This window comes from Mesoplodon bidens, assembly GCF_964165515.1.
Source record: "Mesoplodon bidens genome assembly, chromosome: 7".
NCBI classification, from domain to species: Eukaryota; Metazoa; Chordata; class Mammalia; order Artiodactyla; family Ziphiidae; genus Mesoplodon; species Mesoplodon bidens.
Genome location: NC_138164.1, coordinates 13,339,817 through 13,588,571, shown reverse-complemented (window position 1 = coordinate 13,588,571; position 248,755 = coordinate 13,339,817). Strand labels below are relative to the sequence as shown.

General features: G+C 48.4%; 13 protein-coding genes and 1 long non-coding RNA gene across 26 annotated transcripts; 8 read left to right on the top strand and 6 right to left on the bottom strand.

Annotated features, from left to right (window-relative positions):
• Positions 1–3,585: 3,585 nt before the first annotated feature.
• Positions 3,586–12,608, top strand: C2CD2L (C2CD2 like). 3 transcript variants are annotated; one of them, XM_081239039.1, is made up of 14 exons: positions 3,586–4,309; positions 6,302–6,397; positions 6,777–6,896; positions 7,076–7,186; positions 7,275–7,391; positions 7,486–7,597; positions 7,740–7,848; positions 8,535–8,599; positions 8,690–8,817; positions 8,909–9,083; positions 9,811–9,912; positions 10,060–10,193; positions 10,281–10,566; positions 11,516–12,608. In XM_081239039.1, exons 1-14 carry the CDS (start codon positions 3,956–3,958, stop codon positions 11,725–11,727), a joined length of 2,121 nt encoding a protein of 706 aa, XP_081095165.1. In that variant the 5' UTR covers positions 3,586–3,955; the 3' UTR covers positions 11,728–12,608. The 3 variants fall into 3 exon arrangements, with proteins under 3 accessions (XP_081095165.1, XP_081095164.1, XP_081095166.1); XM_081239038.1 differs by having other exon boundaries at positions 10,057–10,193; XM_081239040.1 differs by lacking the exon at positions 6,777–6,896 and having other exon boundaries at positions 10,057–10,193.
• Positions 12,609–15,988: 3,380 nt separating this feature from the next.
• On the top strand, positions 15,989–26,258 carry HINFP (histone H4 transcription factor). Of its 2 annotated transcripts, XM_081239041.1 has the most exons (10): positions 15,989–16,045; positions 20,838–21,022; positions 22,569–22,798; positions 23,058–23,169; positions 23,349–23,501; positions 24,028–24,105; positions 24,190–24,310; positions 24,397–24,535; positions 24,634–24,758; positions 25,283–26,258. In XM_081239041.1, exons 2-10 carry the CDS (start codon positions 20,848–20,850, stop codon positions 25,704–25,706), a joined length of 1,557 nt encoding a protein of 518 aa, XP_081095167.1. In that variant the 5' UTR covers positions 15,989–16,045; positions 20,838–20,847; the 3' UTR covers positions 25,707–26,258. The 2 variants fall into 2 exon arrangements, with proteins under 2 accessions (XP_081095167.1, XP_081095168.1); XM_081239042.1 differs by lacking the exons at positions 15,989–16,045; positions 20,838–21,022; positions 22,569–22,798; positions 23,058–23,169; positions 23,349–23,501 and adding an exon at positions 23,502–23,582.
• A 12,091-nt stretch (positions 26,259–38,349) lies between these two features.
• Positions 38,350–49,563, top strand: ABCG4 (ATP binding cassette subfamily G member 4; the record flags this gene model as incomplete). The annotated part of the gene is made up of 14 exons (XM_081240215.1): positions 38,350–38,587; positions 42,864–42,981; positions 43,096–43,228; positions 43,361–43,411; positions 43,617–43,762; positions 44,921–45,044; positions 45,171–45,285; positions 45,480–45,622; positions 47,022–47,120; positions 47,346–47,514; positions 47,610–47,710; positions 48,739–48,897; positions 49,069–49,187; positions 49,338–49,563. The coding sequence occupies 14 exons, from the start codon at positions 38,350–38,352 to the stop codon at positions 49,561–49,563; spliced, it is 1,941 nt and encodes a 646-aa protein (XP_081096341.1).
• A 5,471-nt stretch (positions 49,564–55,034) lies between these two features.
• NLRX1 (NLR family member X1) lies at positions 55,035–69,616 on the top strand. Of its 3 annotated transcripts, none has more exons than XM_081240841.1 (10): positions 55,035–55,125; positions 56,796–56,923; positions 57,489–57,558; positions 58,028–58,116; positions 58,664–59,283; positions 60,045–60,860; positions 66,478–67,073; positions 67,316–67,402; positions 68,193–68,444; positions 68,757–69,616. In XM_081240841.1, the coding sequence occupies exons 2-10, from the start codon at positions 56,854–56,856 to the stop codon at positions 69,076–69,078; spliced, it is 2,922 nt and encodes a 973-aa protein (XP_081096967.1). In that variant the 5' UTR covers positions 55,035–55,125; positions 56,796–56,853; the 3' UTR covers positions 69,079–69,616. The 3 variants fall into 3 exon arrangements, with proteins under 3 accessions (XP_081096967.1, XP_081096968.1, XP_081096969.1); XM_081240842.1 differs by lacking the exon at positions 55,035–55,125 and adding an exon at positions 55,129–55,221; XM_081240843.1 differs by lacking the exon at positions 55,035–55,125 and adding an exon at positions 55,228–56,574.
• A 638-nt stretch (positions 69,617–70,254) lies between these two features.
• On the top strand, positions 70,255–73,814 carry NHERF4 (NHERF family PDZ scaffold protein 4; the record flags this gene model as incomplete). Its single annotated transcript, XM_081238859.1, is given in 10 exon segments — positions 70,255–70,438; positions 70,441–70,518; positions 71,082–71,293; positions 71,563–71,752; positions 71,843–71,979; positions 72,244–72,448; positions 72,673–72,869; positions 72,970–73,188; positions 73,332–73,532; positions 73,785–73,814. Coding segments are annotated over 10 exon segments (1,641 nt in total). The 5' UTR covers positions 70,255–70,266.
• Positions 73,815–75,469: 1,655 nt separating this feature from the next.
• Positions 75,470–79,718, bottom strand: DRC12 (dynein regulatory complex subunit 12 homolog; the record flags this gene model as incomplete). The annotated part of the gene is made up of 7 exons (XM_081240649.1): positions 75,470–75,619; positions 75,865–75,995; positions 77,376–77,468; positions 77,968–78,087; positions 78,621–78,686; positions 79,105–79,186; positions 79,491–79,718. 7 exons carry the CDS (start codon positions 79,716–79,718, stop codon positions 75,470–75,472), a joined length of 870 nt encoding a protein of 289 aa, XP_081096775.1.
• Positions 79,719–84,314: 4,596 nt separating this feature from the next.
• CBL (Cbl proto-oncogene) lies at positions 84,315–175,328 on the top strand. Of its 3 annotated transcripts, XM_081240177.1 has the most exons (16): positions 84,315–84,591; positions 105,161–105,408; positions 141,059–141,205; positions 143,030–143,186; positions 144,007–144,128; positions 144,466–144,603; positions 146,171–146,258; positions 147,074–147,205; positions 147,418–147,621; positions 153,710–153,841; positions 153,928–154,308; positions 156,066–156,160; positions 164,352–164,492; positions 164,871–164,971; positions 165,690–165,872; positions 166,852–175,328. In XM_081240177.1, the coding sequence occupies exons 1-16, from the start codon at positions 84,397–84,399 to the stop codon at positions 167,118–167,120; spliced, it is 2,733 nt and encodes a 910-aa protein (XP_081096303.1). In that variant the 5' UTR covers positions 84,315–84,396; the 3' UTR covers positions 167,121–175,328. The 3 variants fall into 3 exon arrangements, with proteins under 3 accessions (XP_081096303.1, XP_081096304.1, XP_081096305.1); XM_081240178.1 differs by lacking the exon at positions 141,059–141,205; XM_081240179.1 differs by lacking the exon at positions 84,315–84,591 and having other exon boundaries at positions 105,393–105,441.
• Positions 119,274–120,720, bottom strand: LOC308619923 (transforming protein RhoA-like). Its single transcript, XM_081239210.1, has one exon. The coding sequence runs from the start codon at positions 120,455–120,457 to the stop codon at positions 119,876–119,878; it is 582 nt and encodes a 193-aa protein (XP_081095336.1). The 5' UTR covers positions 120,458–120,720; the 3' UTR covers positions 119,274–119,875.
• A 378-nt stretch (positions 175,329–175,706) lies between the features above and the next one.
• MCAM (melanoma cell adhesion molecule) lies at positions 175,707–183,626 on the bottom strand. Of its 4 annotated transcripts, none has more exons than XM_081238718.1 (16): positions 183,521–183,626; positions 181,575–181,699; positions 181,270–181,477; positions 181,114–181,184; positions 180,931–181,018; positions 179,685–179,864; positions 179,487–179,608; positions 179,240–179,402; positions 179,026–179,144; positions 178,798–178,939; positions 178,509–178,630; positions 178,259–178,400; positions 178,092–178,163; positions 177,753–177,900; positions 177,313–177,430; positions 175,707–176,832 (listed from the first exon to the last, which is right to left on the bottom strand). In XM_081238718.1, the coding sequence occupies exons 1-16, from the start codon at positions 183,582–183,584 to the stop codon at positions 176,803–176,805; spliced, it is 1,914 nt and encodes a 637-aa protein (XP_081094844.1). In that variant the 5' UTR covers positions 183,585–183,626; the 3' UTR covers positions 175,707–176,802. The 4 variants fall into 4 exon arrangements, with proteins under 4 accessions (XP_081094844.1, XP_081094845.1, XP_081094846.1 ...); XM_081238719.1 differs by lacking the exon at positions 183,521–183,626 and adding an exon at positions 182,843–183,265; XM_081238720.1 differs by lacking the exon at positions 177,313–177,430.
• Positions 183,627–203,172: 19,546 nt separating this feature from the next.
• RNF26 (ring finger protein 26) lies at positions 203,173–205,977 on the top strand. Its single transcript, XM_081239208.1, has one exon. It carries the CDS (start codon positions 203,757–203,759, stop codon positions 205,065–205,067), a length of 1,311 nt encoding a protein of 436 aa, XP_081095334.1. The 5' UTR covers positions 203,173–203,756; the 3' UTR covers positions 205,068–205,977.
• Positions 205,978–206,071: 94 nt separating this feature from the next.
• On the bottom strand, positions 206,072–209,511 carry C1QTNF5 (C1q and TNF related 5). The gene is made up of 3 exons (XM_081239209.1): positions 209,379–209,511; positions 208,849–209,112; positions 206,072–208,516 (listed from the first exon to the last, which is right to left on the bottom strand). The coding sequence occupies exons 2-3, from the start codon at positions 209,060–209,062 to the stop codon at positions 207,999–208,001; spliced, it is 732 nt and encodes a 243-aa protein (XP_081095335.1). The 5' UTR covers positions 209,063–209,112; positions 209,379–209,511; the 3' UTR covers positions 206,072–207,998.
• Positions 209,512–210,284: 773 nt separating this feature from the next.
• On the bottom strand, positions 210,285–214,949 carry MFRP (membrane frizzled-related protein; the record flags this gene model as incomplete). The annotated part of the gene is made up of 13 exons (XM_081240618.1): positions 210,285–210,509; positions 210,600–210,727; positions 211,292–211,423; positions 211,569–211,699; positions 212,217–212,365; positions 212,736–212,812; positions 213,041–213,166; positions 213,295–213,425; positions 213,844–214,057; positions 214,191–214,352; positions 214,441–214,554; positions 214,669–214,771; positions 214,896–214,949. 13 exons carry the CDS (start codon positions 214,947–214,949, stop codon positions 210,285–210,287), a joined length of 1,746 nt encoding a protein of 581 aa, XP_081096744.1.
• Positions 214,950–222,160: 7,211 nt separating this feature from the next.
• On the bottom strand, positions 222,161–239,601 carry USP2 (ubiquitin specific peptidase 2). 2 transcript variants are annotated; one of them, XM_081241053.1, is made up of 12 exons: positions 238,822–239,601; positions 226,809–226,859; positions 226,158–226,281; positions 225,850–225,961; positions 225,641–225,751; positions 225,420–225,484; positions 225,131–225,234; positions 224,962–225,042; positions 224,749–224,827; positions 224,416–224,523; positions 224,107–224,227; positions 222,161–223,883 (listed from the first exon to the last, which is right to left on the bottom strand). In XM_081241053.1, the coding sequence occupies exons 1-12, from the start codon at positions 239,587–239,589 to the stop codon at positions 223,796–223,798; spliced, it is 1,812 nt and encodes a 603-aa protein (XP_081097179.1). In that variant the 5' UTR covers positions 239,590–239,601; the 3' UTR covers positions 222,161–223,795. The 2 variants fall into 2 exon arrangements, with proteins under 2 accessions (XP_081097179.1, XP_081097180.1); XM_081241054.1 differs by lacking the exon at positions 238,822–239,601 and adding an exon at positions 230,188–230,496.
• LOC308621015 lies at positions 230,691–243,718 on the top strand. Of its 2 annotated transcripts, none has more exons than XR_014016370.1 (3): positions 230,691–230,905; positions 233,078–233,180; positions 240,025–243,718. It is a non-coding gene; the product is annotated as an uncharacterized lncRNA (long non-coding RNA). The 2 variants fall into 2 exon arrangements; XR_014016371.1 differs by having other exon boundaries at positions 233,074–233,180.
• The last annotated feature ends 5,037 nt before the right edge of the window (positions 243,719–248,755 follow it).

Sequence of the window (248,755 nt, the reverse complement as noted above, 5' to 3'; positions counted from 1 at the left end):
GTAAGTGTGAGGAATTCCCAGGCAGGTTCTTCTCCAGGCTAGGTGCCTTTTGCTTGGCATCTGTTTCCTTGCAAATAACAGTTCACCAGCATCTCATTCTCTTTCACAGACACACAAGCTCTTAGGTGGCAAATGATTTCTAGTCCTCAGAGAAGAATTCATCACCAGGAAGTGCGGGAGACGACTGAAGTATGCTGACATTTTGTTCACTCTTGAATAAGGAGTCAGGGTCAGGTTGACTCCTTTTAGGCCAAAGATAGGCCCTCCTGTCTCTCAAAACCAGATGTGAAATGTCCTTTCTACTCGAAGGTGGCTCTAATTCACAACTCAAACCATGTATATAAAGTAATCCCAGTAATTACTTGATAGTAGTATTCCTCCAAAGTTTCAGTACTTATTATCCCACTGGTATTGTTTTTCTGTGTGTGTGTGTGTGTGTGTGTGTACCTGCACACGGGTGCATGAGTGTGCATCTGTGCCTCTTAGACTGGAAATTCCCTAGAGGCAAAGTGTTTTCTGTTCCACAGTGTGTTCCTATGGGGCTAAGGACACACAGATATCTGTATACAAGGCATCATCACACATAATGAGTCTGGATCTGAAAGAGGTACAGAGGGCAATAGAAGCACATGGAGAGAGCAATTAGTTGTGACCAGGGGAAGTGAGAGGACCTTGAGGAAGAGTAGTGTCTCTAAGGATTTCAGTAGGTGGCAAGAGTGGAAGGGCCTTCCAAACAGGGAAAGTGAGACACCAGGAGCAGGTGGAAAGGAGGAGCTTGTCGGAGCCCCAGAGGAGGCAGCATTCAGTTATCTTGTTGCTCAGGAGCAGGCTGAGACTCCCTGGAGATCTGAGGGACAGTCTGTAACTACTTCCTGTTTTATTAGGAGGCCAATCCTAATAACTCTTCCTTCCCAGCTTGGCATTGGGCACCTTTGTCTCTTTCTTCTCCAGAGATTTTTAGCCCTCCCCCCCACACACCCCTGGAAGAGAGTAGGGGATACTTGTTCAAAAACAAGACACTGGGGCTTCATCATCCATGCATACATGTTACCATCAGAACATGGTTACTTGGATACTTGTCATATAATTTGAATATTTTTGTTCCCATGATGGTAAATGCCCAGTTGATTATCAGACTCACCAGGAGAAACAAACACACACATGACTTGGCCACACTTGAAATTTTGTGCCTGTCCTGGTACAAGTTGAAAGCATTTGCCTAAATGCTGAAGCTGGTCCTAGGACCCATGGATCAGGTGAGTTTCAGCTGGTTTCTTGGGCTGAGTAGACAAGGTCTGAGATGCACATCTCCTACTGGGGAGCTCTGAGTGCCTCCCAGTAAGCAAAGCTAATGCACTATTAAGGCTGATTGCCTGACAAAGACTGTCCCAGAAATGTTTCACAGTGCTGGAAAAGTCCATATGAGACAGCTTTGGAGAGTCTGGATCTATGACACTTGCAGGACCATATCTGTGGCTCTTTACAAGCAGCTGAGTTACTCTTTTACCATTTCTTCCCACCTCTCTCCTGTCAGTTTATCGAAAGTTGTTAGCTGATAGCAAGCCCCAAGATCTCCCATTCCACTTGGATGACATGAATGGGTTTTCAAAAGATGGAAACAATATAGAAATTCTCCGTGTTTACATGTATATTGGAATATTTTCTGTTAGACTTCTTAAAATTACAAAGAATTTGCTAACCCCTAGTATGTGCATGGGAAACTTTTAAGTACTGTGGGGACACAAAGTGATATAAATGCAATTGTTTTCCCCAAGGAGTCTACTTCATCATATTAAAGCACCTTGAGTCAATATGAGGGAAGAGAGATGAGTAAGACAGGGTCTCCACTCTTAAGCAGCTTTCTGGTGAGTGGGAAAAACAGACATATAAATAACCAGCTAGGCTATAAGGCAGAATGAAATAAGTACAAGAGGTCTAGTAATAAGTGGATGGAAGATTGGGAGGACTAAGTAGAGAGACTAATATAAGACTGAATTGTGAAGCAGTATCTGGCAGCACAGGACCAAGTGCTCAGTGGAGGAGTTGAAGTAAACCCAACAACTCAGAGACCTGAGATGAACTCTGAAGAACCCTGAAAAGGGTTCTTGGGGGAAGAGGGTCTTCATAGTGAAACTGTACCTGGACAACTTTCCACATAACCTGCTCCCCTAGCCCTAGCTGCTCTGCCCACTGACAGCTTCCTTCTTTGTCCCTGAGTTCTCTCCTCCCTTCATTTCTTCTCCCCCCCAAGATTAAAAATCCACACTCTAGGAATCTTCTATGGTTTTGGAGGTCCAGTGATAATGCATGGGCAGGGTCACAGCAAGGTTACCCCATCACCCTACCCCATTCCTTAGAGTGAAATCTGGGGATGCCCCAGGCTTTCCTACCACCTCCTGTGGCTCAGGCACCCTGTCGCTGACCTGCCAGGCTCTGCTTAGCTCTGCAACCCCGCACTTTAGAAGACATTGTTTACTCCTATCTGTTCACTGCTCAGACTAACGACTGGATTTGGGAGAGAGATACTTAACGCCTCTCTGTTCACCTCTCTAAGGAAGGCCTGCCATATGTATGTGGAGAAAAAGGGCCTCTTGGGGAATGGGGATTCCTTTGAATCCTTTTGTAGGATTTTCCTTCCCCTGCCTCCAGAAAGCAGTGACAAGCCTCTGTCCTACAGGGATGGAATTCATTCCCTTAAATCTAGGAAAAGGGATGGATCCTGAGGCCAGAGTGTACCTATAACATAATTTTTGGGGTTCTTGCTGGGATGTCACATATTTGGATGGCAGGGTCTTCTGGCTGAATCTACTGACAGTCCAGTGCTGCGTTGCCAGCTCCCTCCTCGTTGCCACCCCCCCTACACGTGCTCCATAGGCAGGAGCTGTTACTATGGAAATAAATTATTTTTAAAAACAGAAGCAGCCCCAGGCTTTGGAAATATCTCCAGAATAAACCCACACGAGCAAGGAGGTTAATAGGGTGTCCCTTGGTCCTGGCTCCAGAGGGAAGAGGATGGGGGTGGAGGAGGGGGTTCAGTGTTCCATGTTCTACTCTCAGCCTCTACCAGGTTCAGGTTCTGGTTCCTCTCGGGTCGGTATCAGCTGGACCTCTGCCAGTCACTTCTATCTAGGAGGGATGCTCTGCAGCTACATACCCAGGGCCTAGCTTCCGCCAGGACATAGGAACCAAGAAGCTGCTGAGCCTGGGAGTGTTGGGATAAGGGGTTGATGCTATCCACAGGGGTCACCTCCTTTTTAACCCCACAGGCGTCCAAACTATGGAAAGCTAAGGAACTTAGGGGAAAGCAGAGGCGTCATCTCAGGTGAGTGAAATTACTCTTGCTTACTGTCGCCTTGAGCTCGGGGGAGCAGGAGTACCCCCGATTCCAGGATGGGGCGGGGTAGTTAAAGATCCCGCCTATTTCCAACCCTAGAACCTCCTCCGCTCTCCGCTCCTCCTCCCACCCTCTTCTAGCGCTGGAACGCCGGGCTCTCTAAGCCCCGCCCACCTCGGGTGCGGCTCCTTTAAGGCCGGATGGGGGCGGGGGGGCCGGCCGTGTTGTCAGTGTCAGCTCTGCGCACGCAGCCCTCCTGGAGCCGGTGCCGGCCTGCGAGCCCCAGCGTCCCCACAGACGAGTCCCCGCCCGGGTCCGGCGGGGCCCCCGCCGTGGGAGGAGTCGGGCGCTGGCCGGCGACTAACCCGGGTTGGACTGCCGGACCAACCGAGGAGGGCCCCGGACTCCGGAGAGAGGGATCCCGGCGTTGCGACCCCCCAGGAACCTCCTCTCCTCGATCTGTGGCACCCACTAGTCCCGGGCACCCAGCCCCGGAGAGCCCCGATCCCGCGCGCCCAGCCCCGGGGGAGCCCGCCCCCGCCCCGCGGCCCGCCCGGGCCATGCTCCCCCGGGGCAGCGGCTGAGCCCGAGCCGGAACCGGGACCTGAGCCCGCGCGGAGCATGGATCCAGACTGGGGGCAGCGGGACGTGGGCTGGGCGGCCCTGCTGGTCCTCTTCGCCGCCTCGCTGCTTACGGTGTTGGGCTGGCTGCTGCAGTATGCCCGGGGCTTGTGGCTGGCGCGGGCCCGCGGGGGCCGGGGCCCGGGACCCGCCTTAGCTGCCGAGCCCGCCGGCTCCCTGCGGGAGCTGGGCGCTTGGCGCTCGCTGCTGAGGCTGCGGGCGACTCGGGCCGGCGCCCCTGAGAAGCCAGGCGTCCGGGGCCTCCTGGCGTCGCTCTTCGCCTTCAAGTCTTTCCGGGAGAACTGGCAGCGGGCTTGGGTGCGAGCGTTGAACGAGCAGGCCTGCAGGGATGGGGTGAGTTGGACAGGAGGACCTAGGTGGTCCCGTCACTCAGCCTTTTCTTCTAGAGGAGGGACTGCTCAGGCCAAGAGGCACGTATGGGGGTGGGGAGCAACTGGGGAACCCTATGGCCTCTCTTTTCCTCTGGGATCAGAGAAAAGGGTGCAAGTGAGGCTGGAGGTTGTAGAAATCCGGCTGTGTCCCAAATCCTCTATTCTTGCGGTCTAGGTACTCTCTGGCTCCAGACCAGTGCACAACTTGCTGTTCTCATAGCAACGCTAATCCCTGTGCCCCAGGGCACTTCCGCCCAGCCTGGGTGCTGGTTGTGTGTGTGGCTTGGGTGGGGGGGGGCGCTGCTGGGGGTTAGAAGGGAGACATGTGCACCTGTGGAAGGAATTTGCCTGGTCCTCATGCCACCACACCCAGTCAGCACTTCATGCCCCAGATCCCTGGTGTGATCAGGCAGGTCTCCGGGGAGCCTGAATTCCCCCCCACCCCATCCCTCAGTAATTTCATTGCTGCAGTCTTAACACGTCCTTCTCCATGCTCCCTGCAGTGTCTGTGTTGAGGGAAAGGTATTCAGGTGGAAAGGAGATTGACAATCCATGCCTGCCCCGCCCAGTAGATGAGCCTAGAGCTGCCCCTTGAGGGTCAGTCACAGACTAACCCAGCCTACTTCCTCCCATTGCACCATGGGCAGCTGGCCTCCCAGGAAGTGGGGCAGGAAGCGTGGTCATAAGACTGAGGTGGGGTGGGAAGTGGAGACCTCCCTCTCTTGGGGTCCACACTCATCTTGGCCCTCGCAGTCTATTAGCCCCTGGCTCAGAGGGTTCTCCACTTCCAGCCACCACTAGTCTGAGGGTTTTACTCCACTAGCTCCCCAGATGCCTGGAAACAGAAGTGGCCACGCAAGAAATTGCTCTGCTTCCTCTGCCCAGCTGACCTGAAAGCCAGACGGCAGCTGTCAGTCTATGCCTTGAACTAAACCCTCCACCCAGCTCTCCCTGTACCTTGTCCCTGGGTCAGGACTGACTCCCCAGGACAGCTGACTCAGCTGGACATTAGCCTCCCTTGCAGGGGGTGGGGAGACTGGCGTTCCCAGCAATCATCTCCCTTGGCCTGGCTTTTGAACAAGACCGCTACAGTAGCAGAGAAGTTGGCTTTCCCTGGTTTGCCAGGCAAATGAGCCCTGTGGATTTGTTTCCTCCCATCCCAAGACCCAAGGAGGAGCTGCCAGCTCAGTCTGTGCCCCCTCCTCAGTTCTTCCCATCCTGCTCTCTGGATGGGGCTGCAGCAGTTGGTTTCCACTGCTGTGGAAGAATTAGGAAGCTCTTACAACACCTAAGCTAAGCAGCTTTCTGCTCCCTAAAGCCACCCTGCTGTCTGCCTTGAGGAATTAGCCAAGTCTCTGGCCCTTGAGCCCTCTGAGCTTGCTTTTCTTCCCAGTTCCTCTGGTAAAGTTCCCCAAGGCCATGCTGAGCTAGTCTTCATCTCCAAGAATATGGATAGAGTCATACTCTTAGGCCTCTACATCCTATTTATCTGGAGGAAGGTTTAGCTCTTGTCTTGAATAAGGGGCCCTACTGCTTTCATCCTTAGCTCAGCTGTGTCTCTCTCTGTCCAGCTACGATATGCAGGTGGCACCAACACCTTTATTATTTTTTTTCTATGCACACCTTTCTTCCAGGGTAGGGCGGGGATGAAGAGGAAGGTGGGGGAGAAGAGGGAGGCTCCTGGCATTCCAGGAGAAGTCTAGGGTCTTCAGCTCAAGGTGATGTGGTCTCTGAGGCGGTCTAGCTTCCCAGCTCTCCCTAGCAGCTGCAGGCCCCGGAGAGGCGGACTTCAGGGGGAACACTTGCTGTCCTAAAGCGCTGAGCCAAGGAGGGGCCAGAAGCCAGCCTGCAGCTGAGGCCTCCGCAGTGCCAGGGCCTAGCCAGCAACTGAGTAGGCCAGCCCTGTGGGGGGCAGCTCCAGAGACCTGATCCTATGTCCACATTACTCCCTTAGAGCTCCATCCAAATTGCCTTTGAGGAGGTGCCCCAACTCCCACCCAAAGCCAGCATCAGTCATGTGACCTGCACAGACCAATCAGAGCGCACCATGGTAAGGGTCTGATGGGGCACTGCCTTCTTTAGGGCTGGAGTGGGGGCTGATCCTGAGTTCCCTTTAGTCTGAGCGGTCTTAACCTGAAGTCTTTGAATGCCTTAGGGATCCCAGGATTGGTTTCAGGAGGTCTGAAAATCCCACTAAAGTTACATGCAAACTGTAGTACATGTGTGCATATTTGCATTTTTCTGGAGAGAGGAGTCTTTGGCTTTTATCATTCTTTTATGGGCTTATGACCCCCAAAAGGTGATTCCCAAGGAAAACCGAAGTGGAGAGGGGTCTGCGGAACCGTTGTCGGGCAGGACAGGGCAGGGCCAAGTTGAGCGCCCTTCCTCCGTGCGTGACCCTCCTTGCCTCCGTGCCTCGCCTGTCTCAGGTGCTGCATTGCCAGCTCTCTGCTGAGGAGGTGATGTTTCCAGTCTCTGTGACCCAGCAGTCCCCCGCTGCCGTCTCCATGGAGACCTACCACGTCACTCTGACACTGCCACCAACACAGGTGGAGGAGGATGTGGGAAACTTGAGTTGGGCAGGGGGCGGGCCGTTCAGTTGCCTCAGCCTTTTCAGTTCGGTTCCTCTCTAAGACAGAATTTGGGAAGGGAGGGTCCTGGGGTGGGGGTTGGGAGTAGTTGGAGGAGTGGGGCAAGTCAACCCAGTCCCTTTGTCCCTTGTCCCCAGTTGGAAGTCAACCTGGAGGAAATCCCTGGCGAGGGCCTGCTTGTATCCTGGGCCTTCACGGATCGCCCAGATCTCAGGCTGACAGTGCTTCCCAAGCTGCAGAACAGAGAGGTAAGGGGGCAGGGCTGGGAGAGAAGGGACAGAACAGGGAGGGGGAGGCGGAGCTGGGGGCCTCACCTCCTTGTTCTCCGCCCTGCAGAGAGGTGAGGAGCAAGTAGAGCTCTCCACTATCGAGGAGCTGATCGAGGATTCCATAGTCAGCACCCAGCCAGCTATGATGGTCAACCTCAGGGCTTGCTCTGCCCCTGGGGGCCTGGTGAGTAGGTGCTCAAAGCAGATAGTTTGCATGCATACTGTCCCCAGGGTACTGTGTCGGGATTCTTGCTCTTTTTACCTCCTTCTGCTCTTAGGTACCCAGTGAGAAGCCACCTATGGTGCCCCAAGCCCAGCCAGCCATCCCCAGACCTACCCGGTTATTCCTAAGGCAGCTTCGAGCATCTCACCTGGGACGTGAGCTGGAAGGTGAGAGCCAGAAGCTTCTGGGGGACTGCCGAGGCTATGGTTGCAGGTGCTCCTGGCACCCCTGCCAAGGGCATGGCCTCTCTGCTCCTCAGTGGCCTCTCAGCTTGGAACTGAGTGTTTTCAAATTTCCGGCTCCCCACAGGCACTGGGGAAGTGTGCTGTGTAGCTGAGCTCGACAACCCCATGCAACAGAAGTGGACCAAGCCCATGAGGGCTGGGCCTGAGGTGGAGTGGAGCGAGGACCTGGCACTGTAAGGAGTGACTCCCCAGCCCCCACCCTTGCTCCCATGGCTGGACTGGGGATCAGAGCCTTCCAGCAGAGCCCTGGCATGAATCAGCTCTGTTTTCAGTAAACCTTGGTGTGAGCCTCTGCTGTCTGCCAGGCCCTTGCCTAGTCCAGATATAACCAAGATACACGCCCGCCCTGAGTTGATCACAGGCTAGAAGCAGAGACAGGTGTACGTAAAGAAGATGGTATAAGTGCTCCAGTCCAGGTTTACACAAAGTGCTGTGGAAGTGCTTAGATGGGGGAGCTTAATTCCCATAGGTTAAGGATCAGAGTAGGCTTCACGGAGGAGGTGGCACTTAAATCACACCTTCGAGCAAGAGTAGGATTTTAACGGAGTGTTAGAGAAAAGCGTTCATGGCAGAGGGAACAGCTTGAGTAAAGGAAAAAGAGAGTTATTTGCCGTAGAGGGAGACTGCGAAGGCAGGATGGGGCAGGAGCATGGAGGATTTGAATGCCCAGCTGAGTAGTACAGTCCCTGCTCAGCCCCGTCCCATTCTCTTGGGAAGAGGCCATATTTGGAGGATGATTGCAGTGCCTGTTCTATTTTATTTGCCTCCATCTCTCTCTGCCTCTGGCCTGTGATCAACTCAAGGGTGGATTCAGTTTGCTAATCTTCCCCCTCCCTGCCCCACCTCTTCTTGGCCACAGGGATCTGGGGCCCCAGAGCCGGGAGCTGATCCTCAAAGTGCTGAGGAGTAGCAGCTGTGGAGACAGTGAGTATGGGGCAGGAAGGAGCACCTCTGGGTGGGTGCTGAGCAGGGCCTGGTCATGGCCCCAGCTCACAGTGCCACCCCTTTCCCCAGCTGAATTCTTGGGCCAGGCCACAGTGTCTGTGGCCTCCCCTTCCCGACCACTGTCCCGAAGACAGGTGTGCCCACTCACCCCTGGGCCAGGGAAAGCCCTGGGGCAGGCAGCCACCATGGCAGTAGAGGTGAGAAGCTGCCCCCTGGGGGGAGGGGGGAGGACACGGGGGAAGACCAGTCTCTGAGGCCCTGCCTCTTTCCGCTTCCACCCCTCGGCAGCTTCAGTATGAGGAGGGCTCCCCCCGGAACCTGGGCACTCCCACCCCCTCCACTCCACGCCCCAGCATCACACCTACCAAGAAGATTGAGCTTGACCGGACCATCATGCCCGATGGCACCATTGTCACCACAGTCACCACCGTCCAGTCCCGGCCCCGGGTAGATGGCAAATTAGGTAAAGAGGAGGAGCCTGGGAGCCCAGCTCTAGCCAGGGGCCCCAGACTGCAGATCCGTGGCTGGACAGGGAAAGGGCAAGGAAAGCCCTAGTTCCGACTCTCCCTGTTTTCCGCCCACATCTTCCTCATTGTCTTTGACTCTCTCAAACTTTCCCTTGCATCCCTCCATTTCCCTAACCAGTCCTCTCCCTCTTCAATCCTGGATCTACCAGCCCCTCCTACAGTATTCTCACACTTCCACCTTCCCAAGTTCCCCTCTGTCTTTTCACACGTCTCTCCCCTTCCCTTTTCCCAGCCCCAGCTGCCCAGTTGCCCCTCCCTCGCCCCTCAACCTCCAGCACCCTGTGGGACCCTCCAACAAACCCAGTGGGCTCCCTGGCAACTGTCCCACTCCCAGGGGCCCTCCGTGACATTTCTCCCATCCCTAGGGGTCCCATGGAATTCCCCCTACCTCCACTGGACCCCTTTGCCATCTCTGCACACTCAATATTTTCATGGCATCTCTCTGTGCCCTTGGTGGGCCCCATGGCACTTTCCCACGCTCCCATTGGTTCCTGTGGTGTCTTTTTGTCCCCATGGCATCTTCTTAGTCACCCCTGTGATTAATCATCCCTTAGTCATCCCTACCCTCTGAGTCAACCAAAGTCTGCATCTCAATAAAGACGGTAGGGGGTGGGGGCCACTCTAAAGCACCTCCCAGCTCACTGACCCTCCCCCACCCACCAGACTCCCCCTCCCGCTCCCCGTCCAAGGTGGAGGTGACCGAGAAGACAACAACTGTGCTGAGCGAGAGCGGTGGCCCCAGCAGTACCTCCCACAGCAGCAGCCGTGAGTAGGGAATCGGGAAGTGTGAGTGGTGGTTGGCACCTGGACCCCAGACTCAAAAACCATTTTGGGTGGGGCACAGGAGTTCAGGTCCAAGAAGGAGCTGGGGAGGAGTCAGGCTAGCCATCCCCTGTATCCATCATCCAGCAGGGGAGAGCCACCTTTCCAACGGCTTGGACCCTGTAGCAGAGACAGCCATTCGCCAGCTGACTGAGCCCAGTGGGCGGGCAGCCAAGAAGACACCCACCAAGCGTAGCACACTCATCATCTCCGGTGTTTCCAAGGTAACAGGGCTCTGGGGAGAGGAGCTGGGCTAGGGAAAGAGCCCTCATTGGTCACTCCTGACCATTAAAACTTGTCCCTCCTGCCAGGTGCCCATTGCTCAGGACGAGTTGGCACTATCCCTGGGCTATGCGGCATCCCTGGAAGCCTCAATGCAGGATGATGCAGGGCCCAGTGGAGGTCCCTCTTCACCTCCCTCAGACCCACCAGCCATGTCCCCGGGACCCCTAGATGCCCTCTCCAGTCCCACGAGTGTCCAGGAAGCAGATGAGACAACACGTTCGGACATTTCTGAGAGGCCCTCTGTGGATGACGTTGAGTCGGAAACAGGGTCTACTGGTGCGCTGGAAACCCGCAGCCTCAAGGATCACAAAGGTGGGGAGATATTGGCAGCCCCCCGTCTTCTTTTATACCCAGTATCATCACCTGGGTCCCACTGGACACTAAGGGACATAGGAGCCTCGGGCCAATCTCCTCCTTCCTCCCCTAAGGGATCCCAGAGTTCCCAGCCTGTTTCAGCCAAGCTTGAGTAGAGAGGGGGGACTTGATGTCTGGGGTCTTGGCTTGGATCTAACAGGCTTGGGTGATAAGAAGAGATGTAAAAATATTTCCTTTTACCTCCCTTTTTCTTTCTTCTTGGATCTAAGCGCATATCCTCCTTCCTTTATTCTCGCCCCCCACCCTTTCCTTTCATTCTTAACTCTCTCCCCTATGAGAATAAGAATTCCTACCCCAGGCAACCCTAGGAGTACCCCTCTAGCAGTGACACAATCTGTGCACAGCTGTGGTATTTCTAATTTCTCAGGTTCAAGGGCTTGCCCCAGACGTCCACATCCCTCTGCCAGTGAGTCTATCACTCACGAGTGTATATATAACTATTTATGATTTAAGCCTGCATCACTTCTTGGGATAATGAGAGTCCTAAGTCCGAAGCCTGCCGTGTAAGCACCCTTCTCATTATACTCGTCCTGAATTTACCTCTTTGAAGTTTTCCAGACACACTGCTTCCTGCTCACAGCCTGGAATTTGGTCAGCAAGTCAGCGTCAACCCGCTTTGTCCCTTCGTGGCTTTTAGGAACACCCTTTGCTCCGCCTTTGTCTTTCCATAGTAAAGAGGCCCAATCATCAATCTGTCCTCATGGAGCAGCCAGCCCCGTGACATTCCACCTCAGGGGCGGAATCCCACAAGCATCACCATGTTTTCCTCAGGAAGGATAAAGGGCATGTTTGTTCTGTTCCGCATCTTGGACCCCTTCATGCTTGTCCTTCCTCTGCTCCCCTCGGGGCCCCTCTCTCTGCCTCAGCCTCCCCTCTCCCCTCACAGTGAGCTTCCTGCGCAGTGGCACTAAGCTCATCTTCCGCCGGAGGCCTCGTCAGAAGGAAGCCGGTCTGAGCCAATCACACGATGACCTCTCCAACACGACGGCCACACCCAGCGTCCGAAAGAAGGCTGGCAGCTTTTCTCGCCGTCTTATCAAGCGCTTTTCCTTCAAATCCAAACCCAAGGCCAATGGCAACCCCAGCCCCCAGCTCTGAGGGCCCTGCTCACCTCCTGAGCTAGGAGAGGGCAGGCGTCCTCTCAGCCCCTTCCCCACATTCCCTTCCATTCCCCTTCCTGGATTCCCAGTAGCCTGGGCCAGGGAAGCCCTCTGGGTTCCAGGAAGCCCTGTCCACCCTGGGCTGTGGGGCTAGTTGGAAGGGGACTTGCAACGGGAAGCATGTGAGAGGTGGACACCCGTTGCTGAGGACATAGAGGAGGGAGCGGGAGGCCCGGAGAAAGAGGAGGCTCCGTCCTGGCGCGTGTGGGCATTCATCGGACCCGCTGGCCTGCTGTGGGCACTGGCCCCTCAGAGGAGTCCCGGGGTGCTCGGCTCCTCAGCTGATCCTTCCTCCCTTATTTATTCTCTTTTCTATTTATATGTGTGGTCCTGGACCCTCAGTGAACAGGTAATAGAGGGCATCTCTCCCAGGTGACCCTTCCTCCCTATCCCAGGAGGGTAGGCAATTCCCTTTCGGATGGGGCGCCCTCACCTCCCTCAGGTCCCCACTCCGACCAGCACCAATGTCTGCCTCTGAGGACACTGACAGCTCATAGAAAGCCCGGCCGGTGCCCGGGATGGGGGGCAGGTACTCCCCACCTCCCTGCCTCCCCTTCTGCTCCTCATGCCTCCCTCCCCCTTTGTTACCGTTTTTGTACTTGATGCCTTCTCTGTGAGCAGTGGCTCTGTTGGAAGGAGGGAGCCAGGAGCCTGATGGGAAGCCTTCCCCCGAGAGGTGGCTTTAGGGGCTTTATTTACAGAGTCTGTGATGATGGAGCAGCAGCAGAGCTGCACCTCTGTATAGTGGGAGATGATGATGTCCATTGCTGTGTGATGGCCTGGAATTTAATTTATTAAAGTCAAATTGGAGTTTATAAACTGGACAACTAACTGGTCATCCTTTGACAGGCGAATGGGCAGCGAGGCTGTGGTGTTGGAGTGGGAGGATCAGAGACAGGGCCCAGATGGTGAGATGGGGTTGGTGACACGTACATTGGGTCTACGAAGTTCCTGCAGGGAGGAAGGGACATGTAGAGAGAGGATGGGAGAACAAGCATCTTTGAAGGGTGAAGTTGTAGCAAAAATGTCAATCAGAAAAATAAGTCCATCAGCTAGTACGGGCATCTTCATTCCCCTTCCTTGAACAGGCTGCTCCTTCTAGAATATAGGAGAGTCCAGAGCACAGCCCCTGGATCCAGACTGCCTGGATTTGAGTCCCAGCTCCCCTAATTATCTTTGTGACCTTGGGCGAGATATGTAAACTTAGAGCGCCTCACTTTTCTCATCTGTAAAGTGGGGACTGTGATAAAAGTAACTATCATTTGGTTGTGGGTTAGAACTTGACTGGCATACAGTCGGTGCTGAATAAGTGTGAGCTGTTGCCTCAGAAGAGACGGATTGGGAGGGGGAAGTCTTATAAGGGTTTCGTCATAATAAAAAGTCTTTCACTCCTAAATGTGGGCAAATTTCAGGGAGTGATGGATACTAGCAAACTCTAGGACGCTGGTTCCTGTTCTCTGGGATCTTACACAGGACTTGAAACAGATAAGCTGCTGCAGGATGTCAGAGAGAGCACTCGACCAGGAACAGAAAACCTGGGTGTACCACAGACTCAGCAAGTGACCTTGAGAAGTCCGCTTCTGCTTTCTGAACCTTAACTTCCTCATCTCTAAAATGAAGGGTGGCCTAGATAATCATCCAGGTCACTCACTTCCAGCCTTGCCATTCTGACTAACCTATATCACAGGGGGCTTCAGGGCACCTGCCTTTGGCTAGGCAGCTTGGAGTTGTTCATTTTCCCCATGCTCCTGTCCGCGCTAGTCACAGAATAATGGAATATTTAGAAAGGGTGGCAGAATATGGATGTTTGGTTAATTTGCATATATTGGTATGCTAAATTCTAGGTCCTCAAAACTCAAAGATTTATCAAGCTACTTCCCCTGATCTAAGGAATACAACTCTTAATAGTTCACAGAGGAGCAGTTTGTTTACCAATATGACAAGACGGCCAAACACACTGAACTCGAAATTTCACAAGAAACTATTGTTGATGGGAGGGCAGGTATTCAGATTCCTACTAGACCCGTGGATTGAGGTGATGGTAACTGGAAGATGTACTCAGTTTCTAGGGTGACCTGCCCAGAACTCAATGCAATCACATATTTAGTAGTGACAAAGAGCCTGATCACATTTCAAAAATAGGGACTTAAAATGAACGCAAAAGAAACACAAAACATAACCTAATTCACTTTATACTTTCAGAAGAGATCCACAGTTTTTGATGAGTATGAATTATGCTTTGAGATTTTCTGGCAGCTTTTTTTTTTTTTTTGCGGTATGCGGGCCTCTCACTGTTGTGGCCTCTCCCGCGGAGCACAGGTTCCGGACGCACAGTCTCAGCGGCCGTGGCTCACGGGCCTGGCCGCTCTGAGGCATGTGGGATCTTCCCGGACCGGGGCACGAACCCGTGTCCCCTGCATCGGCAGGCGGACTCTCAACCACTGCGCCACCAGGGAAGCCCTGCTATTTTTTTTTTTTTTTTGCGGTACGCGGGCCTCTCACTGTTGTGGCCTCGCCCGTTGCAGAGCACAGGCCCCGGACACGCAGGCTCAGCAGCCATGGCTCACGGGCCCAGCCGCTTCGCGGCATGTGGGATCTTCCCGGACTGGGGCACGAACCCGTGTCCCCTGCATCGGCAGGCGGACTCCCAACCACTGCGCCACCAGGGAATCCCCAAGCCCTGCTATTTTTAATGGCATCTTTAAGTTCATTTTATTTATGTTGAACGTGTAAGGTGTTTTCTGATTATATAAATTATATAGGTTTATATTTAGGTTAGAAAATATAACACAGTAAATATCAATCCCAATGAACTTTACTAAGGTACATAATTTTTAAACAAAATGTCTTGGACCCTTACTGAGTTTCAGCCACTAGGCTAAACAATGGGGTTATAAACGTGAAAAACACACGCAATCCCTGCCCTCTCTCACTGAACTGAGTCTAGTGCAGAATGCAGACACGTAAACAGGCAAATACAATACCGCATGATAGAGCTGTAATGGGGAAATGCAGGAAAGGGATGTCCAGGAAGACTTCCAGGAAAAAGAAGCATCTTCGTTGAGACCAGAAGAATGAGTAGGAATCAAACATATGTGGGAAGGGGAGAAAGGGAAGATTATTCCAGGCAGAGGAAACAGCAGATACAAGGCAGGGGAGGAAAGGCGGCTAGGTGTGGTGGAGAAACTGAAAGAAATGTGGGGGCTGGCGAGCAGAGAGTGAGTTCGAGAAGCACTCAAGACACGGTGGAGAGAGGTATGCAGGACCCAGATGCTGAACAGTCTAGAAAGCCTCAGTATGGTTTGGGGCTTTGTCCTGAGGACAACAGAATGACTTTGAGTGTTTAAAGCAGGGTGGTGGTTTGATCAGATTTGCTCTTTGTAAGGATCACTTGAGAGCTCCGACGAGAATGGTTTGGAAGGAAGTAGGAGTGCCCGCAGTGGAACCAGTTAGGTCAGTGTACACATCCGGGATGGACGTTGTTAATGGACTAGAGAGGGGGCGGCGAACGTCAAGAACATCCAAGAACGGGGGATGAACATGAGAGATCCTGTATTTAAGGGGGTAGCATTTACAGAACTTGGCAATGGATTGGATGCGACGTGTGAGGGAGGAATCAGCCATGACCGCCAGGTTTCTGACTTGAAGGAGTTATTCACTGAGCCTGGTGACACAGGAGGTGAGGTGTAGGGGAAAGAGAAGATGGCACAAGGAATACTGATATTTAAGAAACAGGAAGATTAAGAAGGTGAAGGACCCCCAGTTTGGGCTGAGCGGGGCTTGCTGTGCTGGGCACGGAGCCTCGCGTGCCTCCTCCTCCGCCTCCTCGGCCTCCTCGGCCTCCTCCACCTGTTCCTCCGCCTCACCGCCCACGCGGCCAGCTAGCTTGATAACCAACACAAGGTCGGAGACCCCTCTCTGCGCTCAGCCCGAGCTCTGCGCATGCCCAGTTGGTGCCGTGGGCCGAGCCTGCGCAGTTGGGGGAATTCGGGCCCTAGGGATCCCCGCTTGCGCCACGCCAGGATATCGGCGGCGCCAGCAGCGGTACCTTTCCGCGCGTCCCGCCGCCTCTCACTCCCGCCCCTTCCGTGTTTTGGTCGCGCATGGGTTCCGTCAGTCGCAGGGGCGATTGGTTGTTAGAGGGATCCGAGAACGGCGATTGGCTATCGTTGGCCGTCGCTCAAGAGCCCTACCGGAGACGGTAGGAGGTGGGAGGAGAGCGGGAGAGACCCCGGAGCCGATTAGACTGATCGACGGTAAGTGCGGGTTCCGGGCTCTGCCGGGCAGCGTCGGGCTGGGCTTTGGGCTGGCAGCCGAGGCCAGGCTCTTCCCCGGTCGCTTAGGCGAGGCTCCTTCTTGCTGTTCGGCCACGCTGGTCTGCCTGGTGCCTGCAGCGCCTTGCCCCCAACATCGACTCGAACCTCCCGTCTGGGGCTTCGCTGCCGCTGAGACACGGTCGCCGCCACGCCTTGGGGGAAGCCTGCGGGGCTGAGAGGGAGAGGTTTACCCGCCGGAGCGGTCTCCTTCTTTCTCTCCGAATTCTACCTGTGCTCCGGGGGCCCGGTCCTCACCGCTTAGGGCAAGTCTTCCCTGCTTCGCCTGCCCCTGGGATTTCTCCCTGTCCAGCTTTCCCCCATCCGGCGCTTTGTTTAGGTCGTTGTCTTAACACGTCAGAGTCTTATCTCTTCGACCACATTGTGAGTCCTTAGGAGGTTCCGGATCTGGGTCCCTCCTTTCTTGAACACCATTCAGGGTTCATTCGGTGTTTTGCGTTACAATGTATACTCAGGTATTTGCTGATTGCTTCTTACTATGGCTCCCGATGAAAGGAAGGGTTAGGAATCCTTCGGGCTTTCCTTTTGTTGATCTTTTTGTAGAATTCGTGCTTAGATCATCTCATCCTTAGAAGCAAGGATACGAAGAGCCAACACTTGTTGAGTTCTGGCGGTGTGTTATGCTAGACATTTTAATATCCATTATCTGGTTTAATCCATAAATCAGTTCAATGAGACAGGCATGATTATTCCCATGCTACATGGGAAACCCGGGCTTAAGTAACTTCCCTGAGGTCACATAGCTAGTAAATGTTGGAACTTTCTAATCAGATCTGTTGAATCCATCATCCACTGCTGTGATATTAGTATCCTGTTTCACATTTAAGGAAATAGGTTCAAAGAAGCTAGGTGATTTGTCTAAAAGTAAAGTAATAAGTTAACAGATTTACTTAAACATTAAAAGAGGTTGTATTCGGTACAACCTACTGTGGTGGCCCTGCAGTTAGAACTGAACACAGCACAGACCAGGCTTTCTAGGAGCTCACAGCTTCTTGGAGGAAACTGACAAAATAGCTACTCAATAAAACATGCTTTGGGCATTGTGTATTTGGATATGATGTCTGTGGGGAGGAAGGAATCAGACATGAAGAGGTAAGACAGGCTGATGTAGGAGGAGAACGGAGCCAAGCTTCCTGGCTTTGAATTCTGTCTCCATCATTTTCTAGCTTTGATCTTGGGTAAATTACTTAACCTATCTGGGCCATTTCCTCATCTGTGAAGTGGGTAATAATGGTACCTACTTCAATAGGGTTGTTGTGTTAATGAGTTTTTATACATATAAGATACTTAAAACAGTGCTTGGCATATAGTAGATAGTTAATAGGTGTTATATTTTTCTAGGCTGAGCAAACTCATTGAGACAGGAAGCTCGAACCCAGGTCTTCTGACAGCTGGTCCAGCGCCCTTTCCTTATACAGGTTGCCTCATTTGCATCCCTTGCCTACAGAAAGAGGAGTGGTGACCAAATAGTCACTTTGTCCTACAGCTTCCCAGGGTAGAAACAAGCAGCGTACAGGGAAAGAAAGTAAAGAACGCTGGGGGATGGTGAAAGAGGGATTCAGGGAGCTTCGCCTAAATTTGGGGGATGGTGAAAGAGGGATTCAGGGAGCTTTGCCTAAATTTCAAGTCATTCTAGATATCTAGATAGCCTGCTTCCTGGGCCTTATCCACAGTCTAACAACAGATATGTGTTTAGAATATTTGTGCTCAGCATTGTGCTGGACACAGTATAGGGACACAGGCGTGATATGGTATCTGCTCAGAAGCAGCTAATATTGTCCAGTTGGGTAGATGAGAGTAGAACACAAAACAACCATGAGTGACCAAGGGCAGCAGAAAAAATAGGGTTGAGCTTTTCTGGTTTCAACTGTGCTAGCCATCAGACCGAAAGGCGAGAGTGATTTGAGGGGCGGGTTAGTTTAGGAACGCTTCCTGGGATATAATCATATCCCCACATTTATTGAGTTTCCCAAGAGTACAAAGCTCTGGCCTAATGCTGGGAATGAGAAGTGAAGAGATGGGCTCTGCCCTGAGAAGCTCCTCGTCTAGGGGACACACATTCTGTTCCATTGTAACAGGTAGTTGGATGGAGGTGTGTACCGAGTGCTGTGGAGGCAGGAGGGGGGATATGTCAGCTGTACCTGGATGAATTGGGAGAGGGGTCACCAAGCAGGGGGCATTTGGGCTTGAAGCAAATGAGTTGAGGTTTCTCAGGCAGAGCGTTTTAGGAGAATGTAGTATGTTTAGGGACAAAGATTACTGACTCAGAGAGAAAGAGGGAATAAATGGATAGGTGTGGGGGGAAGGGCATGACCTTTGGATTAGAATCAGGGCACTCTTACACCAAATGAAGTGAAGTTTGGAAGAGGACTCACCCCAGGGCTGACACATGGTAGGCCCTCATGTGTTAGTTCCCTTACCCAGCTCCTGGAGAAGTAAGTTGCGGCCAGTTGGAGAAGAGCCTTGCATGCTGTGCTAAGTGGACTTGATCCTGAAGGTAGTATAGGAGGTTTGGACTGTTATGTCTGACTTAGGAAGGCTTTCCCTACTTCTTCTACCCCCAAATTGTAAAAGTAGTCCACATTTTCTCCTAATAGGGCTTCACTATTAGTCTACCAAGAGCTCAGCAACCCCAAGTACTCACACCCCAGAGTGTCAAAGGTAGCTGGCTTCTTCTCAGAGGAGAGGCAAAGGCTGTGGATTTAAAAGGCGTTTCTGGGGCTTCCCTGGTGGTGCAGTGGTTGAGAGTCCGCCTGCCGATGCAGGGGACGCGGGTTCGTGCCCCGGTCTGGGAAGATCCCACATGCCGCGGAGCTGCTGGGCCCGTGAGCCGTGGCTGCTGGGCCTGTGCATCCGGGGCCTGTGCTCCGCAACGGGCGAGGCCACAGCAGTGAGAGGCCTGCGTACCGCAAAAAAAAGGAGGGGGTTTCTTTGGTAAGCAGTTAGATATAGTAGGTTCTTAAAATTGTAGCTATGAAAGATGTTATGCATTTTGTGTTTTCTGGGTTTTTTTCCTCAGTATGTAGTAAAGTTCTTTTTCAGAGCTCCCACCTGTTTCAGGAAGGCCAGCGAGAGCAATGCCCCCGCTCCCTCTCAGGGTACCACAGTGGGGACAGCAAGAATCAGTGAGAATCCTCAAGGAAGAGGTGACACCTAGGGGACAAAGTCAGGGCCTCTTAGTGTCTTTTCTTCCCGCAGAGATTTTGCTTGCAGTATCATCTGTCATTCTGTGGGGTTTTTTGTTTTGTTTTATTTTTTTAAATTTTTGGCTGCGTTGGGTCTTCGTTGCTGCTCACGGGCTTTCTCTAGTTGCAGCGAGCAGGGTGGGGGGGCACTCTTCTTTGTGGTGCGTGGGCTTCTCATTGCGGTGGCGTCTCTTGTTGCAGAGCACAGGCCCTAGAGTGAGCGGGCTTCAGTAGTTGCAGCGCGTGGGCTTAGTAGTTGTGGTGCAGGGGCTTAGTTGCTCTGTGGCATGTGGGATCTTCCCGGATCAGGGCTCCAACCCATGTCCTCTGCATTGGCAGGCGGATTCTTAACCACTGCGCCACCAGAGAAGTCCCTGTGTTTTGTTTTAACGAGGGAAACTGTTCTTTTATTGTTCCTCAAACTCTGTTCCTGGAAGCCCCACCAGAACTGGAGTGCTGAGTTAAGAGAGCGTATTTCTAGGCCTAACCCAGCCTTCCCGAATCCGAACCTTTAGGGGAGGGGCTGGAAACCTGTGCATTTGTGTGCGTATTAAAGGTTGAGAACCTTTAGTTTTTTTATTCAGCTTTCTTCAGCAAATATTTATTACATGCCTAAGTGTGCCTAGCACTGTGTACACCCAGTATAAACTGGACAGGTAACTGCCTCTTACGTGAAATGGAATCTTCACTGTTGTTCAGAGGATGTTAGGGCCATGGTGGAGTAAAGCACTGGACAGGTTAGGCAAAGGGAGTTGGTACGGCACTTTGTAAAAGTCTGGCGGGGACTTACGATACCGTAAGAAATAAGGAGCTTCTAGGGTCATCTGTGTGCATAGGAAAGAATGTGGACTTCGGAGTCAGCCTCACCTGACCCGACCACACTAGTGTGTGATCTTGATCAAACCAGTTAACCTCTGCAAGTCTTAGGCCCTTATCTACAAATGAAGTTAAAAATAGTGCTTACCTCATAGGGTGGTGTTGGTAATTAAATGACACAAGGCAAATAAAGTGCTTAGTAGGTGCTTGGCATATAGTAAGTGTGAGATTGAAAGCAAAAGGGCTTGTTATCGCCATTGTGAAGATGAGGATGTTCAGGAGTAGAAGGGTTACGTTACTTGGCCGGGGTCGCCCAGCTAAGTCGGTGGTGGACAGAGGCGTCTGGATTTGAACCCTGGGTCATTCCCCAAAGCCTTCTTTTTGAACCTGAGCATTGTTCTGCTTCCTGTAGGAGTAATTCCTTCTTGGCGGGTTGCTCTGAAGCTCCTTGAAAAAAGGTCTGTTGAAGTTCTTAGCTCAGAGCCTGGCACATGCTCAGTAATGTTAGTTCGTATTCTCCTTTCCCAAGAACAGCAGACAGCTTCCAGGGGCTTAAGGAATTGCTACTCTGTCCTTATTGAAAAAGCATGGCGTTTGTCACGGGCCACTGGAAAATGTCTCCTGGTTCTAGGCTGGCTGCCCGCCCAGCTGTTTACGCCCACCAACACTTGGGTGGAATCCTGGCAGCTGCTGATTTCTTCCTCCCCCTCTAGGGTGAAGGCCATGCCGCCCCCTGGGAAAGTTCCTCGAAAGGAGAACCTGGGGCTACAGTGTGAGTGGGGGTCCTGCTCCTTTGTGTGCTCAGCCATGGAGGAGTTCTGCGAGCACGTCACTCAGCACCTGCAGCATCACCTGCAGGGCTCCGGGGAGGAGGAGGAGGAGGAGGAGGACCCGCTGGGTAAGGAAGCAGGACACAGCAGGGGAGAGAGCTCGAGGGATGGTGGAAAATCGGATTTTCCTTGCCACACAGGGGGAAGGCAGCCGGCGAGAGTGGTGGTTTATTTTCCTAATTGTGCTTTTTTTTGGTTTGTTTATAAAAGCACTGTAGACTCATTATAGAAAACTCGTTCAACAAGGATATATGGAATGAACCTGCCATCCTGCCATCAAAAGTCAATTACTGGGCTTCCCTGGTGGCGCAGTGGTTGGGAGTCCGCCTGCCGATGCAGGGGACACGGGTTTGTGCCCCGGTCTGGGAAGATCCCACATGCCTCAGAGCGGCCAGGCCTGTGAGCCATGGCCACTGAGCCTGCGCGTCCGGAGCCTGTGCTCCGCAACGGGAGAGGCCACAACAGTGAGAGGCCCGCGTACCGCAAAAAAAAAAAAAAAAAAAAAAAAAGTCTATTACTGACTTTGGTGAACATTCTTTTTGACCTCTCTCTGCATGTGTGTACATAAATTAGATATGATTTTATTTTTTTTAAGAGGATCATATTGTACAAGTTGTTGGCAAGCTGCTTTTTTCACTCTCTGGTAGTGCTTTTCAATTTTTTTTTTTTTTTTTTTTTTTTCACTGTGACCACCAGTTAGGAATACATCTTATATCACAACCCTGTACACAAAAGTTAAAAAATACTAAAAACAATACTTGCCTTTATTAAATTCTCTCTGAATTGTTCTATCTTATTCTCTTTCATTAAAAAAAAGTGTGATTTGCAATCCCCTAAACTGATTTCACTACCCACTAATGGGTCACAACACAGTTTGAAAAACTCTGTTCTACAGAAGGTATAGAGACACCTCTCCTTCCCCCACCTCAAGTTCTGTTTTGAGTCTAGTGACTGCGAACTATAATTAATAGCTTCAAAAGTCAAGTAATATTTATACAGAAGAGAAATTAGGGGATTATTATATTTTTTAAAGTACCTACTTTTCAAAACAAGTAAACCCCTATAAAGCAGTGGAAATTTGGTGCTTAGACAGATGCTAGAGAGATAGGAAGTGGAATTGAATAGTCCTAGAGAATAGTCCTTCCTAGGGAAGGCCGATCTTGGGCAGCATATGGGGGAAAGAAGGACTTCCGGTTTGACAGGAAGGAGTGGGAGGTGTCTCAGGCCCCTCGGGAACAGCAGAAACTCCGAGCCACTGTAGCAAATGCCAGCCACACCTGCTGTCTCTGAGTCACTGGCACTGGGACATGCACACACTGTCCCCCTGCCTAGACCGCACTTCCCCTCCACCTGGTTGCAGTCTAATATTTATACATGTGATTATTTGATGTTTTTTTCTCCCTGACTGAAAGCTGTACGAGGACAAAGGCTGGGACTCTTTTTAACTTGTAGTTATATCCCTGGTGCCTGGCACACAGTTAGTGGTCATTAAATACTAGTATTTGCTGAAAGAATTCCTGGCATACCAGGTCAGTCCGGCATCCTCACTTGCTGCTAAGTGGACGGAGAGCTCTGGAAAGTATCAGACTCTTCCTTCTAAACCCCTTTTTGCAGAGGAAGAATTCTCCTGCTTGTGGCAGGAGTGCGGCTTTTGTTCTCTGGACAGTTCTGCTGATCTTGTGCGCCATGTCTACTTCCACTGCTACCACACCAAGCTGAAACAGTGTGGGCTGCAGGCCCTGCAGAGCCAGGCTGACCTCAGCCCCTGCGTCCTGGACTTCCAGAGCCGCAACCTCATCCCTGACATCCCTGACCACTTCCTGTGTCTGTGGGAGCACTGTGAGGTCAGCAGGCAGAGCCAGAAATAGGGGTGGGGGGAAGCTGGGGATCTCAACTCAAGGTGCCTTGACCGTTTCAGGGATGCCCTGTATTCCTGAGGTTCCCGCTAGTAGCCCTCCTACATTGCTGGGTAGCCCCCTTGCTCAAACTTTCCTATCCTACCAAGTTAATTTGGGAGAGGTCCGAGAAGCCCCCTTTGGACACCTAGGGGTAAGAGTCCCTCCACCCACCCTCAGTCCTTACCCCAAGTTGCTCCTGGCGCAGAGCTCCTTCGACAATCCCGAGTGGTTCTATCGGCATGTGGAAGCGCACAGCCTGTGCTGTGAATACCAAGCAGTCGGCAAGGACAACCACTTGGTGTTGTGTGGCTGGAAAGGTAGGGCCACTCTTTAATTTCTGACCTCTAAAGAAACCTTGGGGTTGCTAAGGCGCCAGGGCAGCTAGGGGTGGGACCAGTCCTGCAGGGCAAGGTTGGCTGCTGGCTGGAGAGACGGGGGGGTATGAGAGCCTACTCTGAGGGTCTGTAGCTGGACCTGACTGGACCTTCCTTCCCAGGCTGTACGTGCACCTTCAAGGACCGCTTTAAGCTTCGAGAGCACCTCCGTAGCCATACCCAGGAGAAGGTGGTGGCCTGCCCCACCTGCGGGGGCATGTTTGCCAACAACACCAAGTTCTTAGATCACATCCGTCGCCAGACCTCGTTGGATCGTAAGCGGTCGGAGAAGGGGCATGGCTGCAGGCTTGGAGTGGGGGTCGGGGGCACATTCCCAGGAGAGGGGACCGCTGAAGGTATCTGCAAGTTGGCTGTATCTACCTTGAGGGCTCAGTCACCTACCACAGTCTCTGCTGATAGAGACTCATTAGACGTTGTTATTCCATGCTTACTGTGTGCCGCAGCTCTTATCTCAGTGAGTCCTAGCAGCAGCCCCATGAGGTAGGCCTCTTATCCACGCTTTTGGCAGATGAGGAAACTGAGGCTCAGAGAGGTTAAATCGCTTACCTGAGATCACACAGCTAGTAAGTGGTCAAGCCGGAATTCTAATTCAGCTTCTCGACTCCAAGTCCCATGCTCTTTCTGTGATACTATGTCCGTCCATAGTTCCCTAAGCTCCCCGCTCCTCCCCTGGTGGTTTCCTTCTGCCTGGGATGGTTCTCCTCTCCCAGCTTGCTCTCCTCTCTGTGCCTCTCCACCATCCCTCACAACCCACCCTCTCTTCTGCCCACCCCACCACAGAGCAACACTTCCAGTGCTCTCACTGTTCCAAGAGATTTGCCACGGAGCGGCTGCTGCGGGACCACATGCGTAACCACGGTGAGTAGCCGGCCACCCCTCGTCCCGGCCCGCCCTCCAAGCTTCCACTAGCCCTCGGATCACAGCCTGCTCTCTGCTCCTCAGTGAACCACTACAAGTGCCCTCTGTGCGACATGACCTGCCCACTGCCATCCTCCCTCCGAAACCACATGCGCTTTCGCCACAGCGAGGACCGGCCCTTTAAATGTGACTATTGTGACTACAGGTAAAGGGAAACGGGGACTGGAAATCAGAAAACTCGTGTTCCAGGGTCCCCCATGCCCTCTGACCCCTCCTGACCTCTCTCGGCAGCTGCAAGAATCTGATCGACCTCCGGAAGCACCTGGATACCCATAGCAAGGAGCCAGCCTACAGGTGTGATTTCGAGAACTGCACCTTCAGTGCCCGGTCGCTCTGCTCTATCAAGTCCCATTACCGAAAAGTGCATGAAGTGAGTAGGGCTGACGGTGGGGAAGGACCAGCAGAAGTGTCGGGGAGCCCGGGGTCGGGGGGAAGCTAGCCTCACCCTCCCTCCCCTCCCCCCCCCAGGGAGACTCAGAGCCGAGGTACAGATGCCACGTGTGTGACAAATGCTTCACGAGGGGTAACAACCTCACCGTGCACCTTCGCAAGAAACACCAGTTCAAGTGGCCCTCAGGGCACCCCCGTTTTCGGTATGCTCCTCCCAGATTCCCACACTTTTTCTTCATACCTTTCAACAATTTAGAGACCTGGAATTTGATGGTGCTTTGATGTCCACTATCTCCATTTAGGTTCAAGGAACCTCGAGAATAGTGGTGGGGCAAAGATTATTTTCCTGATTTTTGAATCCAAGGCACGATGCCAAAAACAGTAAATGGTGCCAAAAGCCCTGTAGCCGGAACCAGAGTGTGAGCCCAAGGGTCCTAACCTGTAGCTCCACGGCCTGCTCATAAATCCTTTGACAACACTACTGTCCAGTACAGATAATTCCTCCCTCTCCCCTTCACTCCCCTCCCTTTCCTTTTTGAGTAATGATCCTTCTTGCCTTTTCTTCTAAATATTCCAATAAAGACCTTTTTTTGTCTTTAACCTCCATCACTTAGAATCCCAGAGCTGCTTCTTTCCCTTGTATTTGTCCCTTACCTCGCCAATCTCCAGGCCATTTCTGCCTCCCCCCCGCCCTTGTTTGCTGCCCTCTTTGCTCCTCCTTCACCAGGTACAAGGAGCATGAAGACGGCTACATGCGGCTGCAGCTGGTTCGCTATGAGAGTGTAGAGCTGACACAGCAACTGCTGCGGCAGCCGCCAGAGGGATCGGGCCTGGGAGCATCACTGAATGAGAGCAGCCTGCAGGGCATCATTCTAGAAACAGTGCCAGGGGAGCCAGGACCCCAGGAAGAGGCTGAAGAGGAAGAGGAAGGTGGGGGTGGTGAGGGGACAGCCCTCTCGGCCTCTCAGGACACTTCGAGCCCTGTCATCCACGTGGTGAATCAGACCAGCGCCCAAGGCCAGCGAGAGATTGTCTACTACGTGCTGTCCGAAGCCCCGGGAGAGCCACCTCCAGCCTCTGAGCCCCGCTCCGGGGGCGTCATGGAAGAGCTTCAGGGAGTAGCTGGGGGGCCAGAAGTCCAGATGGTGTGAAGGCTGCAGACCCTGACCATTGCTACCCCAGACCCCAGCTGGGGTTTGAGCCGGGCTGGTGGCAGTGCCCCTAGTGGGCAGCCCTTGCCAATGGATGCCTTTAGGAGTGGTGTTGAGAGCAGTGCGGTCCCCTCTGGACCCGGCTTGCATCATTCGGCAGACCGAGGGACTTCCCTTTTGTGCCAGACCACATTCTGTGGGGATCCTGAGGAGTTTGGATTCTTTGCGGGGGGCGGGGCACCCTGGTTGTGTGTGTTCTTGTAGAGGGGGCTAGTGTCAGGCTTAACCCTAACCCCCAGACGTGCTGGAAGAGTGATTAAAATCCATAGTCAACTCACATCCATTCCTGACTTCAGGGGTCCTTAGGCCCAGGGATGATATGTAACTGATCCCTGCAAGGGCACTTTCCTCACAACCAGCCAAGGCATTTCCCTCTAAATGGTTCCTCCTACAAACCCCAAGGACTTTCATGGTCATCCTCAGGGATGAGATTGGAGGCACTGAGTATGTGTGTAACAATTGTTTTTGGTAATAAAAGAAACGCTTGGGCCATTACTCACTACTTCTTCCTTATGTTTGGTGGTGTTAACTAAATAACGAGGAGATACAGCTGCCCAGAAGAGGAGCTGAATAATTAGGCTCGTTCCCTTTTTAGTGACTGGGGTTTGTTTTGTTTTGAACTGTCCTCTTGTTCCCTGCCCCCCTCCCCCACACCCCACATTTGGTGAAACTTCTCCATTTCTTCTTGGAACATCTACCATCTCTATAGAGGTCCCAGGCATAGGCCAGGAGTGGGCAGTAGAACACGCTAGGACGGATGAGTGGGGCTTGCCAGGAAGCCAGAGCACCCAGGCTGGCCCCACGCTCTGAGTGCTGGTTAGAAGCCAGCGCCTCTGGGTTGGGGGTTCTTTACCTGTGAAGCTGTGGGGCTAAGGAGGCTTAGGGTGGAGGGTGGATGTGGAGGCCCTAGGGAATAGCAGGTACTGGGGGTCCAGGAGCCAAGTTAGAAAGTTGTGTATCTGAATGCATTTTCCTGAGGAAAGGGGTCTTTTTTCAGTAGATTCTCAAAGGGGTTGGAACCCTCCTAAACAAGAACCATTTTTTTAGGCCTGTCCAGTCACATCTTAGTGCTCTGTGTCCATTCTTAGGGTCTCTGCCACTCTCAAGAGGTCAAGGAAATACTCTCAGGGGTCTTGGATGGGCAGGAAGCTGCCCCCAAAGTGTTGTTTTAACACTTTTTAAAAAGGACTAAATGTGTTTTAAAAGGACTAAATAATTCTTACTACAAAAACTGTGTGCCTATTGCTGAAAGAATTAGGAAGGAGAAGTCTCTTCATTAATTCCGTCAACCATTTACTGAGTTCTTCCTATAGTCCGGGTTTTGTGACAGTTGCTAAGGATACAAAGATGGATAAACCCAGGCAGGATCTGCCCCAGAGGGACTTGCAGTACAGAGGCGAGGAAAGACCTAAATGAGTGGAGTGAGAGGCCTGTCAGGGTTCATTGCGGAGGCTCAGAGCAGGGGCTGACAGTATTACTTGACCAAGGGATCAAGAAGGGCTTTGTCAAGGGAACAGCTGGAGCTATACCGTCTACAAAGGGGCGGCCGGTTTATTCCGAGCAGAGGAGACTAGGTCTGTAAACGAATCGAGAGGGGTACTTCGTGGTCTGCAGCACAGAGGGCAGTGGGTTGTGCAGAGAGACAAGACTGGGAAGGAAGGCAAAGCCGCCCAGAAGGACTGCTTCAAGGTTTAGAACGGTGATTCTGCCAGTGGTGGGGAGTGAGAGAGCAGGCAGATGCAAGTTAGGAGGCTGCTGCAGGACTTCAGGCAAGAAGTAATGAGGGCTTTAAGGTCAAGTCAATGTACATGTTCACTTCGCCTCTGCAAGAGCCCCTTCAAGAAATAGCAACATGGGGCTTCCCTGGTGGCGCAGTGGTTGAGAGTAAGCCTGCCGATGCAGGGGTCACGGGTTCGTGCCCCGGTCCGGGAAGATCCCACATGCCGCGGAGCGGCTGGGTCCGTGAGCCATGGCCGCTGAGCCTGCGCTTCCAGAGCCTGTGCTCCGCAACGGGAGAGGCCACGGCAGTGAGAGGCCCGCGTACCGCAAAAAAGAAAAAAAAAAAAAAAAAGAAATAGCAACAGAGCCCGCGCTCCGCAACAAGAGAAACCACCGCAATGAGAAGCCCACACACCGCAACGAAGAGTAGCCCCCGTTCACCGCAACTAGAGAAAACCTGTGCACAGCAATGAAGACCTAATGCAGCCAAAAATAAATAAATAAATAAATATATATATATAAAATAAAGGCATTGAGAAAGATTTCTTTTTTTTTTTTAAATGGCAACATGGAGGAGAGAGGAAACGCAAGTGAAGACTTCCATAAGCAAAGCCACTGCATCTCCAGGCTCACTCCTCTAGGATCCTGTATCAGTTTCACCACCCACAACCTGTCCTTCCACTAAACAAGTACAATTCTGCTCCCCCATCAGGCCTTCGGATAACGGAAGACAACGGAGGCTTCTTCGGGCTAAGCACCCTCAGTTTCTTCTAAGGCTCCTGTGGCGGGTAGTTTGGAGTCCCCTCTCCACCCCCGTGTCCTTGGGGCCTCTAGTTTTGGTGGTTACACCATGCTCTCAGTTTAGTATGAAGCCGCTGCCCTCTGAACCCCCTAAGCCTTTACATGTTTTGTTATTGCCCAAGCTGTGTTCCTTCACTTTAGATGTTTGCAGTGGTTATCTTGGACCCAACAGCAAGCCCTCGTGTTTATCCTCATTAAATTTTGACCTGTGAGACTCGGTGGACAACTGTCTCCAAGTGGTAGGTTAAAAGGTTGAATAGAACAGGGCCAGAGGCAGACCCCAAGGGCAAGTCGTTAGAGACCTTTCTCCCAATGAAGACGAGATGAAGCCTAAAGGCTCTGAACCCTGATAAGACCGTGGTGCCCCATTCTCCGTGTATAATTCAAAATGAAAATATTAAACCCAGAAGCAACTACAAGTAAGTACAACATGATTATACTTTCAAAAATATATATTTATAAACTATCAAATTCTGGTCTCAATTTTTTTCTTTCATTTTTTTGGTGCCCTTGGTTTGCTGGTGTTCTAAGCAGCGGCTGGGGCTGCCCCTTGAGGGATTTCTCTGGCGTTACTGATGCCATTCATTCCTCAGCTGAGCAGTGCCTTCAGGGTCAGGCCAGCACCCCGTGGAAAGGGCCTTCCCTCCCAGTCATACCAGTGACGCCCACACCCAATCCCATTGCTCGGTCTGCACCATGCGGAGTGCAGAAGACATTTTGGCCCTGCTACCATGTGATTCCAGTTCTCCAGGAGGAGGGGATCCTGGGCTCTGTGTGCGTGCGTTAGAAAGCACCGGACCGGAGAAAGGGGTTATTGAGTCTAAGCAGCCAGAGGCCTGTGGAAGAATATAGAGGCTGGGGGTGAGTGACAGAAGATCCCTGGAGCGGGGAGGGTGCCAGTATTAATTTGATTTGCCTTAAAATTTCATCTAGAGTCAGACATCATGGTGCCTGAAGATTAAGGAGATACCCTGTCTTATTCTTCTCCAAGGGATGGCGGTAGGAAGAGAGGGCAGGTGGCCCAGGAGTGTGGAAGCTGATGCTTCATTTTTCTTATTTAGGGCAAGTCCATAACCTCACACAAGAGCACAGAAGAGCTGAGTGGGTAGAAAAGAGAAATGATTCTCCAAGATGAGAAGAGGGAAGAATAGTCATGGGGAATCAAGTCATTTCTGTCAGATTGTGACCTAGTGAATATAGGTTCCCAATGAATGAATGAATTTGCTCAAGATCAGGAATCCCACGGTGCACTTAGCGAATGAGGAGCATACTCATTTCATATACAGTAGCAGAGGGGTTTGAGGCTGAGAGGGAAGGTAGGGGGAGATTGTGAAAACTTTTCATAGCATGCTAAATAGCTTGAATTTCTTGACTGAGCAAGGAATATGGAGGACAAGTAGATAGACAAAGCTTGGAAAGTAATGGAGACATCCCTTCTTTCGAGTAGAGGGAAGGCAGGATGGGAGGGGATGTGAATTTAGTTTGTAGGAGGTGTAAGGTGTGAGAGGGATTTCATGCCTGGAGGTCTCTATTTCCTTGATAGAGTAGGGATTAATGCTATTGAGGGATAATTTGTTGGATTAAGGAGATTTATGACAACTGTCAAGTTTTAGAAATGCCATTTATAGATATAGGAGTGAGATAGATCACCTAACAACTCAGCTGAGGCTGAAGACCAAGATCAGGCAGTGGCAATTTCAACACAACCAGACACTTCTATGTAGCAGATACCAGCACCCCCGGAGCAAAAGCAGAAGACAGACCACTGGGTTGATCCTCGGCCAGATCCTTGTCTGCTTGGACATGAATTGCCTAGGGTCAAGGAGCAGGGTAATTAGATCAGCCAGAGAAGGATCGTGAGGTCAAAACTGGGCAGGGAGGCCCTAGGAGACTAGTTAGAATCAAATACAGTGAGCCTCTGAAGATCAGAGAGCAGGAGGGAAAGGCGGTCAGAAAAGGGACATTTTTAAAGTATTTTTTTAATTGAAGTATAGGTTTTTAAAATTAATTAATTAATTAATTTTGGCTGCGTTGGGTCTTCATTAATGTGTGCGGGCTTTCTCTAGTTGCGGCGAGCGTGGGCTACTCTTTGTTTTGGTGCACAGGCTTCTCATTGTGGTGGCTTCTCTTGTTGCGGAGCACAGGCTCTACGTGCGTGGGCTTCAGTAGTTGTGGCATGTGGGCTTTAGTAGTTGTGGCTCGAGGGCTCTAGAGCGTAAGCTCAGTAGTTGTGGCGCACGGGCTTACTTGCTCTGCGGCATGTGGGATCTTCCTGGACCAGGGCTCGAACGCATGTCCCCTGCATTGGCAGGTGGATTCTTAACCACTGCGCCACCAGGGAAGCCCTGTTGAAGTATAGTTGACTTACAATGTAGTGTTAATTTTTGCTGTACAGCAAAGTGATTCAGTTATATATATACGTTCTTTTTAATATTCTTTTCCATATGGTTTATCACAGGATATTGAATATAGTTCCCTGTGCTATACAGTAGAACCTTGTTGTTTATCCATTCTATATATAATAGTTTGCATCTGCCAACCCCAAACTCCCAATCCATCTCTCCACCACCTTCCCTCCCCCTTGGCAACCACAGATCTGCTCTCCATGTCTGTGAGTCTGTTTCTGTTTCATAAGTAGGTTCATTTGTGTTATATTTTAGATTCTACATATAAGTGATATCATATGGAATTTGTCTTTCTCTTTTTGACTTATTTCACTTAATATGATAATCTCTAGGTCCAGCCATGTTGCTGCAAGTGGCATTATTTCGTTCTTTTTTATGGTTAAGTAGTATTCCACTGTATATATGTACCACATCTTTATCCATTCATCTGTTGATGGACATTTAGGTTGTTTCCATGTCTTGACTATTGTGAATAGTGCTGCTATGAACATAGCAGTACATGTATCTTTTCTTTTTAATTTTATTTATTTTTGGCTGCACTGGGTCTTCGTAGCTGCACGTGGGCTTTCTCTAGTTGCGGTGAGCAGGGGCTACTCTTCATTGCAGTGCGCAGGCTTCTCATTGCAGTGGCTTCTCTTGTTGCAAAGTACGGGCTCTAGGTGTGCAGGCTTCAGTAGTTGCAGCACGTGGGCTCGGTAGTTGTGGCACACGGGCTTAGTTGCTCTGAGGCATGTGGGATCTTCCCAGACCAGGGCTCGAACCTGTGTCCCCTCCATTGGCAGGCGGATTCTTAACCACTGCACCACCAGGGAAGTCCTATCTTTTTGAATTATAGTTTTGTCTGGACATAGGCCCAGGAGTGGAATTTCTGGATCATATAGCCACTCCATTTTTAGTTTTTTGAGGAACCTCCATACTGTTTTCCATAGTGACTACACTAATTCACATTCCCAGCAACCGTCTAAGAGGGATCTCTTTTCTCCACACCCTCTCCAGATAGCTTTTTTGTAGATTTTAAAAAATTTTGTTTATTTATTTATTTGGCTGTGCCGGGTCTTAGTTGTGGCATACAGGAACTTTAGTTGTGGGATCTAGTTCCCCGACCAGGGATGGAACCCAGGCCCCCTGCACTGGGAAGGCAGAGCCTTAGCAACTGGACCACCAGGGGAGTCCCGTTATTTGTAGACTTTTTAATGGTGGCCATTTTAACCAGTGTGAGGTGGTACCTCATTGTAGTTTTGACTTGCATTTCTCTAATAATTAGCAATGTTGAACATCTTTTCGTGTGCCTATTGGCCATCTGTATATCTTCTTTGGAGAAATGTCTATTTAGGTCTTCTGCCCATTTTTCGATTGGTTTGCTTACTTTTTTGTTGTGAAAAGGGACATTTAAAAATGGAGCTAGTTAGGGCTTCCCTGGTGGCATAGTGGTTAGAAATCTGCCTGCCAGTGCAGGGGACACGGGTTCGAGCCTTGGCCCGGGAAGATCCCACATGCTGCGGAGCAGCTGGGCCCGTGCGCCACAACTACTGGGCCTGAGCTCTGGAGCCCGCAGGCCACAACTACTGAGCCCACGTGCCACAACTACTGAAGCTTGCCTGCCTGGAGCCCATGCTCTGCAACAAGAGAAGCCACAACAATGAAAAGCCCGTGCACCGCAACGAAGAGTAGCCCCCGCTCGCCGCAACTAGAGAAAGCCGGTGCACAGCAACCAAGACCCAACACAGCCAGAAAGAAATAGATAAATAAATAAATAAATTTATAAATAAATAAATAAAATGGAGCTAGTTGGAGTGCCAAGTATGTCCACAGGACCTAGGCTGCTGAGTAGAGATAGGGGTCATTGGAATAGCAGAGATCAAGGGAAATAAGGCATTTTGAACACCTACAAACAGTGGCCTTTCTCCCCACCCTCCAGGGGAGTTGGCCTTGTGTTTGGAGCAGGGGAACAAGTCCCAGAGAAAAGCTGGGCAAACAGGCTGGTCTCAGGCTGGTTCCATGCAAAGGGTACAAAGGGGCGTGGTGGGAGTTCAAGTTCTAGGGGAAGGAAGACGGCAAGCTGAGACTGGGAGGCAGAAGGTGTGTGGGTTCTCAAGGAAGAAGAGACAGTGACTCGGGCAAAGAACCTTGGCAGCTTCGAAGAACCCCTCATTTTCTTCTTATCAAAAGGAAATGGCGGGCTTCCCTGGTGGCGCAGTGGTTGAGAATCTGCCTGCCAATGCAGGGAACATGGGTTCGAGCCCTGGTCCAGGAAGATCCCACTTGCCGTGGAGCAACTAAGCCCGTGTGCCACAATTACTGAGCCTGCGCTCTAGAGCCCCTGAGCCACAACTACTGAGCCCACGTGCCACAACTACTGAAGCCCGTGCACCTAGAGCCTGTGCTCCGCAACAAGAGAAGCCACCGCAGTGAGAAGACCGCACACTGCAACGAAGAATAGCCCCCGCTCGCCGCAGCTAGAGAAAGCCCGCGCGCAGCAGCGAAGACCCAATGCAGCCAAAAAAAAAAAATTATTTAGAAAAATTTAAAGGAAAGGAAATGGAACTACGTCACAGGATAGAAATGGAGAGATAAATATCACACTTTTAAAATATACTTCAGTATTGCTTGATTTTGTTATATATGTTATATTCTCATATTTTTTAACAATAAGGATTTTTTAAAAAAGGCAACAGCCGGGACTCTGCCTAGTAGGTACCCCTCCACTGCCGGGACTCAGGTGCCTATACCCCTCTTTACTGACTGTCTCCAGCAGCCTCCCTCTTTATCTACCACTCTCTCCCAGGCCTGGGCTGCACTTCCCCAAGTGGCCAGCAGAGGGTCCTTCCACTGACAAATACACTTGAAAATCATCCTATCCAAAGATGAGAGAGAGAGAGAGAGACAGAGACAGAGACAGAGACAGAGACAGACAGAGAGAGAGAGAGAGACAGAGACAGAGAGAGAGAGAGAGAGACTGTCGGGGTGGACCAGAAACCTGGGGTGGTGAAAGCAGAACTGGGTCAGTTCCAAAGTCCACAATCCAATTCCTTTCCAGCTCCCAAAGGATCTTGCTATCCCCCTTTCTCCATAAGTCCATAAAGCTCCTTACCAACTGCTTCTCCCACAAATCCCTGCCCCGAGCACCCTGTGTCTGCTAGATTAGCTCCCAGCGCTAAGCTGAGACAGGAGTTTTCTGCTTCTGCCTTGCTCCTCACAAGCCAGTTATCACCAACCCTTACCTATCTGGGTCTAGGGAACCTGTCCTGGATGGAGGCTGTCTTGATGGTGGGAGGGGAGGCTCTGGGATGGGAATTGGGGAGGATCCTAGAAATAGGAGAGGATCAATTGCAGGGAATGGAGGAGGTCTATTTGAGGAAAGGGGAGGAGGATCCATTTTGGGCGTTGAGGGAAAGACCATGGTAGGAGATTGGATATTTGTTCGGAGGATGAGAAATCAAAGCATGCCCCCAGGGCTTCCCTGGTGGCGCAGTGGTTGAGAGTCCGCCTGCCGATGCAGGGGACGCGGGTTCGTGCTCCGATCCAGGAGGATCCCACATGCCGCGGAGTGGCTGGGCCCATGAGCCATGGCCGCTGGGCCTGTGCGTCTGCAGCCTGTGCTCCGCAACCGGAGAGGCCACAGCAGTGAGAGGACCGCGTACGGCAAAAAAAAAAAAAAAGAAAGAAAAAGAAAAAAGCAACATGCCCCCAGATTAGCAACATCAGCATCACTGCGGACTTATTAGAGATGCAAATTCTCTGGCTCCATCCCAGATACTGACTCAGAAACTCTGGGAAGGGGGCCTCGTGATCTGTGTTGTAAGGAGCCCTCCAGGGGATACTCATGTGTGCTAAGCTTGAGAACTACTGCTCTCGAGTTACAAGGTCTCTTACAGGAGTTAGAGGTGTGCGTTCTACGGAATCAAAGTTCTGTCTTGGAAGGTATGTGGAAGGAGTTGGGGGTATCTCCCAGAATGGGAAGGGTCTCTCCTAGTGGACCTCTAGAAGGTTGGAAAACTTTTATATCCTAGAATGGGAAGAAGCCTGTTCAGGGGAGTGGAGATGGATCTGCTTCATAAAATGGGAAGGTGACACTATTAGGGAATGAGGAAGTTGGACGTAGTAGATCAAGTCATCGTTTAGAATGTGTAGTCTTGGTTTTGGATCCCTGGATCCACGACATGAGCTGTGTGACCTCATACTTGTACTTAACATTTCTGAGCTTCAGTTTCCTTATCTGAAACATGGGAGGATAATACTGGCCTCATAAATTTGTTGTGAGGACTGGTTAGACTGTTTAGTCAATACATGGCTATACAGTGGGTTTCCTGTGCACAAGTTCTGGGAAGTCAGGGGTGAAAGAGACAGACCTAGCTCTTTCTTCAGAGATCATATCTCTATGCTGAGAGCCTAGCATGTAGCAGGTATTCAGCAAATGTAGTTTCCCCTCTTTTGCCAAGGAAATGGGAGATTCTTCTGCGGGAAAAGAAATGACCTTGAACCATGGTAAGTCTCACCTGGAGAGTAAGGATGTATAATCTGTTCTTGAGAATTAAAAATCATCATCTATTGTTAAGCACTTGAATTTCATAAGAACATTTTCTTCTGAGAGGCAGGTATGCAGGATTTTTTATCATCCCCATGACATGGATGAGACTCAGAGAGGTGGAGAAATTTGCTTGAGTACAAAACTAGTAAAAGCAAAAAGGGTAGAATGCAAATCTTCCGACTGCAAATTCAGGACATGGAAGATGTGTTCACAAAATAGGGAGAGGGTGTCCTGTGTCCTAGAGAATGGGGAGGCCTGTTTCAGGGAAGAGAAAGGCTTTTAGTGGGTGCATGACAGGTGTTCTAACCCAGGGAATGGAAGGTTCATCAGGGCAGTGGTTCTCAACTTTGCCCACTCAGTGGGATCAGTTGGAGAGCGTTTTAAAATACTAATGCCTGGATCTTACCTTAGAGATCAGCATGAACTGCTTTGGAGTGTTATCTAAACATCTTTTTGAAAGTCCCCAAGTGATGCTAACTCTCAACCAAGGCTGAGGACTACTGCTCTGGGGCAGGGGGTGTGAACAGCACAGGGTGGAAAGCTGGCAGAAGACTTGGAAGTGTTGGTCTCTGAAGATAGGGAAGGCTGTCCCGAGGAATGGGGGCAGAGCATTCCTAAGGGAGGGGAGGAAATTTTCCTGAAAATTGGAAAGGTGTATGCCAGGGAATGGGGGGGAGTGTCATTAAGTTATGGAGGTTATCTTGAGAGAATGAAAAGCCTGTCTAGGAAGTGGAGGGAGACAGTCCGTTTGGGAATAGGGTTCCCAGAGGCTTCATAGCAGAGAGGACTTTAGGGTTTAAGCCCTGCTCTGTTACCAACTAAATGTGTCCTCCTGACACATGGCTTAACCGCACTATGCCTCAGTTCCTTTATCTGTAAAGAGAGGTTGTAACACCAGCCTCATAGGGATATTGTGAGGATTAAATGAGATAATGCAACTGTTGGGGGGGAATCTACATTAGAGCACTGGGGGCTAACTTGGAGAATGGGGGTTCCTGAGGAACAGTGATGATGTGGCGCATGGGGTCAGGGGAAGGTAGAGAGGGCTGGATCCAAAATCTGTAGGAAACTCGAAGTCACAGGGTGGGGCCTGGAGACATCCTGCAGGGGCTGCCAGCCTCCAGGCTTCAGAGAGGCTGGCAGAGGGGGGGACCAGCGGGGGAGAGGTTTGACTGCTAGTAACCTCTCATCTGCTGCAGCAAGGAGAAGCCTCAGCCACGGCAGCAGTACCAGCAGCCTCCCCTCCCATCCTTCTCTGCTGGGGGACAGGTGGGAATTTAAAAGCTCAGGTCACGTGTCTCTGCTGGTTAACCTACTTACCCCTTGAAGACTGGGGCGGGGGCAGGCAGGGGCCAAGAGGAGTTGCCTGAGGAAAGCGCGGAGCAGGGGAAAACCCCGAGAGTGCTCTGGGCACTTCCGTTTGAAGGCTTGTCGGGTGAGGGAGAGAACGCACACGTATGTGAGAAGACGCCAAAGACAGTGTTCTGTGAGCCCTGTGCACGCCCTGGCACACATGTGCCTCCAGCATCAGGCAATGCCTGTCTTAAAGGCCCGAATTTGCCTGGGAGCATAAACATTTCTACAGTTGGAGCAGGCTGAGCTCTGGGGACCAGTTTAACCTTGGAGCTGCCTGCAAGCTCTCCCAAAGCAGCCACCCTCTGTCTCTTTTTAACTAGTCTCCTCGCCCTTAGAGAGGGAAAGGGTAGGCGGGGGAGGGGGCGGGGGGGGAGGGAGGATGTCCCACGATTCTTGCTTTCAAAGCATTTTTATCTAGTTTGGGGATTCCCAGGGGATGCCTGAGCTCAAGGGCCAGAACTGAGGGAAATTAATGGGGGTGGTGGTGGTGCAGACAGGCTGACAGCTCCACAATCCCTTGAGACTGGCGGAATCTGCACCCCCAATTCCCCTCCCCCTCCGCCACCACCGTTGTATAGTCTAATCCAGGGACGTGTCCCCACTGAGTGACTTCAGCTCTCCCTTCCTCAGGGCCACCAAGTCGGCCCTTCGCCACCAATTCCCCAGTCCCGGGTCCACAACTGCACTCGCTGCGGCACCCCCACGTCGCCGACGCGTCGCTCCCCTTCGCCGTCCTCGCCCCCCGCGGGCTGCGGGGCGGCGCGGGCTCTTTAAGAACAGCGGGAAGGGCGAGCAGCAGCTTGGAGGAGAGCGCAGTCGCCCGGCGGGTTCGGGAGGACAAGGCACCGAGGATCGGGCTCAGGGAACCAGGTGTGCGCGGCCAAGCTGAGTAGGGGCGCGCCCCCGTAGCCCTTCCCCAACCCTGTCATCTCTCTTCAGACCTGAGGCCCGAGCCCTCCCCTGTCGCCCGCCCCGGCCCGGCCCCGCCCCGGCCCGGCTGCCGGGACCGGGAGCCGGGACGCCGGTGCCGCAGCCGGAGGCAGGTAAGAGGGCCTGGAGTCTCCATCCTCGGCCCGCGGCAGCGCTAAGCATCTCGGCTCCGCACCGGCCCGGGGGCGCCTCAAGGTGACCAGGCTTGCGGAAGATGGGAGGGGGATGAGCCCGCCATGGGGGGCTTAGTTGGCAGTGGGGATTTTGAGTCCGGGTGGTGCGCCCATCTCTGGGGAGAGCCCAGGGCGCGCGGACCCAGGAGCGCAGGCGGGAGGGGCTAGCCAGGGCGTCTCGCCCAGGGATGGGGAGGAGAACGCAGCGGGAGGCCCAGAGCCTCCTCTTCCTCCGCCTTCGCCTGGTCCACCCTGTGCTCACCCTGCTACCCTGACCTCCTAGCCTGCAGTCTCCGCCAGCCGCCCCTTCCCACCCACCCCCATCCAGTCCCCTGGGGTTTCTGGCCTGCAGGGTAAGGAGATTAGTGCCTCCGTGGGGAGGAGGGAGCGGGTGCGGGCTTCGAGGGGCCAAGCTGGGGCCAGGCTAGGGCTGGGGCTGCCCGGGACCGAGGAGAGGTCGGGACTGATCGTTGCTGCGCGGGGAGTGGTGGTCGGGGGAGGGCAGATGCTCTGGCGGTGGGATGTGGGCTGCTCCCAGTAGCCGGTCTACCCTGAGAAGGAGGCGGGGAGTGGGGGCGAGGGCACATTAGAAAGCAAGGGAGCTCTGAGCCAGGGATCGGGGTCTGCCCCAAACTGAGGAGGCCCTCTCCCTGCAGACCGGCGGCGGCGTGATGGCGGAGAAGGCGCTGGAGGCCGTGGGCTGTGGACTAGGACCTGGGGCTGTGGCCATGGCCGTGGCTCTGGAGGATGGGGCGGAGCCCCCTATGCTGACCACACACCTGAAGAAGGTGGAGAACCACATCACTGAAGCCCAGCGCTTCTCCCACCTACCCAAGCGCTCAGCCGTGGACATCGAGTTTGTGGAGCTGTCCTATTCCGTGAGGGAGGGACCCTGCTGGCGCAAACGGGGTAAGGGAGCAGCCTGATGGGGAGTTGTGAGCCCCCATGAGTTGCCCCTTTGGGAGCATGAGGCCTGGAGGTCCCCTCTTCTGCAAATCCGGCAGGAGCGGGTCCACTAAAATCTATGCCCCTCATTCACTGTGCACACAGCTGAGGTGCCGGGGATCTGCACTCCCCCTACACCTGTAAGCACCATGGGACACTAGATTCCATTGGTTATTTCCTCTTCCAAGTTGACACTATCACCTCTGGTCCATGAGGAGTTTTCCTTCGGTGTTTCAGGTAGAGCTCCTGCCTCTGAGGGCTGATATGAGAAAGTAGGGGCTGTGCTGCAGGGGTTGTCCTTAGTGGTTAGCAAAAATCCTTGGACCTACAGAGCTCCGCTAATTTTAAAAGATGTTCTCATTCCTGTCTTCTTACTTCATTCTTGCCAAAGTCCTCCGAGGCACGGAAGGTGAAGGCTTGACAGGATAGATGACATCTCTGTATTACTAATAAGGAAACTGAGGCCCAGAGAAGTTGAGTAACTTGACCAATGTCACACAGCTAATAAGTGGCAGACTTCGGACCAGAAGCCAAGTTTTCCAGCTCTCCATGCAGCGTTCCTTTCTCTCTCCTAACTTCCCTGTTAAGCATTCCCATCTCCTCCTTGTTTCTCCCATTAGGACAGTGGGGTAAGGTCTGGCTGGGGCTCTGAGTTCCTTTGAACCCTGACCATCTCCTGTATCCCTTGCAGCTTTTGCCCCCCACCCCACCCTCCCTGCCCTGGGCAGGTTGAGCTGGGAATAGGGAAGCTGGGTTTTTCCCCAGAGCCTGGGTGTGGATCAGGGGTGGAGCTGGGACATTGTTCTCTGAGGTTTAAGAAATGTTTGGGGTGCTTCAGAGCAGGGCTGAGCCTGAGCTCTCTCTGCACTCCCTACCCTCACTCCCATGAGGGACCAAAAGGTCACAGGGCTTGAACCACTGGAAACTGAGGTATCCGGGCTCCCTGCTCAGCACCTTAACCCTAAGCAGCCTCTTGGCCCTGAGACCAGCTCCGGGCCAAATGAGGAGGTAGTTGTTATTTTCCTAGCCCTCACAGTTTTAAGGAGAAATGAAAATGCAAAAGAGATGTGCCTAGATGGGCCAGCTCTCTGGTTGCTTCAAGCCACCAGCCACAACCAGTGGGCACCCCTGACCAGGTCCTTCCCTCCTTTGTCCTTGCCAGCCCCATTCTGCTTTACTGGCCATTTTGCCGTCTCGTCCATCCCTTGCCCCTTTCTCTGCCCTCTGTCCTCCTCTTTCTGCCTTCTCTTTTCACTTGAATCCCTGTCCCCTTCTCTGGAGGACAGAAGGCAATTAGAGGTAGGCAGAGAGGAAAAAGAGCAAGGGGCGTGGAGAGAGGGAGATTTCTGTCTTTCCCACGTAAGGATTTGTCACTCACCTCTCCTAATTACAAAGGACACTTCTTGATTTTTAAAACCCTTTTCTATTAATTATTATTAATTATCTTACTTATTATTCATAATAACCTTATTATGTCCTTGGGAGGAGATATACTATCCTTATTTTATAGATGAGGAAATGGAGGTCCTGAAGGATTAAGTGATTTCATAAAATTGTGAAGAGAGTTACTGACTGAGGCAGACCTAGAACTGTGGTGGGTCTCCATCCTGAAGGCATGGCAGGCCCCTCCCATGCTGAGCAGTTGTGGTCCAGCAGGAGTCCCAAGACATGGGTTCCTAGCCACTTGTAAGCTGTGTGACCTTGGGCAGGCTGCTTTCCCTCTCTTGGCCTTACTTTCCTCATCTGTAAACAGGGATGATAAGAATACCCACCACACAGGCTTGTTGTGCGGCTCAGCTGAGATGTTAGCTGTGAAAATGCTTTGTGAAAGGCAAGCATAGGGTGATATTTGAATTTGGCAATAGTGTTCAATCAAGTGCTTGGTGGGGATTAAATGAAGGGAGGGGTCATCATTGTCAATTTCTTCCCCTGAAAAAGAAATCGCTTCCTGTGAGTAGCTCTGAAAGGCATACACTGGCATGCACAACCACATGTCTTTCTCATTGACGGCGATGATGAATGAGGCAGAGGGTTGGAATCCATGATTTCCCCTCTCCCAGTAAAGAACTTGCTGTGTCTGTGAACTTGGGTAAGTCACTGGATGTCTCTGGGCCCCAGTTGCCTCATCCATGTTGCTACAGCAGTGACTGAGGCAATGAGCTTTGTAAACTGGAGAGCACCATACGGGGGGTTGGTGTGATCAGGATCCCGGAGTGGGCAGCAGCTGATCCCCTGACTGACCAGATATGTCCAGAGGGAGGGCTGGGTTCTGTGGAGGGAGGGTGAAAGATCACATCCCTTCACTGCCTCTGCTAAGGAGGTAGAATGGAGAGGAAATTGGGCTCCGTACGGGTGGGAGGAAGGTGGTAGTGAGCAAAGTACCTGGTAGGAGATTGGTGTTTCGGCCTCACTGAGGCAGGTCTGCAAGCACAGCAGGCAAGGCCAGCCTCCTTGGCTTCATCTTTCCTCTCCACCCACTTGTCTCACCAGTTGACTCCATGGAGTCTCTGCCCTTTGTTCCCTGGATTGTATTACATATATGCTGTTGTATAGCAGAGCTTTTCCTCCCAAAGCCTGGAGAGCCTCTGCCTTCCTTTTCCATTTTGAAATGCTGCTCATGCTTCAAGACTTAGCTCAAATGCCACCTCTTCCATGAAGCCTTTCCTGATTTTCCCCTTGGCCTTCCACCCTCATCAATTCCATTTTCTGCATTCTCATTGCACATGATTTGTACTTCTGTTATAACCCTCACTTTATCTTTCTTCAGATCCATAGGTGGTTTCTTGTCCATCTTTTTAGCCTAGACTATCACCATCTTGAGTGCAGGAACTATGTCTTCCTCATTTTTTTGGTGCACTGTCTGGTACAGAGCTTGGAATGTAGTATATATCAATAAGCGCTTGCCAAATGGGATTAATTATAAAATGTCACTTGTTTTTAATGGGCTCTGTGTGCCAAGCACTGTGTCATATACTTTACATATATGATCTCATTGAATCCTATAGCAACCCTATGAGATAGGTACTATCATCCTCATTTTACAGATGAGGGACCTGGAGCTCAGAGAGGTTAAGCAACTTGCCCAAGGTCACACAGCTGGTAAGTGTGGAGCCGGAATTTGAACGTAGATCCACCCGACTCCAAACTGGTACTCTTAATGCATATGCTGCCTCCCAGTGAGTGAATGAAAGGTGAGATTTTACTGGGCCATGTTAGGGTCTGCAGAGACAAGCCTGGTGGGCAGAGAGAGCACCCCGAAGAAGGCTTTTTAGAAGGAGGCCAAGGCTCTGAGAACACACACTCATAGAACCAACACTTATTGAGCATCTAGTATGTGCCAGCCAGTCTGCTAAGGTTACAAAGATGAGAAAGACACAAACCCTTCCCCCAAGGAGCTCACTGACTAAGAGGCTGGACGAGGGGAATGAGGGGCAGGCACATCAAGTAACAAACGTGTTGACATATGAGAAGTGCTATGGAGCGCAGAGGACAGTCAGCCAGCTCAGGCTGGATCGTTGGGAAAGCCTTCCTGGAGGGGATGAGAGAGTGGCCGCTGTGTTTGTAGAAGAGTAGAGTCTACTGTAACTTTGATCTCCTCTCCACGCCCATCCGTCAGATGTGGGGGTTTACCCACGGCCTTCAGAAGAGCACTGCCGGGCTTCCCTGGTGGCACAATGGTTAAGAATCCGCCTGCCAGTGCAGGGGACAAGGGTTCAAGCCCTGGTCCAGGAGGATCCCACATGCCGCGGAGCAACTAAGCCCGTGCGCCACAACTACTGAGCCTGCGCTCTAGAGCCTGAGAACCACAACTACTGAGCCCACATGCCACAACTACTGAAGCCCACGTACCTAGAGCCCGTGCTCCGTAGCAAGAGAAGCCACCGCAATGAGAAGCCCTCACACCGCAACGAAGAGTAACCCCCGCTCGCCACAACTACAGAAGGCCCGCGCGCAGCAATGAAGACCCAATGCAGCCAAAAATAAATTAATTAATTAAAAAAAAAAAAACAAAGAAGAACATTGTCACTTCGGGTACTTTGACATTAGTGGTGGTCGTTTCTAGGGGGATGGGATGAGAGGGTATAGGTTATTGTTGGGGCTCTGAGGGTCACTCCTCCATCCTAACCAATTCACAGTGAGTAGGGACTGCCTATTTCACTGACAGCCATGGCTCCTAAGAGTTTGGGGTGTCTCTGTTCATTGTAGCCCTGATCAAAAGTTCCTCCCTCCCTCACTGCAGGTTATAAGACTCTCCTTAAGTGCCTATCAGGTAAATTCTGCCGCCGGGAGCTGATTGGCATCATGGGCCCCTCAGGGGCTGGCAAGTCCACGTTCATGAACATCTTGGCAGGATACAGGTGAGGACAAGGCTGGGGTAGAGTGGGGGCAGGACCAGGCAGAGGGTCCCCTGGGGAGCACAGAAGTTGTTCTGAAGTGACGCTGAGCCCCATCCCCAACCAACGTTCCTTCAGGGAGTCTGGAATGAAGGGGCAGATCCTGGTCAACGGGAGGCCGAGGGAGCTGAGGACCTTCCGAAAGATGTCCTGTTACATCATGCAGGACGACATGCTGCTGCTACACCTCACGGTGCTGGAGGCCATGATGGTGAGAGCCGGGCGGCCGTCCCCTCCTCCTAGTTCTCCCTTTATCCGCTGTTCCCGTCCTTCCCATGGGCTAAGGGGTCAAGGCTGTGCCCCCTCCCACGCATATCTGATCCGCCTTCTCTCTGGGCCCCAGGTCTCTGCTAACCTGAAGCTAAGTGAGAAGCAGGAGGTGAAGAAGGAGCTGGTGAGTGGGGGAGGGTGGGGGAGGGGGACGGGACAGCTGCCCTTTTCACTGCTGCTGAGTTCTGGGGCCCCCGAGTTGGGTGGTAGGAGAGGGGCGGTCAAGGCTGGGACATCACGCTTCAGGGAGATGCTTACTTAAATTGGGGTGGTGCTGGGGGAAGCAGAGACTCTGAAGCTGACCTGGGGTGGGTGGGCGGCTGGGCCAGGTGACAGAGATCCTGACAGCACTGGGCCTGATGTCCTGCTCCCACACGAGGACAGCCCTGCTCTCCGGAGGGCAGAGGAAGCGCCTGGCCATCGCCCTGGAGCTGGTCAACAACCCACCTGTCATGTTCTTTGACGAGCCTACCAGGTATCTCTCCCCCTCCTCTCCCACCAGGATGCCTCCTCCCCTCAGCCCAGAGCCAGGGCTAGAGGCTGCATCTGCTCCACTGCTGGAGACAAGAGCATGTGTTTGCAGCCTCCTGGGGCCAGAGAAGGGCTCCACCCCTGCCAATCCTGTTGCCATAGCAGCCCCATCCTTCACCCTAGCAGAAATCCCGATGTCCTCCTTGACAGATGTCGCCTGCTCCTTCTCTCCCCCACAGCCAATCAATCGCCAAGTCCTGCTGATTCTACGTTCTTTTTCCATCTCTCAGATTCGCCCCACCCCCATTCTTAGTGCCAGTGCTTAAATCCAGGACATCATCAACCCTTGCCTGCATTTCTGCAATAGACTCCTATCTCCTCATCTCCAGTCTCTCCCAGCCCATCCTTCTTCCAAACTGCAACCAGAGTGAACTTTCTAAAAGAAAAGTCTGGCAATACTCACTCCCCTGCTTAAAAATATGCAGTGATTCCCATTTGCCCTGAGAATGAAGTCAGAGGACTTACAAGGTCCTGGTCTGAACCTGTTTCTCTGGCCTCACATCTTGCTTCACACTGTCTTATATTTCATGCTCTAATAATACTGAATCACTTATAATTCTCTTAGTCCAGCCATGTGTTTCATGCCTCTGAGCTTTGCACATGCTGTGTCTTCTGCCTGGAATGCCCTTCACCACCGCACCTGTCCTTCCTCCCTCCCTCACCTGGCTTAGCTCTTTCTTCTGCCAGACTCCCTCAGGAACCTTCTCTGACTACCCTCCAACACCTTTGTACAACAGAGCTGAATCCTCCCCCCACTTCACCCCATGATTCTACAGCATGGTGCACATTATCTCAAATGATCTGTGCATTTCTCTCTCTCTCCCTCCCAACCAGAGTCGATGTCTTATTTATTCATCTTTGTAATCCCAGTGCCTGGCATTCAACAGGTGCTTAATAATTGCTTGTTACACCTAACAGTACTCTGGGCTTCTTGGTACCTCCGAATGCCTGAATCATACAGTGTGGATGGGATAAAGCGATGGCCAGGATGACCCCCTTCCTGCCAGCTCCCTCGCCCTCATAGCAGCTGCCCCACCCAAACAGCCCCTTCCCTTGTCTCTGCCCACCTCACCCCGCCCCCTGGTGGCCTCTCTCTGGACAGTGGTCTGGACAGCGCTTCCTGTTTCCAAGTGGTGTCCCTCATGAAGTCCCTGGCCCAGGGGGGCCGTACTATCATCTGCACCATCCACCAGCCCAGTGCCAAGCTCTTTGAGATGTTTGACAAGGTGAGGGTCTCTGGGACTCAAAGGTGACCGGCCTGCGATAGGGAGAGGGAAGGGGTCAGTAGAGGTGTCATGGGACCCGCCTGACCCGCTCGTGGTGTTTTCCTCGTCCTTCTCTTTCTGCCTCAGCTCTACATCCTGAGCCAGGGTCAGTGCATCTTCAAGGGCGTGGTCACCAACCTGATCCCCTATCTGAAGGGGCTCGGCCTGCACTGCCCCACCTACCACAACCCAGCTGACTTCAGTGAGTGGGGGCCTGTTGGTAGGGGCTGGGTTATGGTGGCGGGCCAAACCTGGGGGTTCAGATCATGCATTTGGGCCTCCCAGGGGCAGAGATCTCACTGTCGCCTGCCTTCCGCGCACACCCAAGGAAGGGCTGGCTTGCCCTTGGGAAGCAAGGATAGATCTTAGCTGAGCACACCCCTCTGTGTCCCCCAGTCATCGAGGTGGCCTCTGGCGAGTACGGAGACCTGAATCCCCTGCTGTTCAGGGCTGTGCAGAATGGGCTCTGTGCCATGGCAGAGAAGAAGAGCAGCCCTGAGAAGAATGAGGTCCCTGCCCCCTGTCCCCCTTGCCCTCCGGTGAGTAGGGGTGGGGAGGGCAGAGTGCAGAGTGGGGGAGGAGAGAGAGGACCTTGGACATGGCCCTGCCAAAGAGGACATGCCCCAGAGGCATCACAACCACTGGGTACTTAGAAAGAACCCAGGACTTGGAATAGACCTGCTCTTTTTTTTTTTTTTTTTTTTTTTTTTTGCTGTACGCGGGCCTCTCACTGCTGTGGCCTCTCCCGTTGCGGAGCACAGGCTCCGGACACACAGGCTCTGCGGCCATGGCTCGCGGGCCCAGCCGCTGCGCGGCATGTGGGATCTTCCGGGATAGGGGCACGAACCCGTGTCCCCTGCATCGGCAGGCGGACTCTCAACCACTGCGCCACCAGGGAAGCCCAAGACCTGCTCTTAACTGTGTGACTTTGGGCACATTACTTAACCTCTCTGAGCTTCGACTTTCTCATTCATTTATTTGTTCAACAAATTCTTACTGAGTGTCTATAGCACATTGTCCTTAGTGCCACCTGGTAAGCAAGACTGAAGCTGTCTCTGGCTTCGTGGCCAGTGTGGTTTACTATCATCACTAACTTGGAGGTGATGATACTCATTTCACAGGGTTATTGGGAGGACTAATTAGATCATCACACAAAGTTCTTCGCACCGTAGCTGGTACAGTTGGTGTTCATTCCATGCCAGCTCTTTTCTTTATTTTTTAATTTTTATTTTATTTTTAAATTAAAACTCAATGAAAATGAGTTTTAATTTGTGTTTTTGTACCTTTCAAAATAACACTTCAGCTAGTTCAGAAAGAGACCACTTCTGTTTATAAAAGCTCTTGAGTTTTCCCTCCAGCTCTTTTCCTTAAATGAGATGCTATAACCCTGGAAGGCTGGGAGGGTTATTGTTGCTGTTGTCATCATTATTTTTTTTGGTCATCATTATTATCATTGTTAATAATATTGTGAAACTGGTGGCATAAAGGTATTATACCCTTAGGGTAAATGTTTTCAATGGATTAAAGAGTAGTGACTGGGGAATTCCCTGGTGGTTCAGTGGTTAGGACTCTGTGATTTCACTGCCGAGGGCGTGGGTTCGATCCCTGGTCGGCCAGTAAGCTGTGCAGTGTGGCCAAATAAATAAATAAATGAATAAAATAAATAAAGAGAAGTGACTGATCTATTAGTAGCCCCCATGGGTGTCCTTAACTCCTTTCTATCTCCTCCCTCCCAAGTTTTTTCTCCCTCTTTGTGTCTCTCTCTGAATCTCACTCTGATTCACACCGCTAAGGCCAGCTTCCAGGTACCCAACTCAATGGTGGAGAATTCTGGAGGACCCTTGCCCCAGGGACAGGCTCAGGGGTTTTCCCACCAGCTGAGCTGGGTGCGTGGTGGGGGCTAGGGTAGGCTCACCTGATCCAGTTTCCTCTCTCCAGGAAGTGGATCCCATTGAAAGCCACACATTTGCCACCAGCACCCTCACACAGTTCTGCATCCTCTTCAAGAGGACCTTCTTGTCCATCCTCAGGGACACGGTGAGACATCAAGTTGCGGGAGGGGAGGCTGGCATAAGCCTGGCCTTGTGGGGTGTAGGATCCCAGCAGCTGGGATGGTGATGGGGCCCCTCCCCCAACAGCTCCCCCTAAAGCCCCCGTGGGTCTCTGTGCCTGTGAGGGCACCCCCACATTCCTACCCAAGTGTGGCCTGCCCATCCCTAGCCTATGATCCATCCTCTCTCCTCATGATCACCCCTCACACAGGTCCTGACCCACCTGCGGTTTATGTCCCATGTGGTGATCGGCGTGCTCATTGGTCTCCTCTACCTGCACATCGGTGACGATGCCAGCAAGGTCTTCAACAACACGGGCTGCCTCTTCTTCTCCATGCTCTTCCTCATGTTTGCTGCCCTGATGCCAACTGTGCTCACCTGTGAGCCGAGCTGCCCTGGGCGTGGGGCGGGAGTGGGGGGCACGGGGTAAGGCCAGGGTGCTGGACAGCTGTGCCTAATCGGCCTGTGTCCTCAGTCCCCTTAGAGATGGCCGTCTTCATGCGGGAGCATCTCAACTACTGGTACAGCCTCAAAGCGTATTACCTGGCCAAGACCATGGCCGATGTGCCCTTCCAGGTGAGCCTCTTCCCACCCACCCCCCACTGCCTCCCTTCTGTCTTGCTCCTTCCATCCTTGCTTGCTTGCCTCCCTTAACCTTGTTACCTGCCATCCTTTCCTTGACTTCTTCTCACTTAGCAAGAGGTGGTGAGCACCTACCATGCACGAGGCTCCATGCCAGGCACTAGGGATACAGCAACAAACATGATGGAAGTAGTCTTGACCTTGTGGAACTTATGTTCCGGTGAGAATAAGAGAGGACAAACAGAAAATGATGAAAATAACAGCCCTACAAATGACTCTGTGAATCTTATTCGAGACAGTAGAGAATAGTGTGGGCTCTGGAGCCGTACTGCTCCTCGTTAGCTGTGAGACATTGGGCAAGTCACCTAATCACTCTTTGCTTTAGTGTCTCCATCTATAAAATGGAATGGTGATAGTATCTACCTCGGGATTGTTTATGAGAAGGAAATGAGTTAATACATGTAAACTACTTCCACTACCCTGTTCCAAGCACCAGGGCCACCAGTAATCCGTAGGCCACCTTTAAGCAAATTAGAAAACGTGTCCCTTCCTCAGGGTGGAGGCTGCACTGTGCTAGGGTGAGAAGAGCTCAGCTGGGGCTCCACCTCTGGTTGCCTCTTGGTTGGGCGCCTTGTGCAGGGAAGAACCTGCCCTCCTGTACATGGTAGGCTCGGTCCCTGTCCTCCAGGAGTTGATGGCATCCAGGGGGACAAAACGCTCTCATATATATGGTTAATTAATTAACAATATAAGGAATATGCTGGTCCAGATGGGAAGGACCTTCAGAGAAGTCACCGTGCCTGAACGGGTCCGAGTAGGCCTGATGGAAGAGGTGAGACTGGAGGATGAATGAGGTTCTTAGAGCCGGGGAGGAAGGGCATGTGTCAAGTTCATGTGACTGCATGAGCAGGAGTGCAGAGGCAGGAGCAGGCACGGATGCTCTAGCGATTGCTGTCCTAGAGGTTCTGCCTGGGTGGAGTGGAGGGTCTTGGCCTCTGCCCAGCCCTGTGCCTGCTCCCCAGGTGGTGTGCCCGGTGGTGTACTGCAGCATTGTGTACTGGATGACAGGCCAGCCAGCTGAGACCAGCCGCTTCCTGCTCTTCTCAGCCCTGGCCACTGCCACGGCCTTGGTGGCCCAGTCTTTGGGGCTGCTGATCGGCGCTGCCTCCAACTCCCTACAGGTGAGGGGCTGGTAGGTGGCGACCCCCAAGAGGGGGGACGGAGTCTGGTGGAAGGAATCAGGGGCTGGCCTAAGGAATGGGATGGATCTACAGGAAACCTGGGGGCCACCCCAGTCCTGGGTCTGTCCTGATCACCCCTGTGATGGCCCGGTCGCCTTCCCTCCCCTCCAGGTGGCCACATTTGTGGGCCCAGTTACCGCCATCCCTGTCCTCTTGTTCTCCGGTTTCTTTGTCAGCTTCAAAACCATCCCCACTTACCTGCAATGGAGCTCCTACCTCTCCTATGTCAGGTCAGTGCCCCTTCCTCACCATCTGCCCCTGCTCCTCCCTGTAGGCGGCCAAGCCCCAAGGCTGAGAGATTGCACCTGGGCTCTGGCAGTTTGCCCAGGGAGCAGGGTCCCTGTGCTCTGTGTCCCGCTCTGATGCCCTTGCTTGCCTAGGTATGGCTTTGAGGGTGTGATTCTGACCATCTATGGCATGGAGAGAGGAGACCTGACCTGCTTGGAGGAACGCTGCCCTTTCCAGGAACCACAGAGCATCCTCCGAGCGCTGGATGTGGAGGATGCCAAGCTCTACATGGACTTCCTGGTCTTGGGCATCTTCTTTCTGGCCCTGCGGCTGCTGGCATACCTTGTGCTCCGTTACCGGGTCAAGTCAGAGAGATAGAGCTTTGCTCTGGCCTGTGCCCCAGCCCCTGCAGCAGGAAGCCCCCGGCCCCGGCCCTTTGGGACTGTTTTAACCTTGTAGACTTGGGCCATGGCTGCTGGTGCAGCCGTCCTCCCCTCTCTCAGCTCCTCCACAGGCTGGCTGTTGGACTGCGCTCCCAGCCGCGGCCCTGGGGCTGGGGGTGCCAGGCCTCCCCGCCACGCCCAGGAGTCTTCCCAAGTTGATGCGGCCTGTAGGTCTGTAGCTTCCTCCCTCCTCTTTCCAACATCTGCATGCAATGACCACGGGGAGGCTGCCATCTGCCTTCTGCTCCCACAGCACCCCCTCCTCTGTTGTCTGTCTGGGAGCCCCAGGCTTTCCAGACCCCCACTGACAACTGACCAAAGTGGCCCCCCCGGGGGTCCCCACCACACAAGTGTTTGTAATCTGGGCTGTTATAAGGTTGGTGTTCCAGGGCTGGGCCCTGGTGGGGTCCCCTGGATGTCCCATTTGGACGTTGGAATGGAGTAGGGATGGACTCTGGAAGTCTCTTCCTCCTCCTCACCTCTCCCTGCCCCTAGACCCTGGCTGATTTGGACAGTCTGTTGGGACAGAAGCTGGGTTTTCTGTCTGGATCATCCCTCCCAATCCTGGGGATTGGAGAGGCCTGGCGCCATGGGCTCCTCCCCGTCACCTCTGGTGGGGGCTGGGCCTGTGGCACCTCTGCAATAATGTCTGTGTTTCTCTCCCATCTGCCACTGGAATTGGAGAATGCACTTTATTCTGGGGGGTGAATGGGAGAAGCCCCAAGCCTCCTTTCTCGCTGCTCACGTGGTCCCGCAATGCTCCCTCACCTCTCCTGAGTTACAGGCACATATATGCGAACAGGCAATCTCGGCCCTACACACACTCGCTGTCCCGCTGTGGCTCACAGGAAGAGTGATGGTGGTGGTGATGGTGGGTGCTGTGGGAAGGGCTGTGTCAACCTCCTCCCGGGGATTCCGCTTTGATTCTAAGGATGAGGCTGGTGCTGCCTGCGGCGTCTCCAGGATCCGCAGGTGTCTACCTGCCAGTCTTCCCTCCCTACTTCCGGCCCAAGCCAGGGGTGGCACAGGGCACCAGCTCCCTGGAGTTCAGGACCCCACACAAGCACAAGCATGAGCATAAGATGAACTTGGCCACTGCCACCCCATGGCTCTTCTTTTGTGTGTCAAGCTGGCAGTCTCACTCCCCCTCTCCTTCCATGGCCACTTGCTGCTCATTCAAACTCTTGTCCGCATCTCTCCACCTGCTTTCTATCAGCCAAGGTGGGCCCTGGGCGCCAGAGCAGCATGCCCATGGCACCAGAGCGACAGACACACCTAGAACATGTCTGGCTTTCCTGGGGATGCGGGTCCAGGCTCATTCTACTTCTGATTTCCCCTTCCCCTAGGGCTCTTGTCCCCCCTTCGTCCTGTACACACACCTCTCTACCTTCCTTACCCTGCCACGGATTCTCCCCATCACACAGAGATGCCAGTTGTATTTGTGGGAGTTCACCCATTATTAATAAAACCTATATTTATACAGTATGCAGTGTGTAAATGTGTGTGGGTCTGCCACCTGGTACCATGGGCTGTGAGAGCTCTTGGCAAGAAGTCTATGAGCTTCAGGGAGGCTGTGGCAGGGGATGGGAAGTCAAGCTGGTGAATGTGTATCTTAAGAGATATTTGTATCAAGCTTCACATCTTACAGATGCTTATGTTCATTATCTCAAGGGAGTGTCAGGTCAACCCTGCATTATCTCTCACGATAACCCATTTGCAGATGAGCTAACTGAGACTTGGGTTAAGTAACTTGCCCAAGGACCCTTAGCTAATGGAAGTGGGGACCAGCTCTGACAACCAGGTCTTCTGCCTCCGGACTCCTCCTCCTTGGCCTCAGCCCATGATGTTTGTCACTGGTGGATCTGCAAGCTGCGTGCAGGGGCTCTGTGTCTGTTGCATAGGTGCATTCTTGCCTGAGTGATATGTGACTCTCTTTTCAGAACTCACTGAGCCCTGGTTCCCCGGTTGTGCCGGTGGGTGAGTGGGGGAGGTTAGGGGCTGTGAAGGCAGTGAGAAGCAGAAAGCCCCAGCGACCTAAGCCCCAGGATGAAAGTGGCAGGAACCCCACAGGTCTCAGCACAACTTTCCTCATTTCTTCCTTGCTTCTTTCCTACCGAACCACACTCCCATGGCCAAGCCATCAACCACCAGGACTACAAATGGCTCTGGAAGCCTGAGATTTGGAGTAGGCAATTGTCCAGAAGGCCTTGAGGGCTGGTGGCAGGATGACCCAAGAAGCAGTACATTGTCTCTCCCCCTTCCCTCCTGATCCTGAGCTTGGGGACTGAAGGAAGGGGCTGCCGTCATTTCTGCCGGCTGCCTGGAATACCCTAGTTGTGCTGTGCCCCGGGCTAGGGTAGGGCCCAATCTATGACCGGATGGGTGCTTGCCTGGAGATGGACTAACTTTGTTTCTTATGGGGGTGGGAGTGGGGGGTGGGAAGTGGGGCATGGGAATGGGATGTGGGAAGTCTGAGTCCTAGCTCCTGGAATTCTAGCTAGCTTGAGGGGGCACTCTGGGTGCCACCTTCTCCCTGGAATGATACCAATACGTGGCTCCTAAAAGTCAGAGGGCACAAAATTCTGCCACCATATAGTCTTTCTTAAGATTCTTCATTTTTACTCTTTCTCTTTTAAGATGAAATTTAAAATACTCCCCAAAGAGTAAAATTTATAAGTTCACACATCTGTAACTTCCCCTTGGAGCTAAAGGAAATGAACAGCCATTCCAGAGCCAGCAAGGGCCATTCAGGAACCGAGAACATTCGTAGAGTGGCTCACATATTTGCGAAGAAAGCTCTTTTGATTCTTGGAGCAACCCCATGAGGCTACTAGGATGAGTATGATCATTTCCTCCTTTCACAGAGAAGGGAACCAAGGCTTCGAGAAGCGACTTGAGCAAGCTCTCAAGATGCTGTGCTCTTGCCCCTGAGAACCACCTGCGATTTCTCCCCCCAGTCTCAGTAACCTGCAGCGGGGGGGGCATCCAAGCATGTTTTGAAATGGGCCCACTCTCCCTGAATGCCGAACTTCCTGGACCCAGAGGTCATTTCCTTCAACGCAGCTGCGTTCTGTGACAGGGTCTGTGCAAGGTGCTGGAGGGCAGAGATGACCAAAGCACTTCTCTGTGCTGTGGCTCTGTAGCACCTGCTGCCCCATCCTGAGGTCCGACGACAGAGCACGTGCCCACAGTGTGACTCACAGTACTTCTGTCTGCAAGAGGCCAGTCAAATTATATGTTATTAATAAAACCTACATGGCTGTCGTGCCCGCTGAGGGGTGGGGGAGGGGAATGTCTTGCTCTGAGCTGTGTCCAGTAACGCAGCCAGGGGCCTGTCAGTCTCACGTGGCTAGGTACGTGGAGTGAAGCTAGAGGAGCCCTCCAGGCCTGAAATGTCACCCGTAAGATCACATTCACAGCAGTTACTCTACCTCCTCTCCCCTCACACCATCCTACTCCTCGTCCAGAGCTTTGTTAAAACCAAATGTGCTCTTTTCTCTGCTGCCTGGAATGCCCTTCCCTTCTCTGGCTTTTTTTATTTTTATTTTTTAATTGAAGTATAGTTGATTTATGATGTTTCAGGTGTACAGCAGAGTGATTCAGTTATACATGTATGTATATATATACACATATATATTCTTTTTCAGATTCTTTTCCATTATAGGTTATTACAAGATATTGAATATAGTTCCCTGTGCTATTTGTTGTTTATCTAATTTATATGTAGTAGTGTATATCTGTTAATGCCAAATTCCAAATATATCCTTTTTGGTAACCATAAGTTTGTTTTCTATGTCTATGATTCTATTTCTGTTTTGTAAATAAGTTCATTGGGATCATTTTTTTAGATTCCACATATAAGTGATATCATATGATATTTGTCTTTCTCTGTCTGACTTACTTCACTTAGTATGATTATCTCTAGGTCCAACCATGTTGCTGCAAATGGCATTATTTCATTCTTTTTTATGACTGAGTACCAGCTTATTATTTTTTTAATGTTCATTTATTTATTTGTTTCTGGCTACATCAGGTCTTAGTTGCTGCACGTGGGCTTCTCTCTAGTCGTGGCGCGGGGGGTCCAGAGTGCGTGGGCTCTGTAGCTGCCGCACGTGTGCTTAGTTGCCCCACGGCACGTGGGATCTTATTTCCCTGACCAGGGATCGAACCTACGTCCCCTGCATTGGAAGGCAGATTCTCAACCACTGGACCACCAGGGAAGTCCCCCAGCTTATTTTTTAAGATCTAGTTCAAATGTCACCTCCTGTGCCAGAGGCAGTTAGTAACTTCCTCTCCCAGGCTTTCCTAAAGCTTCCATCTCCCTCTGAAGTACCATCATTTGGGCCCCCTGGAGGGGAGCTGCTATGGTCTGGTCCCTGTTCACCTTGTTCTGGTTGCTCGATACTAGCCCAATACCACGTGTTCATTGAAAGAACAGATGTTTACATGTATAAGTGAAATATCCACACTGTCCTCAGTCTGGACGGAGGGTAGAGATCATAAAGCCCTCTTCTCAGCCCTGTCCAAGGCGCCTCTCTACCAGTTCCCGACTGTACACCTCCATTCAGTGCAACCTGTGTTTGCATGTGGAGGCATGCCCTGGCTGTGGGTCGTGGGAGGCTCCTCCATCGGTTACGTGGGCCCTGGGTGTGCCCGGTATGGAAGCACAGGGATGAGGCTGAGGGCTTTGAGGACCAGGAAGCCCCAGGGCCAGGCTATGGTTGGGTGCTAGACAAGAGGAGCAGGTTGAGGTGGGAGCTGTCCATCAGCCCCATTCTTCTGCCTGCCTTGACCCAAATGACCAGAAGCCATACACAGAGGTGTGGGGTCTGAAGAGAGCCGGGTACAGAGGGAGGACCCAAGAAGACCTTGACTCAGATCTCTGTAAGGAGGCAGCCTGAAGCGGTGAAGAGGCCCAGAGGGAAGAATGCCCTGGGGATGGGGGTGGGGGATGGGGGATGGGGGTCGCCTCGGGAAGGTCCGGGGGTGAGGTAGGAAGACCCAGGCCCCGGATTCTTGTTCTGGCTCTTCCCCTTCCTAGTTGGGTCAACCTGCGCAAGTCATTTCACCCTTCTGAGCTGCAGTTCCTGCATCTGTAAAATGGGCATAACAAGAAGCCCTGCCTGGGAGGTGGTGAGTAATGGGATGGAATTGGCGCTTAGTGACCTGCAGAGGGCAGTCTCCGAGGCAGGGCCCGCCTGGATGGAGGGCTGTACCACTGAGGGTGGGGGGAGGAGAGACAGATGGGGAAGAAGTCCCCGCCTCGGGCCTGCTCTCCGGGACACTAGCCCCTCTCGCCGTCTCCCTCCTCCCAGGAGCCGGCGGCCCGGAGCGCCTGGGCTCGTGCTCGCGCTTGCCCGCCGCCGGGCCGGATGCCAGGGTTGGCAGGGCTCCGCGCAGGCGGGCGGGGCGTGCAGGAAGCGCCGCGCGCGCCGGGGCCTCTGGGAGCAAGAGGGAGACTCTGGCGGCGACCGGCTCCCGGGCCTGGGCAGCGGCGGTAAAGGTCTAAGTAGCAGGGGCGGGGCGGTGCTGGGCTAGTGCCGCTAGGAGCTGGCGGCTGGGGATGCGTGGGATGCAGCCGGTGCTCTGAGAGGTGGGCATTCAGGCGGGCTTTACTCTTGGGCTCTGAAACCAACTAGAACTAGGAAAGCTGGGACCCAGTTTAAGAGGAGGAGCTCTGGACCTGTGCGAGCACAGACCCCGCCCGTACCTTTCCTGCTGTGCCCTCTCCTTTTCTCACGGCCCTGGAGACCAGCGGTGATCTTCCGACAACTGGCCTCCCTACCCCCAACCCCACCGCCAGTCCCATCTTGAGTCAGAGGCCCTGCAACTGATTTTATCCCACTGAGCTAGTTTCCCCAAGCTTTTTCGGCCTTCCAGGGCCTTCTCTTAACCCTTCTATACTCCCCCCACCCCGACCCCGACCCCGGGACTCCTGGTTTGAGCCCCAGGCTTCGCCTCCACTGGTTGGCCCTGCTGGTAATAGGGCCCAATGCACCCAATTCTCCCCAAGTGTGCTCTGCCCTTAAGGAGTCACATCTCAGTGGAGACCAGGTGCCAGATAGCTGTATGCTTCATTTAAGGGAGCTCAGAGGGATCAGGAAAGACTTCCCAGGAGAGAGGACCTTTGAGCAGGTTCTGAAAGGATTGGGTAGGACTCTGACAGGGGAGAAAGGTCATTCCAAGCTGATGAAAGAGTATGAACAAAGTTAGGAAAGTGGGAGCAAGAATTCAGTAAGCCTGGCCGGTGAGGTACGAGTCAGGGGGAAACTCAGGAAAATAGCTGGTGTGGGCCAGGTGTTTGGACGCTACATAACCTAGGATTTTAGGAAGGCGATTGGTGTCTGGGATCAGGGATGGGAATGGAATGAGGCTGAAGGCAGAGGCCAGTAAGGAGGTGGAGGGTCTAAGTTAGCACAGGGTGGTAAGGATTATGCAATAGGAACAGGCTGGCAAAGTACTGCGATGAGGAACCGGCAGGGCTGTTTCCATTGTGTGAAGGAGGGGGGAAGGATTTGAAGACAAAGAGGTCAGATTTCGAGTAGAAATCATGTGATTGGGAAGATTTGCAATAAAGTAACTGGAAGGGGAGGAGGGATGCTGAGTTCAGTCCTGCGAGGTGCGGCTTGAAGCATTGGCAGGATGTCCATATGGAGATATCAAATAGGAAGTCATTCATTCACTTATCTATAATGTATGTCAGCCTCAAAGGCAGGTTACATAAAAGTCACAGAGAAGATAAAATGATCAAACCATTAAAACTCAGCTAAAAGGACCTGATAGCTAGGGAAAAACTTCAGAGGAGAGTGGATGATTGTTACTGGAAAACGTTGGCTCAGAAAAGCCACTGAAAATGAACACAGGACTCATAGGAGCTTGCTGGCAGCCAAACAAAGAAAAGGACACCTAAATAAAACAGCTCACTAGGCTGGAATTCGGGAGAAAGGTGATCGTGAAGCCTCAGGGGAGAACCAGTGGGTGGTAGGATCACTCAGGTGGGGAATGTAGAGGAGAGAGGTCTGAAAGCCAGGCCAGGGCTTCGGCGATGCTGGCATTTAAGGAAAGGCTGATGTTCTCCTGAGGAGGAAGGGCCTCCCTTGGCCTGCATGAGAGGTGGGGTGGGAAAGTGGGGGTGTGTGGGGTCCATTCACACCATTCTTCCTGCAGCGGAACAGGATAGAAGGTGGTGTGCTCAGTCCCCCAGGCCCTGACCTTCTCTCCTGCCATGAGGTGGGGCTGCCATTTGCCTAGGGCCTCTTGGGGCCCTGGTCTGGGAAGAGTACTCCAGCCAGCAGGTGAGCAGGAAGCAGGGGTTTCTGTTGCCACTTCTCCCTTTCCAGAGTCCAGATGGCACCTCCAAGAGAGAAGGGATCCAGACACCAGGCATGCTAGTCCCAGCTCTGTGATTTACTAGCTGTTGGCCTTGGGCAAGTCACCGTACCTCCCTGAGTTTCCTTTTTCCCATCCTAAACTAAGGGAGTCAGACTAGATGATCTTTGAGAGTCCCTGTAGCTACATAAGTCCAGGAACACTTGTCTGATTTCATTTTGCCTTCAATGAATATTCATTGAGTGCCTGCTATGTGCCAGACCCCATGCTAAGTTCTAAGTAGGTACTTGTGAACCAAAACAGATGTGATCCCTGCTCTCATGGAGGAATGGGGGTGAGTGTGTGAATGAATGTTAATCAAATAATTACATAATGAAATATAAAATTTCATAATAACTGCTACAAAGGGGCAGTACATGATGCTATGAGAGCAAATGATGGGGATTTGATGTAGATGTGGGGTCTGTGTATTGTTGAGCTAATGTGGGTGAATTCTGGATGCTGTTTCTTCCTTCTGCTTTCTCTCTGTAGGTGAACATATCCCCTTCCTGATCCACTGGAGTTGGCCCCTTAAAGGGGAGCGCCCCCTTGGGCCCCCTAGGTGAGGCCTCAGTGTCATACCTTAGGACACATCTGGGCACAGCAGAGTAGCCTGGGAAGGGTCAGGACTTGGAGAGAGCTTGATCTCCTGGGGGGAGTTGGTCTTCCGGGCTGGAGAGGGTACAGACTCCGCTACCAGGCCTAAGGGGAAGTTAGCTTATATCATCCATAGTACAAGTCACAGTGGTCAACCAGAGGGAGGACCGGTGGGAAGTGGGTGGAGTCTGGTAGTGGTCAGTCTGAGTTCCAGGCAGGCAGTCAGCAGTGGGGGACTGGAGGGGTAGGGGCAAGACCTCAGGCCCTGGGAAGGGTATGAGAGTCAGATGAGGCTCTGGACTTAGCTGTCCAGAGTCAGGCCTGGATCTCAGGAAGCCAGAAGTTCATCAGTCCAGGCAGGCCTGGACTCTGAGCCTGTGCAGAGCCTGAGCCCAACAGCCAAGCCCCAGCTCATCCCTTTTCCTTGCTCACAGGGCCTTTACACGCCATCACGGAAGCTCAGCGGGCAGTGGTCCCCCATCAGGGAGGCACGGACAGTTGTTCCAGGGCATCGCTGCAGCTGGTAAAGGGACTGGCTCCTCAGTCAGCCTGAGGAGAGGGGCTGCTGGGCTCCCCGTGCGGGGGTCGGTTCAGGGAGCGTGGGGAAGAAGGGCTTGGAGAGAGAAACAAGCAGGAAGGAGGTAGAGAGGATCCATTACAATCGGCCATTAGTGGACCCACTCTCCCTGGCCCCATTATCCATCTGTCCATGTATCCCTTCCTGCAACATTCATGCAGTGCACACTTACGATGTACAAAGCACTGGAGGGAATATAACATCCCTGCCTTCAACACACTGCCTCTAGCTGTCAGGTGAAGATCACACATAGATAATCATACAGCCAGTCAGCCCAGACTCACCCTCACTCGTTCCATGGCTTCCCACTTTCTGCCACAGGGGTCCAAACTTTCTGGACAGTCTGAGGGAGTCCTGTGTGTCCAGCACCATTCTGGGTCCTGGCATCTCCTGGCGTTGTGTCTTGACTCCACAACCTGACCCTACCACCTCCTTAAGCTCCTGCATTTCTCAGCCCCTCTCCCTGACATATTCCCTTTGCCTTCCCATCCAGAAGCTATCCAGCGGCACCGCCAGAACCTGGCCGAGTGGTTCAGCCGGCTGCCCAAGGAAGAGCGCCAGTTCGGCCCAACCTTTGCACTAGACACGGTCCACGTAGACCCTGTGATCCGCGAGAGCACCCCTGATGAGCTGCTTCGCTCACTGGCTGAGCTGGCCCTGGAGCATCAGCCACCCTCTGCTGGGCTCCCCCCGCTGGCCCTGTCTCAGCTCTTTGACCCAGATGCCTGTGGGTGCCGCGTGCAGACAGTGGTGCTCTACGGGACAGTGGGCACAGGCAAGAGCACGCTGGTGCGCAAGATGGTCCTGGACTGGTGTTACGGGCGGCTGCCAACCTTCAAGCTGCTGATCCCCTTCTCCTGCGAGGACCTGTCATCCCTGGGCCCTGAGCCAGTCTCCTTGTGCCAACTTGTGGCCCAGCGCTACGCACCCCTGAAGGAGATTCTGCCTCTGATGGCCGCTGCTGGTTCCTGCCTGCTCTTTGTGCTCCACGGCTTGGAGCACCTCAACCTTGATTTCCGGTTGGCGGGCACAGGGCTTTGCAGTGACCCGGAGGAGCCAGAGGCGCCAGCTGCCATCATCGTCAACCTGCTACGCAAATACATGTTGCCCGAGGTGAGTGCACCCTGCTCTACCTCCACTGTCCCCAATTTGCCCCCTCAGGATTTTCATGTCCTGAGTCTGCATGTTTAATGGGTAGGAACGTAGGCTCTGGGTTAGTTCAAATCCTGCCCCCGCACTTCCAAGCTGTGGGACTGAGCAAGTCAGTAACTCCTCCAGGCTTCTGTTTCCTTCTCTCCTTGAGTTGTACTGAACAAATGAGATACTGCATCTGAAGTGCTTAGCACAGTGCCCTGGATCATAGTGGGTGCTCAGTAAGTGTGAGTTATAATTACCGTGGTCATCATTATCTTCATCCTTGAACACTCAGTCTTCAGGGACTCCCTGGCAAGTGAGGCAATCAGGACACGAGGGTCTTTTTTTTTTTTTTTTATAAATTTGTTTATCTTATTTATTTTTGGCTGCGTTGGGTCTTCGTTGCTGTGCACGGGTTTCTCAAGTTGCGGCGAGTGGGGGCTGCTCTTCGTTGCAGTGCGCGGGCTTCTCATTGCGGTGGCTTCTCGTTGCAGAGGACGGGCTCTAGGCACACAGGCTTCAGTAGTTGCGGCACATGGGCTTAGTAGTTGTGGATCGCGGGCTCTAGAGCACAGGCTCAGTAGTTGTGACTCACGGGCTTACTTGCTCCGCAGCATGTGGGATCTTCCCGGACCAGGGCTCGAACCGTGTCCCCTGAATTGGCAGGCGGATTCTTAACCACTGCACCACGAGGGAAGCCCACAAGGGTCTTTCTTAACTCTCAACCATGCTCTTCCCAGGCCAGCATTCTGGTGACCACCCGGCCCTCTGCCATCGGCCGCATCCCCAGCAAGTATGTGGGCCGCTATGGCGAGATCTGTGGCTTCTCCGATACCAACCTACAGAAGCTCTACTTTCAGCTCCGCTTCAACCAGCCAGACTGCGGGCACGGAGCTGGGGGGGTCTCAGTCACGCCGGCTCAGCGTGACCACCTGGTGCAGATGCTCTCTCGGAACCTGGAGGGGCACCACCAGATCGCCGCTGCCTGCTTCCTGCCCTCCTATTGCTGGCTTGTCTGTGCCACCCTGCACTTCCTGCACGCTCCCACACCAGCTGGCCAGACCCTCACGAGCATCTACACCAGCTTCCTGCATCTAAACTTCAGTGGGGAGATGCTGGACAGCACTGACCCTTCCAAGTTGTCCCTGATGGCCTATGCAGCCCGAACCATGGGCAAGTTGGCCTACGAGGGGGTGTCCTCCCGCAAGACGTACTTCTCTGAAGAGGATGTCCGTGGCTGCCTGGAAGCTGGCATCCGGACGGAAGAGGGGTTTCAGCTGCTGCATGTGTTCCGCCGGGATGCCCTGAGGTTTTTTCTGGCCCCGTGCGTTGAGCCAGGGCACCTGGGTACCTTCGTGTTCACTGTGCCCGCCATGCAGGAATACCTGGCTGCCCTCTACATTGTGCTGGGCTTGCGGAAGACGACTCTGCAGCGAGTGGGCAAGGAGGTGGCCGAGCTCATGGGCCGTGTCGGGGAGGATGTCAGCCTGGTCCTGGGCATCATGGCCAAGTTGCTGCCCCTGCGGGCCCTGCCCCTGCTCTTCAACCTGCTCAAGGTAACAGCCCTAGGATCCCAGGCTGCCGGCCCCCATCCTCCTCGTTCACCCTGGCTCCTCCCCAGAAGGAAACTGCTTCTTCCTGCATGACTGTGAATCCTCTTCTTGGCTCTGTTTCAGATTTGGGCAATGTGGCTTTTAGTGGGAATGGGGCATAAGGAAGGGGGAGAGAGAAGCCACAGGCTGGGGAAGGCTTGGAGGGGAATCTAAGGGTGCAGGGACTTTCATAACAATCCCATAACTCTAATGATAGGTTTTTGTTTGTTTGTTTGTTTTTGTTTGTTTTTGTTTTTTTGCCTCTCTCCTCCTAGTCTTTGTTGCTGGGCGGCAGGGGTCACTACTGTCCAGGGTCTGTCCTGTGCTTTGCAGGTCCAGAAACCCAATTGTATCTGTTCCTCAGAGGTGATTAGACTCTGGGAGTGATGTCTCTTCCTAACTTAATCACCAGAGACAGGTTTATAAAGCAGATACCATTTTATTCATTTATACCAGGAGGATAAATGGCATTGGTAATTGGCTTAGGACAGTCGGTCCTGGGTGCAGGTCTGCTCCAGAAACCAAATTACAGGCCTGAGGACTGTGCTGTGAGCAGGGCGGATGTACTAAGTTTTTGATGGGAAGATGTAGCCACTCTCGGCAGATGTCTGCCAGGTGCCTTGTAAATGAAATATAATTATGATCCCTTTTTTAAAAATATTTATTTATTTATTTATTTATTTATTTTTGGCTGCATTGGGTCTTTGTTGCTGTGCGTGGGCTTTTCTCTAGTTGTGGCGAGGTGGGGTTACTCTTTGTTGTGGTGCTTGGACTGCTTGTTCCGCTGGCTTCTCTTGTTGCGGAGCACGGGCTCTAGGTACACGGGCTTCAGTAGATGTGGCACGTGGGCTCAGTAGTTGTGGCTCTTGGGCTCTAGAACACAGGCTCAGTAGTTGTGGCGCACGGGCTTAGTTGCTCTGTGGCATGTGGGATCTTCCCGGACCAGGGCTCAAACCCATGTCTCCTGCGTTGGCATGGCAGGCGGGTTCTTAACCACTGCACCACCAGGGAAAGCCCTATGATCCCTTTTATAGATGAGGAAACTGGAGCTCACAGAGGCTAAGTGACTTGACCAAGGTCACTCAGATAGTAAGGAGAATAACTGGAATCTGAGTGCAGGTTTTGTGGTTCTGAATCCTGTGCTCTTTCTGCCAAGCTTAATTGATGTACTATGGATATTTCTAGGAAGCTATGGCGCCTTGCTAGGTAACCCTGGTCCGCTCTAGAAATGTTTCAGTAATCGGTCTTGGGGAAGCAGAGCCCTGGTGAGCCTGACAACATTTTAACAAGTTTTCCTTTTTATAGGCAGCAAAGCCTCAGGGTTAAAAACAGGGATTCTGTAACGCAGCTACCTGGTTCACATCCAGGCTCTTCCACTTACTAGCTGTGTGACCTTGTACAAGTTACTTAACCTCTCTGTGCCCCAAGGTCCTTATCTGTTAAATGAATAATATTAGATAATGATAGAATTTATATCATTGGCCCAATATGAGGATTAAATGTCTTCATCTGCAGGACCTGGCACATAGTAAGCGCTATTTGTTAGTTAAACAGAAAAACAGTCTCAGGCAGCCCATCCCTTCTTACACCACTGCCTCAGGCAAGGAGGTAATGGCCACTGCTGAGGCCACCCACCCCGTTGAGGATGTGCTTGCCTCATCTGGATTGCAGTGAGAGGCTGTGGTCTCCTGACAGGATTCAGAAAGCCACTCAGTTACTTAAGGGGGCACCACACCCCCAAGCCCTCTCGGAGGGAGGGTTGCCTAGCAGAGGATGGGTCCCATCTGTTTCTTCATGAGCCTATTGATTCATTTTCCCAGAGTGACAGTTTTTGTGTCTTGTCTCCAGATGCTTGTTGGGGGAGGGGCACTATAACCTCCATGGTGGGAACCTCGCCTGTAAAAAGTAAAGAAAACACATGAGAGGAGGTGCCACAAAACAACCTGGTGGCTCTTGCCAGAGGAATGGACCTCTCCTTTCCTTTCAGAACCATTGCAAGGATGGCAGCTGATGTCGCCAACCTCACAAACATTCAGTTCTTCAACAAATATTTGAGTGCCTGCTGTGTGCCAGGCAATGTGTTAGATTCGGAGGAAAAAGCAACAGAACGCCAGGTTTCTGCCTTTTCTGATCATACAGTCTCAACATAAACATGTCAACGTAACTATGTGATTAAAAATTCTGGGAAGTGCCTGGAAAGCAAAGTTCCAGGTGCTATGGAAGTATGTAAGGGGGAGGGGGGACCTGGTTTGGGGGGATAAGTAAAGCCTCTCTGCAGGAAGGGCTTTTAATCTGATCCCTGGAGGATTAGCCAGAAGAACTGGGTGTGTGGGGGGGAACACTCCAGGAAGAGGGCACAGCTTTGAAGGAGGAACTATCTTGGCACTGTCAAAAAACAAAAAACAAAAAAGAGAGAGAGAGAAGCCGAGAGGACAGGAGCAGAGTGAGTGAGGGTGAGAGGCTGTCATGAAGGCGCCATGGTTGACAGGGGCCTGTCAATGAAAAATTGATCAATAGTCCATCTGTTGCCAGAAGGGGGACCCCTTCCAGGGCCTGAGAGCGAGCTCTTTTTCTTTTTTAAAATAAATTTATTTATTTATTTATTTTGGCTGCATTGGGTCTTTGTTGCTGTGTGCGGGCTTTCTCTAGTTGCAGTGAGCGGGGGCTACTCTTCATTGCGGTGCAGTGGGCTTCTCATTGCGGTGGCTTCTCTTGTTGTGGAGCACGGGCTCTAGGCGCGCGGGCTTCAGTAGTTGTGGCTCGTGGGCTCTAGAGCGCAGGCTCAAGTAGTTGTGGTGCATGGGCTTAGTTGCCCTGTAGCATGTGGGATCTTCCCGGACCAGGGCTTGAACCCATGTCCCCTGCATTAGCAGGTGGATTCTTAACCACTGCACCACCAGAGAAGTCCCTGAGAGCGAGTGCTTGTGTAACACTTGGAAATCAATTGTCTGAGGAGACACACGTGCTGACAAATCAAAAGACTTTATTGGGAAGGGCCACCCAGACAGAGAGCAGTGGTGTAAGGGAACCCAGGAGAGCTGCTCTGCCACGTGGCTTGTAGCCTCAGGTTTTATGGTAATGGGGTTAGTTTCTGGGTTGTCTCTGGCCAGTCGTCTTGCTTGGCCCCTATTTAGTCTGACTCAAGGTCCTTCCTGGTGGCACGCGTGTCTCAGCCAAGATGGATTCCAGCACGAAGGATTCTGGGAGGTTGGTAGGACAATATTATGGGGCTGGCTCTCCTCCCTCTTTTTGGCCCCTCCTGAGTTCTCTAGTTTTTGACGGCACCACCATGTTCCTTATCGGGACCTCCTGTTATGAGACAACTCATGCAAGTGGTCATCATCGTGCCTGGCCAAGGCGGGTGGTTTTAGTCAACGGTTCCCTAACACATCTAAGAAAGAAATGGAAATTTTAATTCAAGCCAATCTGAGGATTATAACCCAGGAGACAGTCTCTCAGAGAGTTCTGAGAACTATTTCAAAGACATAAAGAGGGAGGCCAGGGCTTCCCTGGTGGCGCAGTGGTTGAGAGTCCGCCTGCCGATGCAGGGGACACGGGTTCGTGCTCTGGTCCGGGAAGATCCCACATGCGGCGGAGCGGCTGGGCCCGTGGGCCATGGCTGCTGATCCTGCCCGTCCGGAGCCTGTGCTCCGCAACGGGAGAGGCCACAACAGTGAGAGGCCCGCGTACCGCAAAAAAATAACAATAAAAATAAAAAAGAGGGAGGCCAGCGTATTCAGTATATGTGATTTTGGCAACGGAAGTATGTGTAATCAAACATACATCGCAGTAGAAGATTGCACCTAGTCACGAGGAACAGACGTCTCAGTTAATGGTTTTAGTGCTTTTCTAAGTATGGAAAGATGCAAGAATCCGGGTTCATAAAAATTTCTCCTGAAATATCTAAGGACCAGTTCTGTCAGTTTTCCCAAAGCACGAAGTGCCTTATCCTGATCTTCGCCCTGAATTCCTTTCAAGGTTATTGTAGCCAGTGACTGCAGTGGCTAATGACTTGACTTTGTAGAATTGGGTGGTGGGCAACATTCTTTATTTTACAGTCCCTTCCCTTTCAGTCTTAGTTTCAACCAAGGTTTGGGAGGCATTTCGTGACCAATTTGTTCCACAGCACTAGGAATGCTCATTCCCAGGTCAGGCAAGGATTTCATTGATAGGTCACTCAATGTGCTATTAGTGGACTAGACCCTATTAACGGTAGCCAAAATCCTCTGGACCCCCTGTCTTACTAGTCCGTTATGATCCAAGGAACGGTTCCCTCTTGTTGTTTCTTCCCTTATCTAGAGTTACACTATTACAATCATTCATCTTATAGAACTATATATTTGATCAATTGTTTCAAGCCACCTAATCATCATTAATTTTATCTGAGGCTCAGTCACACATTTGGTAATGCAAGAAACAACAATCTTATAAAATAGGCAAATACAAGTAATATAGCTAGTAGTATTAATAGGATCATAAGTAAGTATTGAAGCTAAGATCTTCCACAAGGTGAGGCCCAGTATCTCCTCAGGTCTCTGAGCAGTCTGTTTTGCACCAATCTGTATCTTTAAGGAAAATGATATATTGGCATTGTACATAAAGTTCACCAAAGATGTCTGCATATACAAGGCGAGTGGTGGGTCACTGTGACCCCTTACAGGATTGAGAAAGGAATGTTATCTTCTAAGGAGTTATATGGCTGGCGCCAGAAGGAGAAAAGTTGATCTTTATCATTGAGCGGGTATTTCAGCCATTGGGGAGGTCTAGTTAAATGCATAATGCAGATGCACAATGCACACTGGAGGGGAGGGAGGAGGCCCAAATGGGCAGAGAAAAATTTTATGTTTAAATTTTTCTCATCTTTCCTTAAAATATGAATCTTATTTCACGAGGCCAAATCGTGCAGGGTCTGAAGCAGTAGGAGCAACATCTGTCATCGCTGCTGTGATGACAATGATGATGTTAAAGATGATGATGTATTTATACCACCTAGCCCGGTACCAAGCTGAATGCATAATATATGCTAACTCCTTCCTGCCATGCTTGGGCTTGAAAATGTATGGGGTGTTTGGGAAAAAGAAAGAATTTCCCAGTGTCTGGAGTACGTGAGACGAGTGTTGAGAGGTGACTCCAGAAAGGTCAAATTGGGGCCAAATTATGCAGTTTTTTTTTTTTTTTTTTTTTGCGGTACTTGGGTCTCTCACTGTTGTGGCCTCTCCCGTTGTGGAGCACAGGCTCCGGACGCGTCGGCTCAGCGGCCATGGCTCACGGGCCCAGCCGGTCCGTGGCACATGGGATCTTCCCAGACCGGGGCACGAACCCGTGTCCCCTGCATCGGCAGGCGGACTCTCAACCACTGCGCCACCAGGGAAGCCCTATGCAAAGTTTTATATTCCACATGGGCAGTGGGGAGCCACGGAAGGTGCTGCAGCAGGGGGAGGAGTATGATCAGACAAATCGTGCTCGAGTTTAAGGGAGATCATCAGGCTGGAGCAGTCAGGAAGACTGCACCTTAAGCTTAGGCCAGAAGGCTAAGCAGCACGCAGTAGGCTGCAGCGCCCTCACCCTGCTTCCCTTCCAGGTGGTTCCACGTGTGTTCGGGCGTGTGGTAGGTAAGAGCCGCGAGGCAGTGGCCCAGGCCATGGTGCTGGAGATGTTCCGAGAGGAGGACTACTACAACGACGACGTCCTGGACCAGATGGGTGCCAGTATCCTGGGTGTGGAGGGCCCCCGGTGCCACCTGGACGAGCCCACAGAGGATGAGGTCTTTGAGCTTTTCCCCATGTTCATGGGCGGGCTTCTCTCTGCCCATAACCGGGTACTGCTGGCTCAGCTCGGCTGCCCCATCAAGACCCTGGATGCCCTGGAGAATGCCCAGGCCATCAAGAAGAAGCTGGGCAAGCTGGGCCGGCAGGTGCTGCCCCCCTCGGAGCTCCTTGACCACCTCTTCTTCCACTATGAGTTCCAGAATCAGCGCTTCTCCGCCGAGGTGCTCGGCTCCCTGCGCCAGCTCAGCCTGGCGGGCGTGCGCATGACACCCCTCAAGTGCTCGGTGGTGGCAGCTGTCCTGGGCAGTGGAAGGCATGCCCTGGATGAGGTGAACTTGGCCTCCTGCCAACTGGACCCTGCCGGGCTGCGCACACTCAGGCCTGTCTTCCTGCGTGCCCGGAGGCTGGGGTGAGGCCCTGTCCTCGTGCACGGGTGGAGGAGAAGGTGCTTGGGAAAGCAAAGGGAGTGAGGAAGGACCAGGGGGTGGGGTGAAATCTGGTGCGGGTGGAGGTGACAAGAGCTACAGAAGGGGACACAGCTGTGGACTACAAGAGGCAGGATGGCAAGGGAGGGGCCCGGTGGGTGGGCAGGCTCCATGCCGAACTCCTTCCTTGGTTTCTCACCTCCTCTCTGTCCACCTTCTGCTCCAGCTTACAACTCAACAGCCTGGGCCCCGAGGCCTGCAGGGACCTCCGAGACTTGCTGCTGCATGACCAGTGCCAAGTTATCACCCTGCGGTGAGTGCCCTGGGGTGGGGGGCTCCATCCTTCTGGCCAGCTAAGATCAAGGGTGAGCTCCCCATCTCCCAACATGCCTGGAACAGGCACACCCATGCTGTAGTAAAGAAGGCGGGAGTGTAGACCTTGACCTGCTCCCCACCCCACGACGTCTAGTACAAGCAGCCAGGCAGGGGGAAAGATGCCACCAGCAATAAATTGGTGCTAAGAAAGCCTCTTGCGTGGCTAAAATCAGCCTGGGGTGGGGGTGGAATAACACCCAGGCTGGTTACCTGGTAACAACGCCACTGATTCCCTCCCAGGATTTTCCCTGTCGCCTCACAAGGATGACCCTGACGCTGGGCACTCAATAGATGCTCCCAGTGTTGACTGATTTAGTAGCAACCCAGAAGCGGGGTTCCTGATTTTGGGTTGGGGGAAGGGGAGATGAATGACGAGGGAGGGAGCGGGGGTTGGGGAAGCAGGAAGGGAGGGTGAAGCAGGGGCTGGAAGGGGGTGAAAAAAGGAGCAAGAAGGGACATGGTGACGAGGAAGGGGAGAGGGAAGAGGGGAGTCCCAAAGGAGAATGGAAGGTGGGAGGAGGGGCGGGAGAAGCCGGCTTCCACCCCACTCTCCCTCCCCTACAGTGAGCCTCACCCCCGTTTCTGCATGCTCTTTTCCTGGGCCTGCATTTCTCTGTGTCCAGGCTGGTCTCTGCCCCAAGTGGTGCACCGTTTTGGCCCAAGTCGCAGTGCTTAGCACAGGGCATCTGCTAGGGACCCTCATAACCTTGGGGTGCTTGTGGCCCTAGGCTGTCCAACAACCCGCTGACGGCGGCGGGTGTGGCCCTGCTGTTGGAGGGGCTGGCGGGAAACACCTCGCTGAAACACCTGTCTCTGCTGCACACGGGCCTTGGGGATGAGGGCCTGGAGCTGCTGGCTGCCCAGCTAGACCGTAACCAGCAGCTACAGGAGCTGAATGTGGCCTACAACGGTGCTGGCGACACAGCGGCCCTGGCCTTAGCCAAGGCTGCCCGGGAACACCCTTCCCTGGAGCTGCTGCAGTGAGTCTTGCCCTCCACTTCCATCTCCCCAAAGACCCTTGGTGATTGGCCCTTCCCCTGCACTGATTCTCCACCACCATTTCTCCTAGGGTCCTAGTGGCCCCATTTCTATTGACCCTGGTCCCACTGAATTCTAGCGTCATCCCTGCCTCCCAGCGGCCACCACCCTCCATCTCTGGTTTATTGCAGACACTTACCCCGTTGCATTTCACAGCCAGGGGAACAGTTATGAGACCCCTTACTCTCTGTCCACCCACCCTATGCCCCTGCTTCTCAGAGCTGAACAGCATCTACTGTTCTCTCTCCTGCTAGCCTCTACTTCAACGAGCTGAGCTCAGAGTGCCGCCAGGCCCTGCGGGACTCGGGGAGCACCACTGAGGGCAGTGCCCAGGTCGTGGTGTCGCTGACAGAGGGGACAGCAGTGTCCGAGTACTGGTCAGTGATCCTGGGTGAAGTCCAGCGGAACCTCAAGAGCTGGGATCGGGGCCGGGTCCGGCGCCACCTGGAGCTTCTGCTGCGGGATCTGGAAGATAACCGAGGAGCCACCCTTAATCCTTGGCGCAAAGCCCAGCTGCTTCGAGTGGAGGGCGAGGTCAGGGCCCTCCTGGAGCAGCTGGGAGGCCCTGGAAGTTGAGACAGTGGCAGCAGTGTGTCCCCTGGCCCCAAGCCGCTTCTGTCTGTGGCCTCCTAGCTTTCACTACCGCTTCCAGAAAGATCCCTTCAGGGCTGGAGGCAAAGGAATGGGCACAGCTGTGTGAGTTGCTCTCCTGGGGCGTGTCTAACCAGTGCTTCCAGGTCTGGAGTTTTCAGGGTCATGGAGCATGCTTCCCCTCCCTTCGGATAGAAGGACTGAAAGATGTGGCGTTTTGGTGGCCACATTGTCCTGTAGCACCACCACCAATCTCCTCTTGGATTGTGCCACCAGGGGGCACACTTCTTTTGTCGGCCTTGCCAGGGGCCTTGCCATCCAGATGTGTTGGAGGGCCTCCGCGTCCTGCCTTTATGCTTTCTGGGGACACCCTGGGACACCCAGGATGCCAGCAGCCACTTTCCTCTCTCACTGGTGCTGTGTCCTCACCCTTGTTTCCCCTTCACCACAATGGTACCCAAGCTCGGTGGCCCCTAGGGGCATGGGTGCTGACTTGCTGCTATTAAAGAGCTGTGTCTCCCAACTATTGTGGAGTCTTTTTTGCCTGTTGCTTTCAAGAAAGGGTACTGTTCTTGGTCATTCTGGTTAAACCACTGACCACAATCTGTTGCAGATGTTTCTCGGGCACTAGTTTCAGAGGCCCTGAGGGTGGCTCAAGAACAAGATGTCAGCATGGGGGTAGGCCATGTTGGGCCATAGGGCTCCTGTCACCCTTCTCATACACTTATCCCAGGCTTGGAATTACAGTGCCCAGCAATTACAGTGACCTTTCTCTGCGCAGAGCGGGAACTGGGATGGCAGCAGAGTCTCCTGAGAAAGTCGGGGCTCAAGAATAGGGCAGGAGGGACATACACAGTTCCCCAGAGGACAAGACTCTCCTCCCGTTAACCATTACCGACTGCTTCTAAGGCAGCGTCTTGGAGGAGGCGGGACGTGGCGGGGTAGGTGGGAGGGTCAGCTGCTTTCGATGGACCTTGTCCCTACACTGAGCCTCGCTCGCTGATCCAACCATGGAGGCAGCTGCAGGTAAGAGGCCAGGAGAAATCCTCTGCGGGGGGACTTTAGGGCGGAGGGCAGAGTGGAAGGCTTTGGGACCAGGACACACTTGGTACTGGGGCTTGGAGCCCTGAGGCAAATAGACTGGAAGTCAGGAGGGGAGAGGTGAGTGGGTGGATGTGTCTGCCTTCCTGGTCCACGCCCTGTACTGATATGCTCAGATTTCTGTGCGTATCTGGAGGCCTTGGCCGGGGAGGGGAAGGAAGGGGAAGGGAAGACCCTTTTGCAGCGAGTCCTGAATTTGGGGGTTCCCCGAAGTCCTTTCAGTTAAGGACCATGGAAGAGGAGTCTCGGGGGGCAGAATATACCTCTCCTCCCCTCACCCCTTCTTTTCCCAGCAGATCGTCAGGACACAGCTTCCTTGGCCCCGTACGTGCCGTGCTGTGAAGGATTGGGGCAAGGGGAGGAGGGATTGAAGGTGGGGAAGCTCTTCAGCTGCCATTAGCCATTAGCACCTCAAGGTGAGCCTGGGACCCAAGTCCGGATGTCAGTTTTCTCCTACCTGCTTGACTTGCTTCCTTGCAGGAAGTTTGAGTTTAACCCCAAACTGGGCATTGATAATCCTGTGCTCTCCCTGGCTGAAGACCACGAGCCCTCTGGTAACCCCCCACCACTTGGGGCAACCGTTTCCTTTCCCCAGAGCCACCAGGGCTCCACACAGCTTCCCATCTCCTTGGTAACCACTCACTCTGTCTCCCTCTGATAACGGCCTTGGTGGGAGTACCCACGTGGAGGTGGAAGGGGGCCCGGCGTTTCCTGCTGTCCCCGCCACTCTGCCTGGGCCGTGTTCAGTCCCCCTGCCCAATACCTAACTGGGCAGAAGCCTGTCTGGTGTTCTATCACAGGGGCAGGGTCTGCCAGACACAAGGCGACTTGTACTTGGGTCATGTCCCCTCTCCTCCCCCTTTTCTGCCGCCCACCTCCCCTTCCAGATCTCTGGAGCCTGGAACGACCTCGCTTCTATCTGCTGAACAGAGAGGAGGGCAGGAGTTTTGGCTTCCACTTGCAGCAGCAGCGGGGCAGGGCTGGGCATGTGGTGTGCAGGGTGGAGCCAGGCACCTCTGCCCAGCGCCAGGGTCTTCGGGAAGGAGACTGGATCCTGGGGGTGAACAACCATGTCGTGGAACATGAAGACTATTCAGTGGTGAGGTTGGGCTGGGACCCCTGTGGTACAGGAGAACATTCTATAGCACCTCAGGGAGACAGAAGCCGGTTGGTCACCTCCCTGGGTATATGGGGGCAGGACCCAAGGCTCAACCTCCCCCATCTCCCAGAATTTAGGGATGCCCAGGTCCGAATGGTTGCGTGAAGGCCTCCAGAGAGCTGGTTCCCATGGTGAAAAGTGTAGCTTCCAGGGAGGGGAAGCTGGCAAGAGGGGCCAGCCCAAGCCCGCTCCGTGTGCCCACCGTTCAGGTGATACGCCGCATCCGGGCCAGCGGTCCTCGGGTATTGCTGACGGTTTTGGCGCAGCACGTGCATGAGGTGGCCCGAGCTCAGTGGGGGAACGATGCCCACCTCTGTCCCACTCTCGGCCGAGGGGTCCGGCCTCGGCTGTGCCGCATAGTGAAAGACGAGGGTGGCTTTGGCTTCAGTATCACCCAAGGTGAGCTTAGAGCTCGGGAGGGGTCAGGAGGGGGATCTCAGCCCTGTTCTGGGCAGGCAGCAGGCAGAAACTTGCTGTCCGGGCTTCCAGGACATCAGGGTCCTTTCTGGTTGGTGCTGAGCACTGGAGGGGCAGCTGAGCGGGCAGGAGTGCCCCCTGGGGCCCGGCTGCTGGAAGTGAATGGGGTCAGCGTGGAGAAGTTCACGCACAGCCAACTCAGCAAGAAGGTACGACCGCCTGTTTCCCATCCGTCCTCACCCCTCTGGGCCTGGTCCCAGCCTCGGGAAGCAGACTCCTCCTCCACACGCCTAATCGCCTGATCCGATCTTGTACCTCCGTCACCATCCTTCCCTTTACACTCTGTGCTAGGCCCTCCTCTCCCTTCCCTAGTGCCCCATTCCTGGGCCTGGGAAGAGGGGCTGTGAGGAGGTGCCTGCCTCTGCCCTCCCTACCCAGGTGGTTGATGCTGATGCCCTGCTGGGTCCCCACAGCTTTGGCAGAGTGGCAAGCAGGTGACCCTGCTGGTGGCAGGGCCAGAGGTGGAGGAACGGTGTCGCCAGCTGGGAATGCCCCTGGCTGCACCCCTGGCAGAGGGCTGGGCACTGCCCAGCAAGCCCCGCTGTCTGCATCTAGAGAAAGGACCCCAGGGCTTCGGGTTCATGCTCCGAGAGGGGAAGGGCCTTGACGGTCGGCCTGGTGAGTGAGAGCCCTGGGGGCGGGGAGGGAAGGGGGGCCTTGGGGTGGGCACACAAGTGTATATATACACCTCTCAGTGCACACAAGTGGTGGCCCTGGCTGAACCCCAGCCCGGGCCTCCTCCTCTTGTGTAGCCCTGGGTCAGTCCCCCGGTGTGCATACAGTGGCCTGGGCCGGCACTGGGGGTCCGTGGGGAAGGAGCAGTGAGGATGTCTGCATCCCAGGTCAGTTCCTGTGGGAGGTGGACCCAGGACTGCCAGCGGAGAAGGCCGGGATGCAGGCTGGGGACCGGCTGGTGGCTGTGGCTGGGGAGAGCGTGGAAGGGCTGGGCCATGAAGAGACAGTGTCCAAGATCCGGGCGCAGGGCTCCTGCGTCTCGCTCATTGTCGTCGACCCCGAGGCTGACCGCTTCTTCAACATGGTGCGAGCTGAGGGGCGGGGGCTAGAGAGAGGGCAGGAAGAGAGCAGGGCTCGGGTCCGGGGAGAAGCAGCAGGGTTTGTCCTATCTTCCTCTTTTCCAGGTTCGCTTGTCCCCACTTCTCTTCTTGGAGAGCACAGAGGCTCCTGACTCTCCCCAGGATACCGGCTCAGCCTCTCTGGTTGAGACCAAGGACCCACCAGTTGAAGACACAACCGTCCCACGCGGCTTCCGCCAGTGCTTCCTGTACCCTGGGCCCGGTGGTGGCTATGGCTTCCGACTCAGCTGTGTGGCCAGTGGGCCTCATCTCTTCATCTCCCAGGTGACTGATGCCCCAGGGACCTTGGATCTTTTCAATCATTTGCCTCTTGACAAGCCTTCCTCTGCTTCCCTCCCAGAGCCTCAGTACACCCAGCAAGACTTTTCCGTGGTGTTCCAAGCTCTACATCCCCCTCCTTCCACCAGGTGACCCTAGGAGGCTCAGCTGCCCAGGCAGGACTGCAAATGGGAGATGTGATTCTGGAGGTGAACGGGTATCCCATGGGCGGAGAGAATGACCTGGAAAGACTTCAGCAGCTGGCTGAGGCGGAGCCACCCCTATGCCTGAAGCTGGCGGCCAGATCTCAGCAGGGCTTGGAAGCCTGCATTCCCCCAGGGTCTGGAGAGGTGAGGAAGGAGAGACAGATGGACTGTGAGTCAGCCAGAGGAGGACAGAGGGGAGCCAGAGAAGAGGGCAGAGCGGGAGGCTGCAGGGTGGAGCAGTGTGGGGCACTCAGGTTGGGACTTCAGGCCATGGTAGGTGGGGACAGAAGGACCCAGGGAAGAAGCCCTATTCCTGGGCATACCAGTGAGGGGGGGCACAGGGAAAGGGAACGCTTCTGGTCTCGGAATGACCTCTTCCCTTCTTTCTCTGCTTAGGACTGGGCTGTAGCCTCAGATCTACTGTAGCGCCCCCTATGCCTGGCACAGATCTGCCCAAGCTTTCCTGTCTCCACTCTCCAGCCTGAGGTGGTGGGAGCTGAGATGCTCTCTTTAAACCAGAAGCTGCAGCTCTAGGACTCCGGATACCTCCAATCACAGGATAGTCCTTGGCCTCCCTCCCTTCCCATGGGCCCACCTCCTGGAAGAGGGTGTGGCCAGAGGCCTCAGGTGGGCCCATGAGGGAGCCTCCCCTTTGATTCCAAAGGAAGTCATGTGGGATCTTTGGGAGCTGTGCCCCAAGGATGAAGATCTGCGTGAGATGAGTGGTATGATTTTGTGATTTATAACAAGAAATATATGTTTGGCCTTCATACCCTTTCCTGGCACAGAGCTCCTAAAATCCTTGGAATTTCCTAAGTAGTAAGAGAGAGAAAGCTGTCTTCTGTTTTTGACAATAAGTCCCTTTCAACTACACCTAGTTTTGTTAATGAGGTGACTCTTGAAAAGCACCTGAGAATGGGGCACTGGTTTCCAGGGGAACCAGTCATGTGATTAGAGGGTTGGAACTTTCAGTGCCCCACCCCCACCCCTACCCTCAACCTCCTGGGAGGGGAGAGGGGCTGGAGGTTGAATTAATCACCAGTGTTCAATGGATTGATGGATCACGCCTACATAATGAAGCCTTCATAGAAACCCAAAAGGACAGTTTCAGAGAGCTTTCCGTGTTGCTGAACACGTGGAGGTGCTGGGAGGGTGGCGCACCTGGAGAGGGCATGCAGCTTCCATGGTCATACCTCGCCCGGTGTATCTCTTCCATCCCGCTGTTCCTGAGTTGTGTTCTTTGTAATAAACTGGTAATCTAGTAAGTAAACTGTTTCCCTGAGTTCAATCACTCTAGCCAATGATTGAACCCAAGGAGGGGGCTGTGGGAACCTCTGATTGATAGCTAGTAGGTCAGAAGCACAAGTGACAACCTGGACTGGAGATTGGTATTTGAGGTCGAGGGCAGTCTGTGGGACAGAGCCCTTAACCTGTGGGGTCTGATGATACCTCCAGGTAGATAGTGTCGGAATTGAGTTAAATTGTAACACAAAAGTTAAATTGTGTCTACGGAGAATTAGTTGGTGTGGGAAACCTCCCTCTGCCACATTTCACCAGAAATGAAGTAGAACTGAGAAAGTTGTAGTAAAATAGAGGAGAAGCAGAGTTTTCCCTTTCCTGGTGGGCTGTGGGGCCGGCTGGGATTGAAGCCACCTGGAACTCGCCCTAAGCATGACTCCAGGACTGTTGGGTATAATTGCAGGAAGTTGGAGGCCGGCTGCCCCTTCCCTCTGTGGGCACCTTAGGATTGTGGGAGCTGGTGCCTGGTCACTGTTGGTCTATTATAGAAATGGCCTTTCCCCTCAAATCTGGTTGCCTTCGTGTTGGTGGGGGTAGGGTGACCAAAAGGGCCTCAGGCTCAAGGGGTGGGACCCAGTTTCTCTAGGAGAGAAGTTGAGACCTTGTCAAATTTCTCTCTTCTTATTCAGTCTTCAGGGTAAGGGGTAAACCCAGAACTGAGATGTTCCCGTGAGGGGCACTCATCTCGGCCAAAAATCACAGCCCACAGTCCTGTTGAGTTCTACATACAGACAGCTTTATTGCTGGGACCTCAGAGGGCCCCAGAGACTAGAGGCTCACAGTCAAAGATCCAGGGGGTTGAGTCCAAACTGGCGGAGCTGCTCCTTATGCTGGGCGTGGAGTCTCAGCACAGCCCCATCCCACTGAGGCTTGACGGCTCTCAGTTTGGCCGAGAGCCAGTCCAGGCTGTCCTGCAGACACCAAGCTTCAGATCTCAGGAAGGGAGAGGGCTGGATGAGGGGTGTCCCAGGTTGGTCTGTAAGCTTTCCTAGCCAGTGTTTTCTCAAAGCTCTTAGTCTTAGTGGGTAGGCATGGTTGTGTCCCCTTAAGATAGAGCAGAGTTCCCTATGGAGATGCTTCTTTTCCTTCCCCCTGGTCTGTCATTGTCACACTAGCTGGGATTTGGGGTGGTGGTGCTGGGCACTGGGATGGCTGGCCTTCAGAGGGTAGGGCTTACCTGTAAGATTTCCTCATATTTGGCCTCCATGTCTGCCACGTGGGCCCGAAGCTGAGCCAGAGTTCGGTCCCACTCTCCAAGGGCCTGCACAGCCTCTCTCTGTGTAGCCTCAGCCTCCCTCTGGCACATCTCTGGGACGGGGGCAGAAGGATGGAAGAGGACAGGATGGTGACACTCTACCCTTGAACAGAGTCTCCAAAGGTACCCAAAGAGCAGGACTTGAGTGGGATCATTCCAGACTTCCCCAGAGCCATCAACTTTCCCATAGTTCCTATAAAGAGCTGAAATATACCATTAAGGTAGAGTAGAGAGAGTGGGCTTGGGACAAGAGATCTGGGTCCCAAATCTGGTTGTCATTTGCTACTTGTGTAATGTCTGACATATCTCTCTCTGAGACTCAGTTTCTTCATCTTTATAGAGAAAATGACCCATACTTCACAGGCTTGCTGTGAGAGTTAAATGTGATAATGTATGGGAAAGCACCTAGTATGCAGGAAGTGCTTCATAAATGCTGACTGCATTTAAATTTGAGATAAGGCAAAGATTAGGAAAGGGGCTCAGGGACTGCATGGCAGATAAGCGGCTCTTGGATATCTATAGCTAAAATAAAGCTATTTTAGGATAAGAAAATTTGAGGCCAAAATTGTGGAAAATCTGTGCGCCATGCTAAAATTTTTCAACTCTATCCTGTTACCAAGATGGAAGAGATCAAAAGCCTATATATATATATACACACACACATACACATACATGTATATGCTTATTTAGAAGCTCACTCATTTATTAGCAAATAGTTATTTAGGACCTACCATGCATTAGGCCTTGAAGATAAGGAAATAAGTAAGTTAAACAGTTTCATTTAAGCTTGGTTTCGTTATAAAAATCAGCCAAACTAAGCGGGAATATGTTTTGCTTATGGGAGACATGGCGGTGGTGGGGAGTTAGAACTGGATTTGGAGACACCACTGAGAGAGTGAGAGACTTAGGTCTTCTCCTTCTTTTTTTTTTTTTTTTAATTTATTTGTTTATTTATGGCTGTGTTGGGTCTTCATTTCTGTGCGAGGGCTTTTTCTCTAGTTGTGGCAAGCGGGGGCCACTATTCATTGCGGTGTGCAGGCCTCTCACTGTTGCGGGCTCTCTTGTTGCGGAGCACAGGCTCCAGAAGCGCAGGCTCAGTAGTTGTGGCCCACGGGCCTAGTTGCTCCGCGGCATGTGGGATCTTCCCAGACCAGGGCCCGAACCCGCGTCCCCTGTGCTAGCAGGCAGATTCTCAACCACTGTGCCACCAGGGAAGCCCCAGGTCTTCTTCTTATAACTTAAGATTTTTTTTTTTTTTTTGCCATCCTGAACCGTCTGCTGCAATTCTCAATGGTGGGAAGGTCAGTGGGGAAAGCAATATGAGAACTTAGATTGCAGTCTTCTAGAGAAGAAACATCCTAAATCCACCTCTTCAGTCTGGACAGCAGCAGTGATCCTCCGAGAGAAAGGGCTTCAAGGGTGGGGAAGCCGATCTAACTGCTCCCGAAGGCCCCTCACTTCCTCCTCCAGCTGCCTGCTGTGGGTCTCCATCGCCTGCGGCAGGGTGCAGCACTGACGACTCATCTCTGTGGTGGGGACGGTGGGTGGCCAGGGACCCAGGTGGGGACAGAGGGATGGAGAAAGGATGGGAAGTTGTGAGTGGGGAGGGCTCTGCTTGGTCCAGTGGGGCAGATGCGTAAAGGCCTTTTGGTTCTTCTTGTGGTGATTCTGAGAAGCTGGGGAAGGAGCTAGGAAACAAGGTCCCCTTCCCCCTGCCACTCAGGATGGGGGTTCAGGCCCTTCTCCCTACTCAGTCCCACGGGATGAATGAGATAAAGGCTGTGGCTGCATTTTGTAACCCACACAACATCAAGCGCGTGGCATGGGCCATCATGGAAGGTCCCTGCCCAAGATCCCAGAGGCCTTTGTTTGGTTCCTTCAGGATTCTTGTGTGTGCTGGGAAGGCTGAGACTAGGCATGGCAGATGGGAGTCCTCCTTGTCTCCCTACCCAGCATCCTCTGGCCCTCTTGGGTGCCCTCTTCCAGGCCCCTGTCTCCTGCCCACCTGCTTCATCAACTGCACACCTGCATATATGGCCTTCCCTTCACTCCAGGCCCCTTCCGGTTCAGCCTCTAGTTCTTGTATCCTCTGCTTCAGCTGGTCTTCAGAAGCCTTGGCTCGGCGGGCCTCATCCCTCCACAGAGCTGTGAACAGTCCCAGAGCAGCCCTCAGGACTGGCTGGGGACCCCACTAAATCAGCCCCGATGGCCTTGATGGACTCTGCCCACCTTTGGAAACCTGGCAGCAGGCTGCCAGCCTCTCACTGTCATTCTGGTGTTTGTTTTTTCCCCCCTAGAATCCTACAGGTTCTTCGTTACTACAAACCGCAAACTCCCTCTGTGTTCTGGCTACAAAAAACAGCTGCCTTGGGACTTCCCTGGCAGTCCAGCGATTGGGACTCCGTGCTTCTACCGCAGGGGGTGAGGGTTCGATCCCTGGTCGGGGAACCCTCATTCCGCGTGGTGTGGACAAAATTTAAGAAAAAAATAGCTGCCTTTATCAACCCTTACTGCCCACCGTTTCCTCACAACCCCAACTCTTGACAATCTTTTTCCACTAGGGGATGGTTAGAGATCAGCTCAGCCCTCTACCATAGCTCCAACCCTTCAAGCTCCCAGGGATACAGAAATGCCCATTGTCCCACCTCTATTGCCCCCAGAACTTCCACCCTTCTTACCCAAGTGGTTTTGGAGCAGCTCCTTTTCCAGCAGTGCCAGCCTGTGCATGGTTTCAGTCTCCACATCTGCCCTGGCAAGATGGCAGAGCCTCAGCTTGTCAGGATCTCAGCCTTACCTACTCCCCTCCCATCCTCATCCCACACCCTGGACTTTTTTTTTTTGTAGGAGATCTCAGGACCACTAAATGAGGGATCTCTGATGGCAAAGTCTAACAAGTTCACTGCTCAGCACATAGCAGGTGCTCAAAAGCTGTGTAATGAATACATAAGGACGGCACAGAGCCAGAGGGGGCTCAGATGGGCGTGGGTGCTGATGTCCCCACTTCCCCAGCTCCATGGAATCTGGATGCAGATATGAAGGAGGGTTAAGACAGCTCCATCTTATCAGGCAGAGGGCTGAATTCTCTCTGGAGGACCTCTGCTCGGTCTCTGAGCCAGAACATGGAGAGGCAGGGGGCACCCACCTCCACCCAGTCTGACTCACCAACAGCTGCATTCCTTTTCTTCTTCTGTGTCCCAGCTTTTGTCCCTTTTTCTTTGGTCTTAGGTCGTATTTCCTTGCTGTCCTGGGGGAGAGAGGGGACTCGTATTTAGGTCTGGACATGGAGATGCTTTCCTGACCCCTAGACTGAACCAGGAGTCCCAGGAGAATTAGTGTTCTAGTCTCCAACTCTGTCTCTTATACTTTTCAGAAGCTTCTGTTCTTGGTTTCCTTGGAAACTTAGGCAAGGCTGAGGCCACTGGGAAGGATGGAGTTGTTTCTCTCTACCGGTCAGGTTCTAGGTACAGAAATCATTCCTCGCAATCAATCCTCTTTCAGAGAAAACAAAGCTCAGTACCTGGTCCCTTCCCTCTTCCCATCATCCTTACCCTGCCTCTTCCTTCCTGCAAGACCCTCTCTTGCCTCTGTTGTGTCTCCCTGTGGTGTGATCCACTCACGAGGAGGCGCAGAGAAAAGGCCCAACGATCTAGGAGCCAGAGGAGGAGACTGGGTTCTGGGAACCAATCCAGAGTGGCAAATTTCCGTCGGGGGCGGGACTGAGAACTGGGAGGTTGGGTTTCTGGAGGCTGCATGTTGTCCGGGCAACTGGGAAACATGGCGTTCATAGGAAGGTAGAAGGGACTAAATACAAAGCTTAAAATACCAAGGTCTCAGAGGGCCAATACTCTCCTTATCCCCAAATCCTAAGTGTAGTTTGAGGAGAAAGGGCTTTGGAGCCGATCATCTATGATTCACTTCTCTGTAGCACAGCCTGCAATTTGGAGACTTACAAATTACAGATTTACACACCTGAAATAATGCTGTTGTGCTGATACAGAGGAAAAGGACTGACAGTAGCCATTTTGGGCCATTTACACATCCCAAGGTCTCATCAACAAAATGACATTATTAGGTTTAAAATTGAAACTCTCCTTCAGGAAAGCAGTCTGTGGTGTATGAAGGACAGAAGTGCAGAAGAAGGTGGTTGAGAGAGTTTCCCCTTTCAGAGAAATGAGACGCAAAGGAGAGGTAGACCCAGGACCCCAGGCTGTTGACATAGAGAGATGCAAATGGAGAAGAAAGGGCACTGGTTAGAGATAGGAGCTGTGAGTTCTTACCCGCTCCATCCGGATATGTAAACTTGAGCAAGCCATTTAAACTTGCTCAGCCTCAGCTTCCTGGTCTTTAAATCTTTGATTTTGGGGAATTCCCTGGCTGTCCAGTGGTTAGGACTCTGTGCTTCCACTGCAAGGGGCACGGGTTCGATCCCTGGTTGGGGAAATAAGATCCTGCAAGCCACAGAGTGCGGCCAAAAAGTAAAAAAGAAATCTTTGATTTTGTAAATCTTGAAAGGCCTGGATTTTCCCTGGGTATTTACAGGACTATCTTCTCTCATTGTGACTTCATGTATTGCCTCTTTCCCCGTATTCCGGTTTGTGGTTGACTTTCAGACAGGTGCTGAGAAAATACCTTGCTTGGCTCCCTGCACTACTGAGTTGGTTGGGGCTCCCTCTAGTGGACTTACTTGACCTTCTACTGAGTCTCTTGCGTTTTTCTATTTAAATTATTTACTGAGCAATGTTGGGGGGTGCCCCCCCACTTAGGGATGCTTCTTGCTGGAGTCATGAAGAGTTGGAAAAATAAATCTGGGGAAGGGACAATGACGAGTGGTTTGCCCTGGTCAACAGCCCTTGTCCCCCACCCCCTGTCTCCAGCCCTGTGCTATTGGAAGCCTTGTTGTCTGTCTGTCACTGGGATCTCTGGACACCATACTGGCTAGAATGAAAACAGCAGAAACTCCAGGGCTTTTCCCCTTGCGGATTAAGGGAACTGCAGACTCTTTATTTAGATATTCCTATCTCTGTCTTCCTCAACATTTTTTGGTCATTTTTGGTCAATTGCCTGTTGTCAGGAACAGATCTGAAGAGATAGCCATGAGATCTGGGGGGAAAAATCCTTCCTCTAGGGAGCAGGCAGATTCAGGCAGAGGCTGATGATATTTATTTGTCACCTTTGTGGCTGCAGGGTACCTCTCTGACCCCGGGGACATTTTACAGAGTAAAGAGAAGAACCGGCCTTGTCCTTCCCGTTGCTTACTGTTCCTGTACCTCAGTGTCAGATAACCTTGTGCATATCTCCCAAATCGGAGATTTTTCTTCTAATCTTGAAGCATGTTTTTCATTTATTCCCCTCCCCTCCCCCCAGAACCCTCTCTCCCTGAGTAGGAGCGCAGTAGAGGTTCCTGTCCTGATCCTTCCCTTCATCCAGAAGCCTGTTTGAGGACTTTTGAATAGAATAATTAGTGTCTCTGTTGTGCTGATGCACGGAGTCCCATATTGAGGACAGAAATTACAGAGTATAAACAACAAATCGTGTCTCAGAAGAGCATTTACTTTTCAAATATATTCAGTCAACCGACTTTCAGGTGCAGAGAGGATGTGGTTTGGGGCGAAGGTGAAATGGAATAAGAAAATTGCCACAGGTCACATGATGTGATACAAACTGAGCCAGCTCTAGAATAATCCAGGAATGAGAAAGACATTGTGATCAACAATTCAATCTCCAGCACATTTTGAAAACAAGCCAAGTGAATATTGTGAAAGAAAGGTCAATCTTTCCTTCTTTCTTCATTAACCTCAGTTTATAAGTGAAAACAGGAACGATCATTTCAGCACAACTCTGTCTTCCTTTTAATAGGATCCCTTCTGGGGGTTTTAAAAAGATACAGAGGAGAGAAGCGTCACCCTCTCTACTTCATTCAAATGCGAGACAAATATAGGTCATCATATATTAAAAGAAATATGGGGACTTCCCTGGTGGCGCAGTGGTTAAGAATCTGCCTGCCAAAGCAGGGGACACGGGTTCAAGCCCTGGTCCAGGAAGATCCCACATGCCGCGGAGCAACTAAGCCCGTGCGCCACAACTACTGAGCCCGCGCTCTAGTGCCTGTGAGTCACAACGACTGAGCCCACGTGCCTAGAGCCCGTGCTCCTCAACAAGAGAAGCCACCACAATGAGAAGCCTGCACACCACAACGAAGAGTAGCCCCTGCTCGCCCCATCTAAAGTCCGTGCACAACAACAAAGACCCAACGCCACCAAAAATAAATAAATAAATAAATAAATAAAAAGAAATATGGCTTACTGCAGCAGAAACAGAGTGCAAATTTTACAATCCCATTCTATACAGACCATATTGAACATAATGCAAATTGGAAGCCTTAAACCAAGCCAGAGATGTACAATGATGATGTACATTGTGAAGATGGCCTACAAGCTCATACACAGCTCCAAGGGTTAATTTCTTAACCTATACTCCATAAAACCTAGGATTTGACTACGAGGGGAAAAAGTACCCTTGCATGTCTATAGTGTGCTAGGTACTGTGGAAGACCAAAGTCGATAAGACAATATAGCATAAATTAATGTGTGGCAGGTGAGAAATAGATGGTTATGGAAATTTAGAGGAGGACTGTCTGGTAAGGAGGACAATATTTGAGTTGAGTATAAAAAGATGGATTGGACTTTAGTAGCACTCTTTAGGCAGAGGGAATGCTCTGAGTAATAGTGATGAAAAAAGAAAGAATTGTGGTATTTTGTGAGTTGGTGAGTCACCCAGCATAGGATATATGTACTGGAATAGTATAAAACTGCAAGGTAGTTTGGAGTTAGATCATAACTGTTAATTTCATTCAGGAGGCAATGGGGCGTGTTTAAAGGTTTTTGTTTTGTTTTGTTTTATGCTGTCAGACCTATACTTTAGGAACACTGGTCTGGTGGCAGCATGGATTGGAGGTGGCAGGGAAATCAGTGAGGAAAATGTTTCAATAGACCAAGGGAGAGGAAAGGAGAGCCTGCAACTAAGGGTGGATGCGCTAGGGATGGGAAGTTTTGACAATTATCTAAGAGCTTTGCCTATATGTTTTCTTTAGACATTTTAACTCTTTTTAGGTAGGAATTGACTAATGGAAATTCTACTGGTAGGAAATGATAATTTTGACTCCGCAATCAGTCTTAGATACAGGCCATTGAATTGCAGACAAGGATATTTTTTCCCCTCTTACAGGACTGTTTGATAAGCTTAATTCCCTAATCAGTCAAGAGCTTTGTAGAAGAGCCAGGTGGGGAATCTAAGGTGGAAGTGAGTACTTATTGAGACACCAGGGCCTGCATGCTCCCAAAGCTGAGGCTCAGAATTAGCAAATTAGGGCAGGGCACTTCCTTCTTTGGGAGAGAGGTTCTTTTTTTCAAAGTTCTTCCAGTGGAACTTTGAGACTAGAACAGTGGAAGTGACTGGGAACTGCATTGCTGTTCCCTGGGAGGAGCGAGGACTCCTCAGGCCAGGGCTTGAAGCTCAAGGTTTCTGTGGTCAGGGCTTGATGCTGGCAGTGCCCACCTGTGGTGCAGTGCGCTGAGCAGGGGAATCTTAAGTACATATTCAATTTCCAGAAAAGGAACTTGTGTTCAAAGCAAAAAAAGGGGGAAGTGTTTTGTTTTCAGAAGGGTCAAAGGGCCTGGAAGAAGAGCTCGAGGCCTAAGTGTCTCAAGCCTTTCTGGGGTCTAATCAGGATGCAACAATCTGCAGCATTCACATTCCTGTCCTTGGTCCTGACTTTAGGACTTTAAAACACTAGGGAGTGGGGGGAAAACTTCCCTTTTTCTCCCACAGTGTTAAGAAGCAAACAACTTTAAGTTCAATTTCCTCATTTGTCAGGTGTGGGGTAAAGACTTGAAGTTCAGATTCTTTCTACGGCCACCTGTCTTAATTTAAATAGCCCAATGACCGCCTCCAGGAGGATCATCCCACAACCCACAAGAACACGGAGGGCTCGGCTTCTGCCTAGTGCGCAGGCTCCATGTTAGACCCCGCCCCGCCCTTTCCCCGCTCCTCCAGCAGGGGGCGCAGCGCGAAGGTTCCGCCTGGGCAGCACCCCCACCCCGCCTCGCGGTAGGGGCGGGGGAGACGGCGCGGAAACTTGGCCGCAGCTTTCCGGGAGCTGTGGCTCGGGAGGGGGTGGCGCAGGAGGGGTCGCTCCCCAGTCCGGACGCGGCCGCCCGCTCCGCGCGCTCCTCCCGCGCCCGGGCTCGCGCTCTCTGAAGGGGCGCGCCCGCGCGGACCCACGCTCCCGGCGCCGCCCACTCCCCTCCCCGCGACCGCCCCTCCCTCCGCCCGGACGGCCGGCGGCTGTGACGGCGGCGGCCGGGAGAGGCCCCTCCTTCACGCCCTCCTTCTTTCCCTCACTCGCAGCCAAGCGGAGCCGGCGGACGCGGCTGGGCCCCTAACCCTCCCCGGGCTATGGCCGGCAATGTGAAAAAGAGCTCTGGGGCCGGGGGCGGCGGCGGCTCCGGGGGTTCGGGCTCGGGAGGCCTGATCGGGCTCATGAAGGACGCCTTCCAGCCGCACCACCACCACCACCACCACCTCAGCCCCCACCCTCCGGGGACCGTGGACAAGAAGATGGTGGAGAAGTGCTGGAAGCTCATGGACAAGGTGAAAGGCCTGCAGAGGACCCGCGGGAGCAGGGGTGGGCGTGGGCGGAGGGGCCGAGGGACGGGAAGGAAGGGACAGAGGAAGCTGGGGGAGGGGACGGGTCATGCGAGGCTGGGGAGGCGAGGAGCTGGGGTGACGGGGCGCAGGGGTGGGGAATACGGGGGTGGGGAGGAGACCGGGAGGATGGGGGTCGGCGGTGGGGGAAGGGCTGCGGTTGGGAGTGAGGGAACGTAGAGATGTGTGTTTGGGGTTGCGAGACAAAGATGGGGTGGCGGCTGGGGTGAAGGGTAACTGGGGAGCCACCAGGGAGGAAGTATAATGGGGGTGCAGAGTTTGCGGCTCTGTGCAGGGTATAGGGATGTGGGTCACGGAATTGGCCCCGGGAGATAGGAGGGAGGGGGTGAGGAAGAGCGCTTGATTTACCGGCTGGGACTGTTAACTGGATGAGCTCTGACTAGGGAATTAGGTTTACGGGCTCTGGTTGAGAGACCTGGGGTCCTGACAACTCCGCAGGCAAACTGCGCTCTAGGTGAGCGTATAGTTTTTGTTTCTGTTTTTTCTTCTCATTAAGATGCAACACCGAGAGAAAATAAATGGAGGGTGTTTAAATGAGCCAGGGAAGGAACTTTCCTCCACATCTAGCGTTGGCTCAAGTTTTTCTCCTCCAAAACATTGAATGGGATCCATTGCTGGTGCTGAGATAGATATGCACTGATTAAACCACAAGTTCTGCTCATAACCATTATTTTCGGAGAGATATCTTGACTGAGCGGGTTAGGCAGCAGATTCGGACTTCTTCCAGAACTTCCTCCTTACACACACTGCTTTTCGTTGGGTTCTACTTTTTTTGGTAACAGAACCTGACTTTAAACTTGTTAGATGAGCTGCTTTGGTTACTTTTTCTTTTCTTTCTTTTTTTTTTTTTAGCAAGTGTGAAAAATAACCCCACTTTAAGTTTGGCATTTGAGAGGATTTTACTTCCTTATAGTTGTGTCTGTATAATGAAACATAGTAGTTAGTCCCAAGTATTTAAAAGTGTTTAAACAGTCTAACGGTTTGTTCCAGAGAATTCAATATTTCCTTGCTATTTTTCACATTTATTAATAACTTATTTTTGCAAAATTCATTCTGCAGATGAAAGGTGATTAGAAGGATCAGGCATAGATTGTAAGAGAACGGTGTTATTTCCTCCAGAGTAAAATTGTTTTTCTTTGGTTCCTCTCTGGGCCTAGGTTCCTCTTCTGTAAAGTTCTTCATGGATTGTTTTGCACTAGAAACAGCTAATAAAAGTGACTGTGAAGCACTTGGCAAATATAAATGTGCTATATAAATTCTTAATAAGTCCCGTGTATGAGTTAGCACTCCTGTAGGGCATACCAGTGGTTTCAGAAGCCTCTTTTTCACTGCTGGTTTTTCTCATGTTAAGTAATAGGTATGGTAATTAATAAACAAGTATTTGTATGTTGATTATATTGGTGTTATAATGCTAATTTCTTTATTAGAAATTGTAATAAAACCATTAAAGAAAGTTAGGCATAAAGGAAATTTTAGATGCATTGACACCTTGAAAACATATATGGAATATATTCAAAATCCGAAGATTGTAGGCTTGCATTTTAGGGGTTTAGAGTTAATGACTTAAAAAGTTTCTCCTGGAATGAAAAAACATTTGCATTTCTAATTAGTTTCTCATTGTATCAACATGCGATGTATCAAAATCATATTGATTAGAGACCTCTCCTTTAAAATAATAAACTTTTGATCAAACTTTTGAGTCTATGTAACGTAGTCCTTAAAATAAGATTTCCCCTTAAGTCTTTCTCATTCATCTCTTTCAAGAGTGTGTATTGAATTATGATTTCTTCTGCAGAATGTTTAATTATTTGGGAAGTATAAAGACCTCTCAGTTTTGAGTCAATGCTTTTCAGGTTTCGGTAGTTTCAAGGAAAGTAGGCTTCTAGCTTTTCCATTCTAGCGTTGGGAAAGGACTGTTTTATTCTTGTGTTGCTTGTTTTGGAAAATGGTTTTTAGTACTTTTTGCCCCATATCACATATTACTGGTTGTGCTGAAATGAAAATAGTTCTTTCTGAGGTATTAGTCCAGTAGGTTCATACTGCTTTCCAGATTTTCTAACTATTTCTGTAGTGTTAGATTGCACCGTCTCTTTTACTCTTGCTGTTTAGAGCATAGATGTTCTCTTTTTTCACTTTATTTTTATTGTTGAAAGTCTTAAATGTATCACTAACCCTTCTTGACTTTATGCCATATGATATAAGTGGAGAAGAACTTAGTGTCAGATGTATAGATGTCCCACACATTTATTGAATTTAGCTCTAAGTCACCATCTCATATCTATTTTAACCTTGTTGAAGCTAGGTGAATATTATCCCAGCCTATTATTAATCAGTTTATTGGTTTAGCCCTGGGAACTGTCTCCTCTTCTGCAATATTGGATGTATACGGATGGAGGAGTTGGCATAAGTCATGGGTTCTGGTCAACATAGGCCCAATTTACTATTCCATTGCAGAACTTAAACTCATTCTTGGAAAAATGCTTGTGCTAGAATGCTTGTTATTAAACAGAAGACGTGGTCAGCCTCTAGGTTTTTCTTTTTGCCACCCCGGTATATTGTAATTAATATTTGTGAAGATACTTGTATGTGAAGAAAGTGGCTAGTAAGTAAAGAGACAGCAAGGCAGGGGAGTGGAGAGAGCAATCATATAAATTGCCTTGAATGTAAATATAGAAGTATCAAGGTATTTAATTTAGTGAGAAACTCAAAATTCCGTTATGAAGTAGAGTGGGAGTTGGCAAACTTTCTGTCACAGGACAGATAGTAAATACTTTAGGCATTGCTGGCCACATATGCAGTCCTATATTCTTTTTTTTTTTTTAATAAAATTATTTTATTTATTTTTGGCTGTGTTGGGTTTTCATTGCTGCACGCGGGCTTTCTCTAGTTGCGGCGAGCAGGGGCTACTCTTTGTTGCAATGCGCGGGCTTCTCATTGCGGTGGCTTCTCTCGCTGTGGAGCACAGGCTCTAGGCACGTGGGCTCAGTAGTTGTGGTGCGTGGGCTTAGTTGCTCCGCCGGCTGTGGGATCTTCCCGGACCAGGGATCGAACCCTTGTCCCCTGCATTGGCAGGCGGATTCTTAACCACTGCGCCACCAGGAAAGCCCACAATATTCTTCCTGTTGTTTTACAACTCTTTAAAAATGTAAAAGCCATTCTTATCTTGCAGGTGTTCAAAAAAGGCTGCAGGCTGTAGTTTGTTCACCTCTGAAGTAGAGCGTCATGCTGGCAGTATTTTAGGTCCATGCTATGTTTTTTTTTGGTATGCGGGCCTCTCACTGCCGTGGCCTCTCCCGTTGCGGAGCACAGGCTCCAGACGCGCAGGTTCAGCGGCCATGGCTCACGGGCCCAGCCGCCCCGCGGCATGCGGGATTCTCCCGGACCGGGGCACGAACCCGTGTCTCCTGCATTGGCAGGCGGACGCCCAACCACTGCGCCACCAGGGAAGCCCTATGTTTTTATTTTAAATTAGCTTATGTTAGTAAAACCTTAAGGTGTTCATTGTTTCTTTTTCTTTTTTTTTGCGGTACGCGGGCCTCTCACTGTTGTGGCCTCTCCCGTTGCGGAGCACAGGCTCCGGACGCGCAGGCTCAGCGGCCATGGCTCATGGGCCCAGCCGCTCCGCGGCATGTGGGATCTTCCCGGACCGGGGCACGAACCCGTGTTCCCTGCATCGGCAGGCGGACTCTCAACCACTGCGCCACCAGGGAAGCCCAGGTGTTCATTTATTTAATGGGCTATAATTTATGGGAAAAATGCTTTCCTTTAAAGCATGGGTTTAAAAAAGCATTTAAAAAAGATAATCCTTCTGCTACTTACCTTCTCCTGCTTGCCCTTAAAAAAAGCACCTTAAGTAACTTCCTGTATTTTGGAAGTAAGATGCACTTAATAGAATTTATGAATCAGTATATTTCATTGGACTTTTTTCTCATAGTAGTGCTAGGTGTAAATTCTTACATTCCAGGAGATTACATTATAGTGATAAGTGACTGTATGTTCAAAGTGATGTGGGATCTCAAGTTTAAACATCATGTACATATTTCTTCTCTATCTTAACCTCTGAAGATTGTAAACTCCACGAGGACAGCAACTATAATCTCTTTATCTCCTGCAGTGTCCAGTCACAAGGCCTGACACAATAGTAACTGCGTTGTAAATATTTGTTAAACTGCTTTGTGTGCCCCAAAGGAATTCTGAAAGGGAAAGGAATGGGGGTGGGAATCTTTTTTTTTTTTTTTTTTGCGGTACGCGGGCCTCTCACTGTTGTGGCCTCTCCCGCCACGGAGTACAGGCTCCGGACGCGCAGTCTCAGCGGCCATGGCTCACGGGCCCAGCCGCTCCGCGGCATGTGGGATCTTCCCGGACCGGGGCATGAACCTGTGTCCCCTGCATCGGCAGGCGGACTCTCAACCACTGCGCCTCCAGGGAAGCCCGGGAATCATTTTTAATTACATTAAACTTATTTATTTCTTTCAGTAGTTCTTTGGCGGTATCATCCCTATTTTATGGATACTTAGCTTCAGAGAGGTTACGTAACTTAGTTAATAGGGGAACTTGACTTGGAATCCAGGATTACCCACCTCCAAAGGCTTAGTTATTTCCTCCATACAGTAACTTCTCAGGTATACAACAAAGTCTCCATAACAAAAGTCATTTTTCAGAAAGTGACCTGTGTAGGTATACAACAGCAATTCTCACACACGCACACACACACTCTCACACCTGCCATTCACACACTCAGGCAAAGTAGATGTTCTCTTGAATGATGTTAACATGGTGTTTAACTAGTACCATTAAAAGAAATATCTTCCTTTAAATTAAGGGTTTGTGTCTCTTCAAATTATGTGGACTGGTTACTTTGCATAGTTATCATGGACGTTTGTACACGTTATTCTGCCATTGCACTTAATTCATGCCATTCAGCTCTGATGGCAGCTGTCCTTGATGAAACATCTGCAGTGCAGTGGGGGTCTCTCAAAACAATAAATGTGGGCATTTCATCTTGTCACACCCACCAGGTGGAGCTGGTTCATGTTATTTTTCTTCTAAAAATTGGAAACCCTTTCTGTTGCTGTTGTATTAATAAAGTAGGTGTTTATTTTTTGGTAGCCCCTTCCCAATTTAATTTTAACTCTAGGAATATTAGTCACCCAGGAATTTGTGATTCAAAATTTGGGATTCATTAAAAAAAAAAAAAGTGGGCTTCCCTGGTGGCGCAGTGGTTGAGAGTCCGCCTGCCGATGCAGGGGACACGGGTTCATGCCCCGGTCCGGGAAGATCCCACATGCCGCGGAGCGGCTGGGCGTGTGAGCCATGGCCGCTGAGCCTGCGCGTCCGGAGCCTGTGCTCCGCAACGGGAGAGGCCACAACAGTGAGAAGCCCGCGTACCGCAAAAAAAAAAAAAAAAAAAAAAAAAAAGTGATAGCATTTACGACTATTTCATCTGTCTCTCCCTCCACTAGAGCTCTTCAGGATCAAGGCTTTGTCTTTTTTTTAAATTTATTTTTGGCTGCACTGGTTCTTCGTTACTGTGCACTGGCTTTCTCTAGTTGTGTTCTCTAGTTGTGGCGAGCGGGGGCTACTCTTCGTTGCGGTGCGCGGGCTTCTCGTTGCGGTGGCTTCTCTTTGTTGCGGAGCATGGGCTCTAGGCGTGCGGGCTCAGCAGTTGTGGCTCATGGGCTCTAGAGCGCAGGCTCAGTAGTTGTGGCGCACGGAATTAGTTGCTCCGTGGCATGTGGGATCTTCCCGGACCAGGGCTCGAACATGTGTCCTCTGCACTGGCAGGCGGATTCTTAACCACTGCGCCACCAGGGAAGTCCCAAGGCTTTGTCTTAACATCAGTTCCTGTGCCTAACACATAGTACTTGCTGAATGAAGTGCAAACATTTTAACAAAGTAAAATGGGATCAAAACATGTTCCCACATTTTCTATGTGATCAATTAGGAGGATCAGGTAGGGAATCTTTTTTTTTTTTTTTTTTGAGTGTTGAATTAAAGTAACATTTACTAAAAGTAGTTTTACCTTATTTGGTTATAAGGGTAGTATACAGTCATTGTAAACAAAAAGGTTCTGTTGTATTCATGCCTATTAAGAATTCCCCCGGGGCTTCCCTGGTGGCGCAGTGGCTGGGAGTCCGCCTGCCGATGCAGGGGACACGGGTTCGTGCCCCGGTCTGGGAGGATCCCACATGCCGCGGAGCTGCTGGGCCCGGGAGCCATGGCCGCTGGGCCTGCGCGTCTGGAGCCTGTGCTCCGCGGCGGGACAGGCTGCGACGGTGAGAGGCCCGCATACCGCAAAAAAAAAAAAAAAAAAAAACTCCCCCAAGGGATGTAAAATTCTCCCTAGTTCCATACGAAATGTGAGCTCACTGAGCATTTCATGTGTGATTCATTATAGAAATTTTGAAGGGTATATGGAATAAAAGTAGGATTAGGCCAGGGAAGAACATGATCTGCTCTGTTCATTTCGTGGCTTTGGTTGAAGTTTTTGGTGACCTTTGCTGTAGTACAACCTGTTTTTAATATGTTGTTTGTTGGCTGTATACACATGGGCAGATTGGTCCCCAAGTCTTCACTTTTGGTGGAGTTCATGTTATCGTCAAACATACGGATAATGTTTATGCTATGAAAATCACCCACCTAATGACTAACCTAGAGCATTAAAAGAAAAATGGACTAAGCATTAGTTTGAAAACTGAGCCTAAATTTCAATCACATTTTCCAATGAAGTTGTTAATTCTGATCTTAGAATTAATTCTGATCATTAGGTTTGTTGGAAGAGGGGGATTATAACAAGCAAGTCATTGTGAAATGTTTTCATGATTAGCACATTTTGTGCTGGAAGGAAATAGGTGGGAGTAGTCAACCAGGAGCACTGGAAGCCAGCCTCTGTCCCCACAATGTTCCTTCCTGCAGCAGCTTCCAAAAGGAGGAGGGGAAAGGGGTGCAGTGATGGTATTGGTGGTACACACCCACTGGGGATTCAAGCCCTAGGAGATGGAATGTCACTGCCATAGAAACTCCTAAATCAGCAATGACCCTTGGCCTCCCCTCTGCAACTTTTGGGATGGGTGACGAGTCTTGCTTAGCAGACTCCTCTGCCTTGGGCGCCTTCTTACAGCCACCACTGACCTTCCCTTTTGCTCTGGGATCAACCACAAGAAATCTTAAAATGAGGCCAACTCACTGCCACTTCATTGAGGGGGATGGGATACTAATTCCTGCCTCCTCCTTTCTTAGAGCTACTTTGAACAGCAGTACACAGGTGTAGCACTCTTTGTGGAAAACAATTTATGAACCATAAAATATGCAGAACAAAATGTAAAGGTCTCCTTTTACTCTCATACCGCAAAATGACTACCCTCTCCAGAGGTAACCACTGTCTACTGTTTGGGGTCCATCCCTCCAGTCCCTTTTTCTAAGCAGCTCTGAGAAGCCTGGATGGATAGCATTGCCCTTGAAAGATTTATGACTTGAGCAAGTTGTTGCCTTTTTACCATTTACTCACTAAGACTGGTAACCAAGTTCTAATAATTCCTTATATTGCTGAGCAGTTTACAATTTCACATCTGCTGATACAGCAAAAATTTCAAAATAATGTGTCTTATGAGAAAGAAACAGATTCAGAGAGTTTAAGTAACATAAGCCACCCAGCTAATACTTTTGTCTTTTTATGTGGATCTTGAACTGCTGTTCAGACTCTAAGTGATTCTTTTTTCTTTTTTAAAAATATTATTTATTTATTTATTTAGGGCTGCATTGGGTCTTCATTGCTGCACACAGGCTTTCTCTAGTTGTGGCGAGGGGGCTACTCTTCTTTGCAGTGCGCGGGCTTCTCATTGTGGTGGCTTCTCTTGTTGCGGAACATGGGCTGTAGTCGCGCGGGCTTCAGTAGTTCTGGCACGCGGGCTCAGTACTTGTGGCTCGTGGGCTCTAGAGTGCAGCCTCAGTAGTTGTGGCGCACGGGCTTAGTTGCTTCGCGGCATGTGGGATCTCCCCTAACCAGGGCCCGAACCCGTGTCCCCTGTGTTGGAAGGTGGATTCTTAACCACTGTGCCACCAGGGAAGTCCCTCTAAGTAATTCTTATAAGCCAGTGCCTCTCAGACTTTAACATGAATTCAGATCATTTGGGGATCTTGTTAAAACATAGAGTCTGAGTAGATCTGATGTAGGGCCTGAGATTCTGTGTTGCTGACAGGGATCACACTTCAAGTAGCAAGGCCCCATACCACAGTTGCTTTTATTTTATAGATAAGCTTGACAGATTTTATTTAAAAAAAAGAAATGGCAGTAGAGTATCTTATTTATGTTTAAGGTATTAATTATTATGTTCTTAAATTTGGAAAGTAATACATACTTATAAAATTACACATTTTTAAGCAAAAGTGGGATTTTTAAACAAAAATGCTTCTAGAATTAAAAAATTTTTTGCTATATTATGGAGATTATCCATGTTAATACTACATGTAGGTCTCCCTGAATAATTTTTTTAATAAATTTGTTTATTTATTTATTTATGGCTGCATTGGGTCTTTGTTGCTGTGCATGGGCTTTCTGTAGTTGCAGTGAGCAGGGGCTACTCTTCGTTGTGGAGCGTGGGCTTCTCATTGCGGTGGCTTCTCTTGTTGTGGAGCATGGGCTCTAGGCAGGCGGGCTTCAGTAGTTGTGTCATGCGGGCTCAGTAGTTGTGGCTCGTGGGCTCTAGAGCGCAGGCTCAATAGTTGTGGTGCACGGGCTCAGTTGCTCTGCGGCATGTGGGATCTTCCCAGACCAGGGCTGGAACCCATGTCCCCTGCATTGGCAGGTGGATTCTTAAGCACTGCGCCACTAGGGAAGTCCTGAATTCTTTTTTTAAGGGGTGTATAAGATTTTATAATATGGATATATATGTTTATTTAACAAATTCATATTGGTAGTCTTCTAGGTTATTTCTGATTTTTAATACTAGAAACAATGCTGCAGTGATATCTATTATGCAGTTGCTAAACATTCTTTAGAATAAACTTCTAGAAATGAAGTGTCCTGGGTCAAAGGAATCATACATTAAAGTTTGAAAAGTATATATTGGCACATTGCCTTCCAAAAAGTCTGCTTTCATCCACAATCCTTGTCTAGTTTGTTGATTTAAATATGGTAACTGATTCCTAGTTACTTTAGGTGAAAATTACGTTGGCAACTTTTCTACCATCACACTTTCATTGAACATGAACTTTTTTCTGGGTGCTAGGGAGTTAAGGATGACTCAGTCCTCATACTTGCAAACTGGTGATATAACTGAAGGTGTTCAAAGGGATCAGGGAACCCCCTGTGGGAATCATTAGGCAAATCTTTACTTAATCCTTGAGACCAGAAAGAGGATTGGGACTGGAGAGGGACTAGACCAAGCAGAGAACTCCACAGTATCCTAATTCACAGTTGTGCCCTAATTAGGGTCTGACATCCAAAAATGATGCTAAAATCATTTAATCTCTAGTTCATACTAAGTATTGGTTTGAAGTTGCACTGATAAGTCTGAGAGGAGAATTATATTTTCCTTTTAAAAACAGAATCCCTGTATAAAAACTGCATGGTTAAGCTGTTAGCGCATGTCGGTTATTTAATTTCCTACATTGTACTGGCTGTATTTTTTTTTCTGCAATTAATGTGATAAATGAAAGTAATGAGATTGGTAATTAGTTGTAAGTGACATAGTGCTTTTAATAAATAGCATTGGGAGGTATTTGAGAAGTGTTGGGTAGTAATTACAGTTCAAGTCCCTGAATGGGTTTTGATAAATCAGTAATGGAGAAGAGTAATTAGAAGTAAAAGACTTTTTTTTCTTGGAGCCATTATCTAGTGATGATATGTTTCCTTTAAAAAAAGTATGGGTTTCTGATTTCTCTTTGAAAAACTGTCATAAGTTTTCATTTAAAAGCTTCACTGTGTAGTTACACTTGTAAAACTGTTAAATCTCTTCAAGTTTCTGAGTTGATTAGTTTCTAAAACTTGAAGCTTTAAGAAAAGAAATTAATTGATCTAACTCTTAATTTATAGAGGGAGAGAGACCCAGAGAGACGAGTAACTTGCCCAGGGTCACATAGCCAGTTAATGTCAGTCACCAGACTAAGACCCAGGTCTCTGGACTCCTACCCTGGTGTCCTTTCTGCTGTACCTCCTGTTCTCTTGAGCAACTGATTCTTTTAAAACTGTAATCAAATTTTATGTGTTTTATGTATAGCTCACCATACTGAATACTTGCTTTTGAAGCTTAGTGCTTATTTTAATCATGCTTTTTAACATATGAAAAAGTTTGAAATGAAAAATGCTTCCATGGATAAGTTAAGGTCTACAGAGATAAAAATACTTAGTCATTCACAGTCATATATGCTTATAGTTTTCTGCTTAGTTAGAAATACAATTCCTTAGTGTTAGAAAAGATTCTGTGTTCAGAACAGAATTAGGCATAGGCACTGTTCTCTGTAACTTTTCTGTTTTAAAAAATTTAGCAATTCCCAAACATAATTTTATTCCTCTTTATTGTAATCATAGCACTTTGCAAATTTTTTCTCTTGACCATTGAGCCCTTGGCAGAAGCAAAGGGAGGAGCTAGGCCAGTGAGGAAGCTATTATGAATGGAGTATATGGCAGCTGTGCAAGGATACTGTTGGTTTCCCAGAGCTAAGCATGTTTCTTTTTGACATTGTTCTGAGTGATGCTGTAAATGTACAGGCAGAAGTAAACAAAAGGAAGCCATTTTTGCTATTGTAAGACTTGGAAAGCAAAATAACATTGAGAACAGACTAAGCAGGAAAATGTCTTTCGGAAATTTTTTGGTGAATTTTTAAAGCTCAGAATGCACATTTGTGCTTTAGAGGTTAACTGAAACTGCCAATTTAACATTCACTAATAAAGGCAGGTTCTTTTGGCTTTTGATGTTTGTTAGCTATTGACTTGAATTATTCACAAAGCTTTTTGGAAACTTCTTCCCTAGAGGTTATAAGTATTTAGGGAATTTTTTTTTTCTTTACAGAAGATTTTAATGTCAAAAGAGTTGCTGCTCTACCTATATACTTCTGTGTTAGTGTTAAGGAGTGCTGATTTCCCTGGTCATGTGATTGATTTATCTTTGAAAGATCTTGAGAAAAGCAGATATTTAATCTACAGTTGATCTTTACAAGGTCACATTCTAAGGAGGGACTGATAGCATTTGTGGAACGTACATGATAGTAGTTTGAAAATGCGAACTAATCAAGTGTTTGGGAGACATTTAGAAACTCATGATATTTTAAATCTGTTATGAGGGGTCATGTGTTTTTTCAGGTCATTGTCATTAATCAGCGTTTATTAATTGCTTACTATAGGTTGGGCAGAGTAATTTTAGTTTAGTTTTGTTGTTGTTGAAAGGAAGTATACCTTTTTTTCCAGAGGTATTAGGCAAATAATGCATTTTAACCTGAATTCTTAATGTTAGTGCATTTGCCTTTAAATAGGGAGAATATATTATGGGTTGGCATGTGTAGCTCTGGATATAAATGTAAATAATTTGGGGGGAGCTCTGCTTGGTTTGGACCTTTGAAGGAGTGGATACTGTAGTTTTTGCAGATTGTTGGTCACCCTGTTCTTGGGTGGCCTGCTGCCTTTTCTCTATTCCTTGGTCACCAAGTAGTCAGAGACCATGCAGGTTTGGAAGGGTAGCTGTGGCATGGCCAGATGGTAGGAATAAGGGTGTCAGTTTCTGGGAGTCAACAAAGGGTGATGTGAGGTCTAACATTCTGTCTTCAATAGATAATTCCTGCCTAACCTGCAGATAAACCTGGTCGAGTTGTATGGAAATGGGGAGGGAACTAGCATTGAATGTCTACTTTATTGGAAACTGTGCAGTCCTTTCATAAACATTTATTATGAGGTGGGTATTATTGCTGTGTTACAGGTAAAAGAACTGAGGCTCAGAGGTTAAGAAATTTACTGAAGGTAAATGACTGAAACAGGACATTCTGATGTGGCTATTTGGTGTAATCTTGTCAAGATACTAAAACATTTTAATTTTAATTCAACACATAAAAGCTTATATCTTAGTCTTCATCATACTGTCTCCTTGTTAATTCCCTGATACTCCACATCTCTCCCTTAATGACCCTCTTCACCTTGCTCTCTACACTTTAGTCTCACTGACCTTTCTGTTCCTCAAATCCAAACCTATTCTCACTTTAGGGCTGTTGGATTAGTTGTTCCCTCTGTTTGGGCTACTCTTCTGCTGATTCCACATGATGGGCTCCTTCCTGTAATTTTAACTCTTAGCCTAAATTCACCTCAGAGAAGCTTTCCCTACTCACTGTGCTGAAGTAGTCATCCAGCATTTTCTTATTATTCTATTTTAATTGTCTGCATAGAACCTGATATTTTTCCTGTTGATTTCCTTTTTGTTGTTTATTGCCTGATTCCTCTCAGATTCAGGGGCATGGTATTTTTACTTCCGTGTCCCAGTGCCTGGCATATATTTGTTGAATGCATACGTTGAGAAAAATCAAAACCAAGTGCAATCTTCTTAAACGTACTGCCTTCATATCTCTGAATTTGTGTCTGTCTAAACCTGTCCTCAGTCCCTTTCTTCCTGTTTTAAAGGAAGGAGGTGTCCCTTCTTTTAATGGTATTGGGTGTTTAGTGTTCTAGCTGTGTTGTAGATCCCATTTTCCATTTTCTTTTAATTTATCTTTTTCTCTTTTGGTTCTTTCTCCATATAAAACATGCTCAGTTTTCTCTGAAGATAAAAACCTTCGATCATATACCTCTTGTAGTCTTTGCTGAATCTTGATCTCTTAGTCTCAATGTCAGTCTCCCCTAACTCCCTCCATGGACTATTTAAGAACCTACCATTTTAATATTTTTATTATAAATATATATTTTGTAAAAATATATTCTGAATCATAAATACCTGTCTTTCAAATGAGGTTTTGGAATGTAATACTTATAAATTAGGTACTATTTATTTTAATTAGTATGAGTTCTTAACTCTGTTGCATTTAGAATATAGCTGTCTTCTGAGGTAGAGTCTTTTTTTCTCGGCTATGTTGTTCCTTTTTGGCTTGAAACCCTTGATAGGATGAGCAGCTTCCTAAAACGCTGTTAAAATATTCATAAATCATATATTTTTGTTGATTCAGCTTGTCTTTATTTGCCAGGCTTATATAGGGCTCTTTTTCAAGAGTACAGGAAATGATGTACAGAGGATAAAATATTTAGTTTAGAAATTTTAATGTTGTCTTACATCATTTGAAGAGACATTAGTAATTAAATTGGAATTTTGCAATTGTTCCAGGTGGACCTAGTGATCCCACTTCTGGGGGATCTATCCTAAGGAAATAATCTGATGTTTAGAAGAATAAAATGCCCAAAGATGTTCATCACAGCGATACTTGTAATAGCAAAGACTTAAAAACAGTATAAGTGTTAAAGTGGAGGGGATGGTTTAAGATATGGTATGTCTATAGAGTGGAATCATTTAGACATCTTTAAAAAGTTTGTAATGAGCTTTTGGTGATGCAAGAAAATAGGCATTTAAAAATATTAAATAAAGAGTAAGAAGTCAGACTTCTGCTTCTACCACTGTTAGACTAGGCTGTTTCGAACCAAATAATACTGCTGGCAGCTAGAAAAGCTAGAAGATGTTGAAGAGCTATAAAGGCAGTGAGGAATTAGAGGCCAGGTTCTGGAAGATAAGGAAAGCTCTGAGAGGTAAGCCTTATTTTTGAGGCTGCCTTTTCCATGAGGTCATTGCTGATTCTGGAAGTGATAGCTGAGAGGCTGAATAGAGTTTTCAAAATGCTCATGTCAAGGAGGACAAAAAATTGGAATTAGGGTCTGACAAGGTGGAGGGCCCTGGGAAACACTCTAGGTTTTGGGTTTGGGTCCCTGAGGGCCTGAATTGTAGGAGTAAGGGTGAAACAGAAGTAAACCAGTCTTTACAGGGCACTGAAGACTGAAGCCCAGCTTTTTAATCTTCTCAATTTTGGGTTAGATTAAGATGACCTGGAATTCCTAGTGTCCCTAGCCAAATATGTCTGCTAGAAGCAAAAGTAAATACTTTCTGGGCTTCCCTGGTGGCGCAGTGGTTGAGAGTCCGCCTTCCGATGCAGGGGACACGGGTTCGTGCCCCGGTCCGGGAAGATCCCACATGCCAAGGAGCTGCTGGGCCCGTGAGCCATGGCCGCTGAGCCTGCGTGTCCGGAGCCTGTGCTCCGCAACGGGAGAGGCCACAGCAGTGAGAGGCCCGCGTACTGCAAAAAAAAAAAAAAAAAAAAGTAAATCCTTTCTGAATAATATCATCCATAGCCTCAGATTGTCTCTATAATTTTTTATACACAGTGTTCAGCACTCAATAAAAAATAATTAGGCTTATGAAAAAACAAACTACAACTAAAAACCAATAGGAAAGATTGATAAAAGATACATACTTACAGGGGATACAGATATTTGAGATACCAGTCATGGGCTTATATCTATGATTAATGTGTTAGAAGAATTAAAGATAAAATAGATAATTTTGTCAGAGATCTGAAATGGTAAATAATGAAATAGAAATTCTAGAACTGAAAAACACAAGAACTGATTGTTAACTCAGTGGGTGGGTTTAATAGCGTAAAACGGAAGGAAAAATTAGTGAGGTAGAAGGTAAGTCAGAAAAAAAAAATCCAGACTGAAGCATTGAGAGACAAAAGGATGGAGAATACAGAAAAGAATATGAGAGGCATATGGAATATTGAGTAAAGGTCTTATGTATAAGTACTTGAAGTTCAGAAGGAGAGAGGAAAGAGAATTGGGCAAAAGCAATATTTGATGAGAAATTGGCTGAGAATTTTCCAAAACTGACAGAAATTATCAAGTTCCAAATTAAAGAAGCTCTGTAAACACCAGGAAAAATCCAGAGTAAACTACACCTAGGCACATTGTAGTAAAACTGTTGAAAACCCGAGGCAAAGAGAAATCTTAAGCAACCACAGAATAAGACATTTTATCTTCAAAGGAGCAACAGTGAGACTGACAGCCTGACTTTTCAACAGTGACAGTGGCATCTAGAAGGCATTCCTCATTTTATTGCACTTCATTTTATTGCACTTAACAGATAATGCGTTTTTTTATAAATTGAAGGTTTGTGGCAACCCTGTGTTGTCAGTTGATGATTAGCATTTTTTAGTAATAAAGCATTTTAAAATTAAGGTATGTACATTGTTTTTTAATAATGCTATGTCTTGCACACTTAATAGACTATAGTATAGTGTAAACATAACTTTTATATGCACTGGGGAACCAAAAATTTTGTGTGAGTTGCTTTATTGCAATTCTTGCTTTATTGCCATACTCCCTTTATTGCAGTGGTTTGGTACCGAAACTGCTATATCTCCGAGGTATGCCTGTAGCTATAAAATGATGACAGAAAATAACTGCCAATCCTTATCCAGGGAAAATAGCCTTAAAAAGTGGTTACAAAATAAAGATATTTTCAGATAAACAAAAACTGAGGAGAATTTATAGCCAGCAGCCTATACCCTAAAGGAAATACTAAGGATGTTCTTTAGGCTGAAGGAAAATGATTTCAGATGCAGTGAAGAGCATTGTGAAGGGGGGTTGTGTGGGTAAATGTGAATGAATATTGGCCATATAAAATAATAACAGAAGTAATAGTAATAATAATGACTTGTGGACTTTATATGATATATGGAATTAAAATGTGTGATAGTAATAGCACATAACTTGAAAAGAGTAAATGGAGTTAGTGTCCCAAGTTCCTTGCGTTGTCTGGAAGTGGTAAAAGTACTACTTTATATAAGATTTAATGAGTCAGAGATGCATTTTATAGTTACTAAGGTATTCATTTAAAGAGTAGTAAAATAATATATATTTGGCAAGCTGATGGGGGAGAAAATTGGGAAAATAAAAAAATGCTTAAACCGGAAGAGGGCAAGAAAGGGGAGGTAAAGGAAGATGAAACAGGAGAGATACATAGGAAACAAATAGTAAATTATTATTTATTATAGGATCAGTACTTATTAAGTGAACCATATGAAATTGCCAGTATGTGACCTACAATAATAACAGTTTCATAGTTGAAGTGTAAACAGGTCAAATTGGTTAAAATAAAAGATTGTCAGAATTAAAAGGAAACCAGCTATATTCTGCATGACAAAGTCATGCATTAAATGTAAGAATACAGAAAGTTTGAAGATAGAAGAATGGAAAAAGATACACCATGCAAACACCAACCCAGGAAAGTTGGTTTAGCTATATTAGATACATTAAAGGGGACTTTAAGGCAAGAAGTGTTTCTAAAGAAGGATATTTCGTTGATGAAAGTGCAGTTTACCAAGAAGAAAATAAAAAGGATGTTGAAAAAAATAATACAGTATTATAATTGCATTGATTTTTTTTAAACAAAAGGAAAAAGTAGTTCAGTAGTTCTTATGATTTATCATTACTAAAATGTTAGTGTTGTCAAACTAATCAGTCTTTGCATTTATGATTAAAAAATTTTTTTTTATTGGAGTATAGTTGATTTACAGTGTTGTGTTAGTTTCAGGTGTGCAGCAAAGTGAATCAATTATACGTATACATACATCCACTCTTTTTTAGATTCTTTTTCCCATATAGGTCATTATAGAGTATTGAGTAGAGTTCCCTGTGCTATACAGTAGGTCCTTGTTAGTTATCTATTTTATATATAGTAGTGTGTATATGTCAATCCCAATCTCCCAATTTATCCCTCTCTCCCCTTTCCCCCGCTGGTAACCATAAGTTTGTTTTCTACATCTGTGACTCTATTTCTGTTTTGTAAATAAGTTCATTTGTACCATTCCTTTAGATTCCACATAAAAGTGATATCATATGATATTTGTCTTTCTCTGTCTGACTTACTTCACTCAGTATGACAATCTCTAGGTTAATCCATGTTGCTGCAAATGGCATCATTTCATTCTTTTTTTATGGCTGAGTAACATTCCATCGTATATATTGTACCACATCTTCTTTATCCACTCCTCTGTCAATGGACATTTAGGTTGCTTCCATGTCTTGGCTATTGTAAATAGTGCTGCAGTGAACATTGGGGTGCATGTATCTTTTCAAATTATGTTTTTCTCCAGATATATGCCCAGGAGTGGGATTGCTGGTAGTTCTGTGTTTAGTTTTTTAAGGAACCTCCATACCGTTCTCCATAATGGTTGTACCAATTTACATTCCCACCAACAGTGTGGAAAGATTCCTGTTTCTCCACACCCTCTCCAGCATTTATTACTTGTAGATTTTTTGATCATGGCCATTCTGACCAGTGTGAGGTGATAACCTCTTTGTAGTTTTGAGTTGCATTTCTCTAATAGTGATGTTGAGCATCTTTTCATGTGCTTTTTGGCCATTTATATGTCTTTGGAGAAATGTCTATTTAGATCTTCTGCTCATTTTTTTGATTGGGTCATTTGTTTTTTTGATATTGAGCTGTATGAGCTGTTTGTATATTTTGGAGATTAATCCCTTGTCGGTCGCTTTGTTTGCAGATATTTTCTCCTATTCTGTGGATTGTCATTTTGTTTTGTTTATGGTTATGATTTGCTTTTGTGTCTTGAGAAATACTTCCTCTCTGAGATCATAAAGTTCAACAAATATTTTCCAAATTTTTTTCTAAAAGCTTTAAAGTTTTTTCTCCACACAAGATCTTTAATTCATCTGAAATTTACTTTTCATGTAATGTGTAAGGGATGTAATTTTTTTCCCATATGGATAACCCGTTTTCCAGTAGTTTTTCTCTTGAACTGATTTGTGTGTTTTTTTCTTTTTTCTTTTTTTGGCCACACTGAACGGCATGAGGGATCTTAGTTCCTCTACCAGGGATCGAACCCGTACCCTCTGCAATGGAACCACCTAGTCCTAACCACTGGACCTCCAGGGAATTCCTCTTGAACTGATTTGTAATGCCACTTCTGATGCTGAATTTCCATACATGTGTGTCTCTGTTTGGGCTCTCTTCTTTTCCATTTGGCCATTTATCTGTCTTTGGTCAACATCACACTATTTTAATTATAAAATTTTAAAAAGTCTTGATAATCCATTGGGTAACTACCACCTACTTTGTGACTTTTCAAAATAGGCTTGGCTGGTTTTGGTCTCTTTTTCTTCCGTGTGGGTTTTGGGATCAACTTGTTAAGTTCCATGAAAAAGCTTTTTGGAATTTTGATAGGAATTGCACTGCATTTATATACTAATTTGGGGGAGAACTGACATCTCCTTAAACATGATAGGGTTCTTCATTAATTTCTATTCTTATGTTCTTCAGTGAAGTTTTGTAGTTTTCTTCATAAGAGTCTTACACATTTTTTGTTAGATATATTCCTAGGAGCCTTAAATTTTTATTTATGCCATTCAAAATGGCAACAATTGAAATTATATTTTAAAATTATTTATAAAATTTTTATGAATGCCCTTTTGATATATCAATTTTGAATCCAGCAACCTATTAAACTGTTTTGTTTCTAATGTTTTGTCAGTTCTCTTTCATTTTATTCGTGGACAGTTATATCAGCTACAAGTAAAGTAAAATTATTTTCTTTCTGTTACGTATATTTTTACCACCTATGTATGCATATTGCATCAATATAGTTTAGAGGGATATCCTTGTAATAGTAATGTAGTCATATACATGTAATTGTAATATATATATTTTGTTTCTGGTTTCTTTAGATCTACTTTGTTTGAGAGGAGCATCCATGTGGTAGTGTATTGTTGCTAATAAATATACTACAGTTTATCCACTCTACTGTTGATGGACATCTGGGTTGTTTGCAATTGTTAGTTGTTACACATTTTTGTGTGTGTATCGCAGTATACCTTTCCAGGTGGAGATCTGCAGGTTTGTAGGGCATATAAGTCTTTAGCCTGACAATACAGTGCCGAACTATCTTCCAAGGTGGTTTTATTAGTTTAGATTCCCACCAGCAGTATTTGAAGGTCCCTGCTCCTTGCCAGTGGTTGGCATTGCCAATTTGGTGTGTGTAGTGATAGTATCTAATTGAGAGCTTACAATTGTCATTTTAATGAAATTAAAATGATTAAGGAGATTAAGCACCATTTTATATGTTTATTGGTTGTTTGGATATCTTCTTTTGTCAAGTTTTTATTCAAGTCTTTTGTCCATTTTTGGGAATTCCCTGGTGGTCCAGTGGTTAGGACTCCATGCTTCCACTGCTGGGGGCACGGGTTTGATCCCTGGTTGGGGAACTAAGATCCTGTGTGCTGCGCGATGTAGCCAAAAAAAAAAAAAAAAAAAAAGATCGTCCCTATCTTACTGATCTGTAGATGTTCTTTATATATTCTGGATATGTATGTCTGGATATATACATATTGTAAATATCTTCTCTGATTTTGTACATGTGTTTTTACTCTTTTGTGGTATCTTAGAAGTTCTTTTAGAGTATAGTAGAATTTAATTAATATTTTCCTTTGTTAATGTTTTTTATGGCCCTGTTTAAGAATTTTTTCTCCATCATGAAGTAATGAAAGATAGTTTTCTTATCTTCTAAAGCTTTATTTGCCTTTCACATTTAGGTCTAGAGCCCATCTAGGTTTTTTGTTTTGTTTTGTTTTTTGCATAGTGTAAGGTAAAGGTTTAGTTTGATTTTCTTTTTTTCCTATATGGATTGTTCCACTACTGTTTTTGGGAAAGATCACTCCTTTGTGATGTCAAGCGTCTATATATGTGTGGGTCTATTTCTAGACTTTTCTGTCCCACTAATTTATATCTCTTCCAGACACACAAAAATCCACATAAATGGAAAGTACTAAATAAGATGGTAGGAATAAATACAAATTATTAGTCATTACAGCAAATAAAAACTCACCAGTTAAAAAACAAAGATTGTTACATTGGATTAAAGAAGTCTAACTATATGTTCTTTAAAAGAGACCTACTTAAAACTAAGAACTGAGAAAAGTTGAAAGTAAAAGAAGGTAAAATGAATTAACCAGGCAAATTCTGAGAGTTCTACATTTATATGGGAAGGAATGGTGTCTCAGTTCAACTCTTTGCTGGGTCCAAGGCCTCTGTGCTCCTGTCCCCTAGTGGTTGTTAAAGCTCTAGGCTCCTACGTTACCAGGTTTACCTCCCAGGGCAGCCACGTTCTTTATTTCTGCCCCTGGAAATTTTCTTTATTCTGCTGTGGTATGAGCCATGCATTTCAGAGGAATTCGCCATGCTTCATCTAGCATTTTTTTAGGCATGTATGTGGATGTCTTCCCCACCCCAATTGTTTAGTCTTCTATGTGTTGTCTGAACTGTTAGATATGGTTTTGAGAACCCACACTAAAAATGTAAAGTGATTGCCTGTGGGTGTGTGTTTGGGTTATGGATCATTTCTTATATTCTTGTGCATTTTTCATATTTCCGCAATAGAGCACATATTTTATAATTTTCTAAACTTAAAGGAAATTGCCCTTAAGATCCTCCAAGTAATAGCCCTTCTTTTCCATTTGTTGCAGGTGGTGCGGTTGTGTCAGAACCCAAAGCTGGCGCTAAAGAATAGCCCACCTTATATCTTAGACCTGCTGCCAGACACCTACCAGCATCTCCGCACTATCTTGTCAAGATATGAGGGGAAGATGGAGACCCTTGGAGAAAATGAGTATTTTAGGGTGTTCATGGAGAATTTGATGAAGAAAACTAAGCAGACCATAAGCCTCTTCAAGGAGGGGAAAGAAAGAATGTATGAGGAGAATTCTCAGCCTAGGTAATGGAGAATACTACACAAATATTTATTCAGGTCTGTGACTGCCTGAATAGGTAACACATAGAAATAGTTGAGTTGGTTTTCATTTTATGTCAACAAGAATAGAATGCAAAGTTGACGTTTGACTTAAAGCTGTGTTTTGTATAAAAGGTTACCTTGGAGAGTATTGATCCATCCCTAGCTCTGATTATTTGTTTACCTCTGAAAAGTCAGTGACTTATAGTCATGAAGATGAGTTGGAGGCATAGGTCTTTCAGAGGCCCTGAAGATCATGAAAGTTTGTGGATAGGTGAGAGTCTGAAAGAAAGAAGTTGGGGTTGGCAGTAAACAGAGGATTTTGCTCGAGCTGGTAGCATATTAGGTAGGTTATAAGTATGGGATAATAGGAAAAAAATTAGCCAGTAGTTTGGATAACTGTTTTTTTTTTTTTTTTTTTGCGGTACGCGGGCTTCTCACCGCTGTGGCCTCTCCCGTTGCGGAGCACAGGCTCCGGACGCGCAGGCTCAGCGGCCATGGCTCACGGGCCCAGCCGCTCCGCGGCATGTGGGATCCTCCCGGACTGGGTCACGAACCCGCGTCCCCTACATCGTCAGGCAGACTCTCAACCACTACGCCACCAGGGAAGCCCGGGGGACAGTAATTTCTGAGGGCATTCAGTTAGCATGCCGAGCAGTAACTTAGTAAATGGTATCCTTGTAGCGTTTGACTCTGTTGGCTTAGATTCTGGGAACCTTCAACTCTCACTTAAAATTTTACCCACATGGTTATTCATGTTACCTTTACTGTGACAGATTACTCAGGTTTGGTCCAGAGTATTAGTATCTTCTTCTTAAAAAGGTTTCTGGTAACTGAATTCAATCTGTAGGAACCTTTGTAACATCTCATTTATGTGAAAATGAACTTTGTCCATTTTAATTATTTAAATTTCTGACTTTTGTCATTTTGTATTGCTGAATTAAAAAAATGATTTTGGACTTTATTACGTACCAAAACTTAAAAATTTTATTTATTATCCACAGTGTACTAGGTTCTAATTCTAGGAGGTGAAAAGGAGAGTTAAGTATTCAATTCTGATGTCATGTGATAAATACATTAATAGAGATATGTACAAAATGCTGTATGAACACAGTTTTACCTAGTGGCATCGGGGAAGGTGACACAGAGGAAGTGTTATTTGAGCTAGATTTTGAAGGGTAAGTAGGAATTTTCTAGGCAGAGAAGTGAAGAAAAGGCCTTTAACACAGTGGCATGAAAATGCAGGCTCTGTTTGTTTAAGGAACGTGAGCGGTCTGGTTTGGCTAGAATTAGGGAAGATAGATAAGCTGGAAATATGGGTTGGAGTCAGATTATAAAGAGCTGTTTTTTGACTTCAAGACTTTCTCCTATAGATAACAGGCTGCCATAGAACAGGTTTTTTTTTTTTTTTTTAAATAGTGGAATAAAAATTGTAGATTTTTCAGTCTTCTTAGACACACTGAACATTGTTTGACTTTTTTTTTTTTTTTTTTTTTTTTTAATGACACAGTTCGTCACTAAAAGGCAGAATAGTCTACTGGTTAAGAAGAGGAGGGACTCTGAAGCCAACTGCCTTAGTATGAATCTTAACTTTTCCACTTAACTTAGCTGTGTGATTCTTCGGTTTCTCCATCTGTAAAATGAAATAATAGTATTACTTTCCGTGTAGGATTGTTGGGAGTTTAATAAGTAATTAAATGTTCGGTACTTAGAACAGTGATTGGCACATTGCAAGTGATAAGTGGGTTAGCTCTTATTATGTTCATCATCTTCATTATTTTCATTACTATAAGTATAGATTGTTGTATAAGGCTATTTATCATTGGTACTGCCAGAACCTAATGAAATGCGTAGACCAATTTGCCCTTACTAAATGGCTTCACACAATGCTTGTAAGTTCTTTTACCTGTTTAACAAAACCTTACTGTCAGTATATCTGTCCATATCAATTTCATTTCCCCTAATATGAAGCTTTTAATCCACTATAGGCTTTGACCATACAACCAGGTTTGTACAAATTATATATAAAGTGAGAATAAATAAATTTGAGGTGAGAATACATTTTTTTTTTCCAGTAAAGGAAAATATATGGCTTTACTGTACCATCTTTGCGATCTGTAGTTTAGTTGTTAGGAGGCCTTTTTTGTATTCAGTTTAAAAAATTGAGATATAATTCATATACTAAAAAATTTACCTTGTAAAGTGTATAATTTAGTGGGTTTTAGTGTGTTCACAAAGTTGTGCAACCATCACTACTATATAATTCTAGAACATTTCTGTCACCCCAAAAAGAAACCCCATGTGCATTAGCAGTCACTCCCCTTTCCCCACTTCTGCTTCCCTCCAGCCTTTGGTGATCACTAATATTTACTTTCCGTCTCTGCGGATTTGCCTGTTCTAGACATTTCATTTAAGTGGAATCATATAACATGTGGCCTTTTTTGTCTGGCTTCTTTCACTTAACATGTCTTCACGTTCATCCATGTTGTAGCATAGAATAGTACTTCTTTCTTTTTTATGGCTAAATAATATTTTATTGTATTGACATTTTGATTATGGACATTTGGGTTGTTTCCACTTTTGACTATTATTAATAATGCTGCTATGAACATTTATGTACAATTTTTTGTGAAGCTCTATGTTTTCAGTTCTATTGGGTATATACCTAGGACTGGAATTACTGAGTCATATGGTAGTTCTATGTTTAACATTTTGAGGAACCACCAAACTGTTTCCACTGCAGCTGCACCATTTTACATTCCCCGAGCAACGTATGGGGGTTCCAACTTCTCACCAATACTTATTATTATTATTATTATTTTGGTTATAGCCATCTTACTGGGTATGAAGTAGATATCTCTTTGTGGTTTTGATTTTCATTTCCCTAATGAGTAACATAATGAGCAGTCTTTTTACATGTTTATTGTCCATTTGTATATGTTCTTTGGAGAAATGTCTGTTTGAATCCTCTGCTCATTTTTTGAACTGAGTTACTTGTCTTTTTTTTTTTTTTTTTTTTTTTTGCGGTACGCGGGCCTCTCACTGTTGTGGCCTCTCCCGCTGCGGAGCACAGGCTCCGGACGCACAGGCTCAGCGGCCATGGCTCACGCGCCCAGCTGCTCCGTGGCATGTGGGATCTTCCTGGACCGGGGCACGAACCCGTGTCCCCTGCATCGGCAGGTGGACTCTCAACCACTGCGCCACCAGGGAAACCCACTTGTCTTTTTTTAAAATAAATGTATTTATTTTATTTTTGGCTGCTTTGGGTCTTTGTTGCTGTACGCGGGCTTGCTCTAGTTGTGGTGAGTGGGGGCTACTCTTCGTTGCGGTGTGCGAGCTTCTCATTGCAGTGGCTTCTCTTGCCACAGAGCACGGGCTCTAGGTGCGTGGGCTTTAGTAGTTGTGGCTCGCGGGCTCTAGAGCACAGTCTCAGTAGTTGTGGCGCACAGGCTTAGTTGCTCTGCAGCATGTAGGATCTTCTCGGACCAGGGCTCGAACCCGTGTCACCTGCATTGGCAGGAAGATTCTTAACCACTGTGCCACCAGGGGAGTCCTTACTTGTCTTTTGATTGTTGAGTTGTAAGAGTTCTTTATATATTCTGGGTACTAGATTCTTATCAGACACGATTTATAAAACTTTATTCCCATTCTGTGGGTTGTCTTTTCACTTTCCTGATAGTATCATTTGAAGCACAAAAGATTTAAATTTTGATGATGTCCAGTATTTTTTCTGTGGGTACTTGTGCTTTTGATTTCATAGGTAAGAAACCATTGCCTAATCCAAGGTCATGAAGATTACATTTCTGATCATTTTGAGTTAGTTTTTGTTTATGGTATAAGGTAGGGTCCAACTTCATTCTTTTGTTTGTGGTCATCCAGTTTTCCCAGCACCATTTGTTGAAAAGACTATCCTTTCCTTATCAAATGGATTTGGCATCCATGTTGAAAATTAATTGATCGTATGTGTAAAGGTGTATTTCTGGGCTCTCTATTTTATTCCACTGGTCTATATGTCTGTCCTTATGCCAGTACCAAACCATCTTGATTACTGTAGCTTTGTAGTAAAGCTTTGAAATCAGAAAGTGTGAGTCTTCCAACTTTGTCCTTTTTCTAAATTGTTTTGGCTTTTTGAGGTCCCTTGAGATTCTTTTTCTTTCTTTATTTATTTATTTATTTACTTACTTACTTACTTACTTACTTACTTTTGGCTGTGTTGGGTCTTCGTTTCTGTGCGAGGGCTTTCTCTAGTTGTGGCAAGCGGGGGCCGCTCTTCATCGCGGTGCGCGGGCCTCTCACTCTCGCAGCCTCTCTTGTTGTGGAGCACAGGCTCCAGACGCGCAGGCTCAGTAGTTGTGGCTCACGTGCCTAGTTGCTCCGCGGCATGTGGGATCTTCCCAGACCAAAGCTCGAACCCGTGTCCCGTGCATTTGCAGGCAGATTCTCAACCACTGCGCCACCAGGGAAGCCCCCCTTGAGATTCTTAATGAATTTTAGGATTAGCCTGAAAATTACTACCAAAAGGGCAGCTGGAATTCTAATAGGAATTGCATTGGACCTGTAGATCAATGTGGGGAGTACTGCCATCTTAACAATACTAAGTCTTCCCAATCTATGAACATGGAATGTCTTTCCATTTATTTGGGTCTTCTTTAATTTCTTTTAGCAGCATTTTATTGTTTTCAGTGTATAAGTCTTTTCCCTCTTTGGTTAACTTTATTCCTAAATATTTTATTCTTTCTGATGCTATTACAAATGGAATTGTTTTCTTAATTTCATTTTTGGATTGTTCATTGCTGGTGTGTGGGATGAATATAGTTGAATTTTGTGAAGTTTTGTATTTGACCTTGTATCCTGCAACTTTGCAGAACTCATCTATTGGTTCTAGTAGTAGTTGTTTTTTTAGTGGATTCCCTAGAATATTATGTAAATATGATCATGTTTGCATGATCTTGAATGATCTCTATATGTATGCAATTGATGATAGTTTTACTTCTTCCTTTCCTTTGTGGATGCTTTTTTTCTTGCCTAATCGCTCTGGCTAGAACCTCATATGTTGAATAGAACCTATGTTGAATAGAAGTAGTGAGAGCAGACATCCTTGTCTTGTTCCTGATGTTAGGAGGAAAGCTTTCAGTCTTTCACCATTGAGTATGATGTTAACTGTGGGATTTTCATAGATGCCCTTTATCAGGTTGAGAAAGTTTCATTTCTTTTTTGCTCAATGTTTTTTATCACAAAAGAATGTTATAGGCCTTTTATGCTTTGTTCCTGCTTTTTCTTCTTGGGAGAGGAAAATTTGTAGACTTGTAGTATTCTAGAAAAAGTGAATATCTTGAGTTGCACTAAGGGCAAGAATGCAGGCAAGCCTCAGGAATAACTGAAACCATGGTTGAAAGTGCTACCAGGACACTGCATTCTCTCAATGCAGATTAATGTCTGAATTGTGGGGAAATCTGCCCTCTGCTACACCCAAGATTTACATCTTACGGGTTTCTTACGGTAGCAGAGCATCTACCTCTTGGTTCCAGTTTTGACTTAGGCTTGGTATAGATCAATTGATTATCTCTGGACCAGTCAACTCTGGAAAGAAAAGCTAAGTGCTGTGATTAGTCCAGCGAGGGCAAGGTGTCATCTCTAAACAAACCTGCTATGGCTTGGGGAACATATCTATTCCCCCAAAGCCATGTACATGAGGGAATTTGTTGCCAGACTGGATGTTGAAGAGCTAATCCCTTAAATAGTCTCTAGAAGAGTGTACATAATTGTATCTATCAGTATATAATATAGTTGCTTCCTGTTTTTGTTTTAGAGAGGATATTAGGTAAATTAACTTCTCAAAAGATATTTGCCCTCATTCTTCTTAGACTTTATAAAAAAATTAATTCAGCAAAACCATAAGCTGCTTTCTTGCCTTTTATCTTTAACTCTTGTTTTTGTGCCTGTTTTCGTTAGAGCGCAAGATGTTATAGTAGAAGCTGAATGGGATTATACAGTGCAGTTAATTTTAAATTGTCATTGTCTTATTGTATCCATTTTGGAAGTAAGATTAAACTTTTCTGTTGTAACTATGTTGTCTCTTTAGAGGTAGTTATAAACTGAAATTGTCAAAATTTGGTTTTGTTGTATTCAGCCAGGAATAATTCAGAAATAACTAAAAGCTTATGTGCTAACCATTCATTAAAGAAAAAATAGTAGTGAGTATTTTCTCTGTGGTAGGCACTGCTCTAAGAACAGTGATAGAGCAGTAAACAGCTCTCATGATGCTTATAACCTTATGTTCTCTCGTTTTCTAGCTAGTTTCCAAGCTATAACCACTGAACTAGTATTCTTTTGGTTTCCAGATTATCCTCCAGTGGAAGAGTGGTGATTCACAAGCTAACAGCAGTATTTGTACTGCTATAGTTTTTCCCTAGCACCCTGAAAATAGGTTTCAACAAGTGTGCCAAATCCTATTGGTAGATAATGGTGGCTTAGAACTTTTTGTTGAGGAGTTTGGGCTTGGTGAGAAAAGATTCCCACTTACATTAGGAATGCCTTTCTTACAACTGGGAAAGGGGCAGCACCATGCTCCTGTATCTTTTTGGTTCAGGAGAGAGATGATGATGGCTTGAAACAAAGTGGTGGTAGTAGAGATGGAAAGAAATGGACAGAACTTGCTGTGTTTTAAAGCTAGCATAACATGATTTGCTAATGGATTGGATAGGTTTCTGGTTTGAGCCAGTGTATAGATGGTGTAATGGGAAGCCATGGAAAGGTATAAAACAGGGGAAAGTCATGATCTGATTTTTCTTCTACAGTGGCTGTTGTGTGGGAAATGGATTAGGCTTGTGGAAGTAACAATGAAGGAAGTAGAGGGATAGGTTAAAAGGTTACTGCTGTATACCAGATAAGAGATGAGATAGTGTAGACTAAGGATGAAAAAGTTGAAAGGAAGAAAAATGGACCAATAAGAGGTGGACTGGAGCTAGACTCAATAAGAATTGCTGGTGGATTGGACAAGAGAAGGGTGAGAAAAGATGACAGGGAAGAATCAAGGATGTAGGTTTGTGGTTATTAACTCTGCCCATTGGTGGCGGCAGTTACTAAAATGCAGAATTCAGAGTACAAATGTGGGGAGAAGTACATTGAGAGAGGGGAATTAAGAGTTCCATTTCGGACAGCTTTAAGTTTGAGATATTCTCATGGGCCATCTAAGGTGATATGTCAAGCAGGCAATTGGTTGGCTATATTAGAGTTTGGAGTTCAGAAGGAGAGGTCTGGAATAGAGATAGAAATTTTGTGATGTTCAAGAACAGTATTTAAAGCCATGAGAGTGGGCAAAATCATCTGGCGGGAGAGAGAAGTCAGCACAGGAGATTTAAAAGGAGGCACAACAAAGGAAGAAAGGAGAGAATAGATTAAAGTAGTAGGCAAGGAATAAAAAAACAAAAACAAAAAATTCTCTCTAAAAGGGGAACCCTCCTGTACTGTTGGTGGAAATGTAAGTTGGTGCAGCCAATATGGAAAACAGTATGGAGGTTCCTCAAAAAAGCTAAAAATAGAGTTGCCATATGATAATAGCAATCCAACTCCTGGGCATATATCTGGACAAAACTGTATTTCAAAAAGATACATGCACTCCGTTCATAGCAGCACTATTCACAAAAGCCAAGACATTGGAAGCAACCTAAATGTCCACTGACAGATGAATGGATAAAGAAGATGTGGTGTGTGTGTGTGTATGTATATACAATTGAATAGTACTCAGCCATAAAAAAAAGAATGAAATAATGCCATTTGCAGCAACATGGATGGACCTAGAGATAATCATACTAAGTGAAGTAAGTCAGACAAAGACAAATATCATATGATATCACTGATACGTGGAATCTAAAAAAATGATACAAATGAAATTATTCACAAAACAGAAACAGATTCACAGACTTAAAGAACATACCTGTGGTTGCCAAAGGGAAGGGGGGTGGAGGAGGGATGGAGTGGGAGTTTGGGATTAGCAGATGCAAACTAGTATATGTAGAATGGATAAACAACAAGGTCCTACTGTATAACACAGGGAACTATATTCAATATCCTGTGATAAACCATAATGGAAAAGAATATAAAAAAGAATGGGTCTTCCCTGGTGGTGCAGTGGTTGAGAGTCCGCCTGCCAATGCAGGGGACACGGGTTCGTGCCCCGGTCTGGGAAGATCCCACATGCCGCGGAGCGGCTGGGCCCATGAGCCATGGCCGCTGAGCCTGCGTGTCCGGAGCCTGTGCTCCGCAACGGGAGAGGCCACAACAGTGAGAGGCCCACGTACCGCAAAAAAAAAAAAAAAAAAAAAGGAATGTATGTATATGTATAACTGATCTCTTTGCTGTACAGCAGAAATTAACACAACATTGTAAATCAACTACACTTCAATTTTAAAAAAAGGAAAGAAAAATAAATAAGTATCCTCCCTTCCCCCCTCCAAATTCTGTCTAAATAGAAAATTAGCAAAGGAAATAAATAATCCATGAAATAAGAAGCATAAAAGACCAAATATGAATGTTAAAGAACAGTCCAATTTGTTAGTCATAAAGTAATTTTCTTTTGACCTGCAAAATTGGCAAAAAAAGGGAAAAATCAAACACAACAAAAGGAAAAATCTACTTATAATTAGTGTTTAAAAGGAGGGTATAGGAATGTGAGTACTCTCATACCTGGTTGTGGTAGAATGAAACTGGTTTAGCCTTTCTGTCTGGAGGGTGATTTATATAGAAAGATTTAAAATTTTGCTCAATAGTTCCACTTTTAGAAATTTATCAGAAAGAACAGAAAAGGGATTTGGGTTAAAATACAATTACAAAGCCATTCATTTAGATGCTGTATATGAAAGGCAAAACCTAGAAACAACCTAAATGTCCAACGTAAGATGAATTACATAAACAAGAGAAGATATGGTGTACAATGTAGACACTAAAAATTTTTTGTCGATAAAGATTAACAATAGGGCTTCCCTGGTGGCGCAGTGGTTGAGAGTCCTCCTGCTGATGCAGGGGACACGGGTTTGTGCCCCGGTCCGGGAGGATCCTACATGCCGCCGAGCGTCTGGGCCCGTGAGCCATGGCTGCTGAGCCTGTGTGTCTGGAGACTGTGCTCCGCAACGGGATAGGCCACAACAGTGAGAGGCCCGTGTACCGCAAAAAAAAAAAAAAAAGATTAATGATAGGCAAACAATGTATTAAAGAAATAGGTGAAGGTGTCAAAAGGTACAAATTTCTAGTTATAAGATGAATAAGTCCTGGGGATATAATGTACAGCATGATGACTATAATATTCCTATAAAGGAGAAGAGACCACAGAATTGTATGTATAACTAATAAGATCTCATTTTGTAAAAAGTAAGAAATATAATAAATATAAATATATATTTATATATAATAATATATAATAATATATTTATTATATAATAAAAACCTGGAAGGAATGATACCAAAATATCAACAGTACTTATTTCTAGTTACTGGAATTAGAGGTAATTTAAATTTTCTTTCTGTTTTTATATTTTCTAAATTTTCTATAATTAATATATAATCAACCAAATTATTTTTTAAATGAAGAAAAAGATGTGATACCTCTTAGGTGACAGCTTGGATTCACAAGGACAATCCTGGAACACTTCCCATTTCTTGTAGTAACATGATTGGTAGATTCAGTTGAGTTCAGTGAACCTAGTTGGACAAAGTTCTAAGTTCCCAGCTTAAGAGGCTAAAAAACTGGGCTAAAATGGAGAAGGTGAAGTTTCATGGTGGTGAAGAAGTCACATTTAGTTCTCAAAACCCTCCTGTACAACTCTAATATGACAGTGCTTGCAGACCAGTCAATCATAAGTTACTATGGTTTGTTAGTATGTGATAATAAGATCTTAAGAAATTCTAATGTAGGGGTTGGCTGAAATTCTAATATAGGGGTTGGCTGAATAAGTGCCTAAAGTACTGTTTGTTTGCTTTAAACCAAATATATACTTGCTGTGTAGAGCTTTTGTTAATTAATACAGTTTTTTCCTCAAGTTTTTTGGTTTCAGGACCCCTTTACACTCTGTAAATCGAGGACCTCAAAGAACTTTCATGTATGTGGGTTATATCTATCAATATTTACTATATTCAGTATTAAAACTGAGAAATTGAAAAATATTTAAATATTTAAAATAACTGTTAACATTTAATAATAACAGTAACAAGCCCATTACATGTTGACATAAAAACTTTTTCTTTTTTTTTTTTTTTTCGGTACGCGGGCCTCTCACTGTTGCGGCCTCTCCCGTTGCGGAGCACAGGCTCCGGACGCGCAGGCTCAGCGGCCATGGCTCATGGGCCCAGCCGCTCCGCGGCATGTGGGATCCTCCTGGACTGGGGCACGAGCCCACGTCCCCTGAATCGACAGGTGGACTCTTAACCACTGCACCACCAGGGAAGCCCTAAAAACATTTTTTTTAACGTGAAGACATTTTAATGGAAAAAAATTTTTTTCAATTTTTTTTTTTTTTCCTTTTGGCCATGCCCCACAGCTTGCAGGATCTTAGCTGCCCTAGGAGGGACTGAACCTGGGCCACGGCAGTGAAAGCCTGGAATCCTAACCACTAGGCTACTAGGGAACTCCCTGGAAAATATTTTTAAAAATAAGTAGTTTTACATTTTTGCAAATCTCTTAAACTGCCTCAATGAACATTTTATACCTTGTTACATTAACATTCATTGGTCTATCTTTCATTTGGAATGAATCTTTTACACATGCACGATTTTGTAGCATCATACCTTGGTCGCTTGGAAAATATTGGTTCACTAGGTTATGTAGATTTTCAAGTGTTGACACATTGTACAATCACATTCATTAATTAAATATCATTAGAAAAGTTTTATTTGGAAACTGTTAAGCTCATAGTGGAGGATAGGCTTTTTTTTAAATTCTGATTTTTGCTTAAAAGCTTGAGTTTTATCATTGACAACAAAAACTATCAGTTGTTTTCCTTGAGGTGACAGGTCACTTTGTTTATTTTGGAGAAACTGTCTGCCAAATATTGGAGTCTGAGTAACCATTCTTTGTCTATTAGTCATTCTTTTAAGTAGAAATGGTATTCCATGCCATGTATGAAAATCCCACAGCTAACATTATACTCAGTGGTGAAAGACTGAAAGCTTTCCACTTAACATCAGAAATAAGACAAGGGTGTCTGCTCTCACCACTTCTATTCAACATAGCTTCTATTCAACATATGAGGTTCTATCCAGAGCGATTAGGCAAGAAAAAGAAGTAAAAAGCACCCACAAGGAAAAGGAAGAAGTAAAACTATCTCTATTTGTACATGACATAATCTTGTTTGTAGAAAATCCTAAGGAATCCACTAAAAAAAACACTACTACTAGAACCAATAGTTGAGTTCTGTAAAGTTGCAGGATATATGATCAAATGCAAAACTTTACAAAACTCAATTGTATTCTTTCTACACACTAGCAGTGAACAATCCAAAAATGAAATTAAGAAAACAATTCCATTTATAATAGCATCAAAAAGAATAAAATATTTAGGAATAAATTTAACCAAAGAGGCAAAAGACTTGTACACTGAAAACAATAAAATGCTGCTGAAAGAAGTTAAAAAAGAACCAAATAAATGGAAAGATATTCCATGTCATAGATTGGGAAGATTGAGTATTGTTAAGATGGCAGTACTCCCCACGTTGATCTAGAGGTCCAGTGCAATTCCTGTTAGAATTCTAGCTACCCTTTTGGTAGAAATTGACAGGCTAATCTTAAAATTCATTAAGAGTCTCAGTGGGACTTCCCTGGTGGCACAGTGGTTAAGAATCTGCCTGCCAATGCAGGGGACATGGGTTCGATCCCTGGTCCAGGAAGATCCCACATGCTGCGGAGCAACTAAGCCCGCGTGCCGCAACTACTGAGCCTGCTCTCTAGAGCCCGCGAGCCACAACTACTGAGCCCATGTGCCACAACTACTGAAGCCCGCGCGCCTAGAGCCTGTGCTCCACAACAAGAGAAGCCACCGCAATGAGAAGCCCATGCGCTGCAACGAAGAGTAGCCCCCACTTGCCGCAACTAGAGAAAGGCTACACGCAGCAACAAAGACCCAATGCAGCCAAAAAAATAAAATCTCAAGGGACCTCAAAAAAAAAACAAAACAATTTAGAAAAACGACAGAATTGGAAGACTCACACTTCCTGATTTCAAAGCTTTACTACAAAGCTACGGTAATCAAGATGGTGTGGTACTGGCATTAAGGACAGACATATAGACCAATGGAATAAAATAGCCCAGAAATACACCTTCACACATATGGTCAATTAATTTTCAACAGGGATGCCAAGTCTTTTCAACAAATTGTGCTGGGAAAACTGGATAACCACAATCAAAAGGATGAAGTTGGACTTACATACAAAAATTAAGTTTAAGTGATCAAAGACCTAAATTTAAGAGCTAAATAAAAACCCTTAGAAAATCTTCATGATCTTGGATTGGGCAATGATTTCTTGAGTTATGACACCAAAAGCATAGACAATAAAAGAAAAAACTGATCAGTTGAACTTCATCAAAATTTAAAACTTTATCCATCAAAGGACACTAACAAGAGAGTGAAAAGACAACCCACAAATTGGGAGAAAATTTTTGCAAAACATATATTTGGTAAGGGATTTAAATCCAGAGTATGTAAAGAACTCTAACAACTCAACAGAAAAACACACACACAAAAAAACCCAATTCAAAAACGAGCAGAAGATTTGAATAGACACTTCTTCCAAGAAGTTATACAGTTGGCCAATAAGTGCATGAAACAAAGCTCAACGTCATCAGGGAAATGCATATCAAAACCAAGAGATACCACTTCACACCCATTAGAATGTCTATTATGAAAAAAGAGAGACTGACAAAAGTTGGCGAAGAGACATTGGAACCCTCATCCTTTGCTAGTGGAGATGTAAAATAGTGCAACCACTGTTTAAAAAGTTTAGTGGTTCCTCAAAAAGTTGAAGATGGAATTACCATATGATCCAGTGATTCTTCTAGGTATTTACCCCCAAAGAATCAAAAGTGGGGACTTGAACAGATATTTGTACACCCGTGTTCATAGCAGCATTTTATGGTAGCCAAAAGGTAGGAGCAACCCAAGTGTCCCTCAGTAGATGAATGGACAAGCAATGTGTGATGTACACATACAATGGAATATTATCCAGCTATAAAAAGAAATGAAGTTCTGATACATGCTACAACATGGCTGAACCTTAAAAACATTGTGCTAAGTGAAATAAATCAGACACAGAGACAAATATTGTATGATTACACTTATATGAGGTATCTAGGCAAATTCATAGAGACAGAAAGTTAGAAATGAGGTTACCAGGAGGCTGAGTCGAGAGAGAGTAGGTAGTTACTGCTAACATTTCTGTTTGGAATGATGAAAAATTCTGGACATGGATAGATGTGATGATTATACAACGTGTGGATGTACTTAATGCTACTGAATTGTACACTAAAATATGGTTTACAGAAAAAAGTATTCCACCAAAGAGCGACTACTTCAACTATTTAAACATTGCACATGTAAATCAACTATGCACATGTAAATCAACTATGCTCCAATAAAAAATTTTTTTAAAAACAACAACAAAAAAGACATTGTACAAATGCGTTTCCTGAGGACAACTGTTATTACAACAGGAGTGCTTTTCTTTTCTTTTTTTTTTTTTTGAATTTTCCATCTGACTTTATTTTCAAATACACTTTCTTTTTTTTTAAAAAAAAACCAATACACTTTCTGTGAGGATGACAAATATCAGTATTAGGAAATCCAATTATACAAAAAATACATCTAGTCTGGGGTAGATATATTTATTTTTGGTAACATACATTAAGCGGCACTAATTACACAGTAACTATAAGGTAACTAACATGAAACCACAGAACTGTAACTTTGCCACAGCTGCGTGGACTTGGGCCTTTCTGGCTGAGCACATTTTCAAAAAACTGGATTGCCACCCAGAGCTATGCCAATGAAATCTGTTAAAATGAGTAAAGCTCTGAAGTGGTGACTCACCAGAGTACCTTGCAGCTGAAAGAGGATAGGCAGGACATGTTAGTTATAAAGTAGTTACAGCCTAATTCACAAAAGTTACCAACTGTTTCTCTTTCTAGAAAGAAGCAAGAAGTTAGGAAATTCCTTGAATTAGCGCCTAGTGTGTCAGGTGGGAGTGCAGAGGAGGGCTGTTAGAGCAGTGTCAGAAGGACCCTGGTGGGTCAGGTGGGTTGGACATCATTAATAATCATGGTTGGCTTCTAAATACTGGTAGCAAGACGACTTCTGATTTGTAATCTTAGGTAAATTATAGATAAATGAAAAAGGCCAGTAATCATACACTAAGATTAATAAACAGCACTTCAAAATTAACTGCATGAGGGCTGTGCTTGCAGCAGGGTTTCACAAGACAAGGCACCCAGATTTTTTCGTCCCACGTCTGGCTTGCAGAGCAGCTCTCGTGGCCATTTCAAAAACCTCCCTCACTCCATCTTTGGTCTTTGCTGAACACTCCATGTACCCAAAAGCGCCAATCCTGTTTGCCATATCTCTGCCTTCTTCCGGTTTCACTGGCTCCTGCTTCATCTTGACTAGCTCCCGCCTTGTGTGCTCATCATTTCGAAGATCCTTCTTGTTCCCAACCAGGATGATGGGCACGTTGGGACAGAAATGTTTGACTTCTGGAGTCCATTTTTCTGGGACGTTTTCTAAACTATCAGGGCTGTCAATGGAGAAACACATCAGTATAACATCAGTATCCGGGTAGGAGAGAGACCTCAAGCGATCATAATCTTCCTGCCCAGCTGTGTCCCACAAAGCCAACTCTACCTGCTTTCCGTCCACTTCAATATCTGCCACATAGTTCTCAAACACCGTAGGTACATACACCTCTGGGAACTGGTCCTTGCTAAAGACAATGAGCAAGCAAGTCTTGCCACAGGCTCCATCTCCAACAATCACCAGTTTCTTCCGGATGGCAGCCATTGCTTACAAATGTGCTGCAAGACCCACAGCCTGTGTGGCAGAAGTTCTACAAAGTGCCTTGAACTTCTCAGATGAAAGGTACTCAGGCGACGACTCCGTGTCCGGCCTCTCCGCGCCGAGGACTCCTGTCCGCGAGTCGCAAGCTCAAAGACTACGGCGGGTGGCTAAGGAAGCTGCGGCGGACTAACGAGAGAACCAACGGAGAGCAACGGGCGGGGAGCGCGAGAAAGCAAGAGCGGGCAGCGACGGCGGCGGGAGGGCGGGGAGAGCAGCAGTTCTTTTCATGTACTTCTTATTTGATCACACACAATGTTTTAAAAAATGTCCTCAATATTCAAAATTTAATAAAATTAATGGTCTATCCTGCTTCATCAAGGATATTCTTAAGTGCAACTAGCATTTTGTTTTTGTTTTTACTGCAAGTCATGGTGAAGAGTACAGTGCCTACATGTACAGTTCAGTGCTCCTGCCTTGATTCAGCTAAGGCACCAGCAGACTCAACCCAACTTTGTGCCTTCAATGCAAGTATCAACACAGTGGAAAAGATGAATCATGTGGTGTCTTAATATTATTATGGAAATAATTTTAACATTGCAGACCCTCTGAAAGAGTCTCAAGGACTCCTAGGGATTGCATAACACACTTTAAGAACTGCTATATTGATGTCTACATTTCAGAAATGCTATAGCCATTTTTGAAAGTGATTAATGCTGTTGTCATTTTGGTACTGTTCCTTCTAATCTCTTAAAGAGTAGACTTGTTATACTGTTCCAATACTGCTTTATAATTCTGGCGCAAGGCAGGCTAATCTCACCCCTTTTTATGTTTGAACCATTGTACATTTCAAGGGAACAGAATATCAAGGCTGGTAAATAGATTTTAATAATTGCTGGTCCTGTGGATAGGTTGTAGCTGCTTAGATTGTTGTCTTGAGGGGTTCAGTGGATAAAGGTTCCTGGGTGGAATAGAAATGTCTTCTTTGGACTTGGGAAAGAGATATGACAATGTCATAATTTGCTCTTTGTACTATTTTAATCTAAAATTTATAGTTTTTGAAAATTTTTATCTTACAATTTCTTCAGAAAAAAATTCTTTTGTTCCCTTCCTTCTACTCTCCTTCAGGGGACTCCATTTATATATATATTTGGGCACTTGATATTGTCCCACAGGCCACTGGTGCTTTGCTCACTTTTTTTCAGTGTTTTATTTTGGGGAGTTTCTATCACTGTGTTTTTGAGTCAGTTAATCTTTTCTTTTGCAGTAGTTAATCTGCTGCGAGTCCCTTCCATTTTAGTTTTCATTTCTAGAAGTTGGATTTAGATCTTTTTTATGTTTTCCATGTCTTAACATGTACAAGAGTTTCTCTACCTTTTTGTATAAATAAAATATAGTTATAATAACTTTTGATATCCTTGTCTGTCAGTTCTGTCATCTGTGTCACTCATGGATTTAATTCTATTGATTTGTTCTTATCCTCACTAAGTCATATTTTCTTGCTTCATTGCATGTTTGCTAATTTTTGATCGGATGCTAGACATTGTTAATTTTACTGTGGTAGGTGCTGGATACTTTGTATTCTTATAAATATTCTTGAGCTGTGTTCTGGGATACAGCTGAATAGTTTGATCCTTTTAAACTTTGTTAGGCAGGGCCAGAATAGCTTTTGTTTTTTTTAATTAACCTTTTTTTAATTGAAGTATAGTTAATTTTGTAATACAATGTCATGTTATTTTCAGGTGTACAGCAGTAATTCTCTCTCTATATGTATGTGTGTATATTTATTCTTTATCAGATTCTTTTCCATTATAGATATTGAATACAGTTCCCTGTGCTATACAGCAGGTCCTTGTTGTTTATTTTATATATAACAGTGTGTATATGTTAATCCCAAACTTCTAATTTATCTCCCCCTGCCCCTTATCCCCTTTGGTAACCATGAGTTTTTTTTGTATGTCTGTGAGTCTATTTCTGTTTTGTAAATAAGTTCATTTGTATCATTTTTTTAGATTCTACATATAAGTGATATCATATGGTATTTGTCTTTCTCTGTCTTACTTCACTTAGTATGATAATCTCTAGGTCCATCATGTTGCTGCAAATGGCATTATTTCATTCTTTTTTATGGCTGGGTAATATTCCATTATGTGTGTATATGTATGTGTATACACATGCACACACATACACCCCACATCTTCTTTATCCATACATCTGTTGATGGACATTGAGGTTGCTTTCATGTCTTGGCTATTGCGAATAGTGCTGCTGTGAACATTAGGGTGCATGTATCTTTTCAGATTAGAGTTTTCTCTGGATATATGAATAGCTTTTAATCTAGCCACATGCTAGATTCTACCCGTGCTCTACCCATCTACAGATTTCCACCCCCCTCCTCCTCCTTTGTGAGAACTGGGGAGTGTTTGCTGTACTCCTTTCAGGTGGTTCTTTCCCTGTGTTCATCAGTGCTCAGCTGTAGATCTCCTAAGCTTCCTCTCTCTACGCAGCTCTCTCCTCTCTTGTATTCTGTACTGAGGACTCCAACTGCCATGGTTTCCCCAAACTCACAATTCTGTCTCCTCAACTCAAGAGACTATCAGGCTCTGCCTGAGTTCCCCCTCCCAGTGCTGAGGCCTAGAAACTCCAGGCAGTAAGTTCAGTCAGTCATGGAGTTCACTTCCGTTTGTTTCCCCTCTCTTAGGGATCACAGTCCTCTGCTGCATGATGTCTACTGTCTGGAAACCATTATTTCATATGTTTTGTCCAATTTTTCAGTTCTTTCAAGGAGGATAAATCCAGTCCCTGCAGTTCCCTCTTGGCTGAAAGCAGGAGTCTCGATCTAAAATTTAATTTGGGATTTTTGCAAATTCAGATGCCATTAATATTACGTGCTTGCTATATGCCTGAAAAGTTCAAATGTGGTCTAGTCTTTACTTGCTCCCTACCTCGCCACACATATTAATTGGGCAGTCTCTCTTTTATGTTGAACAAAATGAACATGGCCTTTGCCTTTATGTATTTTACACTTTATAAATGTGGAAATCGAGGCTTGGAAAGTTAAAATATGTTACCCAAGTGCATACAGCTAGTAAGTGCCAGGGCCTTTTTTTTTTTTTTTTTTTCAAGCTTATCTCCCACATGTTCATAACCAATTACTTTGGTTTTCTTTGTTTGAATGTAAAGGAATGATGATTGTGTATTTCATTTCACATTGCAGAAATGATCCCATGGAGGCTATATTTCAAGTAGTATATGAAATGGTAAACTACATAAACTTGGGGAAGTTAAAACATTTTAATAGGCATGTCATTTGAACACAAAAAATATCAATACTGTGATTTACTACAGCATTAGGTATTCACATAGCAAGAGAATTTCACTTATAATATTTCTAATAGAGCATAGGCTTGATTATGCAGATAAAGAGAGAGAGAATGTGAAGGTACCCTCCCTTGCCTCCCCTCAAAACATCAGTGGTGACTTTTATAAAACCAGAGCAGTATAGAGAAGTAGGCAGTGAATGTCAAGTAGAATGTGCAAAAGCCTTTTCTAATCACGTTGCTCTAATAGTGCCAACCAAGACTTGCTCTAAAACCATAATACTTGTGAAGTCTACAACTGCATTTAAATTAGAACATCTTAAAGAACAAGCTCAAAAGCTGGCTACAAGAATTTTTTTTTTTTTTTTGCCAGGCTGTAGTATACAAAGCAGCAAATGCTTGCTAGAGGTACCTAGTAGTGTGAAAATGTTAGAAGCATTATGAACTTGAATCCTGGCAATGTATTTTTTTTTTACTTTTACTTACTGTGTATTGAACCTGAAATATATATTATCTTCGGAAAGCTTAAATCCTATGTATTAAATTTGTTAAAGAAATGGAATAAAAAACGTTCGTTAGCATTTTTCTTTCCTCTTTGTTTAAACCCTCCCCCCACTCCTTTACATGCAAAACACTCATCCTGCTTAGTGTCTAATAAAATATATCTAAATGATTTAAGTATTCAGAGTTAATATTTCTTAACTTGTTTCATTCTTATTCTTACGGTATTTTTCTTATATTATTTACATTTAAAATAATTAGTTGAATGTTTTATTTTCCCTGTAACATTGAACCAGATTATAGTGATCCTTTTTCTATTCTTCTGTTCTAACTTCAAAGAGCATGATTAAAAAGCCACTTAAGGGGCTTCCCTGGTGGCGCAGTGGTTGAGGGTCCGCCTGCCGATGCAGGGGACATGGGTTCGTGCCCCAGACCGGGAAGATCCCACATGCCTCAGAGCGGCTGTGCCCGTGAGCCATGGCCGCTGAGCCTGCGTGTCTGGAGCCTGTGCTCCACTACGGGAGAGGCCACAACAGTGAGAGGCCCGCGTACCACAAAAAAAAAAAAAAAAGAAAAAGCCACTTAAGAAAGGAAATCTTTCATCATTATTGCTGTTAACAGTGAGCTTGAGCTAAGTTCTCTTGACATGAACTTTTGTGAAGGGCTCTTTAGGCCTGTATGTGACTGAATATTATCTATTTTATTTTTTATCACTGGATTAAGGTTTTATAGACTAGGTGAGTGATTAAGGTACTGCCTAATTGCACAGTTTCTCAGTGTGACTTTCACTTAGTGGCACACACACAGGTCAGTAAACATGTAGTATGGCGCAGTGAGGTTAAAGCAGTTGTTGTGTTAGATGCTAAGTGTGAGAGCTGGATCAGCCAGATGGACTCCTCTGCCATATACTATCTCAGTATATGACCTTAGACAAGTTACTTCTCTCTGCCTCAGACATCTCATTAAAAGTGCTTTCGTAGGATTGTTGTGAGTATTATAATGAATAAGTTAATGTTTAGAAAGCACCTAGAATAATGCCTGGTTCACAAAAAGCAGGACCAAAGTATTTGATTAAAAAAAAAAATTAGAGGGCTTCCCTGGTGGCGCAGTGGTTGAGAGTCCGCCTGCCGATGCAGGGGACACGGGTTCGTGCCCCAGTCTGGGAAGATCCCACATGCCTCAGAGCGGCTGTGCCCGTGAGCCATGGCCGCTGAGCCTGCGCGTCCGGAGCCTGTGCTTCGCAACGGGAGAGGCCACAACAGTGAGACGCCCGCGTACAGCACAAAAAAAAACCCCAAAAAACAAAACAAAACAAAAAATTAGAGATATACACTTATTGAAAAATTACAGGAGGGAGCAAATTGTTAAGAAAAATGTTGTATACACTTCAAAATAGTTGAAGTAATAAATTTTATGTCATGTATATTTTATCATAATTTTTAAAAAAGAAATGTCATGGTTCACAGGCTACTGAAGTTTTCTTTATGCAAGTATTCATTCAGCAAGTATTTTTGAGATCTTGCTCTCAGTACATTCCAGGTGAACATCAGGCTTGAATTCATAGGTGGAAGGATGATCCTGTATAGAGACGCCATATTCTCTTGGTGTCCTGTGGAGAGGAGTATTTGAGTTGAGCACAGTTGGCTGTATCATGAGACTGGACTCCAGGAAAGGGACTCAACCTACCCCAATACACCCCTGCACTCTCTCTTTTTATGGGGGTCAATGTGATAAGTGAGGTCAAAAGTGTGAGTCTTGGGTGCCACCTATTTACAGGAGTTGCTAAGAACCAGCTGTCTGGTAACTAGAGACTGCAGAAGTCCCTTGGGAAGATGTTAGGAGGAGCCCCTGGTCCTAGTTAGCTCGTTGCCAAGCAATCCAGAAAGAACAAGATGACTGACCAGTCTGGAGTCAAATGCAGTAATCCAGGTAGGATGATGGTGGTTTGGACTAAGGCGGTAAGTGAACTATAGTGGAAATAAAGTCATTGGCTCTATGAAATAATCATATATATATATATTGCATATGAATAGCTTATTCCTCTGTTTGCTAAGTAGTTTTATTATATGGGTGTACCACAATTTGTTTATCTGTTCACCTGTTGGATGTACATTTTAGTTGTGTCCAGTTTTTGGCTATTATAAATACAGCTAATAGGAACATTCATGTCCAAATCTTTGTGTGGGCATATATTTTAATTTCTTTGGGGCAGATATCTAGGGTGATATATAATGCTTCACTGGATTCTATTTAATAATCGTTTAGGATTTTTCCATCTATTCTGGTAAGTGAAATTAGCATATAGTTTTTTTCTCATGGTCTTTGATTATGGAAGTAATCAAAATGAATGAGTTCTCTTTCTGTATTTTTGAACAGCTTGTAGAAATAAGAGTTAGCTTTTATGGGGAACGGATAGCAAAAATTCTTCCGTAATACCATCATGGTCTAATACGCGTGCTTGTACACACATGCGTATATGACTGTGTCTATATGTGAGAGTGGGGAATGGATTTTGATACCTACTCTATTTAATGGTTTTTGGTTTACTCAGGGTTTGGGATAGTCCATTTCCCCTAAATAAGTTTAAGTATGGTGCTTGCCATATAGTAAGCATTCAATGTTTATGAAATAAATAAATTAGTGAAAATTACTGGAATAGAGTTCATTGTATTCTGTTATTAAATTACCTTTTATATTTTTAGTTATGTCTCTAAATTTGTTAGATTTAAAGTTTGTGCATTCTGAAGATTTTTACAAATTCATCATGAGAGGTTTAATTTGGAACTCTTATGAAGCTTTTAAATTTCTTGTATTCAAGTCAAGATACATTTATGATTTTTCTCCATTTTTTATGTATTCTTATGCTTTATTTTCCCCCATTCATGAATATACCTCTGCTCCTTTGACAATAATTGAAATTTTATCACGAGTTTTACTTTACTGGGTTTAGTAAATGCAGTAAATGTTGTTTACTTTTGCACAGTGCCTCTAATACTTAAGTTCCATATAAGTTTTCCTGCTGGGAAGTATGATAAATACTGCTGAATAAGTGTTAGAAGCCCTAACATTTGAGAATCTGTGAAGAAGTGTTAAGAAACTCAGTGCGTTTTCATCAACTCAGTGTGTTTCATCTGCATAGAAGATACGGAGAAACAAAGATTGGGTCTCAAAGAGTGGCATTAATTCTGCCTCATGTGAGAACAACTAAAAAAATTAGCACGATATTCTTATAAGGGTGAATATAGCACACTTAAAACATTGATTGCCCAGGGTTTCCAAACATTTTTCACATGGTTTTGTTTTTGTTTTAAATAAGAGAAACCTGCCACTCCTGTCCTTTTCTGACTCCATCATACTACCTACCCCCCTACTCCCAAAGGGAGAAATTCCAAATCTTTTCAAAACTGTACTTCAGTTTCTTTTTAATTTTCTTTTTTCTTGGCCACACAGTGTGGCATGCGGGATCTGAGTTCCCTGACCAGGGATCGAATCTGCGCCCCCTGCATTGGGAGAGTGGAATCTTAACCACTGGACCGCCAAGGAAGTCCTTCTTTTTAATTTTGAAAATTTTATTGAGATATAATTGGCTTACAGCATTATTTAAGGTTAAGGTGTGCAACATGTTGATTTGATAAATATTCTATTTCATTTTGATTATCCTGTGTGAGGGAATTAGCAGACAGACAGGTCACTCCCAACAGTGTCAACAGTCTTATACATGATTTCAAAAATCTCTTTCCCTACTTGCTCCTCTTTCCCAAGCTGCCTGCTAGACATGCCATATTAATATCTTTCAGACACCTCACACTCGCCATGTCTGAACATTGAATGTATCCTCTTCATTAGCAAACCAACTTCCTCTTCTGAGTTCCCTCAGTTAATATTATGTAGTGGTGACAGGTGTGAGTTACTGAGATTGCGTCTTGGATTAATTTCTTTCAGCTGAGGTTTGTTAATCTATAAAGTGAGGATAATCGAATCAATCTTAGAGGATTGTGAATGAAAATTAATTAAATAATAAAAAATATAAAATGCCTGACACATAGTAAGCCCTTTAAATGTATTAGCTTTATTAATATATATGTATTTTTTTAAGACCCTACTCTCAGCTGCTCAGGCTCAGTTTCAGGTTCATCATCTTCTCTCTCCTACTCAGTCATCTCATCTTCTTGGTTTTACTTCTGCAGTATCTCTCAAATCTGTCTTATTTTACTGCCCGTGTTTGGGCTCCCATTACCTTTCTACTGCAGTACCATCCTGATTGAGCTTGCTGCTTTTGTCGTTTCCTCACTGTTTCATCTTTCCTACTGCTTGCTGTCATTTATGGCCCCGAAACAGATTCGATGTCACTCCCCAGTTCCAAACCCTTAATAACTTCCTGCTGCGTTTGTAATATCTCTCACCCCGGTAGTTAAATCTCTACATTTTGAGTCCTGCCTGTGTTATTCAGTTTTATCCTATGCTGCCATGATTCTACATTCTAGCCATGTTCGTTTATTTTTGAGTCCCTGAACTTTGTTCTACTGAGCCTTTGCTTTGGTCATTCCCTTGGCTTAGAATCCCTTTCCCTTCCATATTGTCTGTTAAAATCCCACCTATTCTTTAAAATCCAAGAAGCCTCCTGAATTATACTAGTTTTAATTAGTGCTTCTCCTACTCATGCTCTTGTGACTCTTCATTTTTATTGATACTTCACTCTTGCACTCACCAAAGTCTGCCTAAATGTGAGTCTGCTTTGATAACTAGTCAGGGCCAGGAACACCTTCTTTCCTGTGTTACCTGATGTTGTCTTTATTTATAGCTTTTTAATAAAAGTATGTTGAATTTGATAAAAATACTACTAATTAAATACTAAATACTACTAACTAAATAAGTAAAATGCTAATACCAGAGTTTTACAGAGGCATAGAATCTTGAACTTGAGGAGGATTATTTTTCATGGAAAATATATTGAGGAAAATGGCAGTGATGAAGATTTTTCTGGTATTGATGACTCCAAACAGAGGAGACGCAGATAGATAAAGAAAATTTCATTATCTTTCCCAAGTTTTGAGAATAACGAAGTTTAGTAGCTACTCTGTGTTTGTTCAGAGAAACAGTATATTTAAATGGAAATGGATGTCTGATATGTCATATACTCAGGAGTTAAATAATTAATGATAATTAGATATACTTTCTATATACTTGATTAGATTGTATTAGAGCTGTCTCTTGCTCGGTATATAATTTGCTTTGTCTGTCTATGTATCTATATACTTTTAAGTTTATTTTTTAAATTCACAGGATAAAACTTCTGAAAAGTGCTTGGTGGGTTTTGTCATTTGTTGCAGGGGGAGGGTATGAGAAGTTTTGGAGGTTTCTGTATTATGTTACTGATGTGTTTGTATGTTCCTTAAGGAACTGGTATAGAGAAATAGTAATCAGTTCTCAGGGTTAATATGCTTTTAGCTGCAGACAGATGCTCCAGTGTATGTAACTTACATAGCTGTCTTTCAGAACTTGCGTTGAGTCAATTCAAAGGTTGTTTTGGAATATAGAGAAGTCTGATTATATTCTTGAACTCTTTAGGAAATAATGATGATAGTACCATAAGTTAATGTAACTTAGTGAACATTTGCTGAATGTTCACAATGAGTTTTAAGCTATTTTTGTTTTTTTCCAACCACACTAACACCATAGGTATTAACTTATAAATACTATGTCTCTATGGTGTGTGCTTTAATGAGAATGTATCACATTAATCATTTAAAAATACTGATGAGTGTAAGTGATCTGTTCTACATGAGTTAGGAAAGAAGGAATATATCTGTGAAAAAATAAATCTTTTCCAGTAGTGACTACAGTGGAGAAGCATGGCAAATACTTACTGCCTTAACCAGGTGGTCAAGGTTAACATCACCAGTGATGTCATGTGGACTTCATGTACCCTCCAGTATGATGTGTTGAGATAGGCACTTCACTTCTGTGATATTGTGTCCATAACTCGTAACCCCAGTCAGAGCATGAGAAAAACATCGGCTTTACATATTGAGACATGTTCTACAAAATACCTAACCCCAGTACTCCTCAAAACTATTAAGGTCATGAAAAACAAGGAAAGACTAAGAAGCTATTACAGACCAGGGGAGACTAAGGAGATGTGACGAATAAATATAACGTAATATCCTAGATTGGATCCCAGGATAGTTAAGGACATTAATGGAAAAAACTGGTGAAACCTGAATAAAGTCTAGGGTTTAGTTAATAGCACTGTACTGATGTTGGTTTCTTAGTTTTGGCAAATGTACAACAGTAATATATTAAGGGAAACCAGAGCTGAATGAGGGGTATATGGGAATGCTTTGTACTATCTTTGCAACTTTTCTGTAAATCTAAAATTCCAAAATAAAAAGTTTATTTAAAAAATAAGTAGTATTTTTCAAGTCTATAAATGTCTGTTAAGTGCAAGGCAGTCTGGTCACCACCGCAGGGCATAGAGTGTGTAAGGCACCTTCACTGCCCCTGCCCTTAAGGAGTTGTCATCCAGCTGGGGAATAGGACAACTGATACAAAGTAAAACATGATGAAGCCAGTACAGAGTGTGAGCAAGGTGCTGTGGGGGTGTGGGTGTGGGGTGTCTGAGTTTGAAAGTAGACATTGAATGAAGACTGGGAATCCTTCCCCGCCTGCCCCCCCTCCCCCGCCCCCAGCATCCACACCAAGAAGATAGCATTTAAAATGAATTTTGAATGGGCAGGACTTCAGTAACCATAGTCATTGGAAAGGAAATATGTATCATACCAGCAAGCCTGGGCTCTTGAATCACAGACCTGCTCTGCTACTTATTTGCTCTGTGACCTTGGGCAGGTTATTTGATGTCACTAAGTCTTTGTTTCTCCTTGTAAAATAGGATTAGTAATTTCTATTTCAAAGCATTATTATGAGAATTAAATGAGGTATACATGTAGCTTAACAAAGTATCTGATACACAGTAAGCTCTTAATGTTAACTATTAGAGAAGGAGAGGACATATATTACTGATGTAACACCATCACTGAAGGCCTGGGGCCTGGAAAGTATAGAATGTTTTGGGAAATGTTGAGTAGTATATGTCTAGAAAGGTGAATCAGGACCATATTGTGAGTGCTTTGACTTACAAGCAGAGCAACTTGAACTTTTTTGGTGGTTATTGGGAAGTCATTGAGAATTTTGGTGTAGAAGGATTAAGGAGATTGAGTCTGTGTTTTAAGATTAATCTGATAGAAGTACGAGGGGCATGTTGGAGATTCTCATGTGGGCTGCTGCCTTCCCTTTTACCTGGTGAATTAGATTAGTGTTTCTTTAGGTTTAAAATTCTATGAAACAGCTCAAAATGCTCTGAATGATAATGTTGTAATCTGTTACCATGTAACTTGGGGGTCTCAGAAGCAGGACCATTAGTATATTATCAAATAGACTTAATATGTTTAGTGAAAAAGGCCATTGATATTTTTAGATATATTGGCTTAGAATTTTTTTGAATAGGTGATGCTTTTTGCCTCGCTGTCCCCCCCCCCGCTTTTTTTAGCAGCTTAAGCAGATAAGAGTTAAACAGTACTTCATTGACTTCCTGTGAAGCTTTGTTGAAAGAAGTTCCGTTGTATCCATTTTTAAAGCTGATTACTGTGAGCAGAGGATGCTGCTATTGAGTTATAAATGTCATCTCAGTATGTTCTCACTCAGCATTCTTTGGATGACACTAGTGTTTGCATATAAGGTTTTGGAGTTTAATGAATAGAAAAAGCAGCACAGTTATCACTGAAATAGTACCAGTAAATGAAATACTTAAAAGTATTGATCACTTCACTATTGAGCAGTATAATTATTTATCATCATCTATGTAGGTTTTACAGCCCACACCATGGCTGAATGGCAAAGAGTGAGCTGTATTGTGACCTCATTTGGGAAATATTTTACAACTCCAAAATGGTATTGTATAATGTTGTGCAGTTTGTTTGTCAATCACTGTATTGTGTTAATCATTCTGAAGTTTACCTGCTGGGAAGTACAGGATCATTGGGTCTACAGATATTATTAAAATAGATTATTGGGGTTTTCCCCCAATGTTTTATTATAAAAATTTTTTTATTATAAAAGTCAAACAGAAATTGGAAGAATTTTATAATTATATACATATTAACTAAATTATTGTTTTCAAAAGGAAAGCTCCACTTCTCTTTTTTTTTTTTTTTTGCAGTATGTGGGCCTCTCACTGTTGTGGCCTCTCCCGTTGCGGAGCACAGGCTCCGGACGCGCAGGCTCAGCGGCCATGGCTCACGGGCCCAGCAGCTCCGCAGCATGTGGGATCTTCCCAGACCGGGGCACGAACCCGTGTCCCCTGCATCGGCAGGCGGACTCTCAACCACTGCGCCACCAGGGAAGCCCCACTTCTCTTTTTAAAAATCAAAAAGACTTCTGAGTCTTTGAATCATTTTCACATGTAAAAGTATTTTCATATAGCTGAGATGATTTTTGATGTTTCCATGTTATTTCTTCAGAAATGATAAAATTCTTTGAGTAAAATAATTCACTACAGATTCTGGAATTTAGCCAGATCCCTAGTGTTACGAGTAGATAACAGTATTTTAATTTATCCCCATATATGGTTCATACAATTAACTGTTCGTTTAAATTCCATAAGATATAAGTTTATTTAAATTCTTTGCAGGAAGAAATAAAATATACTTTTAAAAATTATTATTTCTTAACAATTTCTAGTCCTCTGTCACATAAGGATAAAGTGCTAGCTTTCTTTCTCTCATGTCTTCTTCAATCTTATGAAATTAAACTGCTGAAGTTAAGGTTTCTTTTCCAGTTTCAAATCAGTGATATAGCATAAATTTATACATTTTTATAAATGGAAAGATATCTTTAAGAGTAATTGGTTCCAGCTTCCTTATATTACATTGGAATCAATGGAGGCCCAGAGAGGTTAAATAACGTCACAGGACACAATAAATTAATGCGAGACCAGGAAATACATTTTAGATTTCTAGTCGTCTTGACTATTATCATATATGTTTTCAGGTACTCCTTTGTAGAAAGAATAAACAGAGCATGCTTGTCAGTTCTAGAATTTATCTCTGACTGTCAAAATGGAGTTTCAGAAAAAGTAACCTTAAGTGAGAATATCTTTATGAATACATTGGACTGATTGTTTTGTAAGTCATCATTTAGTATTTTTCTAGAAGATCTCAACCTCTCTCTCTTTTTTAAAATAAATAAATAAATATATTTATTTATTTGTGGCTGCGTTGGTCTTCATTGCTGCATGCAGACTTTCTCTGCTTGTGGCGATCAGGGGCTGCTCTTCGTGGGGTGTGCAGGCTTCTCATTGCGGTGGCTTCTCGTTGCCGAGCACAGGCTGTAAGGCGTGCAGGCTTCAGTAGTTGTGGCTTGCGGGCTCTAGAGCGCAAGCTCAGTAGTTGTGGCGCACGGGTGTAGTTGAGGCGCACAGGCTTAGTTGCTCCACTGCACGTGGGATCTTCCCGGACCAGGGCTTGAACCCATGTCCCCTGCATTGGCAGGCGGATTCTTAACCACTGTGCCACCAGGGAAGTCCAAGAAGATCTCAATCTCTTAATATTCATTTCTCAACAGTCTTTTTCTTCTTGAAACTTTTATTGTACTTCTAAGGGATGGAACATTCTCATTAAAACAAAAAATAGTGGTACTACTCTCCGTACTTGTCTTAAACATTAATAAATACATTTTAATGTAGAGGGTTAATATATCTCCCCATACTATGTTCTTTTTTCCATTTCCTCTTTCTCTGCAAGGTACTTTGTGGCCAAGAGTTACAAGGCAGCTTGTTTTTCAGTATTTTGTGTAATAGAAAATGCATTGGTTGGCATCATTTGAGGAGTTTTCTGTTTGTCTCATATTCATATAAAGGCTACTTTCCCACACTGTCTTGCTTGCTCTATAGAAATGGTGCTTGTGGTTTCTATCAGGTTGTATTTATCTTTCTACTTTCGAAGCTAAAACAGAAGCTATAATTGTGCATTTAATTTTTATATACTTAAGTATTAGTGACATATAAATCTTAGTCCCTTACTAGCTGAAATTATGCACAAGAAAATGTATACCATTACTTTAGGCCTGAGGTACAAAGGTACATTGGCTTTTAGAGTAGGACCTGAGGTAGGAGGAAAAGAACTCACACCAGTCTTGAACCTTTTTAAAAATTGACACTGCATACTGAATCAGCATTTGATTATGGGGAAGTTGTGAGAGGACAAGAGAAGGGAAAGATGGAAGCTATAGAGTAGAATTTGCAGTTACTTAGATGTAAATGGTTAGCGTGAAAGGTAGTAAAAATGACCTTCAAATACTGAGTTAAAGAAAAGCTTGTATTGATCCTACTGGCTGCTACTCAAAGAAAGAAAAGTTTTGTCTTCAGGGCATTTACAAAAAATAGAACAGTTGTGTTTCTTTGTGGATATTTGGAGAAATGTTAGAACATATTGTATGAATTGAAGTAACTGCTGACAGAATTTTGAAATGTATTGCTTACTTGTAATAAGCCCAAATATCCATCATGCCTCATTGTTCTAAGTTTACATGTTTAGACAGATTTTGCTGATTAAATTCTGCCCTATACACTGTAGACACTGAGCCATAAGCCTAAGGCCTTAAAATGTTATTGAAACAATTTAAACTCAGACCACTTACAAAATACCTTGACCCATGGGCTTTTGTAGATTCTTTTTTTTTCATTTTAAGAAGTGTGATGCTTACAGTGCACATCTCTGGTGGTTTTCAGAAATGTAAGCTGGCTTTTTGGGGGATGCATCCTTGAGTATGAAAGTGTCTTAAATTGATTTTCAGTAACTATTTCAGTCAGCACTTCAAATTGCTCTTAGGCACCTGGTGCCATTACATCTTTGTGGTCAATAGCTTTCACCTTTTTGTGGCTTACTTCACAAATTAAAAAAGCTTTTTGTTCATTATATTTTGGTATGTATATTTTATCTCTGATCTAGCATAGTACTGGATACCTGGTAGATTCTCAGTGGAAAATTATTTAAAGAGTCAAAGATGCTGACATGGCCCAGTCATCCAAAGACTCGTTTCCTGCCTTCACTTCAGAATTGGCTTAAAAATCAACAATAAGAGAGGTTCCTAAGACCACCCCCTCTAAAACAGCAATCTTAACATGCCTCTCTTCTCATACCCTCCTTTGTTTTTCTTCAAAGCCTTTTTCTTCTACTACCTGATACTCTGCCATGGGAATGTGAATGCTATAAAACCAGGAATTTTGTTTTGTTGCATTGTTGTATCCATCCCTAGTGCCTAGCACACAGTATGCAGTCAGATGTTTTCTAAAGCTATAATAAAGGTTAGAAATTATGCCAGATGCCAAAGGGATATAAATATATATCAGAAGTGAATTCAGCCCTCATGTACACAAATAACTGTAGTACAAGATGGGTTCAGATGACATAAGAGAACTTCAGTGAAAATACTGGGGGTATTTTAGAGGTTTATTACTTCTAGCTGGCTTCTTAGGAAATGGCAGTTAAGCTGGGTCTTTTGCAGACTAAGGAACAAATAAGCAGTGGTTCAGAGGTACAAAAGCGAATAACGGTAGTATGTATAAGAAGAGGTAAAATGTTCAGTTTGAGTAGAATATACTAGTGAAATTAGTTATAAAGGTAGGTTAGACCCAGGTTAGTGGAAAGTCTAAAAATCAAAGTTGAGTTTGGATTTTGTCCCACTGGTACTGTAGAAATTGTTTTTTTCCCCTCCTTGAAAGGCAGTTATATGTGGTATGATTGAACGTGCATAGGAATAGACTGAAGACGGAAGTTTGAATTATGGAGTAGGTAGGCACAGGTAGCAAGGAGTGCATATTAGAATAATAATACAAATTCAAAGATAGGATTGACAACAAATGATTAGCAAATTGACAAGTCAGATATGCAGAATGAAGAAAATGGAGGCAGCTAAGATGACTGACTCTAAGGTTCTGAACTTGTGGGAAGTAAGATGGTGTCATTAAATACAGAAAATAGAGAACATGAAGAAAGAGCAGGTTTGAGAAAGAAGGTTAGTTTATTTATTTTTTAGAGGTATAAAGATTTATTTAATTCCAAGTAACAAATTTGTTTTTCTTTTTTTTAATTGAAGTATAGTTGATTTACAGTGTTTCAGGTGTATAGCAAAATGATTCAGTTGTATATATATATATCCTTTTTTTTTTAAATTTTATTATTATTTATTTTTGTCTGTGTTGGGTCTTTGCTGCTGTGCGCAGGCTTTCTCTAATTGCAGTGAGCAGGGGCTACTCTTCGTTGCGGTGCGCGGGCTTCTCATTGTGGTGGCCTCTCTCGCTGCAGAGCACGGGCTCTAGGCGCCAGGGCTTCAGGAGTTGTGGCGCACGGGCTTAGCTGCTCCGCAGCATGTGGGATCTTCCCGGACCAGGGCTCAAACCCGTGTCCCCTGCACTGGCAGGCGGACTCCCAACCACTGCGCCACCAGGGAAGCCCTATATATATTCTTTTTCATATTCTTTTCTATTATAGGTTATTACAAGATATTGAATATAGTTCCCTATGCTCTACAGTAGGTCCTTGTTGTTTATCTATTTTGTATGTAGTAGTGTGTATCTGTTAATCCCAAATTCCCCAAATCTGTTATTACTGACCCCCCCAACCCCCAAGGAAGGTTAGTGTAATGTTGAGTGTGTTGTTTTGTGATGCTATAGCATTTGAATGGAGAAATGCAGTAGGCAGTTGGAAAGCTACGAAGGCCTAAGATTTGGGAATCTTTTGCAAAGCAGTTTTTGAAGCCTTGAGATTGCAAAGGAAGAGTCAAGAGAGTACATGGGGAAATAAAGGAAAATGATGGAGAGCACATTCTTGGGAAATAGTTATGTTAGGAGAATAGAAAGAATAGCCAAAGGAAGAACAAAAGCAAGTAGGAGAACCAAGAGAGGATGACATTGGAGAAACTAAGGAAAGACATTTTCAGGAAGAAGTAAGATTCAAACCTGTTTCTTGCAGAAAGAGTTCCGTTGTAACCTTGGGAGTATGATATATGTATTGCGTGGGCCAAAAGGTTCGTTCAGTTTTTTCTGCAAGATGGCTCTAGTAGCACTTGGTTGTCTTTAACTTCATTCAAAACAGTTTTGTTAGATTGTATGCGACAGCTGTCATATCAGCGTGCATTTAAAAAGAGACTTATCGGGGGCTTCCCTGATGGCGCAGTGGTTGAGAGTCCGCCTGCCGAGGGAGGGGACACGGGTTCGTGCCCCGGTCCGGGAAGATCCCACATGCCGCGCAGCGGCTGGGCCCGTGAGCCATGGCCGCTGAGCCTGCGCGTCCGGAGCCTGTGCTCCGCAACGGGAGAGGCCACGGCAGTGAGAGGCCCGCGTACCGCAAAAAGAAAAAAAAAAAAAAAAAAAAAAAAAACAGACATAAAAATTGGTGAATTTTTGTGTAGTCATTTTAATATTGAAGATGGAAGAAAAAAAGCAACATTTTCAGCATATTATGCTTTATTATTTCAAGAAAGGTAAAAACGCAACTGAAATGCACAAAAGATTTGTGCAGTGTGTGGAGAAGGTGCTGTGACTGATCGAACGTGTCAAAAATGGTTTTTTTTTTTTTTTTTTTTTTTTTTTTGTGGTATGCGGGCCTCTCACTGTTGTGGCCTCTCCCGTTGCGGAGCACAGGCTCCGGATGCGCAGGCCCAGCGGCCATGGCTCACGGGCCCAGCCGCTCCGCGGCATATGGGATCCTCCCAGACCGGGGCACGAACCCGTATCCCCTGCATCGGCAGGCGGACTCTCAACCACTGCGCCACCAGGGAGGCCCAAAAATGGTTTTTGAAGTTTCATGCTGGAGATTTCTCACTGGACGATGCTCTACGGTCGGGTAGACCAGTTGAAGTTGATAGCTATCAAATCGAAACAATAATTGAGAACAATCAACGTTATACCATGCTGGAGATAGCCGACATACTCAAAATATCCAAATCAAGTGTTGAAAATCATTTGCACTAGCTTGGTTATGTGAATCGCTTTGACGTTTGGGTTCCAAATAAGTTAAGCGAATAAATCCTTCTTGACCATATTTCCGCATGCGATTCTCTACTGAAACATAATGAAACATTCCATTTTTAAAACAAATTGTGACGGGCCATGAAAAGTGGATACTGTACAATAGTGTGGAACGGAAGAGATTGTGGGGCAAGCGAAATGAACCACCACCAACCACACCAAAGGCCGGTCTTCATCCAAAGAAGGTGATGTGTATATGGTGGGATTGAAAGGGAGTCCTCTATTATGAGCTCCTTCTGGAAAACCAAACGATTAATTCCAACAAGTACTGCTCCCAGTTAGACCAACTGAAAGCTGCACTCGATGAAAAGCGTCCAGAATTAGTCAACAGAAAGCACATAATCTTCCATCAGGATAACGCAAGACCGCATGTTTCTTTGATGACCAGGCAAAAACTGTTACAGCTTGGCTGGGAAGTTCTGATTCATCTGCTGTATTCACCAGACATTGCACCTTCAGATTTCCATTTATTTCGGTCTTTACAAAATTCTCTTAATGGAAAAAATTTCAATTCCCTGAAAGACTGTAAAAGTCACCTAGAACAGTTCTTTGCTCAAAAAGATAAAAAGTTTTGGGAAGATGGAATTATGAAGTTGCCTGAAAAATGGCAGAAGGTAGTGGAAAAAAAGGGTGAATACATTGTTCAATAAAGTTCTTCGTGAAAATGAAAAATGTGTCTTTTATTTTTACTTAAAAAACTGAAGGCACTTTTTGGCCCACCCAGTATTTTCTGATACACGTTTTTCTGCTATACCGTTTAGCATAGCTCTTTACACATAGTAGGTTCTCAACAGTTTAGCATATCTTAAGGGAATCATGGACTCTCTCCTGCTTATCTTTAAGGATTAACAGTTGGCAAAATGTTATATAAATATTGAGTGCAGTCTGGTGTCCTGCAGAAGTCTTTGGGAAGTCATTGGGACTAATTTGTGCTTTGCAGATTTTCTATCATGTTATCTGTGATGTATTCTCGATAGTTTCTATTTTTGTTTCCTCTTTGATAAAATAGTAAAAGTCCTAGCCAGCAATAATTGAAGGCTCTCAAAGTACCAGGAGGAAAACAGTTAATGGAGTTTAGGGATTGGATAAGTGCTTGTATTTTTTATCTTACTTGAGCTATTTAGCATATGAATTATTTTAGACTGTCTTCAAAGAATATTAATTTTATCACTTTTGTAGGTGCTTTCAGAAATAGGAAACTAGAAAGAATATCACTTGATACAAGTGCAGGAAGACAAATATCAAAAAACTGAAGCTGGGGCTTCCCTGGGGGTGCAGTGGTTGAGAGTCCGCCTGCTGATGCAGGGGACACGGGTTCGTGCCCTGGTCCGGGAAGATCCCACATGCCGTGGAGCTGCTGGGCCCGTGAGCCATGGCCGCTGAGCCTGCGCATCCGGAGCCTGTGCGCCACAACGGGAGAGGCCACAACAGTGAGAGGCCCGCGTACCGCAAAAAAAAAAAAAAAAAAAAAAAAAACACAAAAGAAACAAAAAACTGAAGCTGATATGTTGAAAAGCTGATTAGAAAGATTTCAGCAGTGTTTTGCAGAAAAGTTAGGGCTATAGAGACTTAGTGCAGCATTTTATCCAGGAAAGACAAAGATGGGGCTAGTGGTGACCCTCCAGTATAGATTAAAAGAGAAAAATCTATCTGTATTAAAGAGAATTTTTAGGCAATAAAATTGATCATGAATTGACTTGAAATTTCATAGTCCACTTGTATGACAAAAATTGACTTTTTAAAAAATTAATTAATTTTATCTTTGGCTGTGTTGGGTCTTCATTGCTGCGTGCGCGGGCTTTCTCTAGTTGGGGTGAGCGGGGGCTACTCTTCGTTGGGTGCACGGGCTTCTCATTGCGGTGGCTTCTCTTTGTTGCAGAGCACAGGCTCTAGGTGCGTGGGCTTCAGTAGTTGTGGCATGTAGGCTCAGTAGTTGTGGCACACGGGCTTAGTTGCTCCGCGGCATGTGGGATCTTCCCAGACCAGGGCTCGAACCTCTGTCCCCCTGCATTGGCAGGCGGATTCTTAACCACTGTGCCACCAGGGAAGCCTTTATTTTTTTTTATTTAAAAAAATTTTTTTTTGCGGTACGGAGGCTTCTCACTGTTGTGGCCTCTCTCGTTGCGGAGCACAGGCTCCGGACGCGCAGGCTCAGCGGCCATGGCTCACGGACCCAGCTGCTCCGCGGCATGTGGGATCTTCCCGGACCGGGGCACGAACCCGTGACCCCTGCATCGGCAGGCGGACTCTCAACCACTGCGCCACCAGGGAAGCCCCTTTTTTTAAAATTTAGATGAGTTATGGTAATTTAAACATCCAGATTAGTTCATGCAAAGCAGGAAATAATATATTTTGCTTTCCTAACATTTCTTTTGTGAGTGAATGGTTATAACAGTGTACAACTTCTTACACTTATTTGTTGAGTCCTCTTTACCTGTCATCCTAAAAAAGTAAGTTTGTTCATGTAAGTTTATGCTCAGTTATTAGATCTGATTAATTTAAAATTAAAAGTCTTAAAATAGATTACTGTTAAATTTTTCTTATTTACCATAAAACATTGAACAGAGGGAAAGGAGTAGACCTAGTGAATGCAGCAGTCTTTCTTGCGTTATAATTACACACCTGGTGTAGTGAATTCAGCACATTTAAAATAAAAATAATTTTATGTGTTCATTTAATCATTGCACTTCTGATCATTTATAGGCGAAACCTAACCAAACTGTCCCTGATCTTCAGCCACATGCTGGCAGAACTAAAAGGAATCTTTCCAAGTGGACTCTTTCAAGGAGACACATTTCGGATTACTAAAGCAGATGCTGCAGAATTTTGGAGGAAAGCTTTTGGGGAAAAGTAAGACTCAAAATAATGAATATGAACTATGAAGAACTGAAGCTTGTGTTTTGGGTTTTTGTTTAGTTTTTTATTGATGGAATATTTAAAACATGGGAAACAGAAAAGTAGTATGTGTGTACCTACTTCCCAACCTTTTTTTGCTCTGATTATTTTTTTTAAAAGAAATAAACCTTTGCAGTTCCGTTGAAACCCACGCTCTTTGACTGAATGCTCTTCTCTTTCTTTACTCATCCATTATGCTGTTAATGGACATTTACATTTCAAACTATTTGCTATTGCAAAACAGTGCTGCAGAAAGCAAAATTGTATTTGTCTTCATATGCAAGAGTTTCTCAATAGTTACATACCTAGAAGTGGAATTGCTGAGTCAGGGGGTTTCACATCTTCTGCTTTGCCAAATATTGCCTAATTGCTTTCCACAGTGGTTGTACCAGTTTATATTCCTATAAGTAGTGTACACATGTTCCAGTAGCTCTGCAATTTGACTAACACTGATGATATGAATTGGTATCATATTTTGCTTTATATTCCTAAATGACAAGGGAGATTGAGCACCTTTTCACATTTGTCACCAATCAAGATTCTTATTCTGACCTTCCTATTCCTATTCTTGACTTGTCCATTTTCCTATTGAGTTGTTTCTCTTTTTCCTATTGTAAGATACTAACTCTTTGTTAGTCACTTACATTAGAGATATTTTCTCCTAGTCTATGGCTTGTCTTTCCACTTTGTTATATTGTCTTTTTGATATTCAGGAGTCTTACATTATATAGACAGATTTATGAGACAAGTTTATGTTTCTAAGTATTAATATAAATGTTCTTGAATATCCTCTGAAATTTTGGTTCAAAGAACTGAAAAGGTAGAAAACAATAAAAATTTTCAGTTGAATATACAGATCCTAATGTAAATCTCTCTTTAAATGCTTGCTTTCTTTCTTTTTAATTGAAATATAGTTGACGCACACTATTAAGTTAGTTTCAGGTATATACTACATATTGATTTGAAGTTTGTTAAACGCTTGATTTATTTAAAAAAATCATGTTTAAACATTAAATATAGAATAATTAGTGATTTTTAAAAACTTAGTTGAAGAGAATGGGAATGAGTTTAACCTTGTTCCTTTAACTTAATAACTAGCTACATTAGAAAAGAGTTTGAAATGCCACTTGTTCTCTTACTTTCAGGCAGGTGAATACATAAACTTTTCAAAGGCGATGAGATTTTTTTTTTTTTTTAAGATCTTGAGAAATAGAAATCCCACAATATCTTTTGCTAGCCATATCTGGGGTTTAATCATTCTTATGTTAAATAATTTCTTCTTCATCTCTATCAGAACTCTGTTCTTCCTGTACCTTAAGCCTATATTCCTCTAGTGAAGTCCTTGATAGTGTGGGTTCCTCAAAAGAACACAGAGTGTTTTATGTGCTTTTAAAAAGTTAAACACAAGCTTTCAGTTAGTAAAGATCTGGACACAGGTTACATCTGTTATACAAAAAGGATAATCTTATCTCTCTTTCCAATGCTTCTCTAATAGAACAAATGTCTGAAGAAGGATGAGAAAGGGAATGAACTTGTAGCATTCTGCCGAAGAAAAGTAGAAAAAGATGTCTCCATTATTAATTTATTCATTAGAAAGTTAAGAAATGTATCATTTATGCCCTTTCTGTTCTCAATGTAAAATATAGTTCAGCTTCTTTAAGAAAATTGAAATTGATAGTGAGAGCTTAATGTGGCTCTCTTTTCCTTGAATGTAGCAATGCCTGAAATTATCTGTTATCTCACTCTGTGCCTTCTCTCCTACCCCCACTCCCATCCTAGGACAATAGTACCTTGGAAGAGCTTCAGACAGGCCCTTCATGAAGTACATCCCATCAGTTCTGGGCTGGAGGCCATGGCTCTGAAATCCACTATTGATCTGACCTGCAATGATTATATTTCAGTGTTTGAATTCGACATCTTTACACGACTCTTTCAGGTAGGATACTAAAACGTTGGCTAAACTAGTTATTGCTATTTTTCTGAAGAGAAACCTTTTTAAAAAATAACATTTGGACATTTGGGATTTTGCCTATTATGAACATATTTTTATTCATTCTAGAAACTATAGCCAAAAAAAAAGTTAAAACTACTCTATTTTATATATACATATTTTTTTGTAAAAAGAATAACTATATAATCTGCTTTATTCCCCTCACATGTGTAATCTTTCTCTATTATTAAATATTCTTCTTTGCATCATTTTAATGGTTGTAGAACATCCTAAAGATGGGTATAATATATTTAATGAGTTCTGTTATTGAACATTTATGTATGTTTCCAGCTTTTTCTCCTATGGTATTGAAATTCTTGATTAGTAATATTGAGATGTATTGATGCTTCACAAAGAACTCATTTCTTTCTTTTTCTAAAAACAATGGGTGTATATGCCACCTTGTGTAAACCTTTATTTGAAACTTCTTACTTGCACATCTAGGCCTTGCCCTGTTTCTCTGTTTTTGTTTGTTGTTTAGCCTCACTACTGTTGGTTAGAGCTGCTTGGAAATTTTCTGAATTTCATTTTGTATAGTTAAGTTTCTCCCTATAAGCATGTGTAATTTTCTTCTTAGCTTTTCAGAGTTCTTATTTCCCAAACATGTTTGTCTTCCCTTAAAGTAACAACGTGATTGAAAATATGTGACACTAAATGGAGAATTTATAATTGAGAATTCAGGTTGTTTTTCCTTTTGTTCTTCATTGTTCTGAGGCTGGTTGTATGTCTTGAGCCAAATGGTCTGATTGATCTCTTGTTTCCTTAGCCCTGGTCTTCTTTGCTCAGGAACTGGAACAGTCTTGCTGTAACTCATCCTGGTTACATGGCTTTTCTGACATATGATGAAGTGAAAGCTCGACTCCAGAAATTCATTCACAAACCTGGCAGGTCAGTGCAATGAAGCAAAGAGGTTTATTCACCTGAACTTTATTCTCCTGTGACCTTTGCTGAAATAGAGGAAACATGATCTTTTACTAGTTCCCCAGTGACCACATTTCTGCGGCAGAATTGATGTCTGTTTATCAGAGGAATTGACTTATTCAGATACTATGATTTGATAAATGCTTTCAAGCCACTTAAGAATTGAACTTATGTGTCTTTTGCTTTTGGTCTGAAGCCATTAAAGAATCTATTATTGATGGTCCTTTTGATTTTTGTCTCTGTCTTGTCTTTCCACCCTAATGCAAGTGTGTATATTAAAGATTTTGTTTCTCTCTGTTCTCAGTTACATTTTCCGGCTGAGCTGTACTCGTCTGGGTCAGTGGGCTATTGGGTATGTCACTGCTGATGGGAACATTCTCCAGACAATCCCTCACAATAAACCTCTCTTCCAAGCGCTGATTGATGGCTTCAGGGAAGGCTTGTAAGTACATACTGTTTACCATATGCTAGAGTCTAGGAACTTAGGGGCTGTAAAACTGCATCATTAATGACTTTATTCCAGGTTTCTTCTACAGATAAAGATTCAGTACACATATTGACAGGTTATATTGTTTGGATTTTCAGGTTCAGTAGGACTTTTGTTTTTATTTTGAAAGGATTCCTTGAGTGAAATTATTTTTCTTTGCTACTTCACTTGTTACCCTGAGTAGATTTTATCTTTCTTTTTTTCTAAATGTTAGTTTATTTTCCAATCTATACTAGATTTAAAAATATACCAATTAGCAGAAAACGTTACCTGTTATTTGACTAGCCAACATTAGAATGATTAGATGTTCCTGATGGCAGCATGCTCAGTGGCCTTCATCTGCCTTCATCCTAGCTTCGTTCTGATTCAGCAGCATTTCTTCAGGCTATGGGCTTTTGTAACCTCTGCTAATATTTATGACTAAGTTCTTATTTATTCCAGAATTGCTATTCCTTTTGGAATTCAAATTGATTATCAGTTGGTAAGCACTAAAAATACTAACAGTTGACCAGGTATCAGAAAACGACTCGTGTCTTAAAGTGATTAGGAAAATCCAGTTTCCATTATGCATCATCTTCTACAGTAACACTGGAGCTGAAAGGGGTACTTCCCCAAATGTCAGAGCAGTTTGATGCTAGAAGCTTCCTGGTAGTTGGTCTCAGTGGCTTAATTTGCTTCTTGTTACATTTCTTTCTTTTTTTTTTTTTTCTTTTTTTTGTGGTACGCGAGCCTCTCACTGTTGTGGCCTCTCCCGTTGTGGAGCACAGGCTCCGGACGCGCAGGCCCAGCAGCCATGGCTCACGGGCCAGCCGCTCCGCGGCATGTGGGATCTTCCCGGACCAGGGCACGAACCCGTGTCCCCTGCATCGGCAGGCAGACTCTCAACCACTGTGCCACCAGGAAAGCCCACATTTCCTTTAAATTAACAGACTTCTCTGGTGGTCCGGTCGTTAAATTAGTGTCTTTCTGTGTTAAATCTGTAAACAAAGGTATTTCAGGTCTTTGGTCAAAGCAAATGTTGTTTAAATTAAGAATTTACACTTTGTGGCCATCCACAGATTAAAATAGGAGTTGGTAAACTGCGGCCCACAGACTAGGTGTTTTGGTACAGCCTGCATCTAAGATAGTTTTTCCTTTTTAAAGTGTTGTTAAAAAAACAACCAAAAAAAAAAAAAAAAAAAAAAAAACAACCAAAGAAGAATATGTGGCACAGACTTATGCGGCTTGCTCCGCCTGAAATATTTACTCTCTGGTACTTTACAAAAAAGTTTGTCAACCCCTTGATTAAAATAGAGCCTGTGGCATTGTGCCCTGGAGAAAGAATATCAGTGTTTGGAGAGTATCTTCTTGGAAATGATCTGTGTTATTTAATTTTTTTTGAAGTACTAGTAAAATTTATCTTTGCACTTATGCAAAATTGCCCTTTTAGAATGAGCGAATTCCTAGGTAACATTTGTCTGTATTAGTAAGCAGTGATAAATTGGCTTCAGTAGAACCCCAAGATTGGTTACTCTTTTTATAGCTATTTGTTTCCTGATGGACGGAATCAGAATCCAGACCTGACAGGCTTATGTGAACCAACTCCCCAAGACCACATCAAAGTGACCCAGGTGAACTTTGTTTTAAATTATAACCATATTACTAGAGCCAAGCTTTTGTATATTACTTTACAGAACTGACAGTGGAATTATATTAAGTGATTGGAACACTTAAATTTTAAACCATTGACTAGATTAGTGAATTTAGGTGTGTGTGGCTTCTTTTCCTTTTTTTAAATATATTTATTTATTTTAATTTTTTTTGGCTGCGTTGGGACTTTGTTGCAGCGAGCAGGGGCTACTCTTCGTTGCTGCACGCGGCCTTCTCATTGCAGGGGCTTCTCTTGGTTGCAGAGCACGGGCTCTAGGCACGCGGGCTTCAGTAGTTGTGGCTTGCTGACTCTAGAGCATAGGCTCAGTAGTTGTGGCGCACGGGCTTAGTTGCTCCACGGCATGTGGGATTTTCCCGGACCACGGCTCGAACCTGTGTCCCCTGCATTGGTAGGCAGATTCTTAACCACTGCGAGACCAGGAAAGTCCTGTGTGGTTTCTTTCTAAACTGTGCTTCTTAAAATAGGACCAAAGGACTTCTCTGGTGGTCCAGTGGTTAAGACTCCGTGCTTCCATTGCAGGGGGCACAGATTTGATCCCTGGTCTGGGAACTAAGATCCCACATGCTGCAGGGTGTGGCCAAAAAAAAAAATAGGACCAAGACTAGGTGCTTTCTGTTTTAATTGAACACTGTTGTGACACTTTTATACAAGCAAAATTAGTATTAAAAGTAACAGTTTTCAATTTTCCTGTTTTTAGCATTTACAGTTGCAGTCATTCATTCAACAAATATTTGCAATAGGCTGAATAATCTCTTAATTTCTTTTTCATCAAAGGAACAATATGAATTATACTGTGAGATGGGCTCCACATTCCAACTGTGTAAAATATGTGCTGAAAATGATAAAGATGTAAAGATTGAGCCCTGTGGACACCTCATGTGCACATCCTGTCTAACATCCTGGCAGGTATGGACCCAAACCATGCTTTTTCTCAGCTAAGTAATGACAATGAAGAATTGGGGATTATATATCCTTTACGGATATAAAGAATGGCCTGGTTTGTGGGGTAGGTTCTAAACTTTTGATTCTTTTTTCGTTTCTAGGAAATGTATTTTTAGTGGACAAATATTTTAAGAACTTTCAGATGTGTCTGTTACCATCTCCTGTTTCCTTTGTAGGAATCGGAAGGCCAGGGCTGTCCCTTCTGCCGATGTGAAATTAAAGGTACTGAGCCCATTGTGGTTGATCCCTTTGATCCTAGAGGAAGTGGCAGCCTGCTGAGGCAAGGAGCAGAGGGAGCTCCCTCCCCAAATTATGATGATGATGACGATGAACGAGCTGATGATTCTCTCTTCATGATGAAGGAATTGGCTGGTGCCAAGGTAAGCTTCAGTGTAAGAGACTGTGGCAAAATCCATTATCAGTTGTGTCCTAAAGCAATAGAGCACTTAATGACATCCAAAATACAAGGAGTAACAATAGCTAATATTTATTGAACATTTACTGTGTGAGAAAAAATGATGCTAAGTACTTTACTTATTTTAACTCATAATCTTATACTGATACATATTCATGTAACCCTATGAGTAGATATTACTGTTATCCTCACTTAGCAGTGGGAGAAGCCAAGGCACAGTGAGGTTAAGGAATTTGCTGAAGGTCACCCAGCTAGTAAGTCGAACCAGAATCTGTGGCCAGACATTCCGGCTTCAAGGCCCATGCTCTTATTGTCTGTATGCTAGAACTGGGCTCTATTCAGATAGCTTGGTGGAGAAAATGAGGGGTGAGTAAAAGAATTGGACCCATTTTGCTACTGTGCATAGAATATTTTCTCCTTGTCTTTTTTTCTAACGGAGTCTTGGCATTGGCAAGTTAGGTTTGGGCGGGAGAAATGAGGCACCGTTAACAACCAAATAAATGGCAACTACGGTGATTGGAGAGTGACAGGAGGTACCATACAGAAACTAAAACTAGAAAGGTCCTAGTAAAGGTGGGAAAGATAAAGGCTAAGAAAGGATGTGACCAAGTTCTGTTACGTCAGTGGTAGGGTAAAACAGGGATTTATTCACTAATTAGAAGTAAGGCAGTCATTGAAGATTTTAATGAATACAGGGCAAACAGAGGTTCTAATATGCTGCTAGTTCTCTATAGTTTGGACTGTTATAACTTCATAGGAGGCGTTTTTTTTGTACAAAAGAAGCTTTCTTTTATACCATCACCTGACTGCCTGGCACATAGTAGGTGCTCAATAAATATTGAAAGGATGGATTCCATCTCTTAAATGATTGTATCCAGTGTATCTTTTCCTTTCTGTCCTCAATGTCACTGCCTTATTTCAGGCTCTTATAATCATCTGTTCGCCCTGCTTCCAGAGTCACTGATCTACAGCACATACCTTGACTACCTCATTCCTTTGCCTCACATTCTTTAATGACTTCTCATTACCTAATGGATTAATAAGTCCATTCTCTTTTCTAGGCACTTTGCCCTGGTAATCCTTTCCACTTTGTATTTTGTAATTCAGCGAGGCTGAACCACTAAAAATTTCTCCATGCTTTTGTCTTGATAGTTTCTATGTAATTTAGCTCAGTTTTCATTTCCTGGGAAACCTTTCCATACTCTACCCTGTTTCCCCCACCCCCAAGACCCACACATAATCTAGGTCTGGCCAAGTGTTTCTGGGATGCTATGAATATGTCTGCCATAGAACTTATCACCTTGTAATATTATACTAAAAGTATTTCCCGGGAATTCCCTGGTGGTCCAGTGGTTAGGGCTCCGGGCTTCTGCTGCAGGGGGCACCTGTTCGATCCCTTGCCGGGGAACTAAGATCCTGCATGCCACGTGGCGTGGCCAAAAAAACCCGAAAGTATCCACAGGGGATTTGGTCCTGGAGTCCCAGCAGATAAAAAAATCTGCAGATGCCCAAGTCCCTTATATAAAATGGCACAGTGCAATGAATACCATCGGCCTTCCTTACTCATTTGGGTTTGGCAGAATTCAGTTCCTTGCCAGTCGTAGAATTAAGATCCCCATTTCCTTGCTGGTTGTCAGCTGGCGGTATTTTTTAGGGGCCAGCTCCATTCTTTGGCTCCTGGACTCCTTTCCTCCTCCTTCAGTCATGAAGGTTCTCAACTTTTAAGGACTCATGTGGTTAGATTGGGCCCACTTGGATAATCCAGGATAATTCCCCTATCTCAAGATCTATACCCTTAATCACATCAGCAAAGTTCCTTCTGCCAAGTAAGAACAGATTCTAGGTTTTAGGGCATGAACATCTTCCTGTGGGAGAGGGGACCATGATCATGATTCAGTCCATATAACAGAATGCTCTGCAGAATGAATTCAGTTTACATATACCTAAGTGGAAAGCTGTCAATGTGTATTAAATTTAAAAAAACAACTGTATATTATATATAATATCACCTTATTTCTGTTAAAATTATTTAGTTGCAAAAGAATTATTTTAACATGCATGGGGGGAAAATTGGATGACTACACATCACATTACTATTATTTCTGAGGCTACAGGATCAGAGGACTTTCATTTTATGGTATGTTTGAATTTTTCACAGTTAACACATATTACTTTTACAAGCTGTTTGTTGTGCTAGTTAAGTAGCTCTGTTGAGTGCTATATGGGATAAGAAACCTAAGACAAAGGCCCAAAAGGAGATAGTAGTTTTATTTGGGAAGAGAGTATATATACAGGTGAAACACTATTTAATACAAGCCAGACAGTGCACATTATTCTAAATTGTTGGGTACACAGTCTAAGTGCTATAGGACTTTAGAGGAAAGAAGGAAATTAACAGGTTTTTCTGTAGCTAATATATATAAATGAGATTAAATTTACTCATTTAAATAAAAATAATAAATGCATACTGTAAAAATTCAGTAGAAAAAAAAACAGCTTCATATATTGTTTTGCACTTGGCTATTCTGTAATTCATTTAGTCTCTTCTTAATGGACATTCCTGTTGTTTCCAGGCTTACACATATGGACATTCTTTTGCAAGTCTGTCTGTAGGGTAAATTTCTAATAGTGGGATTGCTAGATTAGAGTATGTCCATTTAAACTCTTTGAGAGAGGAGAGGGATATAATTAGTGGTGGGACACATGGGAATTTCAGAAAGCCATGTTGTTTCATTTCTTAACTGAATGGTAGGTTCTACGTGGGTGTTTCATCTTTTATTATTCTTTGTACCTTATAGTTCATTATCTACTTTGTATGAATAAAATACTGGAATAAAAATATCTTAACTTTTTTTGGATAGACATTAAAATTTGTTCCCAATTTTTTGTCCTAAAGTCACTCCCAAAGTATATGAGACATGAGAGTGCCTGTTTCGTCACATCCTAATAGCTTGTTGTTGCTTTTTGCTGTTTGTTTCGTTTTGATTTTTTTTTTTTTAATTATTTTTGGCTGCATCGGGTCTTCCTTGCAGCGCACAGGCTTTCTCTAGTTGCGGCGAGTGGGGGCTACTCTTCGTTGCGGTGCACGGGCTTCTCATTGCGGTGGCTTCTCTTGCTGCAGAGCACGGGCTCTAGGCACACGGGCTTCAATAGTTGCAGCACGTGGGCTCAGTAGTTGTGGCTCGTGGGCTCTAGAGCACAGGCTCAGTAGTTGTGGCACATGAGCTTAGTTGCTCCGCGGCATGTGGGATCTTCCCGGACCAGGGCTCGAACCCGTGTCCCCTACATTGGCAGGCAGATTCTTAACCACTGAGCCACCAGGGAAGTCCCTGATTTGTTTTTAAAATAGTGAATCTACTTTTTAAAAATTCCATGTGATCAGTGCACTTGGATTTTTTTTTTAAGTTTAAAAGAATTGCTCAAAGGCTTCCAGAAATGTCAGTTCCCTGCTTCTACCCCGTCTAACCCCTGTGTCCCATTCAGATCTTTCGGTTCTTAAAGCCGTTCCTTAACCATATACTATACTGCTTTCTCTTGATTCTGCAATATTAGTTATCTGTTTAGAAAAGGATTTAAATGTCTTATCTCCCTCCTTCCTACTCCCTATCTTCCGACTGTAGTTAATTTGAATGTTTTTTGGTTCTGTCAGTATTCAGTGTTTAAGTGATTTTTGCTCCCTGTTGTATCAAGTAATATACTATAAAGTGTTGATAATTACTTTTGCTTTCTTTTACAACCTTCTGCTTTTCTGAAATAATTGATTTGCTTTTATTTCCTTAGTGTTCAGTTTGTACCTGTCACTATCACGTCTTACCAAACATCCTCTTGATATGATTTTCTGTGGAGTAAATTCTATTGACATGTTAATATAGTAGATATTATGTAATATAGTATACTAATATATAAGAGTCTGCCATGTTTTGACTCCAGTCTGGACTGGTTTTTCGCTGGGTGTGCTGCATTCCATGTCACCCTGAGGTGTCTCCCCTCACCATCATCGTGGGACTTCATTGCCTCTTCTTTGTGTTGGAATGCCTATTTCATAACTCCCATGTTTTTATGTTTCTTGCTTTAACTTCGTTGTTTGGGTGGAGTATGCTCTCAAAATAGCTTTCTGTGAAAAGGTGAGAGGTGAAATTTTTGAGACACTTGATATCTTAAAATGTCTCTATTCAACCCTCAAACTGACTAGGTACAGAATTCTAGGTTGAAAAAAAAATTCAGCTCTATGAATTGTTACAGCCTCAGTGACTTCTAGTTTCTAGTGTATTTTTGCTCTTTAGTACCCCCTTTCCCTCTGTCCTCAGAAGCCTTTAGGATATTTTCCTTATCCTTGATTCCCTGAAAATTTAAGTGTTTTGTTGGTTGGTTGATCGGTTATTAGTTTTCTTTTCTTTCTTTGGGCTAGCTATGCAGTGAACGCTTTCTATATGGATATTTATGTCCCTTAGGTCTTAGAAGTATTCTTGTATTATTTCTTTGATAATTTCTTCCCCATATGTGCTTTTATCCTTTTCTGGAACTTTATTGTATGTTGAGATAAAAGAACATCTCATGGGTTGGTTATGATGTTGAAACATGAATTGAAGAATATGATTAGCTCAATCCTCTGCCCTTTAGGAATGAGAAGGAGGGATGGATGGTGGGAGGGATCAAAATAGGCAGAGAGGGCCTTCCAAATTGAGAAACAACTTGAACAGAGTTAGGGAGGTAGGAATTCTAACACAGGGCATTATGGAAAATGCTGTTAGGGAGACCAAATTAGAGAGACCCGAGAAAGCGAGGCAGGAAAGTGACATTTTGTGACATGGGAAAGTGGAAGTTACTGATGGATGGTTTTTGAACTAGTGAGTATTTAAAGATAGTTAAGCTGGTAATGGTGAGCAAAATGATTTGGTGAGATAAGAAACTAGAACTTGGGAGAATCACTAGAAGGGGGTTTTAATAAATCAGGTCTGAGGTTGGTAAGTAGAATGAAAAGGAAGATATAGATATGAGATTATTTTATGGAAAAATCAACAAGATACAGTGACTAGATATTGATGATGAAGTGAGAGTTAGTTTGACTAATAACTTTTCACTTCCTTAACCCTTGAGGTGTTTAGCTGCTCATGCTGCATTGACATGGAGCCCGTTTTCTTAAGCATGAATAAAAGCAAGTAGCTGATGATGCAGCCTTTTTTTCCCTCATTCACCTCCCAGCATTAATGATAGGACTCAGTATGGGGATGGTTGTTTCTCTGTCACCTTACATAAGTGCTTGTAATACATATTTGCCTATTTTCCATCTATTTTGCTTATAGGGAATGCAAATGTGAATTAGTATTTTGTATAAATTCTTGTATATCTCTTGACAGCATACTTGGACAAGCTTATCAGCTACTCATCACCCTGCTGTAGGCAGGGAAATGGAAAAGGTTATACATTTATTTTCTTTTGATTTGGCACCTCAATTTTTAGAATACAAATTGACAAAAAAAAATTATCCCTTTTAATTACTGAATTGAAATAACATTTCTTTGGAAGAACTAAAGATGCCTTTTAGTAATACCATTGATCATTTTCTCTTATAAATCTCTTTTTTTCTTTTAATCATAACCCATGGAGAATTTATTAACTTTGATTTCTTTCCTCATTCTGCTCCTTAATCATTATTTTCCTAGGTGATTTGTTGAGAGGTTAATGTATGCCCCTTTCTTTTAATATGGTTTTCTGTTTTTAATCTTGGAGAGATTTTTTCTTTTTCTGAAGAGGAAAATATGGGAAATTGTGAAGTTTTCTAAAATTATAAGCTAGGAAACTTTTATGTAGCACAGCCTTTTCTAGATAATACATTTTGCCTGTAGCTTGCATCTGCATGGTATTTCCGTGATTGAGAGCGCCCTCTTCTGGTGACATAGAAATAATTCAGGAAGCGCTTCCTTAAGCCAAAGTCAGGCTCATTGGTATATTGTGTGTTCATGTAGTACTTGTTGTGTACATCTTTCGGAGGAGTTGAGAGATGCCACTCCTCCAGACAAGAATAACCTATTAGGAAATTTTTTCTGTGTTAGGTGGAACGACCTCCTTCTCCATTCTCCATGGCCCCACAAGCTTCCCTTCCCCCAGTGCCACCACGGCTTGACCTTCTACAACAGCGAATATCTATTCCTTCGGGTGCTTCTGGTCTTGCAACTGCTTCTAAGGTAAAGCATTATCCATTTCTACGTTTTCTGATTCTTTGTTGTGGATTAGTGGGGTTTGATTGATTGCTTCCATCGTGCTTCCACAGGCTCCTTCTGGCTCCCTTCATAAGGACAAACCATTACCAATACCTCCCACTCTTCGAGATCTTCCACCACCACCCCCTCCAGACCGGCCATATTCTGGTGGAGCAGAAACCCGGCCTCAGAGACGCCCCTTGCCTTGTACACCAGGCGACTGTCCGTCCAGAGACAAACTGCCCCCTGTCCCCTCTGGCCGCGCTGGAGAAGCATCATGGCTGCCTCGGCCAATCCCCAAAGTACCAGTAGTTGCCCCAAACCCTAGTGACCCCTGGACGGGGAGAGAATTAACCAACCGGCACTCACTTCCATTTTCCTTGCCCTCACAAATGGAACCCAGAACCGACGTGCCTAGGCTCGGAAGCACATTCAATCTGGACACCTCCATGGTGAGTCCTGATTTTGAAATTATTTATCTTAATAACAAACATTCGTGGATGACATTGAATGGGTCAGTTCTGTGGTATGTTTTGTACAGGATTCAAGGATAATATTAATCCCTACCCTCAAGAAGTGTATATGTTAATATGTTTGTTAATGCAATAAATGTGTTTCTGTGTGTGTATGCCATGAGTAGTATAAATAGAAAACACTTCAGTTTTAAAGAAAGGAGAGATTATTGCTAGATAGAGCAATCATGAGGGCTTATGGAAAGAGTGGCATCTGAATTTGAAGTATTCTTTCCAAAGTGGATACAGTTTTAAAATAGACCTACAATGACAGAAATGCTCAAGATGTATTGTGGGATAAGAAGTAGTTTAATTTGAGAAAAACAGAAATTCTGTGTACCAGAGTAGGAAAAGGGGCTAGAAAGGAGCATTGCTGCTAGATTAGAGCACTTTGTATACCCCCTCCCAAAAGAATTGGAATTTATTTGGTACAAATGAAGAGTACGTGAAGATTAAATTAGTGGAGTGACGTGACCAAAATGATGGTTTAAAGAGAGGAATCTAGGAGTAGTATGCAGGATGGATTGGAAAGAGAATAGGTTGAAAAAAGGGAGGTTAGCAGTCCATTGGATAAGCATGAGATAATGGGTCCAGAACGGGGGGTGGGAGAGGTATATTCCTTCTTTTGTTGGTTCATTTATGCACTGAGCAAAAAAAGTTTGCCCTCACAAAGTTAACATTCCACCGGAGGAAAAATGGAAAATAAACAAGATAAGTTACAAAACATGTAAGATAGTGGATGCCGACGAATGCTGTGGAGAAAAATAGGGTAAAAACAAGGTATAGGGAAAGTTGGGATGGGGCAGGTACATGGAGGGATGGGGTACAATTCTGAGCAAAGACCTGGAGTAGTGTGGGGAGTGACCTGGAGCAACGGGGGATGAGGGAAAAGCAAGTGAGTTTGGGAGAGTCTATTTGAGGAATAACCAAGGGGTCTCGTATAGCTGGTACTGGGTAAACAAGGGGAAGGATCCTGGTCTAGGAGCAGGAGGGGGAGCCGGTTTAGGTCGAGACTTTAGGGAGCATGAAACAAAGACCCAGAAAGGCTTGAAAGCAGTCAGTGGGCGGAAAAAAGGATGAAAAATCACATACACACACATAAACACATGCACACACCCCAGAGGTTTTGAACCTGGCTAACTAGCGACAGACATGTTGAATTTGAGATGAGCCATTGAAGGAAGAATTGTTCAGTAGGTAGTTAGAAATCCAAGAAAAAGATGGAATTGGAGGGTGAAGTTGAGAAATGCTGTGGTCCTTAAATGAACTATGTATTTCTTGGTTGAAAGGGAAAGGGGAGGGTAACTTGGTATTTAAGTGGCATTTATGTGATAGGCAGTCTAATTAGTGAGAGTGGATTAGGTTTGACTTTCTGGTGGCATCAGTATAGAAAGATGTATAGATTTTTTAAGCTAGAATGGTATTTGTGCAGACAGCCAGTTTCCTCAACTCTCTCTAGAATTAAAACAAACAATAAAACCCCATTTTCTTGGCTCTTTTTAGAACTGTCTCCCTAACCCTTACATTTGAACTTTCAACCATACTTTTGTCACACATAATAATCCTTAAGCATGGCATTGGGGGTGAGGTCTGTGTCTGTATGATTGTTCTTGTTATTTTGAATAGATTAAATAAGTAAGAGGAGATACTTAGCTGTATTAAGAAGGTTCTTTTTTTTTTAACACTTTTCTTTCCAGAATATGAATAGCAGCCCATTAGCAGGTCCAGAGTGTGAGCATCCCAAAATCAAACCTTCTGCATCTGCCAATGCCATTTATTCTCTGGCTGCCAGGTAAGTTTACTAAAATTATATTTCATACAGTAGAGCTGATACTTTTAAACAACTTATTTACAGAAAATTTAGAAAACCCAGAAGAGTATAAAGAAGAAAATTAAAATTGACCTGTATTTCTATTATGTAAAAATTATCATGTTTTGGACTGTTTCTTTCTATTATTTTCTCTATGTATATGTACATAGATCAGTCTTGCTGGGGCTCATCAATTTTATTAATCTTTTCAAAGAAGCAAGTTTGGTTGGGTTTTGTTTTTTGTTTTTTAAATATTTATTTATTTGGCTGCACTGGGTCTTAGTTGTGGCCCATGGGATCTAGTTCCCTGACCAGGGGTTGAATCCGGGCCCCCTGCATTGGGAGCATGGAGTCTTAACCACTGGACCACCAGGGAAGAAATTTTTTAAAAAGCCAACCGGGACACTTCCGTGGTGTGGCCAAAAACAAAAAACAACAACAACAAAAAGGTCGGCAGCAATCATTTGACCATATATGTGAGGACTTATTGATACTTCTAGGCTTTCGACTCTATTCCATCAGTCTATATGTCTGTCTTTATGCCAACACCACACTCTTTTTTTTTTTTAAATTTATTTTACTTTATTTATTTATTTTTGGCTGCATTGGGTCTTCGTTGCTGCGTGCAGGCTTTCTCTAGTTGCGACGAGTGGGGGCTATTCTTCGTTGCAGTGTGCAGGCTTCTCATTGCGGTGGCTTCTCTTGTTGCGGAGCTAGGGCTCTAGGCGCGCGGGCTTCAGTAGTTGCGGCTCACGGGCTCTAGAGCGCAGGCTCAGTAGTTGCGGCGCACAGACTTAGTTGCTCCACTGCATGTGGGATCTTCCCAGACCAGGGCTTGTACCCGTGTCCCCTGCATTGGCAGGCGGATTCTTAACCACTGCGCCACCAGGGAAGCCCAAGTCCTCTGTTTCTTTACTTATCTTCTGTCCTCTTGTTCTGTCCATTATTATGAGTGGCGTATTGAAATCTCCAGCTGTTATTGTAGATCTGTCTGTTTCTCCCTTTAATTCTGTCAGGTTTTACTTCATATATTTTACTGTTATTCGGTGTATAAATGTTTATAAGTTTTAAATCTTCTAGTGTATATAATGTTCTTTGTCTCTTGTAACCTTTTTTGATTTAAAGTCTATTGTGTCTGATATTAGTATAATATCAGAGTCTCTTATAGACAGCGTATAATTGGATTGTGTGTTTTAATCCAATCTGCCGGTCTCTGTCTTCTGATTGGAGAGTTTAACTCATTTATATTTAAAGCAATTACTGATAAGGAGAGACTTCTGTCATTGTGCTATTTGGTTTCTGTATGCCCTGTAGTTTTTCGTTGCTTATTTCCTGCATTACTGTCTTCTGTGTTTAGTTGGGTTTTTGTGGTGAAATATTTAAGTTCCTTTCTCATTTCCTTTTGTGTGTATTCTATAGATATTTTCCTTGTGGTTACCATAGGGATTACATTTAACATCCCAAAGTTTTAACACTATAATTTGAATTTATGCTGGCTTAACTTCAATAGCATACAGAAACTATTCTCCTTTACAGCTCCACCACACCCATTTCGGTTGTTGGTCACAAGATTACATCTTTATACATTGTGTGCCCCTAGTTCTTTTAAACGAGTTCATGAACTAGTTCTTTTAAATGCATTAGTTTCCTAAATTATGCAAAAAAAGAGATTTGGAGTTACAAACCAAAGTTACGGTAATAGTGGCTTTTACACTTTCCCTTTAAATGTATTGCTGTCTTAAATCATGTGGAAAAAACCAGAAGGTACAGTTACAATAGTACTAGCTTTTATAATTGTCCATGTATTTACCATTATTAAAGTCTGTATTTCTCCATACAGCTTGAAATTACTGTCTAGTGTCTTCATTTCACCCTGCAGGACTCACTTGAGCATTTCTTTCAGGGCAGGTCTAGTGGTCACGTACTCCCTCAGCTTTTGTTTATCTGGGAATGTCTTGATTTCTCCCTCACTTTTTTTTTTTTTTTTTTTTTTTTTTTTTGCGATATGTGGGCCTCTCACTGTTTTGGCCTCTCCCGTTGTGGAGCACAGGCTCGGGACGTGCAGGCTTCGCGGCCATGGCTCACGGGCACAGCCGCTCCGCGGCATGTGGGATCTTCCCGGACCGGGGCACGAACCCGTGTTCCCTGCATTGGCAGGTGGACTCTCAACCACTGCGCCACCAGGGAAGCCCCTCTCCCTCACTTTTGAAAGACAGTTTTACCAGATACAGGCATACCTCAGAGATACTGTGGTTTTAAGTGTGCAGTAGCATTATGTCTAAAAATATATATGTACATACCTTAATTTTAAAATACTTTTTTGCTAAAAAATGCTAACCGTCACCCAAGCCTTCAGCAAGTCATAATATTTTTACAATAGTAAAATCAGAGATCACTGATCACAGATCACTGTAACAAATATAATAATGAAAAACTTGAAATATTTTGAGAATTATCAAAGTGTGACACAGAGACTTGAAGTGAACAAATGCTGTTGGAAAAATGGTGCCAGCAGACTTGCTTGATACAGGGTTGCCACAGATCTTCAAGTTGTAAAAAACACCATCTGTGAAGTGTAGTAAAACAAGGTATGCCTGTGTAGGATTCTTGGTTGACAGCTTTTTTTTTTTAGCGCTTTGAATATATCGGCCCACTGTCTTCAGGCCTCTAAAACTTCTGATGAGAAGTCTGCTCATAATCTTATTGAGGATCCTTCGTACATGATGTTTTGCTTCTTTCTTTATCTTTGTCTTTTGAAAATGTGGGTCTCTTGAGTTCCTTTTCCTTGGAGTCTATTGAACTTCTTGGATGTTTATATTAATCATTTTGGGAAGTTTTTGGCCCCTATTTCTTCAGATATTCTCTGCTCCTTTCTCTCTCTCTCTCTCCTGGGACTCCCACAATGTATGTGTTGGTCCTTTGGTGGTGTTATGTCCAACAGCTCCCTTGGGCTCTGTTCAGTTTTCTTCAATACTTTTTCTTTCTGTTTGTTCCTCAGCCTTGATAATTTCCATTGCTCTGTCTTTCAAGTTCATTGATTCTTCTCGCTGCTCAAATCTGCCTTTGAATCCCTCTAGTGATTTTTTTTTCATTTCACTTGTACTTTTCAGTTCCAGAATTTCTTTTTTGTTTCTTCTTAGGTTTTCTGTCTCTGTTGATACTTCCATTTTATTCACACATTGTTTCCTTGATTTTCTCCACATCTTCCTTTAAAATCTCATGGAAGTCACTTCAGCCAGAGCAGGATGGGCTTACAACAATGCTGGGAGGTGCAACAACAGTGCTTGCTGCCCCTTTGTCAGCACCTCTGTGAACAGGAGCAGCAGTCAGAAGTCAGAACACAGATTCCCAATATTTGGAGGGCTGAGTCCTTTTTGCCACCCTGGCTCCTGCAAGCTGTGTACAGGCTGCTCCAGGAACATTTGCACAGCTGCCTGCTATGTGGCAGGGTTGAGAATGGGTAGCTGCTACTATGCTAAGAGCTGAAATTAACAACAATTTAGCCTCCCAGTCTTCACCTGTAAGTTACAAGCCTTCAACAGACTCTAGAGGTCCAAAATAGTTACATCAGACAACTTCTACCGTCTTCCCAGAATCCTCGTTGAGTATCTGCTTTTTGTTTGTTTGTTTGTTTTTGTGGTACGCGGGCCTCTCCCGTTGCGGAGCACAGGCTCCGGATGCGCAGGCTCAGCAGCCATGGCTTACGGGCCTAGCCGCTCCTTGGCATGTGGGATCCTCCCGGACCGGGGCGCGAACCCGTGTCCCCTGCATCGGCAGGCGGACTCTCAACCACTGTGCCACCAGGGAAGCCCGTATCTGCTTTTTGTTTCATTGCTTTCTCCTCTTTATTTTATTCTTCCAACTTCCTTTAGGTTTTATTTGTTATTTTTCTAGCTCCATGAGATGCGTGCTGTATTAATCTGCTCAGGCTGCCAAAACAAAATACTATCTACAGACTGGGCAGCTTAAGCAGCAGAATTTAATTTTCTCATAGTTCTGGAGGCTGGAAGTCCAAGATCAGGATGTCAGCATATTTGGTTTCTGGTGAGGAATCCTTTACTGGCTAACATGCTTGCATAACCTTCTCACTATGTCCTCACATGGCCTTTCCTTGATACATGCACTCACAGAGAGGTATAGAGAGTGACAGCAAGCTGTCTGGTATCTCTTCTTATAAGGACACCAATCCTATTGAGTCAGGGGCTCATCCTCAGGACCTCATCTAACCTTAATTACTTCCTCAGATGTGGCCCCATGTTCACAGACAGCCACACTGGGGATTAGGGCCTCAAAAGTAATTTTGGGGAGGACACAAACATTCAGTCCATAACAGATGCTGTAGCTGCATTCCACAAATTTTGATTATGTCCTGTTTTCATTATCATTCACTTCAAAATATATGGTTTTCCATCTGTGATTTCTTCTTTGACTCATCAGTTATTTATGTGTTGCCTGATTTTCAAACACTGGAAGATTTTCTGGTTACTCTTCTGTTACTGCTTCCTAGTTTCATTCCAGTGTGGTCAGAAACCATACTCTGTGATTTCAATTTGTGCTATTTGTTGAGACCTTTATTGACTAGTTAATGGTAAATTCCATACATATTACTACCTTCATTTTATAAAAATGTATATTCTGCAGTTGTTGGGCACAGCATTCTGTATGTGTCGTTTGTTAATTGTATTCAACTATACTATCTTCCTGCTGATTTTTTTTTTTTAAGTCTACATGTTCTGTCAAATACCAAGAGGAGTGTGTTAAATTCTCCCCCTATAATTGTGGGTTTCTCTTTTTTCCTTTAGGTCTATCTGTTTGTATTGTATATGTATTTAGTATATGTAATTAGGATACATAGAAATTTAGAATTATCAACTAAATGATAATTGTTTTGATTATTCCATTTACTCTCTAATTCTGCTTCTAACCAGCCTTAGTCTGTTTTTACTTATATTAAAATGGCCACATCGGCTCTGTTGTAGTGTTTGCATGATCTTTTTCCATCCTTTTACTTTCAACTTTTCTGTGTTCTCATTGAAGTTAGGTTTCTCATAAGTAGTATATACTCGTTGGCTTTTCCCCCCACTAAATCCAGTCTAGCATTTTTGTTTGTTTGTTTTGAAATAATTGGAATATTTGTTCCTACTCTTTTCTCCATTTTCCCCATCTTTTCTGTGTTCATTTTTTTCTACTTTTTTTCTTTGGGATTAAAGTATTTTTTGTTATACTGTTTCACTCCTAATACTTTTTTAACAGTTATCTTAGGGATTCCAACATATACCTTTGACTCATTAGAGTCTACTTTGAATCAGTCCCTCTTAACACTTCTTGGACATTTAAATTTCCCACATATTTATACTATAGCAGTCCTCCTTTCTTCCTGCTTTACCACACTTCCACCTGGAATCTTTTTCCTTCTGCCCAAATAACTTCCTTTAGAGAGATGGGGTGTGGGGGGGAGAGAAAGAGGAGGGGGTGTTAGTGTATCTTCTATTAATGGATTCTCTCAAATTTTGCTTGACTTAATATGTCTTTTATTTCACTTTCATTTTTTTAAAGATATTTTCACTAAGCATAGTACACTTGACCCTTGAACAACCTGGGGGTTAGGGACGCTGACCCTCCCCGCAGTGGAATATCCAGATATAACTACAGTGGGCCCTCTGTATCCACAGTTTCGCGTCTGCAGATTCAGCCAACTGTGGATTGTGTAGTACTGTAGTATGTATTTATGGGGAAACATCTGGGTAAAAGTGGACCTGTGCAGTTCAAGCACATGTTGTTCAGAGGTCAACTGTATTCTGAACTGGAGTTATTTTCTTTCAGCACTTTAAAAATATCATCCCACTGCCCTCTGACTTTCATTATTTCTGTTGGAAAATTAGCGTAATGTTGCTCCTTTAAGGGTATGATTCTTTTTCTGACTACTTATAAGACCTTTTTGTCTTTGGATCCCAGCAGTTTCACTCTAATGCGTCTGTGTAGTTTTCTTTATATTTATCCTTCTAAGGTTTGTAGAGTTTATGGATTTTGTCATTGGATGTTTTGAATCGGTTTTAGAAAATCTCAGCCACTGGGAATTCCATGGCGGTCCAGTAGCCAGGACTCTGCAGCCTCACTGCCGAGGGCCCAGGTTCAATCCCTGGTTGGGAAGTAAAATCCCATAAGCCGGGCAGCGTGGCCAAAAAAAAAGAAAAGGAAGTAAAAAGAAAGAAAAATTCAGCATTGAAAATCTCAGCCACTATTTCTTTTTTCTTTTTTTTAATTTTTATTGGAGTATAATTGATTTACAATGTTGTGTTAGTTTCAGGGGTACGCTGTTTCTTAGAATACACTGAATAGTGCAGTCTCTTTCTCCTCTCGCTCTGTGACTCCAGTTACCTGAAAGTTCTACCTTTTCACCACACCTCATATAGCCCTTATGCTCATTTCTGTGTTTTCCATTCTTTTTCCTCTCTTTACTTGTATCTGAATAGTTTCTACTCTATTTCAGTTCCCTAATCTTCTGTTTTGCAGTTTCTAATCTGCCCCAGAATCCATCCATTGTATTTACAGATTCTGTGTTTTTAGGTCCTAGAATTTCCATGTGAATTAAAAAAAAAATTATTCTGTAGTTTTCTAATAAAATTCTCCATCCTCTGTTTTAATGGAATATATACATTATAATTATTTTAAAGGCCATGTCTGTTACCTCCAACTTTGTCTCTCTAGTTTGGCAAGACAACCAAAGTACTACTACTTTTTGCCTGGTTTCTCAGAATCTAGTCCCACTCATACGTGGTTTAAGGATTCGCAGTAGCTCGGGGGACAGTTACAGACAGAATTTCAAACCTACTTCTCTACTGTTCCCTTCTCCAGGATTTTTGACCCCTCGTGCCTTGGCCCAAATTCCAATCCCTCTCTCCTCAGTCTCTTGAAACTGCCTTGAAACCCCAAGTTCAGAACCCCTAATATGGGGCTTATTGCAGTGTATTCTCCTTGCCTCTGGAATCTTGGCCTCTCAAATCTTGGCTGCCTGGTTGCTCTCCAATGCCTTCTTTCTTTTGTATATTTTCCTGCTTTTATAGCTAGCTGTTCTAGGCAGACGGTTAGACAGTGCTTGTTACTTGGCTATAGCTACAGACATGTAAAATGTATATATGTTTTAGATCAAGATGTAGTTTTATGTTTTCCCTTTTGTTAAACTTAGCATTATATCTTGGGCATTTCCTCCTATCAGTTAAAAAGTTCTTCAAAATCCGCACTTTATTTTATTTTTTTAAAATATTTATTTATTTATTTGGTTGCATGGGGTCTTAGTTGCAGCAGGCGGGCTCCTTAGTTGTGGCTCATGGACTCCTTAGTTGCAGCACGTGGGCTCCTTAGTTGTGGCGGGTGGGCTCCTTAGTTGCAGCTCCAGGGCTCCTTAGTTGCGTCTTGCAGGCTGCTTAGTGCTGGCACACGGACTCCTTAGTTGTGGCATACATGTGGGATCTAATTCTCTGACCAGGGATCGAACGTGGGCCCCCTGCGTTGGGAGTACAGAGTCTCATCCACTGTGCCACCAGGGAAGTCCCCAAAATCCTCACTTTTAATTATTGCATATTATTATGTAATGTGGCTGTAACATCATATATTTAATCATTCCCTGTTGTTGTATATTTATTTTGTTTAAAAGCTTTTACTGTCATAACTTTGCTTCAGTGAACATCTTTTTACATAGCCAGAGATGCAGCCAAGGTAGAATTACTGTGACAAAAGAATGTGAATGTTTTAAAGTATGTATTGCCAAAATGCTTAATGAGTAAGAGGTGCAATTGTATATTTTTATTAACATCATCAACAAAAAGAATTAAAATTTTTGGATTACCCTTTTAATGATCCTTTTCTCTTTATGAAAATAGTATGTGTTAATTATAATAATATTTAGAAAACACAGATAAGTGATGCTAAAGAAATAAGTTACCCATCATCTTACCACCTAGAGTCAGACAGTGATCAGCAACATGTAATATGCTCATTGCCAGTCTTGTGTGTATGGAATCATGCTGTACATGCTGTTTTTCACTAGGAGTACCTTGAACCTCGTAGGATGTTATATATTTCTTGTACAATGATTTTCAAATTATTTCAAATAATTGCAAAGCAGTTCATTCTTTTTGTTTTCTTTTTCTGTTTTTTATTCTTCATCTTCCAGACCTCTTCCTGTGCCAAAGCCACCACCTGGGGAGCAGTGTGAAAGTGAGGAGGACACAGAGTATATGACTCCTTCCTCTAGGCCTGTGGGACTTCAAAAGCCAGAAGTGAAGTGGCCTCTGGAAACAACCCAGAGTTCACGGTAGGCTCACAACAATCCTATCTGGGAATTCAGTTGACACCAACTCACCTGCTTGGCTTGGTGCCTGCACACAGCATTACCCAGCCAGAAATGAAGCAGAAAGATGTGTGTAACCGCTAATGTTTTAAGCTTCTTGCAGCTGTAAGCAATTCCACTTAATGTTTCTTCAACATCACAGTAATTTCAAAAACATACACAGCTACTACTAGGAATAAGAGTCAATCTTTTGATATTTACTAGTGATATTGGCAAGAGGAGAATGGAGATTCTTGATAGAATCAGGGTCTAGAGAAGTTGTGAATAGATATATCTTAATAAGTTTGCAGATAGCAGAGTTCTATTTCTGAAGACCATTATGCCACTTTCCTTCTGGTCCAGAGCCTGTGATTGTAACCAGCAGATCGATAGCTGTACCTACGAAGCAATGTATAATATTCAGTCCCAGGCGGCACCATCTGTCACAGAGAGCGGCACCTTTGGTGAGTAGTCGTTCTGCTACTTTAACAATCATTGATGTGCCGGAGGAATGAGCCTGTAATGTTTGGCCAATGAGAACTTGACCTAAGCGGAATATTCGTAAATACTTTTCTTTGCAAAATATCTTTGATCTGTGGCCGTAAAACCACCTCCTCTGTTTTATTTCCCATTTACACAGCTAGTTCCTTTTGTGTTTTTCATCCTTCTAGGGCCTGGAGGCCTCTGTGCTACATGGCCTGGATCGGCAGTGCTGACAGCTAGCTCCCTCTTATTCCCATTGCTTTTCAACACTGCTGAAATTCTTGTGTGTGTGGGTGGTGAATACTCAATTCCCATACTAACTAGCTTACCAAGTTGAAAGTCCAAGAAGGCAGTACACACAACAGGGCCCTTTGGCTGATCTTCCAAGGTGAAATGCAGACGAAGATGTTGAATGGATGCTATAAAGTGGTGCTGGAGTCTTGGACATCCGTGACTGTTAACCTTGGCAAGGGTAGCTTTTGACATGTTCAGAAAAGTAGAGCTGCAGGATTAGTGCAGATCTTATTTTCCCTGTTTCTTTTATCTCTACGTGCTGGGCCACACGGTGTTTGGCCCCTAGTGGTTATTCGGTAACCATTTGATTCTGTATATGTTTGAATGAACGGATGCCCCCGTACTGAAATGTTAGAAGGTGAAGTACGCTGGAAAAAGAAGATAACTGCACAAACTGTTCTCTAGGTGAAGGGAATTTGGCTGCAGCCCATGCCAACACTGGCCCTGAGGAATCAGAAAATGAAGACGACGGGTACGATGTCCCCAAGCCACCTGTGCCCGCGGTGCTGGCCCGCCGCACACTCTCTGACATCTCCAACGCCAGCTCCTCCTTCGGCTGGCTGTCTCTGGAAGGTGATCCCACAACAAGTGAGTCTCCAGGCTACCTTGGGTTTGTCCTGAAATGCTGTATGGCTTCTTATTTATACTGAAACAGAGATGACTGCCTGGTGACAGTAAGTCAGTAGCTGGAAGGAGTGGACTAAAGTGGGAGGAAAGCTGGTCCTGGGTCCCAAATTAGGAAGTTAAACTGTATTCAGGCTCTTGAGGATTTTGCCAGACTTAGAAATGAGGTTGTTCCTTAAACCCTGGCTCTTCCTGTGCTGGGGGTAAGTATTAATAGGATTTCTGGCCCTTCTGAGCGTGCATGATGATGGTAGTAATTCATTTTGATGGTTCAGACCACACTTCTGGGCCCTGTCCCTGTCCCATTGGAAAGGAGGCGTGTCAGCTCTGGAAAGCACGCTGAGTAGGCCTGGAGCCAGCCCGCATTTGAGCCTTGACTGTTAAGGACTGTTCTTCTTGCACCTGTGGCCGCCTGGGAGGGCAGCAGCCAGAGTTGCTCTCACTTTAGAAATGGAAGACAGCCTTCAGGACAGCTGGTGAAAAAGATACATGGCATCCAGTTGCCCAAACAGGCGGTGATCCCCACCCGCCCAACCTTGTTTAATGCTTCTTCGCTGCAACCTAGGCTTATTTCTGTTTCCTTATTTGCATAGGGAGAAGTTTAGTGTCTTCTCTGGCCCCTCGGAAGTGTTTTTTAACTAATTCAGGCAATGATGTGTGTGAAAACTTGGTGCTCGGTGTAAAGCGTGGTGCAGGTGCAGGTGTCCTGTGTGGAGGGCAGCGTGGTCCCTGTCGGCAGGACAGGCGCGTGGTGCCTTTAGAAGGTTGTTGTGCTGTGAGGGGAGGAGGCTGTAGACAGAAGCCCTTGAAACTGTAAAACCCCGCCTTGTGACTGCACGTGTACCTGACGGACAGTAGGTCCATAATATCTCGTATTAGCACATCGGATGAGGATTCCCGCCCCGCCCCGATTTGCAAACATTCTCTTTCCTGTTTCTTCCAGACTTCACTGAGGGTTCCCAAGTTCCTGAGAGGCCACCCAAACCGTTCCCTCGGAGAATCAACTCTGAACGAAAAGCAGGTAGCTGTCAGCAAAGCACCGCCGCCACCTCACCGCAGCTCTCCAGTGAGATTGAGAGCCTCATGAGTCAGGGATACTCCTACCAGGACATTCAGAAAGCTCTGGTCATTGCCCACAACAATATTGAAATGGCCAAAAACATCCTCCGGGAATTTGTTTCTATTTCTTCTCCTGCCCACGTAGCCACCTAGCACACCCCCTCCGTGCCGCAGCTTAGAGGACCGAGGAGCCGGGAGCTCTTGCTCGAGTAGCACCTAAAAGGGCAGAGAGGTTCCTTTGGAGACTTCACAATGAGGTCTTGCCCTGTGTGGGATATCACATCTGTGGTTCCAAGATTTCAAAGCAGTGGAATGAGAATGGAGCAGCTAGGATGTTGTCTTATTTTATTTGTTTTGAGAGTGCATTTGAAGGTGTCCTTTAGTCCCTCCCCACTTGGAGAGAGTGTGCATTTTTATTAAATGGTAGCCTACCTGGGGAATGGTCCAGAAAGCAGTAGGAGAAGCACTGTGCTATAAATCCTAATTGAGGACTTAAGACTTTCTTAGGTTAAGGATGTGGTCGTGTGCGTCTTGTCTGTCTGTCTGTCTGTCTGTGGTTGTGTGTGTCCTGTGATTATAAGATTTACCTGCTGTGTGTGTTAATCCCAGGCAGGGAATTAGCACAAGATGTTTAAGAAGGAATCTTAAAGACTGCCATCAACTGTGGTTTTATACCCAACCCCCGTGTGTATTACAACTCCAACACTCCCCTTTGGCTTGGATTATCGTGTGCGTAGCTGAAGTCTTGTATTTTTAAAACACCCTCCCTCTGTCCTTTCCTCAGTCTCCTCCTCCCTCCTCCTCCTTGGTGTCTTGTCATTGGCAGTGGGCTTGCTATGACCAGCCTTACTGAAGCCGAGCAGCTTATAGGATGTTCTTTATTGTGTGTGATGGTGTTGATTTGTTTGGTAGATAGGTGGGAAAAAAGTACTGTTGCTCTATCGTTATGGTCCTGTTTGATACTCGCAGCGAACACTGGTCACTCCAAAGCACTGTTTCTATAGGAACATTGAGTCTGTTTTGAAAAAGGTGTTTCAATTATCCTAATGACATAGTGACTGCTTTGAGATAGAGGCCTTCAGATACATTCCACGCCCTCCCCAGAAAATAGTCTGTGGGAGTCAGTTGCCTTGGTGCCAGGTGTGTGTTCTAATGTAGGTCACTAGGTTTTCTCTTTAATGGGAAGGGAAAACATTTGTTTCCAGCATGGCTTTCTGGCCCAAATACCATGAAGCTCTTAGGAAGCTCCATTCACATGCTCTTTACCTTGTTGTACATAAAATGCACAAAACAGACAATAAAGATTTATCTCTTCAGTTTTTCTTCCCAGTGAATTTCAGCTTATATGGGTGTCTCCCTTTGAATATGAGCCAGGTTGTATTTTCAGAGATGAATTTTTTCTTTGCCCTTTAAGGAATGGGGGGAATACCACCCACGGTAGCACAGCATTCTGCTGATAATTAGCACCAACCCTACCTTGGTGCCACCCTTGCTTTTCTCTTGTGCCTATGGCTTTGGGAATGTAGCGTTTCCTTCTTCCTTTCCTTCCCCTTTCTTCTTCACGTTAGGTCCTATGTACTCTTTAGTGACTGCATTCCCCACAGTAATTAGACATCACTGGGTGTAGTAAACGACTTTACTGCGGACAGACAACATGTGAAAAGCCCTGCAGCTTGTGCCGTCGCCAGTTTGTAAAGAAGACTCAGAGTCTTGTGTGGGGCACCATTGGTACGTTCCTGCAGATACTGCCAAGGCACCACTTGAGTTCAGTTAGTTCTCTGGCCAGGGCCTCTTACTGACTTCCCTAGCAGTGTGTAACCTTCCCCCTTGTCAGAAGCAAGCCTGCCCTTTGATAAATCTACCTTCCTCACAATCTAAATCATGGTTTTGTCATGAGATCCAAAGAGAAATGACTCTCCTTACACCTGTTTTCTTTCCCATCTTGTCGTCTTTGGACCTAAAACTTTATCTAGCTCTTCTCTTGGCTTTCAGCTACTCCCAGGTCTTTTGATTTTCTCCTCTTGCCTCAGAGTCACTTATGTTCCCAGAGGAGATAGTTCAGGGCTTTTTGCTGACTTGCTGTGGTTACCCGGTGTCTCCTCTACGTGGCAGAAAATAATACAGCCCCCAACAGGTGCAGGAGGGCCTGGATCGCGATGGAGAGGGCAGAGGAGAGCAGCAGAGAGGAGGAAACAGTAACTAACATCTCCTTCTCAAAGCCAGCATAGTGTTTCACTTGTGGTAGCATTCAGTTTTGCACTTTGTTTAGATGTTGAAGGCCTAGACAGAGAGCTAGAGAAAATGGCCGCAGTTTGCATACCTCTCCACACTGGAATTTTTCGGTGTCTGTAGATACTACCCATAGTCTGGAGATCTATCAAGAGAATAAAGCACTGGTTCTGTATATCTTTTGCCTTTTCAGAATGCATCCCAAATCTTCTTTGAAGATTATGTCCTTACTTACATAGGCTAAAGGCAAGTTCATCCTTTCTTTTCATAACTGAATACCCCTGAGGCTCATCAGGTCAGCCCCCAAACTAGGTGCCAGATGCCCTGTGTTGAACGTGGGGATCTAGGCTGAACTAGGTGTGCACCATTGCATGGGTTGGTTCTTAGCTTGTTGGCCACGTATCTGCAGGTGTTCAGGGTCTTAGACGGTTCTGTGAGGGGTTTTCTCTTGGGATGCTCTGAGGTCATGCCTGGGTCCATGCCTGAGATTGCCAGGTGAGGCTCAGGAAAGTTTTTGCATGGCTTTTGTTTTGAGGATATTTCTAAAACTTTAATTTCTTAAATTTTCCTTTGACTAAGGCACCAATAACCCATTCTTCGTCCTCCATTTGTATGGCAATTTTTAATTCTTTGGCTCTGCTCTGATTTTAACTAAAATTGCCCTTTCACAAATGGGCTTTGAATTTCGCCATTTTCGGCAAACACATCCCCTTTCCCGCTCTTAATTACAAACGATTCCTCCTCTGTTACCTGTCAGGTAAGTAAGGTAAAAACCACTTTGATGTTTTCCTTTTTCTCAAGTGCACTAGGCTGTTCTGTTCAACCTGGTCTCCTGCTTCCGCATGTCTCCCTGGGTTGCTTTACACAGCCTGCCTTGTTGCTGGTGCCTGCTTTGCAGTACTTAATCAGCTGCACCTGCTGTACTCCTTCCATTAAAGTCAGGAGTTATCAAAGTGGAAAAACCCTGTGGGCTCAATGATATACCTCCCTTTAGGTAAATAATCGATTAGGCAGTTTGTCGTCTCAGCATTTATGTGTTAATATTTATATACATAGTGATATATACCTGTGGATGGCCATTCTCTTCCGCTAGCTCTCTCTGTCCCCCAGTGCCACTCTTCATATTCTGCCATTCTTCTGTTCTTTTGCTTCCTATACAGACTCTCAACACCAGGACCCAGGGTGTGGGATGGTACTATTAGTATCATTTAGCTGTTTTGTGGATTTAAAAAAAAAAATTGGGGGGTTGCTATTCCTCACAATTAAAATATTTATTTCCTCTATAGATAGGTAAAATATATTTTATGGTCCAGTCAGCAATCTTACACATGAATTTTTGTATATTTGCTTGCAAAATAGGGACCAGCTATATGTTCTCTTTAACAAGATGTAGACCTTTTTGTGTGTGATCAGCCATGGTGTTAGTGCAGAATATTCTCCTACCTCACATCTTAAAAGGCGGTGGGATACAGGCCCTCTTCCCGAACTGTAAGTCCCCCTTCTTGCTGTTGGCCTTTCTGACTCTGCAGTGACCACTGCCCATGGAATACCGGTGTTCTGACTATTGGCTTGGCTCTAACATTGTATGTGTTCATTCAGCAAGTGTTTATGAGTGATTACCATGAGCCTGAAGTGTCAGCTCTGTGTTCTCCCCTGCCACCATATGGTGGTTTACTGATGTAGAGCAGTTGTACTTGGGCTGTCTAGCATGTGCATTTGGCCCTAAAATAGCCGTTCCCAATAAGATTGTGCAGGTTATATTCACAGCTCTTTTATGTAGACATTTCCTTATAGAGCTGTCCTGGTTAAAAATCAGTTCAAGACACTCCCATTAACCCCTGTTGTCTTCCTGTAGCTTTGACAAGGTCTGGGAGATTCCTCCATGTAAGTCTCATGGATACCCACCATTTTTATGTGTTTAAGTCGAATCTGTTTGGTGGTGGGTTGGTATGTTGGCTCAGAGTTGCACAATAGGGCAGTTAAATGTTTAAGTAAAGCATCTGCCTACATACCCCTTTCCACTCTAGTGCCTTCCTTGATCTTTTTACTGAGCTGCCTGTACCTCTGATCCCCTTTATAAGGAAGTTTTCTTATCACCCTTCTGGGACCTCTCACCATCTCCCATTCTATGTGGAACTTGTTTCAATCCTTCAACAACCTCTCAGCTAATCCTGTGTCTTAGAAGGGCTGAAGGTGTGCGAGAGGGATGGGCACCTGTTTCTGGGTCCTGATCTTCAACCAGTTGTTTGGTCTCCCAAGAGCCAGGCAGTAACATAGGTTGAACTCAGTCAGTTCTCAAAAACGTCAGCCTGTATCTCTAGGGGTACGGAGCTTAGAGACCGTAGAACTTAGTATGAAAGTCAACACGTTATTATCCTCCTAGACTTTCACGTTATTATCCTCCTAGACAACACGTCATTATCCTCCTAGACTTTCACGTTATTATCCTCCTAGACTTTCAGGCCCTAGAAATTCTATCTAAAGTATTCTCAGTTGGCATAAAGCATTACTATTTCTACTTTGATCTCAATCTACATTAGCAGTCTCTCTTTAGAAATGCGTGTAGCCATTTAATGCATGGAGATGGATGCATAGTGGAAGAAGGTCAGGGCTGTATCTTTGACCATCCTGTTGAGCAGTCCTTTGGATGCAAGAAACAGATGGATTCAAGCAGAAGAAAGGAAGGAATCAGAAGGATGCAGGGTATTTCCCAGAACCCAGGATAAGCGGTACAGTTGATTCTGCTTGGAGCTGAGAAACTTTGCAGCTAGTCCTTTCTCCTGCTCGTCGGTCTGTTTGTCGGTATGCATGGCCCCAACATAGGCACCCCAGTCCTCACGACCCCCAGCTCACCATTAAATGGGATCACCGTTTTAACAGATTCCCAGTGCCTCTTGGTTCATATTCTCAAGAAAGACTATGATCAGCCCAGCACATTGATCAGGTATCGACCCCCGACTTTGCCACACAGGGCAGCAGCGGCATGCTGCTTCAGATGGGAAGTAGGGGCGGGGGAGGTTCTCAGGGAGGAGGGGATAGATACCCTAAAATACTTTACTCTAGTAGTAAAACTTACCATACTGCTTTTTTGAGACTGGAAAGGCAGGCATGGGACTATGTCTGGGACTTGGAGGAAATGCTTAGGTTAAAGTTAATTTAGGTTACTGTCTTCTTTGTTGCTTTATTTCCTGTTTTTCTTCCCTTTATGAATCTTGGCATCCAAGATTTCTTACCTCCCTCTTTAGGACCAGTTTCTCCTGTTCCGGAGCTAGTCTTTTCTTAGGTGACATTTCTTAGCCTTCATTCAGTCTCAGGTTTCTAGCCTTCTTTGATTTCATTTAGAGAGCAGATCACAAATCCACTGTAGCCCCTAGCCGTGGACTTCTGGGCTCTCTTCAGGTTTTAGTGCTGAGAACATACTCATTCTATGGGCCCATGGCCTGCCTCCCTCCAAGCCCTCCTCCCCACCCTTTTATCTGGTCTTTCCTCTATGAGGGGAGCTCTGCAGTAATATTCTTAGGCAGGCCTTCCGAGGTACCTCAGAAACTACTTCGCCAGTAAGAATTTATAAAGTTGGGACAGTTGCCAGGATATAAATTAGGTATAGATTCCAATTTAGAGAGACTTTTTACTGAGAGCTGTTTAGACAGGATGCATTTGTCCTCCCTGTCCAGTTGCTTCCTTTGTCGTCCTAGAGTAAAGCCTTTATTTTTTGGTTTTTTAAAACTGTGCTTCTGCTTGCCTGAATCTTTTGATCTTATTTATCTTATCCGGGAGCCTGTCCTGTGTTACTGAGGCATTTCATAATTACTTATAACTTTTTTAAACTACTGGAGTCATTTGATGTACACAGAAGTAACCTAATAATCCAAAGATACACACTGAGGCCCGTGATGAAGGCTGGGGCCTGTGTGTTTGAAATTCCCTTCTGGGCGCCAGAATTAAGCGGCAGAGGGATAGCAGTGCCACTCGCCTTCACAGAGTTCTAGGAAACCTGGGTTGGTTTCAAAGGCGAGCACCAGTTTTTCTTGGTTCCAGAAAGTAGCCCAGGAGTAAGTGGGGGAAATCGGGGCGCGGAGAGCGAGCCCTGCCTGGAGGCTCACTCGCAGTTGGCTGCAGAGCATGGTGCCAGAGGGCCAGCTGTTGACTAACAGACTAACAACTGTTTGGAGATCTCGCGGCCCCTTCCCTTGTTCAGTGCTTGAGAAGAATGTGGCTGACCACTCCCTGTGTTCGTAGAGAGCAGAGGCTGAAGGCAAACCTCAGCTCTCCTACTGATTTGGCAGTGGAACAAAATCAGAGTTCTGATTGCCCGGCCCCATATTCTTAGTCAGTCCCCAAAATGAACGTGTGAGGCGCCCTCCCGCAGTTCTCCTCCTACCCCTGGGCCGGTTTGGGGGGCCAGAGGGGTACTGCTCCGTACATGCTCTCTGAGCCTCCTCAGGCCTTGCGCTGCCTCCATGCTGAAGCCCTGAAGCGGGGTGTGCAGTGTGCCCACGCCCGGCACTCTGACATGGGTGCTGATGTGCCCTTTGTGTCAGTTCCCTGCGCCCTGTCTACCTCTGACCCTGTCCTGGGTGAGGGTGGCCATGCTTATGGCTGTCTGGAAACTGAAGAGGCAGAGAACTGCTTGCAAGTCTGCAGACCACATGTTTTCCCTTCCTTGGCTTCTTCCTTCTGCTGCTGGGTGAGGGAGCCATGCCCATGAGGGTGGATACCTCCTCTCCTGACCTGCCCTTCTCGGCACCGTTTTAGTGTCTTGGCCTTGACCTCCTGCTGAAACGTGTGGTAGGGGTGTGGCAGCTATGAGGTACCTCCTACATCTGCTTTCTGGCTGTGGTGACTTGGGATTTTTAACCTTATGTATCTTTTTTTTTTTCCTTTATTCAAAACAAAACAATTTTTAGCACACTGAAAAAAAAATTAAAAAAGCCAAACATTTTGTGCCTTTCTAAGGCAGCACTGTATCCCAGGCTGCATTTTAGGACTTAATATGGAAATACCAGAGTCTTAGCTCCTCTACCTTGAGTGTCATTAGTCCCTCCGGTCTAGGGGAGAGGAAGTGCTCCGTGCGGCTGGGGAGGTGGCCCCCAGGTGCAGCGTGTCCGCGGTCCCTTCTCCCTGCCACGGTGCTTCGTTGGAAGAAATGAGCATTGTATCCCAGGATCATTTGGTTGGTTCCAGTCAGAATCTTAGTGATCAGGTTGAATGTTCTGTGTTCAGCAGGGAGAGACAGAACGTTCCACGATTTCCAGGCATACTCTGGACCATTTCAAGTGACCCAGCCTCCTGATCCTATTAATGACCCAACTTCATGGAACAGTGTAGGGTGGACCCTCCTGAAAAGGGGAGGCTGTTTGGTTGTTCGTTTTGTCTTGTCTTCTTGCTGGGTCCTGAACTGGCCTTAGACCTCCTGCCTCTCCCTTAGACTTGGCTTTCCTTTCATTTGAAAACTTCAGACATAGAGCATTAAGCAACTAGTGCCCTCTGCAGGGGCGGGTTTTCCCCTGGGGGGGGGCAGCAAGGACCACGAACCGGAATAGAAGCCTGTCCTCAGTATTCGCCGCTGTAGGTTTCGACCAAAAAAAAAAGTTTTCTGTATGATGACGTTTTACTTATCTCTTTTCCTTTTCTCACTTCTTCCCTGCCTTTAACTAATAAAGAATTGGGAGATAGAAACAATTCTTTTCAAAGTCCTCCTTATTCAGGATTTTGACATTCTTGGCCTGGGTGGGGCTGGAGAGAACTTGATACTTTTCTCCAGAATGAAGAGTCCCATTTGTATATCAGTGTTAAAAATAAAACAAAATGAAAACTTAGATGAGATTTTTGTGGACTATTTTAAAAATGTGTCATTAATATAAAAAAATTATATTAGCAGTATTTAATCATTCTCACCTGTAAAGAATAAAACAGAAGGTAAATATTCTTACAGAGAATAGCAGAGCTTTAAGATTCATTTTCATTTTAAGTCCGTTTTGTTTTGCCAGTGTATTAATGTTTAGAGGTTCTGTTATACTAATGTTATTTATTAATTTTTTTTCATTTCCATACACAGTTAACTAAAGAGCTTTTTCAGGCACCCATGTCTGTAAAAAAATATTTTTAAATAAAGTTTCTTTTGTTGTAGCAGACCCGAGTTCTTGGTCATTTGTGGGTTAGGGAGTGATATATCGGGGAGCTATAGGGCCAGGTGCCTGGTTGTGCCAGTTCATCAGCAGAAGTCTGTTTTGCTACCTTGAGGGCAGTCTCAGTGACAGGAGAAGGGCAATAGCTCCTTGCCAGCAGCTCACCAGGCTCTGCAAGCTGCCTAGATACGGCAGGGCAGCTTTGCTGCTGAGTAGGTTGATTCTCCCCTGTGTTAGAGCTTGAGCCCTCTGCTCAGAAGCAGAGGTAACCCCTGGTCCCTGCTCCCAACCGCAAAGGGTTTTGTGTTCCTTTTGGTGCAGTTCCAATTCTGGAGGCCCCAGGCTGCTGTGGTACCCATGATGAATAAAAAACAGTGTAAGATTTCTGGGACAATTAAGCTTTATTTTTCATATATATATACACATATATAAAAAGGAAACAATTTGCAAATTTACAACCTAACAAAACCATATATATACACACACACGTGCGCACAGACACACACAGAGACATACATACCCCAAAGCTCTAGCCAGGCCCGTTTCTCATCTCCAAGTACCATTCTCCCATTAGGGCCTTTCTCCTAAGGTCCAGGCCCATTAGCTCAGGCTGTAGAAGTCTGGTGCTAATATAACTTTATAGCCTTAACCCTCGTAAAGGACAGTCTGGACCTCATCTCCAACCCCTACCCCCAGCATTCAGTCTTACGTGATTCCTTGAAAGGGTAGGGGAGCCAAATGAATGCGGGGGCCTGGGCCCAATCGCCTTAACTCTGGAAAGCGGCACCCAGCTTCCTTACTGCAGGGACAATGAGATACACCCAGGATACCTTTTAAGGAACGACACCAGGTCCTGACTTCTGCCCAGAGAAAGAAAAGAGTGTCGCAAAGGGGACTCCAGAGGCAGGCAGGCAGGCAGGCAGGCAGGCAACTGCTTCTAGATACTGCTGGGGTCTCTCCAGAACTGGTGTGAGCAACGTACTTCACCAGCAGAGAGAGGCCTGGGCTCACTGCATCCTTACTTCAGTGATACAGCTGAATTATGAAGCCAGCCCTGGAGCAGTGGAGCAGGAAATCAGCTCAAGATAAATAGGCTACCTAATTCGGCTGCTGGTAGAAGACAGGTATTTACATCCATAATATGTGTAAAGAGAAAACAAGTTCTGCAAGAGACTCTCCTGTGTGCTTCTGGGATACCGAGGCCCCCTCCTTGGCATGAGCATCACTCAACAAATTGAGACAGTGGTGGGCAGGTCCCTGAAGAGGGGGCCTCCAGGGCCACATGAGGTCCTTCTCAGGACAGCTCTGGTCCTAGCCCATGTGCCCTCTGAAATGGGGTCTGCAGGTGAGCTGGAGGGGGGTCTTCTCCGTAGTCCACTTTAGAGGCTTTGGTGACCATCCTGAGTGCTGGGGAGGAAGGTGAGCAGGGAACAGGAAATGTTCCAGGCAGGGGAGGGAGCGCCGTGTGATTCGGTGGGCTAGTGCCTCAGATCGATGTATTTCTCTCCCTGAAGATGGGTGAAGAGCAGAAGTGAGGGGGGTGTTCGGAGACACTGACCAGGGTTTAGGGTGTGAGCGCTAAAAGAGAGGAGGGACCAAAGCCACAGCTGATGAACTAAGTGCAGCCGCCTGGAGGGAAGAAGCCGGGGAGGGGGTGGGGATGGCAAGGCGGGGAATAAGAGATGAGGCCCCCGAATCGCACTGGGCCACACTTCACACCTAGTGACGTGAGCCGCCAGTGCTGTTCAGGAAATGATGACGGGACGGGGCCTTGCTCTCAGTCCTGGCAGCTACCCTCTCTCGGGGTCCCTCAGCCACCTGCCTGGCCCTACCGTCTGTGCGTGGTGTTAGGAAGGCAAGATGGGGCCGGCTCCCCATCTCCAACAGGGAAGGATGAAGGATATAGTTAGTGTTCAGCAACCGTCAGCCCCTGCCACTCCCGGTGCCTGAAGATGTGTCAGGCTCTGGCCACAGGAACTGCCTCCTACCTGGTCTCCTGGAGCCCTCTTGTCACCGTTGCTGCCCTGAAGGAGGCCCATCTCTTCTGGGAGCTTATCTGACTTAACTTCAACTACAAATTCGCCCTTACGAGACGGGGGCAGCGTGCTGGGAGGAGGGAGGGAGGCAAGAGGTTGGCAACTCGGGGGCAAGGGAAGGGGGGCTGTTGGGAGGGACGTGGGACTGGGTACTGAAGGGCTCTTAGGTGCTCTGGGCCGGCTCAGGGAAGGGCAACAGGGGTGAGAGGGAGGAGTGTGGTGGATGAAAGCTGGGTAGTGGCGGTGAGGCGGGGAGCGCTCAGACCCAGGGTCCCCCTCCTGCTCCTAACGGCTCAGTGGGCACAGGGGCCAGCAGGGGAACATCCCTGAGGAGGCAACAGGCTGGCAGCGTGAGAGGGGGTGGGGCGCGGGGTGCCACGTGCCGTGCTCACATCTCTTGTTTGCCTGACCGTCCGCACGGCAGCTTGCCCTTCTTGTAGAAGAAATAGAGGACAGCGCCCAGCACAGCCAGGACCAGGACACACACGGTCACGGCCACGATGACCACACCCTTGCTTTCGGGCTCTGTCAGCTTTTTCTCTGTCCCAAAAAGACACCCCGAGTCACTCCCTGCCCCAGGCTGCCATGTTACCTTCGCGGCCCCGCCCAGCCCAGGGCTGATGGAAGATGGGCCGCTGATGGCTTTTCTCGACAGAGCTCCCCTGGGCTCCCGGTCAGGGCAGGGTGAGGATGCCCTGGCCCAGCCCGGCTCCCGATCCAGCCCAGCTCACCTGCAGAGGTGCTGTTGGCTCTGGCATAGGGACTGACGGTGGAGGTGCTGAGGCTAGTGGTTCTGTTGGAGTCTGGAGTGAAAGAGGTTAAACGGATGGGGGTGCGGGATGGGAACGTGCCCTGCTTGGGCTTGCCCCCGCCCCACTCTGCAGGACCAAGCCCTTACCCAGCTCCAGGATAATGACGGTGGTGTTTCTGCCCAGGGAGTTGGAGGCCACGCACTCAGCACCTGTCTCCAACAGCTCTGGGGTCACAAGGACATTCAGGACGCTCAAGACACTCTGTGGATCTTGGTCCTGTTCGCTGGCCTACAAGGAAGGAGACGCAGTTCAGGGGTGGGGAGGATGCCGGGTCGTGGCAGCAGAGCCCGCACAGGGATGGACGAGAGCCTGGGAGGCTGCCATGTGCCTGCTCACCATGCCGTTGACGCTCCAGACGATGCTGGGCCGAGGATGCCCTGATGCTTCACAGGACAGATTCAGCACTGAGTTCTCCTTCACCCACATCTTCCTCTCCCTTAGTGCCATCCATGGGGACCCTGTGGGAGGGCGGGGAAGAGTGAGACAGCAAGCTCTGCCAGCCTGCCAGCCCCCTCCCCACCAGAGCCCCCCAGGGCAGCGGGTGGCTTTCGGTCCCCAAAGAGCTTGAAACCACCCAACTCAAGGTGGCTTCAAGGGGCCGCCTGATCTCCGCCTAGGGCCTCACCAAAAATGGCCACGTTGACGAGCTGGGTGCGGTTCAGGCCGGGAACGCTGGGCACAGATGCCACGCAGCGGTAGCCTCCCCCTGCCTCCCGTTTCAGGTTGCGTAATTGGAGCACAGGCCCCTTTGCCAACACCTTGCCTGTCTGGGGTGAGAGATGGGTCAGAGGTCACTCCTAGGCCCACCCACCCCACAGCCCCTTGCCCCGGAGACCTGAGCCCACCTGGGTACCTTTTCTCTCAGCCACTGGAACTCAAGGTCCTGGTTACTCTGTGCCTCACAGGTCAGGGTGAGGCTGCTGCCCTCCTGGATCTCGGGGGCTGCGGGGCTCACCCGGACTCCAGACACATCTGGGGACGCAGCAATCGTGTCAGGCAGGACAGGGCGGGGCAGATTCCCTCTCGCCCCAGCCTGGTCCCCCTGTCCTGGGCCCCCAGCCCCTCACAGTTCACCACCAGCTCCTGCTGGTCGCTCAGCAGCGATGCCGTGGTTTCCAAGTCCAGGCCCTGACATTCGTAGAGGCCGCTATGCTCCTTCTGGGCGGGCTCCAAGACCAGGACCCCGTTGTCATCGGTCCTCTCTTCCTCCATCTCCCTGGTGCTGAGGTTCTGGGAGAGGACAAAGGCTTGATCAGAGTGCACCTCCAGCCACTCCTGCATGCCCACCTGCACCCAGAACAGAGGACCCCGCACCTGCTTGCTGATGCTGAAGTGGGGCGGGGGGTTGCCATCAGCCAAACACCTGATTTCCACGCGGTCCCCCTCCTTCAGCATCCCCTCAGGCTCCACTTCCAGCCACACTCTCTCTGCCGGGTCTGCACAGGCAAAGGGGGCAGCTCTCAGCCCAAGAGCTAGCAGGACCCAGCCCCACAGCGAGGAGTCGGTACTCACAGAAAACAGGGACAGTGACCTCCCTAGATTCCTTCATGTGGTTCCCACTGGGCAGCCGGTAGCTGAGCTCGCAGTAAAACTGGGCATCTTTGTCCTCCTTGGTCAGCTGTGCCTTCAGAACGCTCCTCAAGGTGTACAGACCACTCGACTCCACGATCTGGGACGACTGGATGTGGACCCCTGGGCAGGGAGGAAGGGGCGAAGGGCTCGGCCTCAGCTCCGCCTCCAGCCCCACCCTATGATCTCCTGGGTGGGGGAATGGCAGGGGAGCCCCTGTAGAGGGCCAGGTACCAATGCCAGCTGCGGCCCTTCAACCCAGCAGTTTCCTGCTCGAAATCTACCCTAGACAAACACACATAGGCACACATACAAGGACGTGTGCAAATACTGCTGCAGGGATTTAAAAAAAAAGGAAATGAGAAAACACTCTGGACATCCACTAACGGGAATGAATGGTTAGCTAGACTATATTATATACACCGTGTGAAATGCCGGCAGTAGGTAAACGATCAGGTAGATCTAAATAGAGTGACCTGGAGAGATTTCCAAGACTTGTTGTCAAAAGGAGAACAAGGTTGTGTAACAATGTGTAGCGCACAGTGCCATTCAGATCAGGGTTTCTCGACCTCAGCACCACTGACGTTTGGGGCTGGATATGCCCTGTGCCCTGTAGGATGTTTACAGCATCCCTGGCCTCTACCCCCTAGATGCCAGTAGCACCTATCCATTTGCGACAACCCAAAATATTTCCAGACACTGCCAAGTGTTCCGGAGGGGAGCAAAATCACCCCTAGCTGAGAACCACTGATTTAGATAATAAAAAACAAAAGCCTATATAGTCCTAGATATATTTACATGTGTGAGTAAGTACCTAGAAGTAGGCTTGACATCAAGGCTTGCATCAGTGTGAACACATACACACTGATAGCAGAGCTATTTCTGGGAGTGGGTCTGGAGCAGGAAGGAAATTTTCCTTCTAGATTTTCCATAGTTTGAATTCTTATGAGAATATTTTCAAGGATCACTTGTGTACTTACAAAAAAAGTAAAATAGGGACTTCCCTGGTGGTCCAGTGGTTAAGACTCTGTGCTCCCAACGCAGGGGGCACGGGTTCGATTCCTGGTCGGGGAACTAAGATCCTGCATGCTGTGTGGTGTGGCCAAAAAAAAAAAAGTAAAATAAAATGCAAGGTGGTCCCCATATTGTGCCACAAGCATGGCTTTTAAGGGCAGAGAGGATGACTTACGGTTCTTCTCCTCCTTCAGGGACTGGCTGTTCTTGTACCAGGTGACTTGAGGAAGGGGGTACCCATTCCTCCCCACACAGGTGGCAACCTAAGGAGGACAGGGTCTGAGTCTCCCTGCCTCTGCGACCCTGCCAAGCCCACCTTAGCTCCTGCCTACCCGCCGGCCACCCCGGCAGATCTCACCTCCCCAGGCTCCTCACTGTTCACAGAAATGCCCAAGGCGTTGACCTGGATGAGTGGCTCCTCCGGAGCTTCTACAGGGGAGAGAAATGGGGAGGGGCATGGGACCACCACTTCCGACGCCCCACCCTCTCCACAAGGCACGGACAGGGCACTCACTGTAGACACGGAGCTGGATGCGGTGCTCCTGGGACCGAGGGCGCTTGCCCTGGCACAGGAAGATGCGCTCATCGTGGGGGGTGATGCCTGTTAGGGCCAGAGTAGTCCCTCTGTCCTGGAGGCTGAGCCGATTCTGGTACTCCCCAGGTTCGCTCTGGCCCTGGCCCTGACGCACGCGGAAGATGAGTGTTGGCTTCTCCTTGTGGACCTAAGGGGAGGTGGCAGGGAGGAGGTGAGCGTCCCGGGGCTACATGAAGGGCAGAGCCTCCCGCCCCTGCTGCCCTCTCTGGGGCCCAAGCACTCACAGAAAACCAGTCCGCGTGGCTGAAGTTGCCCTGGGAGTGGGAGGGGCCACATTTCAGAAGGGCCGTGCCGCCCACTTCCACCTCCACCAGCTCCGGGTCGGGCTGCTCAGCCTCTCCAGGCACACCTGGCGGGGAGCGGGTGGGGGAGGAGCTGTGTCAGCTCCAGCTGCTCTCCGTGCCCTCCACTCGCACCGCTCGCTGCAGCTGCTCTCCATGCCCCCTCGGGGGTCTGAAGGGCACTGTCCTCTCCTACCCCTCAACCGCGCTTCACCCCCCAACCCTGGGCCAGCCCTCTCCCGGTTCAAGGGAGTTGGGGATGGACGTTTCTGGTCATTGGAGCAGAGACCCTGAGCACCAGGAACCTCCCAGATGAGGCTGGCAGAGGGGCAACCCAGGCTCTGGGCCAAGAGGAAGGCCCCTTTCCTTCCAGGCTCCCTCCTCCCCGGGTGAGCTCAGAGGGTGGGAATGCAAGGCATGTGCCAGGCCGGGGCACACAGGCCCTTTTTGTCCCCACACCCAGAGGAAGACATCTCTACCCTTTGCCCCCCCACACCCCTTCCCCAAATCCCCCATACAGCCCAAAGGGCAACCCTGGCCAGGAGGCCCTTATTTCATACTCCTTAAGCAGCACCGCCGTGAACATCCAACACTCTCAGGGGACCCCATCCTGGGAGTCTTGTGAGTATGGAGGGGTCAGAGTCATGGAGGGGGACAGAATCTCTCCCCGGGGTCAGGGCAGGGGTCAGGGCAAGGGCCAGGCAGTGGGCAGGAGTGACGTCAGTGGTGCTAGTGCGCTGCCTGCCCTGCGAGGAGGTGATGTCACTCCATACCATCTGGCTGGACTCGGGTGCCTGGGTGGTTGGCCTGGGCTTGCTCCCAGATAACAAGGGCAGATGGAGTGGTCTTCAACCCAGAGCAAAAGCTTCACACCCCTGACTCCGTTTCCCCAGAGCTAGAAGAGCGGGGCCGGGTGGGGCTGGACCTTCTGCAGCGGGTGGAGCCCGATTTAGCCCTTTCCCCAGAAGGGATTGGAAGGCAGCAGCCAAGGGTACCCCAGGGACACCGTCGGCATGGGCACGAGGCCATCGAGTTGGGTATTGCTTAGACCTCCCCTTCCCCAGCCAGGCAGCGGCTGGAGCCCGGGAAAGAGAGCCAAGAGAAACAAGCGACACCGTTGCGGGCCATACAAGGGCAGCGTGAACCCGGGAGCGCCCGGCTCCTAGGCAGTTCCAGAGAAAAACTCCGAGGTGCAGGGGCGCATTTCCCACCTGAACGTGGTCCCATTCCGGGAGGTGTAACAAGTCTGGGGCGCTTCCACTCTGGTAATCCTCGATCCCTCGTCCCTGCCACCTGTGATCCCGTCACCCGGGTAGGCGCGAAGCGACCCACACCGCCCTCCAGGCTTTGCCAACGCCCTGCCGGGGTGGGAGCCGCCGTTCCTCCCCATCTCGCTCACCTCCAGCCTGGCTCGAAGCCCAGGCGGGAGAGGGAGGGGTCGGCGCATCCCTCCAGCTAAGAAAGCTGCCTTTCCCAGCAACAGGCGGGCGCGGGATTCAGGATTTAGGGATGCGCTGTAGAGGGGCCATCCGCCAAGGCTCCAACCACGGGTCCCCCAGAGAAAGCACCTGAGGAAAAGCTCTCACCAGCGGCCCCAGGGACTTGGCTCCCCCCCTTCCCGCTCCAGGCAGCAGCCCCCTCCCCGCCTCCCCAGTTCTGCTCCCGGGATGGTCTGGAATAGAGGCTGCGAACTGGCTGCAAAGAAGAGTTGCACGCGCGCAACGCGCCGGGTGCCTGGGACCCGGAGAAGAGGAGCGCACAACGCAGCGCAAAGCCCCGGCCCCCGCCGCGATGCCAGCTCTCCTCCCGGGCACGCTCCGCCGAAGACTGCCGGGCCGCGCCGCTGGGGGCGCGGGCCCCCCCACCCCACCCCCAGCGAGCTCACTCACCCGCGGCGCGGCGACAGCAGCAGGCGGCGATAAGGAAGGCGCAGATGAGCCCGGACCATCCCATGCTTCCCGGCCGGAGGGCGAGAGCGAAGTGAGGGAGCGCAGCTGCCGGGGGCTGACGTCAGGGGGGCGGGGGAGGGGGCCAGAGCGCCGAGGCCGGCCCGCCACGCCCCGCGCAGCCCACCCCCGCCCCGCCCCCGCCCCGCGCGCCGCAGCCCTAGGGGGCGGGCCCGGCGCCGAGATGCCCGGAGCTGCGCCGCGGAGCCGCGCGGCGCGGGCGGGGGCGCGGGTAGGCCGGAGCCTTCCTCCCGGCCCCCAGCTGGGGAACGGAGAGGGGGCGGTGACAGGTGTCTCCGGGCCGGACTGCCTGGCCGAGGCGGCAGCGAGGAGAAGCTGGCCCGGATGCCCGGAGTCCCGCCGGGTCCAGACCCCCGCCGCGCTCACTCCTGCTCAGCCCCAGCCAGCCCGTGTAGCCCTGGGGGACCTCCTGGCGGGGGAGCCGCCGAGCAGGTTCTTGGTGTCCCTGATGGGGGCCTCCCTCCCATTTAGGCTCTTCTCCCCGCCTCCTCCTCCACCCCGCCGGACCCCTGCCACAGAGAAAATCAGGCTTCCCAGAACGATTGCACCACTGCAGCTGTCGCCTGCCTGGCACTGCCCCCAAGCCTGGCAGTCCTGGCAGCTTTGAGGGAAGAACACTGAGCCGGGGCCCACAGACTCAGAGGTACCCGTACTGGCGAGTGGAGATTGTGTTCTAAGGACTGACCCTTCCACCCCAGCTCCTGCAAGTCCGTCTCTGACTAGAGGAAGGAGGGAGGGGCTGAATTCATAGACCCAAGGTTGCCACGCTTGTCCAAGCCCAGATCTTGAGAATTCTGCTTCTGCCCTCTTCACTCATTGAGCCCAGCCTGGACTCACTTTCCTCTTGCCTGAATGAAGAAAAGAGGGGGAAGAAAGAGTTAACGGGTGCAAGGTCTCCAGCTTGACCCCCAGCACCTGTTGCTGTTCCTGAGGGTTGAAAGGACCCCCTGCAGCAGGGCTCCGCCCCCCTCCACCAAGCCCCCTAAGCTCACCTATGGCTTATGGCTCAGCAGCTGCGGGTAGGGGTTTGGAGGAGGGATCAGAACTGACTCCATGCTGCCCTGCCTGAGTGGGATCTGCCACACAGTGAGGTGAGGGGGACCCTGCAGTTCCTCTCATTCCCAAACCCTGGGTCTTCTGGCCTCTTGAACTAAGGCCCTGGCAAGTGAGACGGACTTGCCTCATAGAGACCCCAAGCACCCTGGCCCTGGGAAAGGGGTCCACATCAGCGGGGACTTCTTCAACAGGGAGGGTCAAAAGGGGGCCTGGATTTGGGGTAGCGTCCTGTCACCAGGCAGGCAGCCTTGCTGCTGGTTGGGGGAGGAGCAGGGTGAGGCAGCAAATGCCGGAGATGGGCAGGTGACTTGAGAGGATGCTCTGGGATGGCGTTCTGGTGACGTGGAGATGACTCTCAAACCACATCAGCCGCTTCTTTCAGAACCTTGCTGACCCCCTCCTCACCTCCATTAGTTTCCAGCCAGAGGCCATGCCAGGCCGGCCAGGCCAGAGGCCTGGAGCCTGGGGGAGGTGGGGGGGGGGGAAACAAGAGGAGAATGGTGCTTCCCCATCCCCCAGAGTGAAGGTATGGACTGGCCCAGGGCCCAGAATGGAATGGATGCGTTTGTTTGTCTGCAGGGGCAGGAGTGGGAATGGCCGAAGGATGCTGTCTGCCCTGGCAAGCTCAGAGCTGGGCATACTGCTCTGCTTCCCCGCCCCCACCCCCTTCCCTTCACTTAACACCATTAACTAATCATTCTCCTCTCTCTGGCCTGAAAACAAAGCCAGCTAACCACCAAGGACGGTCAGTTCTTAACTCTTCTTCCGTCCTGAGCCGAGTGAATCTAGGTGGGGGTGGAGGAGCTGCCTCTGCAGTGAAGGGGAAATGAGGTTAGAGCCCAGGGTGACATCCGTGCCCTGCACGTCCCCACCAAGGAAGCACAAAGACCGTCCTTTAAGTAAGCCAGTAGCTTGGGGCGATCTGGGCTGCCAGAGGTCAGGGGGCAGACAACTCCAGGACAGCTTCACCAGGGGGGCACACTAGGATTCCAAACCAGAAGGAGGTCAGGACTTTGGAGAGGACTCAGAGGGGACTGGAGAGAGAAGTAAAGGGAGTGAGGGCAGCGCAGGGTGAAGGAGCAGTAAGTAGGTGGAGGGGATCAAGCCTCCAACTCCTCCAAGATGCCAGAAGACAGAGCTTCTTCGGCAATCGCAGGGAAGAGAGAAGGCGGGAGGGGAAGAACTTCCAGTGAGAGACGATGGAGGTCCAGCAGAGGGGAGACCAAGGAGGCCGCGGCAGGCCTTTGGTCAGCAGATACTCTTGCGCCTGGACTGGGGTAGAGGCAGCCTCGCCCAGATGCAGGCCAAGATCAGAAGAGCCCCAGGCCAGAGTCCTAACGCCTTGCCTCATTTCTCTCCGGAAGGAAACGGTAGGAAGGCTGCCTTCCTCCACCCCCATGGTAGACCCAGGCTACTCAGACACGAGGGGGTTCGCGGTGCAGAATGCCCTCGGTGTGTCTCATGGGCATAGGTCTGACCACAGGGAGAGAAATTGAGGCTGGGTGGGGTGGTGGCCGCGGTCTGGGTCCCTCAGCTCCCGTCTCCAGGGTGAGCGAGGGCTTTCATTTCATTGTGCCCCCCACCCCGGTGGAGCTGGAGGTCAAAAGACAAGGCTGGGCCTGCCCCTGGGGGCTTGCTGGGGTGAGATTAAACCCAGGAGCCCTCTCTCTCTCTCTCATAGTGGGTACAGTGGTCTCCCACTCACTCCTCTGGTGGAGGGGCCTTGACCAGGAGGATATGAGGAGGGCGGGTTGGACGGAGGAAGGAAGCTTAAGAAAGACAAGCTTCCAGCTGCAGTGAGAAGGAGCTGCGGGTGGAGGGGCGGGTCAGCAATGTCGGCCATGACCAAGGCTGGGCGTCCCCCGCCCCGGCCTGGCTGGAAAGCAGGGTTCGGTCTGAGTCTTTGGAGGGGAGGAAGGAGAATTTTTCCAGAGTGGGGATCTGAGCTGAGAGAAGACTGTGCTGAGGGAGGGAAAAACTGGGTAGGAGGAGGGTTGGGGGGCAGCTGCTGCTGAGGACATCAGCGGGCCAGGAAACCGGATACTGCGGGGCTGGGTGGGAGATGCTGGGGAAGAGGTTGAATGGGGGGAAGCAGCCCCTATCCTGGCCGGACGCAGTGTCACCCATGTCCTTCGCACCTGACCCGGGGGCAGGAAGAAGGAGGTGCGGCGTGGATTGAGGTGTGCCCCAGAAACACCATGGAAGAGGGGGAGGGGACTTGGGGGGATGGGAGGGGCTATTTTTAAACTTGGAAAAGCCGTGAGTGCGTCCATCTCCACCCTGAGTGCTGGAGCAGGCAAAGGCCCCATTGTACAGGGGTGCAGAGAAGGGGAGGGGGAAGGGAGGTGGTGGCACAATGGCGGGGATTATGCTGGAGCAGGCCGGGGAGAGGAGGGCGGGGGAGGGGCGTCTCCGTCACAGCTGGCCTACTGAACTCTGGGGTCGAGCCAGGCTGGGGCTTGGACAGGGGGTTTCCCACTCTCACAAAGCCCCCCTCTTGGGGGAGGTGGGGTCTGTCTCTGGCATCCGGTGTCGCCTCCTGGGGAGGGGTCTGCGGGTGGGATTCCCACAGCCTGGCTTTCCCAGGGACTGACTGCGGGGTCTGTTCCCAGGCTCCCAGCATTCCAGCGACTCCCCTGGGAGCTGCTGGCCTCCCCTCTCAGGCCCTTCTCTGCCAGGGAGTGCGGGAGAGAAAGGGAAAGAGGATGTGGGTGCATGGGGACTCTTCCTGGGGCCTAGGGACCCATAAACCAGAGAGGGGATAGCAGTGGGTGGGGTATACTGAGGGGGATCACGTCCTTCCCATCCTAGCCCCCGCCCTGTTGAGCCATCCTTCAGCCCGGGATTGTCCCTCTAGTCCTCTCAGACCCCAGGGGCCTCTCCACGTGGGCAGCCCTCCAGCACCCAGGGCCTCAGCCCAGGGGATCCCAGGAGCCCCTGCTCCCCAGGTCTTGACCGGCGGAGGCCGCGGGGAGGCGGGGCATCCGGCCGCTCTCGCACCAATCCAAACATTACCATAAATGCTCAGGCCGTGGCGGGCCGGGGAGGGGCTCGGGCAGGGGACCCTGGGGCTCTCCGGAAGCCTCGAATCCGGTCTCCAGGCCTTTCTCAGCGCGGGCTGGTAGAGGTGATTCAGCCTCCCCTTTGGGAAGTGAGGGGGGCGGGGGCAGAGTTGCGAGCAGGAGTGGGCTGGGGTGTTGGGGAGAGAGCCAGGCTGCACGGGGAGTCCCAGCAGACGGCCTCCCGGGGGTGTAGTGACCTCTGATCGAGGAGAGAGTAGGACCGCGCAGCCAGGATTTCAGCATCAGGGCAGGGGTGCGGGCTTCTGGGTCGCCCTCTAGCCCCACTGGATCCACTCCTGTCAGCTGGAAGAATGGAGCCTCTCACTCCCAGTGCTGGTCTCTGCTCGCTGGCCTCGGAGGACCTAAACATCTTCCCACTTCCTCCTGCCATCCTAAATTTGGAGAATGGAGCAAGTTGGGGGCAGGGGGAGGGCACAGGGCAGGATGCTGGGAGCCTACACCTCTCCCCCTCAGGAAGTTCACATCCGCTCCCCAAAATACCACCACCCAGGAGGAGCGATGTCCCCAGAGAGCTGTTTAAATTTGACTTTGAGTTGTCCCTGAGGAAAGCCCAGGTAGTCTACCAGAGAGGAGCCTACAGGAAGCCTAGGGATCCCGGGTTCTGCTGTGTCTCCTCCCTGAAGGCCACTTCTGCATTGCGTTTCCCCTTCCACACAGAGCTTTGAACAAGCCAGGAGGAGCCCTGGAGGAGGGGAGCTTTGTTCCACTGCACCCCTGCAGGGGCCTGCGATCCCCTCTGTAGTTGCCACAGCTGATCTTGGAGGTGGGGAGAGAGGTGGGAGGGAAGAGGGGTGGCAAGTCAGCGGCCTGAACCCTGCCTCCCTGACCCATACCCCAGGGCCCAGGGCTTCAAGGGGACTGGAAAAGTGGAAGGATTCGGAGTCAGAGAAAAGCCCCAGGGGCTGTGCTCTCCCTGGCACCTTCCCTTTGTGTCCCAATCACACTGGAAAGGGCTGGTTCAACTTTGGTCTCCAACACCCCCGGCTGTAAACTCCATGAAGGAATTGGTGGCTCTGAGACAACCCTGACATTTAATCAGCTAATCTTGGGCAAGTGGCCAAACCAGTGACTGTTCAGAGGGGACATGGCAGTGCTCAGAACGAGAGAAGAAGCTACTCATAGCTAATATTTGCACAGTGCTTTACAACTCAGCCCATCACTTAAGGGTCATTTTCATCACTAATGTTTATCTTGATCTTGGCAACAAAAAATGACAAAACTGAAGTGAAAAGAGTTACATGGCCTAAAGTCAGGCAGCCTGTGAGTAATGGAGCTACATTTTCTTCACTGTGGTAAAATACACATAACATAAAACTTACCCTTTTAAACATTTTAAGTGTACAATTCAGTGGTGTTAAGTACACTCACAATGTTATGCAACCATCACCACCGTCTAGTTCCAGAACTTTTTTTTTTTTTTTTTTTTTTTTGCTGTACGCAGACCTCTCACTGTTGTGGCCTCTCCCGTTGCGAAGCACAGGCTCCGGATGCGCAGGCTCAGTGGCCATGGCTCACGGGCCCAGTCGCTCCGCGGCATGTGGGATCCTCCCGAACCGGGGCACGAACCCGCGTCCCCTGCATCGGCAGGCGGACTCTCAACCACTGCACCACCAGGGAAGCCCTTCCAGAACTTTTTGATCACTCCAAGGAGCTAAAATTTGAACCAAGGTTGATCTAACTCCAAAACCCGGGCCCCATACCTGTCATAATTTACAGCCGAATTAAGTAAACATATCATGGCAATGAAAGCAGCGGATTGGAATATCACTGAATTATGTGGTATAAACAGGAAATGCAACAGGGGTTCAGAAGAGGGAGCATCCATGTGGACTGTGCCTGCACCCGCCAGGAAAGCCTTTCTGGAAGTGTGGCGGCTTCAGTGAAAAGTCAGGTTTAGATAGGGGAGGAGTGAGGATAGATCAGTCCAGGCAGGGCAAGTGGCAAAAGCAATGAGAGGGGGTGGGAAAGAAAGAAAGGGACATGCCCAGTGAAAACTGTTTCTTCTGTATAAGAAGAGTTTCAGCGTAGGCCACGGGCTAGAAGATCAGGCTGATGGGGGAGGCTGGGAGCCCTTGCTTTGCTATTTGCATAGCAGGCCCACTGCTTTCACTTCCATTATATGTTTACTTGGAGTGTCTTAAGGAGAGCTTCAGCCACTGCTACCATCTGTTGGTACCACCCTTACGCAAATAGCTGGTACTCAATAAACTGTTACACGGCTAAATAGAAATTCAACAGGTTAGAGGGTGCAGCTGTGTGAGAGCTTGGGCAGATGAGGTGAAGTTAGGTCATGGGGGAGGAACTGGGATCTTGAGATAGAGTAGGCAATGGGGAGCCACTGCAGGTTCTTGAGCAATGGCAAAATGATGTGATGAAATTGAAGTTTAGATTTATAATGGTTTCTTTCTTTCTTCTCTGCCTGAGAGCGCCCCCTGGCGCCCGTAGTTTCAATTGTTCTCTCATCTTACAGAGTAGGTGGGAGGATGGGGGTACTGAAAAGCTGGATTGATGAGTGGCAGAAACCAAACTCTTAGGCCTCATGTCAATCCGTCCTGATCGAAGACAGCATTGCAGTACAAACAGAGGTGACATGTGGACAGATAGGGTTTGCTTTGAAGGAAAAGGGCGTTGTGGTGGCTCCCTTCTCTGTCTTGTAACTGAACTAGGATATCGTGTTTAGGGTACTACGTTGGGGGCGGGGGATGGGATGATAACTAAGACGAGGTCCATGTGCTTGAGACGTCTGTACTCTAGTCAGGGGGACAGACAAGTAAACGATTAGAATACAACGTGCCAAGTACTAGGGTGCAAAGATGCACATGAAACAGTTACTTAACTCAGCCTGAGGTGACCCAGGAAGGCTTCCTGGAGGAGTTGACACCTAGCTTCAAATTAAGGGATAATGGTAGGTACCTGGGTAAATGGAGTGTGACAGCATGCTCTGTGCAGGAGACGACTAGCGGTTGGTTAGCATCCTGCAAGGGAGGAATGAATTTAGTGAGGGACGAGGCCAGACTACAGAGGATTTGTAAACCCTGGTAAATGATCTAGCACAGCAGGGTGTGTATAAATGGTTTTGAGCAGGGGAACACCTGCCAGTCGGTTTAGATCCATCTGAGTTCAGCCCCAGAGGGACAGAACCAAAGGTCCCACTTTCTAAGGTCTCATTTCCCCTCCCAGCTTCATCCTCTCCCTTGGGTGACTGAGGTTGGAAACTTCCAGCCGCTTCTGGGGAGGCTGCTGCTACACCTGGGTTACGGCCTTATTTCAACAAGCCAATCCATCCCTCTGATCATAACAGCTCCACACTAGAATGAAAGATAAGCATGGGAGGGACCTTGTCCCTTATGTCACCCACCATGACTGAGGGCCTCTTGGTAGCCTTTTCTCCTTACCACATCCAACTTGAGGTGGGACACGACACTTTTGAGTCCCCTATAAACAATCTTTGCATAAACTCCACTCAGTGGAGTATATGCAGCTGTTAAAAGGATTAGCACACTCCCTATATGCTGATATGGAGTGATCGCTAGAATGTAATTTTACTTATTTATTTATTTGGGGGTCATTGACGTTGTTTATTGAGGTATAGTTGTTGAAAAATATAGTTTTAAATCAAAAAGCTTGATATAGAATGCTACATGTGGAATGCTACCTTTTGTGTAAGAATGGATGAATATTTTATATGATCTACATCTATATTTATACTTTCAAATAGAAACAATGAAAGGACCAAAACCACCAATATTTGTGTGGCCAGGTCAGATACAAATGAAGGGTGAAATATTTGAATTATTTGAAGGCTAACCAACTCTGTTAAATATGCTCTGTCCTCTTACCTCGACAAATAGCCTTTCTAATGACAAAATTAAAACATATGTGAAGCTGTAGTTTTTGTATGACAAAGTCAGCAAAATACCCAAGATAATTTAATTTAATTATCATTGCACATGCCTGGGTGTTCTCACGATGGGCCAGCAATGTTTGGATGGATAATAAAGTCATATGCAACTCAGAGTTATTATATAATATTCCATTAAATAAATTCTTCTTGCTTTCATTTTGCCAAAATCCCAAATGCATATTCTGTTGCCAGTAATGCCAAATTAACTTACTTTTCTTGAGTTGTTGTTCTTAGATGTTTAAAAAATTAATTTCAATAAAGACAAACTGTGCTCCAAACGGAAATTATTGCTAATATTTTTAAAGCAATACTTAGATCAGAATTGAATCATAAATTTTATATGTCATATCAAATATTATAAAGGAGTCAGATTATAAATATTGAAATATTTTTTCATCTTATAAAGCTTTATCATTATAATTTTCAACATATTTTAAAGCAATATCTACCTCCATTTGGTGTTTGAGTTTTACTTTTTTCAAATTATTCAGTGCTAACCTATTATTTAAAAAAAAACCAAAGAGTAGTATTTTGCTACATTTCTTCAAATCTCTCTGCAATTGAAACTGTAATTTGAACTTGACCAGAAGTTAGTCTCTCTAGAAATTAGTTTGGGGATTACTTGTATGTGATTCCTTTCCTTTATGCCCATGCAAACATTTTTTTTTCCTTGTTTTAGCTTCTGTGTATAGATATTTAACTCTATTTTGAAATAATTTCAAACATTCAGAAAAGTTGCAAACATAGTATAGAGTCTTTGTATATACCCTTTACCTAGTGTCAAAGGTGATTAACATTTTGCCACAGATTTTGCTTTTTTTGGCTGTGCCTTGCAGCTTGCGGGATCTTAGTTCCCCGACCAGGGATTGAACCCGCGCCCTTGGCAGTGAAAGCGAGGAGTCCTAACCACTGGACCGCCAGGGAATTCCCCAGATTTTGCTTTTTTATCCTCTCTAAATTAAAATTTTTAATAAAATTTTAACTAAAAATTTTAATTTGATATATGTGCACTTATGTATAATTTGTGTTTGTGAATCATGAAAGTAGGTTGCGTACGTCATGCTCCTAGGTCCCTTAATTCATCAGTATTTCCTGAGAAGAAGGATATTGTCCCATACAACCATGAAACAGTTACCAAATTTAGAAGATTTAAACTGATACAAAACCTTTCTAGTCTATAATCCATGTTCCAGTTTGACAAGAGTCCCAATAACGTCCACTGTGGCATTTGTCTTTCCCCTCTGGTACAGAATTCTATATCGCCTTTAGTCCTCAGGTCTCATTACTCTTCTTTAATCTGCAACAGTTCCTCAGACTTTGCTTCATATTTGTCAATTTGGATTTGTCTGGTGTAATCTTGTGCTTAAATTAGGGTTATGCACCCCAGGCTGGAATACTACATAAGTAATATATACGTTAGCATCACTTAATGGTTCTGGCCTGAACCAGTTTTTACTATGAAGATTTTATTTTATTTTATTTTTTAAATTTTATTTAAATTTTATCTTTATTTTTGGCTGCGTTGGGTCTTCGTTGCTGTGCGAGGGCTTTCTCTAGTTGCGGCGAGCGGAAGCTACTCTTCGTTGCGGTGCACGGGCTTCTCATTGCGGTGGTTTCTCTTGTTGCGGAGCACGGGCTCTAGGTGCATGGGCTTCAGTAGTTGTGGCTCGCGGGGTCTAGAGCTCAGGCTCAGTAGTTGTGGTGCATGGGCTTAGTTGCTCCGCGGCATGTGGGATCTTCCCGGACCAGGGCTCGAACCCTTGTCCCCTCCATTGGCAAGCGGATTCTTAACCACTGAGCACCAGGGAACCGCCTATGTTTTCTTATTTCCCCGTCTCTCTTACACAGAAGGTACCATACGATATATAATATTTTGTACTTTGCTTTTTTTCACTTAAAAGTGTAAACTGGGGCTTCCCTGGTGGCGCAGTGGTTAAGCATCTGCCTGCCAATGCAGGGGGCACAATTTCGAGCCCTGGTCTGGGAAGATCCCACATGCCGCGGAGCAACTAAGCCCATGCACCACAACTACTGAGCCTGAGCTCTAGACCCCGCGAGCCACAACTACTGAAGCCCATGCACCTAGAGCCCGTGCTCCGCAACAAGAGAAGCCACCGCAATGAGAAGCCCGTGCACCGCAACGAAGAGTAGCTTCCGCTCGCCGCAACTAGAGAAAGCCCTCGCACAGCAATAAAGACCCAACGCAGCCAAAAATAAATAAATAAAATAAATAAATTTATAACAACAACAAAAAAAGTGTAAACTGGAAATTACCCTATATTAAATAGTTCTTCCTTATTCCTTTTTTTTTAACAGCTTCATTGTACTCCACTGGATTTACCTACCAGAATTTCGTCAACCAATCTCCTGTTCAGACTTTTAGATAATTTTCAATATTTTGCAATTATAAATAATGTTACAATAAATTTTCATTTTGTTGGAAGTGTCTTAACAGGAAATTCCTAGAAGTGGATATCTGGGTCAAAAGGTAAATGCATATGTAGGTTTTTTTGTTTTGTTAATTGTGGTAAAAAACGCATAAAGTAAAATTTAACTTTTCCGCCCTTTTTAAGCATACTGTGCAGTAGTGGTAAGTATATTCACATTATTGTGAAACAGATGTCCAGAACCTTTTTGCCTCGCGATACTGAAGCTCTATGCCCATTAAATAAAAACTCCTCTTTTCCCCTTCTCCCCGACCCCCAGAAACCACCATTCTACTTTCTGTTTCTATGAATCTGGCTACTTTAGATATGTCATATAAGTGGAATTGTATAGTATTCATCTTTTTGTGACTGGCTTTTCTCACAGCATGATGTTTTCACGTTTCACCCACGTTGTGGCATGTGTTGGAATTTCAACCACTTTTACGGGTGAATGATATTCCATTGTATGAATAGACCACATTTTGTTTATTCATTTATCTGTCAGTGGACACTTGGCTTGCTTCTACCTCTTGGCTATTGTGGATAGTGCTGCTATGAACATGGGTGTGGAAATATCTTTTTAAGACCCTACTTTCAATTCTCTTGGATATATACCCAGAAGTGGGATTGCTAACTCATATGGTAGTTCTATTTTTAGTTTTTTGAGGACCCTCCATACTGTTTTATATAGCAGCTGTCCCACTCCACAATCCCACCAACAGTGCACGAGGGCTTATCCTCTCTACATCCTTGAGGACACCTGCTATTTTCTGTTTCCTTGATAGCATCCATCCCATTGGGCACAAGGTGGCATCCTTTACCAGCACCTCTATCAGAACCAGAAGTGCCCAGCATCCCCTCATATGCCTGCTGGCCAAATGCACATCGTCCTTGGAGAAATGTCCATTCAGATCTTCCACCCATCCCCAATCAAGCTATTTGATTTCCTGTTGTAGAGTGGTAGGAGCTCTTTCCACATTCCAGACACCAACCTTCATTAGATACACAATCTGCAAATGCTTTCCCCAGCTCTGTAGGTTGTCCTCCCTACTCTGTTGATTGTGTTCCTTGATGCACAAAAGCCTCCAAGTTTGGTGTCGTCCCATTTGTCTATTTTTTCTTTTGGTGCTTATCGTTTTGGTGTAATATCCAAGAAATCATTGCCAAGTCCAATGTCATGAAGCTTTCCCTCTATGTTTTCTTCTGGGAATTTTAAAGTTTGGGCGTCTTATGTTTAGGTCTTTGTTCCATTTAAAAAAATTTTTATTGGAGTATAGTTGATTTACAATGTTGTGTTAGTTTCAGGGGTACAGCAAAGTGAATCAGTTGTACATATAGATGTATCCACTCTTTTTTAGGTTCTTTTCCATATAGGCCATTACAGAGTATTGAGTAGAGTTCCCTTGTTTATATAGTGTAAGCTAAGTGTCTAAATTCATGCTTCTGCATGTAGCTATCCAGTTTTCCCAACACCGTTTGTTGAAGAGACTGTCCTTTCTCCACTGAGTGGTCTTGGCACCTCTGTTGACGATCATTTGACTATATATGTGAGAGTTTATTTCTGGCTCTCTATTCCATTCATTGGTCTATATGAATGTCTATTTTTTGTTGTTGTTTGTTGTTGTTCTTGTGCCACGAGGCCTGCAGGATCTTAGTTCCCGGGCCAGGGATTGAACCCACGCCCCCTGCAGTGGAAGCATGGAGTCTTAACCACTGGACCACCAAGGAAATCCATGAATGTCTGTCTTTATGCCAGTACCACACTGTATTGATTACCACAGGTTTGTAATAATGTTTGTGTAGATATTGCCAAACTCCTCTTCACTGGCGTGGTAACATTTTACTTTCCTACCAGCAATGTATGAGAGTGCCTCCTTCTCCAGAGCCTTGCCAACAGAGTGTACTGTCAAGCTTCACTTCCTTATAGTTTATTAGAATGCAGCCTCTTTAGCTTTAGATAGTATTTTGAAATTTAAAAGAAAGTATTTAATCCTTTTGAAAATAAAACAACTACTGGACATGCAAAAGTCACAGATCTTACATGTTTCACAAAAATTAACAGTCTCATAGACCTAAATGTTCAATGCAAGACTCTGAAACTTCTAGATAACAGGAGAAAATATAAGTGATCTTGGGTTTGGCGGTGAATTTTTTGCATACTCTGTGAAAGAAAAAATTGTTAAATTGGGCTTCATTAAAATTAAAAACTTAAGTTCTGTGAAAGACATTGTTGCGACTGAAAAGACAAGCCACAAACTGGGAGAAAATATTTGCAAAACACATATCTGATAAATAACTGGTAACCCCCAAATATATTTATAAAGGTCTCTTAAAACTCAACAATAAGAAAACAAAAAACCCAATTTAAAAAAATGGGGTAGGGCTTCCCTGGTGGCGCAGTGGTTGAGAGTCCGCCTGCCGATGCAGGGGACATGGGTTCGTGCCCCGGTCCGGGAAGATCCCACATGCCGCGGAGCGGCTGGGCCCGTGAGCCATGGCCTCTGAGCCTGCACGTCCGGAGCCTGTGCTCCGCAACGGGAGAGGCCACAACAGTGAAAGGCCCACGTACCGCAAAAAAAAAAAAAAGGGCTAAAGACCTCAACAGACACCTCACCAAAGAAGATGTAGAGATGGCAAATATCCAAAGATGTCAGCGTCATTTGTCATTGGGGAATTGCAAATTAAAACAAGGAGAGGGACTTCCCTGGTGCCACAGTGGTTAAGACTCCAGGCTCCCAATGCAGGGGGCCTGGGTTTGATCCCAAGTCAGGGAACTAGACCCCACATGCATGCCACAACTAAGAGTTTGCATGCCACAACTAAGAGTTTGCATGCCACAACTAAGGAGACCACATGCCGCAACTAAGGAGCCGGCGAGCTGCAACTAAGGAGCACGCCTGCTACAAGTAAGGAGCATGCCTGCTACAAGTAAGGAGCCTGCCTGTGCAACTAAGATCTGGCACAACCAAATAAATAAATAAATAATTTAAAAAACCCAACAACAACAAGGAGATGCTATGGCACACCTATTAGAATAGCTAAAGTCCTAAAACACTGAGAACACCAAGTGCTGGAGAGGATGTGGAGCAACAGGAACTCTCATTCATTACTGGTGGGAATGCAAAATGGTATAGCCACTTTGGAAAATAGTTTGGAAATTTCTTATAAAGTGAAACATATCCCTATCATACGATCCAGTAATCATGCTCCTTGGTATTTACCCAAATGAGTTGAAAACTTAGGTCTACATAAAAACCTGCACACAGATGTTTACAGCAGATTTATTCATAATTGTCAAAACTTGGAGGCAACTGCGTCACGTCCTTTAATAGGGGAATGGATAACTGGAAGGTAATCCATACAATGAAATATTATTCAGGGATTAGAAAAAAGTGAGCTATCTAGCCATAAAAAGAAATGAAATTGAGTTATTTGTAGTGAGGTGGATGGACCTAGAGTCTGTCATACAGAGTGAAGTAAGTCAGAAAGAGAAAAACAAATACCATATGCTAACACATATATTGGAACCTAAGAAAAAAAATGGTCATGAAGAACCTAGGGGCAAGATGGGAATAAAGACACAGACCTACTAGAGAATGGGCTTGAGGATATGGGGAGGCTGAAGGGTAAGCTGGGACGAAGTGAGAGAGTGGCATGGACATATATACACTACCAGATGTAAAATAGATAGCTAGTGGGAAGCAGCCACATAGCACAGGGAGATCAGCTCGGTGCTTTGTGACCACCTAGAGGGGTGGGATGGGGGAGGTGGGAGGGAGGGAGACGCAAGAGGGAGGAGATATGGGGATATATGTATATGTATAGCTGATTCACTTTGTTATATAGCAGAAACTAACACACCATTGTAAAGCAATTATCCTCCCATAAAGATGTTAAATGGGAAAAAAAAGAAGAGCATATGCAAAAAAAAAAAAAAAAGTGAGCTATCAAGTCAGAAAAAGACATGGAGGAACCCTAAATACATATTGCTAAGTGAAAGAAGCTAATTTGAAAAGGCTATGTACTGCATGATTCCAATGACATGACATCCTGGAAAAGGCAAAGCGATGGAGATAGTAAAAAGATCAGTGATGGTCAGGAGTTGGGGCTGGGGGTGAAGGAGAAAAGGGATGAATAGGTGGAGCACAGGGGATTTTTAGGGCAATGAAAATATTCTGTATGATATTGTAATGGTAGATATAGGGCATTATACATCTGTCAAAATCCATAGGATGTACAACACCAAAAGTGCACCCTAATGTAAACTATGGACTTCAGTTAGTAATAATAATGTATCAATATTGGCTCATCAATTGTAAAAAAACAAAGAAACTAAAATAGTCAAGCTTAGATTTAGATTTGTTAAACTTTTGCCAATATTATTAATAGTAAACAACAGTCCATCTCAAATATCTGTGGGTAGCAAGAATAATTTCATTTTCTACTTGTGACCATGATTTACTCTTTATTTGAGAATCTTCTGTTGTTTTGCTTAACTCTTCAAGTTCTCTTAGCATCATGTGTTAATTATATCTACTTGTTTTAACAGCCTGTAGCCAGAATTCTCATCATGCTTCCAAGAACGGTTGGAAGGTCAAATGTGATATGTGTCTTCCTAAGATGTTTCAACTTTGGGTAGATCCAGAAAATATTGTATATAATCTTTTTAACATTCCAAAGAAAGCCATCATGATCACAGTCAAGGTAAGGTCTAGTAACAAGTTCAACTACGTGTCATACAGGGTATATGGCGCAAAAAACGCTTCTGGCTTTTTCGTTAAAAAAATGACCTTGTTCACCTTTATTTTTACTAAACCGTGCCAGTCCCATTATCATGAACTTGCTCTCAACATCCTTTTAAATCAATGCCTAAAATTGTAAGTTGCGTTTTTCCAGTCTTTCCCTTAAGTCAGAACAGGGCTAAAACCAATTAAATACGCACACGTGTTTCATCCAGACTCACATATAGAGAAATTTTTTAAAATATGAATTAATATTACAAATGTTCCTCAGCCACTATGGCAAATACCGCATTAATTTCTGAGTACTTCTGGAACCACAAACTGGAACAGGAAGAAAAGCAAGAGGATTTGACTAGTTAATTAATGTATTTCTTTTCTTCCCTAAGTGCTTCAATGGCTCAAATCCTCCCTGGTACAAACCACAGGTCTTTGTGGCATTTTGGACAGTCACCTCATGTTTCCAGGACACAGATTATGAGACGTGAAGTGATTCTCTGGACCCGAACAGCGTTATTACCAGAGCTGATATTTAGGGTTATGGGTTCTCCTGTACCGGTGCCAAGCCTTGGATCCTGATTGAAAGAGGAAAATATTTTTTGGTATGTTTGTGATTTGTGGGGCTAGCGGGGTACTGGGAGGGAACAGGGTGGAGGGGGCAGGATAAAAGCAAACCTTTCCTTTTTTTTTTTTTTTTTTTTGGCTGAGTTGGGTCTTCGTTGCTGCGCGCGGGCTTTCTCTAGTTGCGGCGAGTGGGGGCTACTCTTCATTGCGGTGCACGGGCTTCTCATTGCGGTGGCTTCTCTTGTTGCAGAGCACGGGCTCTAGGTGCGCGGGCTTCAGTAGTTGTGGCACGCGGGCTTCAGTAATTGTGGATCGCAGGCTCCAGAGCTCAGGCTCCGTAGTTGTGGCACATGGGCTTAGTTGCTCCGCAGCATGTGGGATCTTCCTGGACCAGGGCTCGAACCCGTGTCCCCTGCATTGGCAGGCGGATTCTTAACCACTGTGCCACCAGGGAAGCCCAAAAACAAACCTTTTAGGAATGTACCTTTTTATATGGTGTTGATTTGGGGACCCTGTAAATGATTTGCATGATTAAAAAGCCAAATTAAATCAAAAAGGAAAAAAATCCAACTCTAAGACCATGGCAGTAATATGGATTTTACTGAATGCTTGATGGGGAGGTGAAGGGGAGGGTTATAGTACACACAATACCACAAAACAAAACTCCTGAATTAGACATTCTTTCTGGTTTTACCCCATCTCTTAATCCTCAAGGCTGAACAACCTCTAAAAACCCACTCTGTTGTCCCAGCTAGCATCTCTCACCTAGCAACACAAAAGCCCTGCACTTAGCACAACAGCAGAAACCAGCTGTTTTTCCAGGAGGCCCCTGGGCCAGATGCCTGAGAGTTTTAGTTCATACCACTATTATCTTCCATGACACAATTCTGCAGGGATAGCGCCTCCAGGCATTAAGTTTTCTCCAGATCTGGCTTATTTTCTTCTCAACCACTGCAACTCACAGTAGTAAGCAATTTGAACTTCCTCCCTAAAGTCAGTTGGTGTTAGTTCATTTGACCAACACTGTCCAGTCTTCCAGCCTCCAAATAGAGGATGACCCCTGCCTTGGCAACAGTCGGTTTGAACCGGCTGTTATCTGAAACACAGTCGTAGAGGAGAAAGAAACATTATCGAGTCAGTAGAGATACTGCTTGAGTCCAAACCCAACCCAACCACAATGATCACCTCAAGGAGAGTGTTAACAACCTCTCAGCACTGGGAAGCGTCTTGGCTTCTCTAAGGCGGGGGTCATCTGAGCACTTCTTTTGCCTTGTGGTAACATGGTACTTTCTTATATTTCTAGCTTAAGAATGGATAGCATTTTGCAGTAATTCATTTGTCACAAGAATTTTGGCCACAGGTCACCTCTGCCTGCCCATAACTAGAACGCCCACAGAGTCAAAGGTTGTGGCTTGTTTAAGCTAAACTAAGCTGGGTTTGGCTTAGTGTGTCTCAGATCACTCAAAGGGGAGGCTAATTAGTCCAAGACTAATGGAAATACTGTCTTAGAGCATCCTGCCAACTTCAAGGTCTTTCTTGGCCTGGAAAGCTGTCTGGTTAATTACACACAGGGCAGGCACAGCAAATTTGCTGAGTTTGATTTTGGACACATTGAGTTTGAAGCACCAGTGGGATATCCAGCAGTTGTCCAGGAAGCAGGTGGAACCTGAACTTTACAAGAGAGATTCTGGCTGAAGACACAGATTTGGGACTCATCATGTAGAGAGGAGAGGGGGCCATGATGGAGACAGAAAGAAACAGGAGAGGGTAAAAGTCCAGAGGCCAAGGGTGGAGGAAGTGGTCATTGATGTCAAGTGCTGCAGGAAGATAAATTAAGAACATAATAGTGTTCACTGGACAGGTAAAATTTCTGAAGAGGACAAGTTATGCATGGTGGGTTCAAGTATCTTGAAGAGGAGGTGGGCATTTTCTCCAAGATTTAAAATTAGGGGAAAAATGCAAAATAAAAACCCCAGCAACAATAACCACAACAGACTGTGATCTGGGCAGGAGGTTAAACAAATCTTTATATTATTCTCCTTTGTTTAGAGAAATTAGCATTTTGTGGCTAAAGCATAGATGGGGCTGGAGGTAGAAATAGACTGTTCTGTAATATAAAATAACAATGGGAAGTTGGAGTCTGATGGCTAGAGAAAGGGAGGGGAAATCTCAAAAGGAAGAGGAAGACAAAGGGAAAACATGTCTCAGAGAAAACATTAAGTTGGGGGCTGACAGATGTGAGAAAGAGGCTGGGGAAAAACCAGTGGAGTTTTACAAATTGCAGTCCTTGCCCTACACTATGGTGTAACCCCTACTGGGAGCCCCTTGTTTCAGTAAAGGTGTGCTGCATCCCTCGCCTTCGCATGCATCGGTGGTGCTTTGGGCAAGAAAGGATTCAGGCAGTATTCAGGGTGGGGTGACAGAGACAGACACTTTCAGCAGTCCAGGCCAGAGTGGAGATGAAGAATTCAATGTGCTAACTAAAAACTGTCACTTGCCACCATAGTCACTGACCTTCAACATCCCCTGAAAGGAGTTCAGGGCAGAGATCAGGAATGAGGCACTCTGTGCTCTGGGAAAAACTCGCAGAACGGGCCTTCAGATAGTTATTTTCAGGAGAAGATTCTACGAGCCCAAATTCTTGCATCTTCTCACATCTAGAAAAGCACTTAAATCATTAACGGAGACATCTGCTCCTTGTGACCAGCAGCAACCTTCTGCCAAAATGTGTGCTGAATTGCACGTATGCCCCCCTTCCCAAAATTACACATATATTCACCTCCCCCCTTACGTCTTCAGAGTAGTTCCTCAGAACTATCTCAGAGGCTGTCTCCTGGGCTATAGTCCTCATTTCACCCCAAATAAATCTTAACTCATGACTCTCATGTTTTGCTTTTTTTTTTTTTTTTAATCGACAAATGCAAGCAGGAAATTAAAGCAATGGAGGCCAGGGGAAGGATAAGACCTCCAAGTATCCTTGGCCTTAGTAGAGAACACCAGGCTTCCCAATATACTTGGGATAGGATCTTAGATATTTTGAATATTATTTGAATATTAAAGAAAAAGGTAAATTTTTGAGGAGCCTACTAAGGGTGCCCAGGCAGATATCTAAATAGAGCATTCAAGTAAACAAATTAATAGGGTCTGGGCTAGGAGGGTGAGCTATTTCCGGCATGTGACCTCCTTTTCTCACTGACAATGAGGTAATCTCCTGAGGATGCTGAGAAAACGTGATAGAGCTTGAGGAAACAGTTTGGAAATAGCACCTTGGGAATCCCCTATCACAATCTGTTTCCCCTTGAACTACTTGTGAGCAGGCACGTCTTAAACATTTTTTATGTCCTCATTTGTACAAATACAAATCCTCATTTGCATTTGTAGCAGGTTCAATAAACGATAGAATAAATGGATGAATGGAGGAGGACGAACGACCAAGTCTGAGGCTGCGGAGGCGGTGCAATCTTAGAGCCCAGCTCAGAGGCAGTGACCACCAACCCGCACCTAAAAAAATCAAGGCTGGAGGCCAAGTGAAAGAACAGCACCCACATCATCCCAGTCCAAAGTCCTGCTCCTTTAGGGGGCGGGGCTGGGGGGGCAAGTTCACCTCTGCCCTTCAACTGACCAATCCCCGCCTCAAGGGGGCGGGGATTTCAATCTGTTCCCCCCCACCCCTTAAAGTGCTAAATATGTTTGGGCGCCGTTCAAACGGACCAATGAGTGCTCGATGTTTCCTGCGGTTGGGCCTCACCGATTGGTCAGAGTTCGTCGTCCCTCCCTCCTTGTCACGCCTTTTGCCCCACCCGGTAGCACACAAGATGGCGGCGCCCAGCGGAGTAGAGGCCGCGCCTGGGGTTTGCTGAGGCTCGTTCCCTTCCCCGCTGCTCCCTTGGGCGCGAAGCGCCGCGAGCCCAGAGGACGGGGGCCGGGCGGGGACAGAGGCACCTGCGTAGCTGGACCGCGAGCCCGCGCCCAGCCTGCGCCGCCCCCACCCGGCCCCGGCCTGGCCCGATCCCTTCCGTTCCCGGTCTCCTCTCGGTCTGACCCATTGCCCGGCCGTGGTATGCCACCACCAGGCCTCCAAAGCTGAGGTTTCTCCTCCAGCCTGGGATCCCCTCCACTTTAGAGATGTTTGGGCTCTTTCCTCCCAAAGAGCCCGCCTTCAAAACCGGGACTCCTGGACCGGCATCTGGCGGCCCCCTTTCCCTCTCCTGAAACTCCACTTCCTTCTAAGCCACTTCTTCCTCAGATTCTCCCTGTATTGGAGACTGCTCACTTCCCTTCCACATTAATCCCCGACCTCCTCCTTCCCCCAAATATTGACAGCCCTGACACCCCCCCTCAACCGGGAACCAGACTTCCTTTTGGACTAACCCCCATAGCCCTATCATGGAGGCTGTGTACCTGGTAGTGAATGGGGTGGGCCTGTTGCTGGATGTGCTGACCTTGGTGTTGGACCTCAACTTCCTGCTGGTGTCCTCCCTCCTGGCTTCCCTGGCCTGGCTCCTGGCCTTCATCTACAACCTGCCACATACGGTACTGACTAGTCTTCTGCACTTGGGCCGTGGAGTCTTGCTGTCACTGCTGGCCTTCATCGAAGCCGTGGTTCCCTTCACCTTTGGGGGCTTTCAGGCCTTGTGTACCGTACTATACAGCTGCTGTTCTGGCCTGGAGAGCTTAAAGCTCCTGGGGCACCTGGCCTCCCACGGGGCGCTTAGGAGCCGGGAGATCCTGCACCGGGGTGTCCTCAATATGGTCTCCAATGGCCATGCTTTGCTGCGCCAGGTCTGTGACATCTGTGCCATCACCATGAGCCTGGTGGCCTATGTGATCAATAGCCTGGTCAACATCTGCCTCATTGGCACTCAGAATCTCTTCTCCCTGGTGCTGGCCCTGTGGGATGCAGTGATGGGACCGCTGTGGAGGATGACGGATGTAGTGGCTGCTTTCCTAGCCCACATTTCCAGCAGTGCTGTGGCCACGTCCATCCTCCTCTGGACCCCCTGCCAACTGGTACTGGAGCTCTTGGCATCCACTGCCCGCCTCCTGGCCAGCTTTGTGTTTGTCAATCTCACTGGCCTGGTGCTGCTGGCTTGCGTGCTGGCAGTGACAGTGACTCTGTTGCACCCAGACCTCACCCTGAGGCTGGCCACCCGGGCGCTCGGTCAGCTCCATGCCCGGCCATCCTACCACCGGCTCAGAGAGGACGTTGTGCGGCTCTCTCGCCTAGCACTGGGCTTGGAGGCCTGGCGCCGAGTCTGGAGCCGTAGCCTGCAGCTGGCGAGCTGGCCTAACCGGGGAGGGGCCCCTGGGGCCCCCGGGGCCCCCCAGGGTGGCCCTAGGAGGGTGCCCTCAGCCAGGACCTGGCGACAGGACGGTCTTCCTGAAGCTGGGCCCAGATCAGAGGCAGAAGAAGAGGAGGTCAGGATGGCCAGAGTGACAGCTGCCCGGGGCCGAGAGAGGCTCAATGTGGAGGAGCCTGTAGCTGGGCAAGACCCATGGAAATTGCTGAAGGAGCAAGAGGAGCGGAAGAAGTGCGTCATCTGCCAGGACCAGAGCAAGACGGTGCTGCTTCTGCCTTGTCGGCACCTGTGCCTCTGCCAGGCCTGCACTGAGATCCTGATGCGCCACCCTGTCTACCACCGCAACTGCCCACTGTGCCGCCGGGGCATCCTGCAGACCCTCAACGTCTACCTCTGAAGACTCCCTCCCCGCCTGCCCACCCCTCCACGCTCCACGCAGCCACCTGCGCTAGGACAACATTCACACCTGATCTCTGCGTCCCAGCCTGAAGCCCCTCCTGCCCCTATGGCCGTCCTGCCGAGCCTTGGAGCCATACGTCCAGGACATGGAGATGGGAAACTCTGGAAGACTGTGGCTTGGCTGGGGGCAGGGTAACAGCTTATCCTTACCCAGTGGGTCCCTGTGATGCCGAGGGTGGTGAGTGTGTCACTCTGTGAGGCCCTGAGACTGTTCTCTGTGGACTCCCCTCCAGCTTGCCAGGGCCCACCCAGATGCCCGCGCATGGGGCTCCCCCTCTCCGCTTCTGGTTGTTCTGTTGGGGATTTGCAGGTTCTCTCCCTGCTCCCTTCCCACTTCCTCCCCCGCTTCTGCAGCCTCACACATCAGTGTCATTTGGGTGTTTTGGCAACTCAGGGGCCTTGGAATGATCTTGAACATTTGCTTTCAGCTGGAGCCCCTGTGCTCTGGCAGGCTTGGGGGTAGTATCTCTCAGGTGCCCTTAAAGCTACTTCTACCAGTCATCATCTTATGAGGCTCCCTTCTACCTGACCCAACAGCTGGGATGAGAATTAACCCCCAGGTGTGTGTGTGTTTGCACCTGGCTTTGGGACCATGTGCCCTCTGACACCCCAGCACCACTGGGAACTGCAGGGGGACAGCCAGATTTCTACTCCTATCCCTTTCACTCCCCACATTGCAGAGTGAGATGGCATTCCCCTTCTGTTCGTCTCTCCCTGGCATCGGGGAGGGCAGACTGTGCACATTTCACTAGGGTCCAAATACAGAGGGGGCCAGGGCCGAGAGGCATGCAGCTCCCTGAGGCGTCTGTCTGGCACAGGATCCAATGAATGAAGTTCTGTTACAGCTCTGACGGCCTCTGTGTGCATCCTTGCAAGGGCGAGCTGTCGGTTAGGGTGACGGATGCTGCAGCAGGGTCCTTCAGTCCTGCCGGACTCACAAGTGTGGTTGGTGGGGGACCTGGCAGAGAGATAAGATAGGGTGCCTGGGGGAGAACTCCTGCCAGGTGTGGCTGGCTTTGCTTTCACCCTGATTTGTGCCCTCTCACGTGCACAGCTTTTGGAAAGCTCTCCTTATCTTTTCTATCTTTCCGGAATTAGCCCTAGGAGAGAGGAGTGTGAACTTGCTCACCCTTTGGGTCAGCCCTCCTAGCTTTTCCTCTGGTACCACTCTTCCCAGGAGGGAACTTGGGGTTCCTGCTGCCTGGAGTCCAACACCCCCTCAGACCCCTGGAGGAGTTGGTGCTTGTCGTTGTGTCTCTTGGCATAGAGTGGCGCTGTGATGGGCTGGAGTATGGCTGTGGGGCCTCCTGGTGGACAGCTGGGAGGCCTGTCTCTAGCTCACTGGGTCCAGTCGCCATTGGTCATATCCATCCTCACATGACCTGCAAGAGACGGGGGTGGGGGGGGGGACACTACCCCATAATTGTATGTTAAATCTAGGAGCATGATGCCAGGGACAGCCTTCTGGAAGGGGGTGGGGGAAGGTAAAACGGTAGATGGGAAGAAACTCCGAGGAGAGGCCCCTCCACTTTCTCTTGGGTTGAGAGCCTGAGCTGATGTGGGCAGGCCAGCCCAGGTTTGTTTGTCATCGGGTCGGGGGTGGGGCAAGGGGAGGAACCTCGGAGGGGCTTTGCGGCTAGCCTCAGACTGAGTGGTGTGGCCCGGCTCAGTGAGTGACTGTTCCCCACATTCACCTTGGAGTTGGGAGGCCTGAGGAAGGGCTCTTTTTTCCCCTTCCCCCAACCCTGGAGAGGGAGCTGAGCAAGGGGAGGCTTGGTTCCTTCCAGTCTCTGTTTAATGTGAGGATAAACATTTTATGAGAGAAGATAAACTTCCTGAGCTGGGAGCAAATGACCCCCTTTTCCTCCACCCCCATCTGGAATCCCACTGGCAGAGCTCAATACCCTTCCTCCCCCTAACCACCCTAGCAGTCAGGAGCTCAGCTACCTAGGGTCATTGCTGCATTCTGGAACTGGGGTGCCCCCTCGTGGCCATCTCCAAGATGACATCTCTAGACACCCAGGGACACTCCACTCCCCTGGCATGGGGGACAGAGAAGTAGCTTTCCAGTCATCTAGGGACCAGGCAAGTAGCCAGAGCAGCCATGAATGAAAATCCTGGCTTGCTTTCTGTTGGTCCGGGCAGGGATGTGTGTGGTGAAGTTCCACCCAGTTCATATGACATCTTTGAGTTAGAAAAAGGGCTCCTCCTTCTGGGTGGCTAAAGTCTGACACCAGGACACCCTCCTCAGCGGGGGCTCCCGTTCACAACCTCCACCGCTTACGCAGCAGGTCTGTGGAGCGGCCTCTCCTTCACCTGGGTCTGCTTCCAGCCCAAGAGCCCTCCCTTCTGCCTGAGCACCCTCCCCACCCACCATCCTCCTTCTTCTCCCCATTCTCAGAATCAGGGCATCCCCACCAGTAAAGAAGAAAGGCTGAAGCCAGTAAGAGGGTTTTTGTTGTTGTTGTTGTTTTAAGATTTATTGAATGATCTCTGAGAAAAGGGCCCAGGAGCAGGAGGGATGAGGGAGGACCCAGAGAAGCAGAGGACCAGGAAGGGAGCACCCCACCTTGGGGTCCTGGGCCAGAGCAACTGCGGGGACTCACACCCGCCAGCACACCGCCAGCACGCTGCCTGCCGGCACTCCTTTGGTCTAGGGCAGAAATCCAGCCACTGCCCTGTGCTGCCAGCCCTGATCTCAGCCTCTGTCCCCATCCCCGGCCGGCAGCAGAACAGAGAGGCCCTGACCCCACCTCCGCGGTCATTCACAACATTCCAGGGGGACCAGCCCTCCTGGATGATGTGGCTGTCAGTGTCACCCCCTCCTGCCCTTCGAGGGAGACAGCATGCGCTCACTTTCCAGTGGGCATCAAGCAAAGACAGGGGAGTTGTGCCAGTCAGAATACACTAGAAATCCAGAGAAGGTGCTGTCTGTCTTGATGCTGGCGTAGATGCCAATATAATCACCCACGCCCACCTGTACCCACACCTGGTCTTTGGGCTCCAGCCTCACCATGGCGCCCCCGGAGAGCGAGGCTGGCTTGGGCCACCCCCCGAAGAACTGGAAGAAAGAGGCGATGGACTCTCCATTCTTGACCAGATCGAACTGCAGGCTAGCCCGGTAGACGGTGGCGTGGACGGCGAAGTAGTAGACTCCGGGCACGTGGCAGGTGAACTTGCCGGTGACGGCGTCGTAATGTCCCTGCTCATTCACCAGCACGCGGTCGAAGGGTAGGGGCGCGTCCGACGGCGGGGGCACCCGGCTCTCTGAGCGCTTGGCGCTGAAGGCGGAGCGCGGAGGCACCGAGCACTCGCCTGCTGGCCCGGCCGCCCCCACGGGGCCTGCTTCTCCTCGTGGCCCGGGCTCCCCACGCGGCCCCGGGAGGCCTGCGGGGGTGGGGGTGGGGGGAAAGCGGAGCAGTTAGGGCGCGCCCGCCGCGGGCCTCCAGCATCCTCCCTCAGCCTCCCAACCTCCCCTTCCCGGCCGGGGCCGCCTTGCGCCCCAGGACCCCCTCCACCCTTCCTGCAGGGCTTGGGGCAGATCTGAGGGTCCCAGGGGTTTTAGCTCCCGCAGCTGAGTCCCTTTCTCCTTTCCCGGCTCCGGCCGGGTCGGACGGGGACGGGAGCGGCGCCCCCTAGCGACAACCCCGAGCCCCGGGCCCCCGGGAGCAGGAGCGGGGCCGCACTCTTACCCGCCTCCCAGCGGAGGCGCTTCTTACCCGGCCTCCCGCCCTCGCCTTTCTCTCCTGGAGCCCCGGGCGCGCCATCGCGGCCGTCGCGGCCGTCGCGGCCGGGCAGACCCTGGCTGCCATGGTGGCCTGGCGTGCCGGGAAGTCCGGGGTGCCCCGGGCACAGGCTGGGGATCTTGTTGTCGTCCAGCGGGGGCGAGCCGGCCGCCAAGCCCAGGAGCAGCAGAGCGAGGAGCGGCCTCATGGCGCTGGCACGCGGAGCCCGGACGCCGCGGGCCTCTGGTCGTCTGTGGGCTGGGCAGGACAGGAGTCGGGACCCAGAATCCTGGGACCTGCCTCGGTCCCCGCCCCACTGCCATGTCCCTGAGTGAGGCTGAGTGGCCTCGAGGGGACGAAGAAGGGGGCGCCCCTAGACCCAAGAACCCCGAGAGCACCAAGCAGGGGGAAGGAGAGGCCAGCCCTCCCACCACCACTACCCCCGGCCGGCGCCCAGTCTTTCCCACAGTCCCCTCCCCCATCCCCATTTCCCCGCCCCCCCCCCCCTTCGCGACCAGACTCACCCCCCTCCCGGCTCCCGGGGCTTCTCGCTCTCTCTGTGGGCTCCTTCGGGGCTCTCGCTACTCCGGACCCTCCAGTTGACCCCTCCTTGCTACCTTCCTTCCCTGCGCTTCTCTCTAGCCAGGCGCCCCCTGCCCTCGGCGTCCCCCTGGTCCCGGTTCGTTCCTTGCCGGCTCTGCTCTGCTCCTCCCAGACTCCAAGAGGAAACCAGTTGTTCGGGGGCCAAGAGCCCGGGCCGGGAAATAGCAGGGAAATAACTCGTGGTGTCGCCCGGCGGCCGGCCAAAGTTTGGTGGAGAAAGGAGGGAGAGATTTGAGGCGGGCGCAGAGAGGCAGAGCCACGAGAAACAGACGCTCAGGGCATCTACAGCTCCAAGGAGGTGGAAGGAGAGATGGTGCCACGACGGAGATCAAAGACAACACTCTAGTCCAGGAGAAATAGAAGCTGAGAACCGAGGGTGGAGGGTTCTAGAAGCAGTAGACAACTGGATCCCCAGGGCTCAGAATAGGGCCTGCCACATGACTAGGCACTGGATACATTTTTGTTTGGAATAAATGAAAAAGTCAGAAAGCGGGTGGTAGAGAGCCTGAAAAAGCAGGTGGAGATGAGGAAGGTAGAAGGTAGGAAATTGGGGTCAGAGGCTTGGGTGGGAAGCAATCTAGATTATCACTGGTACAGTGTGGAGTCAGGCCAGCTGTTTGCAGCAGCTGGGGCAAATAAAAGGATAGGGAGGGATCTGGCAGGGCGGGAGGGTCCCGTTAGCCCCGCTGAGACTCCTCTTCCCCTCCCTGGGAGGACCCAGAGGGGATAGGCAGAGTCCCGTGCTGGTCCCCTTCCTTTGCTCCCCTGCCTGCCCACCCTGATAGGAAAGGAGGATGGGCAGCAGAGGGCAGGGGCCCGCCTCAGGGTCAGGGCTGGGCACAAGCCTCCAAGCCAGCTGCCTCAGGCAGCCTGTTGCAGTTAAAGGGCCAGGGGGTGCCCAGTAGTGCCAGGCCAGACTGGCACTGGCGCTCCGCCTCCTGGCAGACAGAGCGGCAAGGGGGAAGGACACTGCCTAGCGGGGTGCAGTGGGGCACAAGTAGCCCACAAAGGAGCCTCCGGAAATGCTGGTAGCAGGGCAGGCTTGTCAGGCTCTGTGGAAGGAGGAGACCAGCCCTCAGGCACCCTGCTCCCCCAGTTCCCTCCCCTCCCTGGGGGTTCCTCCTTATCTCTCCCTGGAGCACCTTGTAACCTCTGAGGACCTCCACCACCTCCTCCTGGGTGGCCATGCCCACCCAGATGTTAGGGAAGGCCGTGGTGTTGTAGCTCAGACCGATGCACATCTCCACCTGGACAGGCTCACAGGCCAGCTCTGCAGGGGTGGGAGGGGAGGGTCACTCTGGGGAATACTCACTGGCTGTGTGAGCCGGGACAAGTCACCTAAGCGCTCCCTATGGGTCAGATGGGGAGAGTCAAAGGAGATAACACAGAGAGATGCTTTATCCATGTCGAGGATTCCTGTTTTCCTTGAGAGCCTACTCCAAGCATCATTCGCCAGCCCTGGGCATCATGCAGGCACCTCTATGATCTCAGGGAGCTAGAGGCACCAACATTGGCAGGACCAGGGCATCTGGAAGGAGCTCCCCCGCTCTCCCCCCATCTCCGAGGTGGGCCCTGGAGAGGGCCTCTCTGTGTGACAAGGCTGGACGGGCTCTTGAAGCATCAGCTCCCAGATACCCATTTCCCTTGGGGGTGACACTAAATACCCCTCCAGTATTTGGTGGAGTGGTCCAGAGTCAGGCTAGTGGGCCCCTCACCCCATCAGGGAAGATAGGGATGGCTGGTATGACGCGTGCCAGTGGGTTTCTAGGGATGGGCACCCAGCCCGCTCAGGCCTGCCAGCCCCGCTTGTGGTGCCCTGGGGCAGGCTCCTCACCTGGGGGTGGGAGCAAGGGGATGCTGCAGTTGTCATCGCTGCTCTCTGTGCAGTCTCTCCACATGCCACACAGCCACTGGAGATTCTTACACCCTCCATCCTGGCAGGAGAACTCTCCGGGCCCACAGGGGTCTGCAGGCACAGGGGGCATGGCAGTGCCCTGGGACATTCCTGTACCCCCACTGCCTTCACAGTGCCCTGACCAGGGTCCAGAGCCCTTCCCTGTTCTCCTGGAGGCGCCTCCACTGCCCACACCCACTCGCCCAGGGCCACCTACTCTCTGTGGCATTGAGGGCCCGGTAGGTGGCCGAGAAGCCCCCGATGCTGATGCCATGGCCTGTCCTAAAGAGCACAGCCAGCTGGTGGTGCGAGGAGGTGAGGCGCGGGGGCGGTTCTGCTCCACAGAACCTGCCCAAAGCAGACAGCAGTCCTGGCACGGGGTCCCCCCGGCTGATCGAGCGTGCACGGGGCCTCCCGCAGACGCAGCAGGGAGCTGGCTGCTCTGGGCGATGCCAGAGGGGATGGGAGGCATAGTCACTGACTCATGGGACTGGTGAGGAAGACACACATGTTCAGGAGACAAAGTACTAAACAAACGAAACAAACTGCTTGAGCTTGAGCCCCTTCGACCTGGGGAAAATCAGTGAGGGTTCTGGGGGAAGCTATAAATAGACCGGGCAGGTGGGAGAGCTGGGATGGGGAGAGCCTCCGGGAGGAGGTGATGTAAGGAGCAAAGGTGAGAGGGACAGGTACGAAGGTGAGGAAGGACAAGTCTTTTTCAGGGCGACAGTGCGGAGACCTCCAGCTTGGCGCAGGAGAAGACAACGAAGCTAGTGCGTGCGTGGGCCGGTTTGTAGGAAGCCTTGACCTCGGACTCTGGAGGATGGGGTTTATCCTCAGCCCCTCCCGCTGGCTCTGCCAGTACCTGCCCAGGAGGCCGAGGGCCCCTGAGTTGCGGGTCTCATACACTTCCACGTAGTCAAACTTGCACTCGTCCTGAGCTTCCAGGCTGAAGTTGTGGAACAGCAGTTCGATGCCATGTCCAGTGGGCACCGAGATGTGCCAGGTGCAAAGCTGGGGGAGGGCACAGGTGAAGTAATTTATGGATTCCTTCTTCTGTCCCAATCGGGGCCTCCAGGCTTGAGCTCCAGATGGGCTTCCCCCTGCTGCAGGCGGGGTAGGGAGCGGGTGGGCTCTGCCCACACTGCTCTCATCATCTGTGGCGGAAGGGCCTTTAACTTATCTGGTCTCAGAGATAAGCTTACCCAGCACGGGAACATGGACACCTAGTAAGCACTTAATAATGTTCCCTTCCTGCCTGCGTGGTCTCTGACCTTCCCAAGTACAAGGCAGTATCTGCCATGCTGTTTTCAATCGCAATAACCCGGATGCTCAGGTGTGCCCACGTGGGCTGCACCACCCTCCCTATGGAGTGCTGGCTTACCTGTTGGTGAGGGTACTGCTGCAGGTAGCTGGGAGCAGAGAAAGTGCCCTGGAGCCCAGTCAGATTCCCCCCACACCCTGTAGAGAGGAGGAGGGGCTCATGAGTTTGCCAGGGTCTGTGCCTTTGCCCGGTAGGGCCAGCAGGGATGGCAGAGAAGAGTTTTGGCTGGGCCCGTGGGGAGACAAGTTCTGGGCCAGAAGAATGACCAGGCAGGTTTGGAGCTGGGCCAGGCCTGGGGAGGCCAGCCTGAACCTGGATCAGATGCCAGGGGACAGTACCCGCCCTGAGGCTGGCCGGGCCCATACCCGAGAACTTGGCGCTGCAGTTGGCCTCATCACTGCCATCAGCGCAACTGGCAAAGCCGTCGCACACCGAGTCAGGTAGCAGGCAGATGAGCTGGTCGCAGGGGAACTCATCGTAGGCACAGCTCCCTGGGGGCGGGCATCTGGATTCAGAACCCCCTAGAATCTCTACCCCTTTTGCAGGGCTGGGAGTGGCTGGAGAGGGGGGAAGCGGACAGTTGACAGGTAGCTGGGGACCTGGCGGGGGAAACACTCACCATGACCGGGGGCCACGGCCTGGTACCAGGCATGGAAGCCAGATCCTTCCACGCTGTTGTCAGAGACGAAGGCCACGCGGAGGTGGCTGGCATTGGTGTTGAGTGTGGGGGGAGGCACCCTCCCACACACTCTGCAAGAAGCCAGATTGGGGGTGACGGAGGCTCAGAGCTCAGGGCCAGCCAGAGTGGAGCCTGCCTGGGCCCTGCGGTCCTCTTCCCTCAAGCCCCGTCCTGGGGACGATGTGTCCAAAAGGTTCCCTTCATTTCCAGCAGAGCTCTGACCTCCCTGGCTCCTGCACGTCCATTCTTGGGGCATTTATCCATGGGAAAGATATGTGGGAGCTCCAATTTCCAGATTTGGAAACCAAGGTCAGAGAGGGGAAGTGACCTTCCCAAGGTCATATAGCAAGATGGCGGCAGAGCTGGGCCCAGAGGCCAAGTCTCTCCGTTTCCTCCCAGTCAAGAATGTCCCCCTGCAGTTCCCTGGTTCTGCCCTCCAGACAGTGGTTCAGGAGGGGGGTGGTGTCTCCTGCGGGCAGAGGGACCCACCTGAGGAGGGGGCCTTCAGGCTCGGGGGAGATTTCCAAGCGATCAAAAAGACAGGAGGCCACACTCTCCACGCTGAGAGCTTCGATCTTGAGCTGTATTGCATGGTCTGTGGCCACTTGGATATGCCACACGCAGTGGGCGTTGGGAGGGTAAGGGTCTGGGTAGTCGGGGCTGCTGAAGAAGCCCCTTGGGCCAGGAAGGAGGCCCCCGCAGGCTGCAGGGACGGAGGTTAGAGTTCAGAGGTCAAAAGGAGAGAGACTTGTTTTTATAAGATGCCTCTTCCCGTCCTCCCCTCCCCCCTGCCGCCTTGGGCCCTTCTCCAGGAAGATCTGCCCCGTAGTACTCACTCGACTGGGGTGCGGGGCTCATGCCTGCCTCCGGTTGCCCTTTAGGGGTCCCAGTTGCCTGAGAGGTGGTGGGGATGGGAGTGGGGGTGGAGCCAAAGGTGGTGAGGCCTTGGGAAGGCAGTGGATGATGGGAGGCCCCGGACGCAGGTGTAGCCTGCAATTCTGGAGGCGGGAAGACGGGGGAGTGGGATTCAGAGGTGCTGGATCTCTTGCAGGGCATGGGAGACTCATCGAGGCCTTGGGAACTTACGGGCCAGGATGATGGCCACCAGCAGCCCGAGCAGCAGCAGCAGCAGGCTGGCCAGCAGGAGGACACACAGCCAGGAGAAGTGGCAGTCAGGCTGCAGCCCTCGGGGACGCCGACCTGCGGGCAGGCGGGGTGGAATTTTGAGAGCCCTTTCCCTTGGGCATCTCTCACACAACCCTTAGCCGCTGGGCCTTTCTGTCCTACCCCCAGCTCACCCCCTGAGATGGTTACCATGCCAGGGAGCTCGGGTGCTGCAGCTGGCGTCCTCCTGGAGGCTGGGTAGGGGGCAAGGTGGCCCTGATTCAGGCTCAAAAGCAGGATTGCAGAATTCAGTCTGAAGGGAGAGACTTGAGGGCTGAGGGCCGGTGGCAACACTGCCTGGCAGGTGTGTTCACTGGGCACTGCCAGCCCTAGGTGGGCATCTGGGTCTTGCGGGAGTGGTCCTGTATGACCCTTACCTTGCTCAGCTCTGTCGCCTCCACGCAGAGGATGATGTCTGAGCAGTCCTTCATGGCTCTAGGCTCTGCATGGCTTTCTCGAGTCCCTGCGACAGCCCAAGGCCCGAGAGGGCCCGCTCCCTTCCCCCAGGCCCCTCTCAAAGGGGCAGCCAGGCTGGACCAGCTCTCCCGCCGGCCTGGGCAGAGTGGTTCCAGGCTGGTTCTGGCTACTGGCTATTCTGTCTCTGCGTGGGGGAAGGGCCAGCAGCCAGAAGGAATTCGCAGCGGCATGAAATGGTCCCTTAATCCAACTCAGCTGAGGATGCCGAGGTCGAGACCCTGGCACAGAACAGCAGTCCTTAAAGGCGCAGGCTGAGAACACGCCGTGGAGGAAGCTCGGTGCTCTGTCGGGGGTGTGGCCAGGGAGCTGGCCACCCCCTTTCCTAACCTCACTGAGGTGCTGGGTGAGTGTCTGAGGGGTGCTGGGAAGGAAGGGAGACAGCGGGACAGTTTTGCAGGCACGAGGGAGCCTTCGAAGCCGGTGTGACGGTTTGGCAACTTCAAGGCCTGTGAGTCCTCAAGGTCCTGGACAGACCAGCAGCCCACCGCTCCTGGCCATCAGGGCGACCGAGGCATTAGCCAAGCCGGGTCTTTGGAAGTCCCCCTAAAGCACCTGGGTGCCCGGGACAAGGAGATAAGTCTTTCTGGGCTGCTTGTGTCTGTGCTGATGTGAGTCGGGGAGCTTGAGGGGTTGGCTGCCTCAGCCCATAGGGGAAAGGGCAGTGGAGGAGGTGAAGGTGCCCAAGGCCTTGGACGGGTTGGTCAGGGCTGGCCCTTCAGATGGGCTGTGGAATCCGGCAGGTGGTGCCATCTGCTGTTGCAGGATAGAAAACCTGCCCTCTGCAAACTACATCACTCCGTGACTCTTTCTCCATGAGCGAAGTTCTCTTGGAAAATCCCAGCCTGGCGCAGCTGTCCTCAGGGAGAAGGGAAAGGGCTTGTTAATCTGTTTTGCGTTAGCCATGCTCATGCTGAGTGCTGAGTCGGGCAGGGCAGGAGGTGGGGAGGCAGCGTAATATTTCTGGCTACTGTTTGTAGAATGTCTGTTACGTCTTAGGCCCTGGGCCAGAGGTCCTACGCGCAGTTTCTCTCCTTGAATCACTCTGTGAGGTAGCATGACCATTTTACAAATGATGGCCTGAGGCTCCAAGAGGTTAAGTAACTTCCCCAAGGTCACATCAGCCTCCCCAAGATACAGAGAAGAGAGTTGAACCCAGGGCCGGGTAAATGCAAAGCGCACGTTTTCTCTGACCCACGTCTTTTTTTTTTTTTTTTTTTAATTTATTTTTGGCTGCGTTGGGGCTTTGTTGCTGCGGTGGGCTTTCTCTAGTTGCAGTGAGCGGGGGCTTCTCTTCATTGTGGTGTGCGGGCTTCTTATTGCAGTGGCTTCTCTTGTTGCGGAGCACGGGCTCTAGGCGCGCAGACTTCAGTAGTTGTGGCACGTGGGCTCAGTAGTTGTGACTCACGGGCTCTAGAGCGCAGGCTCAGTAGTTGTGGTGCATGGGCTTAGTTGTTCCGCGGCATGTGGGATCTTCCCGGACCAGGGCTCAAACCCATGTCCTCTGCATTGGCAGGCGGATTCTTAACCACTGCGCCACCAGGGAAACCCCACACGTCTTTCACTCTACACCAGCCTAAGGCAGGCTGGTGACAGAGGGGAACTAAGTGAAGAACCCAGTGGGGAGAGAAGAAACAAAGGAGACAGATTCTGCGATCCCCCGAGGCAGCTCTCTTCACACTCAGGAGATCCCCCTCAACACCCAGCTCCTCTCCTTTCACCCCCTAGAGGGCCCGGGGCTGCTTTTGTCTAGGGGACAAGCCTTTCCTTGGTCCTAAGATGTGAACTGCTTTTAGAGGGTTTGAGAGGTCAAAAGTCTTTCTATAATAACACGTCGGTGTTATTTGTCCTTCTCCCTTTCTTTCCTTGCTCTTGAGTGAACAGCGTGGTTTCCAGAAGCTGCATGACGTGAAGGAGGTGAGAATCCAGCCAGGCGTTAATGAGGTTTGCAAAAATGTAAAACAAAGTTATCCTTCTTACCAAGTTCTTTCTGTTTTGGAAAATGTAGTTTAAAAAAAAATGGGACTTCCCTGGTGGTCCAGTGGTTAAGACTCCACGCTTCCACTGCAGAGAGTACTGGTTCGATCCCTGGTCGGGGAACTAAGATCTTGCAAGCCAAGCCATACGACGGCCTAAAAAAAATTTTTTTTTAAATTTTATTTATATTAGCATGTAAAAGATTTGCTGTTATTTTAAAATTTACTTAAAAATTAATAAGAAAAGGGACTTCCCTGGCGGTCCAGTGGTTAAGATTCTGTGCTCCCAATGCAGGGGTTGTGGGTTCAATCCCTGGTCGGGGAACTAAGATTCCACATGCCGCATGGTGTGGCCGAATTAAAAAAAAAAAAATTAATAAGAAAATATTTTAATTCCTTTCCATTCTGGTTTTAACACGGTAAATGTTAATAGCTATAACAGGCAGGGGGACTTCTTGGAAGAGGTGGGCATTTAGTCTAAAGTTAGAGAGTTGAAAAAGATTTTAATAGGTAGAACTTGGGGGTTGGGTAGGGATTCCAGAAAGGAGGGGGTACTTAACACTATGGGCCTAAGGAGGCTGGGTTGTAACCCATTTTAAACAGGGAGTGGCTTGGTCAGACCCGGGTCTTAGAACAGCCCCTGTTTGTGGGAAGGTGGTGGAAAGGAGGCAAGGGGGAGGCTGGGAGGGCCGGAAGCTTCTCTCTGGCTTTGCCGTTGCCCATGGCCAAACTCCACGACACCCCTGGCTCTGCCGGCATAGGCGCCCTTGCGACTGGCCGCTTCATGGATGTGTTCCTAGGGGAGAAGGTCAGCCAGGCCAGGGGCCAGGTCAGGGTGGGAGAATGGCACCAGTAAAGGGACAATGAGAGAAATAGAACAGACACCCCTCAGCTCATCAGCTCATTTGACCCTCATAACAGCCCTGGGAGCCAAGGTCAGGGAGGTGTGTTTGTTCCCATTTTCCAGATGTAACTGAGGCACCAGTTACCAGGCTGGGTTTCAGAGCTGGGTCTGTTGGATTCCTGATTCTCAGCTTTTGGTCTTTCTTTCTTTCCTTCTTTCTTTCTTTCTTTCTTTCATTTTATTTTTGGCTGTGTTGGGTCTTTGTTGTTGCATGCAGGCTTTTCTCTGGTTGTGACGAGTGGGGGCTACTCTTCATTGCGGTGCGTGGGCTTCTCATTGTGGTGGCTTCTCTTGCTGTGGAGCATGGGCTCTAGGTGTGTGGGCTTCAGTAGTTGTGGCACGCGGGCTCAGTAGTTGTGGTTCACAGGCTCTAGAGCACAGGCTGAGTAGTTGTGGTGCAGGGGCTTAGTTGATCTGCGGCATGTGGGATCTTCCCGGACCAGGGCTCGAACCCACGTCTCCTGCATTGGCAGGCGGATTCTTAACCACTGTGCCACCAGGGAAGCCCTCCCTTTTTTTTTCTTTCCTTTCTTTTACATTTTCCATGTTCTTTCTATAAACCATGTAGAATAGTGGGGGCGAGAGGTACTGTGGGCAAGGACTCCTGCAGGCTATGTGTGCAGAGGACACCTGGGCTGTGAAGCCCTGGGAGGTTTCAGGCCTGTGGCCATTGAGCTCCAGGTTGCTTGCTTCATTCTTGGCTGCCTCTTGGGCTTCCTCTTCTTCCTTTGCAGGCCCCGGGGCCTTGGCCTTCTTGCCTCTTCCTTCTTCGGGGGTCTCCCCATCTCCCCCACTGCCTGCAGGGACACTGTGTCTCCAGCCTTCCCTTTTCTTGCCGCCGTGGGGACGTTTGCATGGACTTTCCTGCTGACGGCTACGGATAAAACTAACAAGCAAAGGAAGTTACCTCTTTTCTTGCTCAAGTGATTTCTAGACCCTCGGAAGCTCCACTGGGCTTTTGCTTTTGTTCCTGCAAGCTTGGATCCCTGCAACTCAGCCTGGCTGGCTATCTGTGGCTCCGCCACCCCCCCCCCTTTTTTAAATTTATTTGTTTTATTTATTTATTTTTGGCTGCATTAGATCTTTATTGCGGTGCGCGGGCTTCTCATTGTGGTGGCTTCTCTTGTTGTAGAGCACAGACTGTAGGTGCATGGGCTTCAGTAGTTGTGGCTCCTGGGCTCTAGAGCGCAGGCTCGGTAGTTGTGGCGCACGGGCTTAGTTGCTCTGCGGCATGTGGGATCTTCCCGGACCAGGGATCGAACCTGTGTCCCCTGCATTGGCAGGCGGGTTCTTAACCATTGTGCCACCAGGGAAGCCCTTTGTGGCCCCTTTATAACCAGGAGGGACAAGGCCAGCTTGAGGTTAGCTATCACCTTCTAGACTCCGGCTCATTAGCTCTCCCTCCTGCTGGCCCTCCAGCTCCAACCCTCCACTCCAGCCAGACCAGCATCTTCCTTGTCCCTGGCACACTGTACCCACCCTACCTGTCTTTGTCCAGGCCTGTGCTCTGATCTGAACGCTTTCCTTTTGCTGGTCCCAGGGCCAGCGTTATAGATGTGCATTAGGACTTGACTCCCTGCCACCCTCCCCAGATCCGTCAAATACTTTCTCCTCTCCTTGTTCATTGCCACCCCTACCCTTGACTCTCACCCTCTGGTTCCTGGATATTTAGTTTCTAGGAGACCGGATGACTGCAGCTCCATCCCAGCCAACCCACTGCCGTCTCCAAGAGGCAGGTCACACCGAGTATCAGGAAACCAGAAAAGCTCAGCCCTTGGCTTTGGAATGCCCAACCAGTGGCTCTGCCTTACTAACTCTGTGTGGTTTGGGCGATGCTGTACTTTGCATTCCTGAAAAGTCAGAGGCACCCTGAGAGGCCAGGGGAACTCAGCATTTGCTGAGGGTCACCCAACTAAGAGAATCTTAGTGGAGCATTGATGGTGCAGTACTGGAAATAGAGGTGAGGTGGGGGAAATAGACATTCGTTGAGTACCTACTATGTGCCGAACACTCACAACTCTGAGTAGCTCTTGTTATGCTCAGATTACAGAGGCGGAAACTGAGGCTCAGAGAGATTAAATAATTTGCTTGGACTAGGAATGCTTGGACTCCGCTGTCTCCTGCCTCCTGCACAGGTGCTTGTTTGTGCCCCTAGAACAGTGAAGGACGGGACCCTCAGAGATATGTGGGCCCAGGTATGCGACAGATTGTGCTGGTTTTGCCCTTGGGTGTGTGAATGTGTAGAATCAGGGAGTTCGCTAGTTACATTGCTGTTCGGCTCAGTTGCTAATAGACACGGGGTTGGGAAATTTGCTGCAGAATGTCCTGCAAAATGCTGTCAATTATTCGACCAAAAGGAAGAGTATTCAGATGGAAAGAGATCTGCGTGGGGCGTCAAGATCCCTGGGTCCCGTCCTGCCCCTGCCACCGATGAGCTGGTGGACTCGAGGCTTCTTTAGAGCTCGTGTCCTCACTGGCGAGATAAGAACGTGGAGAAGGTGACCCCTACGGAAAGTAGTGTGCATTTTCTGAGCACTGATCACTTTAAAACCTATAAACTCTCTAAAGTGGAATCAGGGAACCAGAGGTGTGCAAGTCCTCTAACATAGGACTTGTACTTAGGGAAAAAGTGACTTGGAATAACACTTGAGCTGAGACCTTCGAGATCCTCTAGTCCAATCTCCTTAATTCATAGATGAGACGCTAAGGCCCAGAGGGAGGGAGGTTCTTGCTCAAGGTCACACAAGAACAGGTGCAGGGAGAGCTCCACCCCTAGGGAGAGGCCTGTTGGGATGCCAGCAAAGAATGGGGGAAGAAATCTCAGTTGCTAGGAGGCAAAGCTGATGGGTAAGGAAACACGGGGACAGGTTGTGTTTGGGGATCTGTGCAGCACTAGGACCTGTTGCCATGGGGATGAGAAAACACCACAAGTTAAGTACAGAAAGGAGGGCTGGGAGCAAGGGTGGAGGGGGCTGGGCCCCCGCCCTCGATGTTAGCTATAGTCTGTCTGTTCCCCAGTGGAAGACAACAAAAGCACACAGGTGGCTTCTACCTCCAGTGAAAAACTAGTCACAGGAGAGGTACAGCACCTTACATTGATTTGGGGCTCAGCCATCCATTTTGCTCTAAGCCTAATGTTTCCATCTTGAAGGTGATCCTGTTCACTTGTGGTTTGGGGGAAATTATTTTTCTTGCATTGGGCCCCTTCCAGGGCAGGCCGGGGAGAAACCTCAGGCTTGAGTCACTGTTATTTTCAATCCTTTCTGGGAAATGCCACCCCCCCTCCCAAAATTGCCGCCTCCAGTCTCAGCCCAGGAGGTGAGTATGACAGCAGGTGCTGCTGGGAGGGAGAGTGACAAGCAAGGGAAGGAGAGATAGGCCTTGACTTCTCAGTGTGTGGAACACGGATGGCAGTTAGGAAAATTCCCCATAAAACACTTTAAGCTCAACTGGTGGTGACTTACGTGTCCCAAGTTCTGGGATTGGTGGCAGAAATGGAAAATCTGAACAATTCTGAGAGAAAACCCAAGGAGCCAAGTCCCTGGGGACCCCAACGAGGCCCTCCCTTCGAGGAGTTAAATCTGGTGATGTCTTGAAAACACCATTTTAGAGAACAACACCTTTAATGTAAAGGCTGCTGTTTCCAGGTATTAGTGGGGCAAGTTGAGATCTTTCATTTGATTTACTGAGGACCAAGCCTTGATGACTCCACACCCAGGCATAGCCACTCTGCTCTAAGAGCAAACGTTGCTGTATTCAGTCTCTGCTGGAGAGACCCGTCTTAGCTCGTCACAGGTCTGTACAGGCGCCCAAGTGTGTCAACAGAGAACCACCAGAGTGCCCATACTAGCAGTTAAAAAGCAGACAGTCCATTTAAAGTGATGTCCGTCAGACATGCTGATTTCCTTAGGTGTGAAGCCAGGGTTGTGGTTACGTGGGAGACGCACACTGAGGTATTTAGAAGTGGTGACAGGACACCTTGCCCCTAAATGTTTTGTCCCAAAGAATAAAGTATACGTAAACAAATGTGGCAAAATGTTAATATATCAGTGAATCCAGATAAGGAATACAGTGTTCAAAATGTGTACTAGTCCAGTTTTTTTTTTTTTACAGAATTGAGAAGTTTAAGCTAAAAAGTGGGTAGTTAACTTTCTCCAGAACTTGGAATCTACAATCTGATTGAAGCAGTAAAATATCTCCACTGATAGGCTAGGAGCGCTTCCTGGGTTCAGAGCTGTCCCAAATCAAGATTCCATCACTTACCAACTTACTTCTCAAAGCTATTGTTTATTCTGTACAAGGTTCCACTGTACATCACACATTCTTCTACTCTTGCTTACACAGTAAACAAGTGTACACCAGCCCTTTGGCTCAGGTTCACAGGTCTTCCCTGGAGAAGGGTGTCAGGCCAGTTAGACTCAGGGTGTCTTTTTCTGATGCTTCCTGGGAACACTGGAAAGTTCTGGGCTCCGAGGGGCACAAGTGGGCCCAGCTGTGTGGGTGTGCAGAGCTCCACGCACAGACCTCCGTGCCTTGGTGCGGAACAGCTTTTTTCTAGGGGACAGCACAGAGTTTTGCCCAACTACTTAGGGCAGAATCAAGCCCATGGGAAAGAACCATACAACTGAGGCAAGATGTCCCCAAACACCCAGGCTCCAGCTCCCAGGTTGGACTGTAGACCGATGCCAAGAGGAGCTGGAGCTGGGGGCGGCATGGGCATCCCTGAGAAACTCGGTCCAGAGGGCCTATGTCAGGAGGCTCTGAGAAGGGGGGTGGGGGTGGGGCAGGAAGGCTGGAGAGGAAAAGCAAGTTAAGGAGGAATAAATTAAAGGTGAGAGAAGCTCGAGGGTAAGGGGCTCCTGCTATCCTTCCAACAGCTGGGGAGTAGCCCGGGGCTGGGTTAGAGGAAGCGGCGGGAAGGACTTGTTAACACTATCCGAAGAAATCTCCTTTTACCTGCTCTCTTCACCTCACTGCAATGCAAAACAAGCCAGGGGCTCCGGGCACGCACGACCCTGAGGCTCCCCGGCGGCTCTGAACATGGCACTGGGGAAAAGGGAAGAGGCTGAGGGTATTTCAGGGAGGGGCAGTTACCCCCTGGTCCCCAAATGCTATAAGGCACAATTCTTGGAGGCAACTAGATTCCATCCAAAACGTTAAGAAAACAAACAAAAAACCTGTCAGAGCCCAGGTCTACTGTGGCTGTGCTTGGGGCCTGGCCAACTCCCACCTAGCACCACTGGGGGCTGGCACGAGAAAAGCTGTATTTTGAAGAATTAAGGAAAAAAAAAGAAAAATGACCAGCACAACGTCCCAGCTGTGAAGAGGTGTGAAAGAGAGCATCTCCAGTCTGAAAACTTTAGTTTCGGTAAATTAAAAAAAAACAGCTGGGCTTTTAAAAACCAAAAACAGCTTTTTTCAAAGACGTCCCCTCATCTGTCCCCCTGGAGTTAGCAGCGTTACGAGGGCTCTGGGCTCATGGGTGTTTCTCTTGCTCCTGGACCGGTGAAGGCGGGCGGCGATCCTCCCCAGCAGGCTCCAGAGGGCGCTGTCTTTCCGGGAGGCCGGGGCTGGAGCCTCGGCCAGTGGGCCAGTGGATGAGGATCTTCTCCCCACAGACGGCTGTTGTTTAATCACACACAGGAAGAAACCACAAGCTTACAAATGCAAACGTGAGAAGCCGAGGGACACTGTGCTGGCTCAGTCCGTGTCCTGCCGATCTTCCCTGCCAGGCGGGGCTCGCGGGCAGCAGGCTCCCCTCTCCAGACCCCGGCCAGGCTGCAGCAACTCCTGCTCGGCAGCTTCACTTTCCTTTATTTTTCGCTTATTAGTCAGGTGGGGTTTTTTTGCCTTTTTTTGTCTTTTTAAAAAAACGTAGGGTGTAGGGCCACCACGGGGAAGGATGAGATGTAGCTCCTCGTTGCTACATGCGGGAGGGCGGACTGGCCAACTCGTAGAAGAGCAAGTAGGCGTCGCTGGTGCGCACTTGGCTGGAGGACATGGGGGAGACGCTGTGGAGAGAGGACAGGTCAGCCTGGCGGCCACGGGGCCCCATGACACGACAGAGCGGCTGGGGGAGCGTGAGGGCCCGTCTCTGATCTACTGGACACCCGAGGCCACCCTCTTCTGGAGGGTCTTCAAATGTACAGCTACACCCCTTTTGGCCCTGACCTCTTCCGGGTCAGGTACAGGTGGTGCCTGACAGCCGGGAGCCGCGCCCGAGGCCTGTCTCACCTGGAGTCATTGAACGCGTGCCATTCGCCTGTCACCGGGCTCCGGCAGTAGGCTGTGTAATGGCCGCCCATGGTGGTTCCGGAGTGATTGGACACAGCATACAGGTTGTAAACAGCGTGGTCTGAGGAGGAAGCACAAGGCGTCAAGCCCCCGAGGCATCCCTTTCCCCCCGGGCCCCCCCGCCTCCTGCCGCTACTCCCAGTTTCCACGTCTTACTCCTTAGCAGCGTCCCTCCACCTCTCGGCCTCCCCGCTGTATCTTAGACACTTGTGCCTTGGTTCTGCACCTCCAGCGCAGAAAAATACTCACTGGTGTTTTCTGAGGCAAATTCTCTCAAGTCCAGGTCTCTTAGTGGGAAATTCACAAATGTTGTGAGCTTGCTGGTTCGTATCCTGGATTCTGAGAACCGCTTCAGATCTGGTATTGGTGTGAGTCAAGGACAGACAGGGTGGCGAGAACAGAGTCAGAGAACAGGAGACAGGACCCCTGAGGGCGACTGCGCTTCTCAGGAAGCAGGAGGGCACGCGGGAGAAGAAAAGCCGCCTGACTTTCTGAGGTTCCTACTCGGTTGGCCCTCGCCTGGGCCCCTGTCATCAGTCCCTCTCTAATGTCAAGTCCCTGCCCTGACGAGCTGAAGGATACGGAGCACCAAGATCTTTGGGAACCTCTGGATGGAGAACTTCTTTATACACCGCTTTCTGGCTCGGCAGCGACAGCACGTCTGAAAGACAGGACAGACAGAGCTGGGCAGGACTCACGAGAGAGGCCAACAGGCGAATCCAGCAACTCCTAGGCTGGTCCGCCCCCGAGAGGGCTCAGGGAGATGCACTCGCGCTGGCACGGAGGGTGACTTACTGGCTTTTCATCGCCATCAAGCACATCCTCTTTGGTGAAGAGCCTCATGCAGTCCATTAATGTCACCTCAGGATAACCTCGCTGGGAGAGAGAAAAATGAAGGTCAGAGGTCGCTGACATGAAAGGGTAAGAGCGGGAGTTTCCGAAGCAGGCGGACAGGGGTGCGTACCTTAGCAATGGGCAGAGACAGGTCCCAGAAGGGATCAAAGACGGTAGAACAGTAACCACAATCAGTACACGTCAGGGAGCTCTTCAGCTGCCCGACAAAGAGATCTGGGGAGAGACGGACATGCGATGCTTAAACACTGTGTCTCCTTTCTCACCGCTCCTGCCTCAGACCTTTGGGTGCTGGGCACTGGGTAGCAGGAGGGGTCCCCGGGAGAATGGGCTTCTCATGCTCTGCTCAGGCAAAGCACTTAGCAGGGAAGGCAGGCATTTCCCCCTGGGCCCGCACTTACCCCCGATCCGACTGTCCTCCCGTTCTAGATATTTCCTCCACATCTGGCGCCCTTTCTCATCATCACTAGGACCCAGAGAGGAAGACAATTGGGTCAGAGCTCAAACCATGATAAGTTTAAAGGCCTAGGGATCTAAATCCTTAATATCCAAAATTCTCCCCAAATCATTACCCCCAAAGAAGTTTCTGTAGTTCCACCCCCAGCACTCTCCCCCTACTTACGGAAGATGGTCGAGGTTCTCAGTGTTGGACCTGGGCCTCGCTGTGACCCGGTTCACCTCATTGTGGAGCCCGTCCAGGAGGAAGCGAAGAAACTCCTGAGCGTCCTGCTGACTGAACCCGAAGAAGAGGGAGTGAGCGACACCTCTGGCCCCTAGAACCTGCTGCTGCCGCCACCCACCCCGGGGAGGTCACGTCCCCAAGGCCCTTACTTATAGCCGACGAAGCGCGGTGCGTATCTCTGGATCTGGGTCTTGAACTCAGAGGGGCTCACCACGTCATTGGGGGATGAGGTCCATATGGTCTGGATTAGTTTTGCAAACTCTATTGGAAGGAGAGGGCAGAGAGGGGCGTGGAGGACAGCTAGGCCATTTTCTCTAAGAAATTCTTAAACTAGAGTCCCAACTAAAAGAAGCCAAAGAAAGAGAAATAGGAGAGGAACACATGACACACAACTGCCAGTGCAGCGACAGCGGAGTGGGAAAGGCGTGCGGAGGGGGAGCAGGGCTGCGGCCCTCACCTTCCACGAGGGCTGTGTGTGCACGGCTGCTGTGGCCGAGGTCCCGCACGTAGAGCCTCTGGAGGCAGTAATCCCTCAGCTCCCGGGTGTTGCTCAGGCACTGCAGGATGGAGTTCATGAAGCACTGCGAGAGACCACCTGCACGTCAGCCGCGGGACACAGACCCTGGCTGGCATGTCTAGTCACTTCCCACCTAGAGCCCTCTGGTCCATCCGGCCCAGCAATGAATCCTCCCACGGCCTCAAGTGCCTCTTTTTGTCAGTATAGCGGTGAAGTGAGGCAAGGTCCCACTGCTGGCACAGGTGATGTAACTGGTTATTTACCACAGAGGAGTGGTAAATACAAAAGGGAGTGGGGGAGCCGGACAGAAGTGGGTGGGAAGTGATGGCTGTCCTCGAGGAGAAGGATCCAGGAAAGTAGCTAAGCTGCCAGTTCAAAGGGCGACTCCTCTTTAGCAGGGCTTCCTGCTGGGGGCGGGGCTGAGGAGGAGCTCGGCAACTTTGTAAAACACCAGCCAGGAAGGGCAGGTACCAGCTGGCCTAGCGGGTAGGGAGGGAGTCAGCTGGAGCCAGGAGGGGACTCTGGTTAGACGGTCCCAGTTGGGATGGTAGGGAGTGGCCTCAGGAACGAAGTGGGCTCGGAAGAACTCACCGTGTTCCCAAGGTTTCGAAGACCAGCCAGACCCTGGGTGCTCTTAGAATTCTGTAAGCAAAGAACACGCGGCATACTCAGGCTGAAGCAAGAGGCCCGGCCTATGTTAGGTTCTCTCTGCAACTTTCTGCCAGTTGTAGCCACTGGCATCAAGCCACACACATTATTCTCTCTTCAACTTCAGTCTACGTACGTTGTAGCAAAGAGGGGTGTGGAATGCCTGTCATTTTCAACACACAACAAAAATATTCTTCAAGGCTTTGCTTTCTTTTATCGACTACGTGTTTTCCCCCATCTTTATGTTACTTTTCATTCTCTGCCATATTGGAGACTGGAGATTAGAGCCAGAGACGAGGAGTTCATATACCTGGCTCCAAGAAATTTCAGGTCCCAAATCCAGGCACTCTCTCAAATGACCTACATTAGTATCCTGAGATGTCTGATATCTAAAGCAGCTGTCATAATGAGCACTTCAAGGAGGTCTTGAAGAGTTCAATGACAAAACATCTCAACTGAGTTTAGATCTTCAGCTGGGGAAAAACTCTAGTTGGCCTGCCCTTCTGAATCGCCAGAGACAGGTGGAATTCCTTCCAGCTGAGCTCAGCTCCTGAGGGCTGATTAAAGCCTGGGAGAATCCTCCTCGCCTGGTTCAGGTTTCAACACCCTGACCGGCCACTGGCTGGGAATCCTTCTGATGGCAGGTTGCGGCCAAGCAGAGGTAAGCACCTGGCTGAAGGCGCTACTCTTGCTCTGGTCCCTATTGTGGAGGCTGGTGAGGGGGTGGGAGAGAGAACAGGTGCTCCGCTGAGGACTCTGAGCATTGTTTGTCCAGGTCTCTTGGCTGATCCTGGCCCAACCTCCAAGGAGTCAGAAAACCTTCAGGCTCAAAGGATTAAAGAATCGGCCTACAGATGAACCTTCCACCCTCTCTCTCAGGGAGGGGACCTGGGAGCAGGCAACTCTGGAGCAACGCTGGCTGGGGCATGCGTGGGGCCAGCTCAAGCCTGATCAGAACAGGAGCCTGAAATAACTCAGCTAAAATTACTCATGCCGTGTGCCGTCAGCAGCTCAAAGCCCGTGAGGTTGTCAGCAGAAGGGGGTGGGCTGGGGAGAGGCAGGCTGAAGGAGGGCCTTTCTCAGGTATTGCCCCGCTGATCCCACAAGTGGGAGGATCCCTCCTTGCCGATTCTTAGGTCTAACACTAATAGGTAGGGAAGGAAATACCTAAACCAGCAGAGAGACCTGCTGTCCCCCTGCAGCTAGAAAGAAAAGCCTATTGGCAGCAGGTGGGGTATAAGCACCCGCTGAAGAACAGCAGTGTATGGCCCCAAACACAGAATTTAAATCTTACCTTCATGACAATCTCAATAAACCCTGATGCTCCAGTCAGAGGGCCACAACACAGATAATTCCCTGGACAAAGACCTCATCAGCATTTTGAAGTAGACACGGGGCCCAACAAAAACACTGACGTCTCCGTGTTGCCCACTCGGAACTAAACGTGAAAGCCTGCCCACGACCGAGTACCTGCTCTTTCTTCCCAGAACACCCACTCTTACACCTATTTCCGGCAGTGCTTTATTAGTTCTTACCCCCTGTGCCTCAGACAACGTCTGTCTAAACAGGCCACAGAAGCAAAGCATTCTACCGCTGGGGATTGTCACTGTCCACCAAAGTGGGCCCTTGGCTGCGGCAGTAATCATGCAGCACTAGTGGGGGGGGGGCAGTGCGAGACTGGAGGCATCTCTCTAAGGAAGCACTCCTGTGGTGTTGACACTTTTAACTGTGACCCAACAGAGGGAAGGTCAAGAAGAACAGGTCACGATCTACGGCTACTATGCTTGAGGACCTACCCCTGCTTACGGCCTGGCGGGTGGAGAGATGTGGGAGGCTCCTTCAAGGCATCGCTGGGACCCTCTTAGTTCTGGGTTGTGCCTTTGTCTAAAATTTCCTGAGCTCAGAACTGCTTGCCAATTTCTAAGCACTCTGTGTAGAAGGCGGCTGGGTAACAGAAGTCAGGGGGTGGGAGTGCAGGGGAGAGCAGGGCTGTTCTTTGCCCAGCCAGATAGTCTTCTGCCATGAATAGGAAATCAGGAGCTGCAGGGAAAGTCAGCAGTTTCCATTCCAGAGAGAAACAAAATGTCCCAGGAGTGACCTTTCTTACAGGAAAAACAATTCTACCTCAGGGCCGACAGGGAGAGGCCAAAACTGGAGAAGTTGGGAGAGACCCTGAACAGCCAGCCTCTCACCAGGAGACAAGGAAATGACTCCAGGTGGGATGCTGGAACTCAAGTGCAAAGAGCGGAGAACGTTCGGGTCAAGAACTTCCTTAAAATTAGCCATCAGCAAGCCTAATCTGACTCAGTAGCAACCACTGTTCTAGAAGGTAGATGCCACCTCCATCGCCAGTAAAGAGACAGCATTCACCTCCCAGGGAAGGAGCAGGGGGCTCATAAGAGCCTGTTCTATGTTAACGCGGGGGAAACATCTGGGAACACGGGCCATAGAAGAAAGGCTGATGGAGGTTTGTGTCCTCACACTCGAAACCCCAGGAAAGGGCTTTCCAGCTTACTTCACCTGTGCCATGAGGGTCAGCCATGAGTCCTGGCTGCAGCCAAGGAGCCTGGTGTGGCCCTGGCACGGGGCAGTGCACACACTGCCAACACGGGAGCTGGTGCTGTTACATAAGACCTGTCAAGCTCTAGCCCCTTCTCTCTTCCCCAAGGGGGCAGTGCCCAGCCTTTAGCCCCAGCATCACTCTGGGGCGGCTACGTCATTTGAGGGATCCAGTGCCCACTTGGCTGAACTGGGGAGGGCTGGGCAGGGAAGGGACGTTGACCTCTTTCCCAGTCTGCAACTCCCCTGCCCTTCACGGGGTCAAAGGACCCCTGTTACCGACCCTCTGGGAAAGGGCCTTTTGGGACTGAGTGTCGGGGAGGCGGGCCCCTTTCCCACCAGCCTTTCTTGCTGGGTCTGGCCTTGGAGGAGTCACGGCCACGGAGTCCAGCGAGCTGCCCGTTCCCTCACACACCGAGAACTAGTCAAGGTTACGCTTTCCTGCACCTGTCCTGATAGGTGCCAGGAATTAAGAGTCCAAGAGCCACCTGGTGCCGGGGTCGACGAGAGGGAAGGGGAAGGGGGGTTCGGGGGACTCAGGGGCTGGGACCTCAACAAGGGGAGGGGGCCGCGAGTAAGCGTGAGGTCACCCGGGGAGGGGCGTTCCTTGCCGGGAGACCCTGGGAAAGGAGGGGTGGGGGCTGAGGACACTCCGTGCCCGGGCCCGGTGCGCGGCAGCAGGGGGCGGGAGGGAGGGCATCCCGGGGAGGAGGCGGAACCCCAGCCCTCGGCGTTGGGGGTCCCGGAAAAGGGCCCCGCGTACCTTGGCTTTGTTGAGCAGGAGCCCCACGAAGGTGGAGAGCAGCAGGGAAGGGGAGAGAGGGGAGCGCGGCCGCAGCTCCTTGGCGAGGGCGGGAAAGGGGGCTGCGGGGGGTTCCTCAGGCAGGGTCACGGTGTACGAGGTGCGCATGCTGACGGGCGGGTGGCGGGCTCGACCCCTCGCCTAACGTTGGCCAAGGGGGCGCGGGGTAGTACCGAGCGATCCCACGGCCCGGACGCCCAGGCCGGCGAGGCCGCCACAGGACACCGTCCGCGGCGCCCGGCGGCAACCGCTACGGCAGGCGGACAGCGCGCTCCTCCGCCTCAACCTCCGCGGCGCACGCCGCCAACCGCCCCTGCACCGGCTCTCTCTCTCTAGCAGACTGGCGGCCCCGCCCGCGCCGCTGGCCGCGCGACGTCAGCGCTGGGGCGGGACCAGGGCTCCAGCTCCGCCCCCGCTGGGCCCCGCCCCCGGGCGCCAGCACGCGGACCCGAGCGAGGCTGAGCCCCGGCCAGACCCCGCGCTTCCCGCGGGTCCGCCCACCGCTTGGCTGCCCATAGCCCCCTGCCGCCGACCGAGCCCGCCGGCCGCAGGGACCTGGCAGCCCCCGGGGGCCGGCAGGACAGGAGCGCGGAGTCCGGCACCCACCTCGGGGTTGGGACTCGAGAAACTGTCTTTGAGGCCCGCAGAGGACACGTCTCCAAGGACGAGTGTCAGCCGGGTGAGCTTCCCCCAAGGCGGCAAACGATTCCTAACTTTTTGGGGGCTGCAGATCATTTTGAGAACCCGATGAAAGCTCTGTACTCATTTTTTTCAGGGAAAAATGCACCCACTCACAAACTTTTGCACAGCATTCAGGGGGGATTCAGCATTCAGGGCTTTCTTGGAGCCCAACATCGACGCAGACCGTGAGGGTCACAGGGCCCAGGCTAGGAAGGTAGATTTCCACGGTTTCGGCATTGAGCACCCCTCCTCCCTCCAGCCCTAGTTTGGCCCACTGTCAAGAGAGGCAATGCCCATATTTTTATATGGTACAATACGTCACCGTACCTTTTGGCCCCAGGAAGGAAGCTTTTCTGGCCTCTTCTACCCAGTTACCCAACTCCATCTCTCCTAGAATCTCAAATTTTGATTTGTTTTTGGGATATGGGGAGAAAGTACCACCACGGTGGAGAGATAGGTGCTCAGCTGGTGTGGGGTGAGTGTACTCCTCTGACCCTAAGGGCAGCAATGCTTCAAGATTTCTGCTGCTCCACCTCCCTCACCTATCAGGGACCCACACAGAATCTGCCTGGAGAAAGTATCTTGTTTGGAGCTTGATGGCTATTTTTAGCCAGTATTTTTAGCATTTAAAAATACTCTGGGAGGCAGCAATGTGTGCTGTTACTCATCTGTGGCCTCCTTCTGTTTCCCTTGGCCTGTCATCCCCACATGTACACGCACACGGCACACACGACCACAGCCACATGGGGAGTGTGTCCAGGACGCATGTATGGCTTGTACCCCAGGCCTCCCACAGAACAGCAATTTTGTGCTACTGAGGGGGGAGCACAGACGGTTGCCCCTGTGTGTTCCAGCAGCGGTGGTGGGAGGAGTGCGCAGGTGGCAGGAGCTGCAGGGCGTTCTCCTGGGTGATAAGTGAGGCTTGATGTTAGGAGGGGTGATCTCAACAGTCACTGTCCTTGCCGGGTGACCAAACCTGGACCCTGGACAAAATGCAACAGCCTTTTCCTCCATGCTTCCTTCTTCCTAACCACACCCTTTTGAGCCAGTCCCACACTGTCTGCAGCAAGGCTTGCATTTCATCACATCACTCCCGTGCCCTGGAACACCGACTCTTCTATCCATTCTGGAAACCTCAGGTAGCCCTGTCTGTGAGACTGTCATCCATAGGTCGGACGACACCACTGTCACCACCCTCACTCTTCTCTGATCCCCGCTGCCAACCAACCTGCTTTAGCACTTGCCTTCTCTCGCTTAAAAAACAAAACTGCCACCGATGAAGTACTTACTAAATGCCAGGCACTGCTAAGTGCTTTATATATATTAGCCCAGCTAACTTGCATAATAACACAGTGACGTAGCAACTATTACCTCTATTTTCTAGATGAAGGAACTTAAGCCCTGAGAGGTCAAATGACTTTCCAGGACCACATAGCTGGTAAATGGCAGTGTGGGGCTTTGAACCCAGACCCGTCCTACAGCAAAACCCATGCTAGTAACGATTACCAGGGGATTCTGGAATGCCCTTCCTGTTCTCTGCCAGTTACCAACCTGTAAATTCTGCTCAAAACTCACGTTTTCCACAAAGCCTTCTCTAATGAACTCCACCCAGCTCGAAACACCATCCCTGTATACCCTCAGTCTACTAGCATTCAGTTTCCACGGTATGAATTTGTCTTAATATGTTTATCTTTGTGTTGTAAGTGTCTCTAAGGCGTCTGTAAGTGGTCTGAGCTTGTGTGTTGATTGTACCATCACACTGATACCTACTGAAGGGCAGGGTTGTGGGTTCTCTTAGTGGCTGCTTAATAAAGGTGTTGAGCTCATCATGAAAGGGGGCCAGAGCAGGCTCTGCTGGCCATCCTGGAAGTCCCATTGAGCCTCAGAGGGTGGGGCGAGTCTGGGTTTGCATGTTGAGTAAGTGAGCTGCAGGAAGCGCTGCCTATCAGGTGCTCACCCCCTGGAGCATTTGGCCTGTCGCCCCATGATGTAGGCCAGCCACCCCGGGACATCATGACATTCTGCCAGCTCTCTCCATCTTTCCTGGGATGCGGGAGGTTAGGGGCATTGCTGGGAGAGGGGAGGCCCAGCTGGGGAAAGCTCCTGCATGGGAGCCCTTTGAGAAGCCGGGGTGGAAAGAATTCACACAGGGTCCAATCTTGTCAGGCAGGTCTGACGGCTGCAGGACACAACCGAGGAAGAACCGTGGTCCTTTCTCAACTAGCCAAGCCCCGGTGAATCCCTTTCCCCTCAGTGCCATTTCGTGAAGTGGGGTGAGTAAAGCATATAGTCTTCTGGGATCTGCATCTGGCTCTGGCTCCATGACTTTCTGCCTCAGACACACTGAGCTGATCTCTGCAGGGCTCATTCCTGGAGCCTGAGAGGGCCAATTCTCAGACCCTGTGCTTGGCCTGCCTCCCCCGTAGGTATTTTCTCACCTCAGATCCTTCCTGGCACGGATGGAGTATTTAGATAAATTAAAGTCAGGGTTAGCTCTACGAAGGCAAGACAGCCAATACCTTGTTCCCTCAGATCTTAGTGGACAGCTTGGTCCTGGATTTGGAAACACTGCTTAGGCCCTGCTCCTGGGCGCACCTGCTTTTACCACCGCAAACGGGACAGACTGGTGGCCTGATTGACTGAACTGGTAGGGGCTCAGAGTCCTTGCTAGGAGGTTTGGCTTTCAGCCCACGATTGCCCTTGGGGAGGGAGGGCCAGCCAGCGGTACCTAGGTCTGTAGGAAGCTCCGCCTCCCTGCATCACTCAGACTCCAGGAGGCCAAAATGCTCTGTACTCCTTTGAGCCCCTGGGCAGTCTGGCCTGAACCAGCTGGATTCCAGAGGCCCACACACTTCCCTCTCTCGTTTATACCTCTGTGTGGGGCACCAGTTTTTACGTACCCATTGAGGTGAGAGGGTGCAGGGGGCCACGTGTGCAGCTCTGGGCCCTGAACATGCTGTTCATTTCTGTAGCCGATGGTCAGTGGAGCGGCTCTCCCAGGGGCAGGGAACATTTTGCCAGGCGTGGATTAACTTCTGCCTTGCTGAGCCCACCCCTGTGCCACATTAACTCATGGAGACATCCCCGAGGCGGGGTGGAGGGGGAGGCAGGGAGCACAGTGCGGGGCACTGATTGAGAAAACGAGCCTGGGTAAGGCAGCACCAAGGCCACCGGCCAGGTCATAGCCCATAGCCGGTCTTCAAGGGCTGGAGACATCAGTGTCTGGCTGATTCTAACCACAGACTACAAACCGACTGCCCTTTCTTTCTCAGCAGCTAGTACTGGTCCTGGCTGTGGGACCCCTCTGGCTTAAGGGCTCCTCTGTGTGACCTTCCTATGCTGTCAGCACAGATTCAGGAAGTTCAGCCTCCTCTGGGTGGCCGAGTGGGTGAGGACAAGCCCCAGGGTCTCAGGCTGCCAAGCTGGACAAATAAGACAGCAGGGATGCAGTTCAGCGTGGCTGAGTAAACAGTGAGAAGGCAGGGGACAGAGAGGAAGGTCACACCTCTCACCCAGGAGCCCTTGGGCAGCCCCTACTGTCCTCAAGTTGTTCTCTTTGGAGTAAAACTCCTCCCTTCCCCCTACTGCTTAGCAGCAGTCAAGTCCAAAGTCCCACCCGAGAGAAAAATCACATGACCTCGGCTTATATAATCTCCCTGTCACTGAACAGCTGGAACCCGAGGCTTTGTGAGATGAGTCAGCAGCCCCAGTGGCAAATAGGACCCAGGCGCCCAGGCCGTTTGCTCCTAGCAACAGGTCCCAGAGCAGAGGGCATGGGTGTGCAAGAGGCCGGGTCTGGCCCTGCATCTGAGCAGCAGATGCCCGGCCCGTGACTTGTGCTCTGGAGGGCCCCAGGCCAACCCCGGCTCTTCTTGGGGAAAGAAGAGGGTGGCCTCCGGCAGGGCTGAGGCCAGCAGGCAGAATGCCAGGGCCCAGGGCCGGGGAGGGAGCAGCTGGAGGGTGTGGAGCGGAGGAGGATTAGGATGGATTGTAGGGGTTAAAGCGCAGCCCTGGAAGGGCTCAGTGGGAACAGCTTGTCCTTCCATAGGCCCGAGGGAACAGGAGAGGTGGGGCAGAGGGGGGACGTGACCAGGCTGGGTGCTTGGGCCCCTGGCTCTCTGCAGGGCCAACTCACCTGGCCTGGCTTCCTGGCTTGGAGTCCCCACTGAAGGTAGTGAAAGGTTTTTTTTTAAATCAGTGTTGAACCAACACACCTCCCTCCTCTCCAGTCTGTCATAAGGTGGAGCCTGGGGCAGCCCTCACTGTCCTAGGCTGAGCTGCACCCTCCGTGGAGTGGCATTTTGTTGGTACTTTGTTGGTACTTAAGCTGGGGGTGGGGTGGGGGGGTATACAGAATTCTTGTCCCCCTACACCAGTTCTTCACCTGTGCTCAGCTGAGTCTGTGACCGTCCAAGTTCATGTGGGCTGTTACTATTAACAAGGGGACTGAGTCTGGTTAGACCTGTTCTAGTCCCCGGTGGGCGGCCCTGCTTGTGACCTCCCTTTACTGTACTTCAACTGTAGCTCAGGTCAGCTACCCTGAGAGCCCTGGGGCCATGACTGCCCCAGAGGAGTCAGATCCTGCTGGCTCCGCCCCAGGAAGCACTTCCTTCTCACCTTTGTTCCTCCCAACGGTGGTCCCCTTTCCCACTCTAGTCAGCTGCCAAATGCCCCTTCTTTTCCATCATCTCCTTTCCCCCCTTAAGTTTAAACCGACTCTCCCATTGCATGTTACTGGTTTCAGATTCCTCCACATCCATTATTTGCTTTGAACCTCATGACATCCCTGGGAGGTGGGCGGGGCAGGCATGACCATTCCCTTTCATGGGTGAGGAAACAGCTCAGGTGAGAGGTGACCAAGGTTAAAGGGGCAAAATGTTCTTCCAGCGGTCAGAGCAGCCCATCCCATCCCAGCCTCGATGACCTCTCCCTTCCCCATCACCTATGACGCTGCAAAACACCTAGGGAGGCCTCCTACTGCCACTGTTTTTGGAACTTATCTCCCCAAGTTAGTTGTGCATATGCCCGAGGGCAGGGGCCATGGCTCCCACCTCTCCTGCCTCCTGGAGCACCTGGAAGGGGGCAAGGAGGACTGACGTGTATGGAGCACCTACTCCATGCCAGGCCCTTTCACACGCAACCTTTGATTCCTCACGACAATCTATGAAGTGGGAACTATGATTGCTCTCGTTTTACAGAGGAAACAGGTTCAGAAGTTCAGGAACTTCTCAGAGGTTATGCTGCTAGTAAGCCGAGCACCGTAAATGAATGAATGAGACAGTTAAGATCCCCAGATGGAGATCGGAAAAGAAACTGGACCTGGTTCTAGGCAGAAGTGGTCCAGGCCCCACGAACAGGGATGTTCTCACGCCAGCAAGATGTGGTCAACTCCAGAGGCGAGGGTGAGGGTGGTGAGGAGAGAGAGAGGTGAGGTTAGAGGGGTGAGGGTGAGGTTAAATCAAGGTCTTACACCACTGAGCCCACGAGGGGCCTTTCCCAGTTGATAGCATCTGCTGGAGTGAGAGCTCACAGTGAAACGCTAGCTCAGTTGTCGGGCTGCTGGCTACTTCCCTGTGTTGTGGGTTGCTTCTGGACGGGAGGAGGGATGTTAGGGTGGCTGAGTTTGCTCTGGGTCAATCCGCGACTCCTCTGAGGTCCTCTCTCAGAATTCCCCTCACCCTGGCCCTGGGGTGGAGGTGGGGCCGGGGTGTCCCCTGTGGAAGGGTTGGAGGGCAGCAGGCTCCAGGGAGGTTTGGAATACGCCTGAGTGGGAAGGAGGAAGCCCTGCTCTCCTGGGATTGGGCCTGAGAGTGGCTCTGCAGTTTAGTCTGTGGAGGGGAGGTTTTCGGACCTCAGTGTGCTTGAAGATTACCTGACAGTCTTGTGAAAAGGGCAGATTTCCAGGCACTGTCCCTAGAGAATTTGATTCGGGGGGGGGGGGTCTGGGTGGGGCCCAGACCCCTGAATTGTTAAGCTGTGCAGCTGATTCTGAGGTAGGCAGTCTGCAGACCCCACTATGAGGAACACTGAGCCCCGTAAAGAGCCCTTCTCGGGCTTCCCTGGTGGCGCAGTGGTTAAGAACCCGCCTGCCAATGCAAGGGACACGGGTTCGAGCCCGGGCCTGGGAAGATCCCACATGCCGCGGAGCAACTAAGCCTGTGTGCCACAACTACTGAGCCCACGCACCACAACTACTGAAGCCTGCATGCCTAGAGCCCGTGCTCCACAAGAGAAGCCACGACAATGAGAAGCCTGCGCACCGCAACGAAGAGCAGCCCCTGCTCACCGTAACTAGAGAAAGCCTGCGCGCAGCAACAAAGACCCAACGCAGCCCCCAAAAAAGAGCCTTCTCTTTTGAGCAAAGGGAGGGCGCCCCTCAGAGGCCTCTAGCACCCAAGCCCCTCCACTGAGAGCTGCTTTCTGATTGTCCCTGAGATGCGCAACACCAGACCTGTTCAAGTGAATCACGCTCCACCCCAAGCGCACGTGCCCTGAGATCATGTCTTTCTCTTCCGGGCCAGCTCTGTCGTGTGCCACTCCTCGTCCCTCCGACATAGCCAGCCCTGCCCTTTCAGGGCCTGAACGCTCTGGGAGGCACCAGCCTTTGCATCTCCCATGGCACCTCACATACGGCCCAGCAAGGCCAAGACTCTCTAAGTAATGGTATCAAAGTTGTCCTCTCAAGACCTTTAGTTATGACAAGCTTCAAGATCCGTGCCTCAAAGCTCCACCCCTATCTTGCACCCCTGCTCCATTTTTCTGGACAAGCCCCTTAAGCAGCATTTCTTGCTATGGCATAGCTATTGTTGCCAAAAGACACGTGTCCTAAGAGTAGGAGAAGGGTACATAGAGTAATGAAGGCAACATAACACCCAGTTCTCCTGCCCATATGCTTGCCTGTCCATCTACCTACCTACTCATCCACCCAACCATCCATCCATCCACCCACCCACCCGTCCATCCACCCACCCACTCACCAATCCATCCATCCATCCATCCATCCATCCATCCATCCATCCACACGATAAGCACATCAGCTGAGTTCTACACCGATCTAGGCACATGGTGAGGGATCTAGAGATCTGATTTCTTTCTCATCCTGTGAGCTCACCATCTAATGGGTAAACTAATGACTACAGAAAAGGCAGAATTGTAGTCAGTGCCCCAAGAGAGGTGTGTTCAGGGATTAGATGTGGGTGGGGCCATGCCAGCCCTTACTCTGTCTCCAGCAGAGCCTCTTCCCTTATTCGAGCCCAGGCACTATTGGAGTAGAGAGGGATTGGATCGTCTAAAGCCCTAGACAAAAAGTTCTGCATCATTTTCTCCAAAGACACATGAGAACAACTCCTGTCCAGACACCCTGTCCTGAGCCAGGCAGGGTCCATCAGAGGAGAGACCCTCTTCTCCTGATGTCTTATGTCCCAATGTTAAGCCACGTCTCTGGACTGGGAGGTAAAAGCCTGAGCAGGAGGAGAGATGCAGTCAGGGCCAGGGGGCCTCTCTTACCACGGGGCACACTGGTGGTCTGGGGGCCTCAGCAGTCAGTCCAGGATGGGGCAGGGCCTGCAGGGGGACCCTGGCATGTTGGGTGGGAAAGTAGAGGATAAGAATCCCAGTGTACATGAGGGTAGCTGAGCATTTCCAAGATGACTGCTGGGCCATCGTTGAGTACACAGGTCATGAAGTGGGTTTCCTGGGGAGAGTGGGAAAGTCCCTGGGCAAGGCATCAAACCATGAGGGCACCGGACGTGCTGAGGTTACTTCCCTGGCTCATCCCCACCTGGGCTGCAGGAGCAGCCACTGTGAGGCCTGGGAAGAAAAACCTCTGCCTTCGATCATGGGTCAAGTTGGGAGTCCTGTTCTCATCAGTGGCTGCCTCCCCAGCCCCTCACCGGGTCCCTCGGGCAAACTCACCATGGTGTTTCGCCCTGGGGAGCTGGAGCAGCTGGACACAGGGTCCTGGCCCTTGCCCTTCTCCCACAGCGTGTAACGGCCACTCGGTCGGTAGGTGGGGCTGAGGACTTCAGGGACTCGTGAGTGAGGGGCCTGGGTGGGCACCTGCGGTGCGCTGCCCTTGCGACCATAGCTTTCCAGGTAGTCGGCCAGGTACTCCGAGCGGCTGGCTGCCTGGTAGAGCCCCTGCAGGGCACACAGCTCCTTGCGCGTGCGGGCCAGCATGGGGCCGCGGCCCAGGTCTAGCCGGTAGCTATCTGAGGTCCGGAGGCTGGAGAAATCCCGGGCCAGGTCTGATTGACTGTTCGACTTCTTCTGGGTCAGGGTTACCCCCTGGTCGCGGGCATTGATGGGCAGGTAGCTGAGGGAGCTGGTGGTCACTCCATAAGGGAATCCACTGCCCCCGCTGAGTCCACTCCCTGAAGGCCGCTCGGTGCCCCGAGTCTGGCTCTCCGCACGCTTAGCACCCCCGATGACGTCGGGTCTCAGCAGGGGGCGGCCTCGGTCATAGTCCAGGATGGAGGGGGAGCCATACGTATGGGGACGGGTGAGGAAGCTGGTGGGGGGGCCGGGCTTGAAACCAAGCTTCTCCTTCTCCAGGAAGGAGGCAGCCAGGTTGGCCCCGTAAGAGGAGGGAGTGTAGGTGCCATAGCCTGATTTGGCATAAGGGGCATCTGTGTAGCGGGCCGATTCTGTGTAGCGCTTCAGGGTGGAGGAGAGCTGGGACATCCTTCAGGGCGGCACTCACTGGGAACTGGGGGCCTCATGGGCTGAAAGACAAGGAAAGCAGTTGTCAGAGGGCCCTGCCGGGGGTCAGGCTCCCACTGTACCTGCTCTCCGTCCCCAGCTGGCCAGACCTCAACCAGGGACCACACAGTCTAATTCCACGAGAGGCTGGCCCGCCGCTGAGATACACCTCTGCACTTGCGCGCACGCACACAGGCATGCAGGTCTCCACGCACCCATGCATTCACACCTCAGGGAAAGCACGAGAGCTGAGCTGGCTTTCATAAACCACACCGGGCGAGCAGTCTCAGCACGTCCTGGCCACTCCAACTGCTCCCCTCAAAGACCCCAGGGTGAGGCAGGGACTGCCCTACCTCTGCAGCCCTTCAAGCAACAAACAGTATTCCAACCCAGGTCCCATCTGCTTCCTCTCCTCAGCTTCTGCAGGTACTCCCGAGATGGGGGGATGCCACCGCCCTCACCCCCTGGATTGGAGACGCTGGACGTTCTGAGAGTTAAGACTGCTCCCCTGCTTTCTGACCTATGGGACGAGCAGGAGTCTTTTGCGAATCTTACACTGACTGAGCTGGCATGACCTGAGAGGATCACTTGGTCAGATCCTTGATGAGGAAAAGGAGGCCCATGCGGTTTGCGGGAGGTGGCGATGAGTGGCTGAGCAGGAGCCTGACCTTGGTCTCCAGACCCAATCCCAGAGTTCTTCCCTGGACACGGTCACCTGCTGCGGTGGGGGATCCTCGTGTGGTAGAGCCCACCGCCTTCACTGATCTAAGACTTCTGTTTCAAGTGGAGTCAGGGCCCTGTGGCCTCCCAGGGGTTCTCCCCTACCAGCACCCATCACAAACTGCTCTTGGTGATAATGACTTGTGCAAAGGGGGCCCCCTGGAGGCTAAAATCCTGCACTGCAGGCAGCACTCCTGTCCCTACCCCAAGTCCTTGCAGCTGGGGTGGGTCCACTGAGAGAACACAGAACCTCTGAATTGAGGAGTTTTGAGAGCCCTAAAGGGTCATCCATCTTTTTTTTTTAAGTTTCATGTCATATATATTTTACCACAAGTAAAAGAAGACATTTCCACATCCATCATCCAATTGAATCTTCCCAAGGTCCCAGGGAGTGGGCAGCCATGACCACACTTTACATAGAGGACACTGAAGCAGACAGAGGCGAAACAGCCTGAACCAAGTCTCACCGCAGAGACATCAGATTTGGGAATCCATCCCAGATTTCCCCACTGCCGAAACAAGGGTGATTATCAGTTAGATGCATTGCACCCGTTACCTACCCTCACTGTTAAGGTCGCCTTAGTTGTTGCTACAAAAGACTTGATCTTACTCTCCAGATCTTACTCAGACTAAACTGTAAGATGTTTGCCCAAGTTGTTTTTCAGGAACTTGGAGTCAGCTGTGTCCAGTGCATGCTCCAGCCAATGAAGACTGGTTAGGACCGTCAGCCCCTTCCTGGGCATCTGAGAGTGTCCACTCGATGAGGGGGTCATCCATCTTAAGTTCTCTGTTGTACAAATGGGAAAAGCACCGCTGACTTGCCCAAGGTCATGCACCAGCAGGCCCAGGGCTGGCGTCCATGTCTCTCAGACTTCCAGCCCAGTGGTCTTCCCACTTTACCTCGCCTCAGCACCCCCATCACATTTAGGCTCATGTGGAGGCCCCCAGAGTCCCTCCATCACCGTGAACATGCAGGCTTTATCTGTAATGGAGCTGGAGGGCAGAGGTGCTTGGATGGAGGAGCAGGTAGGATCGGGCCTCTTTCCTTGAGGGTCAGCAGGGGCTCTTGGGGGGCTCCTGGGGCGGTGAGGATGCAGTCGTCCAGGACTCTCAGAGGAGTGTGCGCAGGGGCCGGTTGTGACGCGTCCCGTGGCTGACTAGCGGGGTGATTTTGCCCTAGTCATTTAACCTCCCAAGCCCCAATTTCCTCACCTGCAAAATCAGTATAATCATCATCATTACGATTCCTGCCTCACGGGGTTGTTGCGAGGAATAAATGAGATAATAACATGTGAAAGCTCTCAACAATGACAGTGGTTATTATCTCCTCCCCCAGGCCCCGCCAGGCAGCCCGGCTCCTCCCTTTGTAGGCCTGTAATAATGTCAGGGCTGGCTGCCTCCTGCCCGGCGGGCCTCTGACCGCAGCCCCGGGCACCAGGCTTCTCCCAGCAGCCCCCAGGGAGATGAGCGGATGAGCAGGCAGTGGGCAGAATCTAGCTGTTCGGCAGCCAGTGGCTCGGGCAGCCCACAGCCTGCCCTAGGCCGCAGCCCCAGGCCATTAGGGCAGAGAGGAGCTGGTGCCAAGCCTCAAGTGCTGAGGGCCAGGCAGAGAGCTCTAGAAACTCAGTCCATGTAAGGCGTGAGATAGGTGCAGGGGTGGGAGGTGAGCAGGTGGCACCTGCCATATAGGCCCCAGAACAGAACTTCTAGGCCCTGCCAGAGACCTCCAGCCATTTTCAGTCTAGGCCGGCCTCAGAAAGGCCTGGCTTATAAGTTATCGTCCACCCTTTTCCCGCCTGGCCCGGAGGCCCCCTACCCTTCATGTACACTCCCTCCCCACTGTGTTCCCACCTCCAGCACGACTTTCACCCCTTTCTAGGAAAAGAGAACTGGAGGAGGGCTAGGGGAAACCACAAGCTTCCCTCCCATCTGCTTAGCTTTCTGGGGTCCAGAGAAGGAAGAGAAGGAAGGCCGAGAGAGGCCAGGGGGAGAGACAGAAAGAGGCACAGGGGGCGGGGGCGTGGGACCAGTCCTGCTCGATTTCACTTTGGAGAGCGCCATCAATAATTCAAAGTCAAAGAGACTCCAGGTCTCAGGAGCTGGGCTCTGGGACACCTGGCAGCCAATCAGATATGACCCCACCCCACCCCACCCCCACCAGGGCAGGGGCTCGTACCTCCTCCCCTCGGGCCTCTCTACGCCTCCCCACACTGAGGTTCCCAGGCAATTGGTATTCTGCAGGCAGTGCCCCAAGCTTGTGACCTCTCCTGGCCCTGCTGACGCAGAAGTGCTGGGGCCAAACAAGGTGCAGCAGACAGGGACAGACGGCCCTGGGATGGCCCACAAGTAACACTGGGAAGGGTTGGGGTCTGGGGGTGGAGCCACACCTGCCAGTCCCCAGAATCGCAGGAGGGCTCCTAAGTCCCTCTCTCCTGTCTACTTCAATCTGGCAGGCAACTGACAGACCTCTCCCTCCCTGCAGTCTCGGGTGGTCATGCCATCACTAACAGCCCCCTGGAAGCTGCCTCTCGGCGCTGGCAGCTGGTTTACAGTTCCCCTGTCTGGGGAGAGGGTCCCTATTGGGGCTGAGGCCTTGAGCACGCCTATCCCCTCCCCCAACCCCCAGTTTCACTCTTGAGGACAGTGCCAGCATCTTTCAGGTGAGCAGACAGCTTGGGTTGGCGCCCCTTGCATTACCTGGCACGGCTGTCCCTGGAGGCTGCAGAACGCACCCCGGGCGGGAGAGTGGGCCGGGGCCCTGGCTATAGCCTTGCTGCGCAAGACAGGGACAGGACAGGCACTCACATGGCCACGAGTCTCCTTGTTGCCAAAGGAACGGCCTGAACTGAATGGCCCTTTCATGGGGCAGTGGGAGGCCAGCCGATTGGCTGTGATGCCCCGTCCCGTCCCCCTCCCTGCCCAGCATGGGGCCCCTGCTGCCCGACTCCTTTCACTGTTTACCCAGAGCTGGCAAGTACAGGCATGTGGTTCCAGGCAGTGCCTCCCCAGGTGCCCGCCGCCTCAGACAGCAGGGGCAGCCTCCCTGCCAGCCTCCTCCTCCGTGCCATCTCACCGGGGCCCTCAGCTTTTCCCTGCTCTGCCAGGCTTCCCTCTCGCTTTGCTCAGATTCCCTCTCTTGGGAGGTGTGGTGGCATCCCTCTTCCTGAAAGGATGAGTGAGCCAGCTGGCCACTGCCCCGCCAGCAGGTACTGAGCACCCCTGGACCAGGCATCACCCTGAGTGCTTCTCAGGCAGCCTCTCATTTCTCAGCAGCGCGAAGTCCAACACTCATACAGCCTTCCCTGTGCCCCTGGCTTACAAATATCATTTGAAGGTTTAATTTTTTTACGTTAAATTGAAATTCAAAATATTTTCATTCAAAATTTTTAAAAAATAGACAAGATATTTAAATAATGAAACGTTCAAATGAAGCATTTAGCATTCATATTTCTGACGTTATTAAAGCTTAAAACTGCACTAAGACTTCTGCGTATTAACTCAATCCTCACGACTGCCCTAAGCAACAGGTGCTATTATTATGCCCATTTGCAGATGAGAAAACTAGGGTTCGGGGAAGTGATGTGGATTTCCCCAAGGTCACACTGGGAGCAGTGGCGGAGCTGGACTGGGACCTACCTGGGTTCTGTCTGTTGACAGCTGCCCTGAAGCCAACCCCCCACGTCCCTTCTCACTTCCCTGGCCTCTCCCTGAGCTGGCACAGGGTGGGGGGCCTGCAGCACGGGGTTGAGGGGGATCCAGGCATCCACTGTCTAGGCAACAGCACGGCAGGTTCAGACTCCCGCAGGAGCTGCCCTTCGAGTTTCCACTGCAGGCAAATGAAAGTGAAGCCAGGTGCAACCTGAGCCCCAGTACGATGCTGATCGGCCGAGACATGGTCCAGGAGGCCTCCATTTCACCCATGATGCCAAGCTCCTTCATGTCCCCTGGCACCAGCATCTGGCCCCAGCCAGGGCCCTTGGCCCAAGGCCTGGTTATGGACATGCCCCCCGGCCTCCTACCCTTGCTGCAGCTCAGCCCACCCCCCGAGGTACCCAGACTAGGTGAGTCAGGGGTTAAAATGAACCCTATCTTCCTGGGGCCACCAGCCCTTTACGTCAGCCACTGTCATTTCCTGTTGCTCACGTGAAGGGCTCCGTAACCTGCCCAGCCAGGGGAGGGACTTGCTCCCCAGGAATCCCAGGCACTCCTGGCCCCCACGGTAGGGGATGGGTGATGCCCAACATCCCAGCAGCCTTCACGGCCCCTCTCTGCCCAGATCTGCTCTCCTTTCTGGGGTGAAGGCGTGCCAGCTTCTGTGGCCTTGCCACTGCCTGGATAGAGAGCCCCTAGCTGGGCTTCAGAGGTGCGCCTCAGCCGGATTTAGTCCCTTGCCTCCTACTCAGGTGTCCGGGACAGGTGAGTGGGGAATCCCAGCCAGTTCCACTAGGTGCTTGGGAACCTCCACAGTGGTGACCTCAGAGCTTCCCAAAGCCGCTTGCTAACAACATCGGAATGAGGCAGTGAGACAGCTGACCTTGAAGGGTAAAGTGGGCTGAGAGAGGGGCCCTGTCATCTACACTTTCCAAGCCGCACGCCCAGCTGCTGGGGCACTGCCTACACACAAGTGTCAATTCCTAGGTCGAGGAATGTCCCGGCCAAAGTAGAGGATACAGGTGGAGTGGAAGGTCAGGGTGAGGGATATCTGTGCACTCATAGTCCAGGAGTTGTTTACTCCTCTCAGGCCCACTCCCTTCCAGCCTGCCACTAGCGCCTCTGCCTCTCAGGGGCTGGCACCCACCCCACTGACCCACCACTTTAGTGCCTAATATGCCTTGGCAGGGGGTCATCCAAGGGGCAGTGGGTCCCTCTCAGTCTCTCTAGGTCCCAGTAGTTACCCAAGGGCTGGGAGGCGGTGAAGAGGTAAGATAAAGACACTGGGGATTAGAGCCAGAATCCTGCCTGGAGGAGAAGACGTGGGTGGGCTTAGGGCAGTGTCTCTATAGGGCGCTCCTTAATTTGGGGTTGGGAGGGGGTGGGCATCTCTACACTTCCAAGAAAAGGCAAAGATATGGGCCCCTGGGCAGTATTGGAACCCTTAAATTCTCTTTTCCAACCACCTCCCTTCCAGGCACTCTCCTGGTACCCACCCCAGGGGAGAGCCCCAGGCTCCCTCCCTCTCCTCTAGGGCTTCGTTGTTCCTCCTCCTGGCCTCTGAGCCCTTGGTCTTGTCCATAGCACCTACCAGGCCCGGTGGGGTGGCCTCTCACATGCTCCCCCAGACAGACAGGGCTCCTTCAAACAGTCCAGGGCCCTCTGGACAACGGCCCTGTGAAGTTCGGACATCAAAGGGGCAGTTACTGACCTGTGTCTGGGGACACTGGACAGGATCTGGGGGCTTCTCCTTCCCCAGCAGGGCAGGGAGTGCAGTGGCCAGCCCAGAGGCAGGGCTCCGACTCGGGCCGGGTAATCCGGAGCTCAGGTTACCGACTCCGATATATATAGTATCTTATCTGACCTCACGGAGATGGCTAGCTCCACTCGCTGGCATTCCAAGCCCCGGGGAGAATTAAAGGGGCAGTGGCAGGCCCTCCCCTTGAGGTGGGCCAGTGCCAGGCAAGGAGATCCTACGAGACTGTTTGAAAGGAGGCGTTTTGAAATGGAACAGAAGGAGGATTCAAGAGGAAACAATTGGAAAGAGGGTAGAGGGAGGCAGGTGGGATTAGGCAAAAATATGGAGAAAGAGGTGTCCGTCCCTGAACTGGAGAAGAGCAGGAAGCCTCAGTCCACCTCCTTTAGTTTTGAAATGGAGGAGACCTAGAGGCAGACAGCAGCTCGCTCAAGGGCACACAGGTAGGCAGAGGCAGGAGGGACCCCTCTCAGGTTCCCAGTCCAAACTCTTTTATAATGGACTTCCAGGCCTGGGCTTGTATTCCGGGGCTTTCCCTTTTATTGGCTCTGAGACAGTGGGCAAGTCACTTAAGCTGTCTGGACCTTATTTAGTCTGTAAAGCAAGAGCAATAATAATGCTATACCTCACAGGTGTGAGGGTTAAATAATATTTGTAAATTTCCTGGCACATAGTAAGAGTTCAATAAATGATCATTATTACTATATTGAATACTTCCACTCATTATTATAATTAGTGGTAGTATCTGTAGTAGTACCTCCCAGGTGAAGCTTGCTAGGGAGAAAAGGGCCTCCAGGCCCCCCTGCGGGAGTGCTCTGTTCTAATGCCAGAGAACAGCGCCATGGTTTTCTGAGCTGGTCCATGTCCCATAACTGGTAAGGCAAACGAGGCTTGCCCTATTCCCAGATGTCCAGTCCACCCATCAGAGAAGGGCCAGGCCCACTTGGGCTCCTTCCTCCTCCACCGAGAAAAATACAGCAAGTGCAGATTCCCCCAGGCTACCAGGAGCAAGGCTGGCTGCTCTGGTGTGTCCACTCTACCTGTAGGAGTGCTCAGGATCCCGAGCCTACGGAGCGGGGCTGACTGGGCAGGGCACAGAAGGAAGCTGCTGGATTCTTAACCTCTTGGGCCTTGGTGCTCTTGTCTGCTCCCAGTCTGTTTCTCCTGTTTCTCGATGGCTCTCCCTGAGGACTGGGAGTACCCGGGATGGTGCCTCCACCCTGTCTCAGCAGAGGCTACTGACTCAGCTCAGGTCACGATGATGCACTTCAGAGGACGCCCTCGTACCCGGCCCTCATTCTAGTCCTCGTTCCGACTCCAGTTTGGCATCATTTACAGCATCACAGGAGTGGTGGCTGCTCCAACCCCAGCCCAACCAGCTCTCCTTTCCTCCACTTTATGCGTCCCCGACTTGGGGACCTTCTCATGCCTGTGCCTGAGGAGGTGAGCATCAGCAGGATCCAGCTCAGGCCCATTCTAAGAGCAGCCAGATGAGCAGGTAGATGCTCACACCTTAGCTAGAATGGGTTGGCCGGAGCTTCCTTAGACTGTTAAGTATAAGTTACTTGCCTTGGAGCACCGCGTGCCTGCTGCTGGTTTGGGATTGGTGAGAATTTCAAAGATGCCTCTTTCTGGTTTGGGATTGGTGGAAAATCTCCTCTTCCACTTGACTGCTACCCTCCCCCCACCCCACCCTCTTTGGCAAACCGACCAGAGACAGCCCCCAGGAGCTTTGAGAGGAGGGAGTAAATGAGCTGCCACGCACACGTGGGGAGGGCGTTGTCAGGGTCCAGGCGTCACTCTCAGCCACATCCCACACAGGCCTCAGAGACCTGGTCCTGCCCAAGCACCGTTTCCTTAGAAGACACTGATCAGTACACAGATGGCTCTTCCCGGCACCCTAGGCTGTCAGCTGGCAGGCCCCCGCCCCCCCCATACAACTGGTACCCACAGCTGGAGATCCTCAGCGCAGCTGGCGCTCGCCCTACATTTCTAGTGCCCATTCTGCCCAGGCTGTCGTTGACACCTCACTTTCTGAGCCTCAAAAGGCACTGCCCTCTGCATCCCCCCTTCTCAGTCTCAGACAGGTGGCACGTACCTGCCTCTTCTCCGAAGACGGACGAGTCGAGCCGGGCACAAGCATGGAGCTGCGGGCGAGTCCCGGCTGGTACTGGAGCAGCGCAATGAGCAGCAGCTGACGCAGAGGGCTCCCTGGCCTCGGCTCCTGCCCGCCTCTCCCGCACCTCCGCAGGGGGCCCAGAGAGGACCTCCCTGGGAAATTGGCGCCACCCAGCGGGCAGCTGCCTCATTGCGCCGGGGCAGGCAAAGCGACAGCCCGCGTCTCGCGTCACCGAGACGCGTCACTGCTATTGGCCTGTTCCTATTGTGGCGTCATTAGAGCCCCGCCCGGCCAGGATCTCTCAGGCGCCCGATGTATGCAGAGAACCACGTGGAGGAAAGGCACGCGAGTTTGGAGGGGGTGGAGCACCTGAATATGACACGACGGGACAGCTGGAAGGTATTGGGAAAGAGGAAGGGTCATGCGGAGAAGGCTCAGGAGTTGAACCCCAGGGCGTATGGATCAGCTTTCAGTTTTTAGGGAAGGCTAAATGTTCCCGCTCCTTCCCACCGGGCTGGGAGAGGGCCAGTTCTTCCGCCTCTTCTCTTTTTCGCTGCTCTTTCTCTACTCTCTGCTCATTTTACTCGCACGAGACCAGTGACTGATGGTGCCTCCCTGAGTGGGTAAACGGTGGCACTGAGTCAGTGGAAGAGATTCTCTTTTGTCTTTCAAGAAAAAGCTGAAAGGAAACTTGAATTTTTGCGGTTCCCATTCTTCGTGTATAACCTTTCCCCCATCCTCCACGGTGGTGAAGAAAACCACACAGCCAGGTAGACTGGTGCCAAGGCAAGTCCAGGTTTTCAATTTCACCTGGACCATCAGTCCTTCCAGGTGTCCTTAGCTCCTTCTCTTCTCTTTGGCTGGTATTTCTGTCCATCACCACCCTCCTCAAGTCCCTCAAG

Coding starts and splice junctions, on each gene's coding strand:
- LOC308619923 (XM_081239210.1), bottom strand. CDS start 120,457: ATGGCTGCCATCCGGAAGAAACTGGTGATTGTTGGAGATGGAGCCTGT.
- C2CD2L (XM_081239038.1), top strand. CDS start 3,956: ATGGATCCAGACTGGGGGCAGCGGGACGTGGGCTGGGCGGCCCTGCTG. Junction 7,598..7,739: donor CCTGGGACGTGAGCTGGAAG/GTGAGAGCCAGA, acceptor GGCTCCCCACAG/GCACTGGGGAAGTGTGCTGT. Junction 7,849..8,534: donor TGGAGCGAGGACCTGGCACT/GTAAGGAGTGAC, acceptor TCTTGGCCACAG/GGATCTGGGGCCCCAGAGCC.
- CBL (XM_081240177.1), top strand. CDS start 84,397: ATGGCCGGCAATGTGAAAAAGAGCTCTGGGGCCGGGGGCGGCGGCGGC. Junction 144,604..146,170: donor GATGGCTTCAGGGAAGGCTT/GTAAGTACATAC, acceptor CTCTTTTTATAG/CTATTTGTTTCCTGATGGAC. Junction 165,873..166,851: donor GGAAGGTGATCCCACAACAA/GTGAGTCTCCAG, acceptor TGTTTCTTCCAG/ACTTCACTGAGGGTTCCCAA.
- C1QTNF5 (XM_081239209.1), bottom strand. CDS start 209,062: ATGAGGCCGCTCCTCGCTCTGCTGCTCCTGGGCTTGGCGGCCGGCTCG. Junction 208,517..208,848: donor AGGCGAGGGCGGGAGGCCGG/GTAAGAAGCGCC, acceptor CCACCCCCGCAG/GCCTCCCGGGGCCGCGTGGG.
- NLRX1 (XM_081240841.1), top strand. CDS start 56,854: ATGAGGTGGGGCTGCCATTTGCCTAGGGCCTCTTGGGGCCCTGGTCTG. Junction 57,559..58,027: donor CGCCCCCTTGGGCCCCCTAG/GTGAGGCCTCAG, acceptor CCTTGCTCACAG/GGCCTTTACACGCCATCACG. Junction 67,074..67,315: donor CTGCGTGCCCGGAGGCTGGG/GTGAGGCCCTGT, acceptor CTTCTGCTCCAG/CTTACAACTCAACAGCCTGG.
- HINFP (XM_081239041.1), top strand. CDS start 20,848: ATGCCGCCCCCTGGGAAAGTTCCTCGAAAGGAGAACCTGGGGCTACAG. Junction 23,502..24,027: donor TCGCCAGACCTCGTTGGATC/GTAAGCGGTCGG, acceptor ACCCCACCACAG/AGCAACACTTCCAGTGCTCT. Junction 24,311..24,396: donor TGTGACTATTGTGACTACAG/GTAAAGGGAAAC, acceptor CTCTCTCGGCAG/CTGCAAGAATCTGATCGACC.
- USP2 (XM_081241053.1), bottom strand. CDS start 239,589: ATGTCCCAGCTCTCCTCCACCCTGAAGCGCTACACAGAATCGGCCCGC. Junction 225,752..225,849: donor CCGCGCTTCGTCGGCTATAA/GTAAGGGCCTTG, acceptor CTTCGGGTTCAG/TCAGCAGGACGCTCAGGAGT. Junction 223,884..224,106: donor CACGCGTTCAATGACTCCAG/GTGAGACAGGCC, acceptor CTCTCTCCACAG/CGTCTCCCCCATGTCCTCCA.
- RNF26 (XM_081239208.1), top strand. CDS start 203,757: ATGGAGGCTGTGTACCTGGTAGTGAATGGGGTGGGCCTGTTGCTGGAT.
- MCAM (XM_081238717.1), bottom strand. CDS start 183,584: ATGGGATGGTCCGGGCTCATCTGCGCCTTCCTTATCGCCGCCTGCTGC. Junction 178,940..179,025: donor TCCAGTGGCTGAGAGAAAAG/GTACCCAGGTGG, acceptor CTCTCACCCCAG/ACAGGCAAGGTGTTGGCAAA. Junction 178,164..178,258: donor CGTCATTATCCTGGAGCTGG/GTAAGGGCTTGG, acceptor CTTTCACTCCAG/ACTCCAACAGAACCACTAGC.